This window comes from Lepus europaeus, chromosome X (genome assembly GCF_033115175.1).
Source record: "Lepus europaeus isolate LE1 chromosome X, mLepTim1.pri, whole genome shotgun sequence".
In the NCBI taxonomy this organism is placed as follows: Eukaryota; Metazoa; Chordata; class Mammalia; order Lagomorpha; family Leporidae; genus Lepus; species Lepus europaeus.
Genome location: NC_084850.1, coordinates 102365988 through 102616788, shown reverse-complemented (window position 1 = coordinate 102616788; position 250801 = coordinate 102365988). Strand labels below are relative to the sequence as shown.

Sequence of the window (250801 nt, the reverse complement as noted above, 5' to 3'; positions counted from 1 at the left end):
GGTCTCCCACGCGGGTGCAGGGCCCAAGGACTTGGGCCATCCTCCACTGCCTTCCTGGGCCATAGCAGAGAGCTGGCCTGGAAGAGGGGCAACCGGGATAGAATCCGGCGCCCCAACCGGGACTAGAACCCGGTGTGCCAGTGCCGCAAGGTGGAGGATTAGCCTGTTAAGCCACGGCGCCGGCCATGTGACAAGTATTAACTGATGTTGTAAAGTGCCTTGAAAATGAAAAGTACTTGATAAATGTTAAGTATCATTGTGCTGAGCAAAGTGAGAATGATGATCTTTAAAGTAGCTCAGCTGTGAAACCACACATCTGGTTACAAGTGGGCGACCGAATAGGAAAAAACAAGTATAACAGGCTGTTAAGACTTCAGTGCTGGAATTGGATGTTGTGGTGCAGTGGGTTAAGCTGCCACTTGGGATTGGGACTCCCGCATCCCATATCAGAGTGACTGGTTTGAGTCCCTGCCACTCCATGCTTCCCATCCAACTTCATGCTAATGTGCCTGGCAGCAGACAGTGGCCCAAGTACTTAGGTTCCTGCCACCCATGTGGGAGACTCAGATGGCATTCCAAGCTCCAGGCTTCAGCCTGGTCTAACCTGGATGTTGCAGGCATTTGGGAAGTGAACCAGTAGATGGAAGAGTCTCTCATTTCTCTCTCTCTCTCTCTCTCTCTCTCTCTTCCTCTGTCACTCATACCTTTAAATGAATCTTTTAAAAATGCTCTTTCCTTATTTATTGATGTACTTCCATTTGTTAAATGTAGGTCAGGCTGTTATGTTCATTAATAGAACATTTTAGTGGTCGTTGCTGCACTGTAGCAGGTGAAGCCACCACCTGCACTGCCCGCATCCCATATGGGCACCGATTCGAGTCCCAGCTGCTCCACTTCTGATCTAGCTCTCTGCTATGGCCTGGGGAAGCAGTAAGAAGATGGCCCAAGTCCTTGGGCCCCTCCACCCATGTGGGAGACCTGGAGGAAGCTCCTGGCTCCTGGCTTCGGATCATCCCAGCTCTGGCCATTGTGGCATTTGGAGAGTGAACCAGCAGTTGGAAGACTCTCTTTCTCTCTGCCTCTGCCTCTCTGTTAACTCTGCCTTTCAAATAAATAAATAAATCTTTTTAAAAAATAACATTTTATACTCTTTCACCCTGACTTTAAAAACAATACTTATTGGCCGGCGCCGTGGCTCAACAGGCTAATCCTCTGCCTAGCGGCACCGGCACACCAGGTTCTAGTCCCGGTCAGGGCGCCGGATTCTGTCCCGGTTGCCCCTCTTCCAGGCCAGCTCTCTGCTATGGCCCAGGAGTGCAGTGGAGGATGGCCCAAGTTCTTGGGCCCTGCACCTCATGGCAGACCAGGATAAGCACCTGGCTCCTGCCTTCGGATCAGCGTGGTGCACCAGCGGCAGTGCACCGGCCACGGCGGCCATTGGATTGTGAACCAACGGCAAAGGAAGACCTTTCTCTCTGTCTCTCTCTGTCACTGTCCACTCTGCCTGTCAAAAAAATTTTTTAAAAAATAATATCTTATGAAAAATAAAAGTCTTAAAAAATACTTTTGAAAGGCAAAAAGAGTTTCCACTGCTGATTTGCTCCCCAAATGGCCACAACAGCTGGGGCTGGGCAGGTCAAAGCCAGGAGCTAGAAACTCCATCTGGGTTTCCCATGAGGGCGGCAAGGACTCAAGTGCTTGAGCCATCATTTTTCTGCTTCCCAGGCACTTTAGGAGGGAGCTGGATTGGAAGCAGAGTTGTTGGGACTCAAACCAGGCACTCCAATATGGGATACAGGTGTCCCAGGTGGTGGCTTAACGTGCTGAGCCACAACACCTGTCCCAACCCAACATTTAAACCTTTTAAACACTTCATATTAAGGGATTTTGCAATTTATCACAGAGTCATCTGGTTTTATGGGTATCCCATACCCGCACTGCAGGTGGCAGCTTAACCTGCTACACCACAGTGCCAGCCCTGACAGAGCCTTTTCTAACACTCTCAAGTACAGAAAAGGCCCATTCCCTCCTCACTGCTTACACAGTACCATATGATTTCCACATACCTGTAACACTTTATTCCATTTGGTGATTAATGCCTGTCTTGCTATTCAAAGTGTAGTCTGTGGATACAGCATCAGTATCACCTATGAACTTGTTAAAATCTTGGGCCCCACTCCAGATCTGTGGTAAAAGCTAGTCACTCCATCCCTCTCGGACCTGTCGTCCTGCCTCTCTTATCTCTTGACATCTTCGTCCTTCTCCCAGTGTCCAGGGATGAGCTTGGGCATCATCGATAAAATGTGTGCAGAATGATCCAGGGAAGTGTTGAGTGTTGCTCCAACTTCTGGGTGGAAGATGACTTTGTTGTAAATTTAAGACTTGAAAGAAGAGCAAAAATCTTAAATTCACATTCTACCTTTATTTACTTTAAATGGTTCCCGGGGCCGGTGCTGTGGCGCAATGGGTTTAAGCCCTGGCCTGAAGCGCCGGCATCCCATGTGGGCGCCGATTTTAGTCCTGGCTGCTCCTTTTCCGATCCAGCTCTCTGCTGTGGCCTGGGAAAGCAGTAGAAGATGGCCCAAGTCCTTGGGCCCCTGCACCCACGTGGGAGACCCGGAGGAAGTTCCTGGCTCCTGGCTTTGGATCGGCACAGCTGCGGCCATTTGGGGAGTGAACCATCAGATGGAAGACCTCTCTCTCTGTCTATACCTCTCTCTGTAACTCTGTCTTTCAAATAAATAAAATAAATCTTTTTTAAAAAAATGGTTCCCCTGTTCCCTCAGTGTAAATATATTGATGTCTTCATATGAAACGTAATTTCTTATTTAGAAAGTGTTTTTTTTTTTTTTTGACAGGCAGAGTGGACAGTGAGAGAGAGAGACAGAGAGAAAGGTCTTCCTTTGCCATTGGTTCACCCTCCAGTGGCCGCTGCGGTTGGCGCGCTGCGGCCGGCGCACCATGCTGATCCAAAGCCAGGAGCCAGGTGCTTCTCCTGGTCTCCCATGGGGTGCAGGGCCCAAGGACTTGGGCCATCCTCCACTGCCTTCCCAGGCCACAGCAGAGAGCTGGACTGGAAGAGGAGCAACTGGGACAGAATCCGGTGCCCCAACCGGGACTAGAACCCGGGGTGCCGGCGCTGCAGGCGGAGGATTAGCCTACTGAGCTGCCGCAATGGCCAGAAAGTGTTTCTTTTGCATTTAGTCAGTGGTAGCAGTAGACCAGAATTCAGGTGGCACATGATCACCCTTTACCCATTACTGTTTTAAAGGCAAATAACGGGGCGGGCATCGCGGTGCAGCTGGTTAAGCCATCCACTTGGGTCACCTGCATCCCGTACCCCACTTCTGATCCAGCTCCTTGCTAATGCGCCTGTGAAAGCAGCAGAAGATGGCCCAAGTGCTTGGGCCCCTGCTCTCCCCCCTTTCAAATCAATCAGTCTTTTTTTTTAAAAGGTATCATTAACAGGAAAAAAGAATATGTGTAAATGTAGTGCTTAGATTTGAGGAGTCAGATGTTCCTGACTTGAACCAAGGCTCTGCTGCTGGAAATGAAAAAAAAAAAAAAAAAACACTGCTGACCTCCTTTACAAATTTTTCCTCAGGTATGTGGTATTACAAACCCTTGGTGGTATTTGGCCGGCGCCGCAGGCGGAGGATTAGCCTAGTGAGCCACAGCGCTGGCACACCGGGTTCTAGTCCCGGTCGGGCGCCAGATTCTGTCCCGGTTGCTCCTCTTCCAGGCCAGCTCTCTGCTGTGGCCCGGGAGTGCAGTGGAGGATGGCCCAAGTGCTTGGGCCCTGCACCCCATGGGAGACCAGGAAGCAGAAGTACCTGGCTCCTGCCATCGGATCAGCGTGGTGCACTGGCCACAGCGGCCATTGGAGGGTGAACCAACAGTAAAGGAAGACCTTTCTCTCGCTCTCTCTCACTGTCCACTCTGCCTGTCAAAAAAAAAAAAAAAAACCCACACACAACAAACCCTGGTGCTAACAAGTATTTGTAAGGCAAGTAAACATAAATGACCAATGGTTATACAGGGCCGCCTCTGCAGCCTCTCCAGTTATTGTTCATACTAACACTGACAGCACCACATACAGGTGCTATTACAGCTACTTTTCCACTTCCTGTAAGTATGAGGAAAAGTGGCAACCACAGGATAGTTGGTGCTCAGAATGTTACAGGTCCCTTCTTTTACCCTGAAGAAAATATATTTCTATGAGTTTATTTTTTTAGTTGTGGAAAAAACTCATCACAAGATATCTCAAATTTTTAAGTATGCAGTATTGTGAGTGCATTTTTATGGGCAAACATTGCATTTCACTCCCATCCTCCCTCCCCCTAAGTATTGTATCTAAAGAGGCAGAAATTGTTTAAGTGTAGTTGCATTTGGATTTTTTAAGGATTATTTATCTGAAAACGAGTGAGATAGGGAGAGACAAGTCCCAGCTGTTTGACTTCTGATCCAGTTCCCTGCTAACATGCCTGGGAAAGCAGCAGAAGATGGTCCAAGTCTTTGGGCCCCTGCCACCCATGTGAGACCCAGATGGAGTTCCAGGCTCCTGGCTTTGGCCTGAACCAGCCTGGGCCATTGCAGCTATTTAGAGAAATGAATGAGCGGATGGAAGATCTCTCTCTGTCACTTTGTCAAATAAAATAAATAAATAAAATCTGTATTTTTTAAAGTTCCAACTTCTGAAACTGGGGTTTGGCCTGGTGTCATGGAATCTTCCCAACCCAGATTAACACTTCTTTGGAAGAGCTCAGGATTCCTCCTGAGAAAAGAGAAGGGGGAGAGATGAGAAGTCCCAAAACCCTTTCACCTAAAAACCAGCATTATCAGAGCAAGCGTGTGGGCTGGAATCTAAACCAGTGACCATGCTCTTGGGCACTATTGCATAGGGAGGCGCTTATCAAGATCACTTTTCTAAGTACATATGACCCTCCAGGCAGTTAGAAAGCCAAAAAGTGGCGATTATGCAAAGGACTGAATGTGAAAGAAATGATCACACATGGGCATTCAAGTAAATAAGCATAAAATTAAATACAAAGCTTATCTCTGTGCTGATAAGGAGAAATCCTGGGTTACAAAATCAATATCTGGAACAGTGCTACTTTATGTGTATGAAAGGGGAAGGAAGTATGTGATTGAGTATACACATGGTCCCCAATTAACAATGATTGGAGTTGGGATTATTTAACTTTTGAGTGGTACGAGAGCAATACACATTCAGTATATACTGTACTTCAATTGTGAGTTTGGATCTTTCCCAGACTAGAGCTATGTGGCCAGATCCTGTGTGGCAATGCTGGGCAGGAGCACAGCTCCCAGGCAGCCCCACAGTCACAAAGGGAACATACCTTTGCTCTGCAGTGTGCTTTGCTGGTGAGCTGGAACATGCCCTGAGTTAAGGCATTCTCCACTTAATGAGAGTCTCAACTTACGATGAGGGGTGGGGTGCGCATAGCCCCATCCCAAGTCGAGGTGCATCTGTATATATACTTACTTCTGCAGAAAGAACCACCAAAAGGATAACTAGGAAAGTAACACAAGTTACCTATAGGAGACAAGGAGCATGGTACCAGAGTAGGAGTGGGACTTCTGGATGTATACCTTTTACAGTTTTGATTTTTGAGCTTTGTACATATATGTTCTGTGTTAGAAGTTGGTTAAAAAAAAACAGAAGATGGTGGAGATCAAAAGAGAAAAGAATAAGAACAAGTAGCAAAAAAAAAAATCATGGGAATATTTTTCCAAAGACTATTTGGGTGACTTTCTTTTTGAATAAAAACTTGGGATGGAATTCAGAAAAAGCAAAAAACAAAACAAATGAACAAAGAAACAAAACCAAGTATTGAAGAGAGTGCTAACAGGAGATAACCCTTTTGGCTTTATACCATAGATTGGATCTGGGTTGAGAGAGTAAGGTGTTTTCTTAGTGGCTCAGGGAGTTGATGAAGAACTCCACGTGGCTGAAGGGACAGGCACGGAGCAGCGATGCAGCCAGCTTGGCGTGACGTTTATTGCTGTTCGTGCATGACTTCTCTTCACCTCCTAAGAATGCTATCTCTGACAATCCATTTATACTTCCCAAGGGTGCTTTGAAATCACAGGTGGCTTCTTTCTTACTCTTACTATGTTCCCTGTAGCATTTTCCCCTGATGGTCATTCCTTTTTTTTTTCTTTAAAAATTTCTCCCACGAGGGCCAGTGTTGTGGCGAAGCAGGTTATGCTGCAGCTGGCATCCTATATTGAAGTGCTCATTCCATTCCCGGTTAACTCCACTTCCAATCCAGCGTCCTGCTAACGCACACTCTGGGAGGCAGCAAGTAATGCCTCAAGTACTTGGGTCCCTGCCACCCATGTGAAAGACCAGGATGGAGTTCCTGGCTCCTAGCTTCAGCCTGGTCCAGCCTTGGCTGTTGTGGCCATTTGGGGAATGAGCCAGTGGATAGAAGATTCATTCTCTCTCTCTCTCTCTCCCCCTCTCATTCCATCTGTCTCTTACTCTGTCTTTCCAATAAATAAATCTTTAAAACATTTTATTCTTGCCTTGGTTCCTGTGATATTGAAGGCAAAATAGTCCAGCATGCATTAATTCACTGAGCACTGCTTCTTGGGCCTGATACTGTCCTAGGCTGAGTTTTTCCTACTTCTTTGAGCACTAGTCTATGGCTCATTTCTTTTTTTCTCTAATCTTCCCTTATCCTCTGCTTCAGCTGCCATCATTGTATAGGATTTAGTCGAGTTCTCTGCTTTTATGCCTAAGTTTTTTTTCCTAGATTGTGATTTTGATAACTTTTTAGAAAAATTTATTTATTTGAAAGGCAGAGTGGTGGAGGCAGGGAGAGAGAGAGAGAGAGAGAGAGAGAGAGAGAGAGAGAGAGAGGTCAGTCTTCCATCTGTCGATTCACTCCCCAGCAACTGCAACAGCCAGAGCTGGGCCTATCTGAAGCCAGGAGCCAGGAGCTTCTTCTGGGTCTCCCATGTGGGTGCAGGGGCCCAAGCACTTGGGCCATCTTCTACTGCTTTCCTAGGCCATAGCAGAGAGCTGGATGGGAAGTGGAGCAGCCGGGTCTCGAACTGGCACCCATATGGGATGCCAGCGCTTCAGGCCAGGGCGTTAACCCACTGCGCCACAGTGCCGGCCACTGATCCACTTCTGATCCCACTCCCTGCTCATAGCCTGGGAAAAGCAGCAGAAGATGGCCCCCAGTGTTTGGGCCCCTGTACCCATGCAGCAGAGCTGGGTGGAGTTTCAGGCTCCTGACTTTAGCCTGGTCTAGCCCTGACCATCTGAGGAGTGAACCATCCAATGGAAGACTCTCTCTCTCTCTCTCTCTCTCTCTCTCTCTCTCTCTCTCTCTCCCCCTCCCTCCCTCCCTCCTTCTCTGTAACTCTGCCTTTCAAATAAATAATTCTTTCTAAAAAGAAAAAATTGATGTCTTAACCTACTGTGCCACAATTTTTCTTTTGACAGAAGACAGTAGAAACCCCAAAGAGCAAGGGAGAGACCAGCAATTAGGTCAGGTTTACTCACGTGGCACCATAATTCCAGTTTCAGGACCTCCCAAGCACATGGGAGGTCTGGATGTTGGACAGCCCAGAGAATTTCCTAACTTGTAGGCCCATTTTTGTCCTCAGGCAGTGTAGGTCTAGCACAGGAGAGAAGCAATGAGGCTGGAGATGAAATCAAAAGCTTTGGATCAGATGGCAAAGCAGGCCCTCAGGAGTGACAGTCACTGTAGCCAGAAGGCCATGCTACCATGTTTTCAAGAACTAGGAGATGTCTTCTAGGCATTTAAATCCCTTTACATTTCTCTAAGGGGTTTTTGTTGTTGTTGTTGTTGTCATTGTTATTTATTTGAAATTTGGAGTTATGGAGAGAGAGAGGGAGAGAGAGAGAGAGAGAGAGAGAGAGAGAGAGAGAGAGAGAGAGAGAGAATCTTCCATATGCTGGTTCACTCCTCAAATGACTGCAAATGCCAGAGCTGGGCCAGGCTGAAGCCAGGAGCCAGGAGCTTCTTCGGAGTCTCCCCCGTGGGTGCAGGGGTCCAAGGACTAGCACCATCCCCTGCTGCCTTCCCAGGCTATTAGCAGGGAGCTGAATGGGAACTGGAACAGCCAGGACTTGAACCAGCGCTCATATGGGATGCTGGGGTCACAGGCAGTGGTTTTACCCACTACACCACAACATCAGGCCTCTCCAGGGTTTTGAAGCCAGGTTTGCTAAGTCATAGTTATGAGCCAGATACACGTTGCTGAAGGTAAATCCAAACAGAAACTGGAGCATGATGTCCGCAGAGAGGGGAGGGTGGCCGCACCCCTAGGATCTTCCCCATGGGTACATGAACGCTTCTCACAGCCCCAACCATCCGTACTAAGCACAGCCATTCACCTGACTCACAGTCCACAATCTTCCAGTCTCCCAAATGTGCCCACTTGAATGACTCAGTGTCCTCCTGAACACGTCCTCTCTGAAATCACTGCATTGCTCCCTCCCAGACCCCTGTCCTGGCCCCTCCATTTCAACATGGTGACATGCAATTATCTCAGTTATGCCGCTGCCATCTGGGGGTCATCTTTGAATGTTCTTTCCTTCATCCTGCTAAGCAGCTGTGAACTTTGCCAGTGCTGAAATGATGCTCTTCTCCTTTCCATGCCCACCTTCATCAATGTAATGCGTGCCGCTGACCCCACAGTGGCTCCATCAGCCGCCTCCGCGGGACCTCTACTAGATGCCTTTCCTGCTTGCTTCTCCCATGCCTCCCACACACTGCAGGGTAAAGGACATAGTAATTAAGAGCATAGCCTTTGGGGTTGTTTTGTTATCACTAGTCCTACATCACCTTGTGACATTTTCTATTTTGAAACTCTTAAGTAATTTTAAATATCTCCCTTGCTAGATTGTCAGCTTTCTTGAGTAATCCAAATGACAAGCACTTTTGTTATGAGGAAAGAGAACACTTTTAAAAGGCAAAAGCAAGATGAGGGGCCGGCACTGTGGCGTAGTGGGTAAAAGCCACTGCCTGCCATGGTGGCATCCCATATGGGCACTGCTTTGAGACTCGGCTGCTCCACTTCTGATCCGGCTCCCTGCTGGTGCACCTGGGAAAGCAGTGGAAAATGGCCCAAGTGCTTGGGCCCCTGCACCCATGTAGGAGACCCAGAAGAAGCTCCTGGCTCCTGGCTTCAGCCTGGCCCAGCCCCAGCCATTGCAGCCATTTGGGGAGTGAACCAGCAGATGGAAGACCTCTCTGTTTCTTCCCCTCTCTCTCTCTCTCTCTCTCTCTCTCTCTCTCTTTCTCTCCACTTCAAATAAATAAAATTAAATTAAAAGACAACATGAAAAACTGAGCAGCAACTACATGCTAGGTGCTTTCACAAAATCAGTGTAGGAGGCCGGCACTGTAGTGTAGTGGGTAAAGCCACTGCCTGCAGTGCCAGCATCCCATATGGGCGCAAGTTCAAGTCCCAGCTGCTCCACTTCCAATCCAGCTCTCTGCTATGGCCTGGGAAAATGGCCCAAATCCTTGGGCCCCTGCACCCATGTGAGAGACCTGGAAGAAGCTCCTGGCTCCTGGCTTCGGATTGGCGCAGCTCTGGCCGTTGCAGCCATTTGGGGAGCAAGCCAGCAGATAGAAGACCTCTCTGTCTCTGCCTCTGCCTCTCTGTAATTCTGCTTTCCAAATAAATAAATCTTAAAATTAGATTTTTAAAAAAAATCAACGTTGGTATATCCCACAGTGACTACCACAGGACACTGAGAGAAAGCAACAGACATGAGGGGTCTTCAAAAAGTGCAAAGGAATACATATCACGAAAAAAAAAGAACTGTGCATGAATTTCAAAAGCTCTGTACAAAAATAAACTTATCTTTTAGTTCCATGTTTCGGCAAATTGTGTGAAGTCTCGTTGTACTTATTTGTTTAAAGAACTAAATCCTGTGCTCCAGCCATTTGATCAACTTTGCTTTTATGTTCCACTACCCCTTCTCCTGTCCCCCACCCCCCATCCTGAAGACTCAAATTCTGCCCATCCCTCAGAGCTGCCTCAAGTTCTGTGTCTTCCAGGAAACCACTGAGCCCTGATCACTTGGACCAGGCATGCCAGAGTTGCAAAGAACAAATGCGCATTTGAGAACCATCAGACCTGAGTCTGACATCCAGTCTGCTACCCAATCACCTGTGAAGATCTCCACCGGCTATGGAATGTCTTCAGTTTCCTCATCTGTAAAATGAGGCATGCCTGCTTTGAAGTGATTTTGAGTGTTTGATGAAAAACAAGTAAGCAAAGCTACTCGCCCCAGGGTCAGTTCTCCTTCCCTTTAATCATAGAAAGCTCGAAGGTATTACTTTTCTTGTGCCTGATTTTTCCAAAAGGACACAAAACTCTGGAAACAGATACTAAGACTTTTGTACCCACCCTTTTCTTGCCTCAGGAATGTGCTACCTGAGGAAAAAAAAAAACTGGTTGGATGAATGCATATTTTTAAAAAATCTTTTAAAGATTTATTTTATTTATTTGAAATACAGAATACGAGAGAGGGAGAGGGAGTGGGAGAGGGAAAAGGAGAGGGAGAGAGAGAGAGAAAGAGAGAAAGGGAGAAACGGGTTTTCCAACCACTGGTTCACTCCCTAAATGGCTGTAACACTCAGGGCTGGGCCAGGCCAGAGCCAGGAGCCTCCATGTGGGTGCAGGGGCCCAAGGACTTGGGCCATCCTCTGCTGCTTTCCCAGGTGCATTAGCAAGGATCAGAAGTGGAGCAGCCAGGTCTCCTACTGGCACCCATATGAGATGCCAGGCACTTCAGGCTATGGCTTTAACTGGCTGAGCCACAGTGTGGGCCCCAGGATGAATGCATATTTAAATGTGCTTGAGGGGGCTTTAGTCGCTAAATGCCACTAAAGCAGTAACCTTTACTAATACCCATTATGGGCTCAGCATTATAGGGTTCAGCTAGAAGGGTATAAAAAAAAAAAGAATAACATGCTAAATCTCATGTAACACAAAGCCTCAAGGTTGGCACAGCTGCTCCACAATGCTTGGGGTGGGTGTTTGATACCTGTATCCCACATTGGAGTGCCTGTGTTCAACACCCAGTTCCACTTCCGATTCCAGTTTCCTGCTGATGTGCACGCTAGGAGACAACGGGTGATGAATCAAGTACTCGAGTCCCTGCCATCCACATGGGAGACCCAGATTGAAGGCTGGTTCGGCCTGGCCCTGCCCCAGGTGTTGTGGCCATTTGGGGAGGGAATTAGGAAATGGAAGATATCCTTCTCTCTCTTTCTCTCTCTCTCCTTCCCTCCCTCCCTCTCTTTCTGCATTTAAAATTAGTAAATTGATTTTTTCAATTTGGGTTTTTTGTTTTTAGAAAAGTTTATTTATTCATTTGAAAGACAAGGAGAGAGAGAGAAAGAGAGAGAGAGAGAGAGAGAGAGAGAGAATATCTTCCATCCCCTGGTTCACCCCTGAAATGGCAGTAACACCTGGAGCTGGGCCAGGCAGGAGCTAGGAGCCAGGAACTCCATCTGGCTCTCCCACATGGATGCAGGGGCCCAAGCACTTGGGCCATCTTCCACTGCATTCCCAGGCACATTAGCATGGAGCTGGATTGGAAGTAGAGCAGTCATGACTTGAACCAGTTCCCACATGGGATACCAGCATCTCAGGCAGCAGCTTAACCTGTTGCGCCACAAAACTGCCCCAATTTCAAAAGAAAAAAGAAAAACGGAAAAAAAGATAGCTGTCCTATCTCTAGATACTGTGACTGCATTCCAGGCAGAAAGAATGAAGGCAAGAAAGCCAAATCTCCTTTGTTCACCAGGACAGCAATCTCTTTCCCAGGGCCTCGCTGAGTAGAACTCTAGTGACATCTCATTAACAGAGCAGATCATCCAGCCATCCTAGATTTGGGGGTGTTGGAGGGGGCGCGAGGCTGAAGAGGTGAGTGTTTTTACCAGGCACATTGTCTGCCAGAAAAACTGAGGTTCTGACAGCAAAGATGAAAAGACTGAATACTGAGTAAGTAACTATTAGCATTTTCCCATACAGCTGACAATCTGTTAGGTTTGGATTATAACACTGACAGGTGAGAAGGCCTCAAACTCCAATCCCCCCACCCTGCTGCAGAGTCCTCTCAGATCTGCCCACTGTAGTACTCTCCATATCCTATCCGAGCTTTGACGCCCACAGCAGGGCAACACTTCAGTAGGATTTTCTCTCAACACTGCTTGCCCTCTAACATACCACACCTGGATACCTCCACTGGCCAAAGGATGTTCTGGCTTTTTTTTTAAAGACTTATTTATTGATTTGAAAGGCAGAATTAGAGAGAGAGAGGAAGAGAGAGAGAGAGAGAGAGAGAGAGAGATCTTTCACATACTGGCTCACTCCCTAAAAGGCTGCTATGGCCTGGCTTAGGCCAGGCCGAACCCAGGAGTCAGGAACTCCATCGGTGTCTTCCATGTGGGTGGCAGGGGCCCAAGTCGTTGGACTATTTTCCACTGCTTTCCCAGATACATTAGCAGGGAGCTGGATCAGAAGTGGAGCAGCCGGGACTCTAAGGGACGCTCATATGGGATGCTGGTGTCACTGGAGGCAGCTTTACCCATTAGGTCACAGCCCCAGCCCCCAAAGTAGGTTCTTGAGTCAACCTTACAAATATGAAGATTTCATAATTTTTGTGCAGTTTCAGATAAAGTCTTTCCAAAATCAAGAAAGGGTAAAATATGTCAATGGCATAAGTTGCTACCATAAAATGTGCAATCAGAATCAGTTACTATCTGAAAATGTCGTTTTTTAAACCTCCCATGATTCTTGGAGTTAGAGGCATTGCTTGTCTACTGCTGAAAGAAAGCAACAGGATGGCAGTATTACAGCAAATCCCTGGGGGAATGCCTGTCTTCACAGCAACTTAAGCTGGAATTCTCTTAAATAGTTGGTTTGGTTTCATCTCACAGATCTTTTGAAGTATGTATTTTATCTTATTTTTTTTTCCTTTTGGAAGCTAGAGAACTTTTGAGTCATATAAATTTCAGTGATAACACAGTATTCGTTTTTAATCTTCTCTTATCCACTTCCTCTTTTCTTACTCTTTTTCTCTTCTTTCCCTTCTCTTTTTTTCCCCTACAAATGTTGGTTTACATGTTTGCGATGCATTTAATGTATCTTTGAAAGCCACATGAAATCATTTCCCAAAGATCTGTTCTAAGGAAACTGAGGGATTTTTAACAATAGTTTTGAAATTGGGAGTAAGAAGACAACATTTCTAAAAGTAACCCAAAAATTTCTTCAGGGGATAAAGAGTGGGATGAAATCATTTGGATAATGACTCCCAGAGAAATAAAAAAAAAATCCCAAGAAATTTCTGGATAACTTAAAGAACAAAATTATCGTTGTCATTCTTTAAAAAAAAAAAAACCAAAACTGGTTCTCTAGGAAGACGTTGTGGCACAGCACATTAAGCTGCCACTTGGGATGCCCACATCCCAAACTAGAACACTGGGGACCAAGTTCCACCTCCACTTCTTTTTTTTTTCCCCCCACTGCGGCCTGCGGCCGGCGCACCACACTAATCCAAAGCCAGGAGCCAGGTGCTTCCTCCTGATCTCCCACGCGGGTGCAGGGCCCAAGGACCTGGGCCATCCTCCACTGCCTTCCCGGGCGATAGCAGAGAGCTGGCCTGGAAGAGGAGCAACCGGGACAGAATCTGGCGCCCAGACCGGGACTAGAACCCGGTGTGCCGGTGCCGCAGGTGGAGGATTAGCCTAGTGAGCCGGGGCGCCGGCCCCACCTCCACTTCTTATCCAGCTTTCTGCTAATGCACACCGGGAGGCAACAGGTAATAGCTCAAGTATTTGGATCACTGCTACTCACATGGGAGACCCAGATGGAGTTCTGGGATCCTGGCTTCGACCTGGCCCAGGCCTGGCTGCTGTGGGCATTTGGGAAGTGAACTATCAGATGGAAGATTTCTCTCTCTTCCTGTCTTTCTCTCTGTCTCTCTGTCTCTCTGTGTGTGTGTGTGTGTTGCCTTGCATTTTAAGCAAACTTAAAAGCACTGGTTTTGTGTCACACTGGACATGTAAGATTTATGGACGGATTTGGATGTGGCATAAAAGGAAGCCTGGAAGAGTTTTCATGGGATTATGTTCCTTAAATCCCTGGTGCTTCTATCTTCAGAAAGCTGAATACAGAGACTTCTGAGAACTCACTCGGATGATGGTTCCCAAGAACAAGAATTTTCCCAAGTCATACAGAGTGAGATTTACTTCTAAGATGGAAAATGATAGCTAGCCTCTGAAGCGGACCGGCCATTTTCTGGAATAAGACACTTCCTTAATCCCTTTGAAAACTTCTGGTTTAGAAAAATCCAATATAAAGAGAAAATTAAAAGTTCACAAAAATTATTTTTTTCTAAAATGTATATAGAGTCTTGATTTACATATAAAAGTAAAGATGGTGATTGTATCAGTCGGGATTCTACCAGAGAAATGAGGGTACTTCTAAAAGTTCCTGAAGAGGTAGTAATGAAGACACCAGTTACAAGGCCTGCATCTCATATTAGAGTGTCTGGGTTCCATGCCTGGCTTCCATGCCCAGCTCTGGCTACTGACTCCAGCTTCCTGCTAATGCAGAACCTAGGGGGCAGCAGTGATGGCCCAAGTAATTGGGTTCCTGCCAACCATGTGGGAGAACCTGGACTGAGTTCCCTGGCTCTTAGTTTTGGCCTAACTCAGCTGCAGCCATGGTGGGCATTTGGGGAGTGGACCTGCAGATGGGAGTGCTCTCTCGCTCGCTCTCTCAAAACAAGTTAATGGAAAATGAACACCTAGATTAGTGTTTAATAGAATAACTGCGGACTACAGCCTAGTCATATTGACACATAAAATGAACCATTACAGTGATGTCTGGTGTTTGATTTTGTTTTTAACTTCCACTAAAGAACATCTGTTCTCTGTGAAAATAAATCACAAGCTCAGACAGGTTTCCAAGAAGAGACAGAGTCAATATTACCAATCTATGGCATCATCATTAACACATATTTGTTCTATGAAAGTTATTAACTATGTGCTAAAAGGAAGCCAGACTGATTATAACCCATTCATTTGGTGTAGGCGATGGCCTGATTCCACTAAACTGTTTTCAGTTAATTGGTAAGAAAATTGATTCTTCAATTCAATTGATGTTAACATTTAATAAGGAAGGATCTCAAGAATGGGTGTGTATGAAGGCACCTCAAAAGAACATGGAAATTGAATTAAAAAATAATTTTAGGGGTATGACATTGTGGTGAGTGAGTTAAACCACAGCTTAGGACATCTGTATCTAATACTAGAGTACCTAGTTTGAGTCCCCACTACTCCACATTTCCGATCCAGCTTCCTGATAATGCACCTAGGAGGCAGTGGATCATGGCCCAAGTACATGGGTCCCTACCATGCACATGGGAGACTCAGATAGGATGCCAGGTTTCAGGTTCTAGGCTCTTGGCCTGGCACTTAGAAAGTGAATCCAGATGGATGATATCTCTGCCTTTCAAATAAATATTTTAAAATGTTTATTAATTTTCATCTACTTAAAAGGCATATATATATATATACACACTTGTGTGTACTTGTGTGTATATGTATATATGTGGGTATATATATATATATATATATATAGAGAGAGAGAGAGAGAGAGAGAGAGAGAGACATCTTCCATCTACTGGTTCATTCTCCAAATGTCTGCAACAGCCTGTATTAGGCCAGGATGAAGCCAGGCCCCAAATCAACAAAAATTTTAGAAATTTTAAAAATTTAAAAAAGGGGGTATATGTTATGGCACAGTGGATTAAGCTGCCACTTGGGATGCCCATATCCCATGTCAGAGTGCTAGTTGGATTTCCAGCTGCTCCACTTCCAATCCTGCTTCCTGCTGGTATGCCTGGGAAGGCAGTAAATGATGGCCCAACTGCTTGCGCCCCTGCCACCCATGTGGGAGACCCAGATGGAGTTCTGGGCTCCTGGCTTCAACCTGGCCTAGCCCTAGTTGTTGTGGGCATTTGGAGAGTGATCCAGTAGCTGGAAGATCTCTCTTTGTCAGTTTGTCTTTCAGATAAATAAATTGTTAAAAAAACCTTTTTATATAAAATGGGCAATAAAAGTGATATCTTATTTCTAAAAAAGGAAACAGTAGGTATTTTGAAATATTCAAACCTATACAAGAGTAGAAACCATTTTCTTGTAGTGTGCCTATGAGAGTACTTCAAAAACTTTGTGGAAAATGGCATTAAAAGATCTGTTTATTTTAGTACAAAACAACTTGAAATCCATGTATACAGGGCTCTTTTAAAAGTGCATGGAAATGTGTATTATTAAAAAAAATTCTGCATGGATTTCAAATACTTTTTGCACCAAATAAACTTATCTTTTAATTCCATTTGCCCATGAACTTTTAGAAATACTCTCCTACTGTCCACTAATGACACTGGACAAGATAGTCTCTCTCTCTGAGCCTTACTTGCTCACCTATAAAGTTAAAATAATGATTACTATCTTGAGGGCTTGGGGAGAATTAAATAAAGAAATATAAGTAAAATACTTAGAACATAGCAGATGCTCCATAAATACTGATTTTTTTGCCTCCTTCCATGAACAGGTAAGCCTTTATAAGTTAAGTCTTGTGATTTAAAAGTTCTCTCTAATTTTTTGCAGATTGTTTTATAAGGTGGCAGTGTTTGGTTTCTTTGGTTGGTTTATAGCAACTTTATTCATAATTGTTGAAAGCTGGAAACCACCCAAATGTCCTTCAAACAATGAAACACTCACTATTCAGTCATAAAAAGCAATGGCATGGACGAGTGTCAAGGACATGATGCTGCGTGAAGGAAGGCCACCTCCAGCTTACATCCTGTGTGATTCTATGTGCACGACCTTCTAGAAAAGGCAAGTCTACAGAAGCAGAGAGCAGATGCCTGTTTGGCAGAGGCTCGGACCGGGTGAGGGTTTAACCACAAAGGGGAAGTAGGAGGGGATTTGGGGGGGTGATGTCCTGTGTCTGGATGGTGGTGGTAAATACATGAATCGGTACATGTCTCCAAATCACAGACCCATACATCTGAAAGAGTTAATTTGACACTTGTTAAATTAGAATTTGAAAACATTTTTAAAAACTTACATATCACCATTTTAAAAAAAATGCCTTAAAAGATAACTTATCCACCTGGGTTTCTGCCAGAAAAATTGCTTTGTGGGGGCTCTGCCCTAGTGTTCTATGTGCATGTTCTTCCCTCTGTAAAATGAGAGGCTCAGTCTAGAACAGGGATTTTCCTTCTTATTCAGATTCCCCTAAATTGCACCCATGGGCACTCCCTTTGTGAAAGTGGGGGTGTAGGTAGGTTTGGAGAAAAAAGGGCTTTGGTTTCCACTGGGCTTTGGAGCCACAGCTCTGTAGCAGGTGGAGCAATTGTGCCTTTGTTCGTCTGAAAGCCTCTGGATGAGAATTGCTGGTCTTGAGCTAGGGCCTCGGGCACAGAGGACTCCAGGGCCTTCTGGTGGAGCACAGCCCTTTGTCCCTTTGACACACGTCCCTGTGGAGCCCCACAGTCAGCCAGACACAGTTGCTGGATCTAGTGGTCAGTGATTCTAAACAAGGCCTTTTGGGAGAAGTGCCAGTGGTGCCCCCTCATTTCAGGACCCCTAGGTCACACCTAGATGAAACATGATGGGGACTCTGAAAAGGCTCCTAAGTCTAGGCTTCCTCTGTGGTAGGGTCCAAAAGGATGGTAACCAACTTTTTCCCATAGTGTAACTTTTGGAGGAGCACTATGTAAATAATAAAGGGCTTTGCACAGACAGGGGAATGCCGTTATGAGGACTATCCTGACCTGGGACCAGTGTGCCCCAAAAATGTATCATCTCAGATGACAGCTGTCATTTATACCAAGTAAGCACGCACCTTGTGCTAGGCACTGCGCCAAGGAATCATGGAATCTTCACAACTCTACGAGAAATAGGCTCATTGTTTGGACATATGAGGACACTGAGGCCCCCCAGATGCCCCAAGTCACATGAAGACAAGGTGACAGGGCTGAGTCCCACAGCTGACATCTTCCAAGCCAAGGCCTGATGGCAGGCCTGCTTTCCTCATGAGCCCTGGACCAATGCCACCTTTCATCAAAGTTTGGTAGAGAATTACCAAGGGCTCTTTGACACCTGGCCATGTACTAAAGCACTCAAAAGGATGTTTTCTTGGCTGAAATTTTGTTCAGTGGAATGCTTTCTTTGAAACCTATCTTGGGGCTGGCGTTGGCATACTAGGTTAAGCCTCTGCCTATAGAGCTGGCATCCCATAAAGGCACCAGTTCATGTCATGGCTGCTCCACTTCTAATCCAGCTCCCTGCTAATGGCCTGGGAAAGCAGTAGATTATAGCCCAAGTGTTTGGTCCCCTGCACCCACATGGGAGACCCAGAAGAAGCTCCTGGTTCCTGACTTCAGATCGGCCCAGCTCTGGCTGTTGCAGCCAATCGGGGAATGAACCAGTGGATGAAAGACCTCTCTCTGTAACTCTGCCTGCCTCTCAAATAAGTAAGTCTTAAAAAAAGAAAGAAAACTATCTCATGCATAAGTCTGATCTAGAAAACCAGTTAGGCTGCAATGGCAAAGATGAAAGTAGGGGGCCTGGGGCCCCCCAAGGCTCCTGAGCACAGCCTGAAGGTCACTTCTCCAGTAGCTTGGCAAGTGCAGGGCTGCCACAATGCTTACAGCCCTGGCTTTGGATTTGAAAGAACAAGGTGGGATTGTGGCAGACCCATTCCTAGGTATGTCACTCTTAGGGAGGGCTGTGGGACCCCAGGTCTGCCACATGCACTGGGCAACTGGTATCTTTGTCTTGGGTACCAGCTACCTCACCCCAACCTCAGGCCAACAGCCACAGCCTGCCACTCACAGATCAGAAATCTTATCTTCACCATTTTATAACAGTGAGTTTTATCTGCAAAGGCAGGGATTTCAAAGCTGAAGCCTATAGTAATCCTCTCTTTTTTTCTTGCTCTTAAAAAACCCATCATCTGGTTTTGTTATGCATCAGCAAAAGTGGAATGTTCAGGTTCAAAGCTTGGCATAGGATGAACACCACATCTGTATCTCTGACCCCACAGAGGGCCTAGTGGGATGGTACACAGTGGCATCATCAAATGCACTTCCTTCTCACAGATGTCAGGGGCCATTGCCATTGTGGAACTGACCACGTACACACTGTTCTTATCTGCTGATGCTGGCTGAGCTGCTCCTCAAAACCACTGTTGGGCTGGATGGCGGGCTGGCACGACTTCTCCACGTATGGGCATCCAGTAAGGATATGGCATGGTACTTTGCCAGTAAGCAAGGCACAGAGTGGTTCACAGCGGTGGCACAGGGCAGCAGCCCTGCTTCATCTTCACGTTGTGGATGTGGTCAGTGATAGAGTCAAAGAAATCATAGAGAAGTGAAGTGGGCACGTCGGCCAGCCACACATGTGTGTACTGTACACCATTATAAAAGGTGTTCATTCCCTCCACTGAGAGTTGATCACCGGGGTGATCTGGTTGCTGGAGAGCAGGCGCTCATTGCTGGCGGCTGCACCATTGCAGAAACACAGGCTGCTGGTGATCTGGGAGAGGCCGCTGATTGAGGGCTGCTGGAACTGGATGGGAAAGGCACACGAGGGTGCTGTCAGGGAGGCGGTGGGTCAGAAGTCGGTGAGGCGTGAGGTCAGCATCTTTCTGCGTGGAAAACTCTCCTGCAGGGGGAGGGCTGGCGGGTTTGTTTGGGAAGCAGCCACGCAGCAAAGCTCTGGGAGATCAAAGACCAGTTAGGATCCCTGGGCCACAATCCCAGCTGGCCCAGAGCTCTGGTTTCCATAGCAATGGTCTCTCGTCACAGAGAGAAATCAGCTGGGCTGGGTCTTTGGAGTAATCCTAGCCTCAGTTCTATGCCCTGGTGTAGCCTTGCCCTGGCTCACCAGGGGCCAGCAATCCTGATGCAGAAGCCGCATGGAATCAGCTCACCACAGCCTGCTCCATCCTCCCAGTCTCTGGTGGCATTCTTTTTTAAAAATATTTATTTATTTATTTGAAAGGCCACGTTATAGAGAGGTATAGTCAGAGAGAGAGACAGAGAGGTCTTCCATCCAGTGGTTCACTCCCCAGATGGCCCCGATGGCTGGAGCTGCGCTGATCCAAAGCCAGGAGCCAGGAGCCTCCTCCGGGTCTCCCATGTGGACGCAGGGACCCAAGGACTTGAGTCATCTTCCACTGCTTTCCCAGGCCATATATCAGAGAGATGGATTGGAAGTGGAGCAGCTGAGACTCCAACCAGCGCCATATGGGATGCCGACACTGCAGGCAGCGGCTTTACCCACAGTGCCGGCCCCATGTTGGCATTATTTTGGATATCAATATATAGCAAAGAATCAAGTGAGCTGTCCAGAGTTAATTTATCATTTTCACTATAAGACTCTCCCACTGTAGGTTCCTTTATAATTATGTGCATAGAAGATACTGTTTAGGGTATTTATGTTTATTTGAGAGGCAGAATGACACAGAGACGGAGAGACAGAGTGTTTTTTTTTTTTTTTTTTTAGAGAGAGACAGAGAGAAAGGTCTTCCTTTTCCTGTTGGTTCACCCTCCAATGGCCGCCGTGGCCGGCACACCGCGCTGATCCGAAGGCAGGAGCCAGGTGCTTCTCCTGGTCTCCCATGGGGTGCAGGGCCCAAGCACTTGGGCCATCCTCCACTGCACTCCTGGGCCACAGCAGAGAGCTGGCCTGGAAGAGGGGTAACCGGGACAGAATCTGGCGCCCTGACCGGGACTAGAACCCGGTGTGCCGGCGCCGCAAGGCGGAGGATTAGCCTGTTGAGCCATGGCGCTGGCCAAGAGACAGAGTTCTTCTGTCCACTGGTTCATTTGCCAAATGCTGATAACAGCTGAGGCTGGGCCATGCTGAAGCTAGAAGTCAGGAACTCCATCCCAGTCTCTCACCTGAGTGGTAGCAACCCAAGTACTTAGGCTATCTTCTGCTGCTTTCCCAGGTGCATTAACAAGTAGCTGGGTCAGAAAAGGAGTAGCTGGGACTCGAACCCAGCACTCTAATATAAGATACAGGTGTCCCACATGGCAGCTTAACCCACTGCACCACAATGGCTGCCCCGAAGATCATTTTCAGATGTTATCATTTCAACTATGAGTGCCCACAAAATGTCTGTGTTTTTATAATCATGTTTTTATTTGAAAAATCAGCGAGTTTTCCCAATTTTATCTTGAGAATACTTCTATGACTCATGCAGGGGAAGTCCTGAACAAGGATTAGGTGTCACCAGGCCTCACAAGTGTGAAATAATTTTTGAGGAAAAATGAAGCACATCTTAAATCCTTTTCAGTATCAGACTCATGTGGCTTGGCAGATTCATAGGTTATTTTTGTTTTATTATTAATTACTAATTATGCAAATAATATAGTTTTATCCTCTCTGAAAAAGGAGGCTGAAAATAAATCTAAAATCCTCGCTGATCCCCACTCCCCCTGGTAACTACTATTACCAGTTTGGTCTGTATCCTTCCAGACATTTTAATCTACATTTAATCTATGAATTTACATACATATGAAAGGACTTTTAAAATCCATGGAAAATGGAAGTAAAGGATAAGTTTATTGGAGGCCAGTGTTGTGGCACAGCAGGTGAAGCTGCTTGAAATACTAGCATTCCATATCAGAGCATAGGTTCAAGTCCTGGCTGCTCCACTTCCAATCCAGCTCTCTGCTATGGCCTGGGAAAGCAGTGGAAGATGGCCCAAGTTCTTGGGCCCCTGCACCCATGTGGGGGATCTGGGTGGAGTTTCTGAGCTCCTGGCTTCAGCTGGCCCAGCAGGAGCCATTGCAGCCCTTTGGGGACTGAACCAGTGAATGGAAGATCTCTCACCCTCTCTGTCATTGTGCCTTTCCCATAGATAAAATATTTTTAAAAAGAAGCCTATTTTTGTTTAAGAAAGTTTTTAAATCTATGCAGTTTTTCTTTCTTTTTTTTTTTTTAATTTCGAGTCCATCCTAGTGGCTGATAGACATCAGGCTTTTGTTTGTTTGTTTCAAAGATTTATTTATTTGAAAGTCAGAGTTACACAGAGAGAGAAGGAGAGGCAGAGAGAGAGAGAGAGTCTTCCACCTGCTGGTTCACTCCCCAAATGGCCACAATGGCCAGAGCTGAGCCAATCTGAAGGCAGGAGCCAGGAGCTTCCTCCAGGTCTCCCACAGGGGTGCAGGGGCCCAAGGATTTGGGCCATCTTCTACTGCTTTCCCAGGCCATAACAGAGAGCTGGATGGGAAGTGGAGCAGCCGGGACTCGAACCAGAGCCCATATGGGATGCTGGCACTGTAGGCGGCGGCTTTACCTGCTACGCCACAGCGCCAGCCCTGGTAGTTTTTTTCATTACACATTTTCAATAACTTTTTAAAAGATTTATTTTATTTATTTGGAAGGCAGAACTTACAGAGAAAGAGGAAAAGGGAAAGACAGGCAGAGAGAGAGAGGGAGAGAGAGGGAGAGAGAGAGAGAGAGAGGGAGATAGAGGGAGAGAGAGGGAGAGAGAGATCTTCCATTTGCTGGTTCACTCCCCCAAATGCCTGCAAAGGCCTGGGCTATACCAGGCAGAATCCAGGAGCTTGGAACTCCATCTGGGTCTCCCCCATGGGTTAGTACTTAAGCCCAAGTACTTGGCCCATCCTCTGCTGCTTTCCCAGGTGCATTAGCAGGGAGCTGGATCAGAAGTGGAGCAGCCGGGATTCAAACCAGTGCTCATATGGGATGTCAGTGTCGTAAGAGGTGGCTTAACCTGCCTCTCCACGATGCCGGCCCCTCTGAGAACTTTTTGAAGACCCCTTGCCTGGAAGGATTTAAAAATTTTTTTGCACCAAAGTAAACTTATCTTTATTCCGTTTCCATAAACTTTCTGAGGCACTCTTTATTATAGTGTAGCCAGACGAACACATGTCGAAAGTATGTGTTTCCCTTGTCAGAGGATTTGTACTGTGTGAAATTCAGTGTAATGTGCAAGAAAGAGATTGGAGAGAAAGGAGAAAAAAGAAAGGAGGTTCTGTCAAGAGTGATCATTTACTTCTTTGTCTTTGGCCTTTTCACTTCTGGTCCCCTGAGTGGATTTTTGGCAAGTTACAACACCATAGTTGTCTGCACAATAGCAGAAGCAATGTAAAGATCTTGCATCCAGTTTCATAAACCGGCCGCTCAACAACGGCAGATAAACAATGTGCTGGGCTTTCTGGAAGTATCTCTTCATCAGGTCCACACGCTATCAGTTCCATTTTATGAATGAAAATTAAGAGGAAGGAAAATAGTTTCAGTTTTATAGTGCAAACCAAAGTCACGACTCCTAATGTCAAATTATTTTTCCAAATGAAACCTGAAAAATATTTGTTACTCATTTAAGTACTTCAAAATACATTTATTTATTTATTTACTTATTTGAAAGGCAGAGTGAGAAATCTTCCATAGCCTGGTTTATTCTCCAAATGGCTGCAATAGCCAGGTCTGGGACAGGCTGAAGCCAGGAACTAGGAGTTTCTTCCAGGTCTCCCATATCGGTGCAGAGGCCCAAGCACTTGAGCCACCCTCTACTGCCTCCCAGGTCATTAGCAGGTTGCAAGCAGAGGCCTGGGCCACACCACCTACCGCTTAATTAGTTTAAAAAAATAAGGTGACTTCAAGTTTCAGACAAAGTGGTATAGCCTTATTTCTCCTTGCTCCTCCCTGATAAGTACAATAAAAATAATACAAAAGTCAACGGACTCTCGAAGGCGGAAGGAGGAAAACGGACTGGCTGGAGATCTCAGGACTTGAGGAATGACACCAGGGTGAGCTCCCCACTTTTCAGTTTATTTTCCATATGCAGCACACTGGGTGCGGGAGAAGCCTATGACCTAGAATCCCCAGAGAAGCCAGAAATACCGAAAAACAAAACCAAAAATCTCTTCTTGTGACCAAAGGACCGGGAGAGGAGGAGAAAACCCAGCTCAGCAAAAGAAAAACCTTTTTGACGACACTCGCCCTACCAGCAGGGACTGGAGACTTCCGTCCCTCATTCGGTAGCTACAGGCGGCCGCGGGAAACGCGTGCTCCTACACTCCAGGAGCAGCAGTTCCGACTAAGTGGGAGTCCCAGCGGCCCCAGGCAGCCTGGAGATGCACTTTCATCCCCGCGAGCGGGAGCCGCAATCTCATTTGGCAGCCACCGGCAGGCGTGCTCCTCCCAGCCGCATCGTGGGTACCGGGCGCCGAGCCCGGACTGCTGTCCTGCACCAGCAGCTGCAGGTAGCCATGTAGCCCCAGCAACAGCAGGTAGCCACGTAGCCTCCCGACTCCCCATTTGGTGGCACTAGACGGCCCAAGAGGGCCACTTTCCACACATAACCCCCTCCCCTCCCCGCCTCAGCTGGCACCTTCGGGGCGACCCAGTGGGGAGTCTGACCTGGCCACTTCCACGCAGCACCAGCCAGCCCAGGAGGCACTGCCCTCTCCCGCCAGTGGTGTCAGCAGAGAGCTCGTGCGGAGTTGGGACTTCGGCCGTTCCCCTCCCACCCGCATCAGCTGAGCAAGTAGACAGATGCTCCCGCTACCCGGGGAGACAGAGCCAGGAGGCTGGACTTTCACCCCAGCCTGCCAGTGGTTGCTGGTGCCCCTCACCCTCACATTTAGAGTGAGAACAGAATCCTGGAGAGGAAAGGCTTACGGAAAGAAGCTCTTTAAATCGGCATGGAAAGTCCTGGAAAGACACCTGACTGACCCAAACGCGACACTAGCCAAGCCAAGTCAGAACGCCTACAAGGTCTGACAATTGAAATACACTGGGGCTGTGCTCGCTTCGGCAGCACTTATACTAAAATTGAAATACACTGGGGCATATCACTTGGGTTTTCAAGGTGACTTCTGAGTAACGCACAAAATAGCCCGGAATAGCACCACGAGGGTCCTAAAACCTAAATTGTCATTGGAACCACGGCCCCTTAAAGTAGGCCAGGAAAACCCACAAATATCCACACCAAAAACACATCATAGCTAACTTCTGAAAACTGAAGATAAAGTCTTGAAAGCACCTAGAGAGAGAAACACACACTACCTATAGAGGAACACGGATTTAAATGATAGCAGATTTCTCATCTGAAACCATAAAGGCTGGAATGAAGTGGTACATTTTTCAAGTGATGAAAGAAAAAAACTGTCAACTCTGAATTCCACGTGCAGTGAAAATATCCTTCAGGAATAAAGGGGGGGAAATAGACATTCTCAGATGACAGAAAATTTATAAATTTTTCACTAGCGCACTTATCATTAGTGAATGCCTAAAGGAAGTTCTCCAAACAAAAAGGAAATGATAATTGAAGGCGACCTGGAACTTCAGGAAGGAAGAAAAACAATGAAATACGTAAAAATTGGGATAAATATAATAGACTTTCCTTTTCCTCACGAGTTTTTCAATCACTTTGGATTGTTGAAGCCAAAATTATGACAGTGGCTGACATCTAGCCTAGCAGTTAAGGCACCCACCTCCCATATCCTAGTGCCTGGGTTCGATTCCCAGCTCTGGCTCCCAATTCTGGCTTCCTGTCAATAGGAGGCAGCAGGTGATGTTTCAAGTGTTTGGGTCCCTGCCACCCATGTGAGAGACTCAGATTGCATTCCTGGCTCAGGTCTTCAGCCTATCCCAGTCCTGGCTGTTGCTGGCATTTGGAAGTAAACTAGCAGACAGGACAGTTCTCTCTTTCTCTCTGTCTCAGTCTTTCTCTCTGCTTCTTGGATAAATAAAAAAATAATAAATTGTGGGGCTAGTGCTTGTGGCACAGTAGGCTAAGCCTCTGCCTGTAGCACCAGCATCCCATATAGGTGCCGGTTCATGTCCCAGCTGCACCTCTTCTGATCCGATTCTCTGCTATGGCCTGGGAAAGCAGTAGAAGATGGTCCAAGTCCTTGGGCCTCTGCACCCATATGGGAAACTTGGAGGAAGCTCCAGGCTCCTGGCTTCAGATCTGCCCAACTCCAGTCATTGCAGCCATTTGGGAGTGGATGGAAGACCTTTCTGTCTCTCCTCTCTGCCTGTAACTCTACCTCTCAAATAAATAAAAAAAATCTTTAAAAATGCTATATCATCTGATATTGTGTTTAATATATGTATAGGTAATAGATTTAAAAATTATATATGAGGGGGCCAGCATTGTGCTGGCACTGTACTAAGCTGTCACCTGCAATGCTGGCATCCCATATCAGAGCACTGGTACAAGCCTTAGATGCTCCACTTCTGATCCAGCTCCCTGATAATGTGCCTGGAAAGGGAGCCCCTGCCACCCATTTGGGAGACCTGGATGGAGCTCTGGGCTCCTGGCTTCGTCCTGGACTAGCCTCAGCCTTTGGAGCCATTTGGGGAGTGAACCAGTAGATGGAAGATATGTTTGTCTGTGAGTCTCTCTCTCTCTCTCTCTCTATCACTCTGCCTTTAAAATAAATAAAATACATCTTTTAAAATAATAAATAAAAGAGAGACTGAGGGAGACAAAGAGATGGACAGGAAGTACCAATCTGCTGTTACCCTCCATAAATTTCTGAAATAGCTGGTGCTGGGCCAGGCTGAATCCAGGAGCCAGGAGTTTAATCTAGGTCTCCCATGTGGGTGGCAGGGACCCAAGTCCTTGAGTTACCACCTGCTGCCTCCCACAGTGTGTACTGGTAAGAACCTAGAATTGGAAACAGAGCCTTGACTCCAGCCCAGGCCCTCCAACGTGGGATGTAAGCATCCCTGGCAATATCTGGCCTGCTGCACCAATGTCCATCCCACAGCTTTATCTTCATAAAAAAAAGTTTTATTTATTTTAAAGTAGAGAGACATCTCCTAGTTTAGTCTCCAAATGCCCACTATATCCACTACTGTTTCCATCATGATAAAGCTTAAAACATATATTAAGTAAAATTAATTAACTTATTAAGTTAAAAGGCAGAGATGTGGCCAGCATGAGTTAAGCTGAAGCTTACAACTTCAGCATCCTATATCAGAGTGCTGGTTCAAGTCCAGCTGCTCTTCCAATCTAGCTCCCTGCTAATGTGCCTGCGAAAGCAGCAGAAGATGGCCCAAGTGCTTGGGCCCCTGGCACCCACTTAGGAGACCCACACGGAGTTTCAGGCTCCTTAATTCAGCCTGCATGAACCCTGAGCATTGTGGGCATTTGGGGAGTAAAATAGCAGCAGATGGAACATCTCTCTCTCTTTCTCTCTCTCTCACTGTGTCACTCTCCCTCTCTTCCTCTCTGTCACTCTGCCTTTCAAATAAATAAATAAATCTTAAAAATAAAAAATAACTAAAATTATGAGTGAGCATTGTGGTACAGTGGGTTACATGGGATGCCCATGTCCCAAATCAGATTGCGTGAGTTTGTGTCCTGTCTTCACTTCCAATACAACTCCCTGCTAATGTAGCTGGAAGGCAGTGAGTGATGGCCTAAGTGCTTGGGCCCCTGCCACCCACATGGGAGTCCCAGATGGAGTTCCTGCCTCCTGGCTTCTGTCTGTCCCAGCCCCCACTGTTTTGGGCATTTGGGGAGTGAACCAATGGATGGAAGATCTCTATCTCTCCCTCCTCTCTGTCACTCTGCCTTTCAAGTAAATAAATAAACTTTAAAAAATAAAATTATATTTCTAAAGTATAAGGGTAAAGGGACCAAAATGATAATAAGATTTCTACACTTTACTAGAAGTGGTAAAATGCTGGTGACAGGAGACTGTGATAAGTTATGCATGTATATTTTAACACCTAGAACAAACATTAAGAAAACTACACAAAGTGATATACTCAAAAACTATAAATAAGTCAAAATGGAATTCTAAAAAATATTCAAGTAAACCACAGTAAGACAAGAAAAAGAAAATAGGAATGAAAAATCAAGGGACTTAAGCCCTAATATATCAATAATTATGTTCAGGCTCCTGAAAGACAGAAATGACAAAATGGATTTTAAATAATTATTTTAAACATTTAATTTATTTATTTCAAAGGCAGAGTGATACAAAGAAAGGAAAAGAGGGAGGGAGGGAGGGAGGAAGACAGAGAGAGAGAGAGATCAATTTTCCATCTGTTGCCTCAGTCCCCAAATGGCTACAACAACCAGGGCTGGTCCATGTTGAAGCCAGGAGCCAGGAATTCCATCTGGGTCTCCTACATGGGTGGCCATATTCTGTTGCTTTACCGGATGTATTATCAGGGAACTGGATTGGAAGTGAAATAGCCAGGACTCAAACTTGCAAGCACTCTGTTATGGGATGCCGGCATTGTTAGCAGCAGTTTAACCTGCTGCACCATAACACAGGCCACAAAAAAAATGGATTTTTTTAAAAAATACTATATGGTTTCTACAAGAAACTCACTTCAACCACAACAATATAGGGAGTTAGAAAATAGAAACATAGGGGGCTGGTATTATGGCACAGCAGGTTAAGCCACTGCTTGCAATGCAGACATCCCATATCTGAGCACTGGTTCAAGTCTTCGTTGGTCTACTTTGGATCCAGCTCCCTGCTAACATGCCTGGAAAAGCAAAGGAAGATGGCTCAAGTGTGTGGGCCCCTGCCACCCATTGTGTGACACCAGGATGGAGTTCTTGGCTCCTAGCTTCAGCCTGTAGCAGCCCTGGCTATTGTAGCCATTTGGGGAGTGAACCAGCAGATGGAAGATAACTCTCTCCCTCTGCCTTTCTCCCTCTTCTTCTCTTTCTGTCACTCTGCCTTTCAAATAAATAAATATATATATATATAATATATATATATTTAAAAAAGAAAATATGTAAAAATATATACTATACAAACAACTTATAAAAGCAGGAGTGGCTATATATTAATACCAGGTAAAATAGACTGCAGAGCAAATAAAGTTACCAGGAACAAAGAAGGATACTTCATAAAGATAAATGGGTCAATCTACTGAGAAGACATAGAAATCCTAAATGTATATGCACCAATAAACAGCTTCTAAATACAATAAGTGAAATCTGGTAGATGTGAAAGAGAAGCAGACAAACCCACAATTACAGCTGGAAAACTTCAGCAATCGAACTAACAGACAGAACATCAGCAACATTATAGAACTCAACACCATGAAGCAATAGGCTCTGATTTATGCGACGCTCTACCCAGCAATAGCAAAATAACTTACTTTTTTTTTTCAAAGTCAACAGGAAAGTCTCCCAACACTTAGAAACTAGACAACATTCTTTTCATTATACACAGGTCAAAAGGGAAGCTGTAAGGGAATTTTAAAATAGACAAGATGTCCTTTTCTTTCCACCCACAGGTGTGGGATGGCACAGAAGTTGCTCACTCTGCAGACCTGAGCTGCCTCCAAAGGGAGCGGATTCCATGACATCTTCCTCAACTCAGTCTACTTTCAGATAAAAGAGAAATTTTTTAAAAATACAACAATCTATTGACAATGAATATAATATATCAAAATGTGTGGAATATAACTAAAGTAGAGCTGATAGGGTAATTTATAGAATTAAATGCTTACATTAGAAAAGGGAAGGGGCCGGTGCTATGGCACAGTGGGCTAAAGCTCTGGCCTGAAGTGACGGCATCCCATATGGGCACTGGTTCCAGCCCCTGCTGCTCCTCTTCCTATCCAGCTCTCTGCTGTGGCTTGGGAAAGCAGTAGAAGATGGCCCAAGTCCTTGAGCCCCTGCACCCACATGGGGGACCAGGAAAAAGGTCCTGGCTCCTGGCTTCGGATTGGCACAGCTCCGGCCGTTGTGGCCATCTGGGGAGTGAACCAGCAAATAGAAGACCTCTCTCTCTCTGTCTCTACCTCTCTCTGTAACTCTGTCTTTCAAATAAATAAAATAAATATTTAAAAAAAGAAAAGAAGGGAAAAATGAAAAGATAAAGGTCTCAAATCAATCAGGTAAGCTCTCAAGAGATTAGAAAAAGAAGAGAGGGAATATAGAAGAAAACCTCAAAGCAAGCAGAAGGAATGGAATAACACACATATGAACAGAAAACAATAAAATTGTTTTATTTATATGCATAGATAAAATCAATGAAGCAAAAAGCTTTCTCTGGAAAGATCAATACAATTGATAGATCTATAGCAAGACTGACTAAGAGAGAAGACAGAAATCACTAATACCATGAATGGGACAGTGAATCTCAGTATAGATCCTGTAGCCATTGAAGGGAAAATAAATGAATTATATGAAGAACCCTATGCACATAAATTCAATAATTTAGATAAAAGGGAACAACTGCTTGAAAACCACAAACTACCAAAACTCAACCAATATTAAATGTGTCATCTGGATAATCCAATAACTATGAAAGAAATTGGATTTGAAATTTGAAAAGCCTTGAAAAAAGTAAGGCCCCGGGGTTCACATGATTTCTACCAAACATTTAAAGAATTAGCAACAATTTTATACAATTTATCCTAGAAAATCAAAGAAGAAGGAATACTACTGTGCTAGAGGTCTCCAAAACCATTCCCAGGCTTGGTGATTCACTACAAGGAGTTGTGGAACACAGCATGTATTCCTATTCATGGCTATGATTTATGGCAGTGAGAAAGCACTGTAATCAGTGCTCTCAGAGAAAAATCAGCAAAGGGAAAAAGCACATGGTGTAAAGCCTAGAGGAAAACAGATACAAGCTTCCAGGAGCCCTCTCCCAAGAGTCACACAGGATGTACTAATTCCTCCAAAAATAAATATGACAACACGAATGAAATTTTGTCTATCAGGAAGCTCATTTGAAACTCAGTTCTGGGGCCAGTGTTGTGGTAGAGCAGGTTAAGATGCCATTTGAGTGGCCAGCATTCCATAACCAGAGTGCGGGTTGGAGTCCTGGCTACTCTGCTTCCAAACCAGCTCCCGGCTAATGTGCGTGGGAAGGCAGTGGAGGATGGCTCAAGTGCGTGGGCCGCTGCCCCCCCACATGGAAGACCCATATGGAATTCCAGGCTCCTGGCTTTGGCTTGGCCCAGCCCCAGCTATTGCAGCCATTTGTAGAGTGAACCAGCGGATGGAAAATCTCTCTTCTCTCCTCTCCCATCCTGTCACTCTGCCTTTCAAATAAATAAAATAAATCTTAAAAAAAACACCACTCAGTTCCCAGGGCATTTGTTGGGGTTTGGTCATGTAGGTCCCCTCTGCCTAGCACTTACCAGAAGTCCAGATTCCCTGAAGGAAAGCAGGTGTTCAGCATAAACGATACTGTTTGTACAAACACTTAAAGCACAGTGAGCAGTCTTATCAGTCCTGGGAATGGTCAGAATCCTCATCAAAGCCAAGTCCCAGCTGCCATCCAAGGCCCCACTGGCCTTGCAGGGAGGCCTTTCAAAGGATAGCAGTCCAGCCTGCTGTGTTAACCCTTTTCTGCAGAGCTTGCGAATTTGGAGACTTTAAGTTCTAGTCTCAGCATAAGTCACGTTTATACAAAAGTTTAGGCACAGCAAGCCACTCTTACCAGTGCTGGGACTGGTGAGAAATCCCCTTAAATCTAAGTCCCCAGATGCCCACCAAGACAGGCTATATTAACTCTTTTTTGCACAACCTTCGAGCTCCCCACCTACCCCCTGGAAAAAAAAAAACTACAAACTTTTATCTCTCAGGAACTTCAACACAAAATCTGCAACAAAAGTATTAGCAATATAGGTATGGTCATTTGGCCTAGTGGTTAAGATGCCTATATCCCATAACAGAATGCTTGAGTTGGATACCTGCCTCTGGCTCCCAACTCCAGGAGAACCCTGGAAAGCAGTGGTGATGGCTGAAGTAACTGGATTCCTGCCACCAATGTGGGAGATCTGGATTGAGTTCGGAGCTCAGGCTTCTGCTAGACCTGATCCCTACCACTGCAAACATTTGGGAATGAGCCAGTGAATGAGAGTGTGTTCTCATTTATGTCCTCTCTCTCTCCTTCTCTCCCTCCCTCTTTTCCTCTCTCCCTCCCCTCCCCCTCTCCCTCCCTCTCTCAATTTCTGCCTCTCAAATGAAGAATTTAAAATATAGGGCCAGCATTGTGGTGCAACAGGTTAAACAACCACTTGCAATGGCAGCAATATACACCAGAATGCTAGTTTAAGTTTGAGATATTTGAACCATCAGACAACCTTAAGTAAAAACATGAATCTTGATCTCAGGTTCACATCTTATACAAAAATTAATTCAACATAAATCATGGATGTAACTATAAAATACAAAACTATCACACTTTTCAAAGAAAACATAAGAGGACATCTTCAGAATCTGGGGTTAGGTGAAGATTTCTTTGAAATTACACCAAAATCATGATGCATCATTGCAAAAATTGACATACTACACATCATCAAAATTTTAAAATTGGACCTGCCAAATCTCCTGTTAAGAGGATAAAAAGACTAGCTACAGACCAGGAAAGATATTTGCAAATCACATATCTGACAAAGGAATTATATCAGGAATAAAGAAATAATTCTCAAAATTTTAACACTAAGGGGCCAGACATTTGGCCTGGAGGTTAAGATACTGGTTAAGGGGCCCCTGTTGCGGTGCAGCAGGTTAAGTTGTGCTAAGCAATGCTGGCATCCCATATGAGCACCAGTTCAAGGCCCAGCTTTTCTGCTTCTGATTTGGCTCTCTGTAAATGCTTGTGGAAAGGCCATAGAAGATTTCCCAAGTGCTTAGGCCCCTGCACCCATGTGGGAGACAGAGAAGAAGCTCCTAACTCCTGGCTTCTGCCTGGCCCAGCCCCAGTTGTTGTTGTAGAAATTAGGGTTGTGAACCAGTAGATGGAAGATATATTCTCTCTCTCTCTCTCTCTCTCTCTCTCTCTCTCTCTTCCTCTCTCTATCTCTGTAACCTTGCTTTTCAAAAGAATAAAACAAATCCCCACCACCACCAAAAAAACACACTACCAAATGCTTTTCCCTTGTGATCTGAATGTAGTTTCCCTGGCACTTCTACTTTCCTACCTGTACAGTGAGAACAAACTGAACAGATTCAGAAGTCAACAGTGTAGGCCGGGGTTGGGGGGAGGTGGGGGACATGGGCTCCTTTGCTGACTCGCCTCAAAAAGCCTGTGGCAGATGTTAAGTCAAATAAGCCAGACATGGAAAGACAAATACCAAATGCCACATGTTCTGTCTCATGTGTAAGCTAGGAAAAAAAAGCTGATCTGAACTTAGAATAGTGATTACTACATGCTGGGATTGGGGATGTAAGGGGAGGAGAGAGAAAGGTTGGAAACAGATACCAAATCATAGCCAGAAGTATAAGTTCTCTATTCCACAGCACAGTGGGGCGACTACCGTTCCCAATAGCATATTATACCCCATATAAGGAACTGGAAAAGAGGAGCCGATAGTCCCCAAACATAAAGAAAAGGAAATGGAAACTGGATGGCCTGATTTCATCAGTTTATGCTATATATGTGTGTTGAAATAACTCTGTACCCCATAAATACATACAAGTATTACACATTCATCACACATTTTTAAAAAATTAATTAAAAGTATATCTATCTATCTATATACATATTTCTGGCTAAAACAGCAAAAAAGAAAGTGTGTGACAAAGGTAGCACCAACGATTAGGCGAGGTAGAGCTTCTCATTTATCAACTGAGAACAATACCAGTTGATAAGTAAAATACGTGCTTAAAGACTTGTTTGTGTTGTTCTCTAATTTTATAGTGAATGACAGAATTGAAAATCCTCACTGAAATACCAGGCAATATCAAAAGTTCATGGAAAATGGAATTAAAAATAAGGTTCTTTGGTGCAAAAATTTTGAAATCCACGTAATTTTTTCATAATATGCATTTCCACAAAGTTTTTGAAGACCTCTTATATGTATAGATTTCAAAAAAAATTACACCGAAGGAAACTTATCTTTTAATTGCATATCCATGAACTTTTCAAGTGCCTGTGTTCTAGCTTGCAAAGCTGTCCTCTGAACTGTCCAGTAATGGAAGAATGTGCCCTTAACTGTCCCAGATGAAAGGGAAGATTCTCTTTTGATGGGTCACATTTTAAGAGGACAAAGTGGGAAGACTGAGGCAGTTCTTTTGGGCTTCATTCCTGAGCCTAAGGTTTTCCTGCCTGTCTGCTCACCTTGGACAAAGCCCTTATAGTTACAACCAGAATATACTGAATAAAAATCTTGAGATGTGGCCCAGCGATCTGAATGCGAAGCACACCAAGGTTTTAGTATAAATCAACGTGCATTTAGATTCCAGGAAGTGGTCAGGGATTCATAGGTCCCTGTGCATAGAGGTCTTAATGTTCAAAGAAACATGAAATTGTTCATTGTTTTTCTAGTGTGAAATATGGATTTTAGAGAGAATTGGAAATCCTGAAGGCCAGAAACTAGAATCTTATTTTCCAGGGTTGGTGTCTCTTACTATATATGCGTCCCTGGGTTCAAATTCTGACTATACTCCTAATTCCAGCTAATGTGGACCCTGAGAGGCAGCCGTGATGGCTAAAGTACTTGGGTTCCTGCCACTACATGGGAAACATGGCCCAGTCTGGGCCATTGCAGGCATTTGGGGAGTGAATCAGCAGATGGGAGCTCTCTCTGTCATTTTGACTATTTGTCACTCTGCATCTCAAAGAGGATCCTCACAGATGCAGGCTATGTAATAATTTACAACAACTTTTATGGTTCTTCCTGAAGCTTGAACATTTTTTTTACCCAAATAAGATTTGTAGTCCAGGGAAAAAAATTATTATACCATAGCCAAGTGTGGTTTGTTCTGGCTATGCAAAGTTGGTTCAAAACTCCATATTTGATCAATGTCATCTACCATCCTAAAGAAAAACTCATGTGATCATATCACTTGATGCAGAAAAAGCATTTGATAAAATTCAGCATACATTGCTGATAAAGAAAAACTCTCAGAAAATTAATAGAGAAGCGTTCTCAACTTGATAAAGAGCATTTACAAGAAACCTACAGCTAATATCATAAATTTTTAAAAAGATTTTTATTCATATATTTGGAAGGCAGAGTGACAGAGAGAAAAAGATAGATGTGGGGCAGGAGTGGGGAGGAAGTCCATCCTCTGGTTCATTCCCCAAATGCCCACAACAGTTAGAGATAGGCAGGTCAGAGCCAGGAGCCAGGAAATTCCACTGTGTCTCTCATATGGGTGGCAGGGACCCAAGTACTTGGGCTATCATCTGCTGCCTCCCCGGCGCATTAGCAGGGAGCTGGATCTGAAAGACAGAGTACCCGGGACTCAAACGAGCACCCTGATACGGGGTGTGGACATCCCAAGCGTTATTGAACCTACTGCAGCAAAATGCCTTCCTTAACATGATACTTCATAGTGAAATGTGCAGTATTTCCTCTAACATCAGGAACAAGGGAAGGATTCCACTCTTACTACTCTTATTTAACATAGTGCTGAATGCTATAGTCATCACAGTAAGGCAGGAAAAGAAAATAAAAGGCATACAGGTTGGAAAGGAAGAAATAAAACTGTCCTTATTCACAGACTACACAATTGTCTATAGTGACATTCACACAGAATCTACCAAAAACTCCTACCACTACCAAGTGAGTTCAGCAAAATCAGTGGATATAATAAGTTCAAGACAGAAAAATGAAGTGCACTTCTATATGTTAACAATGAACAATGAATGGGGAAGCTGAAATTAGAAAACATAACACCATTTAAAATCCTCCAAGAAAATTACTTAGGTATATAGTTAAAATTTAGACAGGATCTGTACACTGAACTGTCTAAAATGCTGTTTAAAGAAGTCAAAGATCTAAATGAATGCAGAGACAGACGTGCCGTGCTCATGAATTGTAAGACTCAATATAGTAAAGACTGTCAATTCTATCCAAATTGATCTATATAGCTTTATGTGATTCTTCTCAAAATGCCAACATGATTTTTGTAGATAGTGAATAAGTTTTTTCCAAAATTTATATAGAAAGGCAAATGACTTTTGAGTGGAAAAAACAATTTTGAAAAAAAAGGGGGGGATAAAAAAGGGAGCTGTCACTTTACCCAATGTTAAGGCTTATTATATAGCTATAGTAATCAAGGCTGGTAGTTACAGAGGGATAGACACTGATAAATTGAACAAACTAGAGAACCCAGGAATAACCCTCCCCCTCAAATAGCCCAACACAAATATGCCTAACTAATTTTTAACAAAGGTGCAAAAGCAAAACCATGTTATCTGAACCATCAGACAACCTCAGGCAAAAATATGAACCTTGAACTTATGTTTACATCTTTTTACAAAAATTAATTTAAAATAAATCATGGACTTTGAATGTAAAATACAAAACTTTTAGAAGGTACATAAGAAAAAATGTTCAGGACCTGGGGGTAGGGAACATTTCTTAGACACTGCACTCAAACCACATCACAGTACATAAAGGCAAAAATAGATATATTGAACATCATCAAAATTCCAATTTTTGGCCTGAAAAATCTCCTGTTAAGAGATGAAAAGACCAGTTTACAGACAGGAACAAATATTTGCAGATCAAATATCTGATAGAAGAATTTTATCTGGAATAAATAACAAATTCTCAAAATTTAACAGTAAAGGAACAGGCATTTGGACTAGAGGTTAGAACACTGCTAAAGATGCCTGCTTCCCATACTGTGTTTGGGTTTGAGTCCTGGCTCCGCTCCCAATCCTAGCTTCCCGATAATGCGGACTCTGGGAGGCAGCAGGGGATGGCTCAAGTGGTTAAGTTTACAGAGGCCTTAACTGAGTTCCAAGGGCCTGTCTTTAGCCTGGCTCTGCCCCGGGCCACTTTGGACATGTAGGGAGTGGATCAACAGATGGGAGCTCTCTGTGTCTGTGTGTCTCTCTCTACCTCTTAATAATAATAATAACAATAATAATAATAAAATTTTTAGCAGTTAATAATCTAATGAATTTCCAAAAGGCATGGACATTTCATCAAAGAGAGCATGAAGATGGTAAATAGGCACATAAAAAAAGCTCAACATCATTGGCTATTAAAGAAATTCAATGTAAAACAACCATAAGGGGCCAGCATTGTGGCGCAGTGTGTTAACGCCCTGGCCTGAAGCACTGGCATCCCATATGGGCCCTGGTTCTAGTCCTGGCTGCTCCTCTTCTGATCCAGCTCTCTGCAATGGCCTGGGAAAGCAGCAGAAGATAACCCAAGCCCTTGGACCCCTGCACCCTCGTGGGAGACCCTGGCTCCTGGCTCTTGACCGTGTGGCCAGTTGGGGAGTAAACCATCGGATGCAAGACCTCTCTCTCTCTCTCTGCTTCTCCTCTCTTTGTGTGTATTCTGACTTTCAAATAAATAAATCTTTTTTAAAAAAAGCGCAGTCATTATAATTTTAAAAATAAAAATAAAAATAAACATAAGATATCACCACCCATCTACTAGAATGGCTGAAAGGAAAAATACAGTGACAATATGAAATGGTGACGAAGATGTGAAGAAACTGAGTCTCTTATACATTGCTGGCAGGAATATAAAATGGTACAGCCCATCTGGAAAAATTTGGTACTTTCTTATAAATGAAACATATTTATCATCTAACCCAGCAATTGTACCTTTAGGCATTTGTCACAGAAATTAAAATTTTGGCTTACTCCAAAACCTCTACATGGATGTTCATAGTGGTTTTATTCTTTCAAACAAATTTATTTCTTTATTTACCTACTTACTTACTTACTCACTAAATTACATTTGAAAGGTAGAAAGACAGAGACAGCAAGATTTTCCATCTGCTGGTTCATTCCCCAAATGCCCACAACAGCCTGGGCTGGGCTAGGCAGAAGCCAGGAGTTAAGAACTCTATCCAGATTTCCCACTTGGGTGGCAGGGGCCCAGGTACTTGAGCCATCACCTACTGCCCCTCAGCATATGAACTAGCAGGAACTGGGAAGCAGAGCCAGTACTCGAATTCAGGCACTTCAGTATGGGATGCGAGCACACCCAGAAGCATTTTAACCTCTGTGCCAAACACCTACCCCAGCAGTTTTATTCTTGATAGGTGAAAGAAACAGTGCAAATGTTCTACAATAGGCGAATAAACAAATTGGCACATCCATACCACAGAATATTCCTAAGCAATAAGAATGAACTATTGATATATTTAACAACTTGGGGTACATCTCAAGAAAATTATGCTTGGTAAAGAAAAGGTGGCTTCAAACGATATGATTCCATTTATGTTACCTTCTTCAAATGACAATACTATATAGAGATGGAGAACATGGTAGCAATTGCAATAAATTAATGTGGGGGAAGGAGGTAATCATAAAGGGTAGCAGGAGGAATCTTTGTGGTAGAGAAATAGGTGGTGGCTACACAAACTTACACGTGTGATAAAATTGCATAGAAACATATACACATACTCTGAAATGAGTGAATGTAAAATTGGCGAAACGTTGAATAAGGACTTCACATTGTCTCAATGTCAATTGCATGGGGGTGCTCTGTAATAATTTTTACAACTTTCTATAAGCATAATTATTTCAAAATAAGTTAAATATAATCTAGTGAGGTGGGTCTGAAGGACTGAGTATTTTTTTCAAAACAGATTTATTTATTTTACTTGAAAGGCAGAGAGAGAAACATCGAAATTGATCTTCTGCGCGCTGATTCACTCCCCCAAGTGGCAGAAACGGCAGGAGACCGGGCCAAACGCTTGGGCCTTCCCAGGAGCATTAGCAGCTTAACCCACTGGGCCACAATGCTCCAGCCTGCCCCAAACCATGAACATATTGGAACATACACATACACATGTCACGAGATAGATCTATATCTTTAATACAGAAATAGGTAAAATACAAAACAGCCTACATGATGTTTACCCTAAAATGTAAAGGAAAACAACTATATGAATCTATCATGCCTGCACATGGTACATTTCTAAGCCTAGAGTGATAAATAAAAAAGATTTGCTTCTAGAGGCTGGCGTTGTAGTGCAGCGGATTAATCTACCACGCGTGCTCCGACATTCCTCATGAACACCCCACCATCCCTCATGAATACCCCCCTGCCAAAGTCCCCTGCACCACTTCCCATCCACCTCCCTGCTAATGCGCCTCTGAGAAAGAGATGCTTGGGTCCTTGCCATCCCTGGGAGACCAGAACAAAATTCCTGGCTCCTTGTGGCCATCTAGGGGAGTGAACCATCGGATGGAAGATCTGCTTCTCCCTATCTCTCTTGCTTTCAAATAAATAAATCTTTTTCAAACTTTGCTCGTAAACATGTGTACCAGTTCATATTCAATGAAAGGACCAGAACCAGTAGGAAATTATATATTCCTCATTCATTCGTGCATTCATTGGAAGCTATTATCACACAACTGCGGGGCTGGCTAAGCAAGTCCAGCATCTGTAAGGCAGGCAGGCAGGCAGGCAGGCAGGGAAGATAAAGAGGATGCTGGAATCAATGGATACGGGCCAAAACTGTCATCCAAAAGCAAACTTTCTTCTCTTTCTTACATTCTCAGATAACTCAGACCCGATTTAAAGGCTTTCCAACCGATTCCGACAGGCTCACCCAGATTATCCTGGATAATCTCCCTTACTTTTAGTCAACCGATTTAAAAGAACCTTTAATTACATCAGCAAAATACCTCCGCGGCAACACTTGATTAGTGTTTGAATAACTGGGGTCTGTAGCCTACCTAAGTTGACACCAAAAAAAAAAAAAAAAGCTACACATCATAAACTATTTGTGCTTACAGTTGAACAAATGATAGCCACCTTGGCTTTATTATTATAGGTGACGACGTACATCAATAGTGACTGCCGGGTTTATAGATGAGTTCCACTCGCAGAACTTTAAAGTTGGAAGGGGCCAAGAAAAGCTGAGTTTGTATTTCGACGCAGCCCGGACATCGCCACCGCGTCCTCTCCAGCGCTTGGGGGCGGGGGCGCCGGGCTCCTGGGCCGAGGGGAGGAGAACCCACCTGGAGCGCCGCGCGGCGCCTCGGGTGCGGGAGCTCTAAGTGGGCGGAGCCTCGAGGCCGGTAGCGTTGGCGACTGCTCCCAGCCCGCCAGAAGAGCGCGCCGCGGGCAGACGGCGGGGAGCCACTTGGGTAGGACGAGCGCAGTCGGCGTTGTGGGGGAGGAGTGGCGGGGAGGAGGAAGGAAAGGGAAGAGGCGGAGCGTGGGAGCGCACAGTGTCAGGAATACAATAGTGCTCCGCGCCGCCTCAGCCGCCTCAGTGGCCTCGGCAGCCTCAGCCGCTACGGCCGCCTCAGCCGCCGCGGCTGCCGCCGCCCAAACGCCTGCCCAGCGCGGAGGCCTGACGGGCCGGGCGGACTCGGGCCGAGGGCGGGAGCTCAGACGCGGGGGGCGGCCCCGGCGGATCAGGCGGCCGGGCGAGGAGGCGGGGGGTGAGGAGGAGATTAGGGGGCAGGTGCGAGGGAGGGAAGAGAAGAAAGCGAGCGGCGAGGGGGGCGGTAACCACCCCTAGCGGACTCGCCCGGCACATTGCCGGGCCCGGCGTGGAGCCAGGAAGGAGCAGCGACCCAGCTGCGCCAAGGTAGGCGCCACACAGGCCAGACGCGGCGCGAGCGAGGTAGGGGGCGTCGCGCCGGGTGAGCAGCCGGGGTGGCGGCCTCGGTGAGTAGAAGCGGCGTGGGGAGCAGTGTCCCGGCCTCGCCGCTCTCCCGGCCGCTCCGCTTCCCCAGCGCGCTCGCCTCCAGCGTGCCGGGCGCCTTCGGGTAAGAGCGTGTGTGGGCTGAGTTAAAGTGCCCGGTGGCCCCGGTGCTGGCCGGGGCAGTGCTGGGGAGCTCGGGCGGGGGCCAGGGGCGGCCGCGCGAGCTCGGCGGCGGCTCGAGGCTACACCGGGCAGGAATTGAGCGCCATAACTGTTGCGGCCGTTCCCTCCGGTGCCCCCTCTCGGCGCCCCCCTCCCCCGCCCGCACCACCCGTGCTCTGCCTGCTTTCGGGGCTCACGGGGCCAGACCCGTGGCGGGAGGACCTGCTCTGCCTGCCGCCTGGGGCCGGATGCTCTAGGGGGCGAGGGCGCGCCCGGGCTGATTCGATGTTGGGGGCGGGAAGAGGCGAGCGGCTAGAGAGGGGTGGTATGGGGAAAGCAGCGAAGTACCCCCGGCGGAGCCTGGTGCCCACCGAGCAGGAGCGCGGGCGCCCAGCAAACTTTCTCTTCTCCTCCGGTCATTGTTCGGACGCTGCGGGTCCGAGGCCGTGGAGGACCGAGCGGTCCTGGCGGGGCGGGACGTGGGGGGTGGTGGTGGGAAAATTGCGAGGGCTTCGCAAGTTACGGGGAAATTTTCCCACCATTGGGCACGGCAGAGTTGTTAACTTTTCTGTAGCCCTCGGGTTCGTTTTATCCCATCCGCGGTGAGGGCCAGGGATTTTAGTTATTTATTTATTTATTTTAAATAGCCTCCGATCCTTCCCGCTTTTCAGAGCAGAGCCACCGCTTCAGTAAAATCTAGGTTTAAAGTGCACGAGGGGCAACCTGCGTTTATTATTTGCGAGGAGGAGAGGGGGGCGGGATCGCGAGTGAGTGGCAGTGATGTTGGTATGTGAAGGCATGTTTAAAAGTTTATATCGTGTGCAGCCCTGGGACATGTGTAGTTCTTAGGGATTTGGCAAGAAACTTGTTTGGCTGCACCTCTGACTTTCCGAGTTGCAAGGAAATCCGTGGCCTCAGATGTGCGCGAGGTGCCCCCCCCCTTATTTTTCTCTCCCTGTGCCTTATCTGTGCATCTTAAGGATGAGCTCCCCACCCCTCCACCATCTGATTGTGTAAGAAATCGGAACGGTGCTGACGGTGATTCCAGTGGCCTGGAGGGAAAGGCGACCTCATTCCCTGTGTTCAGTAGATAAGGACAACTGCTGGCTGCTTTCTACACTGAGAAAGTAGTGAAAAATAATTTAGGCAAAAACTGGTTGCACGACATCCTTGCTTAGTTTCAGCAACCAGAATCCACTTTCCCAGATTAGTTCTCTTAAATACCTTCCCTGCAGCCACTTCTTGTCAGCCTGGGGCTGGGGATGAGAGAGGAATCTGGCCTTAACAAAGCATCGTGGTTTTATTTAGTTTAATATTTTCATAACATCTGTAGACAGTGGGACAGTGGATCTCCGTCTTTGTACCCTTTGAGTAGTGTAGTTCACATGCTCTTATAGCATCGTGTCATTACTTTCCGGATAAGTGAAAATAGATGTTTCTTCTCTCTCTCTCTCTCTCTCTTTTTTTTTTTTTTTAGCTAAGGCATATTCTACTTCCATAACATATCATTTTCTCATTCATTTAAAGTGAACCCTGAGCTTAAATACTTGAACTGTAGAAGGATAATACCCTCTCTTCAAGGATTACCTGAGATCTTTGGCAAGTGCTTCTCAGTGCCCAGCATATTTTAAGCTCTCAATTTGGGGCTGGCGTTGTGGCGTAGCTGGTTAAGACACAGCCTGGGACACTGGCATCCAAAATGGATGCAGGTTCCAGGCCTGGCTGCTTCAATTCTTATCTAGCTCCCTGATAATGCTCCTGGAAAAGCAGGAGCAGATGGCCCAAGTCCCTGGGCCCCCGTGCTCACATGGGAGACCCGAATGAAGCTCTTGGCTTTGGCCTGGCCCAGCCCCGGCCATTGCAGCCATTTGGGGAGTGACCAAGTGGATGGAAGAGCTCTCTCTGTGTATCTCTCCCTGTAACTCTACCTTTCAAATTAAATTTTAAAAATAAAAATTAAGCTCTCAATTTTAGCTACCATCATTGTCACCTTTTCTTCAGTTTTTCTCTTCTCTACACTCTGTTTGCTTAAGAAGAGCTCTTAATCTAGTAATGTTGCCTTGAAACAGTTCCTTGCGTTTGTTGGCCAATCTGACTCTGGCATATTCATGGCTGCAGTAGTCTTTTTTTTTTTTTTTGACAGGCAGAGTGGACAATGAGAGAGAGAAACAGAGAGAAAGGTCTTCCTTTGCCGTTGGTTCACCCTCCAATGGCCGCTGCAGCTGGTGCGCTGCGGCCGGCTCACTGCGCTGATCCAAAGCCAGGAGCCAGGTGCTTCTCCTGGTCTCCCATGGGGTGCAGGGCCCAAGCACTTGGGCCATCCTCCACTGCACTCCCGGACCACAGCAGAGAGCTGGCCTGGAAGAGGGGCAACCGGGACAGAATCCAGCGCCCCGACTGGGACTAGAACCTGGTGTGCCAGCGCCGCAGGCAGAGGATTAGCCTATTGAGCCACGGCGCCGGCCTGCAGTATTCTTGTTCTAGAATCTATACTTTGTCTCCCCCTCTTTAATGGGTCATATTGGTTAGTCTTGGCAGTGTGGTATGAGTCTTGGTCCCAGGTAAGGAAAGTGGAGAAGGGCCTCCTATTGATTAGCTGAAAGCCAGGAGTGACTTGGGAGCAGCCTTAGGAGCACCTGTGACCAAACCTGCATGGAAATTTCCATGAGCAGGACTGGTGGTGGGGTAGGGCTGTCATAGCTGAGAAGTATGGTTTGGTGAAATACAAAGAACAAAGGGGACTGGCCCTGTGGTACAGTGGGTTAATCTGTTGCTTGTAACCCTGGCATCGGGGCACCAGTTGGAGTCCAAGCTGATCCAGGGCTCTGTTAATGGGCCTGGAAAGGCAGCAGATCATGACCTACATAGGAGACCCAGATGGAGTTCCAGGCATCTGACATTAGCCAGGCCATTGTGGTCATTTGAGGAATGAACCAACAGATGGAAGATCTTTCTCAGTCACACTCTTTTTCTCTGTCTTCTCCTCTCTCTGTCACTCTTTCAAATAAATAAATCTTTAAAAAATATATTGACATCCTTTTTAAAAATAATGCTTTTTCCCCACTCTGTTGCATTCCACCAAACATAACAACCCGTTTCTGCTAAGCTACACAAAGCTATCTCTTTGCTGGGGGAAGTGTGGGGAGGCAGGAGGCATCAGATGTTCTTGAAGACAGCATTACAGAGGGCTCTTAGAAGCCTTGATCAGGGATATAGAGGGCTGGGCAAATTTTTGGAAATCCATGCATAGTTTTTTCATAATGCACATATTTCACATATGAAAAAAATTTGTACCAAGTAAATTCATACTTTAAAGTTTTAAATGCTTATTTATTTTTTCATCTACTTGATAGGCAGAGAAAGAGATCTTTCATCCACTGGTTCACTCTCCAGGGCTAGGCCAGGCCAAAGCCAAGAGCTTAGAACTCCACCCAGGTCTCCCACTTGGATGGCAGGGGCCTGAGACACCATCTGCTGGATTGGAAGTGGAGTAACTGGAACTCTATAAGGCACTCTAATATGGGATGCAGGAGTTGCAAGCCGTGGCTTAAACCACTGTGCCAAGATGCCTGCCTCAATAAATTTGTAACTTTAAATCCATTTTCCATAAATTTTTTGAAATATCTTCATAGGTAGGTGTTGGGTGACAACAGTTTAGCACTGTCCTGAAATGGAGACGGTTGAATAGCTCACAGTTTCTTTTGTTCCTGTTCCAGTGAGTGGGAAAGCTGAAGCATTCTGACGTAATAGGTGAGAAGGATCTAGGATGAATGGATGGAAGTGATGAATGAATAAAATGGTGCTAGCAAGTGGTCGTTACAAGCCAAGAAACTAGTGCTTTTAATCCTCATCCTCTGTTTTCTGGAATCTTTGTGACTCCCTTATAATTATTTTTGCCTCCTCCCTGTAGGTCTTTTCATGGACAAGGGCAGCAAGGCTCTTGCCATCAGAACTGCCTCTGTGCTTGTCTTGGCAGAGAGAAAGAAAGAAGGGTCCTGGGGAAAACTTACCTGGTCCTATAGCTAGGCTTGGGAAAAAGAAGGTAAGAACCCAAAAGGCAGCCAACTGAAGAAAGTAACGGGGCTGATGTGGAGAAATAGTACAAGGCTTGGCAAATAAGAGATCCTATGAGTTCATGAATATTCTTTAAGCAGCACATAATTCAGTCTCTGCCCCAACCCATAAACCATGACTGTGCCCTGCTACCCAAAGAGCTACTTTTCCTTTGATATTAGCTGATAGGCAAAGATACTTGAAGCCTGGAATGTATCTTTTGGAATAGATGACAAGAGAATGTTATCAGGATGACCAGTACACACTGGACTGTGTGTGTTAGAATTTCCTGGGAAACTTACTGTTTTGTAGATTTTTGGAAACTTACTTTGATATAATATTGTGATGACAAAAAAAGTTGCAAGAAGAATACAGAGAACTCACTCTTTTCATTTTATCCAAGGTCACCAGTTTTTAACAGTTTGCTCTCATTTGCTTTATCATGTACTTTTTTTCTTTCTTTTTCTAAACCATTTGAGAGTAACCATTGAGAAATTGGTACTTGTCAAGGACATCCTGTTGTGAACAATGGCTCAGATGCAGCTATTGGGTGTAACAAAAAATTGGTGATAAGCAAGGCCCCAGAGGTAGAGTGAAGTCTACCTATAATTGTGAAATCTGAGGGGCAAGATACAGAAATCATTGTTCATTGTGGTTCAGAGAATCCCCTTTTCTGACCATTCTTGTCAAGTTTGTTCCTAAGTATGTCACTTTAATACTGTTAGGAAAATTCACTTTCCAACATTATAGTCATGACATAATATTCATGATTTTCATTTCATTCAGCAGATAAGTAGTATCTTCCATTTGCTAGGAGTATAAGAGGTAAAAGATATTCATTCCTTTAAGAGCTCAACATCCAGTGGAAAGGAGGTTAGGAATCTTCTCACAGGCAGGGGAATAGTTCTTTGCTGAAGGGATTCACAGGGTGTCATAGGAACATCAGCCTGGTTAAGGTTTGTTTTTTTTTTTTTTAAGATTTATTTATTTATTTGAAAGGCAGGAGAGAGAGAGGTCTTCCATCCATTGGTTCACGCCCCAAATGGCTGCAATGACCAGAGCTGTGCCAATCTGAAGCCAGGAGCTTTTTCTGGGTCTCCCGTGTAGGGGCCCAAGGACTTGGGCCATCTTCCACTGCTTTCCAAGACCATTGCAGAGAGCGGGATTGGAAGTGAAGCAGCCAGGACTCAAACCGGCACCCTTATGAGATGCCAGCACTGTAGGCATCAGCTTTATCCACTACCCCACAGCAGGTTCTGAAGAATAGACACCTGGGAGTCATTTGGGGTGGATGTAAATGTGAAAATAAAGTTTTTTCCCCTGAAGCCTGCTGCTCTTAGATGACATGGTTCATGAGTTAGGGGAGACCTTGATTTCATATACCCAGCACAGGCTGTGGGGCCAGGCCAACTTGGATTCAAATCCTGGCATATCTTTGTGAATCCCTATAATAATTATTTTTGCCTCCTCCCTGTAGGTCTTTTCATGGACAAGGGCAGCAAGTCTGTTGCCATCAGAACTGCCTCCGTGCTTGTCTTGGCAGAGAGAAAGAAAGAAGGGTCCTGGGGAAAACTTACCTGGTCCTATAGCTAGGCTTGGGAAAAAGAAGGTAAGAACCCAAAAGGCAGCCAACTGAAGAAAGTAATGGAGCTGATGTGGAGAAATAGTACTAGGACTTGGTTAACTTCACTGTGCCCCAGTTTCTTCATATGCCAAGCCATATCCCTGAAGGAGGTAGTGAGAATTAATTGAGGTAATAGTTGATCTGTAAATATTCATTTCATCTTTCCTACAAAAATGCAGTATGTGGGAAAATAGCATGAAAAGTATTAGGTATTAATGTGGGATCCAAGGGGGTGTTGTCATGTTTTCAACAAATAGATATCTAATTGCTAGTTGTACTAAGGGCTGTAGTAGAGATTACCGTATGGGATAATAATGATATCAGCAGCAATGATTTGTTGACCATTTCCTGTGTGTGGAGCACTGTGCTAAGTGTTTTTTAAAAACATTTATGTATTTGTTTGAAAGTCAGAGTTACACAGAGAAGGAGAGGCAGAAAGAGAGAGGGGGGGGGGTCTTCAATTCATTGGTTCACTCCCCAATTGGCCACAACAGCTGGAGCTGAGCCGATCCGATGCCAGGAGCTTCCTCCAGGTCTCCCACGTGGGTGCAGGGGCCCGAGGACTTGGGCCATTTTGTACTGCTTTCCCAGGTGATAGCAGAGAGCTGGATTGGAAGTGGAGCAGCCAGGACTTGAACCAGTGCCCATATGGGATGCTGGCACTGCAAGTGGTGGCTTTACCCGCAACGCCACAGTGCCGGCCCCTGTGCTAAGTGTTTAACACGGGATATCTCTCTGAAATGTGTGATTCAGAAAAGTGAAGCACAAGTGACTTGCCCAAGGTTACACAGCAAGTAAGAGGTAAAATGCCTCTGTGAGGGAGACCTATCAAGGTGCCCTTGGAGCCTTAGGAATGAGTAGCAGTAAGCAAGGTAAAAGGGAACAGCAGGTGTTGTGAGGGCACTGAGGTGGGAGAGAGATATGGTAAGGAAAGGATCCACAGAGGTTTGGCTAGGTCCTGGGGAAAGAGAGATGATGTAGGCAGAAGATGGACAGGGTCTTGTGGGACTTCATTAAGGAGCTTGTATTTTATTCCAAGTATAATGGGAGGCTACTGGAAGGTGTTTTCCATCTTTTCTTGAATCGTGTGTGTGTGTGAGTGTGTGTGTGTGTTATGGGAAAGCATCTAGTGAGGCCTAAATAAGAATGGCTTCACAATGTCATTTCCCCTTCAGTATCCCACCTTGTGATCCAATACAGGCAATGTTTTGGCCCAAATATGTAAGTCTTAAACAGTTTTTACTGCCCACAATTATCATGGCTAAAAAGAACTGCTATGATGCTCGAAGAAGCTGGTCATTCAGAGTGCTTCTAGAAGCAGGTTTAATTAGGTTCGTATATCTAATGGCATGAAGGGAGTTTTTTTCAGTTGTTACTGAGCCCTGTCAAATAGGCAAAAAAAAAAGGATTGGTAGAAAAAGCAATTCCTAGAAACCTGAGTTGTTCAATGTTAGAAATGGAGCTGTTGATTGTATGACTTTGGTTTAAATATGTCATGATAAAAATACGTTAGTGACTAAATGGAAATTGTTTTGTATGTGTGTGTGTGTCATCTATGATGACAGACAGCACATTTGTGAGAATCTAGGAAGACACAACTATTTTTTCAGTGCTTACACATTTTTCTCATCTGGGTACCTGAGATTTTTCTGTTTGAAATCATTTCTTAAATATAGTGGAAACTTCACAGGAGGAAAACCAGTTCTCTTCCCCTTCCCATGTGTACTGGGCCACAAACATATTTAATTTTTTGTTTAAGATTTTTTAATTTATTTGAGAGAGTTACAAAGAGAGGTAGAAAGAGAGAGAGAGAGGTCTTCCATCCGCTAGTTCACTCCCCAAGATGGCTGCAATGGCTGGAGCTGAGCCAATCCAAAGTCAGGAGCCAGGAGCTTCTTCTGGGTCTCCCACGTGAGTGTAGGGGCCCAAGGACTTGGGCCATCCTCTACTGCTTTCCCAAGCCATAGCAGAGAGTTGGATTGGAAGAAGAGCAAATGGGACTAGACCTGGCACCCATATGGGATGCCAGCGCTTCAGACCAGGGCTTTAACCCACTGTGCAACAGCACCAGCTCCAAACATATTTACTTTTAAGTGGCCAGTGTCAGTTAGCTATTTTGGCAAGGAGAATTTTTAGCTGGTAGCTGGATGATATAGTTTGCCCTTGCTCATGCATCTGGTGATTGGCAGGCTGGTTGATGTAAGAGGCCTTAAGCTAAGATGGCTCATCTCTACTCTACATGATCTTCTCTAATCAGCTTCTGGTTCCTGGCTTTGGTCTGGCCCAGCTCTAGCCATCATGGCCATTTGGGGAGTGAACCAGTGGCTGGAAGATCTCTCTCTCTCTCTCTCTCTCTCTCTCTCTCTCTCTGGAGCTCTCTCTGTAACTCTGCCTTTCAAATGAATTTTTAAAAAGATGATTACTTGGGAATCTACCAACACCTAAGAGATGAGAAAAATATTTGCGGCCGGCACCGCGGCTCACTAGGCTAATCCTCTGCCTGCGGCGCCCGCACACCAGGTTCTAGTTCCGGTCGGGGCGCTGGATTCTGTCCCGGTTGCTCCTCTTCCAGGCCAGTTCTCTGCTGTGGTCCAGGAGTGCAGTGGAGGATGGCCCAAGTGCTTGGGCCCTGCACCCGCGTGGGAGACCAGGAGAAGCACCTGGCTCCTGGCTTTGGATCAGCGCAGTGCGCCAGCCGCAGCGCGCTGGCTGCAGCGGCCATTGGAGGGTGAACCAACGGCAAAAGGAAGACCTTTCTCTCTGTCTCTCTCTCTCACTGTCCACTCTGCCTGTCAAAAAAAAAAAAAAAAAAACACAAAGAAAAATATTTGCAACCTTTCTTTGAAATCTTTATGTAATTTATAATTTTTACCTAAGAGAAGGGATCCTTACTTTAGAATTGTAATAAAGACAAGACATTCTCCATTAATATGAGGGTACTTCAAAAAGTTCATGGAAATGGTATTAAAGGAAAACTTTAGGGGCTGGTGCTATGGCGTAGCCAGTAAAGCCCCTATCTGCAGTGATGGCATCCCATATGTGTGCCGGTTCAAGTCCCGGCTGCTCTACTTCTGATCCAGCTCTCTGCTATGGCCTGGGAAAGCAGTGGAAGATGGCCCAAGTCCTTGGGCTCCTGCATCCAGGTGAGAGACCCGGAAGAAGCTTCTGGCTCCTGGCTTCGGATCGGCTCAGCTCCAGCCATATCAGTGGATGGAAGACCTTTTCGTCTCTGTCTCTGTCTCTGTCTCTCTCTCTGCTTCTCCTTTCTCTGTGTGTAACTCTGACTTTCAAATAAATAAATAAATCTTTTTTTAAAAAAGCCTCATTTTGGTGCACAAATTTTGATTCTATGCATAATTTTTTCATAATACACATTTTCTATGAACTTTTAGAAGTACCCTCATGTTTTATTTGATAAAAATCTCTTGAGTGGGCTTTTGGCAGAGTTGTTAAGACACTGCTTGTTAAGCCTATGTCCCATGTTTGAATGCCTAGTTCAATTATTGGCTCTTCCAATTCCAATCCAGCTTCCTGCTAATGTACACTTTGGAAGGCAGCTCAAGAACTTGTGTCTGTGCTGCCCACATGGGATACCAGGATTGAATTCCAAGCTCCTGGCTTTTGGGGCACATTTGGGGAGTGAATCTGCAAATGGAAACTATCTCTGTGTCTCTGTCTCCCTGCTTTTCAAATAAAGTGAAAATAAATAATTTTTTAAAAAAGGGTTTAAAGATCTCCTTTTGGTTGCAGTGAAGAATTCAACATTGTACTGTGGAGTGTCCAGGAACCACCAATTTAAGGTATTAGTTCTTGACCTTTGCTGGTGAGGATCTCAGGAAACACTTTTCACATAATTTAAATAGGCTTTACAGCAGCTCGTGGTCTGAAACACATTACATAAAATTGCACACATGTTGGAAACTGAGTACAAGGTTCATTTTGTATATCTTAGAGTTGTGTATTCTTCCACAAAATTGCCTGGTGATAGAATCTTAGTTTCTCTTCTTTCCTTCAAGGATAAAAATTTAAAATCTCTGATATTTTAAAAGTCAGTGACTTGGAAAGAGCTATAAAAATTTATAAACACACATATCATTTGATTTAGCAAAGACTTCCAGGGATTTCTTCAACAAATATTTGCATATTAATTGGAGTGTTGCTTATAATAGCAAAAGATATCAGTATAAATCAAGGCTTGTTATACAGTGGAATATTACACTGATATTGCATGATCTCCAAGATGTACAAAGTGAAAAAAAGCAAGAAACAGCACTGTGTATTATATTCCACCTTTTATGTAAACTAGATAGTGAATGGAGGCAATAATATGTACATCTTTGCCTACATAGATGTAAAATTTTCTGGAAGGATATTCAAGGCACTGACAGTTTGGGGGTATGCATGGCTAAGGGTAGTGGGTGAGAGGGAGACTTTGACTGTATAGATTTTTGTATATACCTTTTGAATTTTAAGCTGTGTGAATATATTTCCCTATTTTAAAATTTAAATATATTTTAAAAGAGATGATGATGGTGATATGAACTGACATCTGGTTAGAGTTATCTCTATTTTAAAAAAAAGGTCCAAGTGTTTTCCTACTAGAAATGCCTCATGGTAGCATACCTCTGAATTTTTAACTTCAATCTTGCCTTTTCCGGAATGTCATATGAATGTTGTATAATATGTAGTTTCTTTTTGGTCTAGCCTCTTTTACTTGATTCATCCATATTATGTGAATTATTATTAGCCTGTTCTTTTTTATAGCTGAATAAGACTCCACTGTATGAATGTGCGACAATTTGTTTATTCACGTTGGTTTCATCCAGCTTTTGGACAATTATGAATAAGGCTGTGGTATAGATCTTTGTGTGGATATACATTTTCAGTTCATTTGTATAAATACCTGAAAGTGTGAGATTATTAGGTCTTTCTTTGATAGAAACTGCCAAACTGTCTTCAAAAGTGGTTCTTCCATTTTGCATTCCTACACATCATGAATGTGAAGTATATGTTTGTTTTCCTGCATGTGGATGCCCAGTTGTATCAGAACTATTTGTTGCAAAGACTGTTTTCTCAGTTGAACTGCCTTTGCACTTGTGTAAAAAATCAGTTAACTTTGCTTATATACACCTATTTCTGACTTTTGTTTGGCATATATGTCATTTTTCCATTAACGTACTGTCCTGATTACTATAGCTTTATAATATTAAGTCTTGAAGTAAGGTAATATAAGTACTCTAGCTTTTTTTCTTTTTCAGAGTTGGAGTACTGAGAGAGGACATCCTTAATTTATTCTAATATTGGAAAGCCTTTTGTCTTTTACCATTAAATATAATGTTAGCTGTAAAGTTGTGTTTTGTTTTCATTTTGTTTTTTTAAATTATTTAAAGATTTTTATTTATTTATTTGAAAGGCAGAGTTACAGAGAGGCAGAGGCAGAGAGAGACAGAGAGGTCTCCCATCCACTGATTCACTCCCCAGATGGCCGCAAAGGCTGGAGCTATGCCGATCCAAAGCCAGGAGCTTCCTCCGGGTCTCCCACATTGGTGCAGGGGCCCAAGCACTTGGGCCATCTTCTACTGCTTTCCCAGGCAATAGCAGAGAGCTGGATCAAAAGTGGAATACCTCAGGGCCATATGGGAGCCGGTTCTCGTCCTGGCTGCTCCTCTTTCAATCCAGCTCTCTCCTGTGGCCTGGGAAAGCAGTGGAGGATAGCCTAAGTCCTTGGGCCCCTGCAACCACATGGGTGACACGGAAGACGCTCCTAGCTTCAGATCGGCAAAGCTCTGGCCATTTTGGCCATTTGGGGAGTGAACCAACCTATGGGAGACCTTTCTCTCTATCTTTCCCTCTCACTGTCTGTAACTTTACCTCTCAAATAAATAAATAAAAATCCTTTTAAAAATAAATTAAAGATTGTATTCTATTTTTATTTTTTCCAATTTTATTTCTTTATGCTAACCCAAGTTTCCCTTTTTTAAAAAAATATTTTTTACTTGAGAGTCAAGAGTTACACATAGAGAGGAGAGGCAGAGAGAGAGAGAAATAGAGAGAGAGGTCTTCCATCTGATGGTTCACCCCCCAATTGGCTGCAACGGCCGGAACTGCACCGATCCGAAGCTAGGAGCCAGGAGCTTCTTCCAGGTCTCCCATGCAGGTGCAGGGGTCCAAGGACTTGGTCCATCTTCCACTGCTTTCCCAGGCCATAGCAGAGCTGTATTGGAAGAGGAGCAACCAGGACTAGAACTGGTGCCCACAGGGAATGCCAGCACTTCAGGCCACAGCGCCGGCCCCCAAGTTTCCCATTTTAATTATACTCTTTCTTCCTGAAGACTTTCTCTATTATTTCTTTTAGGGAAGGTCTGCTGGCAGTAAATTGCCTGTTTTTGTGTGAGAAGTTTTTCATTTTTCTTTCACTTTTGAAGGACATTTTCACGGGATATAGAATTCTGAGTTGACAATTTTTTTTCCCACTCAAAATGTTATTCCACCATTGCCTTGTCTGTGGTTTCTGATAAGAAGTATGCTGTAATTGTTATCCTCGTTCCTCTATGCTTAATGTCTTTTTTCTTCTGACTACCTTCAAGATTTACTTTTTGTCTTCAGTTTTCAGCAGTTTGAATGTGATTTTTCCAGGTGCAGCTTTAAATTATTTTTCATATCCTGCTCAGTGTTTTCTGAACTTCTTGTATCTATGGTTTGTTGTCTGTCACTAATTTGGGAAAGTTCTGTCACCATTTCTTCAAATAATTCTACCGCATTCTTTTTTTCTCTCCTAGAGTTCCAATTAGAAGTATGTTGTACTGTTTATCAGCCTATAGTTTTTAAAAATATTTATTTATTTATTTGAAAGTCAGAGTTACCGAAAGAAGGAGAGGCAGAGAGAGAGGTCTTCCACCCCCTGGTTCACTCCCCAATTGGCCGCAACAGCTGGAGCTGCGCCGATCTGAAGCCAGGAGCCAGTAGCATCTTCCAGGCCTCCCACGTGGGTGCAGGGGCTCAAGGGCTTGGTTCAACTTCCACTGCTTTCTCAGGCCATAGCAGAGAACTGGATCGGAAGAGGAGGAGCCAGGACTCAAACCGGCGCCCATATGGGATGCCGACAGTGCAGACAGCGGCTTTACCGGCTATGCCACAGCCCCGGCCCCTCACCCTACAGGTTTTGAATGCTGTTAAATTTTTTATCCTTTTGTCTGTTTTTGCTTTAGTTTTTATTGACCCAATGAATAAACTTGATTTTCAAGCTCACTGATTCTTTCCTTGCCTGTGTCAAGTCTACTGTTGAGCCTATTGTTTGTTTGTTTTTTTACTTTTTACTTTTTTTTTAAAGTTTTTAATGGTTTTATTTGATTCTTGTAGTTTCCATCCCTTTGCTGAAATTGTTGAGTCTTGCATAGTATTTGCCTTTTCTGTTAAGGATTTAACATATTAATCATAGTTCTTTTACATTCCATTTCAGTTAGTCCCAACATCTGTATCATGTTGAGTTTGGATCTGATGATTGCTTTGTCACCTGGAGTGTTTTCTTGCCTTTTGTCATTTCTCATAAACATGCTAAAAACTGAACATTGGCAGGAGATGCTGAGGTAAATAATTGGTGTGTTTGGAGAAGAACATTGTTTTTTTTTTTTTTTTTTGCTAGGCCTTTAGGGTGGGGATTTATATTAATTGAGTCAAGGAGTTGGCCTGTGTTCGATGTTTGCTTTTGCTGTAGGCAACAGAGATGTCTGGTTTTTCTAGTGTTTCCTTCGGTTTGACTGTTGCTTGGCTTTGAATTTTTTCTTTGTGCTGCTTCCTAAGAGCTGTGTTTTACAGCTCTCCCAGTTGTATTCCACTGTTACTAACCCTATACCTACCTGGTTGGCCAGGTGGTAGTTGGTAAAGGAGAAAGGAATTCTCTGATGATTTTTTTTAAAGATTTATTTTATTTGTTTGAAAGGTAGAGTTACAGAGAGAGGGCGAGACAGAGAGAGGTCTTCCATCTGCTGGTTCATTCCCCCAATGGCCACAGTGGTCAGTCTGAAACCAGGAGCCTAGAGCTTTATCTAGGTCTCCCATGGCAGTGGCAGGGGACCAAGCTCTTGTGCCATCATCTGCTGCTTCCCAGCATGCATTCTCAGGAAGCTGAATTGAAAGCAGAGTAAGTAGGCATTACAATATAGTATCCCAAGTGGAGGCTTCAGTGGCTGTGCCACAATGCCTGCCTCTGTTTTTTCCTTACTCCTTTGAATTTTATGATTTTATAGCTAGGAAGCCAAGAACAGTTGATTCTGATTTGGGTTCTACCTGTTTTAGGCTTTAAAAATCTCTACAAAACTGGAAGTATGTTAAGTGTTTGTCTTGCTCTCTTCCAGGATTCTGTGTATGCCTTGTAATTATTGAGCATATCATTAGAACTTGGTAATGATTTACCTTATTCAAAATTAGAGCATGATTTAATCCATCTAGATTACAGATTTTGTTAGTGATAAGTTTTGTTTTCCACATGGACAGGTACAATTCAGTTCAGCAAATATTGTTGAATACCCTCTGTGCTATGAATGAAGCACTAGGTGTTGAGAACATAAGCCTGACCTGGTAAGAAGAGTAGCTGAGTAATCCCCAAGAGCAGTGGAAGACTTATGGGAGGGTAGGGTGATGCAGCTTGTGACACAGCTTCATTTCAGTCTAGAATGATTTTTTAAAATTTTCTTTTAAGAATTTTATTTTTAGCTATACTTGTAAAAATAGAAAAAATGTAGAAAGCCCCATAGTTGTTTTTGACATCCTCATTCTATCATATTCTCATTTCCAGGGTTGATTTTGCTTACTTGTTTTAGTTTTATTGTGCAAATTACAAATGAAATATTGTACCATCTGATAATTTAGTGAAATACTTTTATTTTTAAGAGAACAAGCATCCAAATTTTTAAAAGACTTATTTGATGCCTTATTGTCCTCTAGATTCTTTTTTAAAACTATTTATTTATTTATTTGAAAGAGTTACACACACACATACAGAGGTCTTCCAGTGGTTCACTCCACAGTTGGTCGCAATGGCCGGAGCTGCACCAATCCAAAGTCAGGAGCCAGGAGCTTGTTCTGGGTCTCCCACTTGGGTGCAGAGGCCCAAGGACTTGGGCCATCTTCTGCTGCTTTCCCAGGCCATAGTAGAGAGCTGGATCGAAAGTGGAGTAACTGGGACTCCAACCAGTGCTCATATGGGATGCCAGCACTGCAGGCAGCAGCTTTACCTGCTACACCACAGCGCCGGCCCCTTAATTTTTTTAAGACTTATTTGAGTAGCTGGTGCTGTGGCATAATAGATTGTACCTCCATCCATAGTACAAGTATCCCATATGGATGCCGGTTTGTGTCCTAGCTGCTCCTCTTCCAATCCAGCTCTCTGCTTATGGCCTGAGAAAGCAGTGGAAGATAACCCAAGTGCTTGGGCCCCTGCACCTGCATGGGAGACCAGGAGGAAGCTTCTGGCTCCTGGCTTCGGATCAGCCCAGCTCTGGTCGTTGCAGCCATTTGGGGAGTGAACCAGTGGGTGGAAGACTTCTCTCTCTTTCCCCAGGTTCTAGTCCCGGTCGGGACGCTGCATTCTGTCCCTGTTGCTCCTCTTCCAGTCCAGCTCTCTGCTGTGGCCCGGGAAGGCAGTGGAGGATGGCCTGAGTGCTTGGGCCCTGCACCCGCATGGGAGACCAGGAGGAGGCACCTGGCTGCTGGCTTCGGATCTGTGCAACGCGCCGGCCGTAGCAGCCATTTGGGGAGTGAACCAACGGAAGGAAGACCTTTATCTCTCTCACTCACTGTCTAACTCTGCCTGTGTAAAAAAAAAAAAACTTATTTGAAAGACAGAGTGACTGAAAGAGAGAGATCTATCTGCTGGTAAATTCCCCAAATGCCCACAACAGCTGGGACTAGGCCAGACCAAAACTACTAGCCAGGAACTTCATCCAGGTCTCCCATGTGAGTGATAGGAACCCAAATACTTGGACCATCTTCTACTGCCTCCTAGCACTAGCAGGGAGCTGGATCAGAAAAGTAGAGTACAGAAAACTTGAACTAAGCATCTGATACGGGATGCAGGGGCTTAACTCACTGTGTCATAATGCCTGCCACACAGGCCAGTGTTGTGATGTAATGAGTAAAGCCACTGTCTGCGATGCTGTCATCCCATATGGGCATTGGTTCATGTCCTGGCTGTTCCACTTCTGTCCTGGTAGCTCCCTGCTAATGGCCGGGAAAAGCAGCTGAAGATGACCCAAGTGTTTGGGTTCCTGCCACCGTGTGGGAGACCTGGAATAAGCTCCTGGCTCCTGGCTTTGGTCTGGCCCTACCCTTGCCGTTGTAGCCATCTGGAGAGTGAACTAGTGGATGGAAGATCTCCCTCTCTCTGTCTCTCCTTAACTCTGACTTTGAAGTCAATAAATCTTTTTAAATAATGCCTGCCATAAATTCCTTTAAGTTTTAAAGAATGTTTGTTTAAGAGATGAATGTCATTTAATTTGTGCGGCATGAAAATGGTTCTTAGTTTCACATTATAGTATAACTTTTAATTTTTTAAATTCAATTGTTAGTGGTAGATGGAACTGGTACGGTAAATGGGAAGTACAAAAATTAGTACTGAACAAAAAGAAGATGAATCTAATTGCTTTTTAAAACTTTGTATAGTAGGCCAGCGCAGTGGCTCAATAGGCTAATCCTCCGCTTGCAGCGCCGGCACCCCGGGTTCTAGTCCCGGTCGGGGCACCGGATTCTGTCCCGGTTGCTCCTCTTCCAGTCCAGCTCTCTGCTGTGGTCCAGGAGTGCAGTGGAGGATGGCCCAAGTGCTTGGGCCCTGCACCCGCATGGGAGACCAGGAGAAGCACCTGGCTTCTGGCTTCGGATCAGCACGGTGCACTGGCCGCAGCGCGCTGGCTGCAGCAGCCATTGAGGGGTGAACCAACGGAAAAAGGAAGACCTTTCTCTCTCTCTCTCACTGTCCACTCTGCCTGTCAAAAAAAAATACTTTGTATAGTTAAATGGGCTTTTTTGGTTGTTTATGGTGCTGTGGATTTAAATACATTTATAGGCTGGCGCCACGGCTCAATAGGCTAATCCTCCGCCTAGCGGTGCGGGCACACCGGGTTCTAGTCCCGGTCGGGGCACCGGATTCTGTCCCGGTTGCTCCTCTTCCAGGCCAGCTCTCTGCTGTGGTCCGGGAGTGCAGTGGAGGATGGCCCAAGTGCTTGGGCCCTGCACCCATGGGAGACCAGGAGAAGCACCTGGCTCCTGCCTTCGCATCAGCGCGGTGAGCCAGCCGCAGCGCGCCAGCTGCAGCGGCCATTGGAGGGTGAACCAACGGCAAAGGAAGACCTTTCTCTCTGTCTCTCTCTCTCACTGTCCACTCTGCCTGTCAAAAAAAAATGAAAAAAAAAACATTTATAGATCAGTGTAACCACCACCATAATTAAAGTACACAATGGTTTCATTATCCTAAAAAACTGTTCCAGTTCTTCAGTCATGGTCTCTTCCCACTTCAACTCCTGAATGCCACTGATTTATGTTTCATCACTTTAGTTATTTTGAGAATGTCACATAAATTGAGTCAAACTAGGTAATCGTATTTATTTGAGAAGTAGGTAGGGAGAGTTCCCATCTACTGGTTCATGCCCCAGATTCCCACAGTTGTCCCACGCTTGCAGCCAGGGGCTCCATCCAGGTCTGCCACCTGGGTGACAAGGACTGAACCATTTGAGCTATCACTGCTGCCTCCCAGGGTCTGCATTAGCAGGAAATTAGAGTCAGGAGCTGAAGCCCAGGATCAAACCCAGACAGTGTGGGACATGGGCACCTTAACTGGTGTATTAACCACTAGGGTAAATGCCAGTCCTATTTGTAATGCTTTTGAGATTCTTCCAAGTTGTGTACATCAATAGTTTGTTCCCTTTTGTTGCTAAGTAGTATTCCGTTGTACAGATGGACCAGTTTATTTAATCATTCACCGCTGAAGGGCATTTGAATCCTTTCCAGTTTTTAGTGATTATAGCTGCTATAAAAATTTATGTGCTGATGTTTGTATGCACACATAAGTTTGTGTTTCTATAGGGTAAATTGAGGTTGCTAGAATTATACTACCATTCCTTGTTAGCTAGATTTTGAATGCCAGAATCAATAGAGACCCAAGTTTGAATCCTGCTTTTTCCTTTTTTTAGTTGTACACCCTTGAGTGAGGTTTTTTTTAGTAGCATTCTTTTTTTTTAAGATTTATTTATTTGAATGTCAGGGTTACAAGTAAGAGAGGGAGGGGGAGAGAGAGAAATCTTGTATCCACTGGTTCACTCCCCAAATGGCCACAATGAACAGGGCTGGGCCAGATCGAAGCTAGGAGCCAGGCACTTCATTCAGATCTCTAACGTAAGTGCAGAGACCCAGGCACTTGGACCATCTTCTTCTGCTTTCCCAGGCACATTAGTGGTGAGCTGGATCAGAAATAGAGCAACTGGGACTCGAACTGGTGCCCATATGGAATGCTAGTACTGCAGATGGTGGCTTAACCTACTGCGCCACAGTGCCGGTCCCAACACTTGAGTAAGTTTAACTTCTTTTGTCTCACTTTCCTCATTTGCAAAATGAAATTAATAATAACCACTAGGATTGTCTTGTAGAAAAAATGGCATCTTAAGGATAAAATGCTAAGCAGTGCTTGACATACTAAACATACCAAACCCCAGGTTAGACACTCTTCAACTAATACAAACCTGAATGCCTCATCACAAAATAACTCCTTTATATGATCATTAAACTTTATGTTTTTTGTTTTAAAAAATCTAACTGTTAAGAACACTGATGAGGACTGATTGCTAGGAGCTCCCATAATGTGAGCTCTCTGATTTACAAGTCCTACCTTATTTTTTTTAAAGATTTATTTATTTATTTTAAAGTCGGAGTTACACAGACAGAGAAGGAGAGGCAGAGAAAGAGAGAAGTCTTCCATCTATCTACTGGTTCACTCCCCAATTGGCCACAATCGCCAGAGCTGCACTGGTCTGAAGCCAGGAGCTTCTGGGTCTCCCACGCTGGTGCAGGAACCCAGAGACTTGGGTCATCTTCTGTTGCTTTCCCAGGCCATAGCAGAGAGCTGAATCAGAAGTGGAGCAGCTGAGTCTCGAACCGGTGCCTATATGGGATGCCGGCACTGCAGGCAGTGGCTTTATCCATTACGCCACAGCGCCGGCCCCACAAGTCTTACCTTAAAACACACCCTTTTTTACATGAATTTTCTCCTATTTTTAAAAAACATTTATTTGAAGTTCAGAGTTAGAGAGGGAGAGACAGAGAGAGAAACTGATCTTCCATCTGCTGGTGCACTGACCAAATACTTAAAACATTTAGCAAGGCCAGACCAGACTGAAACCAGGAGCCAGGAGCCCGGAACTCCATCTAGGTCTCCCATGTGGGTGCAGGGGCCCAAGTTCTTCCGCCATCTTCTGCTACTTTCACAGGCACATTAGCAGGGAGCTAGATGGGAAGTGGAGCAGCCAGGACTCAAAACCATTCTCTGAGATGAGATGCTGGTTTTGTGGGCTGACTTGCTGCGCCACAATGCCAGACCCCTCCATAATCTTCTACCATATTCTTCTGCATTTGTTTCATCCCATATATTCCTGGACCAATCAAAAAATCATTTTTTACTTAGTGGTTCTTCTCAGCTCTGAAGCCCCACAGAAGTAAAATGTGCTCAGCACTCATTTACCCAAATGGGACAGTCTAATAGAGTGCTTAATGACCACGGGGTGCTTTTATCTCTGAGCACATACCCATTAATAATGTAACTTTGCAACTCCTCTTACCAAGAAGTGGAATCTGTTTCTCTACTTGAATTTGGGCTCTTGTGACTTGCTTTGACCAATAGAATGCAGTGTAAGTAATTCCGAGTGACTCCTGAGTCTAGGTGTCACGAAGTCTTATAAGTTCCCTCATGCTCTCTGGGAATCCAGAGGCAACCATATGAAGAAGCCATGGCTTACCTGCTGGAGGAAGAGAGATGTGTGGGCAGAGAGGCCCAATCAGCATACATGACGGTTAAGTCCATCTTAGAACATTCATCCCTAGTCACATTGCTGGATGACCAACTGTATGAAGGACCATTGGGAAAAAACCAATAGAACAACCACCCAACTGATTATAGCCCAAATGGCTAATCTCAGAATTGTAAGCAAATAAAATGGTTGGATTTTATGCCACTAAATTCTGGGGTTAATTTATACACAATAATAAATAATAGAAAGGGTAGGTTTTGTACTTCTGTATCCCCAGCACCAGGGGGCATGCCCACTGCAGGTTTTCAATTAAAGATTGTGGATCACTCTCACCATGATGTCACTCATCTCTTTGCTTAATAACTTAAAAGTAACAAAGCTTCTCAATCCTCATGTCTCTACCTGGTAACAGTTCAAAACTTGGCTGTAACACGGTCTTCCAGAATATCACCTTGGAGTTCTTTGCTCCACTGAGTGAACATCCATCCATTTGTCCTTGTCCAAGCCCCATGGTATCTTATACCTCTCCCTCAGCTTCAAGTTACTTCTCTCCTACTTAACCTCATTCACCAACCCTGTAGAGTCAACTCATTGGCCACTCCAATGCCATAAAACTGTTCCCAACTTCCAAGTCCTCCATCATCATTCTGAACCCTCACTGCCTGAATCACATATAATTAGAAAGGACCTTAGTGATTTTCTGGGACAGCCCCTTGCAGTTATGAATAAGGAAAGGATGGCCCGGATAAGAAATGTTAATAATAAATAGCTTATTCAAGGTCACATAATGACAGAGTCAAGACTAGAACTCACATCTCAGAGAAATTATTATGTGGTGTGTCAGTAATTTTTTTCTTGCATCACCTGCTTGGTTTATATGTGTGAAATTGTGCTCAATGATTAAATTGGAAGGAAGTTCTTTGGAGACTGGCATAATACCTTTTACTTCTCCTGTATTTTCATACTCCCCTGCTTATCCCTACTCAAGGACTAACCAGTGACTATTAGACACATCAGTAATCAATAAATGTTGATCAGTTGGCATTTATCTTCTGTATCTTGTTTGTGTGGTGATTATAACGGTATGCATTTGTCAAAACTTTAGAACTATATATACATTAAAAAGGGTAAATTATACTATATAAATGTTTCAAGTATAATTCAAAGCAGTCATACTAAAGAAATCTTATTTGATAAATGTGGCTAAGTGTCTATGTAACTTGGCCCTGTAAAAATAAAATAAACTTGCACATTTTAGGCACTCAGTAATGTTTCCTTCTTCCTTGCACACAAATCCTTCATGATCACCTGTTAAGGCTGATAATGAAAACATTCTTATCTTAGAAGATAACTGGATCTCGGATGATTTCTCTGAGATCCTGTGATTGGTTAAAAAGTTAAACAAATGACTGTCTTGGGATGCTTCTGTAAAGTAAAAGTATATCACTACTACCATACTCTTCTAAAAGGTGGCCCCTAGGACCTTAATTTTACTTTCAAAGACTTAGACTCAGATACAGAATAAGTCCATAACCCCCTGTTAAGAGAAATAATTTCAAACTTAGAAGGATTACTGAATGTCCCTTCATTTTCTTACTAGAACATTGGCTGAGAGGCACATCCAACTGTTATTTAGTTTTCTAGGGGACTGCATCTTTTGGCTCATTGTTCACTAAAGATTGGGATCTAGACTTTTTCAAAGAACATGTTAACTCAGATTTTTGTCTAGTAGAGATGCAGAAATTTCTGTTTGGTAGAAATAATTCCAAAGACTATAGATTAATCTTTCTATAGTAAGCACTCTTCCAATTCAGCAGTCTTATTACAGTATGCTTACTTTCAGTGCCTGTATATACCAACTCTGAAATATTATTTGCATCACCTTTACATCCTTTTAGTTCTCTCACTAATGAGTTAAGTAAGTCTTTGACATATGTTTATTCAGTATTTATATGTGAGTCATGTTTTTAATTTTGAGGATTAGGTTTTGACACCCAAACATCCTACAACATTGCCTGTGGGTCATGTTCCAATCTGTAGAAAGTCCATGAAATCTACTCATTGCTGGTTTTGATGCTGTACTGGCACTTTGAAAATACTCCTCTGATCATGGTAGTAGCTGAAGAAGTCTTCACAGGAAAAAAAAAGACTGGATACCTCTGTAAGCAGTCAAGAACAGTGCCAAAAGACTTTCTGTAACTATTCTCACAAAATCAGAAACTGATATTCCTTCCTATCACGTTACTGGTCTATCCTAATAAGCTGAGAGTATGACATGAAAAACCCTTGTTTTAGGAGATTCAGAACAAACAGACTCGCGCAAGGGCTTTCTTTCTTGTCAAATACTATTCCTATAATCTACTTTTGCTTGTAATGGCCATAAGATAACTATATTGTGGCAATAAAAATTGATAAATTACCAGTTGCATAAAAAACCTGATAACTTTGGCAAAATATGCAACTCATGATACAGCTTCCTTCTCCCTAACAGGTGTTATTTTAACACTCCTTTTCACACTATTGAATGGCATAATCAAATCAACAAATTAGTAAATGCCCAATGGTTGGCTGCAAACACTATTTTCAGTCCTGTGCACCCCAGTTCCCATCCACTCAATGTCAATCACCGATTTTCAGTTATCTGATGAAAATGGAGACCATAGCTCAATTGGAGGCTTATAGTATGCCATGTCAGCACCCAAAGGACTCAAAATAGAGTCGAGCAAAAGAGTAGATCTTTCTCATTAAAAAAAAGCTTAGCTAATGGTCGTTTTTCCATTCAATTATTGTTTATAGTCATTGTCTATATTCCCACTAAACTAGGGTCTTTTTGCTTTTTACTTCTTAAACTTCTTACTTGGTGAAGTATTAAACCTTTTTGCAGTAATGTAAATTTGAAGTATGTAATCTCAAAAACAAAAGAAAGGGAGAAGAAAGGAGAGGGGGAGGAGGGCAGGGAATATCATTATGCTTTTAGAATTGTATCTGCAAACCCTATTGAATCTGTTAAAAACTAATTAAAAATTGAAAAAAAGAAAAGCTTAGTGATCTGCAAGACCACTAACTATTAAATATGAGGGTACTTCAAAAAATTCCTGGAAGATGCAACTGGAGGACATCATGTTGAGTGATATAAGCCAGACACAGAAAGCAAATACTGCATGTTCTTCCTTATATGGAAGCTAGAATTAAAAAAAAAAAGGGGGGGGGAATCAAACAAAATTTCCAAAAAATTAAAAGGTAAGTTTATTTTGGTGCAAAAAATGTTGAAATTCATGCATGCACATGGACTTCAAAAAGTTCATGGAAGATGTGTGTATGAAAACCTGTGTATTGGGCCGGCACTGTGGTGTAGCGGGTAAAGCTGCCGCCTGCAGTGCCAGCATCTCATGTGGGCACCGGTTCAAGTCCCGGCTGCTCCACTTGCGATCCAGCTCTCTGCTATAGCCTGGGAAAGCAGTAGAAGACAGCCCAATTCCTTGGGTCCCTGCACCCGCATGGGAGACCCGGAAGAAGCTCCTGTCTCCTGGCTTCGGATTGGCACAGTTCTGGCCATTGCAGCCATCTGGTGAGTGAACCAGCAGATAGAAGATATCTCTCTCTCTCTCTCTCTCTCTCTAACTCTTTCAAGTAAAATAAATAAATTTTTCAAAAAGAAAACCTATGCATAAATTTCAAAAAAAGTTTGCAGTGAAGTAAACTTGCCTTTTTTATTGCATTCTTATTTCTTTAACCATCTCTATACCTGTTATATAACATTTAAATTAGTTTCTGATAGGTATGTTTGCAATTTGCTCAATTAATATGGAGAGTCAGTCTCAGTCTTTCCCTCTGTTTCTTTCTCCACCCCTCACCCCACCACGGATGCACAATCATAAACTTATATTTTTTAAAAAAATTTGTTTATTTTTTTGAGACTCATAGAGACAGAGAAAAAGAGATCTCCCATCTGCTGATTTACCCCCAAAATGCCCACCACAGCTGGGGCTGGGTCAGACCAAAGCTGAGGGGCAGCAACTTATTCCAGGTCTCCCATGTGGGTGGCAGGGACCTAAGTACTTGATTCAGTCACCTGCTGTATCCCAAGGTGCAGCAGGAAGCTGGAATTCTGAGGCAAAGCAGGACGGAAACCCAGCTACCACACCCCAGGTGGTGTCTTAGCCCACCACAAACTTACCTTTGAATTCCATTTTCCATGAAATTTTTGAAGTACTCTCAAACATACAAATTTGAATTCTCCTGAGAAATGAGAAGGGCAGGTTAAAATATGGCCATTAACTTTGGTATTCATAAATATTCTGAGCTTGACAACTTTGTTGAAAGAAATATAAAACATCTTAAAATAAAAATTCAAACTCAGAAATACTTCATTTGTGGAGCCCATACATAAAAAAGACCAAAGTGACTACTTTCCTTGCATCATGGGAATCTTCTGCAGAGAAATTCTGAACCAGAGTTCTAAAACATCTGGAGGTAGGGCTTAGAGTAAGTTGAGGGTATGGAACAGGACTGAAAGAAAAAATTTCATCTCACTTTTTTCTTGGTGATTAGTTAAAAACAAAGCCAAACAGAAATAGCCTGTCACTGTTTCACAATAAGGTGTTAATTGAAAAAATAGGCCAGCCTTCACTCCAGAATGTAAAGAGCTGAAACTAACTTTGTGCCCATGATTATAAAACAGAATAAAGCGTGACTAATTTCAAATTCATGACTTTTATCAAACTCATCAAAGAAAAGTGTTTTTGCTGAAATATTTGCAGAGAGAAGTATTTGTTTAAGCATTTTGTTCATTTTTAAATTGTGTTTTCTCAGAATTAAGTTTTTTTTTTTATTTGAAAGAGTAAGAGAAAATCTTCCATGTGCTGGTTCATTCCCCAAATGTCTACAACAGCCAAGCCAAACCAGGGGTCAGGAATTCCATCCTAGTCTCCCACATGGGTGGCAGGGGCCCAAACACTTGGGCCATTATCCACTGCCTTCCCAGACTTACTAGCAGAAAGTTGGATGGAAAGTGGAGTAGCCAGGAGTATGAGATGCCAGTGATGCAGTCAGCTGAAGCTGCTGGACCACAATGGTGGCCCCACTATTGAGTTTTTAAGTGTTTTCTTTTCAGTATTCTAGATAAAAATCTATTGATTTACATAACCACTTGGTAAATATTTTCTCTTTGTAGCTTGAGTTTTCATAGTTTTAAATGCTGTCATTCACAAAGCAAGATTTTAATGAAGTCCAATTTATAATTTTTATTTATTTTAAAGGCAGAGAGACAGAAATGTTCTATCTGTTGGTTCACTCTCCGAATGCTTACAACAGCTGGGGCTGGGCCAAATTGAAGCCAGGAGCCAGGAACTGAATCTGGGTCTCCCATTTGGATAGCAGGAGACTCAAGTACTTACCATTAGCAGGGTACACTTTAGCTAGCAGAAAGCTGAAATTGGAAGCATAGACAGGACTTGAACCCATGCACTTTGAATATGGGATGTGGGCATCCCAAGCAGTATCTTAACTGCTGTGCCAAACTCCTGCCTCAATTTTCTTCTTTCTTTCCTCTCTCCTTCCTTCTCTCTCCTTCTTCCCTTCTTCTCTTACCCCCCTTCCCCCTCCCTCCCTCCTTCCTTTCCTTCCTTCTGTCCATCTGTCTGTCCGTCTGTCTGTATTTAGACACATCTAAGAACCCTTTGATTAACCTTAGGTCATGAAGATTTTCTCTTATGTTTTCTTTAAATGTTTCATAGTTTTACATTTACATTAAGGTCTATTTTGAATTAGTATTTATGGATGATGTGAAATTTAGGTAGAGGTTCAAGTGTTTATTTTATTTATTTGAAAGAGTTAAAGAGAGGGAAAGAGAGAGGGCTCTTCATTTGCTGGTTTACTTCCCATTTGACTGCAACAGCTGGGACTGACCCAGGGTGAAGACAGGAGCTTCATCTGGTTCTCCAACATGGATGACAGGGGCTCAAGCACTTGGGCCATCTTTACTGCTCTCCCTGGGCAATCAGCATGGGATTTGGATAGGAAATGGAGCAGTCAGGACTCGAACCAGCACCCATATGGGATGCTGGCATTGCAGAAGTCTGCTTTACCCACTATGCCACAACACTGGCCCCAGGTAGAGGTCCAATTCTGTGTATATGGATGTATTTAAATTGCTTTTGCATCTTTGTCAAAAATCATTACCTTTATTTATGTGGGTCAATATTTGGAATTTTTCTTTTGTTCCAATGGTCTTTAAATGTTGTCTTCCATCAAATAAATATGATATGTTTCACTTTATTTAGGTTTTCCTTGATTTCTTCCGTCGATGTTTTACTGTTTTCAGCATACAGGTCCTGTATATGTTTTGTTAGATTTATGCCTAAGTATTTCATTTCATAGGAGCTATTGTAAATGATTTTTAAAAATTCTGTTTTTGATTATTCATTGCTAGCGTATGGAGATAAGCTTGATTTTTTAAAAATATTTATTTATTTTACTTGAAAGTCAGAGTTACACAGAGAGAGAAAAAGAGGCAGAGAAAGAGAGAGGTCTTTGATCCACTGGTTCACTCCCCAGATGGCCGCAATGGCTGGAACTGTGCCAATCTGAAGCCAGGAGACAGGAGCTTCTTCTGGGTCTCCCACATGGATGCAGGGGCCTAAGGAGTTGGGCCATCTTCTACTGCTTTCCCAGGCCATAGCAGAGAGCTGGATCGGAAGTGGAGCAGCCGGGACTCGAATCAGCACCCATATAGGATGCCGACACTACAGGCAGTGGCTTTACCTGATGTGCCACAGTGCCGGCCCCATATATGATTGATTTTTTAAAGATTTATTTATTTATTATTTGAAAGTCAGAGTTACACAGAGAGAGAAGGAGAGGCAGAGAGAGAGGTTTTCTACCGCCTGGGTCACTCTGGCTGTAACTGCGCCAAACTGAAGCCAGGAGCTTCTTCCAGGTCTCCCACGCTGGTGCAGGGGTCCAAGGACTTGGACCATCTTCTACTGCTTTCCCAGGCCATAGCAGAGAGCAGTATTGGAAGTGGAGCAGCCAGGTCTCGAACTGGTGCCCACAAGATTGATTTTTTTTTTTTGTATTTTCCTTCTATCCTGCTACATTGCTTAAGCTATTGGTTGTAGGAGTTTTTTTTTTTTTAAATAATATAATACCTCTATTCAGAATCTTTTCTAATTATCTTCATAAGTTTCTCTTTGATTCATGGATTTTTAAGTTGTATTCTATATAATCTCCAAGTGTTTGGAGATTTTACTCTTCTCTATTGTTGGTTTCTATTTTAATTCCTTTGTGGTCAGGGAACATACTTTTTATGATTTCAGTTCTATGTTTGGGAAGTTCTACATTTGTTTTATGATCTAGGATATGGTATATCTTATTAAAAGAATATGTATTTTGGGGGCAGGCAATTGGCACAGTGATTAAGATGCTGCTTGGGATGCCTACAGCCCACATTGGAGTGCCTGATTGTCGGGGCTCCACTTCTAATCGAATTTTCTGCTAATGAGCACCCTGGGACAGCAGCAGATGATGGCGCAAGTGCTTGGTCCCTTGCCACCTACATGGGAGACCCAGATTGAGTTTGGGACTCCTGGCTGTTGTAGGCATTTGGAAAGTGAATCAATAGGTGGAAGATCTGTTTCTCTGCCTTTCAAATAAAATAAAGATAAATAAGTTTTTAAGAGTATGTATTCTGTTATTTTGGGATGGAGAGTTCTATACATGTCAGCAAATTCAGCTTGATTGATGATGGTGTTTAGGTTTTATATGTTCTTGCTGATTTTCTTCTAGTAGTTCTATGTTAATTAGATAAGAATCTTGAACTCCATGGCCGGCGCCGCGGCTCACTAGGCTAATCCTCCGCCTTGCGGCGCTGGCACACCGGGTTCTAGTCCCGGTCGGGGCACCGATCCTGTCCCGGTTGCCCCTCTTCCAGGCCAGCCCTCTGCTGTGGCCAGGGAGTGCAGTGGAGGATGGCCCAAGTCCTTGGGCCCTGCACCCCATGGGAGACCAGGATAAGCACCTGGCTCCTGCCATCGGATAAGTGCGGTGCGCTGGCCGTAGCGCGCCTACCACGGCGGTCATTGGAGGGTGAACCAACGGCAAAGGAAGACCTTTCTCTCTGTCTCTCTCTCACTGTCCACTCTGCCTGTCAAAAAATTAAAAAAAAAAAAAAAGAATCTTGAACTCCAGGGCTCCAAAACTCATTGAAAATACACATCATGAAAAAACTATACATGGATTTCAAATTTTTTCCACCAAAATAAACTTATTTTTTAATTCCATTTTTTTCTATGAACTTTTTGAAGTACCCTTCTACAATTGTATTTTGTTGTTTCTCATGTTTAGGTCTGACAGTTTTTGCTTCAAACGTTTTGAAGCACTGTTGTTAGGTGCTTCAAAACATTTAAGATTCTTTTTTTTTTTTTTGACAGGCAAGAGTGGACAGTGAGAGAGAGAGAGAGAGAGAGACAGAGAGAAAGGTCTTCCTTTTCCCGTTGGTTCACCTCCAATGGCCGCTGCGGCTGGTGCTCTGCGGCCGACGCATCGCGCTGATGCGAAGGCAGGAGCCAGGTGCTTCTCCTGGTCTCCCATGTGGGTGCAGGGCCCAAGCACTTGGACCATCCTCCACTGCACTCCCGGGCCACAGCAAAGGGCTGGCCTGGAAGAGGGGCAACCGCGACAGAATCCGGCGCTCCAACCGGGACTAGAACCCGGTGTGCCGGCACCGCAAGGCAGAGGATTAGCCTATTGAGCCGTGGTGCCAGCCCCATTTAAGATTCTTAAGAACACATTTAGGGTTTTTAAAGTCTTACTGTGTCATGTCCCCCTGTATCCGTCTTTATCTTTGTAATTTTCTTTGCTCTGAATTATTTTGATCAGTTTTTGTATCTAATATCCTTTTTCACTTTTTGCCTACTTATATTTGTCAAGTGATTTTTTTTATAGATAGCATGTAGTTGGGTCATGGTTTTAAAATCTCTTATAATTTTTGTGTTAATTGGTATGCTTAGAGCATTGCATTTCATGTAATTATTAATATCCTTGGTTTAGATTTACCATTTTGTTGTTTCTTTTTTGTGATACCCCTGTTTTTCTTTTTTATACTTTAATACACTCTTTTTAGGTTATTTAAACCTTTACACTGCTATATTTTAATGCATATACTGTGATTTTAAAATAAATTTTTAATTTGAAAGAGTGACAGACCTTCCATTTTCCAGTTCACTCCCCAAATACCTGCAACAGTGAGGGTAGAGCAAGCCCAAGGCAGGAGCCAGGAACTCTATCTAGGTCTTCTACAAGAGTGTCAGGAACCCATATACTTGGGCCATCATCTGCTGCCTTCCAGGTGCATTAGCAGGGAGCTTGATGGGAAGCATGGAGTAACCATGACTCAAACCAGTTTGAGATGCAGGCATCAGAAGAGGCTCCTGGCTTCTGGCTCCTGACTCCTGGCTCCGGATTGGCACAGCTCTGGCTGTTGCAGCCAACTGGGGAAGTGAACCAGTGGATAGAAGATTCTCTCTCTCTCTCTCTCTCTCTCTCTCTCTCTCTCTCTGCCTCTCTGCCTCTCTTCTCTCTCTCTGTAACTCTCAAATAAAAAAAAAAAAACATGCTGTGTCATTTCCTTCTGATTTCCATGGTTTCTGATGAAAAATCCACTGTCATTCAAATTGTACCCCCATAAGGTATGTTTTAGCTGCTGCTTTCAAGATTTCTGTGTGTTGTTTTTAGCTATGTTTAGATATGAATTTCTTTGGATTTTTTCCGGTTAGGCTTTTTCACTGCTCACGTTATTCAAAGTATAAGACTCTGTATTCCAGAAAAGACTGGAATAATAATAAAAGGCTTCTATTGAGAGTGGTTTTGCATCTTAGGGACCTCAGAACTATAAATATTTGCTACATATCCAAGACAGAATTTAATATTAGCTTGGCAAATTATTTTTGTAGCTCCAACTCCTTTCCAATGATACAGAAGATTGTTAGGAATGGAATAGAATGGAGAGAATTGAGCCCCACGGTAATGAGTTTTATATCTTTACACACCAAGTAAGTTGCAGGTGTTAGTTTTCAAGTGCTGTTTCCATTCTAGTGTATGGATATATACTTATATAATTTCCTTCCCCAACCTGAAACTTTAACCTAAATTTATGGTGAGATGCTGGTTTGAAATGTCTACTTGTTATCATAGAAAGTCTGAAATTTTAAATTCTTTCAGAAAGGCATCAACTGTTAGCATGAATTAGCACAGATGGCCTGCTAGCCAACTTTGGCCCACTCCGTGTTTTCATATGACACACAAATTAAGAATTTTGTTTTGCTTTGTTTTTGCTTTGAAATGATTTAAAGATATCAAAAGAGTAATATTTCATTACGTATAAAAGTTGCATTAAATTCAAATTTTAGTGTCCACAAGTGCAATTCTATTGGAACACAGCCACATCTATTTATCTGCATATTACCTGTGGTTTCGTAGGCTACAAGGGCAGAGTTAGATCGTTAGGAGAGTCTGAATGTTCTGCAAATCAAAAAATATTTACTGTTTAGCTCTTTATAGAAAGTTTGTGAATTCCTGGTGTAGAATAATGTCTAGTGAATTGAGTTAGAGTGTCAGTGATCTGAATTGTGCAAAATGGGTAGCTAAAATTCAAGCTTTGTTCTTTCAGTGACTATCCTAGGTGTAGGAAAAGTAGAATTAACTGATTACAGTCCTAGTCCATTAACATGAGTTAAACATATTCAGTCCTCCAGCAATTATCTCTTTAGATCAGCAGAAATTGATTAGAGGTAAAGCGAGAACTTTTTCTACCAACTTATTTGAAGAAGTTTGTTAGTTGAAGTCTAAGTGTAAGGGATTTAGGAAGGTTTCGTTGGCTAGAAGAGATAACGGCCTTTATTTAAATTTCTGTTTTTATTGTTATGAGTTGGATTTTGTACAGGTCTAATTACATAATTGCCTCTGGTAGGTTTCTTTTGTGAGAATGTTTTTCTGTGGATAGTGGGAAGAAATAGCTGGTTACTTTTAAGTGAAGAGTAAAGCCCATCTCTGACCAGGAGCCCAGTTTGCCGTTTCCCCTCATCCCATTAGCAGGCCTTTTCCTCTGGGCCTACTGACCTGCCTTGCCAGCTGGTGTCAGAATTCCCTTGAGATGTCTGTGGCCTGTTTCTTCCTGCTTCCCTTTTTCTTCTGCTCCATCTCAAGGACCAAATGAGCTACATTTGTACTATGCATGCATGTAACGATCTTTTGGAGGGCACCAATACCTATTGAAATTTAAGCTTCTTATGGGTTGTCTTAAGAAACAACCAATCTTAATTTGTACTATGCTTGTGTATGTATTTTCTGTATATATGTGTGTTTTATAACTATACGTTCATTCTTGGATATATTACTACCATGGAATACAGCTGTCCTAAATACCCTGGACCACACAGTCCTAGTGGTGAAACCAGTCTTTAGAGCAGTCACTCATAGACTTTAACTAGCTATGATAGTTCTGTAGCTTCCATTGCAGTCTTTAACTATACCCAGTTTACCCCAGAGATATCTACTGTGTTTTCCTGAACATGTACTCTAGAGTACCATATGTCATTCCCCTTCTCTCTTCTTTCCTCTTAGCACCTTTGGTGGTCTCTGAGGAAAGAGTCCTTGCTCGGCTACAATTCTTTTAACCCCTGGAGGCTGCTGTATTGTGTTTGCACAACCCCCAGTGCCACTGATACCATAGACAGATGCTGTCAGTTTGGGTGACCCACTCTTGCAGAACCTAGCTAAGGGTACTAGTGTCTCTTGTAAGGCTCTTGACTTCTCTCTTACTGCTGGAGCTGGAGCTGTGGGAGCTGCATGTCTGCTTGTTTAGGTTTCTGCAAAAAGCCTCTCTCTTACCAGGATTCCTTGCAGACTGGCTTGGGCTAAACGTTGAGTCTGAAAAATATGCCTCACATCATTTTCTGAATTACTCATCCCTCACACCTTGGAGTTTTGCCACTAGACCCAGTTGGTGCACTACCATCTTTTCTTAGGACTACTTTACCCAGAGATTTCTTGGTCCCTCAAGAATATAGATTCCTGGTAGGATAGGCTGCTTCTAGGCACATTCACCTTACAGGTTAGAATCCCATTGATTCAAGTGAGGTATGTATGTGGATTTATGTGTAGGTATTGATCATGCATGCCTTATGGTAGATGTATTCCTGTTCCTCCTTCTCATTGAGATTTTAAAACTTGTCAGTTGCTATGGGAAGCTCTGAACTTAATTTCTACATTTTCCTAAGCTAGACTGGTCCCTGTACTCATCTGAGATGTTGGCATAAATTTAGTCTTTCTCCTTGCCACAACATTCTGCCGTGGGCCACCTGTGCCCACTTCAGGTCTAAGGTTGACTAACTTATCCATTGTTGCTACTTTGTAGAAGTTGATTTTCTTTTTCTTTTCTTTTTTTTTAAGATTTGTTTATTTATTTGAGAGGTAGAGTTAGACAATGAGAGGGAGAGACAGAGAGAAAGGTCTTCCTTCCATTGGTTCATTCCCCAAATGGCTGCAATGGCTGGAGCTGCACCAACCCAAAGCCAGGAGCTAGGAATTTTTTCCTGGTCTCCCATGTGGGTGCAGGGGCCCAAGGACTTGGGCCATCTTCTACTGCTTTGGGCCATGGCAGAAAGCTGGATTGGAAGAGGAGCAGCCGGGATTAGAACCAGCACCCATAATGGGGTGCTGGCGCCACAGGCGGGGGATTAACCTACTGTGTCACGGCACCAGCCTCTCTTTTTCTTATTTATTTTATTTTTTTTTTTTTTGACAGGCAGAGTGGATAGTGAGAAAGAGACAGAGAGAAAAGTCTTCCTTTTGCCATTGGTTCACTCTCCAATGGCCGCTGCGGCTGGCGCATCTCGCTGATCCGAAGCCAGGAGCCAGGTGCTTCTCCTGGTCTCCCATGCGGGTGCAGGGCCCAAGGACTTGGGCCATCCTCCACTGCCTTCCCGGGCCATAGCAGAGAGCTGGCCTGGAAGAGGGGTAACCGGGACAGAATCCGGCACCCCAACCGGGACTAGAACCCGGTGTGCCGGCGCCACAAGGCGGAGGATTAGCCTGTTAAGCCACAGCGCTGGCCTCTTTTTCTTACTTTAAAAGATTTATTTATTTGCTTGAAAGAGTTACAGAGAGGCAGAGGGAGGGAGGGAGGGAAGGAATCTTGCTTTGCCCTCTACACCCTAGTGATTTTCTTTTTAATTGATATAAATATGTATACTCTTTCTTTTGAATAATATTTGTATCTTTTAAATTCTTTTTACTTTCCTTATTTTTGAAGTTTCCTATAAATAGCATTAAGATGGATCATGTTTTTTAAACCATTCTGCCAAACTGTCTTTTCATTGGTTTATTTAGACCATTTATGTTTGCTGGCTTTTCAGAGAGCAATAAAACATCTATCCCTAGAATATATTTTCTAGATTTATTTCTGGCATCTTCATGAGTGACTTCAAATGCATGATAGGATGGAAAACTTTCTAGATAAAGAGTTAAAAGTTCTGGACCCATGTCCTTCTTTTGCAGTACAGTAATTCTGTGACCTTGGACATATTATACCTCCCAGTTCCATTTTTTAAAAAAATGCTCATTGATGGGGTAGACATTTGATATAGTAGTTAAGATGACACATGGAATGCCTGCAGCTCTTATCAGAGTGCCTGCATTCAAGTCCGTGCTCTGCTTCTGATTCCAGTTTCCTGTTAATGTAGATTCTGGGAGGCAGCAGTGATATCTCAAATAGTTGGGTCTCTGCCACCCACATAGGAAACCCAGATTGAATTTCTAACTCCTAGTGCATTTGGAGTATAAACCCTTTCCCCTTCTTTTCTTCTCCTCCTTGCTCCTTTTCAAATAAATAATTTTTGTTAAAAAAAGAAAACAAATCCCAGCTATCCTCACCTTCCAAAGTATTATATAATCTAGATGTCTTCAGGTCTGGGGCCAGTGTTGTGGTATGTGGGTGAAGTTGTTGCCTCTACACCAGCATCCCATATGGGCACCAATTTGTGTACTGGCTGCTCCACTTCCAATCCAGCTCCCTGCTAATGGTCTGGGAAAGCAGTGGAAGATGGCCCAAGTGTTTGGACCTCTGCCACCCACATAGGAGACCCAGATGAAGCTCCTAGCTTCAGTCTGGCTCAGTGCTGGCCATTACAGCCATCTGGGGAATGAAGTAGTGGATGGGAGATCTCTCTCTTTGTGTGTATGTGTGTCTGTGTGTCTGTCTGTCTGTCTGTCTGTATAACTATGACTTTAAAATAAATCTTAAAAAAAGATGTCTATCAGGTTTTAGGATCCTCTGGATCTATTTATATCCAAGTTTCATAGTTCTTCATTCTACTGCCTCCTGCTGAACTTTTAGCCTCCAGCAAAGTTTTCATGGTTAGGTTTATTAGCCATCATGGATAATCTCACATGTCTTCATAAATCAGTATCAATTATAGTCACCTCTCTGCTCCTGTGCACATTTGTAAAATATATGCTTAAGGAAGGGATTAAAGATTATATCATAGACTTCAAAAGATTATGCTTTTTTGTCACATTTGTAAATCCCATACTCACCCAGATAGTGTCTTTTTGCATATTTGTAAGTTTTATAGTATTTACTTCTTTCTTCCTCAAAACATGTACTTACTAGTAAGAATTAAAAATTTTTAAAAGTTGGCCGGTGCCGTGGCTTAACAGGCTAATCCTCCACCTTGCGGCGCCGGCACACAGGGTTCTAGTCCCGGGTGGGGTGCCGGATTCTATCCCGGTTGCCCCTCTTCCAGGCCAGCTCTCTGCTATGGCCCGGGAAGGCAGTGGAGGATGGCCCAAGTCCTTGGGCCCTGCACCCGCATGGGAGACCAGGAGAAGCACCTGGCTCCTGGCTTCAGATCAGCGAGATGCGCCAGCCGCAGCGGCCATTGGAGGGTGAACCAACGGCAAAAAGGAAGACCTTTCTCTCTGTCTCTCTCTCTATCCACTCTGCCTGTCAAAAAAATAAATTAATTAATTCAAAAAAATTTTTTTAGTTCTTATTGTTTTTTTGAGAACTTTTTATTCATTGCCTGTCATTTTTCTATAATTGGATGAATGTGTGACAGGAGCTACTGGGTAACGTCTTCATGGTTTTCACCATGGAATGCTACTCTTTAGAAGAGTGTCCTGGGGAAACATGGAAAATGATAAAGAATTGGATATTGAGACTTCAGAGAGGCAGGAAAAGGATTATGATCATTGTCCTTGCAAAAGAGATTATTAAAAGGATGTCCCTTCAGTTCTAGGTATGTTTTAAACAAAAATTGGTAGTGGCCAGTTATAATTATGAGTACTGAAAATAATATAAAGAATTTATTGCTGTGATGGGTTTAGGAAAGGCAGGAATTCTTTTTTTTTTTTTTTTTGACAGGTAGAGTTATAGACAGTGAGAGAGAGGGAGACAGAGAGAAAGGTCTTCCTTCTGTTGGTTCACTCCCCAAATGGCTACCATGGCCGGCGCTATGCCGATCTGAAGCCAGGAGCCAGGTGCTTCTTCCTGGTCTCCCATGAAGGTGCAGGGGTCCAAGCACTTGGGCCATCCTCCACTTCCCTCCTGGGCCACAGCAGAGAGCTAGACTGGAAGAGGAGCAACCGGGACTAGAACCTGGCACTCACATGGGATGCCGGCGCCGCAGGCAGAGGATCAACCAAGTGAGCCACAGCGCCAGCCCAGGAATTCTTTTTGACAACTGTTGAAATGCTGCAATAGATCCCAAAGGGATATGATAGAATTTGCTAGCTAAGCCTGAGAAAAATTCAACATTTTTCCTTTTGGAGTTTAAGGTAGATGTAAAGCAATAAAAGGCAATGAGCAGGATGGGGTCAAGGATGGCATTTTTACAGCATCACCCAGCCCTCCTATGTAAGTAGCATGATATAATGGGGAGATAATGGCTTTGGGAATCAGTCCATGGGTTCAAACTGCAGCTGTCTGAGGCTCTTCTGTATAAATGGATAATATCCTGTGGAAGAAAACGATTAAATGAATTAAGAGTATGTCAGCATCTATCACAGAAAAAAGTGCCCACAAGTGTATCATCCCTCTAACTCCTCTTTACAGCCTGTCCTTGTTTGATGTGCTGAACTCATTCTTCACTTTGTCATATAGTCTATAATCATTCAGAATTATCAACAGTTTATTCAATTTTTTAAAGTATATTGTGCCTTTTTATGACATTGTGTGTATTACATCCTTTATCGTGGAACATTTACCTTGGTTCAGGGTTGGCTTTCCATTCCGTAGGCTCTGAGACCCAATCTTGTTCATATTGAGGACAGATCCTTACTTGAGAGTGGACTTGAGGTAACCTGACTCTTGAGATCTGATCTCTATAAGCCAAAATGGCAGTTTATTGTTGTATAGTAAGACTCCAACTGTGATTTTATTTTTGTGAGATGGAGCTACCTTGTAAGAGCCAGTTTACTTATGGCTTCCTGACTTCACAATGAGTGAAATCACCTTAGCAGTTTAAAGTTGACTGTGGTGGCAGTATCTATATCACAGAAACCAGTAACCCACAACTCATGGCCTTTTCTCCTCTCAGAGAGCCCTATGGTAAACATTTTTCAGCACTCCATGAATGCTCTCTGTCTCTTTTGAATTGTGTGGGAGGCAAGCCATCTTCACAAGATTATGTCACAAGTGTGGACTTGGAGCAGGGATTTTAGTGATGTGATTTTTATGTTCGATGTTATCATGAGAGCTCCTTCTGGTCCTTTTCTGAAACTACAGTGTTCATGTCCCTGAGCCCAAAGGGGTAGGTACTTGGACATGGCCTGTATCTCCTCTGTGTCATTTGTAAATAGGAACTTCATTTATTTATTTTAAAGGTCAGTTACACAGAGAGAAGGAAAGACAGATCTTCCAGCTGCTGGTTCACTCTCCAGATGGCCACAATGGCCAGCACTGAGCAAGGTTGGAGCCAGGAGCTTCATCCAGGTCTCCCATGTGGGTGGTAGAGTCCCAAACACTTGGCCATCTTCCACTGCTTTTGTCATTCCCAGATTAACTTTTTTAAAAAGATATTTTTATTTATTTGAAAGACAGAGTTATGGGCTCGTGCCGCGGCTCAATAGGCTAATCCTCTGCCTGTGGCGCCGGCACACTGGGTTCTAGTCCCAGTCGGGGCGCCGGATTCTGTCCCAGTTGCCCCTCTTCCAGGCCAGCTCTCTGCTATGGCCCGGGAGTGCAGTGGAGGATGGCCCAAGTGCTTGGGCCGTGCACCCGCATGGGAAACTAGGAGAAGCACCTGGCTTCTGGCTTCGGATTAGCGCTATGCGCCGGCCGCAGCGCGCAGGCCGTGGCGGCCATTGGGGGGTGAACCAACGGCAAAGGAAGACCTTTGTGTGTCTCTCTCTCTCTCTCTCTCTCTCTCTCTCTCTCACTGTCTACTCTGCCTGTCAAAAAGAAAAAAAAAAAGAGTTACAGAGAGGCAGTGGCAGAGAGAGGCCTTCCATCCTTTGGTTCACTCTCTAAATGGCTACAACAGTCAGGACTGGACCAGGCTGAAGCCAGGAGCCAAGAGCTTCATCCTGGTCTCCCACGTGGGTGCAGGAGCCCAAGCACTGGGACCATCTCCTGCTGCTTTCTCTGGCGCTTTATCAGAGAGCTGGTTTGGAAGTGGAGCAGCCAGGACTTGAACCAGTGCCCATATGGAATTCTGGCACTGCAGGCAGCAGTTTAACCCACTACACAATAGTGCCAGCCCCATTCTCAGATTAATTTGCTTGGAATTTAATGTGTTGATGAGCTTTTTGGTTCTCTGTGCAGTCAATGTCAGGTTTGTCCCTGTAGATTTCTGATTACATCTGAATGTGGATTTTAGTGGTCTGTTTCAGAGTAAACACCTGCATATTGCTTATCTCCAAGTTCTTGAGATGTATGTGATATTTGCTTTATATTCTGATAACACATCACTTCCAACATGGAGCCTTCGTGCCCTCTCTGGGCAGATTTCATCACTATCCTTCCATGTTCCCTGGAAATTTGGAACCTCCCTTTCTTCTTTTGTTATAAAACCTGTCACTCTGGGTTGTGGTATTTTCCCCGCTCTCCTTCATAGCCCTCCTCTACAGCTCTAAGCTCCTTGATATTATAGACCTTGCAATGATCTTTCCCTGTATTCGTAGTACCAAACATGGTGTCAGACCTCTAAATAAATTTAGAGAGTGAATAAATTAATAAAATTCTATGAAATTAAAGGGAAGGTGGTTTTTAAAAATTAAGATCATTGTCTAAATCCAGATGTTATAATGCCAGTTAAGAATCAATTCTGAGACAGTCTTTTTGCCCTCTTAATATTTCTCAGCACTAGTAATTGTTAAAGTATGTGAAAATGTGTTCGAAAGATTCTCTATACAGGAAGGAGCATGTAAAGAAAAATCACTCTTGGTTTACAGCTTTGTTATAGAATTACGTGGGTAAATGAACTAGTCCTTAAGGATAGTTTCTGCTCTATGGATAGATAGGGGCAAGCATCTTTGATACTGGCTCATGAAACTCTTTTGTGAGAGTTGCCTGTGTAAAGTATGCCTGTGTTCTTCCAGCAGTCATTTTGTGGGTTCATCTTACTTGCTGAAGTTTTGACTGTAAAGTGTGTCTAGTCACTGGCAAGGAAGATCTAAGGTAAGTGCCATAGATTATTGTTAGTTCAGCAGACGAAAATGCAGAGAAAAAGGGAAATAGTGGTGATAGCAAAGAAGGAAGGCCTTAAATATATGTGCATATAGCATAAGGGACAAGACTCTACAAAGTGAATATAAAATGTAATATGCTAAAGAGAAAGTGACCACATTTTAAGTGTGCAACTCTATTAATAATCTCAAAGTAAAGATACTCACTCAACAAATGCTCAGATCAAGAAAAAGACCCTCTTGCCTAGTTTTTCTTTGTATTCCAAAAGTTAGCAAGTTACCATTATCACTATCCTGAATTCTATCACTATAGATTAATCCTCTTTTCACACTTTGCATAGATGGAGAATACACACACACACACACACACATACTTTTTTTTTAAAAGTCAATTGAGGGACCTGGTGTTATGACTTAGTGGGTTAAGCTGCTACCTGCAGCGCCTGCATCTCATATGGGTGCTGGTTCAAGTCCTGGCTTCTCCACTTCTGATCCAACTTCCTGCTAATGTGCCTGGGAAAGCAAAAAAGGACAGACAGCCCAGTTTCTTTGACCCCTGCCACGCATGTGAGAGACCCAAAAGAAACTCCTAACATCTGGCTTTGTCTTGGCTCAGCCCTGGCCTTTGCAGCCATTTGGGGAGTGAACCAGTGGGTTCACCGACCTCTCCCTCTCCCTCTTTCCCCCGCTCCCTCTTTTCTCTCCCCTCTCCCCCTCCCTCCCTCTCTCTGTAACTTCTGCCTTTCAAATAAATATGTCTTTAAAAAATTTATTGAGGGGCCGATGCTGTGGCATAGTGGGTAAAGCCACCGCCTGCAGTGCCGGCATCCTATGTGGGCGCCGGTTCAAGTTTCGGCTGCTTCACTTCTGATCCAGCTCTCTGCGATGGCCTGGGAAAGCAGTAGAAGATGGCTGAAGTCCTTGGCCCCCTGTACCCACGTGGGAGATCGGGAAGAAGCTCCTGGCTCCTGGCTTCAAATTGGCCCAGCTCTGGCCATTGCGGCCATTTGGGGAATGAGCCAGTGGATGGAAGACCTCTTTCTCTCTCCCTCTCTCTCTCTCTGCCTCTGCCTCTCTGTAACTCTTTCAATTAAATAAATATATCTTTTTTTTTAAAATCTATTGAATATTTGGAGAGTGTTTCCCATTTGGAGTTTAAATGTATATGGCATATCTTAACATTCCTATACATGTCTTTTAGATAACACATATATTCATTTCTGTCAGATATATAACTAAGTGGAGTAGCTTAATCCTAGGGTATGCATATGTTAAGCTGTAGTAGATATTGTCAAACAGCTTTCCTAAGCCTTAGCAACAGCATACTGGAGATATCGTTTGTCCACATCTTGACAATACTTATTAGTGTTTTGAATCTCACCATTCTGATGAGTAGTAGTGTATTTCATTGTGACTTTTTTCTTTTTTAATGAGGTATAATTTATATAACACTAGAATACAAAGATTTTAGGAGTACAGTTTGAATTTTTAGCAACTACATATATCCATGTAATCTACACCACAATCAAAGTGTAGGGGATTTTTATCAACTCAGAAAGTACCATAATGTCTCGTCTCTTTCTTTTCTTTCTTTTTTTTTTTTTTGACAGAGTGGACAGTGAGAGAGAGAGACAGAGAGAAAGGTCTTCCTTTTCCCGTTGGTTCACCCCGCAATGGCCGCTGCAGCCGGCGCGCTATGGCCAGCGCACTGCGCTGATCCGAAGCCGGGAGCCAGGTGCTTCTCCTGGTCTCCCATGCGGGTGCACGGCCCAAGCACTTGGGCCATCCTCCACTGCACTCCCGGTCCACAGCAGAGAGCTGGCCTGGAAGAGGAGCAACCAGGACAGAATCCGGTGCTCCGACCGGGACTATAACCCGGTGTGTCGGCGCCACAGGCCCATAATGTCTCTTTTCAGTAGATCCTCTCCAACCAGAGGCAATCACTATTCTGTTGTCTGCCACCATTAGTTATAGTTTTGAATGTTATTAAACTTCAGGAATTAAAATCATATAATATATATTTTTATGTCTGGCTTGTTTTGGGCTTACTTTGCCGAATATACAATAGTCCTCCTGCCCTTATGTGTGGTTTTGCATTTTATGGTTTCAGTTACCCACAGTCAATAGCAATCCAAAAATATTAAATGAAAAATTCCAGAAATGAATAATTCATAAATTTTCAATTACACACTGTTCTGAGTAGTGTGACAGAATCTCATGCCATCCTATCCAGGACATGAATTATCCCTTTTTCAAGAGTATCCACGATGCATATGCTACCTACCTATTAGTAACTTAATAAACATCTTGGTTTTCACATCATCTAACTCACAATACTGCAGTGCTTATGTTCAAGTAATCCTGTTTTATATAATAATGACCCCAAAGCTGGAGAGTGGTACTACTGGCAATTCAGATATGCCAAAGAGAAGCCACAAGGTGCTCTATTTAATTGAAAAAGTGAATGTACTTGACTTAATATGGAAAGAAGAAAACTACATGCTGAGGTTGCTGAGATCTAAAGTACAATAAGGTATTTTGAGAGAGACCATGTAAGTTTTATTACAGTATGTTTTTTTAAAAAAAGGCTGTTTATTTGAAAGGCAGAGTTACAGAGAGGCAGAGAGAGAGAGTCTTTCCATCTGCTGATTCACTCCCCAGATAGCTGCGATAGCTGGAGCTGTGCCAAACCAAAGTCAGGAACCATGAGCCTCTTCCAGGTCTCCCACATGGGTGCAGGGGCCCAAGCACTTGGGCCAACTTCTGTGGCCTTCCCAGGCCATAGCAGAGAGCTGGATCTGAAGTGGAGCATCCTGGACTTGAACCGTCGCCCAGATGGGATGCCTGCACTGCAGGTGGTGACTTTACCCACTGTGTCACAGCACTAGCCCCTACAGTATGCTAATATTGTTCTATAAGTACTCTTATGCCAGATTTAGTAGTATCTGCAATTTCAAGCATCCACTGAGTATCTTGGAATGTGTCCTCCATAGATAAGGAGAACTACTGTAATATTTTTGAGATTCATCCATGTTTTGTATTTCAGTAGTCCATTCTATTTTTCTATATCTTATTATATCAGTGTTCCAAAATGTATTCTCTCGGTGAATGTTTTGGGTTTGTTTTTAAGTTTTATTGTGGTTTTAATTTGTAATTCCACTTATTTAGAAAGGTAAAAAGATGGAGGGACAGAGAGAAATCTCCCGTCTACTAGTTCAGTCTCTTAACTGCCTGCAACATCTGGGGCTGGTCCAGGCCAAAACCTGGAACCCAATCCAAGCCTCTCATGTGAATGGCAGGGACCAAAGTACTTGAGCCATTACCCACTGCCTCCAAGGATACACATTAACAGGAAGCAAGAAAGTAGAGTGGAGCTGGGGGTCAAACCCAGATACTCTGGTATGGGAGTGGTGGTTTAACCACTGCACCAGATGCCTAGCCTGTTAACATCTTTTTGTAAGTTTATTGCCATTTGAATATATTCTTGTAACAAGCCTGTTCAAGACTTTTCAGTTTTCCATTGGGTTGTCTGTCTTGTTAATTGTTAGAGTTCTTTATATAGCCTGGATCTGAGTCTATTCTACTCTGAGGCCTGACTTTTCACTATTGTGTGAATATCCTTTTTGGGGGCTGGCGCTGTGGCATAGTAGGCTAAGCCTCTGCCTGTGGTGCTGGTATCCCCATATAGGTGCCAGTTCATGTCCTGGCTGCTCTTCTTTCAATCTAGATTTCTGATAATAGCCTGGGAAAGCAGCAGAATGTGGCCTAAGTTCTTGGGCCCCTGCTCCCACATGGGAGACCTGAAAGAAGCTCCTGGCTCCTGGCTTCAGACTGGCCCAGCTCTAGCAGTCGTGGCCATGTGGGAAGTGAACCAGCGGGTGGAAGGCCTTTCTCTCTGTCTCTCCCTCTCTCTGTCACTCTCCTTCTCAAATAAATAAATAAAATTTTTTAAAAAAGAATATTTTTCACACAGAATAACTATGTAGGAATGTTCATAGCAGCTTTATTTGTAATGAGCAAAAATTGGAAACAGTCTAGATGTCCAGTAGATAAATGGTTACATCACCTGTAGTATATGCATGTAGTACAATAAAAGGAATTAACTGTTAATACATGCAATTTCTTAAATGGATCTCAAGAGCATTATGCTGAGTGAAAAAAAGCCATTCTCAAAAAATGTACATTTTGTATTATTTCATTTGGAAAAAAAATTTTTTTTAAGATTTATTTTATTTATTTGAAAGGCAGAGTTACAGGGTAGGGGGCGGGGAGACAGAAAACAAGGTCTTCCATCTGCTGGTTCACTCCCCAAATGGCTGCGACAGCCGGGTCTGGACCAGGCCGTAGCCAGGAGCTTCCTCTGGGTCTCTCACATGGGTGCAGGGGTCCAAGAACTTGGGCCATCTTACTTTGCTTTCCCAGGTGCATTAGCAGGGAGCTGGATTGTAAGTGGAGCAGGGTCTTGAACTAGCACCCATATGGGCAACCAACGTGCAAGCAGAGTCTTGACCCACTATAATGCAGCACCAGCCCTGGAAAAAAAGTCTTAAAATATATTTATTGAGGTATAATTTACATACCACAAAATTCACCTATTTACGTATATAATTCAGTGCTTTTAATAAACTTACCCAGTTATCCAGCTGTCTTCATAATCCAGTTTTAAAATATTTGCATCACTCTAATGAAATTCCTTGTGCCCATTTGCAATCACCTCATTCTCCTCCCCTCAGCTCTGTGCAACTACTGTTTTACTTTCTGAACTGCTGTTTTACTTTCTGGTCCTGTAGATTTGCCTTTTGTGGACCTTTCATACAAACAGAATCATACAATGAAGGTCTTTTATGTCTGACTTCTTTCCAGTAGTATGCTTTTGAGACTCACCAATGGTTATACCATGTATCAGTAATTTACTCCTTTTTATTAATGAGTAGTATTCCATCACATGGGTAAACCACATTTTGGCATACATATAGACCTAGAAATAAAATCATCAAGAATATATAAAATTTAAACAACACTACCAAAGACAAATGACCTAACTAGCATCTACAAAACACTCCTTTCGAAAGACAAGCAAAATACACATGCTTTTCTACTGCACAGGCTACATTCTCCAGGGATTCTTGCTGGAATAATAAAATAGTTCAGCCATTTTATTTATGTTATGAGACTCAATCTTGTTTCAATCCAGTGGAGAACATTGATATATTTGCTTTAGTGATAGTCGACCTGGTTCGGTTTAGACTTCAAATTACAACTTGCTTTCTGTGGGCTGTAGTTTCAATATCAGTTGTTCATTGACTTTGCACTGCTATTCAGAACTATATGCCACTCAATGGTCAGTTGAGGACCTGAGTGTTTGTTAACTCATTTCTCAGTCTTTGATGTGATAATTAAAATCAAATTCACACAGGAGCAGGTGGGGGTGATCCCAGGAATTCATAAGCAGCTTTTTGGGTTTGCTTTCCTGAGCCCTTCCCCCTTCATTATTTCCCTGGTATTTTTAAGTTTCTAGGGCTTTCCTTTTTGGTTATTTATTCAGAAAAACCCCACTTTCACAGTGTACTACCTCTGGAGCATAAGGGGCAGGTAGAGGGAGAAATTTTTAAAAATGGGATTTGACTTTGTGCTTTTGTAGCCATAGTTCCTCCAAATGAAATGGAAGATTCTTCTCCCTCAGAGTGTTAGCTCCTGGGTGTCACTTTCTTTGCTCTACTGCAGCCTCTACCATGGGATTTTCTAGATAGGAGAAAGGAGAGAAAAACCCAGGGGATTTCCCCCCAATTTAGTTCCCTTTTCCAAAAAAGCACCTTAAGCCAGAACATGTGCTCTAACCACAGAGTTTAACTTTCAGATTTCATTGTGTTGAGTTCATGGCAAAGAATAATGGAGGGAAAAGTGGTAAAGTCGCTGTCAGTTCAGTTGTATTTCACATTCTAGTTTTCTTTCCTGGTTGCCTGTGGTTACATACTTTTAAAAGTTCTCATTCTTAATAGCTGCCATGTATTCACAGATTTTATAGTTGCATTCGGTGTACAGAAAAGTGAGTGTGTGTTCATTCCATCTTACCTAGAACCAGAAGTCTTAACCAATATTTTATTAGATGTTTTGAGTTGATTTCTCCTCTTCATAGTATTTATATCTCTGAAATAATGATTTCAGAGATGCAGTGTTTGGTGTACTTAGGTGAATAAAAGTTGCTAAGGGTAAGCAGAAGAACTGCACTGTTGACTGAATACATAATAACCCTCTGAAAAACAGAGCCACTTTTTTGAAGGCATACGTGGTCATCTCATCCGTGGTCATCTCATCCGGAAGCTCAGTTCTTTGTCTTTGTGTAGCATATAATTGACCTCATTGTTTTTCTTGGCCCTGACTCTCTGTCACACTCTTTTGCTTCTATCCTATTTTCCTTTGCCCTCTTGGACTTCATTTATCACCTTTTTCCCCTGTTTGTCTCTGGTCTTCCCCACTTTCTTTCCTAACATTATCACCTTATAAATTTTTACTAAACTCTTAACTTTCAATGGTAAATGCAGTGTTTTGTGACATTTTAATGTTTACATACTTGGATTTGAGGCATGGAGAAACTAGGATGGTAGGATGGGGCAGGAGATGGGAAGAAGTTTTTGCTCATTGGATTAGGGTGAGACCTGTGTCTCTGCAAGGCTTGTGGGGTTCTAACCAGCTGCTTTTCCAGCCCATTTGGGCTTTTTCTTTTTGCTAGTAGGTAGTAGGGAATGAGCTTAAGTTACAGCCTACCCAGGAATGTGGGTCTAGAAAGAAGATAATATTCAAGCCACAATAACCTCATTAATTTGGGAATATGTAAGAGTCTTGTGTTTGGTTTGGTTTGGTTTGGTTTGGTTTTAGTCTTGAAATTTAATAGAAGAAACTTAAATACCAGTTATTTTATGCAAGTATTTTCTATTAATTATGTGATATAGAATTATTGCAGGAAAAAAAGTCCTAAATGGGCAAAAACACGTGAGCAAAAGCACATGTTTTCTGTTGTAGCATGCCTTCAATATTTTTATGGTGGAAACATACTTCTTTAAAAACCACAGTGGGCTTCCCAGATGTCTGTTCAGATCCATCAGGTTCCAGGCATGCAAAGACTGTTCAACTCATAATATTCTAGGCATGTATTAACCATGTACTGAAGGAAAACTGTTGGTACAAAAGATATGGTACCTTTTGAAAAGAAAATCTCCAGGTACTGCATGTTCTCTCATTTACTACTATTGAAATCCATTATCTTCTTGGCTGCGAGCAGGGCAGCAGCAGGGAGCTGCCTGAGTTCTGACCCCACTATCTTTATGCCGGGCTGCCTTCCTCCCAGAAGGACAGTTCAGTAATACTTGTTTTTCATTGCTAAGACTTTTATTTTTTCTTAGCAGTAGCCAAAGCAACTAGTTTTAAAAAATACAGTCATTATTTTTACTCTTCATTTTACAAAGGGAATGTTCATTTCAGTGGAATGTTTCTGTGGAAATCTCCTTAGCTGTGGAAGCAATTTGATTTTGGATATCAAATAATAAGTTACATAAACTGATTAAATAGGTGATAATTCTCCACATAATATTGATTTTTTTAAAAGATTTATTTATTTGAAAGGCAGAGTTACACAGAGGAGGAGAGGCAGAGAGAGAGAGAGAGAGAGAGAGAGAGTCTTCCATATACTGGTTCACTCCCCAAAAGGCCGCAATCGCCGGAGCTGTGCTGATCCAAAGCCAGGAACCAGGAGTTTCTTCTGGGTCTCCCATGTGGGTGCAGGGGCCGAAGGAATTGGGTTATCTTCTTCTGCTTTCCCAGGCCATAGCAGAGAGCTGGTTTGGAAGTGAAGCAGCTGGGACTCGAACCAGCACCCATATGAGATGCCGGCACTGCAGGCAATGGTTTTACCTGCTCTGCCACAGCTCCGGCCCCATAATATTGATATAATTATGTGCATAAGGTGAGCATAGCATGAGAATTAAAGCTAGCTTCATTCAAGGTCAGTATAATTCTTGTGACCCCTCTACTTATATAATTTTAGGCCCAATTAAGTGAATTATCTCTTATTGATTGTGAAATATTCCCAGGTAACACAGTTCAGTACTGCATTGAATTCAGATTGTTGCATTTTTTAAAAGTTTATCTTAGATAATTGTATTACATTTCCCAAAGCCCATGAGCTCTAAATTGAGAGGTTCTAGTCCAAGGTTTATGTCCCGAGAATGCTCAGGCATTGCCTCTCCGAAGCAGCAGTCCTCATTGTCCCTTTGTTTTTGCCACTGGGAGACTATAAATGTTCCTCCGTTCCTGTTCCATTAGTTCCCTGCTTGAGCACTGTTACAGTTTGTTTACCCCATCCAGACCTGATCGGGACATGTGAGTGCCCAGCCAGACTAATGATTGGTCTGTGTGCAAAAACAACATATTATCTTAAGTTGTTGTCATTACCTGCTATGCTATAGAATAATAAAACTAGTTCCTCCTATCTAACTGTATTTTAATGTCTGTTACCTATCCTCTCTTCATTCCTCATACCCTTACCCTTCCTGGTCTCTAGTGACCACTGTTCTACTCTGTTCTATGAGATCAACTTTCTCCATTACACATCAAAATGATAAATATTTGAGGAATTAGAAATGATAATTACCCTGACTTGATCATTACACATTTGTGTACATGTGTCAAGTTATGTACTTGTACTCCATAAATATACACAAGTATTATATAGTGATTAAAAAATTTTAAAGATCCTATTACAGACTTAAAAAATGTTATCATAACAGGCCTGACTTTGAAAGCCTGCTTACAAGGTTGAGCCTGGATCAGCATCTGGGATCTTGATTTTCAGGAGGGTTTCCACCATTCCCAGAACTGATAATGCAGGCTCATTGTACCTGAATTGTTTATACAGGCAATGTGGTTTATGCTGAATACCTGCTTGCTTTCTTGGAGGCTGGAATTTGGATTGTGCCAGTCATAAGATGCTTATGTGAGCAGCCTCCTGCTCCATAAAAACCTTGGACACTGAGTCTCTGATGAGCTTCCCTAGCAGACAACATTTCACAACTTGTTGCTAGGAGAATTAAGTATGTCCTGTGTATACACTAGGAGAGCACTCTTGGAGCTTGTGCCTGGTCTCCCCTACACTGCACCCCATGAGCTTTTTCCCTTTGCTGATTTTGCTTTGTATCATTGTAATAAATTGTAGACATTTATATGACTATATGCTGAATCCTGTGAGTCCTAGTGAATCACAGAACCTGGGTTGATATTGGGGAACCCTTATACAGCACCCTTGCAGAACCATTGTTAAATATTTGCTCGGTACTTGCTTATGGAGATAATGAGCCTGGTGAGAAACCAAGGCAGAGAGAGGCTCTCTGGTGGCAGCACTGACTTGCTGTGTTAAACTCAAATCTTGTAAACACTTAAAAGGACATCTGTGAGCATTGGGAAGCAATAAAAGGAGTTTACACAGACTATAATGATCAAATTTCATTTAGAAAAGAACAAAAAGATGCCCAAGAATCAGGAAAGTTTGTGAGAGTAGTTTGCTTCATCAGATTAAAATTTACTTACAAGGCCACTATAATAAAAATAGTATGATAATTGACAATAAATTTGATGTAACATCCAGGTTTCCCAAATTTAAGCTCAAGTTTCTTCATCAGATCTTTATTGATTCCTTCTGTGGGCCCTGTGAGAGTGAACATGTGAGAATCAGTTCCTCCTTGGTCTGTCTTCTGAGATAGGTCATACAAAAACAAGCATCATTTATGCTGTCTACAGTGGAACACTCTGAACTTGTTTTTGGTGACTATGATGCTGTCATCTGTTACAGTAGGAATGTGAGCTTTTGAATTTAAGAACATGGGAAAAACAGTAAGTGAACAAATAACTTTTTACCAGTCTCCTGTGAATTGCTGATATTTCAAATCAGTGCAAATTAATAGCTTAGGGGGTAGTTTGGCACTTTTAATTTTTATAGTTTTGCAGTTAGTAAAACTGAAATATTCCTCTTTCCACAATCTGCCACCATTATTTTGTCTTTCTTTGTGTGTCAGAGGTGGTGTTTCCTAAGGGAAAACTTAATTAGACTGTGTAATAATCTTCTTGGGAAAATAGAGAAAGGTGGGTATATAAAATATACTGAATGAAAGCTCTTATTAAAAATCCTTTGAAGGAGGAAAACATCCTGTACTGAGGGAACAGAGGTGGGATGATGGAGTTTTGCTGTCCCTGTTTTGCATTTCTAACAGTAAGCTTGAAAGCACAGGATCTTCTGACCATTGAAGCTGAAATTATGTATGCAGTGTTTTTCATGAAATAACATTTACCATAAAAAAGATTACATTTACACTTGTCTTGGGTGATTCTAAAAATTTCTATGCAGACAATTCTAAAAATATTAATGCAGAAAATTCACCAGCTTGAGGTCACATGAGCACACACAAGCATTACATTGATTACATGTCTGTGTACTAGCCAGTCTCTGAAATGGTGTCTCAGAGGATTAAAATTGAACCTGTGTTCTGACCATGTGGTGTCAGCTGTGGCCTGGGAGTGTGCCAGTTAGTCAAAGCACCTGTGCCTCCTCACAGGGTCTTGGTGGTTGGCTGCCCAGGAAGATGGAAGAGAACTGCCTCGCCAATCCAGTCACACATGCAAGGCTAGGAATCCTGCCTTATGAGACTTTTCCTGTTCTGACTGACAAGAGACTCAGAGATGATAGTCTAGCCATCTGTCTGTAGCTCTGAGGCAGGAGAAGCTGAAGAAATTAGAATAAAATCAAGCAACCTCCTCTTGCCACCCCCACTACCACCCCACCACTGAGCCCATCCAGATAGTAATGACCAGAACACCCTTTTCATCAGCAACTTCCTCTGGAATTAACACTGAAGAATTCTGGGTGTGATGGCCTATTTGCAGTACAAATGGAACATGGGAAAAGGGTGCTCAGATTTGACCTAGAAATTTGAGATGTAGGTAGAGACCTAATATCACACTAGGGACCCACAGGCCAATTACCTTGAACCTGTTAAGTGGAATACAACCCCTAAAGGAAACTGTTTTGAACTAAGGAATAAGATGTATTTACAAGAGAGGCTTCATGTCATTTCTTTCTTTGTTTATTGTAAGCCCTCAAAAGTTCATAGAAATTAAAGTTCTCTAGAGTATATGAGGGCATTGAGTACAAAGGGAGAGAAACAAAGGAAAAAAGACTTAATTTTATTTATTTTTGTGAGCAAATCCTGTAGTGTTAGATTAAGCCATATGAAACTGCAAATACTCAAATATTTTGATGTACAGTGGCAGTTTCTATGGTTCAACCTAATGTAAACTCATTTCACCACACAAATGCTTTGAAAATATTCTCTTTATAATAATTTGTGACATATCCATCTCTTATCAAAGTAGTACGTGTTTTTACTTTGAATAATCTTTTCTTAAAGATTTATTTATTTATTTATTTGAAAAGCAGAGTTATAGAGAGGCAGGGAGAGAGGTCTTCCATCCACTGGTTCACTCCCCAGTGGCCACAATGGCTGGAACTGCACTCAATCTGAAGCCAGGAGTCAGGAGCTTCTTCTGGGTCTCCCACGCGGGTGCAGGGGCCCAAACACTTGTGCCATGTTCCACTGCTTTCCCAGGCCATAGCAGAGAGTTGAATTGAAAGTGGAGCAGCCAGGACTCGAACAGGCACCCATATGGAATGCCGGCACTGCCGCCACCGGCTTATCTGCTTTGCCACAGCACTGGCCCCACTTTGGATATTCTTGATAGAGAATGTCAAAGAAATCCCAAACCCCAAGGCCTGTTGCCTACAGTAGAATGGTGTTGTGATCCGTGGTCTGGGTAGACTGTAGTGGCCTGGAGTTTTTAGTTCATTTCTGGCTTCATAGGCAGTTATTAGGCATGACTGCAAAGCAATTGCTTTTCCAACTCAGAACATCCTTAAAATGCAGTCGAAAGCCAGCTATTTATTTTCTCACTCAGAATGTTTTTGGAACTCTTCTTTTTGGCATTAGCTTCAAAGCCATTTTATAAGCCTCCTGAGGAATTAATCATTCACTTCATTCATTTAGTAAGTATTTGCTTGAGTCAGGTATAATGTTGAGCACTAGAACATAGAGATTGGTCCAGGTGAGGGGTGCACACAGATACATGCATTTTATAAAGCACCAGGACATGTAAGGGGCTCAGCCTCCCTGGAGAGGAGACCATTCAAGAAAAATAAGACTGGAAAGGTATCTGTGGCCACATTGTTTAGTGCCTTGGATGCTAGCTGTGTAAATTTGAAATTTGCCTTGTGAGCAATAGGGAGCTATTGAAGGTCTTGTGCATTTGGAGTTTCAACATGCCAGCTAATGATAGATAAATTAGAATTATAAATCAGGCCTGCAGTTTGGTTTCCCAGCTTGCTGACTAAAACTGGCTTCACACATCTCAATTGCATGTTCACTTGAGTAGACTTTGAATAATATTTGGTTGGTTCCAAAAATCAGATTCACTCTCAAAGGAAAAAAAATTGCCTCCTTTAACCTTATTCAGAGAAATATGATATGTCAAAGGAACAGAAGATTAATTAGCTCAAAAAGTCCTAAGTATTTTTGAGAAATATTACTGTTGGAATAAATATTTGCTGCCCTAGAAGTCTCTTGGAAGTTAGCCTATAATTGGATGTGTGAATGCTGATATGAGTATTTGTTTTTTAAAAATTGCTTCGTTACATGTATATAGTTAATCTTTTGGATTGATATTTACTGTACCTTCACTTCACTGGAATGCATGGAAAGGTGATGCTGGTATAAATAAAAAAAGATACAGATTATTCCTAAAAAAAAAAATAGGGATTCTAAAAGCAATGCTAAGTTCTCAATAAAGAGCTTAAAGCTCTTCAGGTTGGGTGTTAGGGGTGCTGTAATGTGTTACTCTGACATTCTAGTTATCTAGTTAACTGCTGGCTGTAGGTGGTACTTATCTCTGATGGGTAGAGGTACCTTGCATCACATAGGATGAGAGACATGCAGGTCGAATGAAACTTGCCATTTTTATGGCCGCCATTATAGGCTGCTTCTTTTTGGTCAGATGTTTGGCCCCTCTGTCATCTTGGCATTAACTGGAATGCCTTCCTTAAGGAATCACAACAGTAGTAGCTATTTGGAAAATTAACTGTTGTCTAAAGTGATTCAGCGTAATAGGATAGGTACATGATGAGATTTCCACTCTACAGTTCATCCTTAAAACTACCTTCCAAATTCTGTCAGTTAACTGTTGCTGTATAACTACAACTTCTAGTTCATTCTGTGGGTCCTCATTTGATCTAGGTTCAACTGATCAATTCTGCTGTTCTCAAATAGTCTCTCTTATGCTTATGGTCAACCACAGATCGAAAAGGAAGTTTCCTTTGGAAATTGACTGGCTGTGAACTGGAGCAATCCTACCGGGTAGGAGCACTGGAGCAACCTAGCCTAGATTTGTTCTCATGGTAGCTAGGAAGGTAGGTATCTAAGAATGAATAGATATATCAAAGGCCTCTACTGTATTCTGTTGCCCTAAGAAAGTTAGAGAGTCAATCCCAATTGAAGTAGGGGATGGATAAAGAAGAGTGGAGAATTGGGGTCATTTTAGCTATCACAGAAATACAGATCAATCTTCTTAAAGGCTTCTGTAACATTTGAAAACACATATATTCTATATGTTCAGAGATGGATCAGAAGCATTAAAGACAGATCAAAAAGAAATAGAAAGCATTAAAATTGTTCATGTGTCAGAACCCTGATGACAGTCCTTTTGTGAAACTCACTTTTTTGAAACTTGGATGTTCTAATACCTATATATGCCTCACATTTTAAGTCAGAGTTATTACTTCTGAGTCTTTGCTGCAAAATGATGTGATGCCCACAAATGGAGGTTTAAAACATGGCTGCAGGGGCAGATATTGTGGCAAAGCGCTTAAGGCACTGCTTAGGATACTCACATCCATATTGGAGTGCTTGAGTTTGAGTCCCTTGAGTCCCCACTCTGATTCTGATTCAGCTTCCTGCTAATGAGCACCCTGGGGAGGCAGCAGGGATAGCTCAAGTACATGGGTCCCTACCACCCATGTGGGGGACCTGAATGGAGTTCTGGCTTCCTGGCTTCCACCTGGCCCAGCCTTGGCTGTTGCCAGTGTTTGGAGAATGAACCAATGGATGAAGGGTCTCGGTGTTTATCTTTCCCTCCCCCCAATTCAAATGATTTTTTAAAAATAAATTTAAAATGTCTGCAAATTATTTGATCCTCCTCTCAGAAGGTGAGGCCTATGTCTCCTTCAACTTAAATCTGGGTGAACTTGTGACTGCTTCAGTACAATAGAGTATGTTCATTGGAATTCATGCTAGAACCTCTGAGCTGCCACATAAGAAGTCTGACTTTCCCTGAGGCCGCTTATGCTGGATAGGGCTCATGTAGGTGCCCTGGAGATAGTCTCTGCTAAGCCCAGCCATCACAGTCAAAGATGCCAGTGAAGGAAAAGCTTCCAGATGATTCCAGCTATTTGAGTCTTCCCACCTGAGATCTTATACATTGCGGAGTAGGCAAAAGCCATCCTCACTGTTCTTTGAATTCCTGACTCACAGAATTCGTAAGGTGATAAAGTGATTCTTGTTTTATGCCATTAAATTTGCACCAGTTTGTTACACAGTAGTCAGTTACTAGGACAGCATAGATGAATGTCCATGGCTGTGTTTCAATAAAATTTTATGGGCACTGAAATATGAAATCACATAATTTTATGTGTCACAAAGTATTCTGCTTTTTAATTTTTTCAACCATTTAAAATTATAGAAACCATTCCTAGCTCCCAGGCTATACCAGAAATGAACAATAGGCTAGATTTAGCCTATGTGCTCTATTTTGCTGACCCTGATTATATAGGCTTTGTAAAATTTAAACGTAAGGCCTTCTGGCCAAGATAGCTCTGATTTAATACTTTAAACTCATCTCTTTTCTAAACAAAGTGATAGATAGAACAAAAATTAGAAAGACATCTGTCATTAAGAAAATATAAACTTCTGAGCCCAAATAGATCAGATAGTAAGTGGGGATTGTTAGTCATGTATCTCTAGTTACTGACATGCAGGACTGTTAGGTCCAGAAGAAAGTAGAGATGACTGAGAATTGTATTTCAGTAGATAATGGAGATCAAAACATTCAGTGAATATAGGAAACAATCCCTGATTGTGTGATGTCAGGAATTGCTCATGGGCAGGGACAGGTAATATTCTGCTTAGAGCAGCAGGCAGGAGAGATACTCGGGCCTGGGAACAAATATATTATTGGCTTACTGTCTAAATCTGCCCTTTTCTCCCTATTGGCAGTATAGGACTGAGAATCCTAGAAAGCAGCCGTTCAACATACAGCATGAATCAGAGGGAGAAAAAATAAACTTTCTCCAAGCATGCAAACTGAAATTTCAAAGTAGTGAGGACAGTCATCCATAACAGCAACCAGGAAATCCATTTACTCCCAATGAGAATCATTTTAGAATGACTTTAAAGTTTAAGATTTTCAAGCCAAGCACAGAAAGACATGATCTCACTTGTATGTGGAGTCTAAAAAAATGGAGGGCAGATGGTGGGGAGGGGCAAGGGGACTAAGGGAGGGAATGTTGATTAGCAGACACTAAGTTATAGCTAGTTAGGAGTAGGAAGTTCTGATGTTCTGTTGCACGGGAGAGTGAGACAGATAATGTACTATATGTTTATTTAAAAAACAAGAAGATAGGATTCTGGATGTTTTCACCATAAAGAAATATTCATTGTTTGAGGAAATAGATATATCTCCCTTGATTGGACATTACACAGTGGATACAGTGTTGAAAGATCACATGGTATCCCATAAATATGTGCAGTTTTTATATGTTAAATTAAAAACAATAAAGGGAGAAGGCATTTGGCATAGCAGTTAAGACACCACTTCAGATGCTAGCATTCCATATTGAAATGCCTGGATTAGAGTCCCAACCTGTTCCTTTTTCTAGCTTCCTGCTAATGCAAACCCTGGGAGGCAGGTCCCTGCCTCCTTCATGGGAGAACTGGATTGAGTTCCAGGCTCCTGACTTCAGCCTGGCCTAGCCCCAGCTGCTGGGGACATTTGTGGAGTGAACCCATGGATGAAAGATCTCTGTCCATCTCTATTGTGTTCTCTCTCTGTCTGCCTTTCAAATAAATAGAAGATAAATAAATGGAAATTAATTTAAATTTTAAAGATTAAAGTTCACGATTTTCAAAAAGAGAATAACATTCATTACAAAATTTTTAAAAATCTGGTGCAATCCTGGTGGGAACTCAATTCTAGTTGGAGATTTTATAATACATACTTTTGTTTGTGGTTAAAAAATTTTTAAAATTTAGTGATAATCCAATACACAGGCCATTCTAAGAGCATATTGTTGTTATGGGAAATGGGATACACAGCAGACTCATAGAATGGCAGATGTCCTAAACAACACTCTGGCCTCAGAATCAGCCCTTAAGGCATTCGGATCTGGCTCAAGAGCCCATGAGAGTATTGTAGGCATGGAAAGCCAAGATACCATGGAAAAGAAAAAAAGAAGAAGACCTAAATGAAAGATCTCTGTGAGATCCCAGTGGAAAGAACGGGACCATCAAAGAAGGAGGTACCTTTCTCTGAAGGGAGGAGAGAACTTCCACTTTGACTGTGACCCTTATCGGAATAAGATCAAAGTCAGCGAACTCTAAAGGCTTCCATAGCCCTGGCAACTCATGACTAGAGCCTAGGGAGATTACTGACGCCATGAACAGGAGTGTCAAATTGTTAAGTCAGCAATAGGAGTCACTGTGTACTTACATCCCATGTGGGATCTGTCCTTAATGTGTTGTCTAATGTGCAGTGATGCTATAACTAATACTGAAACAGTATTTTTACACTTTGTGTTTCTGCGTGGGTACAAACTGATGAGATCTTTACTAATTATATACTGAATCGATCTTCTGTATATAAAGATAATTGGAAATGAAAAAAAAAAAAACAACCTGGTGTTAAATTGGAAATGGCATAGAAAATTAATTAATTTTTTAAAAAAATATTATGTAGGATCTCTGCCTTTAATGTGCTGTACACTCTTATTTAATGCTATAACTAGTACTCCAACAGTATTTTTTTTCACTTTGTGTTGCTATATGGGGGCAAACTGTTGAAATCGTTACCTAATTTATACTAAACTGATCTTTTGTATATAAAGAGAATTGAAAATGAATCATGATGTGATTGGAAGGGGAGAGGGAGCGGGAAAGGGGAGGGTTGTGGGTGGGAGGGAAGTTTTGGGAGGGGGAAGCCATTGTAACCCATGAGCTGTACTTTGGAAATTTATATTCATTAAATAAAAGTTTAATAATAAAAAAAAGAGCATATTGTTGTTGAGATTGTCAGGGTCTGGGTTAGTCAAACAAGGGAGGCTTCCTAGAGGAGGTGACATGTTTGCTGAGCATTAAAATGATGCATTTACATGTTTTAAAAGTGAAGAAGCAATAAGACCTTGCAAGCAGAAGGGATGATAGTACATGAAGCATGGGAGAGGGAACTACAGAGGTTCAGTGTTGTTTGGACATAAAATTGAGGCAGAGTGTGGTAGGTACAAATGCTGAATAAGGATATGCAGCTTAATTGTGGAAGGCCATGTTGACCTTCATGAGGATCTTGATAAACATTCTAGTAGCAAAAAGCAACCATTGAAGTCCCTCAGCAATGATGGGACATGGTCCAATTTGTGGTTTATATGCCTCTCTGGTCTCTGACAGTTGGGTGGAGAATGGATTTGAAGGAAACAATATCTGGAGTCCTAAGACCAGTAAGGAAAATTGTTGAATTCCAAGTTTGAGGAAATAGATCCTAAACTAAGAAAATGATAGCAGAGATGGGAAAGGAACATTGGTTTAGAAGACTATTTCAGAGGTTAATTCGTCAATATTTGATGCTTAATTGGATATTCCAGGGTGAGAAAAATAGATTTTTCTAGATTTTTTGACTGTATAGAGGAAGATGCCAACTGAGAGCACCAGAAGGGAAGAAGAACCAGTGGAGAGGAGATAGTTACCTTAATGCTAATCATCATCTAGATTGATGTTTCTGGTTGGCATTATGTTTTGTCCTTTTCTGTCCCTTCCATCCTTTCTCTTTTCTGTTTATTTCCCTCTCTTTCAAATCTCAAGCTCTAGATTTGGATGACCCTGTTCTGGGAGCTATAAGCATGTGCACCTCAGGGAACCACCATCACTTACAAGATGGTTAGAGGAAGAAAAGTATATTAGACAGTCCTTCAAAGAGCCAAGGGAGTTGTTTCAAAAGGAGCCAGAGGGGTGATCAGCATCTTAAATGCAGCACACTTGTACTTAAGAGATGAGAGTTGTGAAATACTCAGACTGCTGACCTTTTCAACAGCTCTGGTGTGTATAAGCCAATTGAGGACAGACAGAGAAAAAGTAAGGAGAAACAGACTGTAGACTAATTTTTGTGAAGTTTGCAAGAGAAGGGAAAGAAATTGGATATTAGCTAGAGAAAAATGAAGTAAGATTGAGTGTTTGTGCTTGAATCTCAGCTCCTAATTCTAGCTTCCTGCTAATACACACCCTGGGAGGCGGCAGCAATAGCTCAAGTTTAATTGGGTCCTTGCCACTCTTGTGAGAAATCCAGATTGAGTTCCTAGCTTCTGCCTGGCCCAGTCCCAGCTGTTGTGCAGGCATTTGGGAAGTGAACCAATGAATGGGAGATCTCTCTCTGCTTTAAAAATAAATAAAATTTTAAAAATCAAGAAAATTCAGGAGTTGAATGACAAGTTGTTTTTAATAGAAAATCATTTATTTAGAACTGTTTAGATATTGGAATGGATTGCCTTGTCAGTGAACTCCCTGTCACTGGAGCAGTTAAGCAGAGATTAAATGTTTTCTGGCCAATTGTATAGAAAGATAAATTGGTGAGTGCCATCAGGAGTTTCAGCCTATGTTCAATTCCTAACAGTTTTCCCAAAGTTGCTTTCAGCATTCTAAACTAATGAATTATTCTGTGGACCTGCCTTGCCTGGCAACTCTCCAGAGATTTGTTGAATCACTGGGCCAAGTTACTTTATTTGCCTTTGATCTTGAAGGATGAAATTAAACTACAGATTCTCTGATAAGAAAATATTGAGGCTTAGGATGCAGAAAAGTTTGATCGTGATGAACAATCAGCCATGCTGTGGGCTCATAGGTGTTTTTGATCAGGTAGTCACTTTCCATACACTCCCAGAAACAAAAATTTTGTTTCAAAATTTTGATTCTTATTTTTTAATCTGTCCATTTTTGTTAAATATTTCTATTCAGAATAATTAAAATGGCACTGAGATGACAGGAGAAATGGACAAATAAGAATAATCTGCTTCCTTTTCTGTGTTTTATTTTCTTCTCTGGATGTTTTGTATTTTAACATAGAATTTTGGTTTTCTGGGGCCAAGAGGAGGTAATTAGATTCCATCCACATTCTCTAGTACTCATCTTAAATCCTTAAGCATTCTCTTCAGTTAGCATTGGAAATGACAGAGAGGTAAACTTTGCTGTTTTCTCTCAAGTGACTCAGGTATTTATCTATAGCCAAATCTGTCTTTCTTGGGGTACTGGAGCATAAACAGCATAAATGACTAAACTAATTCTCAGAAAGCCATATTTTAGTCAGTACTTTCCAACTTTCTCAGTCATTTCTTTACAGAACTAAATGGTATAACTAATCAATTAGACCCTTATCCCTTCTCAAGTTATATGTGTAAAATTCTAATAACCTTTTGGAATGCTAATAAGGATTAGAAATGACTAAAACACAAGCAGGCAAACCAGAAAATGCAAGTACTGGAAAATTAGCTCCCCACTCTCAAAGTTAAACCAGGAACACTAAGTATAGTGAATAACTTTTGAGGAAAACTAGATATATCTTTGTTACCAACTAGCTTGGTGTATTCTGGGGCCACAGATCAGGAGTCAGCCTCCCAATTATCCCATGCCTACAGAGCTTTACCTGTTTCCTAGCCTGTGTGTTTCCTTGCTCTGGGAGAATACAGTAAGTGAAAATCTCGCAAGACCGTAGGATGATTTTCTTCCTTTTCTTGGATTAATGCTTTCCAACTATGTTGGGAACATGAATAAATTGCCCTTTTTATCATATGTTAGCTTTCTTAGCAATTACTTTTTATTTTGAGATAAGAGATTTTGAAATAATAAACTTAGGAGTTGCAGAAATAGTACAGAGAGCAGACTTGCTGTTCTAGAAAGGATGGAATGGGTATATTTCACTATATTCCAAGTAAATGTAATGATACAGGGAGTTTGAGGGTAAATGGATAGAAAAAGATACACTATGTAAATACCAATCAAAAGAAAATAAGATTGACTATAATAATACCAGATAAATTAGACATCACAGTAAAGAGAATTACCATAGGATCAATCCATCCAGAAAACAGCAATCTTAAAATACATATAAATAACATAGCTTCAAAGTACGTGAACAAAATCCAACAGAGCTGAATTGAGAAATAGACCAATATCACTAGCAATCAACCAGATCTAATTGACAATTATAGAATGCCCACTCAATAGCACAGTAAACTTACTTTTCCAAATGTGTATGAATTGCTCACCAAAATAGACTATATCCAAGATATATAAAAGAACCTTAAAAAATAGGAAAGAGCTGAAATCAGAGTATGTTCTGAAATACAGAGTATGTTCTCTGGCCATAATGGAATCAAGTTGAAATCAAAACCAGAAAAACTTCAGAAAAGTTTCCAAACACTTGAAAAATAAACAATATACTTCTCATTAAATCTCAAGGGAATTTTAAAAAAATTAAGTCTGACCTGACTGTAAATGAAAACACAGCATATGAAAGCTTGTGGATATAACTTAAATCCATTCTTAGAAATTTATAGCACTAAATGCTTATAGGAGGAAAATATGAAAGGTCTCAAATGAATACTCTAAGCCCCCATCTCAAGGAACTAGAAAAGGAAGAGCAAAAATAAACCCAGAGCAAGGAAATAATAAAGAAGAGATAGAAGTCAATGTGATTGAAAACAGAAAAATGATGAATCTAGAAACTGGTTCTTTTATAAAAGAGACTAAATTGGTAATGGGTATAATTTGAGAATCTGGAGTTTCAAGAATACCCCCAGATGATTCCCAGGTATAATGGGAGTTGAGAATTTCTGCTAGGGGAGGCTAGATACATTTTCTAGAGATTGAACATACCATTGTCATCTATATCCAAGACCCTTTCATTTCTCCTGAGGGAAATTTGTAGCCAACTCATTTTCCCTCTTTTTTTTCCCCCCTCAAATTCAGTACTGCCTTGTCTGTTAACTTCCATATCTTACTGCTCCTTCACCATGGGCATTGCTCTGACCGGAGATGAACATTTGAGCATTTAACAGAAGTCCTCCTTCACTTCACACCCACACCCCGCCTTGATTGATTTTGGTATTAACTGCAAAATCCCCCTCTGATTGGTTTGTCACACATCGTTGGTTACCAGTTTTTAGGCTGTGATCACCCAAGCCATACTGACAATGTGTCTGGTGCACCTGGTCCTATGACCCTGGCTCTGAGGGGGCTGAAAGACTTGGCTTCTCAGTTTTTTCCTTGTCCCTTTTTTGGTGGCCAGTGTGCAGTGCCTGCCCTCTGTTAGCATAATATTAACTGTTGGTGTGCGGTGGATTTGAACTTGCTCAGTAAGTCTGGGGTTTGTTTCTGTGTGTTTGACCTTATATGTGAGGCTTACCTGCCTGTTACTGTTACTAAAACCTGGGATAAAGGTTATTTTCCCTCGTTTAATCAGTTTGGTGATTAATTTAAGTCAACTAGTAATTGCGACTATATTAGGGGTACATGTGGATAAAAATTTCAATGTGGAAGCAACTCACAGAAGCATATAGAATGTAATGAAAAATCATTATTAAGAAAATTGAGTTTCTTTTTGGAGGAAGAATTATATATTTCACAGTAAAAGGAATTCTTGTTGATTTACTTTATTCTCAAGAGGTTTTATCTGCAAATAGTATTTTGTCTTAAAGAGATTTATTCTTTCAAAATATATATCTCTTGATTCTTAAAATACCAAGCCTACTTGTTTATCTCTTTAGCTGAAAATTTTTAATATTTGTACACAAATTAAAAATAAAATGTATTGCTAAATATTAAAAGTTATTAGAATAGGGGCTTATTTTCCTAAAAGGCATAAAGTGAATGTTGATTTAGAGAGGGCTAGGACCATTAAAATCTGTCAAGATAACATTACTGAACAGGCCATCCAGGATAAAACCTTACAATGAGATCTGTATCAGCCAAGTAGTGAGCTGAGAAATTTGGGAGTAAGAAGGGAGAAGGTTTAGGGAAACTAATAATTCAATGATATACTTCTAGTTTTCAATTTTCTTTCTTGTTTTTTTTTTTCATTAAAAGGAAAGATTTCTTTGTAGTTTAGACCAGAAGTTGACAAACTGGCCTGTGAGCCAAATCTAGTCACTTATTTTGATATGGCCTACAAGCCATTCAGAATGGTGTTTACGTTTCAGATGATTGAAAAAATAATCAAAGGAAGAATACTGTTTAATGACATATTAAGAGATACAAAATTTGGGGCCAGCACTGTGGCATAGTGGGTAAAGCTGCCGCCTGCAGTGCCAGCATCCCACATGGGTGCCGGTTCAAGTCCTGGCCACTCCACTTGTGATCCAGCTCTCTGCTATGGCCTGGGAAAGCAGTGGAAGTTGGCCTAGGTGCTTGGGCCCCTGCACCCACGTGGGAGACTGGGAAGAAGCTCCTGGCTCCTGGCTTCAGATTGGCTCTGTGCCAGCTGTTGCAGCCATTTGTGGAGTGAACCAGCAGGTGGAAGACCTCTCTCTCTCTCTCTCTCTGTAGCTCTGCCTTTCAAATAAATAAATAAATAAATCTTTTTAAAAAAGATACAGAATTCAAATACAGTGTAATAACATTTTGATGGAACAGAGCCATGCTCATTTGCCTATGTACTGTCTATGGCTGCCATCATGCTGCAGTGGCAGATTTGAGTAGTTGCAGCAGAGATCACATGACCCACGAAGCCAAAAATATTTCCTGTCTTGTCCTTTAGAGAAGATATTTACTGACCCCTGGTTTAGACTCACTTCCCAACCTGACATTCACATCAAGGTGATTTCTACTTAAACAGTGTGAAATCCCCAACTAATTTGTTAATGGATCTTTGTATTAAAATGGATAAGCTGCTTCCTGCTCACAGCCTGAATTGTAGGAGACATAGAAATACTTGTCTCTGTGGCAGGAACATACATACATAAATTTCCTTTTTCTTCTTTCCTTTTGTTTTTTATTTAATGATTTTTAAAAAGATTTCTTTATTTTATTTGAAAGAGTTACCCAGAGAGAGAAGGAGAGGCAGAGAGAGAGAGAGGTCTTCCATCTGCTGGTTCACTCCCCAGTTGGCCACAACTGCCGGAGCTGCACTGATCCGAAGCCAGGAGCCTCTTCCGCGTCTCCCACGCAGGTGCAGGGGCCCAAGGACCTGGGCCATCTTCTACTGCTTTCCCAGGCCATAACAGAGAGCTGGATCGGAAGTTAAGCAGCCAAGTCTTGAACCAGCACCCATATGGGATGCCAGCACTGCAGGTGGTGGCCTAACTTGCTATGCCACAGTACCGGCCCCTTCTTTAATGTTTTTTGAGAGCTTTGGAAAAGAGTTGACTTCCAGACTCCCCATCTGGTCACAGGGGACTGAAGAGTCATATGATTTGTCTAAATTTTTAAAAATAAAGCTTTAAAATGATGAGATGATGGTCTTCTTGTAGGAAGTACAGAAAAGTTCATCTACTCCAACTTTAAATATGTCTTTTTTATAAAGATAAAGATGTGTTGGTGAGGAGAACTGGTAGAATATGTAGAGATTGTTCTGATTTTCTTTCTGGTTACTTAATTTCTAGATAGATATTTATGACTTTAATCATTGAACTGCTGAGATGTGGTATAAATGAAAGATAAGCAAGATGAACAGACTTGAAGGGAAGAGTTTTGTTTCTATGACATTGAATCATAGACTGAATTGTTTTCTACAAAGGGGAGAATTCTGACTAAAAGCATTCAAACTCAATGAGTCTGTCGGTATTGTTTACCCCAATACAGAGATTATCAGCTCAAGAAACACATTTATAGCATTCATGACTTCTGTTTTAAGTAATCTTTGGGGAGATTCTTTGCCTTCAAGGGCAGGAATCCTCTCTTAAAGATATAAGAAATGTGCTGCTCTGGTCTGTTTCTGATAATGGCTCTAAAGTATACTTTCCTGAAAGTGTAAGGGACCTGGACTTTTAGATGTTTTTTTACTTAAGGACTATTTCTAAATACCATCATAGACTTATCCTCCCTGGTTTTATCAGTTCTTCTTGAACCTGTTTACATTTTCATTTTGTTCTACTTCTTGAGCTGATGAGTTCTCTAAGTTCCCCAAGCATTACAGACAGTCCTGTTATCCTTTTGATAAAATTGTCTTTGAGGAGTTTCAGGGAATGCCCCTTTGTTACTTAATTCTGTGATTGGGTGAATAAACTCAAGTCCATCTTTTCTACCTTCTTCTTGATCCTTATCCATTTCTGCATAATTCCTTTTGAGCAAGATTTCTCAACCTTGACAGTATAGACATTTTGGGCCAGATAAGACTGTGCATTATAAGAGGTCATCCCGTGCCTTGTAGGATGTTTAGCAGCATTCCTTCTGGCCTCTACCCCCTAGATGCCAGTCATACCAGTTATTGTGACAACCAATAAATGTCTCCAGATATTGCCAGATGTCCCCTGAGGTATAAATTTTCCTTCAGTTGAGAACTTTGATCTTTGGCTTTTCCAAACTGCAAAGTTTGCTTTTTTGTACTATCTTTATGATATGGAGACTTCTCTACCAATTGGTTATATTATGCATTTCTAGATTTTTTTTCCAGCTCTGGTTGATGTCCATCTTGAATGACAGTAACAGCTACTTTTGCAGTTTCAGTATTCCAGGTTAGCTACATCATTTGGGGGTAGCTAGGGGACAAATACTTTGAAATCTTAAATCATTTTTCTGATTGTAAATGTCTTATTTGTATATTATAAAAATGTGGAGAATGGAGAAGTATGGAAAGAATTTTTTTATTTTTTTGACAGGCAGAGTGGATAGTGAGAGAGAGACAGAGAGAAAGGTCTTCCTTTTTGCCGTTGGTTCACCCTCCAATGGCCGCTGCAGCCGGCGCATCGTGCTGATCCAAAGCCAGGAGCCAGGTGCTTCTCCTGGTCTCCCATGCGGGTGCATGGCCCAAGCACTTGGGCCATCCTCCACTGCCTTCCCGGGCCATAGCAGAGAGCTGGCCTGGAAGAGGGGCAACCGGGATAGAATCTGGTGCCCGAACCAGGACTAGAACCCGGTGTGCCGGCGCCACAGGTGGAGGATTAGCCTGATAAGCCACGGCACCGGCCAGAAAGAATGTTTTTATCACTCAGAAATTTATCACTTCAACTGATATTAGTAAACTGGTTTATGACCTTCATTCATTTTCTATGTATTTTATTTCTTAGATATACTTTCACTATAAAATCAAATTTTACAGTTTTATTCCACTTAACTTTTTAGCATAAATGTTTCCCTGTGTGCTATATTTAAATTACTGGATGAAATACCATAATATTAATGTACTTTAATTTTCCCTTTTTTTGTGATTGTTGTTTCACTTATTTTTATTATGAGACTTTAATGGACTTTTTGTTCATGAATCATTTTCTGTGTTTTAGATTATTTTTCAGAGATGAAAGTTGAAAGTAGAATCACAAGGCCATAGAATGTGAATATGTTTAAAATAGAGTCTTAGATGATTTTTTAAGCTCTTGTATAGTCTCACAGAGGACAATGAATAGAGGCTCGTTGCACTGACCATACATTTCAGAAATGTGTCTCATAGATGTATAGGAGAAAAAAGGACTGTTTAATTTCATCACTTTTCTTTTCCTCTGCCTGCGTACACTTCTGTGGGAATTTTTTTTTTTTTTGACAGGCTGAGTGGATAGTGAGGGAGGGAGAGAGAGAGAAAGGTCTTCCTTTTTGCCGTTGGTTCACCCTCCAATGGCTGCTGCAGCCGGCGCATCGTGCTGATCCGAAGCCAGGAGCCAGGTGCTTCTCCTGGTCTCCCATGCGGGTGCATGGCCCAAGCACTTGGGCCATCCTCCACTGCCTTCCCGGGCCATAGCAGAGAGCTGGCCTGGAAGAGGGGCAACTGGGATAGAATCCGGCGCCCCAACCGGGACTAGAACCCGGTGTGCCAGCGCCACAAGGCGGAGGATTAGCCTGTTAAGCCACGGCACCGGCCTCTGTGGGAATATTAAAGGGGAGTCAAGTAGTCACCAAACCACAAACTTAGGTTCCAGGCCCAAACTGTCCCAGTTGGGTTTACTTCCAGATAGTGCTCCTTTAAAAGGGTGTTTCACCCAGGCAAGACACTTACTGCAGACATTTGTACTTTGCCTGTCTCACAATCACTGTTAAAATTCATCAGTGTGGTTGAGATTTTGTAGGAATAAGATCTGAAAACTGTCATCAAATTACTATTTCCCAGGATGCAAAGTGAAGTCTGGTGAACATTTCATTTCTTCCAAAACAAAGGGATATATTGTGGGAAGTAAGAAAGAAAAGAATGCCTGTATAAATTCTGTACCCTAAATAGAAGATAAGAAAACAAACAGCTGAATCATATACCCACATGTTAGGCATTGAGGCATGTCACAAGGTTACTCCAAGATTGCACTATACTGTTTATGGATTTTGCTTAACAAAACATTGTATTCTAGGACAATTTTGTCACAGTACAGATAAAAACAATTTATCTGTCTTCTATCTTGTTTTATCCTTTTTTTCCCAAGGAGTTACTCTGATGAATATAGACCTTATCGGACTTCCTTCCCCTCTAATTCTTAAATGAGTATTTGTGCCAGGAATATCACAGAAAACAGTTGCTTACCTGTGGCACTGTATGCTTTATGAGTATTATCAAGCATCATGCTCGTCCCTGAGCTGCTGTGACTTTGAGGTCTACCTGGTAAGCTAGGGAGAACTAGTTCTTCTATGGGATGTTTCTTCTTTCTCTCTTTTTGACATACAAAAAGCTATAGTTAATGTATACTTTGGAGATGAGTATACAACTGTGAAATTATCGTCACAATTTATGCTATCAGCCTATTCATCACCTCCAAAATTATCTTCTCTCTTATTTATTATTTTCTGATAACAGTGCTTGACATTTTTAAGTGTATAATATAGTGTTAACTGTAGGCACTGTGCTGTACAGTAGATCTCTAGAACCTGCTCATCTCATAGGGTAACTTTTTAATGTACAATTTAATGAAGATTGACATGTTATCTGAAAAAGGGGTACCTAGAAGCAGAAACTGAAATATTCATATGTACATGATTTATTAAGGATGATCTCAGGAGAAACATGTAAGGCAGCAGAATAGGCAAGAGGAAGGAGCCAAGTAAGGATATGAATGACCCTAGGAAAATTTAACCTTTGCCATGTTGGGGTGGTGGTGAGCAGGAGGGGAGGAGGAGAGTAGAACAGTTATTGGGGGCTGACTGCTCCTGGCAGAGATACCAAGAAAGAGTAATCCCCAGATCTTGGGCAGAGGGGTTAACTGTGAACCATTAGCTGCGAGCTGGGTACACTAACTAGGTTAAGGATATCTGAGTGAGACACCACAGTGTCTATTACCTTTTTCATATGTTTACTTTGTGCAGTTCTGCTAAGAGATGGAGATAAGAGATGAATGTGGCACAGTCTGTGCTTTCAAGATGTTTGTGTTCTAGTGGCAGGGCTGACCATGTAAAGAATGTTCATGGTATTAGTGAGGTGCTTTTTGCAGACTTGTCTAGAAAGTAAAGGAGTAATTATTGGGAGGGGTATTGGGAGCTTCACTGGGGGGAATCCAACAAATGACAAGAAGGAAAATCGGCTCATCAGGGTAAACTGGGGAATTGTAGGCAGGAAGAAGAGCCTCATGCAAAGGCTGACAAGTATGAAACAAGATGTGGTCATGGACTCACATGGCATAGCATGTGCGGGATGATTGGGAGAGGCAAGGGAGGTAGCTGATGAGGCCTGATAGACTACGGCTGGAACACTGTGGACCTCACAGCTAGTACTGAGGAGGCTGGGCTTAAAAGAGGCTGCGTTCCTGTTGTCATCCCTTCCAGCCTGCCTCAGGCATAGAGGTCAGCTTGAAATGCTTACTGTCCCTGCACCTGCCAGCTGTGCCCTCTAGTGGCCATATGACTTCAAGATTGTTGCTTTAAGTTTCTGAACCCCAGTTACCTCATCTGTAAAATGGCTGCTGTTGATACATGTAAGACTGTTGTGATTAGAAATAATAAAGACATATTTAAAGAGTTACCATTATTGGTTTCATTCTGATATTTACTACTCTGTTATTTTCCTACAGTAATTAAAACAGCAGTGAACAGAGAAACATAAGTGGACAGAGACAGACCAGTGAACTTTTAACAGCCCAGACCAAGAAATTAGCTTGCTTAGTTTTAATATCTAAAAGCCATTGTCAGGACTGATGTTACTGGCATTAGATGATCAGTTCCCTAGGCTCTATTGATAATACAAAGTTTTTTGCTTCCATCTATAATTTTATTTTTTATTTTTAATTTTTTTGGCAGGCAGAGTGGATAGTGAGAGAGAGAGAGACAGAGAGAAAGGTCTTCCTTTGCCGTTGGTTCACCCTCCATTGGCCGCCACGGCCGGTGCACTGCGGCCGGCGCACCGCACTGATCCGAAGGCAGGAGCCAGGTGCTTCTCCTGGTCTCCCATGGGGTGCAGGGCCCAAGTACTTGGGCCATCCTCCACTGCACTCCCAGGCCACAGCAGAGAGCTGGCCTGGAAGAGGGGCAACCGGGACAGAATCCGGTGCCCCGACCAGGACTAGAACCCGGTGTGCCAGTGCCGCAAGGCGGAGGATTAGCCTATTGAGCCACGGCGCCGGCCCATCTATAATTTTTTTAAAATGTTGTTACTGTAATAGTTTAAAGAGCAACACATTTTACAGTCTCAAAAGTTTCCCTCTGAGCAGTTTGACAACTCTTTCACTTAAATAACAGAATGTTATAAAGTGGAGAAACTGTTTATCCAAAATCCATAAGCCCAGAACGTCATATGAGAGAAGAATATCCATCTCACAAGGGGCCTTGGGTCTCCAGAAATTCTTAGGGAGGTGAGAAGAGAGGGTCCATGCTCAGCTGACTTTCTTTACTGAGAGTTTCAGAGAATATATTCTTTATATGGCATTTGTGGCCATTGATCCATCGTGAGTCATCCATATGAAGGCTATGTTCAGTAGGAACAGAATTTTGTCTGTTTCTATTCTTTTCGACACTGTCTTAACAGTTTTTAGCTTTATTGAGGTTAATTTACATGCCATAAAATTCATCCATTTTAAGTATACAATTCTGTGAGTTTAGTATATTTACAGAGTCATGCAACCAACACCATTTTCCAATATTATATAGCATTTCCATCACTCCCGAAAGAAGACTTTTCCCTATGTGTAGCTAGTCCCCAGTCTCACCCCCAGTCCTAGACAATCACTGATATACTTCCTGGCTCTATAGATTTGCCAATTCTGGACATTTCATATCACTGGAATCATACTTATATATATGACTTCTTTCACTAATGTTTTTACAGTGTTTTAAAATTTGTTCTAAATTTATCTTACATGTTGTATCATCTATCAGTATTTTGTTCCTTTTATTGCTGAGTAGTATTCAGTAGTATGAATGTGCCACAAATTGTTTAACCATTCATTGGTTGGAAAACATCTCAATTATTTCTAGTTTGGGGCCAGTATCTATAAAGCTGCTATAAACATTTGTGTTTATAAGTTTTCATTTCTCTAGGATAAATGTTCAGGAGTGCATTTGCTGGGTTGTATGATACTTACATATTTAATTTAAGTCTGTGATCCATTTTGAGTTAAATTTTGTAGAAGGTTTGAGATCTAGTTTGAGGTTCATTTTGTCGACCTCTTATTCTAACATCATTTGCTGAAAAGGCTATCTTTCCTCCATTGAATTTCTTTTCTACTTTTGTCAGAAATATATTAGACATATTTATATGGGAGGATATTCACTTTTAATAAGTGAAAAATATTAGATTATGATAGGCAGAGTAATGAGTTCCCAAGAATATCCATGTCCTAATCCCTGTAACCTATGAATATATTACGTTACATGGCAAGGGGGAAGTAGGGGTCAGTAATCAGCTGCTTTAAAATGGGGACATTATCCTGAGTTATCTGGGTGGGCCTGTAATTACAAGTAGAAGTAGAAGAAGGATATAAAAAGAGAAAGGTCAAAGAGTGAATGTGATGACAAAAGCAAGATCAAAGAGATAGAGTATTGGTTGGCTTTGAAGATAGAGGAAGATGGCCAGCATCCAGGGAATGTGAGTGTCCTCTAGAAGCTAGAATAAGTGAGGAAATGAATTCTCCCTAGAGCTTTTAGGAGGAAACAAGCCCTGCTAACATCTAGATTTTAGCCCTGTGAGATCTGTAAGATAATAAAATTTGTTTCATTTATTACTTTTATTTCTGTTTAAATTTCTACATTCATTATGACTTTAAATTACACAGTACTTTTTTCAAAAAAAAAGACATTAATTTTTTATTTATTTGAAAGGCGGAGTTACAGAGACACAGAGTTAGAGAGAGACACAGATGTTTTCTCTCTGCTAGTTCACTCCCTAAATGGCCACAACAGCCGGAGCTATGCCAATCCGAAGCCAGGAGCCAGGAGCTTCCTCCGGGTCTCCCACATAGGTGCAGGGGCCCAAGGATTTGGGCCATCTTCTATTGCTTTCCCAGGCCATAGCAGAACTGGATCAGAAGAGGAGCAGCCAGGACTTGAACTGGCACCCATATGGGATGCTGGCACTGCAGGTGGCAGCTTTACCTGCTATGCCACAGTGCCAGTCCCCACATTACTTTTTGATGGGAAGTGTTTTGTTGATATTTTTGTTTGCATTTCAGAAGGATATTTGATTTGTTAAGAATCTATGGGGCCAGGGCTGTGGCGTAGTGGGTGAAACCACCGCCTGCAATGCCGGCACCCCATATGGGCACCAGTTCAAATCCCTGCTGCTTCTCTTCTGATCCAGCTCTCTACTATGGCCTGGGAAAGCAGTGAAAGATGGCTCAAGTCCTTGGGCCCCTGCACCCACATGGGAGACCTGAGGAGGCTCCTGGCTCCTGGCTTTGGATCAGCACAGCTCCGGCTGTTGTGGCCAGTTGGGGAATGGACCAGCAGATGGAAGACCGACTTTCTCTCTCTTTCTCTCCTTTGCTCCCCCTCTCTCCCCCTCCCTCCCTCCCTCCCTCTCCTTCTCTTTCTATGTAACCTGATTTTCAAATAAATAAATAAATCTTTTTTAAAAAGATTTATTAAGAATCTAAACATGGCCCCCAAAATTTCTGTGATGAGGAGCTACTATTCTGTTTTCTTTTTATAATGTTCAATTGACTAAACAGTAGGACGAGCATAATATTAATGATGCGAATGCTGTGGTAATCTTGTTAGTTTTTTTTAAATAATGTCTTTATTGAGTATACAATACAATTTGCCCCCTTAAAATGTATGGCAGTGTTTTTTAAATATATTCACAGAAACTTGCAACCATCACCACAGAGCACTTTGAATACGTTATACCACTGCCTTCTATTTTCCATTGTTTCTGATGAAAAATCAGATGTTAAACTTGTTGGGATACTCTTTTTTTTTCCTTATTTTTGGCTTTCAGCAGTTATACTGTGGTGTATTTATAGATCTTTGTGTTTGTCCTACTTAAAGTTTTTGAGTTTTCTAATTATGTTAAATATATTTTCAGTGAGTTTGTGGAGTTTTTCAGATTTTTTTTTTCCTGCATCTTTCTCTCCTGTCTTTGTGGTACTCCCATTTCATATATGTGGTTGTACTTAATGGTGTCCCATATTTTTCTGAGACACTGCTCATTCTTCTTCATCTTCTTTTCTGTTTCTTGATGTATCTATTTGAAGTTGACTGGTTGCTTCTTCTACAAGTTCAATTCTGCTGAGGACCTTTAGTGAATTTGCAATTGTTGTGGTTTTCAACTACAGAATTTCCATTTGGTTCTTCTTTATATTTTCTGTTTCTTTATTGATGTTCTCTATTTGACAAGAAATTGTTATCATACCTTCCTTTACTTCACTAATTGTGATTTTATTCAGTTCTTTGAATGCATTTATGTAATTAATTTGAAGTCTTTATATTTTAAATCTGATATCTGATTACTCTTGCAGGCTTTTTCTTTTTTTTACTAGTGTAAGGGTCATATTTTCCTGTTTCTTTTTTTTTAAAGATTTATTTATTTATTAGAAAGTCAGAGTTACATAGAGAGAGGAGAGGCAGAGAGAGAGAGGTCTTCCATCCACTGGTTCACTCCCCAATTGGCTGCAACACTGGAGCTGTGCCAATCCGAAACCAGGAGCCAGGAGCTTCTTCCAGGTCTCCCACGTGGGTGCCCAGGCCCAAGGACTTGGACCATCTTCTGCTGCTTTCCCAGGCCATAGCAGAGAGCTGGATCGGAAGTGGAGCAGCTGGGACAGGAACTGGTGCCCATATGGGATGCCGGCACTGAAGGCCAGGGCATTAACCTGCTGTGCCACAGCGTCGGCCCCTTCCTGTTTCTTCACATATCTTATCCTTTGTTGGAAACTGGACATTTTAGACAATATAGTGTATCAACTCTCAGTACTAATCCCCCTCCCCCAGGACTCTTTGCTTGTTTATTTCTTTAGTGATTGACTTGTTTTATTGAAGTCTATTTACTCAACCCCCCACACCCACTCTGCAGTGTGAAGCCACTGTTGTTGCTTTCAGGGCTGCAGCCTTACGTATGCATGCAGCCACCCTGGGGTGACTGGTTTTTGCAAAGCTCTCTTTGTCTCTTTCCCTGACCACAGCCAGATTTTAAGCTCCACTACTTGCTAACTTGTTTCTCTGTTATTATTAATAATGTCCTGTGGCACAAATTGCTAAACTGATCCAATCAAATTACAGTTTCTTTGAAGGCATAGTTCCCAAGATTAGCATTTGAAATTTCTTCTGACCCCAAGAAGTTCTGCTCTTTCCCTGATTCTCATTCTCTCTCTCTCTCTTTTTTTTTTTTTTTTTTTTTTTTTGACAGGCAGAGTGGATAGTGAGAGAGAGAGAGACAGAGAGAAAGGTCTTCCTTTTTGCCGTTGGTTCACCCCCCAATGGCCGCTGCGGCTGGCGCATCGTGCTGATCCAAAGCCAGGAGCCAGGTGCTTCTCCTGGTCTCCCATGCGGGTGCAGGGCCCAAGGACTTGGGCCATCCTCCACTGCCTTCCCGGGCCATAGCAGAGAGCTGGCCTGGAAGAGGGGCAATCGGGATAGAATCCGGCGCCCCAACCGGGACTAGAACCCAGTGTGCCAGCACCGCAAGGCAGAGGATTAGCCTGTTAAGCCACGGCGCCAGCCTCTTTCCCTGGTTCTCTTTGGTGTATAAACCATCCTAGGCTTGAACACTTCCACACTCATTTGCAAATGGTATCAGTTCCACTGTGGGTAGGATTGATGCCCTCTATTCTGTGTCCTGCCTCTCTTCTTGGGGAAAAATATCTGAGCCACAGCTCTGGTATAAGGAATGGCGGCAATGATGTGTTTCCCTTTGAGTGATAGCCTCAGATCTCCTAAGTTTGCCTCTTTCCTGGTACAGAAGCTCTACCCTACAACTTGAGGCCAGTTCAATCAAAGCATCAGTATTCCTGGTGGTACCATATCCAAGGCATGATCTCCATCCTGTGAATGGGGGGAGTGTGTAGAAGAACAGAGCCCCCAGTTCTCAAGCACACTTGCCTAGAACTTAGCCTCAGCAACAGGAATCTGGGGGCAGGATGAAAAATGTTGAAATTCTGCATTTCCCAGAAAAAAAAGCTTCCAAGTGGGAGCTGAGGGAAAAGGAGCCCTGTGTTCTTGACTGTACCAGTCTGGTGTGAGATCTTTGCTGGGAGCAAAAATAGAGGGAGTGAGTCTAGGTCCACATACCACAAACTCATTTTATGTACTGAGTTCTAATATAGGTTTTTTTGAATAAATGCTTATTTGTTTGCTGTATACCCTTCGGATCATTTCAGGAGACTTTAAGCAATTGGTTTTTTTAAAATTGAAGTAACTTTCAGTACTTTTACTGGGGAGTGAGCAAGTCCGTGGGCCTATCATGTCAAAAGTGGAACTCTATAAGCTTTTTTTTTTTTTTTGGCAGGCAGAGTGGACAGTGAGAGAGAGAGAGAGAGACAGAGAGAAAGGTCTTCCTTTGCCGTTAGCTCACCCCCCAAATTGCCACTATGGCCGGCGCACTGCACTGATCCGAAGCCAGGAACCAGGTGCTTCTCCTGGTCTCCCATGCGGGTGCAGGGCTCTAGCACTTGGGCCATCCTCCACTGCACTCCCGGGCCACAGCAGAGAGCTGGATTGCCGGGACAGAATCTGGCACCCCGACCGGGACTAGAACCCGGTGTGCCGGCGCCGCAAGGTGGAAGATTAGCCTATTGAGCCGTGGCGCCGGCCCTCTATAAGCTTTTTAACCTACAGTTTGCTGTTGTGTTTCATAATTTCTCATTAGTCATGTACTTGGATTTCTACCTACTCGGTAGATTTTAGGTGATTTGAAGACAGTATCCCTGACCTTTATTCCTTGTGGAGTGATTACAGTATCATTTTGTGTATTGTGGCACATAAAAGATTGTCATTCACTGACGGTTTCACTGTCTTTCCTAGTTTATATTTTTAGTACTTCCTTTGTAATTTAAGAACTTAATTGTGTCTTCCTTTTTCTTACACTCTAGTGCTGGTGTGTTCCCATAAGGATAATGCCTCTTTTTTACCTGTCATTGGCCACATTCTGAGAAGGACACTTGACATTAGAAATTTTAGTCCAAAGCATTACTCAGTCTTTACAATACAATATAGGAGCTTTCTATAACATTCCTTGTGATGTACATATAATCATAGTTAGATTAGGCTACTTGTTTGGGAGATGGGGACAGGGAGAGAGTAATAAGGAGGGAAAAAGAATAGGCCGAAAAACTATAGTCATGATCTTTTTAAAAAAACAAATATTTAGGGGCTGCCGCTGTGGTGTAGTAGGTTAAGCCTCTGCCTGCGGCTCCCATATGGGTGCCACTTAGTTTCCCAGCTGCTCCACCTCTGATCTAGCTCTCTGATTGTGGCCTGAGAAGATAGTGGAAGATGGTCCCCCTGTACCCACATGAGAGATTTGGAGAAAGCTCCTGTCTCCTGGCTTTGGATTGGCTCAGCTCCAGCCATTGTGGCCATTTGGGGAGTAAACCAGTGGATGGAAGATCTTTCTGTCTCTCTGTAACTCTGCCTCTCGAATAAATAAATAAAATCTTTTTAAAAATATTTGAGAAACAGTGTTCCTATCAGCTGGTTCATACCACAAATGCCCATGACGGCTGGCACTATGCCAAGGCCAAAGCCAGGAGCTGAAAACTCAATCCAGGTCTCCCACATGGGTGGTAGAATCTCAATTACTTGAGCCATTACCACTGCTTCCCAGGGTTTGCATTAGCAGGAAACCGGAGTCAGAATCTGGAGGCAGTATCAAACCCAGGCACTCTGATATGGGATATGAGTTTCTTGATTGCTAGGCCAAATGCCCACTTCATGTACTCTTTTTTTTTTTTTTTTTAGACAGGCAGAGTGGACAGTGAGAGAGAGAGACAGAGAGAAAGGTCTTCCTTTTTGCCGTTGGTTCACCCTCCAATGGCCGCTGCGGACGGCACACTGTGCTGATCCAAAGGCAGGAGCCAGGTGCTTCTCCTGGTCTCCCATGCGGGTGCAGGGCCCAAGCACTTGGGCCATCCTCCACTGCACTCCCTGGCCACAGCAGAGAGCTGGCCTGGAAGAGGGGCAACCGGGACAGAATCTGGTGCCCCGACCGGGACTAGAACCTGGTGTGCCGGCGCCGCAAGGTGGAGGATTAGCCTATTGAGCCATGGCACCAGCCTTCTTCATGTACTCTTAAAAGGTGGGAAGTACCTCACTTGTTCTTTTTTCAGCCCAAGTATGTCTGATGCCTTTCAGCTTTGGCTCTTGACAGCTTGGCCTTCAATAACTGCTTTATCCTTTCCTGGTTCTTCCTTACTGGCAATCCCTGGCTGGCAACATCCCTTTGGCTGCCCCCTTTGGTTTTTGTTTTTTGTTTTTGTTTGTTTGGTTTTTTTTTTAGACAGTGCACTTCTGATGTGGCTACTTCTGAGGTTCCAGTCAGTGCTGTACCATTCATACCCGGTGAATTGGGCTTCCTCCTAAGGCTAATATGTGGCTTTGCCCAATCATCAGCACACTTTGTGTTAGAGAATTTGGTAGTACTCTTTTTCCTATTACTCTAGGTCATTTGAGAATATTATTGACAGAAATATTCAAGTTGTGTGATATGGTTGCTGCTGCTTCTGGGATCTGTGAGACAGCATTGACTGCTTTCTGGGTTGGATATGTGTGGACTATTTCATTCAGTATTGTTCTCTTTCCCAGGATGCTTCAGGATGAAACGCCATAGGCCTTTCAGCAGCAGTGACAGTTCAGATGAGTGTGAGTAGAACTGGCTGGCAGCTGGTAACCCCTCTATCTATACCCCTTGAGGATTTCTTCTTTGACTTGATAATAAACCATTTCATGCTTCCAGTTAAAAAAAAATCCATGTTTCTGGGAAGGAAAGTTCAGGGCACCATTTTCTTATTCATTTAAATTTCATCACAGATATATAAATTCGGTAGAGTAATTGGTTTTGTGTGGCATATAACATTTTATTTTTTACTTTTCATATACTTAAGCAACAAAAGCCAAATCTAGTAATGCTTTAACAGAGTTCTCTAGAATGGAAGAAATGTATGAGGTTACATAAATTGTAGGTCTTGATTCTAATTGTAGCTAAGGCACTAAATATTTGACCATGGGTCAGTTATAATTTGTGAAATACAACAACTTTATTAACAATAGCCTTTAGGGAAGTTCTGAAGGATATACAGATTACTTGCTTCACAGTTTCAATTTCTCCATTTATATATATTTTTTCTAGGTGGGAAATGAATTTTGTTATTCCAAAATGTTGTAAGGTGTGGTTACATCCAGTTAAGTCTTCCCAGCCTTAGCTTTGTTGAAACTTTTGTACTCTGGGAAGGCACCTATAAATGAACTCCATTATGAGGTTCTCTTGGGTATATTTTAACTTCTTTAGTAGTATGAAATCTTTCTGGTTTTTTTTTTTTTGTGGCACTGAATGAAAAGAGAATATTTTACCTTTCATAGTCCCTTAAAAGATATTCTGTTATATTAGGGGGTAAGACATTTCAATATTTTTTCTAATTATTTTTTGCAGGTCCTTCTACTTCCTTTACTTCTGGCCCAATGTATAGGAGCAAGTTAAAAATCCCAAAGGAACACAAGAAGCCTGCTGAGGTGAGATCAGATATTCAGCTTTTAGAATTTAAAAAAAAAGTCCAACAGCCATCTCTTGTCCACATACTTGCAATACCCAGAATGTGAAGATGTGAAAAGTAAAGTTTGTGCTGATGGATAGGCTTCTGTTCTGATGAACTTTTTTTTTTTTTGTTTTTTGATAAAGATTCCATTTTCTTTCGCCTTTAGGAGAATAATAATCTTCACACTGTGATTTCATTTTTGTGATGACACTAAGTGCCTGGCTTTAGAATATCCCTTTCATTGCCAGGAAGTCAAAGGGAGCCAGACTGGGGGAATTGGGAAGGATCCAGAGATCTTCTGGACTTTGATTGGAAGGAGCTAAGCTGGCAGGTGGGAAATGGTATAGGGAGGGATAGGAAAGGAGATTGTGGAAGGACTAGCTTAGGATCTGGACTGTGAGTGATAATGATAGCATCTTATAACCTTGAGCCTGATAGCTGTTTGTGAGGCTAGTAATATTCTGCCAAAGGGCTGTGCATGCCATGGTTGGACTTGGATTTGATCGTGGTATAGTGGATCCTACAGACTTTCCTTTAAAAAAAAATTTATTTATTTACTTGAAAGTCAGAGTTACACAGAGAGAGGAGAGGCAGAGAGAGAGGTCTTCCATCTGCTGGTTCACTCCCCAGATGGCTGCATCAGCTGGAGCTGCGCCAATCCAAAGTCAGGAGCCAGGAGCTTCTTCTGGGTCTCCCATGAGGGTGCAGGAGCCCAAGGGCTTGGGCCATCTTCCACTGCTTTCCCAGGCCATAGCAGAGAGGTGGATCAGAAGTAGAGCAGCCAGGTTTCGAACTGGCGCCCATATGGGATGCTGGCACTGCAGACGGTGGCTTTACCTGCTACGCCACAGCGCCAGCCCCCAGACTTTTCCTTTGTAGTAATTAAACGACGAAAAACTGACCTTGTTTGTCTTCACTTGTACCATGAGTAGACTTTCCTGGCATTAAAGCAAAAGAGAATATGATAGCTATCTGTTGCTGCGTTACAAATTATCACAATTAGTGACTTAAGGCATCACACATTTATAATCTCAATTTCTGTAGGTCAAGAGTCTGGGCAGTGCATGACTAGGTTCTGTGTTCAGGGTCTTTAAAGGCTGCAGTCACTGCGTTAACCAGGATGTATTCTCATCTGGAGGCTTGAGTAGAGAAGAATTCACTTCTAAGGTCATTCAAGTTATTGGCATAACTCATCTTGAAACTGGAGGACCCTGTTTTGTGGTTCTTAGCAGAGAACTACTCCCAGTTCTGAAGGCCATTTACAGTTCCTTGCCACGTGACCGTCTCTGTAAGTCTTCTCATAACATAGCAGCTTATGTTTTCAGAGCCACTAAGGAGAGTGTTTCCCTTCAGTCTGCTAAGATGGAGTCTTATGTAGTGTAAGTATGGACATCCTATTATGTTTTCCATATTCTATTAGTTAGAAGTAAATCACTGTGGCGCAGCAGGTTAACGCCCTGGCCTGAAGTGCCGGCATCCCATATGGGCACCAGTTCTAGTCCCGGCTGCTCCTCTTCCAGTCCAGCTCTCTGCTATGGCCTGGGAAAGCAGTAGAAAATGGCCCAAGTCCTTGGGCCCCTGCACCCACGTGGGAGACCCGGAAGAAGCTCCTGGCTCCTGGTTTCAGATCGGTGCAGCTCTGGCCATTGCGTCCATCTGGGGAATGAACCAGCAGATGGAAGACCTCTCTCTCTGTCTCTACCTCTCTGTAACTCTCTAAAAGAATATTTATTTGAAAAGCAGAATTACAGAGAGAGAGAGAGAGAGAGAGAGAGAGAGAGAGAGAGAGGTCTTCCATCCACTGGCTCACTCCCCAAATGGCTACAGTGGCAGGGTCTGGGTCAGGCGAAAGCAAGGAGCCAGGAGCCTCCTCTAGGTCTCCCACGTGGATGCAGGGGCTCATGCACTTGGGCCATCCTCCACTGCCTTTCCAGGTGCATTAGCAGGGAGCTGGATAAGAAGTGGAATAGCCAAGATTCAAACCGGCACTTATATGGGATGCCGACATCCTAGGCAGCGGCTTTACCCACTAAGCCACAACACTGGCCCTTCAAATGTCACTTTTCATTCCCTCCTTTTGCCAGAGATTTTTCTGGGTACAACAGAATATCAGAGTATATTTATATGAGGGTACTTCAGGAAATTTGTGAAAAGTGGAATAAATTTATTTGAGTGCAAACAAAATTTGAATTCATGTATACAAGGAATCTTCAAAAAGTTGATGAAAAATGTATATTGTGGGGAGCCAGCATTGTAGCACAGTGAGTTAAGCCACCACTTAGAGTACCAACTTCTCATCAGAGTGCCAGTTCAAGTCCTGGTGATCCAGCTCCTGCTAATATGCCTGGGAAGGCAGCAAAGATGGTCTAAGTGTTTCCCCTGCTGCCCATGTGGGAAACCTGGATTGAGTTTCTGGTTCCTGGCTTCAGGCTGGCAGAGAGGCGTTTGGGGAATGAATCAGTAAATAGAAGATCTCTCTCTTTTTCTCTCTGTCTCTTCCTCTCTCTGCCTTTCAAATAAATAGATAAATAAATCTTTAACAGTGTTCATATAAAAATCTATGCGTGGATTTCAAACATTTTTGGCATCAAAATAAACTTATCTTTTAATTCCATTGTCAGTGAACTTTTTGAAGTATCCTTGTGTTTGTCAGTTGTACAGAAAAATTTAGGGAATATAATGCACATAAAGAAGAGTGGAACAAATTTTTTATCTATCCATAGGAGGTTTTTTTACATTTGAGAGGTAGAGTGACAGAGAGAAAGAGAAGGAGAGGTCTTCCATCCACTGGTTCACTCCCCAAATGGCCACAAATGCCGGAGCTGGGACAGTCCGAAGCCAGGTGCCGGGAGCTACTTCTGGGTCTATCATGCTAGAGCAGGGGCCCAAGTACTTGGGCCATCTTCTACTGCTTTCCCAGGGCATAGCAGAGAGCTGGACCGGAAGAGGAGCAGCCGGGATACAGACTGTTGCCCAAATGGGATGCCAGCACCACAGGCGGAGGCTTAGCCCACTGCTCCACACCACCGACCCCCATAGGAGGTTTTGACTGTGGAATAATTAGAAAGAAATCTTGCTACATTAGGAGGACAGCCGGTCCCAGGACATAAAGCAATTTTAAGGACTCTGAATCTTGATGTCTGCTGCCAGGTCAGTGGAAATGGCAGTCTTTGTTGCAAAAGATAAGGAACATGGGCTGCTAGAAGAAAATTTTCTCATTTATAGTTCACGTTCTGTTGTAAAAGAACCTGGTGATATTGTAAGACAAAACTAGCCTCACCCTTAATGAGCTTGATTCTGTTCTGCTTTGTTGGCTTGTTTCTCTCTGTGAAATCATTTGTTTTATCACCCTAAGATGAACATTATCATACTTACTTCTCATAGCTACCATTTATTGAAGGAGGTAGCTGTACTAAGAGCTTTCTTTATATTACATAATCTGATTGTTTCCCAAACTTAAACAATTGAGATTCTTCTTGGATGCTTGTTAAAGATACTGATTCCAGACACACCCAGCCTATGACCCTAATGAATTAGTGTTTTCAAGGAAGGTGCCTGTGATCTAGTTAGTGTTTAAAAAATGGCTCAGGTGATTTTTATGATCAGGCACATTGGGAAAATAATATACTCTTGTTTCATTCTCTCAATAGTACCGTAAAGTAGGTACTGTTCTTTCTGCAGATGATAAATCTGAGGCTTAGAGAAGTTACTGTCCCAGAGTCACACAAATAAGAACAGAGCTGAAAATCAAGTTCTGGTTCATCTGAATCCTGTCCTGTTAACCGTTATGCACTGGACACATTATGTAAAGTACAATAATTTTTAGTATTTTCTTTCTTTTTTAAAATTGTAATGTATATGAGTGAAATTGGCATCTTTTCTAAGATTTGTTTATTTATTTGAAAGTAGAGATACAGAGAGAGAAGTGTTCCATCCACTGGTTAACTCACCAAGTGGCCACAACCACCAGGGCAGGACCATGCCAAAGCTAGAAGGCAGGAGCTTCATCCAGGTCTCCCACATGGGTGCAGCGGCCCAGTCACTTTCGCCATCTTCCGCTGCCTTCTCAGGAGCATTAGCAGGGAGCTGGATCAGAAGTGGAGCAGCCAGAACTCAAACCAGTGCCCATTGGGATACCAGCGCTGCAGGCAGGGGCTTTACCCACTATGTCACAGTGCTGGCCCCTTATTAGACATTTTCTAAAACTTTAAGCAGTTAAGAAATAGTGGACTGGGGCAGGCACTATGGTATAGCGGGTAAAGCCTCCGCCTGTAGTGCCGGCATCCCATATGGGTGCTGGTTCAAGTCCCTGCTGCTCCTCTTCTGATCCAGCTCTCTGCTGTGGCCTGGAAAAGAAGTAGAAGATGGCTCAAGCCTTTGAGCCCCTGCACCCGCGTGGGAGTCTGTGAAGAAGCTCCTGGCCCCTAGCTTCAGATTGGTGCAGATCCAGCCGATGCAGCCAATTGGGGAGTGAACCAGCGGATACAAGACCTCTCTCTCTCTCTCTCTTTCTCTCTCTGCCTTATCTTTTCTCTCTGTGTAACTCTGACTTTCAAATAAATAAATACATCTTTAAAAAAAGAAATAGTGGACTCAGCAGATGTATAGCCTACTGGTTCAAATGTCTGCATCCCAAATCAGAGTGCCTGGATTGATTCTCAGCTTCAGTTCCCAAGTTCAGCATCCTGCCAGTACCAATTCTGGGAGACAGTGGTGGTGACTCAAGTAAATAGGTCCTGTCACCCACTGAGAGACCTGGATTGTGTTCTGAGCTCCTGGCTCCAACCTCACTCGTTATGGGCATTTAGGGAGTGAACCAGAAAATGTGAGCTCTCTCTCCATTCATCTGTGTGTGTGTGTCTGTCTGTCTGTCTGCCTCTGTCTTCTCTTTGTCTCTCTTTATCTTCCTCCATCCCTGCCTCTTAAATACAATTTTTAAAATAATATCTTTTAGGGGCTGGCACTGTGCAGTAGCAAGTAAAGTTGTCGCCTGCAGTGCCGGCATCCCATATGGGCACCAGTTCGAGTCCCGGTTGCTCCACTTCCAATCCAGCTCTCTGCTGTGGCCTGGGAAAGTAGTAGAAGACGTCCCAAGTCCTTGGGCCCCTGCACCCTCATGGGAGACCCGGAATAAGCTCCTGGCTCCTAGCTTCAGATTGGCTCAGCTCCAGCCATTGTGGCCAATTGGGGAGTGAACCAACGGATGGAAGACCTGTCTCTCTCCTTCTCTGCCCCTCCTTCTCTCTGTGTGTAACTCTTTCAAATAAATAAATCTTTAAAATATATATATCTTTGTAAAAAAGAAATATGAGATGGCACAATTTTCTCATGTAGTTAACGATCAAAATTTAAATTTCTGTGATAAAGGGAGAGCAAAGCTTGAGAATAAAGAAAAACAAATGTCTGGAATCGAATAGGGGCTGGGAAACTCAGACAGTGAGGAAAACATGGAAGGAACCTTTGGTAGAAGAGAAATAGAAGTAGGAATTGGTAGAGATGAGAAGCATTTACTGAGCCTAGCCTGTTAGTTAACCCATATGCGTCCTAATACAAGAAAACCTATTCCAGGTGTGCACATTTGGCCTACTGGTTAAGAAGGCTGTGAAACACCTGGGTTTGATACCTGCCGCTGGCTCCTGGCTCCAACTTCCTGATAATAAGGACCCTGGATGGCAGCCATGATGGCTCAAGTAATTGTGTTCCTGCCACCCATGTGGGAGACATAGATTGAGTTTCTTTTTTTGTTGTTGTTAAGATTTATTTATTTGAAAGACAAAGTTACAGAGAGAGGTAGAGCCAGAGAGAGAAAGAGGTCTTCCACCTGCTGGCTCACTTCCAAATGGCTGCAACGGCCGGAGCTGAGCTGAGCTGAGCTGAAGCCAGGAGCTTCTTCCGGGTCTCCCAAGCAGGTGCAGGGGCCCAAGGACTCAGGCCATCTCCTACTGCTTTCCCAGGCCATAGCAGAGAGCTGGGTCAGAAGAGGAGCAGCCGGGACTCAAACAGGCGCCTATATGGGATGCTGGCACTGAAGGCCAGGGCTTTAAACCTGCTGTGCCACAGCTCCAGCCCGGATTGAGTTTCTAATTCCTGGCTTTCACAGGCCCAGTCCCAGCCATTTGTGGGCATTTTGGAGTGTCAAACAGCAGATAAGAGCTCTCTCTATTTGTCTATCAAGTAAATAAATAAATAAATAAATTTTTTAAAAAGGGAAGTCATTTTTCATTTAAAAAGAGGAGTACATTTTTCTGGTATTTCTTATTGTTCATCTTTTATGTCCATTTCCGTTTGTTTTATATACTTAGGGAAATTGAGAACTCAGTATTTCTGAAAAACATTCTTTTGTCGTCCAAAACACTAGTTCATCCAGATTCAGCCTTATTTTTTTTTCTAATAAATTTTCTATTTGGGGGTAGTTTTAAATTTGCAAATTTACAAAGAATTGAGTATCCCATACTCAGTTTCATTTTCCCTGAATGTTAACATCTTACATTATTATGGTACATTTGTCAAAACTGAAAAACCAATATTTGTACATTACTGTTAACTCTAGACTTTATTGGGATTTCATCAATTTTTTTCCACTGATGTTCCCTGTCTGTTCCAGGATTCAGTCCATAGAACCACATCACATTTAGTTATCATGTCTCCTCCATCTCCTCTGGTCTGTGCCAGTTTCTCAGTTTGTCCTTGTTTTGTATTACTTTGACAGTCTTGAATACTATTGACTATCCCGTACAATTTTCCCCAGTCTGAGTTTGTCCATTATTTGTCTTCTGAGTAGAGTGTAATTATGGTTTTGGGAGGAAATATACTGAGATGATGTGCTCGTCTCATCACATTATATCAGGGGACTTATCTTTTTATTTTAATGAGGTTTCTCCATTGTAAGATTAATATTTTCCCCTTTCACTATTCTGTTCTTGAAAGCAAGTCATTAAATATGGCCTGTCATTAAGGCGACTAATGTTGGGCAGGGATTATTCTTTACCACCTAAAGGGAAGAGTTACGATCAAAGCTTCTATAATGAACAGAGAACAAGATGTGAGACTAAAGAGAACAAATGTCTGGAATTGAACAGAGACTGAGAACCTAGACACCAAGGCCAACATGGAAGGATCTAATCCCGTGGTAGAAGAAGAGTAGAAATAAAATGTTTTTCTCCTTTTTGATTTGGGTTTATTTTGCTCTTCCAGATTCTTAGACGTGTGCTTAGGTTATTGATTAATAATATATCTTACACATATCATTTGATGATATTTTTAGGAAAGATTTATCTCCATTAAAATTATTTAATAATTCATATCAATACAGAATCATATATATTTATTTTCTGCTTTGGGTTGTGATCTGTTGTGATTTGAACAAGATTTTACTCCCCAAAGTCATGCAGATGTTTAACCCCTAAGTCTAAGTTAACAGTTAATGGATTAATATTAAGGGTTAATAGATTAAGGGTGAAGACTTGATTCAACTATGGTATCTGAAAATGGGGCCTTTTAGAAGTGATTGGGTTTGATTAGATTGCTAGGGTGAAGCTCCATGATCAAATCATGATGGCTGGGTCCAGTGCTGTGGCGCAGGTTTAACGCCCTGGCCTGAGGCACCAGCATCCCATATGGGTGCTGGTTCTAGTTCTGGCTGCTCCACTTTCGTTCCAGCTCTCTGCCATGGCCTGGGAAAGCAGTAGAAGATGGCCCAAGTACTTGGGCCCCTGCATCCACGTGGGAGATGGGGGTGGGGTGGAGAGGAAGCTCCTGGCTCCTGGCTTCAGATTGGCACCAATTGAGGAGTGAACCATCGGATGGAAGAACTCTCTCTGCCTCTCCTCTCTCTGTGTAACTCTGACTTTCAAATAAATAAATCTTTAAAAAGAAACCATGATGGCTTTATGAAGAAAGACACACAGACATGGAAAAAACCTGTTCCCTCTCTCTGTTTCCTCTCATGTGATCATTCTTCTGCCATTCATGTGACCATTCTTCTGGCTTCACCAGATGCCTAAACTGATGGATTGTGAACTTACCTGATTTTGGATTATGATCCTCCCAAACTGTAAACTAAAATAAACTTTCTTCCTTCCTTCCTAAGTTGTTCCTCTCAGGTATTTTTTTAAAGATTTTTTTATTTATTTGAAAGGGTTACACAGAGAGAGGAGAGGCAGAAAGAGAGAAAGAGAGGTCTTCCGTCAACTGATTCACTCCCCAGTTGGCCGCAACGGCCGGAGCTGCACCAAGCCGAAGTCAGGAGCCTCCTCCGGGTCTCCCATGTGGGTGCAGGGGCTCAAGGACTTGGGCCATCCTCCACTGCTCTCCCAGGCCAGAGCAGAGAGCTGGATTAGAAGTGGACCAGCCGGGACATGAACTGGCACCCATATGGGATGCTGGCACTTCAGGCCAGGGTGTTAACCCACTGCGCCTTAGCACCGGCACCCCTAGCATGTATTTTAAATAAAAACTAATACATAATCCAGTACTACTACATAATTTAATGTGTTGTTCAAATTATTTAAGTCATTGAAATCATCTCTAATGTTGTCTTTTGAATTCCATTGACTTCTCCTAGTTTTATTATTTTCTTCCTTCTTGCTTTGGGTTTATTTTGCTCTTCTAGATTCTTGAGATGGGTGCATAGGTTATTAATTTTAGATTTTTCTTCTTTTCTTAATAATTTTAGTGCTATAAATTTTTAACTTTGTTTTAGCTGATCACATTGATTTAGATATGTTTATTTTTTTTCTTTCAATTTAGCATTTTTTAATTTCTGTGAGACTCCTTTCAACTGTGGACTTTTTAGGAATATGTTGTTTCATTCACAATTATTTGGAAGCTTTCCTGCTGTCCTTCTGGTACTTACTCTGGTTTGAGTCCGTTTTTGTCAGAGAACATAGTCTATATGTGTTTAACTCTTTTCTATTCATCAGAGTTTATTTTTTAGCCTGTAATATGGTTTATCTTGGTGAACATTCCATGGGCCCCTGAAAAGAATGTATATTCTGCTGTTGTTGGGTCCCTTTGGCTGATCATGTTCTTCTGTATCCTCAATGATTTTCTGCTTAGAAGTTTTAGCAGTTGTTCAGAGAGGCCTGTAAAAGTCTCCAATTGTAATTGTGGATTTACCTGTTTCTCCACTCAGTTCTGTCTCTTCTGCTGTATATATTTTGCAGCTCTGTTGTTAGGTGCATTCACATTTGAGATTACTATGTATACCTGGTAAATTGACCCTTTTGCATAATGCAATGTCCTTCTTTGTCTTTGGTAATTTCATTTGCTCTAAAGTCTACACTATTTTTATTGTAACAGCTGAAATGAACCCCTGGAACTTGCTCTATCTGTGACAAAGTACAAAGCAGATGAACACATGAGAAGGCAATTTTAGAAAATAAAAGTTTATCAGAAAGGAAAGATAAGAAACTCCTGTGAATATAGCCACGAAGGGAGAGTTCCACTGTTTTCTTGGCTAGGGGCTTATGAGTAAAACATCAAACATTTCTTACAGAACAAAGAAAAAACTCTATTTGGGGTCCTGTCTGGGAAGCTATTTCTCTTCACCATACTCCTGAGACTGGTCACAGGCAACTCCAGCCACCTGGCCTTGTACATGGCCTGAATCCAGAGCCTGCTTTTCTCCTGACTAATCAACGAAATTCTTTATGTCTCCTTCATTATCAAACTTGCTTCCTGGCTCAGACTGGTTTCCTAGCTAGGTTAAGAAAATTTTCCAAATTACTAAGGGGCCTTTTTTCCTCTACCTTCCTACGATTTTTGTTCTGACTCCTTTCAGTATTAATATAGTTTCTGGATTTTTTTAACATTTATTTAATGAATATAAATTTCCAATGTACAGCTTATGGATTACAATGGCTTCCCCCTCCCATAACTTCCCTCCCACGCGCAACCCTCCCTTCTCCCGCTCCCTCTCCCCTTCCATTCACATCAAGATTCATTTTCAATTCTCTTTATATACAGAAGATCAATTTAGTATATATTAAGTCAAGATTTCAACAGTTTGCACACACATAGAAACACAAAATGAAACATACTGTTTGAGTACTAGTTATAGCATTAAATCAATGTACAGCACATTAAGGACAGAGATCCCATATGAGGAGCAAGTGCACAGTGACTCCTGTTGTTGACCCAACAAATTGACACTCTAGTTTATGGCGCCAGTAACCACCCTAGGCTCTCATCATGAGTTGCCAAGGCTATGGAAGCCTTACAAGTTCGCTGACTCTGATCATATTTAGACAAGGTCATAAAAGACAGGGTGAGGATAGTAACCAATGATCCTAAGAGTGGCATTAGCCAGGTCTGAACAATTATACAGCATTAAGTGGGGAAAAGGACCATCAGTACACACAGGTTGGGAGTAGAGCCATTTGTGGTAGAGTAGAGGTTATGATTACAAAGGAATGAGGCCCAAGTGGACTAGACAGGGTCTAGAACAAAGGACAGAGTCATTATTAGAGGAGCTAAGAAAGGTGCTGTCTAAGCTACAATTAAGTTTTCTGATTGAGAGGCAAATAGAACCTGACGGAAGGAGCTTGATAATAATTTGTTGGGCTTTAGGCCTTGTAAGTTAAGAGGCCCAGACCTATCTATCTCTTCACATGAGGTACATCCTAAGGGAGGTATGAACCTCCTAGGGGAAGGCACTCTGTTGACTTTCATTACTTGGCTGGCCTGGGAGGAGAGCTGGCCAGGTAAAGGCAGGTGGCATTTCTAACAAGAAATTTACAGTTCTGCCTGCAATGTTGCTGACCCGACTTGGCCATACCCTCAGCTGCAGTGGTCACTTTGGAAGTTGGGCTGAGTGAAGGGCTTTTGAGCTTAGAGCCAATAAGATCTGTGGCTCTGACCTGGGCATCCTTCGACTCCAGGGCAGGTCCATTTACAGTGATCCAACTCTTGGCAGAGCTGCCAGGGCTCTTCACAAGCTGACTTCTGCTGAAGCCCAGGCTTACCACATTGAAAGCCACTGCAGTAGACTGTTGGGTCTCCTTGAGGGCAGATCACTGTACAGATCAGCCATTAATAGGCCTGCCACCCATTGCTTCTGATGCCGAGCTTTCTTTTCCTCCTGGTTTGTGTTAAAGCAGACCAGAGGATGCAAGTCAAGGGAGTACCCAAGTCCCATCTCTAATCTTCTGTGGCCTGAACTACAAGTCTATAGTCACAGGCATGTTCTGTAGTAGTTTTTCTAAGGTAGACAATGCCCATGAGGAAAATTATATTCTCACTTTAAAACTTTCTTCCCCTTTGGTCTAAAAGAGAGGTTTTTTCTACTTACTGTTTACTTCACTGATAGCGAAGTAAATCTAGCTATGAGATTATAATTTAAGCTCTTATTTTGGCTATGCTATTACAGAAAAATGTTAGCCATCTCTTTTATAAGGTCTAAAGATTAAATTGTGCGTCCTACAGATTCCTTCATAATAGAATTAGTTTCCTACCATGAAGAGAATAGAGAAATGAAAGAACAAGTTGGGCTTAGAATAGAGAGATGAGGGAGCAAGTCCTAGATCGCTTGCTGACACTAGCAATATTACATGAATACTTAGCAAACCGTTTCAACCATTAGAGAACAACTTAAGAAAACATTTACCAGAAGGTCCAATGCCTTCTATAAATTTTAAGAATCATGTATTTGAAAACACCTCTTAAATATCTAACATGGTGTAGTTTGTTTAACCAGTAAACTTAAGCACAACCATATAAAATGTTTTTAGTTTCTTTCTACCAACAAGTATAAAACATATGATACAGAGATTCAGGTCACACAAATTAAAACATATCTTTGATTAATTTTAGCAGCTTAAATTTATGGACAATCTTATCTATAAGCCAATTAAAAATAAAATTTCCCCATGTGGACATACAATATGTACACACATATAACATAACATAGTAGACCGATATAGCAATTTTAATAATAGCTTTTAAAATCTTTAACTCTTTTTGTAGATTGCCAATTGATTTGATTTGCTTTTTGTTTTTAGTAACCTCAGTTAACCATACTTTCTCTCAGTTGGTACTGTTAATACATTATTGGCTTCATCTGTTTACAGATCCATCCCAAGGTACTGAATACAATAGAAGTGGCTGGAAAAAGTCCATAGGAACCTATAGGAGGACAGCTAAACACAGAACCAACAACGCTTTAGTTTTATGAGCAGCTAATCATATATAACTGTGGATGACAAAAGACTTTAAGTTGCCATGTTTAAAATTATAAATTCATCAACCAACAAGAGGCACTTGCTTACTTCACAGTATTTTTGGAAAGCACCTGTAGGATTTTACAAGTATTTAACCCTTTAAGCCTCTGGGGCTTTCTCATTAAAATAACTATCATGACTAGTAACACAAGATCATTAGACTTTTTAATTCTCAAACATTTTTATTAATAGCATTTTCCATTAAAGAAACTTAAAATTTAGTACCATGTCACATCTTGACAGTCCTTCTAATATAATCCAAATAGCCTGATTAGTTGGTGTCTCTATAAGATGAGAGACATACTTCCTTCGATTTTTTCAGTTGGGCCCAAACTGGAAAAACCAAAGTCCAAGATTTACTGGAAATTTTAGAGTCCAGATTGTTTGAAACTTTGATTTTTTGAATGCCTGTCAAGAATGCCAAGAAGGCTCAAAATCCAAAATATCTGGTTGAAATAAGATTCCTTAAAATCATGACATAACATAGACCAAATTTGATCATTGTTACAAGGTGATTATTCAAATCTTTGAAAATAAGCACATATTTAAATAACCCATAGCTCTTAATTAAAAATTCAGCTGTTTTTGGACAATTAGAATTTAACAGACATCAAGAGAACATAATAGATTAATTTAACACATTGCTTTATCAGAGAATCAGATTTTAATTCTATGTCAAAGAGAAATTGAGCTTCCTGTGATCTTTTGCTGTGAGGTTTCCTTCCTTTACCTTCTTTCATATTGGTGACCATGTTTCTGTGTTTCTGTGTGTAACACATCTTTAAGCATCTTTTGCAGGGCAGGATGAGTGGCAACAAATTCTTTCAATTTCTGTTTGCTATGAAAAGTCTTTATTTCACCTTCATTCACAAATGAGAGCTTTGCAGGATATAATGTTCTTGGCTGGCAGTTTTTCTCACTCAGTACCTGGGCTATGTCTTGCCATTCCCTTCTAGCTTGTAGGGTTTCTGATGAGAAGTCTGCTGTGAGTCTAATTGGAGATCCTCTAAGAGTAATCTGACGTTTCTCTCTTGCATATTTTAGAATCTTTTCTTTATGTTTCACTGTGGTGAGTTTGATTACAACATGTCGTGGTGAGGATCTCTTTTGGTCATGTTGACTAGGGGTTCTATGAGTTTCCTGTACTAGGATGTCTCTGTCCTTCTCCAGACCCAGGAAGTTCTCTGCAAGTATTTCTCTAAAAAGGCCTTCTAATCCTCTCTCTCTCTCCATGCCTTCAAGAACTCCTAGAACCCGAATGTTGGGTTTTTTAATAGTGTCCTGTAGATTCCCAACAATATTTTTTAGATTTCTAATTTCCTCTTCTTTTCTTTGGTTTGATTGTATACTTTCCTGTGCTCTGTCTTCTAAGTCCGATATTCTCTCTTCTGCTGTTTTTAAGGCTCTCTAATGTGTTTGTCATTTGATCTATTGAATTCTTCATTTCATTATGATTTCTCGTCACTATCACAGTTTCTTGTTCTACTAGTTGTTTCATTTCATTTTGATTCCTCCTTAAGATTTAATTTTCGTGCGAGAGATTTTCTATTTTGTCCATTAAGGATTTCTGTAGTTCAAGAATTTGTTTTTGAGAACTTCTTAATGTTCTTATCAATTTTTTGAGATCCGCTTCTTGCATTTCTTCTATCTCATCATCTTCATAATCTTGAATTGGGGTGTCTTTTTCATTTGGGGGCGTCATAATGTCTTCCTTGTTCTTGTTACCTTGGTTTTTGCGTTTGTTGTTTGGCATGTTGGAGATATTTGGTTTCTTCACTGTGGTGTTTTTCTATGGTTCTAGATTAAGTGGACTGTCTGCTTTCAATGGAGCCTTAGAGGCTTGAGATGGGTGTGGCCTGAGAACTCTGTTTGGTTCCTCAGGGTTGAGGGTGTACCAAAGGTGACACTCCCAGGTTAGGCATGGTAAATCTCTCTCTCTTTCTTTTTTTTTCTTGATTCAAAAGGGACGTAATTCCACACAGCTGAACGGAATTGGAGGTAGTTAGCAGGGGAATGATATACCCACAGGAGCCAGAGATTGGAAGCTCTTTCCCAAGGACCACACAGGGAATCTGTGCTGCTCTCAGCATGGGCTCAAATTCTCCTGCAGTCTCCCACTGGGTTGCCAAGTTAGATCCTAATCTCCTGTTATTTCACCCCCCTAGAGTCAGGTTTTTCTGCTAGGCTCAGGGCCGGTGCAGACCTGAGGTCGCCCTGCTTATGACGTATGTCCAAAATGGCGCCTGCTCTTTGTCTTGCTCGCCTTTGAGAGGTGAGCAGAGAGAGAGAGAGAGAAAGAGACTCATGTCTGTATCGGTCACTTTTTTTTTTCTCTCTCTCTCTTCTAGTTAGCCAGGTGAAGTTTTCCCCACGGGGTTTCAAGCCTCGTTCCCTCTAGTCTCCTCTTTCCGCTTCCCTGCCAGTGTCTCGGGCTATTGAGGTTCGGCTCACCTCGCATTCCAGCGCTGGTGTGTTGATTCCGCTGCTGGTGTCCCGAACTGTGGGCTCCCACGCTCTCCATGCAGGTCCACTGTGAATCACTAGTTCCAGAAGAGTTTCCTCTGCTGTTTCTTCCCCTACTCTTCCTTGAACCTGCAGTATCTCCACTTTTATTAAACTGTCTCTTCCTGTACTATCAGTGTGCTCCCTTCCTATTCCGCCGTCTTGCCGCTCTCCTAGTTTCTGGATTTTTTTTTAAACATTTATTTAATGAACATACATTTCCAAAGTACAGCATATGGATTACAATGGCTCCCCCCCCATAACTTCCCTCCCACCGCAACCCTCCCATCTCCTGCTCCCTCCCCCTTTCTGGATTTCTTTTGATTCATGATTTCATGACATTTTTTCATCCATATACTTTCAATCTATATATATATTGAATTAAATTTCTCACAGATGATATAGAGTTGAGTCATTTTAAAAATGTACTCTGTCAAATGGTCTTCTGGTTAGTGTATTTAAACTAATACTGTTGGTGTAATTTGGCTTAAGTCTGCCATTTTACTGTTTATTTTTTATTCTTTGTTTTGTTGATGTTCGTTCTCATTCCTCTGTTTTATTTTTCGCCTCTCTGTGGATTACTCACAATTTTTGGCATTCCATGTTGATTTGTCTGTAGTAATTTTTGAGTGTACATCTTTGTGTAGTTATTTGCTTCCTGCTCTTGGTATATTCTCTTTTTTTAATTTTTTATTTATTTATTTTTATTTTTTGACAGGCAGAGTGGACAGTGAGTGAGAGAGACAGAGAGAAAGGTCTTCCTTTGCCATTGGTTCACCCTCCAATGGCCGCCGCAGCCAGCGTGCTGCGGCCGGTGCACCGCGCTGATCTGAAGCATATATAACTTATCATTCTCATGATCTCTCATTTTGCTACTTATAGTGACATGTAACTACTTTGCAACAATTTAATTTAGATCACCTCTATAATTGTCTTTTTTTAAAAGATTTAGTTATTTGAAAGGCAGAGTTGGGGGGGGGGACTTCTGTCTGCTGGTTCACTCTCCAAATGGCCAAAGGAGCTGGGATGATCCGAAGCCAGGAGTCAGAAGCTTCCTCTGGGTCTCCCACGTGGGTGCAGGGGTCCAAGGGCTTGGGCCATCTTCTGCTGCTTTCCCTGGCACATTAGCAGGGAGCTGGATGGGAAGTGGAGCAGCCAGGACTCAAACCAGAGCCCATATGGGATGCCAATGCTGCAGGAAGCAGCTTTACTTGCTACACCACAGCGCCAGCCCCTGTAATTGTCTTACATATTTTATCTACATTCATTGAGAACCACGTTAGATAATGTTATAATATTTGCTTCCAACCATCAAAGTTTTATCCAGCAAAGGATAGTTTATTTACCCACATTTGTCCTCTATTCTTGATGTTTCAGTTTTCCTTTATGTTTGAAGAAATTCCTTTATGCATTCTTGTATATTTTTTCCTTAAATTCGCTTTAAATTTTTTTCATTAATATTCAATACTTATACATTTTTATGAGGTACAGTGAAATATTTCAAAATATATACAAAGTGTAAACCAAACTAGGCCCTGGACTGGGGGGGGCTAAAGCCTGGAGCCAGAAACTCAATCCAGGTCTCCCATGTGAATAGTAGGAACCCAGTTACTTATGCCGTTATTGCTGCCTCTCAGGTTCCACATTAGCAGAAAGCTGGTATCAGGAGCAGAACCAAGTATCAAACCCAGGTATTCCAATATGGGATTCAGGTATCTCAACTAGTGTCTTAATCATTAGGTCAAACACCCATCCCCTAGGTATGGATTTCTTTAGGGTATGTTAAGCTTTCTAAATTTGCAGTTATGTATTCCTCCCAAGTTTGGGAGATTTTCAGCCATTATATCTTCAGATATTTTTTCAGCTCTACTTTATTTCTTTCCTCCTTTTGTCATTTAAATTACATAAATGTTAGATCTTTTGTTATTTTCCCGCAGATCCCTCAAGTACCCCCTCACATCAGTTGAGTAATATTTTTTCTTGTTTACTGGTTCTTTCTTCTGTTGATTCTATTCTTTAATTGAAACCAACCCAAAAGTTTATTTCCATTGTTGTTAATATCCCTTTCTAAAATTTCAATTTAGTTATTCTTTCTTTCCTCTGCGTCTTTGCTGAGACTTTCTGGGCTTCTTTGTTTGCTTGTTCTTTCAAAAGTGTTTGTGGGGGTACACAGCAGTTAAGATGCTGCTTATGGTACCCACAGCCCTTATCAGAGTACCTGCTTTAAGGGATGGCTGCTCTATTTCTGATCCAGCTTCCTGCTAATGCACACTCTGGAATGTAGCAGATGATAGCTTAAATACTTGGGTCACTGCCACCCGCATGGGAGACATGGATTGAATTCTGGGATGCTGGCTTTAGCCTGACCCAGTTTTTTTTTTTTTTTTTTTTTTTTTGGACAGGCAGCGTGGATAGTGAGAGAGAGAGAGAGACAGAGAGAAAGGTCTTCCTTTTTGCCGTTGGTTCGCTGCAGCCAGCACATCGTGCTGATCCGAAGCCAGGAGCCAGGTGCTTCCCCTGGTCTCCCATGCGGGTGCAGGGCCCAAGCACTTGGGCCATCCTCCACTGCCTTCCCGGGCCATAGCAGAGAGCTGGCCTGGAAGAGGGGCAACCGGGATAGAATCTGGCGCCCCAACCAGGACTAGAACCCGGTGTGCAGGCGCCGCAAGGTGGAGGATTAGCCTGTTAAGCCACGGCACCGGCCAGCCTGACCCAGTTCTAGCTGTTGCAGGCATTTGAGGAGTGAACAAGTAGATAGAAGGTCAGTTTCTCTCTCTCCCTCTCCCCCACCCCCTCTCCCTCCCCCTGTGTTTCATATAGAATGAAAATTAATTAATTTAATATTTTAAAGTGTTTATAATTTCTCATTGAAGCATTTTTATCATAGGTGCTGAAAAATTCTTGTTAGGTAATTCTGATATCTGTCATCTTGGTGTTAGTACCTATTGATTGTCTTTTCTCATTTCTAGATCTTAGTGTGGTGAAAGATTTTCTAGTGTATTCTGGACTTTTTGGGTATTATGTTATAAAACGCTGAGTCTTATTTAAATCTTCTCTTTTATCAGACTCATGCCTTAACTGGGCCAGTGGAGAAAGCAGATGTTGACTCATTACCACTAATTCCAGAATGCCTAGACTCCCCATCCTGATATCTCTCTGGAAAGTAGAGGAGTCTCATACTACTTAGTAGGGAAATCCTACTTTGTTTTTTTTACTGGGAAATCCTCACTTTGTTGGCCTCACTGATAGTGGGAGGTGTGGTAGTGGTAAGGGGTATACTACTGATGGGTACAGATGACAGCCCAGGCTTCCTCCCTGTACTCTATTAATGCTACATTGAGGAGGAAGGACTTTTTTTTGACAGGCAGAGTTAGACAGTGAGAGAGACAGAGAGAAAGGTCTTCCTTCAATTGGTTCACCCCCCAAATGGCCGCTACGGCCGGAACTACACTGATCCGAAGTCAGGAGCCAGGCACTTCCTCCTGGTCTCCCATGCGGGTGCAGGGACCAAGCACTTGGGCCATCCTCCACTGCCTTCCTGGGCCACAGCAGAGAGCTGGAATGGAAGAGGAGCAACTGGGACAGAATCTGGCTCCCCAACTGGGACTAGAACCCGGGGTGCCGGTGCTGCAGGCGGAGGATTAGCCAAGTGAGCTGCAGCACTGGCCCAAGGAAGGACCTTTAAGATGGTATCCATTGATACCATATTAACCCTGTAAAAACATTTTTTACATCTGAAATACAATTCTCATAGCATACAATTCACCCATTTAAATGTATAATTCAGTGAGTTTTAGTACATTCAGAGTTGTGTTATCATCATCAGTCTAAATTTAGAACCTTTTTAATCACTCCAAAAAGGAACCTTGTACCTATTATCAGTTACTCCCCAATCTCCTTAGCCCTAGTCCCTGACAACTACTAATCTTTGCATCACTATGAATCTACCTATTCTAGATATTTCATATAAATGAAATCATATAATATGTGGCCTTTTGTCGCTGGCTTCTTTCACTTTGCATAATGTTTTCTAGGTTCATCTCTGTCATAGCATGTACCAGTACCTCCTTTCTTTTTATGGCTGGATAGCATTACATTGTATAAATATACTACATTTTATTTATCCATTCATCAGTTAATGGACATATGGATTGTTTCCATTTTTTTAGATATTATTGGTAATTCTGCTATGAACATTCATGTATGAGTTTTTATGCGGACACATGTTTTCAGTTGTCTTGATCATAACACCTAAGAGTGGAATTGTTTAGTCATACAGTAATTCTGTTTAACCATTTGAGGAACTGCCAGGCTGTTTTCTGAAGCAGATTGATCATTTTTCAGTCCCATGAGCAATGCAGCAGGGCGTTTCAAATTTTGTTGCCATGGACACCAGAGACCATAATTTCTTCTAGTGACCTTGTTTTATTTCGCCTCTTGGCTTAGGATCTTTTTATGCTTGTCCTCAGAGATATTCTGTTTCTTGCAACAGTCCCAGCTATTAGCCAGTTATTACTGGAGACTTTAGCATGGCGATAGAGTATGAGGTAGGGGCAGCATTCTCTAATACTCTGATTAAAGTCTTCAGTCTAGGGCTTGGGATGGGGTAGATGGTCTTCAGGCTAGAGCTTTTATGCTCTTGCTCCCTGTTCCCCTGCCTGCCAGCAGCAGGTATCCTCTGGTATTCTCAATCTTTGTCCTTGAGGTTTCCACTTCTAATAGATTGACTCCCTTTCCCCTCACACCCCCACCCCACTGGTGCTAGATAACACAGGGAGGCTGAAACTGGCCCCAGCAGCAGTATTGCCCTTACTTGATAACCTTCCCCTGCAGATAAAGCTTTTCATGTTCAGGAAGGGCCTATGGCTGTAGGCACCAGGAACCCAGATAGCACCACTCAAGGAGCTTTCTCCAAGCATTCTCTGCCTCCCCCATTTCCCTGTGTGAGTCTAGTTAGGTTCCAGGAGAGAAAGTGTACAAGAGAATGGAAATCACCTATGACTACAGCCCTAGCTCAGCCTCTAATAATTTGGCAAATTTCTAGTTTAATGTCCCTACTGTGTCATTTGCCCCAGGTGAGCAAAGCTCTATCTCATCTTCCCCTGCAGACATCTATCTCTCTTTGAGTTGGCCACTTGTTCTGTGACTTATTTCTCTGATGGATTCACAAAACGTTATTAATTGGATGCCTGTCCTGCTTTTTTCTTTCTTTTAAGATGGGAATATCTTTTTTTCTGGTTCAATGGGTCTAAGGTAAAACTGGAAGTCTCAAACCTTATGTTTTTACTGGGAATTAGACATTGGTGTATGACATAAATAAACCTCTTTTCTGGGGCTTAATTTCTTAAATTGCTAGGTATGTATTTTCTTTGCTAGTGTATCAGTGTGATTTTTAAGCATGCCTCACTCTGATTTATCCTCTAGAGAAGAGTTTCCTACAGTGTGTGAATCCCAGGTATGAGTAAGGGACTTTCTGTACCTTGTGAAAATTGTATACAAATTTTTTTTACATCACACAAGTTTGTCTAGATACATCTTATTAAATGTAGACATGTCACTGTGAAAGGATTAGTACTGAATTTCAGTAAGTGAACAATGGCGGTCTTGAAAGGCTACCAGAATAAACTGAGTTGTACAAATCTCCATTCAAACTGAAATGCATTTGGTTTATGTACATATCTTCCTTATGTGACATTGAATTCATCCATTTCAGTATGACGCCTAATTTTTCTTTGAATCCTTAGCATCAGAACAATTGGTATTCAGGAAGTATTAATTTATTATAAGAACACAGTACTTAATAGTTTCTGTTCTTTTTTGTTGGCTTTCAGATGCTAGAACTATGACTTTGGGGATACAAGGGTACAAAATAACAAAAGGAATGGTCTTTTACTATAGAAACAAGTATTAAAGGTCACAAAATGACATAATTAGCATATTGTATAGGATTAGAGATGTTCCACTAATAAAAAGCTGGTTCTCACAAATAAAAAAAATTAACATTGACATAAAATTTTAAAGGAAGGTCCAGTTGTAGTTTCTCCATCTTAAGAAGACATAAAATAAAAAAGGGAAGGGTCATATATAACCTAAAGTAGAACAAAATAAGAAGTCATTGACCTCAACTCAGGATGCAGTAATTGTGTTCCTTTCACTACATCACATTACATCCTGAAGAGTAATGTTTGATTTCTTATTAAAAACTACTTTTACATTTATTTTTTAATTTTGGCTTAACATGTAATACTCACACATTTTTAAATGATACAGTACATACATGCATACTTACACATAGACTAAACCAACCATACCAGGCAAACAGCCTTTCCATTTCCTTATCTTTACTTTGTGTTCAGAACCTGCAGATTTTGAAACGTATATTCTTTTTTTAAGATGTTTTTATTTGAAAGGCAGAGTTACAGAGATATAAGGAAAAGGAGAGCTTCTAACTACTGGTTCACTCCCTAAATGGCTATAACATCCAGAGCAGGGCCAGGCCGAAGCGAGGAGCTTGGAACTCCATCATAGTGTCCCACATGAGTGACAGGGCCCAAGCACTTGTGCCATCTTCCTCTGCTTTCCCAGGCACATTAGCAGAGAGCAGCTGAGACTCAAACCCATGGCCATGTGGGGTGCCATCATTGCAAGTGGCAGCTTAACCCACTGTGCTACGACCCAGGCCCCTTGAAGGGTATATTCTTACATGAATTTTTTAAAAGATTGATTTGGAAGACAGAGTGACAGAGACAGGGAAAGAGAATCTTAGGTTTGCTGGTTCACTCTCCAAATTGCCTCAGCAGCTGTAACTGGGTCAGGCTGAAGCCAGGAGCCAGGAACTCCATCTATGTCTCCCACGTGGGTAGTAGGTATTCAGTACATGGGCCACCATCCACTGCCTTCCCAGGTTCATTAGCAGGGAGCTGGATTAGAAGCTGAGGAGCCAGAACTCCAACCAACACTGATACAGAATGCCAGCATTGCAAACTTTAGCTTAACCTGCTGGACCTTTATATGAATTTTTTTTTCTGGGCTAGTATCCTTCATCTGATTCTCAAAAGGACCGTACTCTTATTAAAATGTTTTTTTTTTAAGATTTATTTTTAAATTTATTTGAAAGAGTTACAGAGAGAGGTAGAGACAGAGAGAGAGAGAGGTCTTCCATCTGCTGGTTCACTCCCCAAATGGCTGCAACATCTGGCACTGAGCCAATCCAAAGCTAGGAGCCAGGAGCTTCTTTCATGTCTCCCATGTGGGTGCAGGGGCCCAAGGACTTGGGCCATCCCCCGCTGCTTTCCCAGGTGCATAAGCAGGGAGCTGGGTCAGAGGTGGAGCAGCTGGGACTTGAACTGGCACTCATATGGGATGCTGTTGATGCAGGCCAGGGCTTTAACCCTCTGTGCCACAGCACCAGCCCCCTAAAGATGTTTTTTAAAAACCAAATTTCCTAGAAAAAGCACATATTTAAAAAAATCTTCCATTCTCTCTCAAAAGCCAGGATATTTACCTAATATTAGTCCAGTCTATAAAATCTGTCAACCTGTCTTAAAGGGTTGACTGTATGTCATCTGTAGTCCTGGAGTCTTAATTGTTACTATCCAAGACTTCCATTACAACAGAGCAAGAACTCATATATTTTAATTCATGAGAGAATACTATATACCCTCAAGTATAGCCTGTTTTCATCATTTTCCCTATATTTCTAATAAGCTTGATTATTTGGTTTTCTGACCTACAGCAGGTAAAAAGCACTAAGTTGCAAGTGCACACTTATTGCACAGAAAGGAACATTGAGGGAAGGAAGAATAACTTGAAAGACAAACCTCAAATGTCATCTCTTGTGTGAGAACTGCTCAGATCTTCATATCAGATGGGATTGCTCTCTCTCCTTCATTACCAGGATGCAAACATCTCTTTGGTACAGGGTAAGGGGAATAATCCAACTTACCTAAGCAACCCAAAATACATTGCTATATTGTAATTGATGTTCCAGTTGGTGTCAGCCTCAAGCCATCAAAAATGTTATTTATGATTTCTAAGAAACGTAGAATTATTTTAAATTTCTAAATTTAGAAATTGAATACATTTTTCTTCATTGGAAAAAGCATTATGGAATATAATGTCTGTTTTAAGTGGTTGATTCTTTTAGATTACTTGAAAATCTTTTGTTGTTACCTTTGATTAAATATAGTTATCATGTTTGCAGCTGTTTTACAGTTTTTGGGTTAACACATCAGTTTGTAGTCAGTTACATATAGATTCAGACACAAGTGAATATGAGTCAAAATTGATCAGTCTCCCTGCTTCATTGATACTGATGACACTGTTTCCCTTTGTGTTGTATAGGAAATAAATGTTTTGACTTTTCCTCTGAGTAATGTACACAAATGTTCAGACTAGCTATACTTTCAGAAATTGCCCACTGAGAGATGTTAATAAGAGCAATAAAAACCAGAGTTGTTCGTGAAGAGCATTTTCATTTTGTGACTCTGGCAGGTTAAGCACTGATGGTCTCATTGAATTCATAGTGAGGCCTCCTTTGTTTTGCAAGCAACTGAGAGGCCAGATGCACACGCAGTGTTGGACTTGGCATGGCTTCTAGACTGTATGTTAGCCTGTGAATCCCCTCATTGACCACAAATGAGCAGTTATCTGATAAGTACAAAGCCTTTTTGTTTCAGGAGCTTTTGGGAAAACTATCAGTGCATATAAAATAGACACACAATTAAGAACTTGTAAAACTTCACAACTTCATTATCCATAAAGGTCAGTGTCAACATCCAGATCCCTCATTCACTATCTTTCATATAACAACAAATGGCCATGTTCTATTTTGTGAACTTTCTGCATTACCTTGTAGACTGTGGAATTTTGGTTAACTTTCTTGATGGAACCTTGTGTCTGAGAGCCAAGGCACACATGTTTTAGTTGAGCTGTAAACTCAGATCTCTCTTATCCCGTCAATAATTACTTTATGGACTAGATAAAAGACCTCAGCCACATACTTCTTTCTGCTTTTAGAACGAAAACAGACTAGGATGATAGTAATAAAATAACGACATCTAGCATTTATTTAGTAATTACTATGATCCCCAGACCACTCCCTTTAATCATTACCACCTATGAGGTGAGTGTTATTATTCTTACCATTTTACAGATGAGTAAACTGAGACACAGAATTTAGAAAGCTAGCCAAAAGCTGCTAAGTAGTGAAACCAGTAGAACAATCCAGGTAGTCTGTCCCAGAACTCATATTCCTTTCTCTAAAAATTTTTAACTATATGAAACATTTGTCTGATTGAAACACCAAAAACTATAAAACAAAATACATTCATAGAGATCCAGCTTTTGTCTTTCTCCCTTTTATGGTTTGACTGTGTCACCCAAAGTTCATATGTTGGAAACTCAATTCCCAAAGTGACATTGTTGGTGGTTAGGGGCCTAATAAGAGGTGACTAATATTGGAGGAGTGAAATAGTTATCATCAGAGTGGATTTGTTATAAAAGCGAATTTGGGCCGGTGCCGCGGCTCAATAGGCTAATCCTCCGCCTAGCGGCACTGGCACACCAGGTTCTAGTCCCAGTCGGGGCACCGGATTCTGTCCCAGTTGCCCCTCTTCCAGGCCAGCTCTCTGCTGTGGCCCAGGAGTGCAGTGGAGGATGGCCCAAGTGCTTGGGCCCTGCACCCGCATGGGAGACCAGGAGAAGCACCTGGCTCCTGGCTTCAGATCAGTGCGGTGCGCCGGCAGCAGCGCACCGGCCCCGGCGGCCATTGGAGGGTGAACCAACGGCAAAGGAAGACCTTTCTCTCTGTCTCTCTCACTGTCCACTCTGCCTGTAAAAAATAAAATAAAATAAAAAATAAAAACTGGCTTTTCCAGAAACTGAAGATTAACCTCAAAATAAAACTGGTGTTTAAAAAAAAGCGAATTTGGCCCTTTTTAAATAAGATTTATTTATTTATTTGAAAATCTGAGTTACACAGAGAGAGGAGAGGCAGAGAGAGAGAGAGAAAGGCAGAGTGAGAGGTCTTCCATCTGATGGTTCACTCCCCAATTGGCCGAGCAACAGCCGGAGCTGCGCTGATCCGAAGCTGGGAACCAGGAGCCTCCTCCAGGTCTCCCACACAGGTGCAGGGACCCAAGGACTTGGGCCATCCTCCACTGCCTTCCCAGGCCATCGCAGAGAGCCAGATCGGAAGTGGAGCATCCAGGTCCCGAACTGGCGGGCACCTCAGGCCAGGGCATTAACTTGCTGCGCCACAGCGCCGGCCCCATTGGCCCTTTTTTTTTAAGATTGATTTTTTGCTTATTTGAAAGGCAGAGTTACAGAGAGAGGAAGAGGAGAGAGAAAAAGAGAGAGAGAATGAGAGACCTCTCACCTGCTGTTCTTCTACTGAAAGGGCTGCAATGGCCAGAGCTGGTCTGGTCTAAAATCAGAAGCCAGGAGCTTCTTCCAGGTCTCCCACATGGGTACAGGGGCCCAAGCACTTGGGCCATCTGTCACTGCTTTCCCAGGCATATTAGCAGGGAACTGGATTGAAAGTGGAGCAGCAGGGTCTTGAACGAGCACCCATATGGGATGCCCGCATCACAGACTGCCTCACTACAATGCCAGCCCTGAGTTTGGCCCTTTCTTGCTCTAGTCTTCTCCTTTCCCTTCTACCATTGGAGGACTCTGCACAAATACCCTTGCCAGATGTTGGCACCATGCTCTTGGGCCTACCAGCTTCAAGAACCATAAATCAAATCTCTGTTCTTTATGAAGTACCTAGCCTCATGTATTCTGTTACAGCAGTAGAAAACAGACTAAGACTCTCTCCTCCCTGCTTTCTTCCCCCACTGCAGTTTTCTTTAAAAGTTTTGGTTTATCCTTTCATTATTTCATCAAAATATGTATAAATTTGTTTGCAGACTACTGTATGTGTATAAAACTCACATCATTGACAAAGATAAACTGTAGCTGCTTTGTTTGCATTCAGTTTAAAACCTTAATAGATGTTTTTTCTTATCAGAAGCAGGTTCATAAGACTAGTTAGTAAGTATATTTCATATCACATTGCAGATAGCTGCCTGAGTGCTGAACTTACATTCTGATCCCCTCTTCATTTTATATTCTGCCTCATGCTTGAGAGCGTTGACTTATACAAGAAGATAAGGCAAACCCTTGTTCTTTGCCATTAGTTAAAATGCTTCTCTAGAAAACTTGAATCTAATGCTATTTAATCTGACTAGCTTGTAAAATTGAAAATGGGTTTATCATATAAGTCTACTTTTTTCTCTAAAGAGAAAGGGAAAATTATAGTCATTGGATTTAGCTTTCATTTGCTTAAGAAAAACAAGTGTAAGTTGGATGGTGTTCTGCAGTCTTTGTCTAGAATCTTTAAGTCAATCTTCTGTTTGATAAATATGTATATTAGTTCCCTAAGGCTGACATAACAAATAACAAAAAACTAGGTGGTTTAAAACAGCTGAAATTTATTCTCTCACAGTTCTGTCTGAAGGCCAGAAATTCAAAATTGGCCACTCTGTGCCTCCTCCCTCGGCTTTATTTTTTTATTTATTTATTTATTTTATTTTTGACAGGCAGAGTGGACAGTGAGAGAGAGAGACAGAGAGAAAGGTCTTCCTTTTGCCGTTGGTTCACCCTCCAATGGCCGCCGCAGTAGGCGTGCTGCGGCCGGTGCACCGTGCTGATCCGATGGCAGGAGCCAGGTGCTTCTTCCTGGTCTCCCATGGGGTGCAGGGCCCAAGCACTTGGGCCATCCTCCACTGCACTCCCTGGCCACAACAGAGAGCTGGCCTGGAAGAGGGGCAACCGGGCAGGATCGGTGCCCCGACCGGGACTAGAACCTGGTGTGCCGGTGCCACAAGGCGAAGGATTAGCCTAGTGAGCCGCGGTGCCGGCCCCTCCCTCGACTTTAGAGGAGATTCTGTTCTTTGTAGTTGTCAGCATTCATTGATTTATTAATCAATCATTTGATCATTGCCTACTTGTCTTCTGTCTCAAATCTCCCTTAGCCCTCATCCTATAGAAACATTTATCATTGGATTTGGGGCCCACCTAAATATTCCAGAATGATCTCTTCATCTCAAAATCCTTAATTTAATTACATCTGCAAAGACCCTTTTTCCAAATAAGGTAACATCCACAGGCTCTGGGAATTAGGATGTAGACATCTTTTGGGAGGGGCTACCAACCTATTTGGCTATGTTTCCAGGCCACTTGAACAGATTTTAATAAGCAGATATATCAACTATAAAGACATGGTTTATGCTATGTGATTAGGTGGTACATTATTAAGATAAAACCATGATTTGGCACACAATTTATTTTGTAAAGAATATCACTTGGAAAATAATAAAATATTTTAAGATGTTGACAAATAATTGGCTCTAGTATTCTTTCCAGATCTAAAGTAGAATTTCCCACAGCACCATCTTTTCCCAAAGGCAGTGATTTAGCACTGTTATTGTCACCACTACTTAACCACTGGCCCATTAAAAGCACACTAGTAATTTATAAAAATGGTTTGGAGTGTTGAGCAAAATGGTGATTCAGTGTCTCCCACAAGTTACACAGAACATTCAGCTCTGTGCAAAACATGTTAAATGAATATGTGTGATCCCTTCTTACTTATACAAAGCATTGTGTAATAAACCACCAGTTTTTGTTTCCTGTAGACTTAGCTTTCTCCCTGTGTAGCATCCAATTAACTTTAATTGTCCAGGGTTCTTGGTAGGAAGGTCATTTTATTGCCACCTGGCCACCAGCATGTTTATGGTGGATTTCCTTCTCTACTTTGTTCTAGTCATATTATTCTAAATCTTCCCTAAGTGAATCCAGCAAGCATTTCCAGAGTTGTCCTGCAAAGTAGCAAATAGATTAAACCCTTATGCATTTAAATGGCACCATTTGATTTTAAGGTAGTTTAGTCCTTTTTGTTAGATTTTATTTATTTATTAGAGAGGCAGAGAGAGAGAGAGAGAGAAAGGTCTTGCATCCACTGGTTCACTCCCCAGATGGCCACAATAGCCAGAGCTGTGCTGATCAGGAGCAAGGAGCTTCTTCCGGGTCTCCCATGCGTGTGCAGGGGCCCAAGGACTTGGGCCATCTTCTACTGCTTTCCCAGGCCATAGCAGAGAGCTGGATGGGAAGTGGAACAGCTGGGACTCGAACTGCCCATATGGAAAACTAGCACTACAAGGCAGCAGCTTTACTCACTACACCACAGTGCCAGGCCCTGATAGTTGAGTCTTATACTCTGTGAAATATCATTTTAAGTAGAACTGCACTCATTGAGAATTGTTTTATTAGATCATGCTCCTTGCCTCTACTTTCATTTTACACAGAACTTGGACAGTATTACCCCTTAGAGGACCTTTATAAGCATTAAAGGCTAATGTGTTTGCTTGGTAGCATCTCTTCCATTGATTTTCTAGAAATGGGGACATATTTATCTTCAACTTGAAAGTAGTATGATTTTTTAATAGTAGAGATTAGTATGTGAGGCACAGACCAGTCTATGCATCCTTTTGTGTGAAAGTGTATTCCTTTATTGTTTTAATGTTAACTGGGTCTTCACCACTGAAGTCATTGTCAGTTTAGGTTAAGAACTCAAAATGTTGGGGCCGGTGCTATGGCTCACTTGGTTAATCGTCCGCCTGCGGCGCCGGCATCCCATATGGGCACCAGGTTCTAGTCCTGGTTGCTCCTCTTCCAGGCCAGCTCTCTGCTGTGGCCCGGAAAGGCAGTGGAGGATGGCCCAGGTGCTTGGGCCCCTGCACCCGCATGGGAGACCAGGAAGAAGCACCTGGCTCCTGGCTTCGGATCAGTGTAGTTCCGGCCGTAGCGGCCATTTGAGGGGTGAACCAGCGGAAGAAAGACCTTTCTCTTCTGTCTCTCTCTCTCTCACTGTCTAACTCTGTCAAAGAAAAAAAAAACTCAATGTACTTCTTTTATTGAAAAGACAGAATCATTAAGCTGAAACTGACACAGTTGTTATACAGTCACATATTCAGACTGGTGAGCATTATTTCTATGCCCCTTAATTACTCAAATGCCCATTAAACCAGAGGATAACACAAGTCTAAGGTGTAGCCATACCCATATCATTGTCCCCTACGCCTGACATTCAGATTTTCCACACTACTCAGGCTCACTTCCAAGGATAAGGTTTGGGCTCTCACTGAGAATCTCTTGGCTGCCACAGTGTACCTATCATTCCTATCCTCCTCACCCCTGAGGAGTTAAATAATAGTGATAAAAACTGATAAGCCAGATAGTAAAAGGTTAAAATGAAATTAAGGGAATTTTTTTAAAGCTCTGAGTATAAAAGGTAACAACTAGAATAAAACTACAAACCTTGCTCAATTAAAAAAAAATACAGAGGCAGGCAGTTGGTCTAGTGGTTGAGATGCCAGTTGGGATGTCTGTCCCATTGGAGTGCCTGGGTTTGATTTCCAGCTCTGGCTCCTAGTTTTAGCTTCCTGCTAATGTGGACTCTGAAAGGCAGCACTGATGGCTCAAATAATTGTGCTCCTTCCATACAAGTGAGAGACCTGGTTGTAATTCTCTGCCCCCGGGCTATATGTACGCAAGTGCATGCACATGCACGCCCTCACACACAGCCATTGCAGGCATTTGGGGGAGAGAATCAGCAGATGGGAGCACTTGGTCACTCTCGTGTGTCTACCTCTCAGATAAATAAATAAAAGTAAAGAACACACATCTGGTATAAAAATAAGTATAGCAGATATGATATACATAATTATAAAATATGAGAGACCAAACACAATCATACCAATAAAGTGAATGAGCCTAGCACCTCTTAAAAATATTTTCATTTTGATTCACAAGAGAAAATCCAACTATATGTTATATAATAGAAACACCTGTTTAGAAAGGATAAAAATAGACAAAGGTGTATCAGGAAAATGGAAGGAAAAATAGCAGGAATAGTGATCTTAATATCAATGAAAGATCAGTGAGAGTAGAACTGAAGCCCAAAAGACAAAGTAGGAGGAGCCAGTGTTATGGCGTAGTGGGTAAAGCCACCAGCTGCTACACTGTCATCCCATATCGGTGCCAATTCACGTACCAGCTGCTCTACTTCTGATCCAGCTCCCTGCTAATGCACCTGAGAAAGAACAGAGGATGGCCTAAGTCCTTGGGGCCTTGCAACCATATGGGAGACCCAGAAGCTCCTTGCTCTTGGCTTTGGTTTGGCCCAGCCCTGGCCATTGTGGCCATTTAAGGAGTGAACCAGCCAATAGAAGATTTCTCTGTTCGTAACTCTGCCTTTTAAGTAAATAAAATAAATCTTTAAAGAAGAAAAGTAGGAGACTTTTAATACTAAAGGCTATTCTCCATGAAGATATGATACTTTCCAGTATTTATGTAGTGAATAACATACTACCCATCTTTGTGAAGCAAAAGCTATAAGAGTGGAAAGACTCATAGAAACACACTAATCATAGCACCTCTTGCAGTATCAGACATATTAAATAAGCAAAATAAATAAGGAAATAAAAGATCTAAATAACAAAAACAGTAAGGTGATTCTGGTGAATATCTAGCAAATTATACACCTTGATTTTAAATACAATAGATGATGTACTTTGTCGAAAGCATATGGTGCATACACAAAATATGATCAAGTGTTAAATCCAAAAGAAAACGTCAGTAATTCTCATTAAGTAGACATAAACAGCACTTTTACTATAATACAGTAAAATCATAAATTAATAGCAAAAATAAGTCCTCCAACATGGAAATTTTAAAACCCATTATACCACTGTATGGTGAAAATGAGAAAACAGATTGAAATTATAATGTTTTTAAAAAGAATGACAATGAAAACATTACATCTTAGATTCTTGTTTCATATCATAATTTAACAGTGAGAAGAAGGCAAACATTGCTCATCCTACTCTTTATTTTATACCAAGAAGCTTAGTATTTATTTTATTTTTTAAAAAATTTTATTTATCTAAGAGGCAGAGTTACAGACAGAGAGGGAGAGACAAAAAGTTCTTTCATCTGCTGGTTCACCCCCCAAATGCCTGCAACAGCTGGAGCTGAGCCAATCTGCAGCCAGAAGCCAGGAACTTCTTACAGGTCTCCCACACTGTGCAGAGGCCCAAGTACTTGGGCCATCTTCCACTGCTTTCCCAGGCCATTAGCAGAAAGCTGGTTTGGAAGAGGGGCAGCTAGGACCTGAACTGGTGCCCATATGAGATGCTGGCACTGCGGGCAGGGGGAGCTTAGCCTACTGTGCCACAGCGGCAGCCTCATTGTTTTATTTTTTAAGTTTTATTTATTTTCTAGAAAGAGATGGAGATCTTCCATCTTCTGGTTCATTTCTAAAATGCCGCAAAAGCCAGGGCTGTGTCAGGCAGAAACCAGGAGCCAGGAACTACATCCAAGTCTCTCATATGGGTAGCAAGAACCCAAGTAAGTCATCTGCCTCCCAGATAGGTTGGCAGGAAGCTAGATAGGAAGTGCGGAGGAGCCAGGACTCAAACCAGCATTCCAATATTGGGCTGCTGGCATCCCAACTGGCAACTTAACCTGCTGAACCACAATGCCTGTCCCCACCTGTTCTTGATAAGTTTATCTGCAAAGAAAGAAAACTGTTTCATTCTCAGTGTTTCTAATGTAATTATAATATGTTAAATAATCTGTTTTTCCTTTCTCTATACATTTATAGCCAGCACTAAGAGTTTCTATCATTTTGAAAAAAAAATTAAAGATCACAAAACAGCCATAATTTTTTCCCATAAGATGGATTTTCATGGTTTCAACATGCATGATATTTATGATCCTACACTGCTGTTCAAAGTGGGACTGACTATACTTTGTATGTCTCTTTGCAAATAAATTTGAAAACCTAGATAAAATAGATAACCTCCTTTGGAAATAAAGATTACTGAAGTTGACCCATTAGAAGTAGAAAGCTTAAAGAGATCAATTTCCATAGAAGTAGAGAAAATGAGTGAGGAATTAGCCCACAGAAGAATTACCAAGTCCAGATAGTTTCACAGAGATCATATAGTCCCAATAATTCTCAGGTTATTCTAGAGCCTTAGTAAGGAAGGAAAATGTCATAATTCCTTTTATCAAACACATGTAACACTGAAGTATACTCTAACCTTATATAAATTACAAAAAAGAAAATTACAGATCAGTGTTACTCATGAATATGGCCCCAAAAATACTAAATAAAATATTTAAAAATGGAATGTAATAGCATACTAAGAAAATAATGCACCATGACCAAGTAGTGTTCATCCCAGAAATAGAAGTCTCATTCAATGTTAGGAAATCTAATAATACCATACACTATATTAATATATATAATATATATATGGAAAAATAAATTATTTCCATATATACTGAATAAGCCTTTAACAGATTTAATACCCAGTCGTTAAAAACATTAAGATAGCAATTGTAATATACTTTCTTTTTAATATTTACTTTATTTGAAAGCATAGTTAACAGACAGAGAGGGAGAGACAGAGAGAGAGGTCTTCAATCCACTGGTTCACTCCCCCAGATGGCTGCAATGGCCGGGGCTGGGCCAGGCTGAAGGTAGGAGCCAGGAGTTTCTTCCAGGTCTCCCACATGGGAGCAGGGGCCCAAGGGCTTGGGCCATCCTCTGCTGCTTTCCCAGGCACATAAGCAGAGAGCTGGATCAGAAGTAGAGCAGCAAGGACTCAAACCGGTGCCCATATGGGATGCTGGCACTGCAGGCGGAAGCTTAACCCACTACATCACAATGCTGGCCCCTAAGATGCTTTCTTAAGATTATAAAATACATATCCTATAGTTCTGAATCTAATTTTTAATGGGGAACCATCTTCCTCTTAAATTTACACTAGTTTCAGAAAACAGACGTGCCCACTATCTCTGTCACTAGTCAAAATGTTAGTAGAGGTAATAGCCGTGCAATTAAAAATAAAAGAAATCAGAAATACAAGACTAAATGAAGAGGATGCAAAATTCTATTTGTAGCCAGCACTGTGGTGCAGCAGGTTAACGCTCTGGCCTGAAGCGCTGTCATTTCCATATAGGCGTGAACAGCTGCCCCTCTTCCCATCCAGCTCTCTGCTGTGGCCTGGAATAGCAGTAGAAGATGGCCCAAGTACTTGGGCCCCTGCGTCCTTGTGGGAGACCTGGAGGAAGCTCCTGGCTCCTAGCTTCGGATCAGTGCAGCTCCAGCCGTTGTGGCCAATTGGAGAGTGAACCAATGGGGGGAAGACTCTGACTCTCTCTCTCTCTCTCTCTCTCTCTCTCTCTCTCTCTTTGCCTCTCCTCCCTCTGTGTAACTCTGACTTTAGAATAAATAAATAAATCTTTTAAAAAAATTCTGTTTGCAGGTCATACAGTAGTATATCTGGAAAACTGTAGAAAATCAATAGTAAAACTAATTGAAACAGTAAAATAATTCCATAAAATTGTGGAATATGAAGTCAGTACATAAAAGTAAATAACTTTTTTAAAAAGTATTTTATTTATTTATTTGAAAGGCAGAGTTACAGACAGTGAGAGAGAGAAAGGTCTTCCCTCCGCTGGTTCACTCCCCAAGTGGCCACAAAGGCCGGAGCTGTGCATATCCAAAGCCAGGAGCCAGGTGCTTCCTCCCAGTCTCCCATGCGGGTGCAAGCACCCGGACCATCCTCCACTGCTTTCCCAAGCCACAGCAGAGAGCTGGACTGGAAGAGGAGCAACAGGGACCAGAACTGGCGCCCGCATGGGATGCCGGCACCACAGGCAGAGGATTAACCTAGTGTGCCACAGTGCCCGCCCCGTAAATAACTTTTATAATCAGTTAAGAATATAACTCTGCCTAGGGCATGTTGTAGTATTAAAAATTAAGGAATTGGGGCTGGGGCTGTGGCACAATGAGTTGACGCCCTGGCCTGAAGCGCCAGCATCCCATATGGGCGCTGGTTCTAGTCCCGGCTGCTCTTCTTCCGATCCAGCTCTCTGCTATGACCTGAGATAGCAGTGGAGGATGGCCCAAGTCCTTGGACCCCTGCACACATGTGGGAGACCCGGAGGAGGCTCCTGGCTCCCGGCTTCAGATCGGTGCAGCTCCAGCCATTGCAGCCATCTGGGGAGTGAACCAGCGGGTGGAAGACGTCTCTCTCTGTCTCTACCTCTCTCTGCAACTCTGTCTTTCAAACAAATAAATTTTAAAAAAGAAGTTAAGGAATTGGGGCTGGCACTGTGGCGTAGCGGGTTAAAACCTCAGCCTGCAGCACCAGCATCCCATATGGGTGCTGGTTGGAATCCCAGCTGCTCCTCTTCCAATCCAGCTTTCTGCTATGGCCTGGGAGAGCAGAAGATGGCCCAAGTCCTTGGGCCCCTGCATCTGCAAGAAAGACCTGGAGGAAGCTCCTGGCTTTGGATCAGCCCAACTCTGGCTGTTGCAGTCATTTGGGGCGTGAACCAGCAGAATGGAAGACCTCTCTCTCCCTGGCTCTACCTCTTTCTGTAACTCTGTCTTTCATATAAATAAAATAAATCTTCAAAAAAAATTAAGGAATTGTTCAAAAAAGGATGGGACATGCCAAAAGAGAGAAGACACCAATCTGAAAGCAATCCCTGTGGCCAAAGATGGAATAATTTGAACAATAAAATAACAGTGATCCTGAATTAACTAGAAAATAAAATAGATATCCATGAGCCTGTAATGATAGAAATAAATAATTACATAAGTAAATTCGGGTTAAGGGATAGGTCTTTATTTATTTATTTATTTATTTTTGAGTATGACACAGTTTACATTTTAAAACTACAGGGGCCGAGACCCGTGCTGTTGCAAAGTAGGCTAAGCCTCCGCCTGTGGTTCCAATATCCTATATGAGCGTAGGTTTGTGTCCTGGATGCTGTTCTTCCAGTCCAGCTCTCTGGTTATGGCCTGGGAAAGCATTGGAAAATGGCCCAAGTGCTTGGACCCCCGCACACATGATTGAGAGATCCGAAAGAAGCTCCTGACTCTGGGCTTTGGCTGGCCCAGGCCTGGCCATTGTAGTCATTTGGGGAGTGAACCAGCAGATGGAAGATGTCTGTCTCTTTGTATCTTCTTCTCTCCGTGTAACTCTGACTTCTAATTAAGTAAATATTTTTTTAAACTACAAAATATATTTTAAAAATACATACACATTTGCTAAAAGTATAAAAACAGGCCGGCGCCACAGCTCACTAGGCTAATCCTCTGCCTTGCGGCACCGGCACACCGGGTTCTAGTCCCGGTCGGGGCACCGGTCCTGTCCCAGATGCCCCTCTTCCAGGCCAGCTCTCTGCTGTGGCCAGGGAGTGCAGTGGAGGATGGCCCAAGTGCTTGGGCCCTGCACCCCATGGGAGACCAGGAGAAGCACCTGGATCCTGGCTTCGGATCAGCGCGGTGCACCGGTCGCAGCGTGCCAACCGCGGCGGCCATTGGAGGGTGAACCAACGGCAAAGGAAGACCTTTCCCTCTGTCTCTCTCTCTCTCACTGTCCACTCTGCCTGTCAAAAAAAAGTATAAAAACAAAAATGGAATACCAAAGAATTAAGGGATAGATCTTTATTATAGAGAAGTTTCCATTAATAAACATGGAAGGAATGACGGACATATAAGGTCACCATTAGAACAGTAATAATGGGGCCAGCACATGGCATAGTGGATAAGGCCACCACCTACAGTGCCAGCAACACATATGTGTGCCGGTTCAAGTCCCAGCTGCTCCACTTCTGATCCAGCTCTCTGCTATGGCCTGGGAAAGCAATGGAAGATGGCTCAAGTGTTTGGGCCCTGCTCCCACATGGGAGGCTCAAATGAAGCTCCTGGCTCCTGGCTTTGACCATTGTGGCCAGTTGGAAGTGAGCCAGAAGATGGAAGACATGTCCTCTCTCTCTCTCTGCCTCTCTGTAACTCTGCCTTTCAAATAAATAAATCTTTTCTAAAAAAAACAACAGCAATAATTGTGCAAGCATATATCCACCAGTGGACACTAAAATTAGTCCATGGCAACTTGAGGAGAAATAGGATATTTTTGTAATCTCTCAAGACATTTAATTTTTTAAAATGGAAATACAGTAACCTAACAACATGAAACTACCTGAACCAAGTGATTGAGTTTAATATAACCAGCAATTGCCGTCAATATCATACATCTCTGATATAATGGAATGAGAAGGACACAGCTGCATTTCTGTTTTATTCTTGCCAAAAAATGAGTCATCCCAATCTTGTCATGAGAAAACATCAGACAAACCCAAACTGGAGGAATATACTACAAAATACATGACACATACTCTTCCAAAATGTCAAGATCATAAAAACAAAGACTGAGAATCGGTCATGCGTTAGTGGATACTAAGGAGACATGACAGTTAATTATGATGTGCGATTGTGAGGGTTCAGTTCTAGAACAAAGGACACTAGAGGGGAGAACTAGTAAAATTTCAATAAAGCCTGTATTTAGTTAATAGTATAGCAATGCTAATTTCCTGATTTAGGTAATGGTACTCTGTAAGATGTTAATATTAAAGAGGAGACTAAATGAAGTCTGTATGGGAACTGTGTGTTATTTTTGTAACTTCTCTATAGGTCTCTAAATCTAAGTACATATTTTTTTTAAGTTATAGCTAATAATTAGTAGATACTTGTTGCTTAATTTAGGAGAATTAAGAATTGTTCATTTTGGGGCTGGTGCCGTGGCACAGTAGGTTAATCCTCCACCTGTGGCATCAGCATCCCATATGGGCACTGGTTCTAGTCCTGGCTGCCCCTCTTCCAATCCAGCTCTCTGCTATGGCCTGGGAAAGCAGTAGAAGATGGCCCAAGTCCTTGGGCCCCTGCACCCGCATGGGAGACTGGGAAGAAGCACCTGGCTCCTAGCTTCGGATTGGTGCAGCTCCGGCCGTTACAACCATCTGGGGAGTGAACCAACGGAAGGAAGACCTTTCTCTCTGTCTCTCCCTCTCACTGTCTGTAACTCTACCTCTCAAATAAATAAAAATCTTTTTAAAAAATAATTGTTCATTTTATACAGACTGTTTTAGGATAACCTGAATTTATAATTTACATTTAAGTAGACCCCCAAAACTAAATCATGAAGGATTCCTTTACCCTTTATTAAATCTGAAATAAGTTCACTTCCCTGTCAATACTTCAAATCTTTTCAAATAGAAGTTAATCATCTATCCATTTTGGAACTTGCAAACATTTCTCTTCTTTGAAGCAGATAGTAGGTGGGGATGGTCTTTTTAAATTGAATAATCTTAGGAGCCAGATGTTTGACACCACAAGATTCTTTTTTTAAAAAAGATATATTCATTTATTTAAAAGGCAGAGTTACAGAGAGAGAGAGAGAGAGAGAGAGAGAGAGGTCTTTCATCCGCTAGTTCACTCCTCAGATGTCCATAAGGGCCGGAGCTGCACCAATCTGAAGCCAGGAGCCAGGATTCTACTGCTTTCCCAGGTCATAGCAGAGAGTTGGATCGAAGTGTAGCAGCCGGGACTTGAACCGGCGCCCATATAGGGTGCCAGCACTGCAGGCCGTGCCCTTACCTGCTACACCACAGCACTGGCCCCCACAGCAGGATTCTTGCATCCCCTATCAGGATTGCCTTTTTAAAACGAAAAAAAAAAAAAAGACTTATTTTATTTATTTGAAAGAGTTACAGAGGAGATAGGTAGAGACAGAGAGAGAGGTCATCCATCCGCTGGTTCACTCCCCAGATGGTCGCAATGGCTGGAGCTGCGCCGATCTGAAGCCAGGAGCCAGGAGCCTCCTCCAGGTCTCCCACGCGGGTGCAGGGGCCCAAGCACTTGGGCCATCTTCTACTGCTTTCCCAGGCCATAGCAGAGAGCTGGATCAGAAAAACAGCAGCCGGGACTAGAACTGGCGCCTATATGGGATGCCGGCGCTTCAGGCCAGGGCCTTAACCCACTACGCCACAGCGCCTGCCCCAGGAGTGCCTGGTTTCAAGTCCTGCCTCTGCTGTCCATTCCAGCTTCTTGATGATGCACACCCTGGAAGACAGCAGGTGATAGCTTCAGTAGTTGGGTCCCTGCTACACAGACGGGAGACTTGGATTAAGTTCCTGGCTGTTGGCTTCAGCCTGGCTGAGCACTAGCTGTTAGGAAACTTTGGGGAGTGAACCAGTGGATGGGAGATCTTCCTCTCTGTTTCATTTCCCTCTCTCTGTCTCTCTGCCTTTCAAATAAATAGTTTTTCTAAATGATATTACCCAATAGTAATGGTTTTCTCAAACTGTGTGCACTATCTTCCCAGGTATTCCGCAAGGACCTCATCAGTGCCATGAAAATTCCAGATTCTCACCACATTAATCCTGACAGCTATTACCTCTTTGCGGATACATGGAAGGAAGAATGGGAAAAAGGAGTCCAGGTACCAGCCAATCCAGACAATATTCCACAGCCTTCCCTCAGGTATTTGTATGCTTGCATTTTTGACTTAGGAAATGGATGCTTCAATGTTTATGTGTGTACTGCTTGGAGACTAATTACACATTTATAATACAAAGTTACATACGATGTTCACCAATTCACAGAGACCAATGGCAGATGATACCACACCATGACAGGTCAATAGTTAAAGTTTATTTATTCATTTATTTAGGAACATAATATGTGCCCATTTATAGGATGAAATTATTTGAAGTCCAGTCTGAAATTATGGTAAGGTTTTAGAGACTAAGATTTCCAAGTATAACTCAATTATCAATAGTGTTTATTAGTCTTCAAAGAGAAACAGAGCATTAATTAATTAACATGGTTGGGAAGTTGCTTCAGTATGTTAGGGGCTATATAGTGATAGTGTCTATAAATAATGAACTAAAACAGAACTTATAAAAATGTGTAAACCCAAATGAAAGGGGATTACTAGAATAATTGTATTGACTATAAGCACATAGCCTTCATTTGCAGACTTGAGAAGAAAGTTGAAATAAGAGAGAGGGCTTTGGTTTTGATAAAAGAAGAGGGAAGGACATTCTGCCGGAGTAAGTAGTTAAGTTCAGTCCTTCAAAAGTAGTGGCTTGGTTTTTTCGTACTGGTCTCTGTATACTCAGTGTTTTACCTAATGTATGGCATGAATAAAAAAATGTTCAGTGTAAGTTTGAATTAAGGAATGAATGAATAGAATATAGAATACTAGATAAAGGGACTGATGAGACCTGCTGGTTTCTATGAGAAATTGTGCATCTATTACTACTACATGTCAGTTTCTTAAAGGGTAGAGATAAACATCCTTGAATTTTCTGCTCCTGTCTCCAGGTACTTCGGACCTCCTCATGCTCCAGAAATTCTTGTGAAATCACTTCTAGAAACCCAGGTCCAAGCTATCCACCCACAGAGAGGCTGTTTATATATTGTGAAAGAAAGCTTCCACAGCCTCCCTTAACACATATTCTGAGTCTCACCAGTTCATCATAGGAACCATTTCCTGCCTCCTAAACTCAGAGTAGTATCATGAATGAACCCAAGAGTCAGGCATTTTCATTTCCTTGATCTTAATATGAGGGTACTTCTAGAAGTTTGTGGAAAATGGAGTTATGAGTTTGTGGAAGATATTGTGGCACAGCAGGTTAAGCTGCCTGCCCCTTGGGAACCCTGATTCAAGTTCCAGCTGCTCCACTTCCAATACACCTTCCTGCTAATATGTCTTAGAAGGCAGCAGATTATGGCTCAAATACTTGAGTCTCTGCCACCCACATGGCAGACCTGGATAGAGTTCCAGGCTCCTGATTTCGGCCTGGCCCAGTCCCAGCATTCTAGGCATTTCCAGAATGAACCAGCAGATGGAAGATACCTCTCTTACTCTCTGTCGCTCTGCATTTCAAATAGGTGAATTTTGTTAAGTGTGGGTTTATTTTGGTGAAAAAAAATTTTTTTTTGACAGGCAGAGTGGATAGTGAGAGAGAGAGACAGAGAGAAAGGTCTTCCTTTTTGCTGTTGGTTCACCCTCCAATGGCCACTGCGGCCGGCACATCGCGCTGATCCGAAGGCAGGAGCCAGGTGCTTCTCCTGGTCTCCCATGCGGGTGCAGGGCCCAGGCACTTGGGCCATCCTCCACTGCCTTCCCGGGCCATAGCAGAGAGCTGGCCTGGAAGAGGGGCAACTGGGATAGAATCCGGCGCCCCAACCGGGACTAGAACCCTGTGTGCCGGCGCCGAAAGGCGGAGGATTAGCCTGTTAAGCCACGGCGCCGGCCGGTGCAAAAAAAATTTGAAATCCATGAATAGTTTTTTCATTATACATAGTTTTCATGTATTATGAAGAAAACACTTGTTTCCACCAAAATAAACCCATACTTTAATTTCTCCATGAGCTTTTTGAAATGTTTTCAAGCGTTTATATACCTTGTAGTAGCCCTGGTTATTATTGAGAGTGGCTAACATTTTGACTGTGATCTTGTTGGTAAGTCAGTATCAATTATTTATTCATTGAAAATTATTTTAATTATTGAAGATAAATAGAGAATGTTCATTGTACTATTTTAAAATGGTGTCTGTCTGATAAGTGAACCATGAATAAGTCAGGTAACAAGAATGGAGCAACAGTTTAGGAACAATAAGTTTCGGACTAGAAGAGTCTTCTTGTTCTCAAAAATGGAGAAGCACGGTCTCTAATTCATATGAAGTCTTGGTATCCTAATATATGTTTTGAAGATTTAGAATATTTTTAAGTGTTTTGATTTTTTATTTTGCTAAGTCTCTTCTGTTTCCCATATTTCAACTTTTTTTTTTTTGACAGGCAGAGTGGATAGTGAGAGAGAGAGAGAGACAGAGAGAAAGGTCTTCCTTTTTGCCGTTGGTTCACCCTCCAATGGCCACTGCGGCTGGCGCATCGCGTTGATCTGAAGCCAGGAGCCAGGTACTTCTCCTGGTCTCCCATGCGGGTGCAGGGCCCAAGGACTTGGGCCATTCTCTACTGCCTTCCCGGGCCATAGCAGAGAACTGGCCTGGAAGAGGGGCAACCAGGATAGAATCCGGCGCCACAACTGGGACTAGAACCCGGTGTGCCGGCACCACAAGGCGGAGGATTAGCCTGTTGAGCCACGGCGCCGGCTCCATATTTCAACTTTTAATACTAAAATATTGGGGTCAGCGCCATGGCTCAGTTGGCTAATCCTCCGCCTGCGGCGCCGGCATCCCATATGGGCGCCAGGTTCTAGTCCCGATCACTCCTCTTCCAGTCCAGCTCTCTGCTGTGGCCCAATTGCTTGAGCCCCTGCACCCGCATGGGAAACCAGGAAGAAGCACCTGGATCCTGGCTTCGGATCGGTGTAGTTCTGGCTGTAGCAGCTATTTGGGGGATGAACCAACGGAAGGAAGACCTTTCTTTCTGACTCTATCACTGTCTAACTCTATCTGTCAAATAAAAAAAAATGCTAAAATACTACTAAGTTACTAATCATATTAATTTCTCAATGAAATCCTGAACTGATTGCTCTTGGTAAGTAGAATGTATTGGGGCCAGCGCCATGGCTTAATGGGTAAAGCAGCTGCCTGCAGTGCTGGCATCCCATATGGGCACCTGTTCAAGTCCCAGCTGTTCCACTTCCAATCCCACTCTCTGCTATGGCCTGGGAAAGCAGTAGAAGATGGCCCAAGTCCTTGGGCCCCTGCACCCACGTGGGAGACCTGGAAGAAGGTCCTGGCTCCTGGCTGTGGATCGGCGCAGCTTCGGCCTTTGCAGCCAATTAGAGAGTGAACCAGTGGGTGGAAGACATCTCTCTCTCTCTCTCTCTCTCTCTCCCTCTCTCTCTCCCTCTCCCTCTCTTCCTCCCTCCCTCCCTCCCTCCTCTCTCTGTGTAACTCTGACTTTCAAATAAATAAATAGTGTATAGTTTTCTATTTTTCCTTAATCTTTTGTTTAAAAGATTTTTCAACAGACATACAAAAAGTATACATGTTTATGAGGTACCAAGTGATGGTTTGATACATATGTGCATTACATAATGTCCAATCAGCCTAAATATATTTATCTCTTCAAACATTTAACATTTCTTTATGATGAATACATCCTAAATCCTATTTTCTAGTTTATTGGTGGTGGTTTTTTGTAGAGAGAAATATATAGTATATTAACATTGTGGTCACTGTTCTTTATAATTGAACCCCAGAACTTCTTATTCATATCTAGCTATAACCCAGTACCCATTTTTTAAATATTTATTTATTTATTTGAAAGAATTACACAGAGAGAGGAAGAAACTGAAGAGAAAGACAGACAGACAGGCAGATACAGATAGGTCTTCCAACTGGTAGTTCACTCCCCTGATTGCTGCAATAGCTGGGGATAGGCCAAGCCAAAGTTAAGAGTCAGAAACTTCTTCCAGATCTTTCACGTGGGTGCAGGGGCCCAAGCACTTGGGACATCTTGTGCTGCTTTCCCAAGCACATTACCAGGGAGCAGGATCAGAAGCTGAATTGGAAGTGGGGCTGCGAGACTTGAACCAGTACTTCAATATGTGATGCTGGCATCACAAGTAGTGGCTTAGCCTGCTATATCACAACACTGATATCATCTTCTTTTTTAAAAATTTTATTTATTTATTTATTTATTTATTTGAGAGGTTGAGTTACAGAGAGGCAGAGGCAGTGAGCGAGAGAGGTCTTCCATCTGCTGGTTTACTCCCCAGTTGGCCGCAATGGCCGGAGCTGCGCCGATCCGAAACCAGGAGCTTCTTCCCGGTCTCCCACATTGGTGCAGGGGCCCAAGCACTTGGGCCATCTTCTTCTTCTTCTTTTTTAAAGTTTTATTTATTTACTTGAAAGTCAGAGTTACTCAGAGAGAGAAAGAGAGGCAGAGAGAGAGAGAGGTCTTCCACCCACTGGTTCACTCCCTAGATGGCTACAATGGCTGGAGCTGCGTCAATCTGAAGCCAGGAGCCAGGAGCTTCTTCCAGGTCTCTTACATGGGTGGGCCATCTTCTACTGCTTTCCCAGGCCATAGCAGAGAGCTGGATTGGAACTAGAGCAGCCACAACTCAAACCGGTGCCCATGTGGGATGCTGGCACTGAAGGCGGCAGCTTTACCCGCTACGCCACAGAACCAACCCCATCAGGCCATCTTCTACTGCTTTCCCAGGCCATAGCAGAGAGCTGGATTGGGAGAGGAGCAGCCGGCACTCAGACCAGTGCCCATAGGTGATGCTGGTGCCGCAGGTGGAGGCTTATTAACCCACTACACCACAGTGCCAGCCCAGACCCCGTTATCTTTGATTTCTTTCATCAATATTATGTAGTTTTCAGCAAAGAAGTCCTGTACATATTTCACTAGATTTATACTTGTGTTAAATTATTTGAACAATTTTAATAGTACCATATTTCTAACTTGGCTTCCATGTATTTACTGCTGGTATGTATAAATATAGTCAGTTTTTGTATGTTTATCTTTTATCCCTGCAGACTTGCTGAATTGTGTAGTTCTGGCAATTTTTCAAAAAAATAGTCCTTGAGATTTTCTTTATGAACCATCATGTCACCAGAAAATAAGCATAGCTTTATTTCTTCCTTTCTAACCTGTTTGCCTTTTGTTTCTTGCCTTATTATAGTGACAAATACTTTCAATACTGTGTTGATAGCAGTGATGTGAGCAGACATCTTGCCTTATTCCCAATCTTAAGGGAAAAACATTCAGTTGTTTAATATTAAGTATCATGTGAATAGTAGGGTTTTTTTTAGATATTCTTTATCAAGTTGGGGAAGTTCACCTCTCTACTAGTTCATTGTACTTTTATCATGAATAGGTATTGAGTTTTTTTGGTTTTTTATTTATTTATTTATTTATTTTTTGACAGGCAGAGTGGACACTGAGAGAGAGAGACAGAGAGAAAGGTCTTCCTTTGCCGTTGGTTCACCCTCCAATGGCTGCCGCGGCCGGCACGCTGCGGCTGGCACACCGCACTGATCCGAAGGCAGGAACAAGGTGCTTCTCCTGGTCTCCCATGGGGTGCAGGGCCCAGGCACTTGGGCCATCCTCCACTGCACTCCCGGGCCATAGCAGAGAGCTGGCCTGGAAGAAGAGCAACCGGGACAGAATCTGGTGCCCCGACCAGGACTAGAACCCAGTGTGCTGGCGCCGCAAGGTGGAGGATTAGCCTCTTGAGCCGTGGCGCCGGCCAGTATTGAGTTTTATCAAATACTTTCTTTGTCAATGATCATGTGATTTTTTTCCCCTTTAGCCTATGATGTTACAGATGGCATTGTTTGAATTTTTATTATTGAACCAGCCTTGCATTGCTGGGCTAGACCTTCATGTATTAGGTTAGACTTTCATAACAAAATACCATAGGCTAGGTAGCTTAAACAACAGAAATTTCTCAAAATTCTAGAGACTGGAAGTTCCAGATCAAGTTCTGGCAGAGTTCAATTTTTCGAGAGCGCTCTCTCTCTTTTTTTTTTTTTTTATTTGACAGATAAGAGTTAGACAGTGAGAGAGAGAGACAGAGAGAAAGGTCTTCCTTTCATTGGTTCACCCCCCAAATGGCCGCTACGGCCGGAGCTATGCCGATCCGAAGCCAGGAGCCAGGTGCTTCCTCCTGGTTTCCCATGCAAGTGCAGGGGCCCAAGCACTTGGGCCATCCTCCACTGCCTTACCAGGCTACAGCAGAGAGCTGGACTGGAAGAGGAGCAACCGGGACTAGAACCCAGCACCCACCTGGGATGCCAGTGCCGCAGGCGGAGGATCAACCAAATGAGCCATGGTGCCGGCACCTATGAGGGTTCTCTTGATTACTGCCTTCTTACTGTGTGCTCCCATGGCCCTTCCTTGATATGGGTGAGGAAAGAAAGGGAGAGACAAAGAGCCTGAGGATTAGCATTGTTGCATAAGTCCTCACCCTTATGACCTTATTTAATCTTAATTACTCCATATAGGCCCTTTCTCCAAGTAGTCACAGTAGGGATTAGGGCTTCAACAAGATTTTAGAGGGACATATTGTGTCCATTGCTTCCAGTTGGTCAGGGCTTATCATTTTTCTTATATATACTGTTTGATTTGATTTGCTAATACCTTGTTGAGGATTTTTGTGTCTATGTTCCTGAGGAATATTGGCTTGTACTTTCCTTGCAATATTTTAATCTGGTGTTATATCAGGGTAATAATGGCCTTGTAAAATTAGTTGGAGAGAATTGTCCCCTCTTCATTTTTTGGAGGAGATTGTGCAGAATTAGTGATAATTCTTTTTTTAGCCTATTATTTTATCTTTTATTTTTTTAAATAAAAATTTAAAAACTTAATTTAAAACTTTAAAGAAAAATTTGCTGAGTGAAAATTCAAATGCAAAATAAAAAGTCCCATCCTTTAGAAACTTCACAAGAATTTGACAACCCGGATCCTTTCATCATTAGTAGGCTTGGAGGATGAGCAGAATCAAAAGAAAGCATTGCCTTTGCCTGCACTCCCCCACAAGGTGCTCCCATTTAGCAGTGCAACAACCTTCCTTCATCACTGTCCTGAGTGTTCTGAGCTTCTACAGCCTTCAGTTACCAGTCTCTGCATCTGCCTTTCTCCCATCCCTTTATTCTCACCTTCAGCAGCCTATCTGCCATGCCTACCCTAGCAATCCCCATAGTAGATTTCTACCTACTCCTAGGAATACCACAGGCTTCATCCAGGACAGAGCTCTGCACACTCCCTGGGCAGGGCAGGGGAAACCCTGCAACATCCTCCCTCCCCCGCTGCCACCTCCAGCGGGGGCTTTGTACGCCCCCCGCCATGCCACACACTCCCAGCTGTCCTTGCAAAGGATCATGTGGGCTGTGCAGCCCAGCTAAGGCGGGCCTGGGGCAGCTGACCTGGAGCCGGTAAGTTTGGCTGCGATCGGCCCTGGCCTGGCCAACGCCCTGGGGCCCGAGGAGGAGTGGAGGTGGGGAGGCCAACTCGGTGCCTGGACGGAGGCTCTGCGGGGTGGGTGCCACACTGAACCCATGCCTCATAGGTGTGTAGACCAAACAGGTTCACCAGTTTTTTCCAGAGTGAAAACTGAATTACAGGAAAATTAGGAAGGTCTTTTGAAGACACTCAAACCTGGTTGAATTTCGTCTGGGAGGCCAGTAGCCCTCAGTCCTGTCTCCATGCCCACTCCTCTCCCTCTATCCCAAAAATAGTTGGAGGAAGTCATTTTAGACTCTCCCTGGGAGGTGAGAACTCTCTACTCTGGCAAGCTGGTTCCCTGGCCTTGCAAAGTCAGTGATAAATCCCAGATGGCAGGGAAGGGGCACATGGGTAGATGTCACCCTTATCACACCCACAGAATACCTGCCAGTTCTCTTGTTGCCCACTCTCTTCCTCCCTCTCAAAAAAATACCTTAAAAGCACATCCACATGTCAAGAGATAAGATGGATGCTTTTCCAATACCTTCCTCCTGGCTGGGCTCTGATTACTGCCGAGAGTGAGCTGCATCCTGCCTACGGGGTAGCCAGGGTTCCTTGATAATTATTAAAATGGTTTGGCAAAGTTCTACAGTAAAACACTCTGGAATTGGAGACTTCTCTTTTGGGAGTTTCTTTAATAGGGTCAGCATTGTGGCATCGCCATTTGCAATGCTGGCGTACCTATCAGAGCGTGTTCAAGTCTTTGCTAGTCTGCTTCTGATCTAGTTCTCTGCTGATGCGCCGGAGAAAGCAGCAGCGGATGCCCCTTGTACTTGGATCCCTGCCACCCACCTGAGAGACTGGGACAAAGTTCCTGGATCCTAGCTAGAGCCTGGCCCAGTTCTAGCTGTTGTGGCCTTTTGGGGAATGAACCAGTAGATGAAATCCATCAATTGATATCTCTCTCTTCCTTCATCCCTCTCTATCACTCTTTTACATAAATGATTTTTTTAAGTTACAGGGCTTTACTCCCTACTGGTGACTTTTGGTCATTTGTATTTTAAAGGCTTGGTTTGTTTGTTCTGTCAAATGTATGTGTATATAATTATTCATAACATTCCTTCTGTTGCTTATTTTAAAATTTAATGGTCATTGCCAGAATTTCACTTCCAGAAAGGTAGAGTTAGAGGTACTTTTCCCTGTGCCTCCCACTAAGTACGACTAAAACTCCTGAGAATTTTATATTAAACTCACAGAAGACTTGAAAGCTCAAGGAGAAGGAAGAGCACTTACAGTCCTTGAGACCTGAGAAACAACACAGCTGTGTATTTCCTTGGTTTTCTTTTTGCTCACAGGCTTGATGCTGGAGACAGTGACAGCCCAGAAACAATAAGCAGTGAATACAAAAAAAAATCGCTAAGAAAAGCAATCTCGGGGAGGGGGGTGGCTCCGTGGCGCAGTAGGTTAATCCTCCGCCTGCGGCACCAGCATCCCATATAGGCGTCGGTTCTAGTCCCAGCTGCCCCTCTTCCAACCAAGCTCTCTGCTATGGCCTGGGAAAGCAGTAGAAGATGGCCAAGTCCTTGGGCCCCTGCACCCACGTAGGAGACTGGGAAGAAGCACCTGGCTCCAGGCTTCGGATCGGCACAGCTCTGGCAGTCACAGCCATCTGGGAGTGAAGCAACAGAAGGAAGACCTTTCTCTCTCTCCCTCTCACTGTCTATAACTCTACCTCTCAAGTAAATAAATAAAATCTTTAAAAGAAAAAAAAAGAAAAGCAATCTTGGGGAAATATCAGTGGAGTCCTAATGGGGAGCCAGAACTTTTGGGCCCACCCAGCAGTAAAGGGGGGTCCCTGCTCTCAGAGGTTGACACAGGCCAAATAGTTAACTTCTGTAACCACTTGGCTGTTAACAGGGAAATGTCTCCTACCTTTACCCTAATCTCCAGCCAGAATAGTGTCACAGGAAGCCAGCCAAAACTGAAGGCTTAAATAAGATCCAGAGTCTCATAATACTCAAAATGTCCAGGTTTCAATTTCAAAATTTTTCATCATACCAAGAATAACAAGAACTCAATCTGATCAAACAAGATACACTAAGATGACAGAGATGTTGGAATTATTTAACTAAGATAATAAAGCAGCCATAATAAAGATGCTTCATGGCCGGCACCGTGGCTTAACAGGCTAATCCTCCACCTTTCGGCGCCGGCACACCGGGTTCTAGTCCCGGTTCAGGCACCGGATTCTATCCCAGTTGCCCCTCTTCCAGGCCAGCTCTCTGCTATGGCCCGGGAAGGCAGTGGAGGATGGCCCAAGTGCTTGGGCCCTGCACCCGCATGGGAGACCAGAAAAAGCACCTGGCTCCTGCCTTCGGATCAGCGTGATGTGCCGGCCACAGCGGCCATTGGAGGGTGAACCAACGGCAAAAAGGAAGACCTTTCTCTGTCTCTCTCCCTCACCATCCACTCTGCCTGTCAAAAAAAAAAAAAAAAGATGCTTCAGTGAGCAATTACAAACACACCTGAAACAAGTAAAAAAAAATATCGCTCTCATTCCTGATGTTAGAAATTTTTATCTCCTTTTCTCTCTTGCTACAGGTTGATGAGTTATATTGATCATTTCACAGAGTCATTTTATTATTTTTTCTATTATTCTGGTTTTAATCTTACTGATTTTTGCTTTTATGTTTGTTATTCCCATTCGTCTGCTTACTTTTGAGTTTATTTTGCTGTTTTAGTTTCTTAAAACCTTAGCTTGTTATTTTGAAACTTTCCCTCTTTTCCAGTGTAAGCATTTAGTGCTATAAATTTCCTTCTCAGTATTGCTTTAGCTGTTTCACAAATTTTGATGCGTTCTCATGTTCTTATTTTCATTATCTTTAATCTATTTTTTTTAATTTTTATCTGTTTATCTATCTTTTGAGAGGTATGGTTACAGACAGAGAGTGGGAGAGACAGAGAGAAAGGTCTTCCATCCACTGGTTCAATCCCTAAATGGCTGCAGTGGCCAGAGCTGGGCTGTTCCAAAGCCAGGAGCCAGGAGCTTCTTCCAGGTCTCCCACACTGGTGCGTGGGCCCCATCTTCTACTGCTTTCCGAGGCCATAGAAGAGAGCTATATCAGGAGAGGAGCATCCACGGCTAGAACTGGTGCCCATATAGGATGCCGGCACTGTCCGTGGAGGCTTAGCTCACTATGCCACATTGCCAGCCCCCTTAATCTATTTTTTTACTTCAACTTGAGATTTCTTTTTCACCCACAGATTTTTCAAAAATGTTAGTTTCCAAGTGTTTAGAGATTTTCTTATCTTTCTGTTATTGATTACTAATTTTTATTCTATTGTAATCAGAGCACACACTATATGATTACAATTCATTTAAATTTGTTTAGGTTTATCTTATGGCCCAGGATATGCTCTATCACAACACATTTTCCATGGGTGCTTATAACTAGTGTGTATGCGGCTGCTGTTGGTGGGTCAATTCAGTCAGTCCTCTTAGTTGATGGGTTGTTGTGTCCTATATCTTTATTTTTCTTCAGTATACTGGATGATTTTCTGTCTGTTGGCTCTATGAATTACTGAAAGAGGTTAAAGTTCCCAACTATAATTGTGGATTTGTCCATTTCACCTTTTGAATTCAACAGGTTTGTCCTCACATATTTTGCAGTAATCTTGTTTGGTGCACATACATTTATGACTGTGACAACTTCTTGGTGCAGTGGTTCTTTTATGATTATATACTGTTTCTCTCCATCCCTGGTAACTTTTTTTACTATGACGTCTACTTTATTTGATGTTAATATAGTCACTCTTTTTTTTATTTTGAGTAATATTTGCATCATATATTTTCTTCATTTTACTTTATCCTACTTCATTTTACTTAAATCCTACTTATATTTTAAATGTGTTTCCTTTAAAACAGTATATATTTGGATTTTTAAAAATATTTACCTATTTCTTTCTTTATTTGGAAGGCAGAGTGACAGGGAGAAGTCTTCTATCTGCTGGTTCACTCCCCAAATACCCATAACAGCCAGGTCTGGGCCAGGCTGAAGCCAGAAGCCAGGAACTCCATTCAGGTCTCCCACATTGATTGCCGGGGCCCAAGTACTTGGTGCATTAGCAGGAAGCTGAATTGGAAGCAGAGGAGTCTAAACTCTAACCATCCTCCAATTAAGATGGTGACATTGCAAGTGGTGACATAACCTGCTGAGTCATGCAAGCCCCGAAATTAAAATTTTAATTTTAAACTCCCCCTAAAAATACTTCCAGTCCCATTTGATTTCACTGGAAAATTCTGCCAAACATTTAAAGAAGTGGAAAGTAATCGTGCTCAAAGAGACACTTGAATCAAATTTAAATGAAATGTAGAAGAAATGTAGAAGAAAAAGCTAACCATGAGAATATGGACATATTCTGCCACTTGAGGAACTCTAGATTTGCAGCCGTAAGAACTTAAAGAAGGTCACCTTGTTGACATAAAGTGATCATGATAAAAAGGATGAAAGGTGTCTCAGAGGATATGATACCAGTGTAAAATTGCACATTAAGCTCTTGTAAATATTATACAACATTTAAAGCACAAAGAACAAAATATTGGAAGCTGATCCAAACTTAGAAAGTAATATGACATTTTGCAAAGGGATAGAAAAGGTGCTTACTCTGTTTTATAAGTTATACAATGGAAAGGAGACAAGCATTGCGCCCTTAATAAATTTTTACAAAGAAGCAGAAGGGTTTTTTTTAAGATTTATTTTATTTATTTGAAAGACAGAGTTACAGAGAGAGGTAGAGACAGAGAGAAAGGTCTTTCATCCACCTGTTCACTCCCCAGATGGCCGCAATGGCTGGAGCTGCGCCGATCCGAAGCCAGGAGCCTCTTCTGGGTCTCCCACGCAGGTGCAGGGGCCCAAGGACTTGGGCCTTCTACTACTTTCCCAGGCCACAGCAGAGAGCTAGATCAGAAAAGGAGCAGCCCGAACTAGAACCAGCACCCATATGGGATGCCAGCACTTCAGGCCAGGACTTTAACCCACTGCGCCACAGCACTGACCCCAGCAGAAGGGTTTAATTCTCAAAGTTTTTAAGGCTTCAAATTAAAGTACCTATCTGTTTTGTACTTACAGCCTAATCCATAAGGTTGTCAAAAATGCTTTAGTATTTTTTTTCCTAGTGGATTTACTGAAGTAATTAATTTTGGATGTATATGAATTAATTGACCTGATGTTGGGTGTTAGAATTACTCTACTCATACTATAGTAATGAAAAGGGGGAAGATACAAGAGAGTATGGAGCAAATCCTTTAAAAATCCTTGTTCTGGCTTTCAGACTAGATTTTTCCCTTTGTTTCACTGGCCTTTGCAATTTCTCTTTTAGTGTAGTGGAATGTGGTGACTGAAGGGAGGAGTGCAAAGAATTACATAGCTAGCTTGCACTTAGGTAAGGCTGCTTAGTACCACAAGGAATTTTTTAAATGTTATTTCAACAAAGATGTTGTTTACCTCATTACATGTTTCTACGTAGACTATGGATGGTTTTGACATTAGTCAATAATAAACAGTGGTGGACAGTTTGGCAAAGCAGTTAGGATGTTGCTTGGGAGGCCTGCATCTTGTAGCAAAGAGCCTGGGTTCAAGTTCCTAGCCCCACTCCTAATTCCAACTTCTGCTGATGGCACACCCTGAGTACCAGCAAGCAATGGCTTGGTTACTTGGATCCCTGCCGCCCACGTGGAAGATTCAGATTGAGTTCAAGGCTCCTGGCTTTAGCCTAGCCAGGCCCTGGCTGTTGCAGGCATTTGAAGAGTGTACCAACGGATAGAAGGTATCTTTCTCTGTCTCTCTGCCTTTCACACAAGTAAAAATAAAATGTTAAAAAACTTCAGGGGGCTATTGGTGTAGTGTAACAGGTATCCCATATGGGTGCCAGTTCACATCCTGGCCACTCCACTTCCAATCCAGGTCCTTGCTAATGGCCTGGGAAAAGCAGTAGAAGATGACCCAAGTGTTTGGGCTCCTGCTACCCATGTGGGAGATATGAATGAAACTCCTGGCTTCAGCTTGGCCCAGCCCCAGCCATTCGGGCCATCTGGGGAGTAAACCAGCAGATGGAAGATCTTTCTCTCTCTAACTCTGACTTTAAAATAAATAAATAAATCTTTTTTTAAAACTCAGTTGTTTTTAAGATAATAGAAAGCAATAACTTTCAGATCTTTTTTTTGTTTTCATTTATGTATTTGCATTAGTTTATATTGCAGTAAGATTCCAATGGAATGAAAAGTTACATTTTTTCTTGAAAGCCGATATACATTATAAATTATACTCTGATTTACTGTATGTTTGCATGTTTTTTAGTATTTATTTATTTATATGAAAAGCAAAGAGATGGAGAAGGGAGGGAAGGTGACAGAGAAAAATCTTATGTCCATTGGCTCACTTCCCAAATGCCCGCAACAGCCAAGCTGAAGCCAGGAGCCTGGAATTCAGTCCAGGTTCCCCAGTGAGTAACAGGAACCAAGTACTTCAACAATCACCTGCTGCTTCCCAAGGGTGTATTAGTGGGAAGCTAGAATGGAGACTCAAAGCCAGGCATTCTGATATGGGACGTGAGTGTCCCAAGCACTGGCTTAACTGCTACACTAAACATCCACCTCAGTTGTGTATTTTAAAGTAGATGAATTATTGACTTATAAAAACAAAAACAGTACAGAACATTAACTGTGTAGTATGTATAAATGGGATCATTCTTTAACTTTTTTCACTTAGCAATATATCTTCATATATTTCTGTGTCATTGATGAAGCCGAAAGAGGAAATAATTGGACATCCTATATCCCCTTGAAATGTGAACTCAGAACTTATTGGGCTATGGAGAGCAGAACACTTGGGTTTCCAGTAGAACTCTCAGACTTTTTAAAATTGATTGATTGATTTGAGAAGCAGAGAGAGAATCTTCCACCTGCTGGTTCACTCCCCAAATGGCTGCATTGACTCAGGCCAGACCAGGCCAAAGCCAGGAGCCAGGAGCTTCTTCCAGGTCTCCCATGTGAGTGCAGGGGCCCAAGAACTTTGGCCATCTTCTGCTGCTTGCCCAGGCACATTAGCAGGGAGCTAGGTGGGAAGTGGAGCAGCCAGAACTTGAACCAGCATCCATATGGAGTACTGGCACTGCAGGCCATGGCTTTAACCTGCTAAGCCACATCACCAACCCCAGAAATCTCGGACTTTTTTAAAGATTTATTTATTATTTATTTGAAAGTCAGAATTAAACAGAGAGAGAAGGAGAGGCAGAGAGAGAGGAAGAGGTCTTCCATCTACTGGTTTATTCCCCAGTTGGCCACAATGGCCGGAGCTGCGCCAATCCAAAGCCCGGAGCCAGGAGCTTCTTCTGGGTCTCCCACATGGGTGCAGGGCTAAGGACTTGGCCCATCTTCTACTGCTTTCTCAGGCCATAGCAGAGAGCTGGATCGGAAAAGGAGCAGCTAGCACGCGAACCGGCACCCGTATGGGATGCCAGCACTTCAGGCCAGGGCGTCAACCCACTGCGCCACAGCGCCGGCCCCCAGCTCCTTTAGTTCTGATCCAGTTTCCTGTTAATGCACACCCTGGGAGATAGCAGATGATGACTCAAATACTTGGGTCCTTGCCACTCATGTAAGAGTCCCAGATTAAGTTCTGGGCTCCTGGCTTCAGCCTGGCCTAAGCCTGGATGATACAGGCATTTGTGGAGTGCACCAGTGGATGGAACATTTCATCACTCTACCCATAACATAAAATGAAAATAAATAAAATAAAAACTAGTTAGTTGCCCCTTATAGTAATATCTTCAGGTATAACCTTCTAAGATGGCCCTTTTTAATCTTGCCACCTTGCAATAACTATTTCTCTCCAAGCCTCCATGACTCAACTTATGAAACAAAGGACAATTACAAACTCTCTGACAGATGGTTTTCTTCCAAATTCCAATGTTCTTCTACACTGTTACTTTGCCTCTGTCTCATCAAGTGGTAAAGTCTATTTCTCCTCTTGAATAAGGGAGCGCTTGTGATAGACCAACAGAAGTGATGTTATGAGACCTGCAAGGCTGGATCATAAAATGGAAGTCAACTTACACTTGGTTTGCAGAAACATACACACTTAGAATCCTGTGCCTGAAGCCTGTAAAAAGTCTGGTCTGACTGTGCTGAGGTTGTCAGGCTTGTAAGAAAGCCAGACTACATGGACAGACCACATGCATCTTTGTGCCGTTCTGGCCTGGGCTGTCAGATCAGTAGTGAATAAGCCTTCAAACAGTTCCAGCTCCTAGCTGTTGAGTCATCCTCAAAGTAGTCTTCCTGGATGTGGTGGAACAGAGAAACTAACCCTACTGTGTCCTGTCTGAAAGTCTGATCCACAGAATCCCTGAGTATGATAACAAGTGCCCTAAAATGCTAAGTTTGGGAGGAATTTATTATCAGCAATAGTAACTTGAACAACTTACAAAGAATTACTTTAAACTTGAAATAAGATAAACATGTGTATGGAAAGTGCTCTGCATATTGTGCATCGTACTTAATTCTCATAATTGAAAACAAGAGTGGTAGAATGCTGCTACCTAAAATGGAACAGGAAGGGAGGTGTAGGAAGAGTGGAATAAGGAGAGCAGGGCGAGGTGGGAGAGGCCTAGCTGACCAAGTACAATACAGTGGAGTGGGAGACTGGCTTGTGCTCCCATTTATCAATCCTTTGACTTACTATATAAAACCTGGATATAATTTGAAAATACAGGTAAGATGATTTCTTGACATATTGAATATGGTATATAAGACAATTAAGAATCAAAGATGATGTTAAGGATTTTCACCTGAAAAACTGAAAAGAAAGTTACAGCTGCATGGGGCCAGCGCTGTGGCGTAGTGGGTAAAGCCACCATCTGTGGTGCCAGCATCCCATATGGGCACCGGTTCAAGTTCCAGCTGCTCTACTTCCAATCCAGCTCTCAGCTATGGCCTGAGAAAGCAGTGAAAGATGGCTCATTTCATCTGGGGAGTGAACCAGTGGATGGAAGACCTCTCTCTCTCTCTCTCTCTCTCTGCCTCTCCTTCTTTCTCTGTGTAAAAAACAAGTAATTCTAATCTACTTAGAAACTGTAGCATAGTCTGTACTTACCAAATGTTTAAATCAACTGAAGAGACACTGATAGATCATTGTGCCTAAGACACTGGAGAAGGCCATAGATCAAGTTAGAGTGGTGGAAGTTTCCTTTATTGCCACCTCAGTGACAGCAGTGTCCATATGAGCCAGAGGTAGTAGTATTCCAGCCACTCTGGCACACCAAGAAGAATGAATAGGCTTTCTCTCTGTAGAGCTAAGCAGTTGTGATTGTGGATCCTTTCACCAAAGACCATTCATCCATAAAGCTATTACTACAATCGGTTACTCTCAAAAATTCAAATTAAAAGTAATACTTATCCTGACAAAATTGCCCAGCTTATGAGCTTTTGTTGGTCAGTGATACTAATAATAATATAATGATAATCTATATCACATTATGTTATGTGACTATGCCACATTTTATTTGCCCATTCTGCCCTCCATAGATATTTGGGTTTTCAGCTTTTGGAAAAATACTGATATGAGCTTTTGTGTGTATGTTTTTTTTCATATGTGTATATTTTAAATAATATACCCAGAAGTAGATTTGCTAGGTCACCAGGTTTGCATGTGTTCAGCTGTAACATCTGCTGCCAAAGTGATTATGTCAGTTCATACTGCCCCACCAACAGCATGTATGAAAGGTGTCTCTGCTCTGCTTCTTCAGTAGCACTTGGCATTGTCAATTTGGGGTCAGTCTTTTTAAGTCTAGTCATGCTGGTAGATCATAGTGATTATGATTTCAATTTGCAGTTCTGTGACAACCAATAAAGTTGAGAACCTTTCAAAAATTTGTTTGCCACATGGATATCCTTAACTGTCTATTCAAGGTTTTTGTCTTGTTTTTAATTGAATTGTTTTTCTAATTGACTCATAACAGTTAAGTATATATAATATGCAGATATAAATCCTTTCTTTATATATGATTGCCAATTTCTTCTCTTCCATGGATTGCCTGTACTCAATTGTGTCTTTCGATTAAAAAAAAAGTTCTAACTGGGTTTTTCCACCTCTTCCTTTATAGTTCATAGCTTTTATGTATTATTTAAAATATCTCTGCCTCCAAGGTCATAAATATATTCTCCTTTGTTTTCTTTAAGAAGTTTAATAAACATACTTGTTTAATTTGAGAATATTTATAATGTAACTTCTTCCATGTAGAACTTGAGGCAATTGAGATGAATAATTAGCAATATAGTCTTCCTTTATATAAAGGTGAATCTTGAAAAATTATTGTGTAATTACTTTATAGAACATAGCATCAAAGAAAAACAGCATATTTAATCCTGTAGTCTCTGGAGAATTCATATGTATGTCTTGTCCTTTTTAGTTGGGTTTATGGGGGCTGGTGCTGTGGCGCAGCAGGTTAAAGCCCTGGCCTGAAGTGCCAGCATCCCATATGGGCGCCAGTTTGAGTCCAGCTGCTCCACTTCCGATCCAGCTCTCTGCTATGGCCTGGGAAAGCAGTGGAAGATGGCCCAAGTCCTTGGGCCTCTGCACCCACGTGGGAGACCCGGAAGAAGCTCCTAGCTCCTGGCTTCAGATCAGTGCAACTCCGACCATTGCAGCCATATGGAGAGTAAACCAGCGGATGGAAGACCTCTCTCTCTCTCTGAGTCTCCTTCTCTCTCTGTTTAGCTCTGACTTTCAAGTAAAATAAATAAAATCTTTTTTTAAAAAAACCTACATGTGATAGAAAAATTAAAATGTATAAATGTGTATAGTATTGACTTTAATAAAGTTACATGATTTAGAAATGGGCTTTTAGGGGGATGGCACCATGGCTCACTTGGTTGATCCTCCACCTGTGGCGCCTGCATCCTATATGGGCACTGGGTTCTAGTGTCAGTTGCTCCTCTTCCAGTCCAGCTCTCTGCTGTGGCCCGGGAGAGCAGTGGAGGATGGCCCAGGTGCTTGGGCCCCTGCGCCCGCATGGGGGGCCAGGAAGAGGCTCCTGGCTTCGGATCTGTGCAGCGCCAGCCGTAGTGGCCATTTGGGTAGTGAACCAATGAAGGGAAGACCTTTCTCTCTGTCTTTCTCTCTCACTGTTTATAACTCTACCTGTCAAAAATAAATTAAAAAAGAAGAATTGGGCTTTTGGGAGAATTTTTAGGAGGAAATATTCTCTATATTTATAGGATATATTATACCTATATATATATTTACTTGTATTCATAAAAATGCTTGTTTATGAATCCTTCTACATATATAACTCTAAAGACACTCCAGAATTTTCAGAGAAATTCTTTTCATTATTTTATGGTGATAATTATGTGTCTTTCATTTTTTTGATGGCCCATCATGTTCTTTAAAATTTTGGGAAATATAATAATCTAGATATCTTGTTGTTTATATCTTCTGATGTTTCATGCAATATTTAAACCATCAATTATAGGATAAGTTGTTGGCATGAAAAACTTGTTTGTTTCTTTTCTTGCTTGATTTTTCTATCTCTAACCTTTATGGTCAATAGCTTTTGTGTCTTACTTAAAATATCTTTGCCTACCCCAAGGTCATAAATGCATTGTCCTTTGTTTTCTTCTAGAGGTTTAATAAGCATACTAGTATAATTTGAGAATATTTATAGTAAATGTGTATAGTTGTCAGGAAGAGTGAAGGGAAATAGGGGTTTGCTGAGTTTTCCTGGAGAAGTTGACACAACAGTAGAAATCTTTTACCTCATTGTATTACCCTGGCTCAGACTGATGGTTGGCAACATTTATGACTGTGGAATGGCTGGGGTTTGTTTAACTTCATGGCTTCTTGTCTTTAACTCATCTATTTATTGAAAATAATAAGAATTATAGCAATGACATTGAACTTTTTTTTAGTGTACATTATGTTAAACATTTCATATAATCATCATACTAGGAGCAGGCATTGTGGCACAGTGGATTAAGCCTCCAAGTTGAGATGTCTGCATCCTATAGCAGAGTGCCTGGGATCAAGTTCTACCTCTGCTTCCAATCCAGCTTTCTGCTAATGTACCTAGTAGGCAGCAGATAATGGCCCAAGTGCTTGGATTCCTGCTACCCATGTAAGAGGCCTAGTTGTAGTTCCTAATTCCTGTCTTTAGCCTGGCCCAGACCCGGCTGTTGTGGACATTTGGAGAGTAAACCAACAGATAGAAGATCCCTGTCTCTGTCACTCAAATAAATAAATAAATAAATAAATAAAAGTAGCTATACCTACTTTTTAGCTAAGAAAACTGAACTTTATATAATTTTATTTTTATTTATTTTCATTTGTCTTGAGAGGCAGAGAGAGAGAGACAGAAACAGGCAGATAAGTCTTTCATCTGTTGGATCACTCCCCAGAAGCCAGCAACAGCCAGGATTGGACCCAACTGAAGCCAGGAGCCTAAAACTCAACCTGAGTCTCTGGGTAGCAGAGACCCAAATACATTAGCCATTGCCTGCTGCCTCCCAGGGTGTGCTTTAATAGGAAGCTGGAATCAGAAGCAAAGCTGGGACTTGAACCCAGGCAGTCTGACATTTAACTGCTTAACCAACTGCTGCTCCCTCTACCCCATATAAATTAACAGTTGCCCAAGATCACTGTGGGGATCAGTAACTGAAGAAAAACAAAAAGCCTGTGTGAGTTTTAAACCTATAATTTTTACCACCATCCAGTATTGTCTCCATTACATATAATCACGAATTTGACTGAAATATATCTTTGATATCTTTGGTATGCAATCTGACTATACCTTTACACAGATATCCTCTCTCCCAGGTTTCCTGTTATAAATTTGTGGTCATTGCACCAAGAGCACACAATAATGCCAACAACATTTTGTTAGAACAAATGGTAGTAGGGACCTAAGATCCAAGAGGATGAATGAAAGCGTGTTGTTAGAAAATGCTGAGTTCACAACAGTTGAAAAAAATAAATTTGTGGGACCATTTGCTCTCTAGAAAGGGATCTGCCATACCCCGTAGAGGGCAAAGCAGAACATTTACCAGTGGTAGGAAGGAGATCATCTAATTCTGCTATATAGCCTGAGAATTGTTGGGCCCATCCACTGTCTGGAATCTGTCATAATCTGTTATTTGTTGATTGTTGTCAATGTCTTTCTCTTGCTTTTCTAGGATTACAGCTGAGAAAGTGAAGGAAATTTTGTTTGTCCAGCCCCGGAAGTACATTCAGTGCTCCAGCCCTGAACCTGCAGAGCCTGGCTGCCTCAACATCCTGGAGCTGGCGTCATCTGTATGCCGCTATGACCTAGATGACATGGACATCTTCTGGCTTCAGGAACTCAATGAAGACCTTGCAGAAATGGGTAAGTTGTTTTTTCATAAATTGTGCCTTGACTCAACTCAGAATTTTTGTGTTAAGTTGTCTAGACCCTTTAACTTATTTTTATCTTGTTGCTTCCTTTATTTTCTGGCATTTTCATTTATTTTTCTCTCTGATCTTATCTTAATGAGTCATTTCTATAACTACATGAATATATTGAAAAAGAGCAATGACATTTAAATCTGACTTTTTCATTCATGGTAAGTAGCAGAGATCAGGGAAAGCATGTAGAGTTCATAAGGCTGATTCCCACTTCTGAGTGTGAACTGATTGAGAAGGATTCTCAGACCAGATCTTGGCTGAGCCTCAAAAAGCATTCTGAGCAGTGAGCAGTGCCAGGCATCTCTACCTCTACCAGGAGGCCAGAAAGAAACTCCATCTTTATCATTGGACAACACCTCAGCATCTGCCGGATTGCTGTGACAGTTCCCTTAATGTAGAACTTGTAATTTTCCTGCCTAGAAGAATGGCAGGCTAGGGAAAAGCATCCCCAGTGTAGTTCTTACCTACTCCTAGTGAGTTCTAGATTTGTCAAACGATTTCTCAGGAAGTAAAATGAAAACAAGCAAGCAGAAAACTTAGAAATAAACATAATAATAATATTAAGATAAATGTGTCTCATAGAGTACCATACTGGCAATGCTAGGAAATGGTACACTGAAAGGAAGCTCACTTTATACTTACACTCAGCTTATTTTCACCTGTTTTCAGTCTAGGCAATGTTTAGGTCCAAGTTTTTCTGTGGAACAGTGGGTGAATTTTAAGTTTCCATATGAGATACGGTGAAGGGTGCATTTTATTTCATTTTTGTTGGAATCACATGGTGTTTTTCCTTTTCTTTCCTCACTTTTTCTTCCTTTTGAGGCTGGTATCTGAATGTGCATGAATAAAAAATTAAAATTATATTAAATCCAGTTTGGCATGGCAGTGGTAGTTGTTCTGCCAAGAACCAATCCTTATTCTTTGTTTTTGAAAACTTGTGTTTTATGTCTTTCCCTGCTCTGCCCTCCAAGAAAAGAAGGGGTTAGTCAATTTAATGGGAACCACAGAAAAGAAGACAAAAGATTGATAGAAAAGGAAAATTAGAGTATGGGGGCATAATCAGGTGGATTGATGGCACACTATGTGACTGTGAAGTATATAGCATCCATAGACATTACACAGTTATTACAGTGCTACCTTTGGCGTGAAATCACTTTATAACTAGGTCCTTTGAATTTTGGAATAGTTTGGCTTATAAAAAAATGCACTTTTAGTACAGAGAGTTGCTCTTTACACCACACAGTTTCCGTTTCCCTAATGTTAACATCCTACTTTACGATGGTACATTTGTCAAAACCAAGAATCCAAGCACAGGTTCATTGTTATGAACTAAACTCCAGGCTTTTTTGGGATCCCATGGGCTTTTCTGCTAATGACCTTCTTCTATTTCAGCATCCTATCCAGGATTCAACATTTAGGTTTGAAGGGTTTTTAAAAGAGGATTGATTTATTTTAAGTTCCTCTTTAAAAAATTGAATGAGGCAGCTTTTACAAGCTTAAAATAAACTTTTAAAAATAATTAAGCAATTTTAAATTCAGATTAAAGGTTTTTTTAAGCAGTACTTACTATATTCTAAGCATACTAAGCAATGTAAGAACATTGCCTCATCTCAGCCTCACAATAAATCAATGAGTTTGGTGTTACTATCCTTTTTTATAGATAAGAACACTCAGCCCTAGAAGGATAAATAACTTGTCAGAGTTTACATAGCTAATATTAGGTGAAGGTGGAATTTGAACCTAAATTCTCTTAAAACCAGAAATTGTACTCCAATAAAAACATGTGTAATTTGTCTTGGCTGAAAAAATGAAATGTAAGGATTGGGTAGTTTACAGTTTCACAAGTAGCCACAATGTTTAAAAGGTAGTTTATGTGCAATTCCAAAGTTTCTCAGGACATCTTACATTACACATGAAGTGAAATACTTTGGTAAATTTGTTTTGGATCCTTTTGAGAATTATTCCTGAGTTTACAAGCTGTTAGAATAAATATATTTGGGCTCTCACAAAATCATTAGTCCTCCTAAGAAGAAAAATGTTTAGTTGTTACCAACATCCACTGAATAAATATTTTAATTGGGTTACTAAGTGTAGAAGGCTAAGAAAATAAAATATATAAAGAATCAAGCAAAAAAAGTAATTTCAGAGTTGTAGTTAGGCCTTTGTGAATGCTCAGAGGTTAATATCATACTATAGTTTGCCATTGAAAAATATTGTTGGCTTTTTTTTAAACTCAAGTTTGAAAAACAAAATATTTCATATGTATAATCATGTATGCTTTAATATCTAGAATTTTTATGGCATAATACATTTTCATAGGAAAATTTACTGGGATAACCATTAGATATGCTCATTGAAGCTAATTTGCTAAGAATGAATTACTATTTATTTATATCTAAATAGTTACATGGTTTAATTATTATACTACAAATTAAAGTGTTCAAAATTACAATGCTCAGTCAATATCTTTCCACAGTGGGAATAAGAAAACAGAGAGAGATTTAGTAGGAGACTGGCTAGGATTTAGACAGAAAATTGAAAGGGTCCATAATACATCTTTTAAGGAATATGGTGAAATGTATTTCTCCTTTCACGTGTCAAACACTAATTTATAATTATAGGTAAATGTTGGAGTAGCTCTAGTAAAAGATTCTTTGAAATCTGTTGCTGTAGAGCAGAGAAGAGATGGTTTTATCATTCAGAATTCTACTCATCCCTGCACTGGGCTTACAGTAGGTGATCTGGAAATGACAGCTGACTGACGGGTTGATTGATTGTTTGTATTTCTGTGCAGGTTGTGGGCCAGTTGATGAGAATCTTATGGAAAAGACAGTAGAAGTCCTGGAACGCCATTGCCATGAAAATATGAACCATGCTATTGAGACAGAGGAAGGGCTAGGCATAGAGTATGATGAAGATGTGATCTGTGATGTGTGCCGGTCTCCAGACAGTGAAGAAGGGAATGATATGGTGTTCTGTGATAAGTGTAACATCTGTGTGCATCAGGTTAGTGAGAGTGGAGACCGCCACCTCCCCACGGTCAGCCTTTCTGAAGCTCAGTAATGATCTCCAGCACCCATATCTGGGTAGCAGCTTGCATTTAAGGGTGAAAATAAAAATTTGTCCTGGAAGTTCTTCAGAATTTCCTGCATAATCAATAGTTCTTATGATCCCCTAGATGACTTACCTACAAACTTTACTCAAGGGGGCTAAATCCATATCTATATTATGTCACTTATTGCCTTGACCATTGGGATTGCCTTATTCAATTCTCCCCCCAGGGGGTGTCCTTGCTGCCTGCCTGGTTATCTTTCTTCTGCCTTCAAATCCCTGCAACATCATCAGGTTACACTTGCTACAGACCAAAGTCAGGACTCCTTATCTTCATACCCTAGGCCCTTTTCCATCCCCTAATGTGTCACTCCCAGGAAGCTAGGCCCACTCTACTTATTAAATTTTTTATCCATTTATTAGAGACAGATGAACAAACTGTGAGCTTTCATCTGGTTTATTCCCCAAATGACCACGATATCCAAAGCCAGGAGCCAGGAACTAAATCCAGGTCTCCCGTGTAGGTGACAGGAACCCAGTTACTTGAGCTCCACTTCTGCTTCCCAGAGTCTACATAATCAGGAGCTGGAGTATCAGGAATTGAACCTAGACACTCTGATGTGAGATATGAGTGTCTATTAATTGTCCCCTTAACTGCTAGGCTAAATGCTTGCCTTCCCCCACCCCACTTTTAAAGATTACAGAACTTTATGACTGTAAAGGACTAACTCCTCGGTTTGATATGCTCTACCAGGAGAGATGAAGTAACTTTACTAAGTTGTCATTCTTTCTACCACCATGTCTTTTAAATAAATAATGTTGATTGTATCAATACTCTTTCCTATTCTTCCTCTTTTCCCCCTACAAGTGAAATAAGATTATTCACGATGCAGTGATAAATATCCCTATACTGCCCTGTTTCTATATTTCCATGACACCCCTATTTAAAAAGATTTCTCCCATCTCCAGCTGTCAAAAATCTACATAACTTCTAGGATCTAGCTAAGTCCTTTCTTGAACTCCCCTACCCTTACCCTAAATGATTTTTCACTCTTCTGAACCTGCTGTATGTTTCATTCATGTCATTGATTTATCTAGCAAATAGGTACTCAGCACCATCCATGGGCCAAGGCTGTGCTGCATGCTGAGGAAACGGTCAGTGCTGAAGAGGCAGACATGGTCTCTGCCCCCAGGAAGATCTTAGTCTGCCGTAGGGACTACAAGGAAACTTCCAAGTTAGCATAGTATGCCAAGTGTTCTTATAGATTGAAGTCCATGCTGCTGTGGTAATGCTTGGGAGGGATAGGAATCAGGGATAACGTCCAGAAAATGGCATCCAATCTGAATCTTAATATCCAAAAGCATATGACAGGTAAACCACCAAAGTATGTTCAGAGACAAGAACATGTTGAGATGGGGTAGGAAGAGTAGGCAGAATGTATCAGAAGCAACTCTCTGAGTGCTTCAAAACTGTGGAGCACTGGAGTAGAGCAAAGGAAGGCACGGAGCATGGTAGTCTGGGAGGAAAAAAGGGGTACATGCGAAGGACCTTCTGACAAACTGAGGAACTTATATTTTGTCTTGTCAACCCTGAAGGGATATTATTTATATTTTAGAAAGATGATTCTGGATGAAATGATTAGGATAGATCACGTAAGATATAGAGAGGGCTTAAGACTTTAATTCCCTAACCCAACCCTCTGTATGTAAAAGGTCCTCAGAATTATTCTGTGATTAATTGGGCCTTTTTCTTACTTTACGATTATCCTTCAAAATAGTGAAATTTGAAAATTTATCTCCACTCTACCAATTATTGGCATTTATGTCACATTTTCAGTGAGATAAAAAAAACTTTACCATTTAAGTATAAACTTCAGTATCTGAAAAAATTGGCCCACAGTCCCTTCACAATTCAAAAATTATAAAGCTCTGAAAACTTCATAATTTGCTGAAGTTTTACACCACAACTGATTTTGGGACAATACTAAAACCCAATACAAAACTATTTATAGTCTTTATCTGTTTTGTGTAAATATTCATAAATATTCTGTTAGAGAACTATTAATTAGATTATATACAATCTAATTATATGATTAGATTATGTGATATTCCCACTGTGAAGTTAAGTAATATATCATGTATATACCATATCATTTTCCTAAAATTTCTCAACCTCAAGGTTTCAGATAAATTATTATGGCTCTGTAGTAGGCTTAAATGGTATAGTGCAAAGATCATCTACATAAATTTTCAATATTTTTCCTTCACAATTAGAACAAATATTATGGAATTATTTTCTGATTCTTCAACAAAATTAAATGTGGCATAGTAATTCTCCCCAAAGCAATTGTATTTTTTTTAAAACATAGCCAATAATGACTGTAAGTGATACTCCTCCCTCACTTAGAAAGACATGACAATAACAACAGATCATGCCTTCCAGAATGTAAACTGATATGTATTAAAGCTGAGATGTTGGTGCCGTATTAAGTTTCATGTAGGAGATTCTTCTAGAGTGTTTTTACTTAGATTCTGAAGAGATACTTAAGTTAGAGCTCCCTCTGTTGACTGAAAAATGACTTAAGATTATTTGGAAGGTGATGTTTACTCTTTAACAGAATGGGGACATGCTGACATCTGAATAATATTAAGTATGACTTACCTTCTTTACAACCACTAGGTTATATTCAGTTTTTGTTTTTCAGTGATGAAAATACAATATGCTCAGTACCTTAATAGAGAAGTGTACATGAATGGGCTTTAGGTTTTAATGATAAACTTAATGTCTTCTTTTTAAAAAATGTGAAAGTTGAGACTATTCCATTTTCTGCTTCTTAGCCCAAATGTTGAGCACTCAGATTAAGACCTGACTTAATTTGCTTGAAGGTACATGTTCTTATAGGGTGATTTTGTTTGTTTTTTATTGGTGTTTTTTCTTAGTTTTTAAATATGTTGTGTATATACATATATATTTACATATATTTAAAATACTTGATACTGAGTTTATTTGTCCCCTGAAATTATAAATATATATATATATATATATATATATGGTATGAATATGTCAGTGGATGTGCACAGTTTTCTCAAAAGATTCCACAGGCTCCATCATTTTATGGTCCAGAAAAAGTTGAGAGCCACTGCTATGAAATGTAAGTTTCTATCATCTTATGGCCATAAATATGTTTTTAAAAAGGCTTAATATATTATTTTCTGCCTGATAGAATAGTCAGGAGATAAAAGGTATTCCTAGAACTGGCCATTGTCCTCCCTTCTGCCAGTTTGAAAGAGGCTCTATTTTAGGGAGGAAGCTTGATTTCATTTCCTAGTAAACATTCTGGACCTCAGAGAAAGAAGAGTTTCAAAGATTAGGAACTTTATAAAATGATGCACCACTGTCATGAGAACAGTGTGCACTTGAGGGCTACTTTAATTTGTTCTATGAAACCACCCACTTGAGCTCAGCATAGGAGGCATTCCAGGTAAATAAATTCCAGGTAAATAAAAGCTCTAGCTTCAGTGACTTTAAAATTTCTCTGAAGAGATGAAGCCCAGCAGGAAAAGTAGAGAACAAGAATACATCATCATGCTGACTACATAGTTAGTGAAGGAAATTGCATGGAGTTGCAGACCAAAGTTGGGCCATGGGGTAGACACCGGGCTATTCTGACCTAAGCAGGATTCTTGGAAGAGGCCTGGAGTTTGAACCAGGTGTAAAAGGTTTGATTAAGCAAAAAAGGGAGTTGATTGTGGAAAAAAACAGGAGGCCTGCCTCTCCAAGTCAGGGGCTCTGTGTTTGGGTGTGATGGGGCATGAGAGCACAGTGAGGTGTGAGGAGCCACAAGCTTTAGATCAAGGGCCTGCAAATTTATTCTCTGAAGGACCAGATAGTAAATATTTCAGACTTTGCATGCCACATACAGTCTCTGTTACATATTCTTTTTACAGCCCTTAAAAATATGAAAACGTTGTTTTCTTGTTGGCCTTACAGACAGGCCTCAAGCAGTAGCCAACTTGTAGTTTAAATAGGGGGACAGATGAGAGCAAAAGGAATCCCTGAAAATTTTACCACTGTGCGACAGTATGAAAGCTTTGTTTTAGTGAGAATATGGAAGCCAAATAGAGGAAAAAGTAAAGGTGTGAAGAGAATCTAGAAATAATACAGGAATGAGATGATGAGAACTTGGATGGAGCAGTTGTGGTGGGTATTGAGAGGAAGGCAAGAGTCTTAGGACCACTCTATTGAGAAGAGTAGCAAGCCCAAGGGACAGTGGATGAAGAAAAACGGGTAATCCAGGAATTTAGATCTGGAGAAAAGGAAGCATGGTGGTGATACAGAAAGGAGATTAGAAAAGATACAAGTATTTCAGGGCCTATATGATAGCAGCTCTTATTACTTGAAGCTGAGCCAAGTGTGAATCTCTTAGGGCAGGTAGAGATTTTGAAACTGCCATATTGAATCAGTGATGAAGGGTGTGCCATGTCACATAGGGAAGCAGGTGTCCTCCAGGCTTAAATAGTGTGGAGCAGTAAAGAGGAAAGGATGGATGAAATTGGGGATACAGAAAAGGATGTCTAGAATGTTTCCTAGCTAATCTCCCACCTCTACCAGTAGTTCATTTATTAGCTCAACTTCATTCCATAAAGGATTTGAAGCAGTTTCTAGAATTCATTATGGATTATTGTGATTAGTGTAATATTGTATTCAAGATTCACTCATAAGTCCCATTTTCTTTAACCCAAGCAAATGATTGCTGTGATTTGCTGAGTGCTTTTCATGCACCAGGCTTTATTACATTCTTTATAAACATTAACCTATTTGTTCCTCATAACACTTTTTTTTCCTGTTCACAGCAGTGCCCAACATGTAGAAATTGTTTAGTAAGTTTGACTAATTATAATACATAATCATTAGAGAAACTTTAGAAACAGAGACAAAAAATAAATATATAGGTTTATAATCCCAACAGTCAGGTAACAGTTGGGCTAGCCTTTGGGTTTATCTCCTTCTAGTCTTGTTCTGTCGTCCTGAAAACCAGTTCTCATGGGCAGACATGCTGATCTTAGGACAGATGCTGGAAATTGCTTTTTTGTTGCAAAATAACTAAATCCTGGGTATACACTTCTTTGGCTTTATTTGCCTCTCTCAAAAGCAGAGGTTGTTCTGTGACTATCAGAACAGACATCAATCCTGGTGAGAAGATGCTGACCATTTTCCCTTCTCCTCCTCGTGCTTCCAGGCCTGTTATGGCATCCTCAAGGTCCCAGAAGGCAGCTGGCTGTGTCGCTCCTGTGTCCTGGGCATTCATCCGCAGTGTCTGTTATGTCCAAAGAAAGGGGGAGCCATGAAGTCCACCAGGACAGGGAGTAAATGGGCTCATGTCAGCTGTGCCCTGTGGATTCCAGAGGTAAGAATTCATCCAGGCCTATGAGGCTGTTTGCTCCAGGATGTCCCTGTTCCCTGTTCAGACTGACTTAGGGTTAGCATGGAGATGCTTCATGCCTGCCTGTTTGTTTTGAGGTAAATAATGCTTCCACTTGAGCTACCTCAGATCCTTCTGGAACAAGTGCCCATGGAAGTCCATGCTGATTAGTTTATATGTGGTACTTCCAGCAGTTGGAGAGGAGAGGCAAGAAAGACCAGGGTGTTAGTAGCAGATTGTTTTTTAAATAAAACAGTCCTTAACTTAGCAAATATTAATTGTAGAGCTTCATGGATTTTTACAGTGTATGTATCTGTAACTACAACTCAGATCAAAACATGGAATACCCCAGAAAGGTATCTCATACCCACTCTGCAGACCCTGTCCTCAAGAATAGCCATCATTTTGTTTCTGTCACTGTGGATTAGTTTTATATGTTTTTGAATTTAAATGAACTCATAAGGTATGTACTCTTTTCTATCTGGCTATCACTCCATGTTGTGGCATAAATCAATAGTTACCCCTTTTGATTGATGTGTAATATTCCATTATACGGATATACTATGATTTATTTATCCATTCTCCTTTGATTGTTATTTCTGATTTTGGGCTATTACATATAAAGTGAGCAATAGTTCTTTTACTGTTATAATGGTTGCGTGTTACCTTTTTTAAAAGATTTATTTTATTTGAAAAGCAGAGAGACAGATCTTCCATCTGTTGGTTCACTCCTCAAATGCCTGCAACATCCAGGACTAGGCCAGGCTGAATCCAGGAGCCTGGAACTCCATCTGGATCTTCCACATAGATGGCAGGAGTCCAAGTACTTGGGCCTTATCTACTGCCTCCTGGGGTGTATCAGCACAAAGAGTGATCAGAAGCATGGAGTACTGAAAGCCAGGCACTCTGAAGGGGATGCAGGTGTCCTTAAGCAGCAGCATAATTTGCTGCACCAAAACACCCACCCTTGTCCTTTACCTTTGAAGCTCTTTTCAGAGCTTAGACTCACCATTTGCCTAAGACCTTCTTTATTTAAAATGCTAGTCCTCATTATCTAACTTGGTCTCTCAGTAGATGCTATTTCCTGAAGGTCTACATGTGCACTAACTTTATTAAAACAAGACTTCCAGACATTTCTTCTTATTTCTTGTGGCTGTGACTCCCCCCTCCTTTTTTTTTTTAGCTATTTGGAGATTCCTTACACTCTCTCTCTCCCTAGCCCCTGTCCAAGCTAACAAATTTGTTAGGCAATTTAACTGCATAACATGAGAGAGTGTAGCATTCAGTTAATGGGAAGCTGGTAATACTGTGTTAGTAATTCATTCACCTTTTAAAATTTCTGTGGCTTTAATCTTGTTAATATTGGTTCTAGGGGAGTTTCTATCTAATAATTAAGTTCATAGAATTAAACTAAAGGCCCTACATACAAAGTGTTGTGTTCTTATGGCTTATAGACATCAGTATTTTTAAAAACTATTTGAGTAGTAGTTTATTTTTCTAGCTAAGAACATCCAACTTACAGACATTGTAAAATGAGCTCAGGTTTCTGCCCTGAGATTGACTGTTTTCTAGCAGCAAATTCCCCAACTAATAGAGCAGTCCTGTCAGCTCATAAAAGTGAAATATGACTCAGGAAGAGTTCTATAAAATAACGTAAGACTTCACAGCTGTTGACATTCTCTTATGATTTTTAGTTCTTGTTTTCTACTACCTTTTTGAACTCAGTTTCCTGATGTAGGCAGGATTTATACTACTTTGACCATCCTTACTTGGCAGGTATTCATGTTTTTAAATTGTATCTCTCTCTTAGAAACACATGTATATGTTTATTAAAAAAAAAAAACCCACACAACAATTACCCAAGGTTGTTTGACTTCTTATTTCCACATGGAAAAGAATTTTTCCATCTTTTGTTAAAGCATCCCTTTCCTTTCAGCAATTTTCCAAAGATTAATTTCACTTTGAGGCTACTTGGTTGAAGGAGTAGAGTAAGCTGATGATAAGTTTTAAAGACTTTGGTTTAGAAATGCTAACATCTTCATCCTTTTTACTCATATGCTGCAGTCTCTTCATAAATTTACCTCAACTTTCCAACAATATCATGTTGCTTTGTAAATCAAAGGGAAAAACTTGTCACTGCCTCTGATATTCATCCTTACTTAATTAAATGAAATAGCAAGTCATGTGGCACTATCTCTAGAATTTCTAAGTTTTTTTTTAAATTAAACTTTTATTTAATGAATATAAATTTCCAAAGTACAGCTTATGGGTTACAATGGCTTCCCCCCTCCCATAACTTCCCTCCCGCCCGCAACCCTCCCCTTTCCCGCTCCCTTTCCCCTTCCATTCATGTAAAGATTCATTTTCAATTCTCTTTGTATACAGAAGATCAGTTTAGTATATATTAGGTAAAAATTTCAACATTTTGCCCATATAGCAACATAAAGTGAAAAAACTACCATTGGATTACTAATTATAGCATTAAATAGCAATGTACAGCACATTAAAGACAGAGAACCTACATAATTTTTTTTCAAATTAATTAATTTTCTATGCCATTTCCATTTTAACACCAGGTTGTTTTTTTTTTTTCATTTCCAATTCTCTTTATATACAGAAGATCACTTCAGTATATAATTAGTAAAGACCTCATCAGTTTGTGCCCACACAGAAACGCAAAGTATAAAAATACTGTTTCAGTACTAGTTATAGCATCACTTCGCTTTAGACGACACATTAGGGACAACTCATGACTAGAGCCTAGGGAGATTACTGACGCCATGAACAGGAGTGTCAAATTGTTAAATCAGCAACAGGAGTCACTGTGTACTTACACCCCATGTGGGATCTGTCCCTAATGTGTCGTCTAGAATTTCTAAGTTTTAATTTCTTTCCTTAGTAGCTTTCTTTGGTTCCTATGTAAAATATTGGCAATCTCTGATTCATTGAGGTAACCATGCCTAGGCTACACTCCTGCCCTCTCATCCCTTATATGAATCATTTACATAACTGGAAATGAATGAAGAACCATGCGGTGGATAGACAAATTTTATTTAGTCTTGGTTCCATATTAACCTTAAGAGATGTGGCTTATTAAACTCCATTGTATTGGTGTTCTGGAGCTTCATGTAGCATCATTTATGGTTTGTGAATGGTGTTTCTGGGATGCCTTGGTGCTTCTGCCTTATGTGATGTTTTATCTATAGGTCAGCATTGCTTGTCCTGAGAGAATGGAACCAATCACAAAGATTTCTCACATCCCCCCAAGTCGGTGGGCCTTAGTCTGCAGTCTGTGCAAGTTGAAGACAGGGGCTTGTATTCAGGTAAGTCCCCATGAGAAGTGGTGGAGCAGGCTAACCCCAAATTGGCCAAGGGGCACTCAGGAGGCCACTCACTCATTCCTAGGGCTCTGCAATTGTACAGACCATTTCTGGAAATGACTATTCTATCTGTTGCCTCTGAACTGTCCTGCTTTTTCTTTTCAGTATTCATAGAGATAGTTAATTTCCATCCATTGCTGTCAGAGTTTATGCATTGCATTCTGAAGCTAATGATAGATACCATCCTAAGTGGAAATAAGCAATAACTCTAAAATAACCAGACCCATGTTCTTGTGTGGCCTACCCACTAACTGTAAATGGACTAGGGTTACAGGATGATTTGATAGGTGGTACTGATGTTAGCCATTTTGGTAGGGAAAGATGCATTGAGTGAGTTAATTCTTTTGGATAGTTTTGAATGTCATTCTCATAGGTACATTTGTTGTATATGATAGTGCAAGTAAACTTTTCTGAGATATCTGAAGCAAAGGAATTCAGCTGCTTGAAATACAAGTAGCAGCTGGCATGGAACACAATAATAGCAGCTGGTAAGATCGAGGACTTAGATAAGATTGGAAAAAGAAGTTGCCTCCAGTAAAGGGATAAAGGATAATTCTGCATAATCTTCCTTTCCATACTGTCATTTTATTTTCTATTCCAAACATAACAAGGTAGCTTTGCTGACAAGAAGGAAGGAAAGATTGACCACCTTCTACTCCTCAAACCTCCTGCAAATGAACTGCAGAACTAATTGGAGTTAGGTTTCACCTGCTGACCTTCACAGAGAAGGAGCGATACAGTGGTATAGCTTAGGCACAGTGGCTCTAGATGTTCCATGTTGTCTAGCATGAGAACATCATGTTCCAGGTTCATCTTGTATATTTCTTGCACCAGACCTGGAATTAGCTACTCTTCCAAGGGGCCCTGGTTCTTCTACTAGGAAATGATATTTAAAGAACACAGTCTAGACTCCCAAAGGCTTTTTTAATTTTTTAAATTAATTTTTATATCTAACAGAGTTGTATATTTTTCATTTTTTTGTTCTTTTTTTTTTCTTTTTTGCTAATTGTATTTAAACCACAGCTCTTTAGCAATTGCAAAAAAGAAAAATTTGAAAGGAAATCATCCAATGGGGTCTTTTACCCTAACATATTACCTGTTTATGTTTTAGTTCTCTTGGTCCATGTTCCCCATATATGAGCCCCTTAAGGGCCAAGATTGTCTACAATTCTTTTGTGAATTTCGCCTGATACTTGTAAAGTGCCTTTGCATTGTTAGTGTTCAGTTAGTATTTATTGAGAAAATATATTTATATTTTATTGTACCATAGATTAGTTTGTGATATGTATTTCTTCACTAAAAATGGAATATTTCCCATGTTTTTGTAATTAATCATTTTATAATATCCAGTAATTTATTTATTTTCCTTACTGTAGTTCTTGTATTTTCCCCCAACTTTTGCTGTCTTCAGGAATGTTTTTAATAACCTTTAGTTACTGGCAACATGACTGTGGTAAGAGAAAATATTAACCTTGACCTTAGCAGACCTAGATTTGCATTACAGCCCTGCATTATGCACTACCACATTCTTCCCTTTATTGTAGTTATTTATGAGTTTTTTCTTCCCTCTTAGACTGTAAGCTCAGACTGTTTCATCCTTAGATTCCCCCCAGGCCCTGACATCACATACAGACAATAAATATTAGATTGATGGATGAACAGATGGGTAGATGAAACATTCTGGAGGAGATTCCTCATTTTCATGGCAGTTTTCTCATTGTCATTACTTAGAGTTTAAATTCTTCGTTTTGGTCTTGCCAAATTGAAACCCATAAATTTTTCTTTTAAGAAATTACATTTATGCTACAAATATTTATGTCTAATTGTATGCCAGGCTTTGAGCCTATTGATGAACCAAAGGAGAATCTTGTACCATGGAGCTTACATTTTAGTTGGGAGAAATAAACAATAAACAGTAAATATTAACAGCATTGTTAGAGGATGCTAAGTGCTATAGAAAGGTAAAGATACAGAGTATGTTAAGGAAGGGAATGTGAGGCAGAAGCCCAAGTTAACGGTTTAAATAGAGTGGTCAGGGTAGGACTCACTGTGGAAGTAAAATTTCAGCAAAGACTTGAAGGCAAGAGAAGGTGAATGTAACAGGTTCTGGTGTTTTGCAGCATAGTGGAGTGACTATGGCTCATGCTGTTGTATTATATTCTATGTAAAGAACAGAAGAGAGGCCGGTGCCGTGGCTCACTTGGTTAATCCTCCACCTGCGGTTCCGGCATCCCATGTGGGTGCTGGGTACTAGTCCCGGTTGCTCCTCTTCCAGTCCAGCTCTCTGCTGTGGCCCCGGGAAGGCAGTGGAGAATGGCCTAAGTCCTTGGGCCCCTGCACCCACATGGGAAACCAGGAAGAAGCACCTGGCTTCTGGCTTCGAATCGGCGCAGCGCCAGCTGTAGCAGCCATTTTGGGGGTGAACCAACGGAAGGAGAACCTTTCTCTCTGTCTCTCTGTCTGTAACTCTACCTGTCAAAAAAAAAAAAAAAGAACAGAAGAGCTGGTAGGCTCTAAACACAAAGAAAAGATAAGGAAATTGGAAAGTTGATTACCTATTCTGGTCAGTTTAAGCTATGTATGTGTGTTAAAATATTGCATTATACCCTTTAAAAATGTGCAGTAACACATGTTAATCCAAAATTTAAAAATAAATTTAAGAAATAGAAAAGGGGCTATGCAAATTTTAGGATAGAAGGATAGAAGGATTCCAGGCAGAGGAACAGCCATTGTGAAGGTCCTAAGATAGAAATGTGTCTGGCCATTTTGAGAGACAGGAAAGAGACCAGTGAGGCTGGAATGGTGTGTGTGAAAAGAGAAGGTCAAAGAGATTATTTAGGGGCCTGATTGGTTAGAGCAGTGGTTGGCAAATTTTTTGATAAATGGCTGAATAGTAAATATTTTGGGGCTGAGGGGGCCATACTGTCTCTGTCATGACTACTCAACCCTTCTTTTGTAGTGTGAAGGCAGCCATAGACAATACTTAAACAAATGAACATCTGTGTGCCAATAAAACTATTTATAGACTCTAAAATTTAAATTTCATATAATTTTCATATCACAAAATATTCTTTTGGTTTTTTTTTCACCATTTAAAAATGTAAAACCATTCGTAGCTCATGGGACCACACATAAACAGGCTTCTCTGTAATCTTGGAACAGATCCTAAAGTCTGGGTTCAGATCAGGTATGCCAGGCAGCTCTGAACTTTGACTAGACCCTGGACACTCTCACTCTAACGGCCAGCCTTCCAGAATTCCCTTAGGATCCTTCTATATCTTCTATTCAAGCCCCATTTAACCTAAATCCAGATGCTTTAGGTCTTCTCTGAAGGGAAATAAAGAAGAGTAGTTAAGAATATGGCCTTTGGAGATAGACTCCTGGGATTCAAATCTTGGTTTCACCTTTCAGTACTTAGTGCAATCTTGGAGAAGGTATTTAACATCTCTGTGCCTCAGTTTCCCCATCTATAAATGGAGAAGATGACAGTATCTACTTAAAGTGTTAAAGAACTCAGCACAGTGCCTAACAGAAAGTTAATGTCAGTGGTCCTTTTAGTAGTACTTGTTATTGTTCACATTATTTCCTAGAGTCAATCTGACTTTGCTAATTAAAAGGCCTAGCATTCATCCAACCAAGCTGAATAGAATCGTCAGACAGTTGAGGCTCAGATACATTCCTCTTGACAGTAGAGAGACCTGTCTGAAGTCACTTATAAGTCTGTTGAAATCAAAATAAATTGGTAGGTCACTGTGAGTTTACTGTTAGGCTAAAAAGAGTTTGTGAAGGAAGTGAACTTTTTAAAAACGCAAAAATCTTCAGCTAATAGGGAAATGGTGAGCAAACAAGTACATCTACTTAATGACTATTAGAGGTAGTACTGGTGGAGGAAAAATAAAATGAAATGTTGAGATAAAAGGATACTCCCCTCCAAAAAGGAATGCCTTACTATTTTCCTCACATGCTTCAAATTTTGTCAGTAAAAATTATTCTAAGACCGTCTGCTCCTTGCCTTCAGAAGCCTGAAGTCTGTTAAAAGTTGAATAATACTGCAGTGACATCTCTCCTCAGACCTGTAGACCCTTAGGGTTAAGATATCAGATGGGCCAGTGGTCGATATTGGTGCTAGTGTTTCTAAGTACACAGTGGCTGAAGTAAGCTATTTTTTTGCTGGTTTGGATCATTTATGACATTGTTTCTGGGGACAAAATTTGATCAAAATGTTCTAACAGCATCCATTTGTCTGTTCATGAATTACTGGGGATTAAGGGCAACCAAATGGATACTGTCCTGTGACAGGACAAAAAACAGTGAGGACGTAGGCCCCAGGCCCTTGGTGCCCCAGGCAGGTTTGATCTGCTCTTAGGAGAGCATACTTTTCTGTTTTCAGGTAGCAAAATATTTCTGTTCAGAAGAAAGAAGTGCTTTAATTCCTAAATCAGTCTGTGATGTTCTTTTTCAAGTTTTTTATTCCAGCCACCCTATTCAGTCCAATGCTCATCACACAGAAACTGTCCTTACAAATGTGGATGTGTAAGTGTAGCATTTTCCCTCTACTGGAAAGTATTTCAAAAATTATTTTCTGCAGTTTCAACAGAATTATGTGGAAAAATTTCCCCCTTTAGAAGTAAGTGAACCACAATGAGATACTACTTCATATGCAGTAGGTTGGGAATAACAAGAAAGGCAAATAGTAAGCACTGTTGTCTAGAATGTGGAAAAACTGGAACCATTGTGCATAGCTGATGGAAATGGAAAATGATACAGGTATTGTGTAAAAGAGTTAGGCAGTTCTTCAGAACATTAAATGTAGATATACCATGTGAATTAGCAGTTTCACTCCTAAGTGTGTACCTGCAGTTCAAGAGGTCCCCAAGAACCACCCTCAGGTTCAATAATTCAGTAGAAGGACTCAGAACTCAGAAAAGCTGTTCTACTCACAGTCATGGTTTATTACAGTGAAAGAATACAGATTTAAAATCATCCAAGGAAATTAGCACATAGATAGAACTTGGTCCAGGAGAGACCAGGAAAGGAGTTTCCAGTTACCCCCTCCAACTTGAGTCATGCAACCATGCTTATTTCTCCCAGGCACAGTTATAATACACACAGAGTAGTGTCAACTAGGAAGGCTCACCAAGCCTTAGCCTTCAGAGATTTTATTGGGTGTCAGCTACCTAGACACAGCTGTCCATCTGCATGGCTGACCTTAGTCTCTGATCCCAAAGGTCAGACTGATACTGCAAGGCCCAAAGCATGCACCATAAGTCAGATTGTTAGCAGAGGCTATCTGACTTGGCTCAAGGCCTCTGGGAAACAGAAACACTCTTATCAGGCAGTATGTTCCAAGGGCTTAGAAGGTGACCTCTCAGGAGCTAGAGGCAAAGGGCTAAACCTCTCTTTGGACAAGATTAATCCTTTGATGCACAATACCCAAGAGAAATGAAAATATATATTCACATATAAACTTCTATGTGAATTCTCTTAGCAGCATTATTTTATAATAGCCAAAAAGTAAAAAAAAAAAAAAAAAAAAAAAAAAAAAAAAAAAAAAAAAAAAAAAAAAACCTCAAATATCAACTAGTAAGTGGATAGAGTATATCTACACAATGAATATTCGGGAGCTATAAAAAGGAATGAAGTTCTAATGCATGCTACAATATGTATAAACCTTAAAAAAATGCTGAGTGAAAAAAAGCCAGACACAAATGACCATGTGGTATATGATTCCAGTCATACGAAATGTTCAGAAGGAGAACATCTAGAGAGACAGAAAGTAGAATAGTGGTTGCTTGGGGCTAGGGTTGGGAACAGGGAATGACTAAAAATGGGTGTGATTTTTTTTCTTTTTCTTTTTTTTACAGATTTTATTTATTTATTTTAGAGGTAGAGTTATAGACAGAAAGATGGAGAGACAGAGAGAAAGGTCTTCCATCCGCTGGTTTACTCTCCAAATGGCCACAACGGCTAGAGCCTGAGCTGATCTGAAGTCAGGAGCCAGGAGTTTCTTCCGGGTCTCCCATGTGGGTACAGGGGCCCAAGGACTTGGGCCATCTTTCACTGCTTTCTCAGGCCATAGCAGAGAGCTGTATTGGAAGTGGATCAACCAGGACTTGAACCAGTGCCCATATGGGAAGCTGACAGCACAGGCAGGGACTTAGCCTACTGTGCCATAGTGCCAGTCCCTATATTTCTTTAGTGGAGGCAATGAAGATGTTCTGGAATTAGGTAATGGCAATGATTGCACAACTCTAAGTATGCTAAAAACCACTGCAATACACACTTAAAACTGGTGAGTTTTATATAAAGTGTATCTCATTCATGAGTGCTACTTGGCTTATCACAGCTTATCACAATGACAACATCGTTTTTACAGTTAATTTTTCAAAGAATTTTAAAAATAAAGCTGTTTTGTAAAAAAAAAAAAAAAAGGTCATAATACCTCCTCTGTCACATTGGTAGAAATAAATAAGATTTTATATTTTTTTATCTTTTTAAGTTTATTTTGGTACAAAAAATTTTTGAAATCCGTGTATAGTTTGTTTCATAATACACATTTTGAAGACCCCCTCATATGCATGGATTTCAAAATTTTTGCATCAAAATAAACTTATATTTTAATTCTATTTTCCATGAATTTTTCAGTGCCCTCATGTGTTTTAGAAAAAAAAGGAAATAGGTACTTGACTCCAGTATTCTATAAAATTAGACCCAAGAGAAGTGACTTTTAAAAAACATTCATTGATTTATTTGTAGATTCTGGTTATCAATCCTTTATCTGTAGTATAGTTTTTATTTGAGAGGCAGAAAGAGAGAGTCAGACGACAGAGCTCCCATTGGCTGGTTCACTCTCCATGCACCAGCAACAGCCAGGGCTAGGCCAGGCCAAAGAGGAGCCCAAAACTAAATCTGTGTCTCGCACGTGAGTGGTAGAGAACCAACTACTTGAGCTGTCTTCATGCCTCCCAGAGCTCATATTAGGAGCCATAAACTGAAACCTAAGCACTCCTAAGGACACTTGAGTTGTGTGCATCCCAGCTGACATCTTAGCTTCTAGATCAAACACCCATACCAGGTGATCTTAGCTTCCTTCCTTTTATGTCATGCATACATTCCCTTGGAAAATTCTTTTGCTTTTTCTTCCCTTATTTTTAGCTGTTATAAAACATTAAACCAGCACTATGCCCAACACTTTAAATCTTTTGCTAAATAATGCATTTGCTACTTTTTTTTGCTTTTTTAAAAGATTCATTTGCTTATTTATTTATTTGAAAAGCAAAGTGACTGAAAGATCTTCTGTCCACTAGTTCACTCCCCTCAAATCTCCACAACAGCCAGGGCTGACCCAGGCCAAATCCAGGAGTCCAGAACTCAGTCCATATCTCCCATGTGGGTGGGCCATCAAGTGCTACTTTCCAAGCACGTTAGCAGAAAGTTGGATCAGAAGCACAGAACAGTTGGGACTTGAACCAGGCACTCTGATAGGAGATACGGGCATCCCAAGCAGCAGCTTAACTTGCTGCACCACAATGCTTGCCCTGCTATTTATTTTTTAACTGTCTGACTAGTGTCTTAGCCAAGTGAAAACAAAAGCTACCTAAAAACAAAAGCTAAAAGTATGTCTTGAGTTTCCATCACCCTCATTTTCGTGAGGTTTGTCAAATACATGAAGTTTCAAGGATGTAGGTTTCAATGTCATGTAACAAACTTTTCCTGTAGAGTTTTCCAAAGTTAGAGTGGGCTATCTTAGGAGATTATGAGCTTCTTCTCAGTGAAGAATTCAATAAGTAGCTAGATCACCACTTAAAGGAAGGTGGAGGAAGGTAGGAGGGTCTGGAGGTAGAAAATCAGGTACTGTAGAGGAAATTCAAGCAAAAGTAAATGTGAGGCTGATCTGATGACCTTAGACTTAAATTCCATCCTTGGAAGATATTCCTTATCCTGTGAAATTAGCTTAAAGATCTATTTTATTTATTTGAAAGGCAGAGTTATGGGGTGGGGGTGGGGGGGGTCAAGAGATCTTCCATCTACTGGTTTACTTCCCAAATGGCCACAACAGCCAGAGCTGGGCCGGACCAGAACCAGGAGCTTCTTCCGCATCTCCCATGTGGGTGGCAGGGGCCCAAGTACTTCGGCCATCTTTCTCTTTTCCCAGGCACATTAGCAGGGCGCGGAATCAGAAGTGGAGTAGCTGGGACTTGAACCAGCACCCAGATGGCACCCGACCTGTTAACAGCACAATGCCACCCCCTGTGAAATTAGTTTAAGCAGAATTTGCCTCATTAAATCTTTGATAGTTGCCAGTATCCTCTTAGGTGTTGAATTTCTCAGTCTAAGGAGAATCTGTCCGGTTTTGCATTCTTTTTCTCCTTGGTTGTATCCAAGGTCATTCTGTGTGTTTAATTATCAAAAACCCAGCTTATTAGATACTTAATTAAGCAGTGTGCCCTTCACTTTTTTTTTTGGAAGTGTCGACTTCCTAAAGAGTCAGCTTCAACAATGAGATTTCACTATTTCTTTTTTTTAAGATTTATTTACTTATTTGAAAGTTACAGTTACACAGAGAGAGAAGGAGAGGCAGAAAGGGAGAGAGAGAAAGAGAGAGAGAGAGGTCTTCCCTCCACTGGTTTACTCCCCAGTTGGCTGTAAAGGCCAAAGCTGTGCTGATCCAAAGCCAGGAGCATCTTCCAGGTCTCCCACATGGGTACAGGAGCCCAAGGACTTGAGCCATCTTCTGCTGCTTTCCCAGGCCATAGCAGAGATTGGGATTGGAATTGGAGCAGTCGGGTCTCGAACTGGTGCCCTTATGGGATACAGGCCCTGCAAACAGCGGCTTTACCCGCTATGCCACAGCGCCAGCCCCTCTCACCATTTCTTAGAAACAAATTCTCTCTTGTTTTTGCCTCTTCCTCTACATAAACATGTGAGTATAAACGCACCCATGCGTTTTAAATCTTCGGAAGGCAAGCCATAACCCTGTAACCACTAATGGTAATTATGGCTTTAAGTCTATAAATGAATAGTGTAATGTTTAAAAATTATTTTCACAATGTCTATAACCATACTGATAGAACTTCCAACAAGATGGAAGTTTTTACATCTCTGGTAACCAGTATGGTTGAAATGTGGCTAATGTGACTGAGGAACTTAATTTTTCATTGCATATAATTTTAATTAGTTTAAACTTATGACTAGTTGGCTACCATGTTGGACAGCTCAGGTCTACAGAAACAATTTCAAGAAGTTAGGTTACTTAGATATTGGAATTCCTGTGACTATTTTAGAACGAATGGTTGCTCTGGTAGTAATATCGACTTTTCCTTTTATTTGTTCAGAAACATTTTCTGGGCAAGTTCTTGTTTAATAGTTGATAGCAATGCAACAGTGAGTGACACAGCCACTGTCCTTAAGATTTATAACCAGGGTTTTGACAGTTATGATACTTCAGGTACAGTGCTAAAAATACAACTATAGAAGCATATATAAGGTGATGCAGGGGACACAGAGAAAACACTACCTGATTGCTTATGAGAGTCAGGAAAAGCATCTCAGAAAAGCTTAAAGCTTGAGTTCTTTTTTTTTTTTTTTTTGACAAGCAGAGTTAATGAGAGAGAGAGACAGAGAGAAAGGTCTTCCTTCTGTTGGTTCACTCCCCAGATGGCTGCTAAGGCTGGCGCGCTGTGCCGATCTGAAGCCAGGAGCCAGGTGCTTCTCCTGGTCTCCCATGCGGGTGCATGGCCCAAGCACTTGGGCCATCCTCCACTGCACTCCCGGGCCACAGCAGAGAGCTGGACTGGAAGAGGAGCAACTGGGATAGAATCCGGCACCCCAACCGGGACTAGAACCCAGAGTGCTGGCGCCGCAGGCAGAGGATTAGCCTAGTGAGCCGCGGCACCGGCCCAAAGCTTGAATTCTTGAGCTGAAACTTTAAAAGGGGGAGTTTCACATGTTTAAGCTTCCGTTTTTGCTGTTTTCCATAAGAGCAGGCTTCCTGAGTTACTTGAAAAGCATCTATCATGGTCAGTTTAGGACCAATTTTCTCCTTGTCTTTCATTTGCTTCCTAAAAGCTGTTAATTTAGGCCCAGAGACATAGGGCTCTCCCTCTCGCCCCCAACCTTGACAGCTGTTTTCTTCTTGTAGTGTTCTGTGAAAAGCTGCATCACTGCCTTCCACGTCACCTGTGCCTTCGAGCACAGCCTTGAGATGAAGACCATCCTAGATGAGGGGGATGAAGTGAAGTTCAGGTCCTACTGCCTCAAGCATAGCCAAAACAGGCAGAAACTCAGGGAGGCCGAGTACCCCCACCACAGGGCTACAGAGCAGAGCCAGGCCAAAAGCGAGAAAATCAGCCTGCGGGCCCAGAAGCTTCGGGAGCTGGAGGAAGAGTTCTATTCCTTCGTCCGAATGGAAGATGTGGCTGCAGAGCTGGGGATGCCCACGCTGGCTGTGGATTATATCTATAACTACTGGAAACTGAAGCGCAAAAGTAACTTCAATAAGCCATTATTTCCTCCGAAGGAAGATGAAGAAAATGCCCTGATACAGCCAAAAGAGGAAAGCATTCACACTCGCATGAGAATGTTTATGCACCTTCGGCAGGACCTGGAAAGGGTAAGGTGACCACCTGTGACTGATGTGTTATGGTCTGCATAGAAATGGAGTACCCACTTCCACTTTAAAAATAGTTCATTATGGTGTGGGCTTCTGAGTCCTTGCTTATGTTATAATATCGTTGTGGCCCCAGACATTGGGCTCTGTTTAAATTTTTGGCAGGCACATTCAGGGGATTGGAGAGGCCTCATTTATATGCTCTGAACTTTTAATTTGAAATAAATTCTCATTTAGTTTACTTTTATTCACTTTTGAGCCTAAATTGACTCAACTGTATTTTACTGACACATTTTGATACTGCCACCTGAAGAAAGCTTTAGTGAATTTTATTCAAGAACGTGTTAAATCAGGGTTTCAAAAACTCAGCATTGTGGAGATTTGGGGCTGAATAGTTGTTTGTTGTAGGGGACTGTCCTTTGTTGTAGGAGACATTGTACGAAGAGCAGCATCCCTGTCCTCTACTCACTAGATACTTGTAGCACCTCCATGACTCCCAACATGACAGCCAAAAATGTCTTCAAATTACCGCATGTACCTGGGGGGTCAAAATCATCCCTGGTTGAGATCCACTTGACCAGACAATTCAGTATAACTCATATGTATCATATCTAGTAAATTAGGTACTGCAGGGGTTCAAAGCTAAGTTAGGTCCTATGTTTTTCCTAGAGAATTGCATAATTATAAAGTGACTTGAATTGTTTCTGTACCAAATTTGAAAGAGAATTGACATATCTGCCTCACTTTTAAAAATTTAATATGTACCTATATAATATCTACTATTTTGTTGTCAATAGTGTTTTCTGCATTTCATAAATGTTAACTCATTTAATCCTAGTATGCATCTGGAAAGATACTGTTATCATCCTGTTTACAGATGAATAAACTGGGACACAGTATAAGAAAGTGAGGACTTTACTCATGTGGTTGTGGAAACTTGTTGAGCTCAAAGTATGAGCCAAAAAACCACTTCCGCGTTCTCAGCATACCTTTATCCTGCTGGTCCAGCACTCCTTAGAAAATTGTACTGGATTCAGCATTGTCATCATTTGTACTCACATATCTGGAGGGAAAGCTGAATATTTTTTAAAGATTTATTTGAAAGGCAGAGTTACAGAGAGCCAGAGACACAGAGAGAGAGGTCTTCCTCTGCTGGTTCACTCCCCAGATGGCCACAATGGCTGGAGCTGTGCCTATCCAAAGCCAGGAGCCAGGAGCTTCTTCTGGATCTCCCACAGGGATGCAGGGGCCCAAGGACTTGGGCCATCTTCCACTGTTTTCCAAGGCCATAGCAGAAAGCTGGATTGGAAGTGGATCAACCAGAACTCGAACCAGTGCCCATATGGGATGCTGGCATTGCAGGTGGCAACTACCTGCTATGCCACAGCGCCAGCCCCAAAGGTGAATTGTTAAAACCATCAGTTGATGTTCCCAGCATGGCTGCTCAGATTAATATTGATTCCAGGATACTACAAATAGAGCAGATTTCAGAAGGCTGTTTTGGAGTATTTTGCTGTGCTATTGATTGATATGGGAACTATGATCCCATCATTGACCATCCTGTGTGCATTCCTGTGGAGTGACTATTCTAGGACCCTTGGGTTCTATCTTCTGTTTTCACCAACCCCCAGCCCCTCTTCTGACTTCAGTTGTCTTCAGTGAAGCTTAACAGCTTCAACTGTCAGATTGTTTAACGTGACAAACATCTCTGCTTGTTGGGGATTGGGCTTTCAGGTCCGAAACCTGTGCTACATGATAAGCAGACGTGAGAAGCTGAAACTGTCACAAAACAAACTACAGGAACAGATCTTCGGGTTGCAAGTCCAGCTTATTAACCAAGAAATTGCTGCAGGTAACCTGTGTGTTCAAGGTGTCCTAATGCATATGTAAACTCTTGTTTAACCTATTTTAGCAATTTAGATTGTATGTCAATTGTCCACTGAAAAATCCTTTTAAAATCTTGTCTAATATCTCATTTGCTTCCATCCGGCACTGATAAAACTTTGCAGTGTCAAATCATGAAGCAAAAAGTCCCAGAGTGAGGTTGTGGGTGTTTCAGGTCTAAGACAGATGATCTAGGTCCCAGAGAGATATTCACGGCCATTAGTTGGAGTCACAAAATTATTCTTTTACATTTAGAAATCAATGTGATAAGATCTAATCCAATTTTCCAGAAAACACTTAACCCCAGAGTTACTCAGCTTAATAAGAGTCTATTAAAACAAATCCTTAACTAGGAGTTACAGATCTGGGCTCTTTTTATTTACTAATATTTTTTGAGCACCTACTGTGGACTAAGAACTGAGTTAGAAGACAGATGGTTAGCAAGACTGAATTCTCAGCTGCGACATACACTGCCCACTTGATGAGAGAGGTATGTCAGCGTAATTACAGTGCCCTAAGCATGGGGAGCTTGGCTGGAATGACGACAGCCAATAGCTACAGGTATCAGCGATACCTATAGCTTCCCTGTGCCTCATTTAACACAGAGGTTGATGGCAGAGCCTGAGTAACTAGGGGTCACTAAGCAAGATGTGCAGAATCAGCTCCTGCCTTGGGCCAGCCATAGAGCAAAAGAAACACTCAGAAATGAAGTGTCAGGTAGGCAGCAGAGGCTCTGAGGCATTTGTGAGTGGCAAGAATCACAGAGTGGTGTAGAAGGGGCCAGCACGCCTTTGCAGCTGAAGAGTAACATGCCAGGTAAAACAAGGCAAACCAAAGGACAGCAGGGAGGAGCCCCCCATGCCACCACCACCCCCCACTGAGGAAATTGGCCCCTAGTCACATGGCTTCTGATTGGTAGGAATCAGCCTCATTACAGCTTGCAGCATCAGCAGGTGGCAACCCCAGGTAGAGGTGGGGGCTGTAGATATTCCATACAGACCCTTGAACAAATGCTGCCCATTGGGACAACTAAAAGCTGTCCTCTCAGTTTTTCATTTTTGTGAGTCTGCAGTAAGATGATAATGACAAAAGATTAAGTAATATGCAGAGAGGAATTATTTGATACTGTTTTTTTTTTAATTTCAGAGCACTCAGAATAATAGAGTTAGATCTATCCTGTGATTTTGAGCAACATCACCAGGTAGCTGATTGCCCACGCTCCCCAGGCCAGGCCCATAGCTGGCCACTGACAGAAATGTTGTAGTTCTTTTCTGCTGGCCTTACCACTGCAAAACCTCATCCACACCTCCAAAATTGTCATTTGTAGTCAGGGGATTATTCTAGGTTAAGATCATAAAATTCACAGGAACTTCTAATGCCAGGGTAGAGCACATACATACTCTGTACTACCACAACCTGTGCCACATTTCTGCAGGTTTGTATTTGGTTTGCTTTAGGAAGGCGAAGAGTTATTGGAGGAGGGGATCTGTAAAGTCTGTGTTTAAGGCACATCCCAAGTGCTAGACAGTACCCACACATGCACACACACAAACACACAGATGTACAATTGGAAGACCCTGTTCCACATTGCTCATGACACTGTTTTCAGAAATGGAAGGAGCAGAGTTGGAGATGCAGGAGACAGCAGACAACTCTTTGTGATCATTTGTGGACTAGGAGAACAGAGGTGAAGAGATAGAGGATTGCCATACAGCAAACAGTGTCATTGCTAAGCTTTTCGTCTGCAGCACACTTAGCTGCAGCTTCTGGTTTAGCTTACTCTGGCTGCTACCCCATAGTATACACGCCTGTTGAAGACAGGTGCTCGTCAGACATTTGGAAATGTGAAAGTAGGTATGTGCCCTAATTCTGCCATAAGCATGGACATTGTTATTTAAATCAGTGGCTAAAATGAGTATTTTCTTTTTGAACTCAGGACTTCCTTTGACAACTACACCAGAAAGCTCATTGTTCTACCCACCACCAAGAATTACCTTAAAGTTAAAAATGCCCAAGTCAGCTGCAGAAGACTGCAGAAATGGCTCCACAGAGACTGATCACCAGTCCTGCTCTCCTGACAGCGCCTCTTCTGGTCACGATATAAGGAGCCTGCAGGCACTTCAGGAGTCGCTAGAAATGAGTATGCAGTCGATACCAAGGCAGCCACTAGAGAGCAAGAATAACTGCTTGCCAGCCACTCTCAGCCATTCCAGAGGTGAAGCAAAGGATTCCAGTCCTGGTTGGAGAAGTCCATCTTTGGAGTACTATCATGGGCAGTCACAGGGAAAGCCTCTGGTCCTTCAGGCTGCCCTCCAGGGACAGTCTTCCATTGGGAATGGGAAAAATCAGCCTAGCTCCAAGTTTGCCGCACCTAATGGTCTGGAGGGCAACTGGTCTGGGAATGTCACCCAAAAAGACAGCTCACACGAGATGTTCTCTGACCAGGAGTCTGTGAGCAGCCCCCACTTGGCTAGTCAGTGCAGCTTTAGAAAATCCAGTATGGATCACTTCAGCAGGTCATTTAAAGAGACCACCAGTAGGTGGGTGAAGACCACTGAGGACCTCCAGTGCTATATGAAGCCAACTAAGAATGTGAATCCCAAGGAACAGTTCTGGGATAGGCAGCTTCTCAGGCTATCTGCAGGGCAAGCTCCATATAATGAAAACGATGGGTATTGCCCAGATGTGGAGCTGAGTGATTCAGAAACAGAAAGTGATGGGAATAGAGAAAAGGTTCGGGTAAAGAGAGAGAGCTCAGACAGGGAGAATCCTTCCCATGACTCTAGACGGGAGTGCCATGGCAAAAGCAAAGCACATCCCCTTTCCCACAGTTCAACGCAGAGGTGATGAGATACTCGCAAATATAACTCAGCCTTTGCCTTTGTCCCATTTATTGGGGAAAGCCTATAGACCAAAAGGATTCTAGCATATGTTAGGGGGAGTTATGGAGAAAAGAAAGAAAATTTTCCACAGTAAAATTTGCTTGCAGTTTTTGAAAAGGTTTCAAAGTCTCGTTTTCACAAGCACATTACAAGAATTGCAGATTGTCCAGAGGTTGGTTTGTTAGAGGCTGTTGGGAATAGCTGGACCCAGAGTATTTATTGAGTAAATACAGGGCAGCTTTCCAATTATATTAACACATTGATGAATACATTATTAAGTGTCCTTGCGTCACTAACAGATTTGCAAGAGACCATGGTTACCAGACACTAAAACTACTTAACTTTTGAAACTACAGCATGTGACTCTGAGAGCTCCTGTCTGTAGGACATTTCTAATTCCACTGGTATCTCTAAGCCAGGAGACCAACTCTCAGATACTGTCAAACTCACTACTCTCTTCCTTTGCTCTGCGCAGGGTTGAGTTCCTTTCACAGTATCTTGACGTACTGAATCAATACTGCTACTGCTTACAAGTGTCCAGTGCCTGTTCCTAGACTTGCTTGTTGGGGACGCACTCATAACTATTTCATGCAGCTAACAAGCATAAGAGGCTAACTTGTGGATAGTGTTTACAGAAGTACAAAAGTACTACTTCCAAGGAAAATGCTCTGATTCTCTGTTTGGTCATTTGTGAAGGATCCCAGAGCCTTTCCAAAAGTTGAGACCATTTCTGGGGTATTTGTACCAGGTCAGGGGTTTTGTGTTGTTGTTTTCAAATCAATTTGACTAAAATGAGTTTGGCTGACAGTTTTTGTATACCTGCTTTAATGTTTATAAAGTTTTTATTGAGGTATAATTAAATATAAAGTGCACAGAGGTTAAGTATTCTTACCTGCTTTAATTTTGAAACAGATTTTTATTGTCAAACAGAATTTGAAAGCATGTGTGTAACACATGGATATAATTTAGCTTTGTAGCAATTTTGAATCCAAGGCAAGTTCCCAAACAGTAAGGCTAGAGCCATTTTTTCAGAAGTTGCTTATACTCTGTTCCCAAACTATCAGCCCTGATGAATTTCTGGGAGAAAGAGAATAATTAAATTTTGAGGGGGGTGGATAAAAACATGTCTGCTTCCCATTTAAAGAAGGGGGAAATGTTACAGGTTTTAAAATGTGAAGCAGAATATAAGTCTCAGCTCTCTTTTCTTCTTAGCCTTAAATTAATGTTCTCTTTCTTCTAGTTTGGGAAAGTGTGGTCTTGAAATTTTCAGGCAAAAAAAAAGGTCATATCCAGTTGTCAAAGTTTCTAACTGGGGAAACAGCCTAGCTACAATAGGTGCCAGTCAGTCAAGGCAGGGGCCTTCTCTCCATCCATATGGAAAACAAGGTTTTCCTCCCTGCCGACCCCCACCTGGCTTTTGTTCTTGTAGCCTTGTTAAAGGGTTCCTTTGCTTTTTCCTCTCCTGTTCTGAAAACATCTGTATTTTGCTTCTCCTTTGACTACATCTTCAAAAAATTTCTTTTGTGCCTATGTACGTGTGTGAACATGCCATAGCATGTGTTGTAAGTGTCCTGTATTTTGTTTGAATGGAAAAAGCTATGAAAATTATCCAAACGGAGGAAGAGAATTTCCCCTGTTTGTGCACTAGATTTCTATGCTTTGTCTTTGCGTTCTCCTGGGGTAGCTGTTCATTTGACACCTTCATGGCAATGAGATTATAATGGAGCTGTGCTGTAAACTCCTTACATTAGAGGCCAGCACTGCTACTAGTAGCTGGTGTACTTTCATGCCTTTCAATTCCAAGTGGGAGGAAAAGCAAACATCAAAACAATGCTTCAGCCAAATTCCATATGTAACACCACTGGGAGAGTATTGACTTAATATCATTCCAGTCAGGGAAATAGAGTTGTAATATTTTTACAGGATTTTCCTAGGTAAATGAAGGAGCCTTCTGTTGCCCCAAAATGCATTTGCTACAATTTCTTGTTATTTGAAGTATTACCTCTTAATCTTCTGTATTAATTTGTTTTCATTTTGTCTTATATAGCCCAGTTTTCCAAGATAAATGCAGTCTTTTTTCAATTGTCTCCTTTTTACCAATACTTTTTCATTAAATTATGAAAACTGCTACTTGTTATCAGTGTGGTAATTTTATAGTTTGGCATACTGGTTTTTGAAAATCAAAAACATGTCCCTTTTATATTTAAAAAAGTATATTCAATAAAAACAAGAAGAGGAAGAAAGAGGCGAGGAAAAATGGAAGATTCAGATGCACAGATTCACGATTCATGTCAATACCAAGAGCCAAAGAGAACTCTGAATATGTGAACTCCATCCAGAACTCATGATTTCATCAGGCTATTAAGATTAAAAACCTTGCTGTCATAATTTTTAAATGACCATGGAAATGGATCCTATCTAAAGTGTCAGGATCCAGAGGGCTTAGGTCAGGCATTATTTACATATATACTCTTTAAAATATTCATTTGGAGTCATGTGGGTATATTAATGTCATGGGGACACTTTGAAGAAATCATCAACATTTTCATGATGTTTGAGAAATGTGCTTGCCAAAGGTCATTGGGTAAATCAGTACTGAAGTTAGATAAAAGGTGAAGTTGATTTCCCAATCTCTGCCTCCCTCCGTCTCCCTTACCTGTTAATGAATGATTGTTTTGTCCTGATAAATTGTTAGGGTAAAATGCTGGAGAACTGAAACTATAAATATACACTGTTATGGCCCCCAAAGAGCTATTGGGTTTAATTCTAGTAGTGTGTACATTTCCTACAGGGAAGGAACCTTTGTGTTGAAGAAACTTTGAAATTCAGATAATAAACCAGAAGATGCACATTCTTGGGGTTTTCTTCCCTCCAGAACTTTGCTCATGCTTAAGAATTTAGGTAAAAAGCCAGCATGGTAGGTTAAGCCTCCTGCGATGCTGGCATCCCATATGATTTGAGACCTGGCTGCTCCACTTCCAATCCAGCTCCCTGCTAATGCACCTGGGAAAGCAGCAGAAGATGGCCCAATTGCCTGGTTCCCTGTGCTCATGTGGGAGACCCAGAAAAAGCTCTGGGCTCCTGGCTTTGACCGGACCCAACCCCAGCCTTTGTGGCCAATTGGGGAGTGAACCAGCAGATGGAAGATCACTCACTCTATCTCTCCTCTCTGGCATCTTCCACTGCCTTCCCAGGCACATTTGCAGGAACTCAAATCAGTGCTCATATGGGATGCCATCGTTGCAGGTGGGAGCCACAACACAGACCCCCAACAACCCCAAGCTTTAAGTGCTCCTCCCCTCATTCCTTCTGTGCACCTTCTTAATTTCATTAATTACAACTGAGTAACAGTCTATCAACAAACTGGAAAAATGGAATTGCCTATTCAAGCCAAACTCATTACAGGAGTGATTTGAATTTGGAGAGCATTTGCAGAAGAAAGCCTTCCCATCAGGGCCAGCATCGTGGCCTGCATCCCTTATTGGAGCACTGGTTCCAGTCCTGCACGCTCCAAGTCCCATCCTGCTCTCTGCTAATGCACCTGGGAAAACAGCAGTGATGGCCCAAGTGCTTGGGTCCCTGAGACCCACATGGAAGACCCAGATGGAGTTCCAGGCTCGTGGCTTCAGCCTGGCTCAATCCTGGCCATTGCAGCCATTTGGGGAGTGAACCAGTGGATGAAAGATCTCTGTCTCTAACTCTGCCTTTCGAATAAATAAATATTAAAAAGTCTTGTCATGATGTAATGAAGCTGCTTTCAAAACTCATACATGGAAATGGGCCTCATTTTAGAGTCATTTCTCACATGATAAAAAACTTCATTCTTGTGGCCGGCGCTGTGGTGTAGTAGGCTAAGCAGCTATGCAGTGCCGGCATCCCTTATGAGCACTAGTTCATGTCCCAGCTGTTCCTCTTCTGATCCAGCTCTCTGCTAATGGCCTGGGAAAGCAGTAGAAGATGGCCTAAGTTCTTGGGCCCCTACACCCAACATGGGAGACCTGGAAGAAGTTCCTGGTTCCTGGCTTCAGATCGACCCAGCTCCAGCCATTGTGCCATCTGGAGAGTGAACCAGCACATGGAAGACTTTTCTCTGTCTGTCCTTAACTCTGCCTCTCAAATAAATAAAATCTTTAAAAAATAAAAATCAAAAAAAAAAAAAAACAAAAAACAAAAAAACCTGGGGCCAGCACCGTGGCTCACTTGGTTAATCCTCCACCTGCGGTGCCAGCATCCCATATGGGCGCCGGGTTCTGGTCCCAGTTGCTCCTCTTCCAGTCCAGCTCTCTGCTGTGGCCCAGGAAGACAAGTGGAGGATGGCTCAGATGCTTGGGCCCCTGCGCTCACATGGGAGACCTGGAGGAAGTACCTGGCTTCTGGCTTCTGGCTTCAAATCGGTGGAGCACACTGGCCTTAGCAGCCATTTGTGGGGTGAACCAACAGAAGGAAGACCTTTCTCTCTGTCTCTCTCTCACTGTCTAACTCTGTCAAATAAAAAAATAAAATAAAACCTTCATTTTAAAAATGGCTGTTTTGAAAAGTATAACCTCATTGAATTAATCACTTCAGCCTCAAAATAGAAAGATACTTTATATTGGACAGTTGCCATTTTTAGGTCTTTGAACTGCGTAGGATAAAAAAAAAATACTAAATACTTATTCCTGCTTCATATAAGCCTAGCCTGGCATACATTCTGGGTTTTGGTAACAGACTTTTCCTAACTTCCTCTTGAACTTTCCAAAATGGGATCTCTGGTTAATTCTTCATCTCCCCCTGGTTATGCAAACAGAAGGTAGCCACAGGGGTAAGACCAAGGATGGTATTTACAAGGCTGTGTTGGCTCTGCAATATTGTGGCCATTCAGTCTTTCCAGAGGGTAACCAGGAGTAAAATCTAAAGAGAGATGCCTGCATCTTTGGAGCAGAATTTGTGCCAGTGTCACCCTCCAGTCCTCAGTACTGGACTGAGAATCACGTAGGCAAAAACCAAGCTAAAGCTTAATTGCAAAACAGCTACTTAGGTCCCTATGGGAACTAACCAAGCTGAAAATCCTTGGTAGGACAAACCAGGAAACATTTGGGACCAATCAAACCTCCAGATAATAAAAGCAAAAATACTCATCAAGCCCTTATTCTGTGTCAGGCCTTTCGCTAAGCCTTTCACATGTACTACCTTATACTTAGCTCTCATGACAACCATTTGACACAGGTGAAAACTGACAAATGGTTAAGACAGTCGTTCAAAGTCCCCTAGATGTAGTACACACCTTTTCGTTACTTTGTTTGACTCCTGTGCCCAAAGTCACCTCTCGAGAAAGCAGGCTGAGTTGAGGTTTAGTCATAGTTTCTGCACCACTTGACCCCTGCCATCTTAGAGCTGATTGGATTAAAATTAGCCATGTAACCAAAAGGCAATTTGTAGGCTCACATCCAAAGAGCACAGTCATTCATACAAATATGGACAGGACAGCCTCACAGTAGATCTAGAACCTGACAGACTTGCCTTCTCCGTAGCTAGTCAAAGTTGTAACTGGTTATAGTAGGCGAAATAATGACTGCCCCAAAGGTCTCGACGTCCTGATCCCTGGAACCTATGAACATGTTACCTCTGCTCTAAAATTTCCCGTGGGCACCAGCCCGGCCTACATGATGACTTCATAGATTTCTTTTTTTTTTTTTTGGACAGGCAGAGTGGACAGTGAGAGAAAGAGACAGAGAGAAAGGTCTTCCTTTGCCGTTGGTTCACCCTCCAATGGCCGCCACGGCTGGCGTGCTGCGGCCAGCACACCATGCTGATCCGAAGCCAGGAGCCAGGTGCTTCTCCTGGTCTTCCATGGGATACAGGGCCCAAGCACTTGGGCCATCCTCCACTGCACTCCCAGGCCACAGCAAAGAGCTGGCCTGGAAGAGGGGCAACCGGGACAGAATCCGGCGCCCCAACCAGGACTAGAACCCGGTGTGCCAGTGCCGCAAGGCGGAAGATTAGCCTAGTGAGCCGCGGCGCCAGCCGACTTTATAGATTTCTGACCCCCAGAACTGTAAGAGAATAAGTTTGTGTTGGGTTTAGCTGCTAAATTTGTGGTAATTTCTTATAGCAGAAATAGAAACAAATTTGAAATGCGGAACATAACACTGCACATAGAGCAAATGCTCCTTGCTCTTTCAGGGGACTTTTTATTCTCTAGCAATTTTCTTTTTTTTTTCCTTCTTTAAAGATTTATTTTATTTACTTGAAAGACATAGTCACAGGGAAAGGTAGAGACAGAGAAAGAGGTCTTCCATCCACTGGTTCTCTCCCTAGATGGCCGCAACGGCTGGAGCTGAGCCGATCAGGAGCCAGGAGCTTCTTCCAGGTCTCCCATGCTGATACAGGGGCCCAAGGACTTGGGCCATATTATAAAGACACAAATGGGTCAATTTAAGAGGATGGAAAAAGTTATACCATGCTAACGCTAGCCAAAAAAAACCAGAGCTACTATACACATATATTTCTAATAAAAGGTAGGTACATTTATGATACTGCCAACACTTTAATTTGTATTTTTCTGAGAGAAATCTTCCATCTACCAGTTCACTCCCCGAATTCCCACAAGAGCTGGTACTGAGCTACACTGAAGCCAGGAGCCTGGAACTGAATCTGTAATTCCCACATCATCAGCAGAGACCCAAGAATGTGAGCCATCATTGGCTGCTTTCTAAGGTATACATCAGCAGAAAGCTGGCATTGGAAATAGAACGGAGGGGCCAGCACTGTGGCGCAGCGGGTTAAAGCCCTGGCCTGAAGCACCAGCATCCCATATGGGTGCCGGTTCTAGTCCCGGCTGCTCCTCTTCTGATCCTGCACCCACGTGGGAGACCTGGAAGAAGCTCCTGGCTCCTGGCTTCGGATAGGCGCAGCTCCGGCTGCTGTGGCCATCTGGGGGGGTGAACCTACAGATGGAAGACCTCTCTCTCTGTCTCTACCTCTCTCTGTAACTCTGTCTTTCAAATATATAAAATAAAATGAAAAAAGGAAGTAGAACTGGGACTGAAACCCAGGCACACTGATAGGATGCTGGCTTCCCAAGTGGCATCTTAACAGCTGCACCAAACACCCATCCTTAGAGAAGCTATATTAATATTATTCAAGGATAAATTCATCAAGAGGAGATAATCCTAAGTGTTAATGTACCTAATAGCTTCAAGATGCATTAAGCAGAAAGTGATAGAACTACAAGGAAAAGTGGAAAGTCCAGCAATTATAGTTTATTAACAGAACAAGTACACAGAATATCAGTAATATAGAAGATTTGAACATAACTATCAGCCACCTAGATTTAGCACTCATCCAAGCACCTGCAGAACACACATCCATTTCAAATGATGTTCTTGATAAGGAAACATCAAGACAGACCATATTCTGCACCATTAGACAAATCTTTGTTTTTAAGATTTATTTTATTTATTTGAAAGTGTTACAGGGAGATGGAAGAGACAGAGAGGTCTTCCATCAGCTGGTTCACTCCCCAGATGGCCGCAACAGCCGGAGCTGCACCGATCCGAAGCCAGGAGCCAGGAGCTACCTCCAGGTCTCCCACATGTGTGCAGGGGCCCAAGGACTTGGGCCATCTTCTACTGCTTTCCCAGGCCATAGCAGAGAGCCAGATCAGAAGAGGAACAGCCAAGACTAGAACTGGCACCCATATGGGATGCTGGTGCTTCAGGCCAGGGCGTTAACCCACTGCACCACAGCACTGGCCCTAAACAAATTAAAAAAAAGATTTATTTATTTGAAAGAGTTTACGGAGAGAGGAGGAGACAGAGAGAGAGAGAGCTTCCATCCACTGGTCCACTCCTCAAATGGCTGCATTGGCCAGAGCTGGTCTGGTCTGAAGCCAGGAGCCAGGAGCTTCATCTAGGTCTCCCACTTGGGTGCAGGGGCCCAAGCACTTGGGCCATCCTCTGCTGCTTTCCCAGGTACATTAGCAGGGAGCTGGATCAGAAGTAGAGCAGCCAGAATTTGAATTGGTGCCCATATGGGATGGTGGCATGGCAGACAGCAGCTTAAACCACTATACCACAGCTCTGGCCCTGATTGTTTTTGTATTTTTTAAGATTTATTTGTTGGGGCTAGCACTAAGGCCTAAAAGGTTGAGCCTTTGCCCAAAATGCCAGTATCCTATATGGGCACCAGTTCAAGTCCTGGATGATCCAGTTCTGATCCAGCTCCCTGCCAATGCACCTAGGAAAGCAGCGGAAGATGGCCCAAGTACTTGGGCCCCTGCACCCATGGGGGTGTACCCAGAAAAAGCTCCTGCCTCCTGGATTCAGCCTGGCCCAGCCCTGGCTGTTTCAGCCATTTGGGAAGTGAACCAGGAGATGGAATATCTCTCTTCTCTCAATTTCTTACCTTTCAAATAAATAAATAAATCTTTTTTAAAATTTTTTTATTTTATTTTATTTCATAAATGTGAATTTACAAAGTGCAACTTTTGTATTGTTGTGGCTTCCCCCCCAACCTCCCTCCCTCCCTCCCTCCCTCCCGTGGCCCTCCCCTCTCCCTCTCCCATCCTGCCCTTTATCGAGTTTCATTTTCAATTACCTTCATATACTGAAGATCAACTTAGTATATACTAAGCAAGGATTTCAACAGGCTGCATTCACACAACCGCACAAGGTATAGGGTATTGTTTGACTAGTAGTGCTTTAAGTTTCATAGTTAAAACACATTAAGGACAGAGATCCTACGTGGGGAGCATGTACCCAGTGACTCCCATTGTTGATTTAACAATTGGCACTCTTATTTATGACGTCAGCAATCACCCGAGACTCTTGCTATGAGCTGTCTAGGCTATGGAAGTCCCTTGAGTTCACCGACTCTGAACTTGTTTAGTCAAGGCCGTGTCACAGTGGAGGTTCCTTCCTCCCTTCAGAGAAAGGCGCCTCTCTCCTTGATGGCCTGTTCCTTCTGCTGGGGTCTTGTTCACCAGGGTCTTTCATTTAGATTGTTTTTTGCTACCGTGTCATGGCTTTCCATGCCTGTGAGACTCTCATGGACCTTTTAGCCAGATCCGAATGTCCCAAGGGTTGATTCTGAGGCCGGAGTGCTGTTTTGGGCGTTTGCCATTCTGAGTCTGCTGTGTGTCCTGCTTCCCCCGCAGGATCATTCTCTCCCTTTTAATTCTATCCTTCATTATTTGCTTACACTGGTCTTATTTGTGAAATCTCTTCGACACATACCCTATCTTTTTGATCGGTTGTGTATTTATACTTATCACTTTACCAAGTGCGCTGGCATTGGTACCTGCCTCCTTGGTAAGATTGATTTGAAATCCCCTGGCACATTTCTAGTTCCACCATTGGAGGTAAGTCCGAGTGAGCATGTGCCAACCTATATATCTCCTCCCTCTCTTATTCCCACTCCTATGTTTAACATAGATCACTTTTCTGTTAATTTTAAACGCCTAAGAATGATTGTGCATTGATTACAGAGTTCAACCAGTGGTCTTATGTAGAACAAACAGAGCAACAACAACAACAACCACAACAACAAAATACTAAAAGGAATAAAATAGTGAGTTGTTCCTAAACGGTCTAGACAAGGGCTGATCCTGTCATTGTCTCTCATAGTGTCCATTTCACTTAGCAACAACAACAGCAACAACAACAAAAATACTAAAAGGAATAAATCTTTTTTAAAAATATTTGTTTATTTGAAAGAGAAGGGGATAGACAGAGACCTTCCATCTGCTGGTTCACTCTCTAGGTGGCCACATGGCCAGAGCTGGGCCAAGCCAATGCCAGGAGCCCAGAACTCCATTGGGGTCTCCCATGTGGGTGCAGGGGCCCAAGCATGTGGGCCATCTTCTACTGCTTTCCCAGGCACATTAGCAGGGAGCTGGATTGGAAGCAGAGCAGCCAGGACTCGAACAGGTGCCCATATGGGTGCCTGTGCTGCAGACAGAGGCTCAACCTTCTATGCCACAATGCCAGCCCCAACAAATAAATCTTAATTTTAAAAGGATTCAAGTCAAAAGTATGTTCTTTGACTACTATAGGATGAAGTTATAAATCAGAATAACAGAAACAGTTCTGGAAAATCCAATTATTGGAAATAAAACAACACATCCCCAGATAACACAAATCAAAAAGGAACTGAAAAAGAAAAAAGTTAGTTTGAATGAACACAACACGTAATAGGTGGGTGGGCACGAACACAGTACATGGAGGGAATTTGATAGTGCAGCAAATGCCTATATTACAAAAGAAGGACTTCTTGGGGCCAGTGCCGTGGCGTACTGGGTGAAGCCGCCCCCTAAAGTGCCAGCATTCCATACGGGTTGGTTCAAGTCTGGCTGCTCCACTTCCAATCCAGCTCTTTGCTGTGGCCTGGGAAAGCAGTGGAGGATGGACCAAGCCCCTGGGCCCCTGCACCCACGTGGGAGACCCGGAAGAAGCTCCTGGCTCCTGGCTTCAGATTGGCACAGTTCCAACCATTGCGGCCAATTGGGGAGTGAGCAAGTAGATGGCAGATCTCTCTCTGCCTCTCCTTCTCTCTCTGTGTAACTCTGACTTTCAAATAAATATATAAATCTTAAAAAAAAAAAAGACCTCAGCTCAATGACCTCAGCTTCCACCTTAAATTCAAAGCAGCAAAGGAAATGGCATCCAAATTAAGTAGAAGAAAGGAAATAATGAAGGTCAGGACTGAAATAGAGTACAGAAAATCATGGAAACCCAAAGCTGCTGATTCTTTGACGAAATCAACTCAAGTGAATAAAGCCCTCCTAGTGAGATCGAGCAAGAAAAAAATAGAAAAGGCTGAGTGCTTACACGGAAAGAGCAAGATAATTCACACAAACATGGGCAGGAAGAGCTCATAGTAGGTCTAGACACTGATGGGCCTGCTTTCTCCACAGCTAGCCTAACTCATAACTGCATCTAGCAGATTCTATGTATACTAAAAAGATAGTAGGGAAATACTAGAAACAACTTTATGTCAGTAAATTCAGTAACAAAGACAAAATGGACAAATTAGTTCAAAGACACAAACTACCAAAGCAGAAATAGCTAATCTGAATAGCTCTTTAGTATTAAGAAAAAAGGAATTTTCTGTTAAAAATTGCACTCCAGGCCCAGTTGACTTCACTGGTAAATTTTAACAAACTCTTAAGGAACAAATAATACTAATTCTACAGAAACTCTTCACCCAAAAAATTAAACAGGAGAGAATAGTTTTCAGCTCATTTTTTTAAATCATTCATTTGAAATGCAGAGTGACAGACAGATCTTCCATCCACCGGTTCACTCCCTGAATGGCAGCCATGAACAGGTCTGGGCCAAGCCCAAGTCTGGGGCCTAGAACTCCATCCCTGTCTCCCATGTGCGTGGCAGGGGCTCAAGTACTTGGGCTGTCTTCCACTGCCTTCCCAGTTGAATTAGCAGGGACCTGTATGCAAAGTGGAGCAGCCAGGAAGCAAACCAGTGCTCTTGTCCAATATAGGATGCTGGCATCACAAACAATGGCTTAACCCACTAAGCCACAACCCTGGCCCCTCTCAGCTCATTCTTTGAAGCCAGCATTAACCCAGTACCAAAAACCAGGTAAACAGGAGCAGCCATTTAACCTAGTGGTTAAGATGCCCAGATCCCACACATGCTTGGGTTCAATCCCCACCTTTGGCTCTGGACTCCAGCTTCCCATCAATACAGACCCCAAGAAACGGAGGTAGTGATTCATCCATTGGGTTCCTGCCACCCTGTGGGAGACTTGTATTGAATTCCCACCTCCTGGCTTCAGCCCCAGCCCAGCCCCAGCCATTGAAGTCATTAGGGGAATAATCCAGCAGATGGGACAATCTCTCCCCCCCCTCCCCCTCCCCCTCCCCCCTCCCCCTCTCCCTCTCCCCTCTCCTTCTCTTCCACTCCCCCCCCTCCCCAAGTAGAATTTATCCTAGAAATGCAAGATGGTTTTAACATTTGAAAATCAGTCAGTGTAACATAGGAGATGCCCCATTGCTTCATTCCATATTTCAAGGATTCATGAATACTAGCTTTAAAATTCTTCAGAGAAAGTCGTCAAGGGCCCAAGTCATCATCTGAACCAGTTAGAATCTATCTCCCTCCCCACACGGTGTGCTTGTGAAAATAGGTCTTCTATATCTACATATTATTCTCTGTCCTTAAAGAATGAACATAATTAGCTTTTTAAAATTATCATCTCGTATTTGAAAACAGCTCCCTCTGAATTTTGTCTGCCTTTCCCTCTCTTTTACTCCCTGGGAAACCTTAAAAAATGAATGATAAAATAAAAACATTCAGTTCTTTTGTGTACACTCTCGGAATATCTTGTCCTGATAAATTCAAAAGTGTCTAAAGTAAAGAAAAATTATTAAAATGTGTTTCTTTTTGTGGAAACTTAAACACATGTTTATATAATAAATACCCTTTGTTATTATAGTTATGATCAAACAGAATGTAATTCCAAGACAAAGAAGACTTTTTAAAAAAATTTATTTATTTATTTATTTATTTATTTGAGAGAGAGAGAGAGAGGGATCTTCCATCCACCGGTTGACTCTCCAAATGGCCACAACAGCCAGGGCTGGGCCAGACTGGAGCCAGGAGCCAGGAGATTCCTCCAGATCTCCCACGTGCTGACAGGGGCCTAAAGACTTGGGCCAGCTTCTGCTGCTTTCCCAGGTGCATGAGCAGGGAGCTGGATCGGAAGTGGAGTAGCTAGGACTCGAACCAGCACCGGGATGTGGGATGCAGGTGTTGCAAGCAGTAGCTCAACCGTCTGTGCCACAACACTGGCCCCAATGAAAAAGACTTTTGGATGTGACTGAAATTAGTTAAAATTAGGGAGATTAGTTAAAATGAGATTAGTTAAAATTAAATGAGATTAGGTAAAATTAGTTTATCGTTTGGAAGTAATGTTAGCAGAATATTTTGGTTTATAACAGTGTTAAATTATTTAGATTTCCTAAATTTCCTACACAGCTTTTATGATTAAAGTGTTACCATTGTTACTGTAACTTCCTGTATATTTGAACTAAGTGGAATGATAATAAGAGATGTCTTTTCAAAGGCTTTAATTTTATGAAATTCTTAAAAATTGCTAAAATTGTTAATCATAAGGATTTAAATTAAGGTTTCCAGATCCTTTCAGACATCACATACAGGACTAAGTGAATTAAAAAATAATCTGGACAGATTAGAAACTGACAGTCTCTAAGTAGGAAACAGATAGGAAACACTGGTCAGACATCATTTTTGTTCTTATCTCCTAGAATGGAATTGTCTTTATCAAGCATAAATTCAAGAAAGGTATAGAGAATGAATGGAATTCTAAAACCACAATTATCAAAGCTTTCAGAAATCCCTTGAGGGGCCAGCGTTGTGGCCTAGCAGGATAAGCCTCAATCTGAGACACTGGCATCCCCTATGGGTGCCAGTTCAAGACCCGGCTGCTCCACTTTGATCCAGCTCTCTGCCGTGGCCTGGGAAAGCAGCTGAGGATGGCCCAAGGCCTTGGGCCCCTACACCCGCGTGGGGGACCCGGAAGAGGCTCCTGGCTTCAGCCAGGCGCAACCCTGGGTGTTGTGCCATTTGGGGAGTGAACCAAAGCATGGAAGATTCTCTCTCCCTCCCTCCCTCTCTCTTTTTCCCCTCCCTCCCTCCCTCCTTCCTTCCCTCCCTTCCTCCCTCCCTCCCTCTAATTCTGCCTTTCAAATAAATTTTTAAAAAAATCAATCTTAACAAACAAAAAGGAAATCCCTTGAAGATCCATGGGCTAGAATGTCGCCATGATTCTTGAGGACGATAAGATCTGTCCTCTCTAGGAGCCCTGAGCTATCTCCTTCAAGTTAATAACAGGGTTCCGCATGCATTTAGAAAATATTTCCCACCCTAGATTCTCCCTCTGACAAGCTGATGTGACGAATTCCTGTCGAGCACTCAAACAGTACCGCCAGTTTCATCACCGGCAGGTACAGGCTGCGTTTGCAGAACACCCACGTGAGCAGTCTCTGTGTGACCTCACACCGGAAGGGTTGGTTGATTGAAAAGACATCAGAGAAAAATTGCCTTGAGTTTCAGTGGGAAAGACAGGGTCGGCTCTTGTGAGCAAATGACACAGCCAAGATCTCCAAGGTACTGAGACTTAAGTTCGTGTTTCGAAAACTTCAAAGCTGTCCTGCCTATGGGGTGTCTGTTCCATGGGGGCACTTTCAACTGAGAGTTCTTAGGAACCTCCCAGAAACTGCTCACCTCCCAGAACCAGGGGACAACTTCAGGCCAAAGCTAATTTCTTGATCAGTCAGCAGCCTTGCCTTGCCTGATGTCACTTATCTGGCCGATTGTACCTGACAGGCTCCTGCAACCTACTGAAAGATTCTTCCATCTCTTCTCCTTTATCGTCATCCTATGACTTTTGACCCCTGATAATCTCCCACTTAAGAAACAGAAAGTACTCCCGATTGATTTTTCTTTGGCCATCGTCGCTGCTGTCCTGAACTTAACTCTGCTCACAAATATCTGATCATTCTCCCTTAAACATTTGAGAAGACACGTGTCCTTTATGGCTCCCTTAAGATTCTTCAGTTTTTCCTCACATCAATAATCTCAAACTTTGGGCTCATAAAAATTCTCCTTGGCCCTCAATTGTCCTTTGACCTCAAAACTGTTCCCTGCCTCTGCTGATATCACTACGATCCTGTTAGCAAAACCTTGCTCATCAAGAATGGGAACTAATCTTCGGGCAATGCCTGGCTTGCTCTGCCTGCTTTTCAGGAACTGTTGAATGCTTGAGGAAACTGCCCATGTCAAGGCAGAGAGCATTTGCTCGTGGCCAGTGAGACATAGACCCCCAGAAGAATCTGTGCGCCACCAGGGTGCCATGCCTTATGTGGCCATCAGACGTATGTCCACCTGCCACATCCTAGCTGATCTAGCATCCAAGGAGATTTCAGAAAACGTGTGGGGAAAATGAAATGAAAACAGAAGTTTGTTTTTGGTGCAAAATGATGAGAAAGCCATGTGTACAAGGGAGTCTTCAAAAAGCTCATGGTTGGGGCCAGTGCTGTGGCGTAGTGGATAACGCCACAGCCTGCAGTGCCGGCATCCTATATGGGTGCTGGCTATAGCCTGGGAAAGCAGTAGAAGATAGCCCAAGCCCTTGAGCCCTTGCACCCATGTGGGGGACCCGGAAGAAGCTCCTGGCTCCTGCCTTTGGATAGTCACAGCTCCAGCCATTGCAGCCAATTGGGGACTGAACCAGTGGATAGAAGACCTCTCTCTGCTTCTTCTTCTCTCTCTAACTCTGACTTTCAAATAAATAAATCTTAAGAAACAAAAAAGCTCATGGCACACACATACTATGAAAAAAATGATGCATGGGTTTCACATTGTTTTGCACCAAAAACCACATATCAGGATAGGCATTTGGCCTAGTGATAAAGATGCCCACATGGCGTATGGGAGTGCCTGGGCTCTATGCCTGGCTCCATCTCCTAACTCCCATGTCCTGCTATGCAATATCTGGGAAGCAGCAGTGATGACTCAAGTGATTGGGAGAATTGGATCGAGTTTCTGGTTTCCACATTTGGGCCCAGCCCAGTCCCAGGCATTGCAGGCATTTGGGGAATGAATCAGCAGACAGGATCTCTCTCTCTCTCTCTCTCTCTCTCTCTCTCTCTCTCTCTAATAAATAAATACATAAATGCTTGCAAAACAAATTTTCATTCCATTTCTCCATGGTCTTTTTGAAGTATCTTTATATTCGGAATAATTTCTTAGAGGCTTTCAGTTATTTAAAACTTCCACCCTGGGAGCCTGCGCTGTGGCGTAGCGGGTAGAGCCACTGCCTGCAGTGCCAGTTCGAGTCCCGACTGCTCCACTTCCAATCCAGCTCTCTGCTATGGCCTGGGAAAGCAGCAGAAGATGGCCCAAGTGCTTGGGCCCCTGCACCCGTGTGGGAGACCCGGAAGAAGCTCCTGGCTCCTGGCTTCGGATCAGCAGAGCTCCAGCCATTGTGACCATTTGTGGAGTGAATCACTAAATGGAATATATTTCTCTCTGTCTCTCCCTGTGTCTGTAACTCTGCCTCTCAAATGAATAAATAAATAATCTTTTAAAAAAAACCTGCTACTTCTTTTGTTAATCCTGTTTTCCTGAAGAGGCAAACATGCGTGGATGTTAACTAGAATAACTCCCAAGAAAGATAACTGAGTCTTCTTTTTTGTTTTTAAAGATCTATTTATGTATTTGAAAGTCAGAGTTAGACAGAGGGAAAGACAGATGTTGCATCCGCTGGTTCACTCCCCCAGATGGCCACAATCACCAGGGCTGGGCCAGGCTGGAGCCAGGAGCCAGGAGCTTCCTCTGGGTCTCCCACATGGGTGCAGGGGCCCAGGCACTTGGGCCATCTTCTGCTGCTTTCCCAGGCCATGGGCCAGCCCTGATCACTGACTCTTGGTGCGTGTTCTGTGAGCTGAAGTTCCCACACTGGGAGAAGGTGGCCCACAACTGGCCAATGCCGTAAAGACACAAGCTCTGCTTCAGAAGCCCCCTAAAAAAAAAACAGTTAAAATTCATTATTTGTCATTTGTCATCACATGGCCTTTTATTTCCTTGGGCTAGCCAAAAGGGGGTTATGCTTCCTGCTACACTTATCAGAGTACTTCAGAAAGTCCATGGAAAATGGAATACATCTGTGTTCCTGAAAAAAAAAAGAAAGAAAGAAATCCATGCATAGTTTTCTCAAAATACAAGATTTCCATAAACTTTTTAAAGACATCCTCCTTGTATGCATGGATTTCAAACATTTTTGCACCAAGATAAACTTACCTTTTAATTCCATGTTCCATGAGCCTTTGGAAGTTCCCCTGTGTGGAAATACAACATGTGAAATGCAATAGTCTGTAACGAGACTAAAAGAAAAAAGGCCGCTAGATTGCCACAGGTGACAAGGTGGCCTTTGGGACATATTCTCCTTGCCTAGCCATCTATTATGAGGACTAAGTGTTGCGGTTGATTTCTCAACAATGTTGCAGTGGGTTCGTTTCTGAGAGGAGGAGCGTGGTGGGGGCAAGAGGCGCGGAGTCACCACACAGACCCCAGGAGTTGGGTGAAAGCGGGCTTGAGGCAAGCAGCCTGCAAACTCGTTTATTTCAGTTGGTACAACATCTTATATACCCAAGACCAGCCAATCTGGTCAAGGGGCGGTCTATGCCCCAACCAATCACAGCCTGTTGCCAGGCAGTTTCCAAAGCCATCCAATCACAGCCTGTTGCTAGGCAGGCTCCGTTGCCAGGTGGGTTTCAGAGTAACTGATGTTCGCTTGCCAGCGGCCACCTTGGCATGGCCTTCTCATTCCACCACAACAAAGCACCGTCTTGTTTCTGATCGTTGCCCCTGTTACATTTGACCCATATGTGCTGGACAGTTTTCAATGCTACCTGCAGATGCATGGTCAGCATGCATATGGGATGCCAGTGCCGCAGGTGGAGGATAAACCCACTGCGCCATGGCGCCGGCCCCGAGAGATCTATCTTGCATCCTCTCATTCACTCCTCGAATGGCTGCAACAGCTGGGGCTGGGCCAGGCCAAAGCCAGAAGCTAGGAGCTCCATCCTGGTCTCCCACGTGGGTGGCAGGGACCATTAAGTCACTATCCACTGTCTTCCAAGTGGAGAATGGATTGGAAGTGGAGCAGCCAGGACTTGAAGAAGCACTGCAGTATGGGATGCTGGGTCACAAGCAACAGCTTAACCAGATGTGCCACAACACCGGTCTCACATTCTGCATTTTCAACTCCAAAAATGGTAATGGTGTAAAACATGGGGCTGGCACTGTGCTGTAGTGGGTAAAGCCTCTGTCTGTGGTGCCGGCATCCCATATGGGTGCTGGTTCGCGTCCCAGTTGCTCCACTTCCGATCCAGCTCTCTGCTATGGCCTGGGAAAGCAATGGAAGATGGCCCAAAGCCTTGAGCCCCTACACCTTCGTGGGAGACCCAGAAGCTCCTGCCTCCTGGCTTCGGATCAGCTCAGCTCCAGCCATTGCAGTCATTTGGGGAGTGAACCAGCGGATGGAGGATCTCTCTCTCTCTGTCTCTCTGTCTCTCTATCTCTCCCTCTCTCTGTCTGTAACTCTACTTCTCAAATAAATAAATCTTTTGAAAAAATGAAACAAAGAAAGGCTGAGGAGTTGTTCCAGATTAAAGGAGACTAAACATAGCTAAATGTCATGCTTTGTTCCTGGATTAGATTCAGGAATGAAATGCTTTTTTTTTTTTTACCCTTTTTGTTGTAAAGGACATTAGTGAGGCAATTGGGAAAATTGATAATACTGTATCTATGTTAATTGCCTGCTTTTGATCATTGTGCTGCAATTATATAAGAGAATGTCCAGATTTTCAGGAAATGCCCACCAAAGTACTCATATATTTAAAGGAGCACAATGTCTATAAACTAGCCTCAGACTGTATAGAATATATTCTTACAGGTGATTGGCAGACAGAAACTGGTGGGTGAAGGGTAATCATGAATTCTTTATATTTTCTAAGTACAGTTACCTTCCTACACACACACCCACACCCACACCCGCACACACCGCTGAATAACCTCTAGCTGGCAGTACTGTGGTGGGAGCCAGGGACTAAGCCAGGGACCGAGTCAGGGACTCAGATGCATGTCCAATCAGAGGCAGCAGATCCAGCGGGATGAGACCTGGCCCACAGGGAGATACCAGCGGTGTGGGCAGGAACTAGGGAAGCCCCAAATGAACGAAGGTGGTGCCAGCGCAGTCGGAGGGCGTTCAAGGGAGAAGTTTGTGATGCAGTGACCAACTGGACCAGACTTAGGGAACAAGAGAAGTCCAGGACGGTGTCTGAGCTTTTCGCATGATTGGTGCATTGGGTGCACCACGGTCCCAGTCACCAAGATGGAGTGTGCGTGAGGTTTATGAAGAACACAGTGATTGGTTTGGGGCAGCTTGGTGGGGCTTCTGAAGAGAGGGTTTGATCTACAGGCTTGTAGCGCAGAGCGATCTGGACCAAGACACCGGTTAGAGAGAAGCATCGGCACTAAGGAAGTAAGAGGAACCATGGTGGGGTGTTGGGGGGTGGGGGGAAGGGGCTGGTGCTGTGGTGCAGCAGATAAAGCCGCCACCTGCAGTGCCAGCATCCCCTATGGATGCTGGTTCAAGTCCTGGCTGCTCCACCTCCAATCCAGCTCTCTGCTGTGGCCTGGGAAAGCAGTAGAAGATGGTCCAAGTGCTTGGGCCCCTGCACCTGTGTGGGAGACCCAGAAGAAGCTCCTGGCTCCTGGCTTTGGATCGGCCCAGCTCTGGCCATTGTGGCCATCTGAGGAGTGAACCAGCCGATGGAAGACCTCTCTCTCTGCCTCTGCCTCTTTATAACTCTGCCTCTCAAATAAATAAATCCTTTTTTTTTTTAAGAAAAAAAGAGGAAGCCATGGAAGAGGAAGAAACTTCTTAGAGAGGACATAATGGTCATTTTGGCACAGTGGGCTAAGCTGCTGCTTGAGACGTTGGCATACCATTATCAGAGTGCTGGTTCCATCCTGGCTGCCCCACTTCCAATCCTGCTCCCTGCTAATGCTTGTGGGAAGGCAGCAGAGGGTGTCCCCAGTGCTTGGGTCCCTGCCACCCACCTGGGAGATCTGCGTGCAGTTCCTGGTTCCTGACTTCAGCCTGGCCCAGCCCTGGCTGTTGTACTGTTGTGGGCATTTGGGGAATGAACCAGCAGATAGAAAACTCTCTCTCTTCCTCCCTTTCAAATAAATAATAATAATAATAAAAGTTTAAACAAATTGAACGCCAGAGATCCCCAGCATCTGGGGGGGGGGTCACAAGTCCACCCGTTGCCCCACCAAGAAAGGGCCCCTCTAGTTAGTAAGTTTCAGCTGCTGGTTTAGGCTATTTGCCCAATTCGCGAGTCCTGGCCTGTGCAGCCTCGGACTTTACTGTCTGTAACTGGGGACATGGGAGAGCAGCTGTCTTAAGTACCTCCCAGGGAGAAAGGAAAACAATCAGAGCCCTAAGTGCTCATTACTCTAAGGCACAAACCTTAAATTTGGAGCTGACCTTGCTCTAACCCTATCTTGTTGGCGTTGACCTTTCTTGTGCCTTTGGATGTTGCCTTCTGACCTTCCTTAATGAGATAAAGGGTATTAGAATGCCAAAATGATTGTGATTTGAGTAAATAAGGGCTTTTAGGACAGTCCAGAGAGCAAGGAACGGGGTCGCTCAATTGAGAGATAACTAATGAGGTTAACAGACCTTGGAGTCCATGTGTGCCATACAAAGCACAAAACCTCCCGTGAGCCGCTGCGTGATTTCTGCTGGGACACAGACCTGGGCAGCTCCGCACTCCATCTGGAGACAGAACATTCCTCTTACGCCGCCCCTTCTGTGTCTCTCCCCCTCGCTCACGTTTTTTAAATGTTTTAAACTTGTGGGGCTTTTTATGGAAAGTACGGAGAGGCTGGTGGCAGAGCCTGGGATGTATTTAGGCTCCCAGTGGGGGATGTGAAGCTGCCTCGGATGGCTCATTCCTTACAATTTTGGTTGTTTTTTTTTTTTTAAAGTTTTTATTTTTTTATTTTTTTTGGCAGACTAGAGAGACAGAGTGAGAGAAGTCTTCCATCTGCTGGTTCACTCCCCAAATGACTGCAACTGCCATGCCGAGGCCAGGCTGAAGCCAGGAGCCTACAACTCCATCCGGGTCTCCCACAGGAGTGCAGGGGCCCCAGCGTTTGGGCCATCTTCCCCCTGCCTTCACAGGCACATGAGCTGGAGCCAAGTGGAGCAGCCAGGACTCAAACAGGCCCCCAGAAAGGATGCCACAACGCAACCCCTCCATATGAGTTTAAGCAGAAATCACAGAGTCTTTTCCTCTTCCCCCACCAAAAGTGGTTTGCAAAAGTTGGCCTCGGGCCATCAGAATCATCCCCACGAGGGGAGCAAGGATTTCGAAGGATTTGTTAACCGCTTTGTTCTTTTCCTGCTTAGGCTATTTGTGTTTAACCAGAACCCGTCTCAATCTCTCAGGCATTTTAACCAATGTGTTTGTTTAACTAAGAGATAAATTTTAGGTACCTGTCCAAACTCCAAGGCTTAATTAAGGTCAGCATTGGCTGAGAGGGGGCCAGAGCGCAAGCGCCACTGAGGTCGCTGGCGCCCACCTGTCCCCAGCCAGGCCTGCAGCCATTCATTTACCCAGCAACTGGTCCCAGGCGCGGGGCCCCTTTCCCGTGTTTGGCCGCCACGAAGACGAGCGCCCTGGGCGCGCAGCCTCCCCGCCCCCTCCCTGGCGAGGCAAAGCCCAAGTGACGGTGCCGGCGGAGCGAGACCTGCTCGACCGGGCCCCAGCAACCAGCGAGAGGCCCAGTGCGCAGGCAGGTTCCCGGGCTGCCTGGAGCTCGCGCACCGGGGACGAGGTGGGCTCAGCCTTCAGCTTCCCAGGGCCTCGCTGTCGCCGTCGCTGTCGCTGTCGCCGGAGGCCGCAGGGCGCTACCAGATTGTGCGAAGACTCTCCCCCCCCTGCTCCTGGTCACCCGGGGAAGGTACTTGACCCAGAAGTTGCGCTGGGGACCCTGACGCCCCCGCCCCGCCCCCTCCCTGCGTCCAGCCACCCCTAGTCCTGGGAGAATTGGGTCGTTTGGAGGCTCCCCGGGTCTTGCACGACACAGCGTGGGGGGTTAAAAGTCACTGTTGCAAAACTCCTTCTGATCTCGGGGCCTTATCTACGCCTGATAGCCAAAAGCCTTTGGAGTCAGAGCCAATGTTTAACAGGCCGCGAAGGTGAAAATGCTAGATTCTGGCAGTCAGCATTGGCCACCGGTTTGAGCAAAAAAAGCTTCTTTGGAGACCAAAGCTGCTTTTTCTGTGTGTCCCCTCTGTTCGTTTGCCCAGCCTCGAGTAGGAGCACTTAGTTCAAAGCACACAGGCACCGGGTGGGGGGGGGGGGGCAGGTGCAGGCAGTCTTTCTCATTGCTGAACCCCCCCCTCCCCGGGCAGAGTTGGGAAGTGGGGAAGCTCTGGGAAGTCGCCTGCCTTTCCTGTCCCACGCACGGGATTCTTATAGGATCAGGATTTTTCTTGTCTCATAATAGTTAACTTTTGCTCTCCCAGTTCGCTGGTCACAGCCCCTGTCCTGAAGTCCCGGCATAGAATGTTCCTCATCTGTGGCGTTTAAGACTGCCAGACTGGCTCCACGCCCTCCTAGGAAGCGGGAAGCAGCTGAGGGAGCTGTCAGTCTCTCCCACAGAGCTCTTTCCTGTACTCCTTCCATTGTCGGAAGTGGAAAATGGATGCTGGTTGTAGTTCAGTTGTATTATCGTGGGTGACCATATTTCTCAAAATGCAGAATCAAAAGGCTCTGACCTTTGAACCATCAGAGAAGGGGCTCAAGAGCATAGGTGGGGGGGGGAGGGGAACAGGAGAAGGTGACCTGCAGACACCCAGAGGGGCCACCAATGAGAGAGCTGCCCGCCCTCTGACCCACCTCGGAGGCTAGGGTGCTGGCATAAAGGACAAGCCTTGCAGCTAATCTGAACAGCGGGTGGCTAGCACCAAGGTGTGGATGCCCTGGTGTCACTTCTTTTCAAGATAGCTTGTAAACAAAAGTCACTGGTAAGTTGACAAAAGATATCTCCTGTTATCTCCTATCAGTTCTTCTTTTTCCTACCTGTCTTCTCCTGTTGCATTGGGTATCTTTTTTTAAAGATTTTTTTATTTATTTGAAAGGCAGAGTTACAGAAAGGGAGAGAGAGAGAGAGAGAGAGAGAGAGAGAGACCTTCCAACCACTTTGTTCTCTGCCCAAATGGCCTCAATGGCTAGAGCTGGCCCAATCTGAAGCCAGGAACCAGGAGCTTCTTCCAGGTCTCCCACACAGGTGCATGGGTCCAGGGATTTGGGCCATCTTCCACTGCTTTTCCAGGCCATAAGCAGAGAGTGGGATCAGAAGTGGAACAGCTAGGACTCGAACTGGCTCAGTGCCAGCCGCTGCATTGTGTATCTTGTCCGGACTTTGAGGACCTATGCCTTGCCTGTCTAGTTCTAATCCAAGACAGGGAAACCTCAAAGACCCCGTGGCTTCCAGTCCAGACCACTGCAAGAAAGCTAATATCACAGTGTAGTGAGTCAAACTACTTTTGTTTGATTTCTCAGTGCATATAAAAGTTATATTTGCAGTCTATTAAGTGTGCCTTTAAAAAAAATAAAACATACAAGGTCTGATACTGTGCCGTAGTGGGTAAAGCTGCCGCATGTGGTGCCGGCCTCCCATATACGTGCTGGTTCGAGTCCCGGCTGCTCCACTTCCAATCCAGCTCTGCTATGGCTTGGGAAAGCAATAGAAGCTGACCCAAGTCTTTGGGCCCTACACCTGCGTGGGAGACCTGGAAGAAGCTCCTGGCTCCTGGCTTCAGATCAGTGCAGCTCCAGCCGTTGCAGCCAGTTGGGGATGGAAGACCTCTCTCTCTCTCTCTCTCTCTCTCTCCCTCTCTCCCTCTCTCCCTCTCTCCCTCTCTCCCTCCATCTGTCTAACTCTACCTTTCAAACAAAATAAATAAATTTTAAAAAAGAAACTATACATGCCTTAATTTAAAATACTTTTTTTGCTAAAAAATGTAAAAGTTCATGTGCTGGAAAATGGCACCAGTAGACTTAACTCAGTGCGGGGTTGCACAAACCTTGAATTGGCCAGAAAAGAAAAAAAAAAACATGCAAAACCTGCAAAATGCAGTAAGGCAAAGCACAAAAAAATTGAGGTAGATGTGTAGTCTGTATCAGGATCTTACCAGGGTTGTAACTGGGCTGTTTTACTGAATTCGGACCTTGCGATTGCATTTGATTTTCTGTTTACCTCCAGGAGCTGTGCCCTCTGACAATGTCTTCCATTAAGATCGAGTGTGTTTTGCCCGAGAACTGCCGCTGTGGCGAGTCTCCAGTATGGGAGGAAGCATCCGGCTCTCTGCTCTTCGTAGATATCCCTGGAAAAAAGTTTTGCCGGTGGAATCCACTCACCAAGGCAGTGCAGCGAATGACCATGGGTAAGGAGGAAGGCTGGGCTCACATGTTCCGGGCCAGGCACTTTTTTCCCAAGGGAGGAGCTGTTACCCAGTGTTCACCCTTGTCCCAGGTCTTTCTTGTTAAAGCAACTGACTATGCATTAAAGCTTTGGAAGTTTTGGGGAATTGTCATGCTCTCTGGGTAACAATCCAAGTCCTCCCACTTTGACCCAGGAGTCAATTGGGGATGGTTAATACTGAGGCAGGGCAAATTGCCCCAGTCTTGTTTTGATGCTGTGGCACTGTGTTTCCTTAACACCATCCTATGCTAGCAGGGAACACTGAAGACTCAGTGAAGGGGCCCAGCCAAGGCCCGCTGCTGCCCTCTTTGAGTCGGGCTAAGAACTTCATTATCAAAACAAGCAAAGGAACAACAACAAAAAAACAAGTCTGTCCCAAGCCCTTTGAAGGTGAAAGGAAGAGCTTTGGGACTTAGCAAGCCCAGACCAGGCCTATCTCTAGAGTACATCAGGAATTTCATGTGCCTTTCAGCGTGATTCCCTTTAAGGCCCCAGTGTGTCCAGAGAAGGGGTTTATCTCTCCTCTGTGGCCCAGGGCAGGGGATGGAGGTGATTATCGATAAATTCCTTGCTTTTGTGTGTTCCTTGGGGAAATGCCAGGAATTCCTGTAGCCTGGGGAATTCCCAGCACCCCTTCCCATGAATCCAGTTGGGCCCCCCACCAAAGGCTGACTCTTTTTTTTTTTTTAAGATTTATTTATTTGAAAGGCAAAGTTATAGAGAGGCAGAGGCAGAGAGAGGTCTTCCATCCGCTGGTTCACTCCGCAAATGGCCACAATGGCCAGAGCTGTGCCTATCCAAAGCCAGGAGCCAAGAGCTTTTTCCAGGTCTCCCACACGGGTGTAGGGGCCCAAGGACTTGGGCCATCTTCCACTGCTTTCTCAGGCCACAGCAGAGAGCTGGATCGGAAGTGGAGCAGCCGGGACTGGAACCTGCACCCATATAAGGATGCAGGCAGTGGCTTTACCTGCTACGCCACAGTGCCAGCCCCTGTTTCTTTCTTTCTTTCTTTCTTTCTTTCTTTCTTTCTTTCTTTCTTTCTTTCTTTCTTTCTTTCTTTCTTTCTTCCTTCCTTTCTTCCTTCCTTCCTTCCTTCCTTCCTTCCTTCCTCCCTTCCTCCCTTCCTCCCTTCCTTCCTTTATTTTTTAAATGAGAGGGATCAGCTTTCAAATTCACCTGGGGGCAAGACCATGGCTAGCAAGCTGTGTGAGCTGTGAGGGCAGCCTAGGGTTAGGGACCCATTGGCTTCCCTGAACTCTCTCTCATAGCATGCCCTGGGGCCTCCCCCTACTCTGCAAAGCCCCCAACCATGAGAAGGGGTTGTGGTATCAGCACCAGTTTGAGGAAGTCTCAGGCCGCAGGTCAGGACCCCTGCTGAGATCACGTGTGACCCTCCTGCATGGTCCCTGGCTTCAAATCAGCATCCAAGTGGGACTTCTCAGAGCACCCATGGCCACCAAGAAGTGCTTGTGTAATGTTTTCAAAATAAATTCTGGTAAATGCATTTCCTCTCTCTGCTCGCCATGGCAATCAATCTCTCCACTTTAAAAATAACAGTGTTCTTATACATGAAAAAATATTAAACTCCAGAGAACCTGAAATTGCAAACTACAAAATATGGTGATATGTGAGGTCTTCAAAACATTCATGAAGAGTGAGTGTTATGGAAAAAACTATGCAGGACCTTCAACATTTTTGCACCAAAATAAGCTTATCTTTTAATTCCATTGCCTCAAACTCTTTGAAGTACTTGGTTTTTATGAAAACATGTGATTGTACCAATACTGCATCTACATTTCTACCTATTTACTATTTTTATTCATGCTTACTTCCAGACAATATTTGAGAAACAATTTCCAATTAAATACATAAAATAGGGCCCCTTTTTTAAAAAAAGTCCTGTATTGGAGGCAGAGAGAGATGTCACAAAACCTTACATTTGAGAGGCAGAAAAACAGAGCTTAGAAACAGACAGCCAGACAGCTGGAGCGATCTTCCATCTGTTCCTTCATTGCCCAAGTGCTTGCAATGGAAGGAGCTGGGCTGGGCCAAAGCCAGGAGCTCAGGACTCAATCTGGGTCTCCCGCGTGGGTGGCAGGGACCCAGGTACTTGAGCCATCACCTGCTGCTCCCCAGGGTGGGCTTTAGATGACAGCTGGAATCAGGAGCAGAGCTGGAACTGGAACCCAGGCACTCACAGCATCTTAACTGTTGTGCCAGATGCCCACGCCTCTCCCTTGAACTTGGCAGAGAGCAGCTCCATTGTCCAAGTTGCTGGATGCCTTCTCTAAGATATACAGGAGGCACGAGTCTCTGCTCCGCCACCAGACTGCTTGCCGCCTTTTAACTGCTGCTTTTGCCTCTCCAGATGCCCCAGTTACCTCGGTGGCCCTGCGCAAGTCAGGAGGCTACGTTGCCACCGTGGGAACAAAGTTCTGCGCTTTGAACTTGGAAGATCAATCAGTAGTTGCCCTGGCCACAGTGGATAAAGACAAGAAAAACAATCGATTCAATGATGGGAAGGTGGATCCCGCAGGAAGATACTTTGCTGGTAAGATTGCTTTCTAGAGCCTGCTTTCTGAGCTGTGGAGGCAGTTATGAGGGGACTTCAAAAACTTTGTGAAATCTTACATATCTTTTATTTTTTTAAAGATTTTTATTTATTTATTTATTTATTTATTTATTTGAGAGGTAAAGTTACAGACAGAAGGAGAGACAGAGAGAGAGATCTTCCATCCTCTGGTTCACTCCCCAAATGGCAGCAACAGCTGGAACTGCGCCGATCCAAAGCCAGGAGCCAGGAGCTTCCCCCAGGTCTCCCATGCGAGTACAAGGGCCCAAGGACTTGGGCCATCTTCTACTGCTTTCCCAGGCCATAGCAGAGAGCTGGATCGGAAGTGGAGCAGCCAGGACTCAAACCGGGTGCCCATATGGGATGCCAGCCCTGCAGGCGGCGGCTTTACCTGCTATGCCATAGCGCCGGCCCCAGTACTTATATACTATTTACCTGGATTCACCCTGTGTTAACATTTTGCTTCACTCACTCTAACATTTTGCTGTTTCTATATATCTAACTGTATTCATCCCTTGAATCATTTGATAATAGGTTGCATATACATCATGTGCCTTTACTCCTAAAATCCTTCAGCATGAATTTTCCAAGAAAAATGACATATTTATACATGACGGTAGATACCAACTTGAAGCAGTTTAACATTGATACAGCTGTTTTATTCGATGTGCTAGCTTCCCTCCAGTCTACTAATTGGCCACATAATGCCCTTTCTATCAGTTCTTCCCCTCTAGGACACAATCCAGTATACAGTCTTATGTTACTTCGACAGCTGTTTTTAACCTCTTAACCCGGGGCGTTTCCATAGCTCTTCTTTGTTTTCTATGACGTTGACATTTTCGATGAGTACTGTGCCATCCTATACCCCCTTTGTGAATAGCACGTTCTTTATTCCGTATCTCTGTGGTGTGGCCTTGTGACCAGGCTGATGTTCCACATTCTTGGCACGGATACCATGTAAGGGAGGTTCTGTCCCCGTCATGTCTGTCTGCAAGCACACGATGTCCCTCGGCCCCTCATTGGTGACAGTAATTTTGATGACCTGGCCTGTCAGATTACCGCACTGTAACTACTTTACAATTTCAATTGATAAGCAATGTGTGGGATTTGCTAATTATCGATTGTCATGTAGCACACTGCCCTGAAACTTGGTGACTTAAAATAACATATTAATCTTGGCCGGCGCCGCGGCTCAATAGGCTAATCCTCCGCCTTGCGGCGCTGGCACACCGGGTTCTAGTCCCGGTCGGGGCACCGATCCTGTCCCGGTTGCCCCTCTTCCAGGCCAGCTCTCTGCTGTGGCCAGGGAGTGCAGTGGAGGATGGCCCAAGTGCTTGGGCCCTGCACCCCACGGGAGACCAGGAGAAGCACCTGGCTCCTGCCATCAGATCAGCGTGGTGCACCGGCTGCGGCGGCCATTGGAGGGTGAACCAACGGCAAAGGAAGACCTTTCTCTCTGTCTCTCTCTCTCACTGTCCACTCTGCCTGTCAAAAAAAAAATAACATATTAATCTCGTGTAGTTTCTGAAGGTCAGACACCTGGGCGCAGCTCAGCTAGATGGTTCTAGAATGGGCTATCTCCTGGGGGTGTGTTCAAGCTGTCAGCCGAGGCTGGGATCTCTGACGGGCCCTGGAGCATCCACTTCTGAGTGCACTCACGCAGGGGTCGGCAGGAGGCTTTAGCTCCCTAGTAGGCCTCTCCATAGGGCTGCTTAGGCCATGGCTTCCCTAGAGCCAGTGGTGACAGCTAGCAAAAGAGCCCAAGCAGGACCACAGTCTTATTACCAACAATCTTCGATGTGACCCACCATCACTTCTGGCAGATGCTATTGGTCATCACATACACAGGGGTGGAGGAAGGTATGAACCCTGGGAGACTGGCAGACACCCTGGTCCTCATCAGAATCTCTCCCTTAGCTTTTACATCTGTTGATGATTCTTGCTGGAACCAATCAGGTCAGACCTTGGGTACCAATCTGTTACATACAGATTTAAAAGGATTTCGATCATAGTTTTAAATCCATCATGTATTTCACATTTCCCTCCCATCACAACAACCCCCTGAGTTGAGCAAAGAGGATTCACTACCCTTGCTGTTTCCTTGTCCCCACACTGGCCCCTCACATTGTTGGTTGTACTGGCTCCAGTGACTACCCACTTGGAGGCAGGAGAGATCTGAACAGCTGGCTGTAGATTGTTTCCCATCTTCCTGGAGTTTCCATAACCACCAATATCCTTCAGGACAGGTTGTAGGATTAAAGATGAGAATGCATTGGAGTTCCTTCTGCCAGCAATGTCTGCAGCATAAAAAAAAATCTGGATATTTTCCTCCTGATGTAATTAATTTTTTCTCTCTTGGTGGTTGGAAGTTTTATAATTCTGTGGCGCTTTGTGAGACAAATATAAAGATGTCATCTTGCAGTCTCTACACTGTCAGGAGACCCTTTAAAATTGCAGGTGTCATTGTGGGTGTACCTATTAGTTGTTGTCTATCCACCAGAAATGCCCAAGAACCTTCTTCTTCTTTTAAGATTTGTTTGTTTTGAAAGTGGCTGGGCCAGGCTGAAGCCAGGAACCAGGAGCTTCTTCTGGGTCTCCCATGTGGGTACAGGGGCCCAAGCACTTGAACCATCTTCCTGTTTTCCCAGATGCATTAGCAGGGAGCTGGATCGGATGTGGAGCAGCCAGGACTTGAACCAGTGCCCATATGGGATGCTGGCGCTGTAGACTGTGGCTTTACCTGCTATGCCACAGCAATGACCCAAGAACCTTCTTCTAAAGACAGATCATAGTTCCCTGCAGGGGCTCAGAAGTGTCTCAGGTCCAGAAAAGCATGAGGCCCCCTGGTGACCTAGAATGGAGTCTCAAAGTGATGGTACCCAAGGCCTGACCTGTTATGGTGCTACTAGCTCACTCAGAAAGAGCCCTTTCGTGAACCAATGGCAAAGGAAGACCTTTCTCTCTGTCTCTCTCTCTCACTATCCACTCTGCCTGTCAAAAAATAAATTAATTAATTAATTTAAAAAAAAGAAAAAAGAAAGAGCCCTTTCTTTTTTATTTTTTGACAGGCAGAGTGGACAGTGAGAGAGAGAGACAGAGAGAAAGGTCCTCCTTTTGCCGGTGGTTCACCCTCCAATGGCCGCCGCAGCCGGCGCACTGTGGCCAGCGCACCGTGCTGATCTGAAGGCAGGAGCCAGGTGCTTCTCCTGGTCTCCCATGCGGGTGCAGGGCCCAAGCACTTGGGCCATCCTCCACTGCACTCCCTGGCCACAGCAGAGAGCTGGCCCGGAAGAGGGGCAACCGGGACAGAGTCCAGCACCCCGACTGGGACTAGAACCCTGTGTGCCGGCGCCGCTAGGTGGAGGATTAGCCTAGTGAGCCGTGGCGCCAGCCAAAAGAGCCCTTTTTAAGCAGCAGGGGATTCACATTCACATTCAGAGCATCTGTCTCTGTGAGGCAGAGGGCGTGGAAGAATATCCATGAAACAAACCGAACTGCGCTACCGCAGGGCACTAGCAAGTGGACGTCCTTAGCGCCAAGGAGGGAGGAGTTACCATGTCTTTTTTTTTAAGATTATAATTACGTGATTTTATTTTATTTATTTATTTTTCTAAAGAATTTTTAAAAGATTTATTTATTTATTTGAAAGTCAGAGTTACACAGAGAGAGGAGAGGCAGAGAGAGAGAGAGAGAGAGAGAGATCTTCCATCTGACAATTCACTCCCCAATTGGCTGCAACAACTGGAGCTGTGCCGATCTGAAACCAGGAGCCAGAAGCTTCTTCCGGGTCTCCCATGTGGCTTCAGGGGCCCAAGGACTTGGGTCATCTTCCACTGCTTTCTTAGGCCATAGCAGAGAGCCAGGCCAGAAGAGGGGCAGCCGGGACTAGAACTGGCACCTATATAGGATGCTGGAGCTTCAGGCCAGGGGGTTAACCCGCTGTGCCACAGCGCTGGCCTCACATGATTTTATTTTACATCAGGTGGTGGTCCTTCACTCCAAATGTCTTTTTTAAAAAAAAAAAGTATTTATTTATTTATTTGAAATGCAGAGTTACAGAGAGAGAGAGAGAGAGAGAGGTCTTCCATCTGCTGGTTCACTCCTGAAATGGCTGCAACAGCTGGAGCTAGGCTTATCCGAAGCCAGGAGCCAGGAGCTTCTTCAGGTTCTCCCACGTGGCTGCAGGGGCCCAAGCACTTGGGCCATCCTTAGATACTTTCCCAGGTGCATTAGTAGGGACCTGGATGGAAAGTGGAGCAGCCGGGATTCAAAACAGCGCCCATGTGAATGCCAGCACTGCAGGTGGCAGCTTTACCCTCTAGGCCACAGTGCTGGGCCCCCAAAACATTTTTAATAATGCACATTTTAAAAGTATTCATGGGGCCAGCGCCATGGTGCAGTAGGTTAATCTTCCGCCTGTGGCACTGGCATCCCATATGGGTGCTGGTTCGAGTCCTGGCTGCTCCACTTCCAATCCAGCTCTCTGCTATGGCCTGGGAAAGCAGTAGAAGATGGCCTAAGTCCTTGGGCCCCTGCACCCTTGTGGGAGACCTGGAAGAAGCTCCTGGCTCCTAGCTTCGGATTGGCGCAGCTCCAGTCATTGCGGCCAATTGGGGAGTGACCAGCAGATGGAAGACCTCTCTCTCTCTCTCTCTCTCTCTCTCTCTCTCTCTCCTCTCTGCCTCTCCTTCTCTCTCTGTATAACTATTTCAAATAAATAAATAAATAAATCTTTAAAAAAAAGTACTCATGAGGACAGGTGTTTGGCATAGGGGTTAAGATAGCAGTTGGGGTCGTCACAACCCATGTCAGAGTACCTGGGTTTCCTAACAGGCTCTGGTTCCTGTCTCCAGCTTCCTGCTAATGCAGACCCTGGGAGGCAGCAGTGATGGCTCAGGTTTTGTCTCCTGGTTTCAGCGTGACCCAACCCCGCTTAGTGTGGGCATTTGGGGAGTGAACCAGTGGATGAGAGTTTGTGCTCACTGTCTCTCTTAAATAAATAAGTTTTTAAAAAGTATTCATTTTAGCCGGCGCCGTGGCTTAACAGGCTAATCCTCCACCTTGCGGCACTGGCACACCAGGTTCTAGTCCCGGTCGGGGCACCGATCCTGTCCTGGTTGCCCCTCTTCCAGGCCAGCTCTCTGCTGTGGCCAGGGAGTGCAGTGGAGGATGGCCCATGTCCTTGGGCCCTGCACCCCATGGGAGACCAGGATAAGCACCTGGCTCCTGCCATCGGAACAGCGCAGTGCGCCGGCCACAGCGCGCCTACCGCGGCGGCCATTGGAGGGTGAACCAACGGCAAAAAGGAAGACCTTTCTCTTTGTCTCCCTTTCTCACTGTCCACTCTGCCTGTCAAAAAAATAAAAATAAAATAAAATAAAAAGTATTCATCTTACAAATTATAATCCAAATATAAAATAGCTTGGAAAACAACATTTATAAAATAGAAAAATAAAAGTCAGTGTGATGAGACAAGTTAAAACAACTAGAACAGTACAGCCTTATATGGTTCCGATTTTAGAGTTTTCTTACTGCACCGTCAGTGTCAGGTATCTGTTGCTTCAGCTGGCTCCATTGTTCCAGATCAACAGAAGTGCCTTGGCTTCCTGTTTTTGTTTCATGTTATAAATCCATTCAATGTTCCCCAGTATCAGTTAGTACTGTCCCTTTAAAATCCTGGACACTGGCCTTCCTCGTTTTCCCAATCTGAAGCAAGTTATCCTGGCTGCTACTGCTTTGTTGGCAAGAGGACAGAGCTCTGCAAGCTTCCCCAGTCTTTTGCTTCTTCATGGGTTTCTCTGAAGCAACTTCTTTAACTTTTTGTCATCTTCACTGTCACGGTCACTGCCAGATGAGCTTGGATAAACTCCTGTGATTAGAGGCCGGCGCTGTGTCATAGTAGGTTAAGCTGGCCCTATAGTAGGTTAAGCCAGACCCATATGAATGCTGGTTCAAGGCCTGGCTGCTCCACCTCTGATCCAGCTCCCTGCTCTGGGCTGGGAAAGCAGGAGAAGATGGCCCACGTCCTTGGGCCCCTGTACCCACATAGGAGACCTGGAAGAGGCTCCTGGCTCCTGGCTTCGGATTGGTGTAGCTCCCGCCATTGCAGCCATCTGGGGAGTGAACCAGCGGATGGAAGACCTCTCTCTCACTGTGTCTCTGCCTCTCAAATAAATAAACAAATCTTTTAAAAAATTCCTTTGATTTAGGCATTACTCCACTCTTGTCTAGTAGCTTCCCCAGGATCCACCCTGTCTTTTCTTATTGAGGCTTTCCATTTTTAGTCCATTTTCCTCTTCTAACTCACTGCTCTTTCCAGTGGACTATGCTAAAGCAGATGAGCTTTCCAGTTTCTTCATTAGACTCAAATTCTGCTCTATCTCCTGAGATCACTCTCAAGTCTCCCTGAGTGAACGCTGAGTAATGATTTCAGTGACAAATACTCCACACGCACTTGAGAAAATGTGTATTCTGCTGTGGTTCTGTCTGTAAGTAGCAATTAGAGCCAGTTCAGTGCTGGTGCTCAGCTCTTTATCTGTGCTGATTTCCTATCCACTTGGATCTACTGAGATAGGGATGTTGATAGTATCTTCCTATACTTCTGTATTTGTCTATTTCTCCTTTCAGTTCGGACAATTTGTGCTTTGTATATCCTTCTTTCCTTGTATGTAATGTGTCATTTTTCTCCCGTGGCTTTCAAGGATTTTTTTTTTTTAAATTTAAAGATTTATTTATTTATTTGAAAGGCAGAGTTATACACACACACATATATATGTATATATATGTGTGTGTGTGTGTGTGTACATATATATATATATATAGAGAGAGAGAGATCGTCTAACTACTGGCCCACTCCCCAAATGGCCACAACAGCTGGAGCTGGGCCAATCTGAAGCCAGGAGCCAGGAGATTCCTCCAGGTCTCCCACGCGGGTGCAGGGGCCCAAGGCCTTGGGCCATCTTCTACTGCTTTCCCAGGCCATAGCAGAGAGCTGGATTGGAAGTAGAGCAGCTGGGATTCAAACCTGCAACCATATGGGATGCCAGAGCTGCAGATGGTGGCTCAACCCATTACGCCACAGCACCAGCCCCGGATTTTTATTTGATTTTAGTTTCCAGCAATTTGATTATCATGTGTCTGGATGGGGGATGCTTTGGCTCTATCCTGTTTTTTTTTAATTTTCTCATCTTCCTAAATGTATCATTTTATGCTTTTCACCAAATGTGGGGAGTTTTCAGTCATGAAACCTTCAAATATTTTGGGGGAGCCCTGCACTTGTTCTTCTTTGCTGGGAACCCTATAACACATTAGCCCTTTTTTGTCCCATGGATCCCTTGGGCTTTGTTCCTTTTTGTCCAGTTTTTCTCTGTTCTTCAGATTGCACATTTCTATGACTGTGTCACTGGGTACACTGACTCTTTTCCTCTGTCATCTCTACCAAGCCCTTCCAGTGAATTGTTTTCATTCAGTAATTTTAGTTTTCAGTTCCAAAATGCTCATTTGGTTATTCTTTGTATAATTCAGCTCTTTGCTGACACTTTCTGTTTGGAGTTTTGTTTCAAGATGGTTATAATTGCTTGTTTGAATTTTTTATAAGAGCTGTTTTAGTCTTTGTCAAATAATTCCAGTATCTATGGCATCTCATTTTGGCATTTGTTGATGATCTTTTCCTACGCAAGCTGAGATTTCCATGTTTCTTTGTGTTACTAAGTAATTTGGGGCTTTATCCTAGCCATTTTAACTGTCATGAGCCCTTGAGTCTTACTTAAACCCCTTGGTTGTCTTAGCAAGCAATGTACAGTCATGTAAAACTTAACAATGGGGATACATTCTAAGAAATGCTTTGTTAGCCGATTTTGTCATTGTGCAAATATTCTTTTTTCGCTACTTATTTATTTATATGAAAGTCAGAGAGAAAGTGAGCTCCCGTCTGCTGGTCCACTCTCCGAATGCCCACAACAGACATCACCAGGCTAAACTGGAGACACAATCTGGCACTGCATCCAGGTCTCTCAGATGCGTGGGCAGGAACCCAGTTACTCGAGCTATGACCACTGCCTGTCAGGGCCCGCACTGGCAAAAAGCTGGAGCCAGAGCTGGGTATCAAACCCAGGTTCTCTGATGTGAGATGTGGCCATCTTAACTGGCACCTCAACTGCTAGACTAACTACCTGCTCCATCACAGAGCAGTCCTACCCACGCTGAGATGGCAGGGGTGTCACCAGGTCATGTCATCTTCTGGGGCCACTGCCACTGACTGAAATGTCCTTATGCAGTCAAGGCTGCATGTGTTTAAGTCCAAGCCCCAAGTTCCAGTGTGTCTCCATTAGATTCTATTAAGATCTGTCCCTCATGTGTGCCCCACAGGGGTCAATCTGGGACCTGGAAGGAGGTCGATCCATTAGCGCCACTCTCAAAATCTTTGCTGTGCTCATTAGAACGCCCTCCATGCCTGTACAAGTTGAGGATGAGCCTCATTGATCCCAAACAGCTGTCTAAGGGCTTGTGTCCCTGAGCAGCTGTTTCTTTGCTGTCTCTCAATAGTTTCTCTTCCAGCTTCCTGGGACTCTCCTTTTTGTTCCTCCAGCCAGAAATCACCTATGTCTGTGATTGTGCTGCATTGCGGCCAGGCAGCAGGAGGATGGGAGGAAAGAGAATAGAAAAGCAATAGTGTTTGGCTCCGCCCTTTTGGAGTTGCAGTTTCCTGGAAGGGAGAGGAATGTCCCTGCCCTTGGAGTTTTCATTCATTGTAGTCTCCTGTTGCTGGCGCTCTCTCTGCCATGGCTCCCCCTGCTTCAGAACTATCTGGGGACTGGCACGGGAGAGAAGGAAGAAAAAGCAGCGGAAAATAACTCAGGGATTCCTTCCGTTCTCCGTGGGCGTCAGGAGTGTTCTTTCCTGCTCCTTGAGCCAGATCTATAGTTTCTCTTGGCTCTCTGGTTGTCTGTCTGCACTACAAGCACTCGCTTCCAGATGTCAGGCTGTATTGAGCTGGCCAGGGGATACTGCAGAAGAGAATAAAGAACTCACCGCCACTAGGTGGCGCTACAAATCCTGCTGTTCTTCCCTGAACTTCCTGCTGATAATTACTCTGCAGCATTCCCAAATAGCCCTGCCACACATTTGATCCAGGTTATAGAGTTGTGCTCCACAGGAGAAAATGATGTTGGTGCGTGTTTACTCCTTTTCTGGTAAAGAGCCTCTCCGCATAGTTGTAATTAAATATATATATATATATATATACATACGGGGGAGGGGCAGGTATTTGTCCTAGTAGTTAAGATGTCAGTTAAGACGCCCACATCTCATAGTGCCTGGGGTCAAGTCCTGGCTCCAGTTCCCGACTCCAGCTTCCTGCTAATATGTACCCTGAAGGGCAGCAGGTGATGGTTCAAGTACTTGAGTCCCTACCACCCACATGGGAGATTTGGATTGAGTTCCCAGCTTCGGGCCTGCCTGGTCCTGACCATTGCTGGCATTTGATAAATAAACAAGTAGATGAAACTTCTGTGTCTTCCTCCCCCTCCCTCCTCTGCCTCTCAAATAAATATTTTTTTAAAAAAACCATATAGTACCCAGATTAGGATTATGTAATAATTTCCTTGATTTAAACACCAGACGGGGGGGGGTCAGTGTTGTGGCACAAAGAGTTAAGCTGTACCTGTGACACTGGCATCTCATGTCAGAGCTATGGTTTGAGTCTCGACTGCTCCACTTCCAATCCAGCTCCTGGCTAATGCGCCTGGAAAAACAGCGGAAGGTGGTCCAAATACTTGGTCCTCTGCCACCCATTTGGGAGAGCCAGGCTCCTGACTTCAGCCTGGTCCCGCCCTGGCTGTTGTGGCCATTTGGGAAATGAACTAGCAGATGGAAGATTGCTCTCTGGGCCGGTGCTGTGGCTCAGTAGGCTAATCCTCCACCTGCGGTGCCGGCACACCGGGTTCGAGTCCCGGTCGGGGCACCGGATTCTGTCCCGGTTGCCCCTCTTCCAGGCCAGCTCTCTGCTGTGGCCTGGGACTGCAGTGCAGGATGGCCCAAGTTCTTGGGCCCTGCACCCACATGGGAGACCAGGAGAAGCACCTGGCTCCTGGCTTTGGATCAGCGCGGTGCGCCAGCCGCAGCAGCCATTGAGGGGGTGAGCCAATGGAAAAGGAAGACCTTTCTCTCTGTCTCTCTCCACTCTGCCTGTCAAAAAAAAAAAAAAAGATTGCTCTCTGTATCTCCCTCTCTGTGTGTCACTCTGCCCTTCAAATAAGTGAATCTTAAAAAAAAAAAAAAAACACTGGAAAGGTTCCCTGGTGAGAAAAGGTGGTACCGTGCATAAATGCCATGTGGCTGAGCTCTGAGCGGTTTGGTTTTTGCAGGCACCATGGCTGAGGAGACAGCCCCAGCAGTTCTTGAGCGGCACCAAGGGTCCCTATACGCCCTGTTCCCTGACCACCAGGTGAAAAAGTACTTTGATCAAGTAGACATCTCCAATGGTTTGGATTGGTCCCTGGACCACAAAATCTTCTACTACATTGACAGCCTGGCCTACTCTGTGGATGCCTTTGACTACGACCTGCAGACAGCACAGATCTGTACGTACTTTTTATTCTTTTTCTCAGTTACTACTGATACTGCTCTCGGGAAGGCACCTTTTCTTCAACTCAGATAAAGAGGCCCTTACTTGTCAAATAGAGAACTTGCCAGTGTTAGCATTTCAATACAGCAGTTATTATAGAGACTTCACAATGCCACCAGTGAAACCATGGCCCTCAACACAAGTATGACCATAGTTGGCATAATATGGCTAGGTCCTTCATCTCCTTTCTTGCCACCCATCGTCAGTGGGGGCCTCACTGGAAAATGGGTCCTGTTCTACCAGAAGGTACCAAAAGGCAAATAATGTACAACAGAATGGAATAAAAGAACAGAATAGTAGAGTTCGGGGTTGATATTTCTTTTCTGTTCTTTAACTAACCATAGGCAATTACTCAGAGGCAAATTGACAACTTTTCAAAGTGGGAAAGAAAAAAAAATAAAAAGCAGTTGCATGTTGTTCAGTTCTGTCAATGGGCTTTAAATGAGCCACAGTTGGAAACTGGTAGGAAAGGAATTGTAAAAAAGAATTCAGAACAGAGTCCTTGGAACCGATTCATGAAAGGTGCCAAACCAAAAGAGCAAAACCAATCATAAAAATGACCTGGAAAAAAATCATAAGAATCTCCATGCAGATTTAATCCGAGGCAAAATATTCCAATGGGGGATGTTTTGCTTTAAAATACGCAGTGCTCTTTTTTATGACTTTTTACCCATTTTCCATACACATGGCTTTACCATTTTTCCATTATACCTTGATGTGCTTATTGTAGTGATCTGGATTTTGTGATGTAAAGTTCTCCTGGACTTTGATGTTTGTTGTTGTAGGCTGGGATTTCCCCTTTTAAGGCCCATGGGGGGGGGTTCAGACTGTGCCTCCCTTTCAGAAACAAGCCCTTTTAATATCTAGTCTTGGTTTTTAGAGCATTCAGTCAGGCAGAAAAGAAAACTCATATATTTTACTAACTTGTGTGCATAAACCATACATGTGGCACCATTAAATTGCCTTATGGGTTTTGGAGTTAATCATGGTAGGCATCTTTGAAGCAAAACAGTTAAGGTCTAACCACAGACTAAAGAGTATCTGAGATGGATATGCAGAGCCTCAGCTCGGGTCAGGTCAGCCTCAAAGAGAACTATTGGTATTTTATTAAAAATTTTGCTTTCATTTTTCTCTCCTCCTCTGAAAGCTTAGATAGATAAGGCTGTACCCAAACAAAAGGGAACAAATCCATCCCAAATCATGTAGCAAAAGAAATCCTTTGTTCATATGCCAAACACTGGGTGAGCAGAAGTGATCTGCATTTACAAGGCTTCTAAACGTTCATGGAAAATGAAATTAAAAGAGAAATTCCTTTTGGTGTAAAAATTTTCTTGAAATCCCTGCATTTTTCTAGCAATACACATTTGTCACGAATTTCTGAGAGTTCATTATTTGATTCTCAGTGACTTGTTGCTTTGTTGTGTTTTCTTTTTGGATCTTATTTCTATTTTTGGTTTTTAACCATAGCCAACCGCCGAAGTATTTACAAGCTGGAGAAAGAAGAACAAATCCCAGATGGAATGTGTATCGATACTGAAGGGAAGCTTTGGGTGGCCTGTTACAATGGAGGAAGAGTGATTCGCTTAGATCCTGAAACAGGTAGGCCCGCAGCAAAATGAGAAATCCCTGTCAACTCTAGAAAACACCACACACTAGGGACTGGAGAAACATCATTACTAATAAAGTTGGAGATTTACTTAATGGTCCCAATTGAAATTAAAGCCAAAGATATAGACCACAATTTATAGCCAGAACATCTTTTCTTGTATTTTTGCTCAAAATAAATTAAATGCATGAATGAATGGTGACTGCTACAGTTTTCTAGAAACTTCCACATTCCTCCACAAAGGGCCCAGAAACATTGCACAGGTGGGAAATTGCTAGAGTTTAACACTGAATAAAATATCTGGCGATCTAGGGAAAAGACTCCAAACTGTGAAGCTGCCTGTTGACAAAACAACTTCGTGCTGCTTTGGAGGGAAAGACTACTCTGAAATGTACGTGACCTGTGCCCGGGATGGGCTAGACCCCGACAGTCTTTCAAGGCAACCTGAAGCTGGTGGAATTTTCAAGGTGATGAGCTTGTTTCTTTTATTTTGGAGAGGGGTGGTGGACCCTTGGTTAAATAATTGAACACTTGATGCTGTTGTATACTTCCCAAACACAACTCTGTTTAGCATGTTAAGCTCATCATGCTAGGCTTAAAAGCATTTTAGATTTTCTAAACTGCAAGTTATCTGAAATTGAAGATGATGTGTTAGCCTACTTTGTACAGTACTTACAAATGTTTTCTTTAGTAATATTTGTTGAAATTCTTCAAACTACTAGAATGAGCTTAGAAGACCAGTATTTGAAAATTTTACAAAAGAATTTATGTATTTGAAAGGCAGAGTTTCAGAAAGAGAGGGAAAGACACACACACACACATACACAGAGAGAGAGAGAGAGAGAGAATCTTTCATCTGCTGGTTCACTCCCCAAATGGCTGCAACGGCCAGGGCTGGGCCAAGCCAAAGGCAGGAACCAGGAACTCCATCGAGGTTTCCCACATGGGTGGCAGGGGCCCAAGTCTTGGGCCATCTCACACTGCTTTTTCCAGGTGCATTAGTGGGGAGCTGGATCAGAAGTGGAGCACCTGGGATTCCAACCAGTGCTCATATGGGATGCCATATGAGCTGCACCATGGCATGGCATCGACCCTGAAACTGTTTATAAGATCACTTGGTTATTTTGATATCATAAAAATATTTTCAAGTTTTTTTTGTTTTTTTTTTTTTTTGCAACACAACACATACATAAAGATCATAGACCTTTTTTTTTAGGGTTTCTTTTTTTTAATTTTATTTTTGACAGGCAGAGTGGACAGTGAGAGAGAGAGAGACAGAGAGAAAGGTCTTCCTTTGCCGTTGGTTCACCCTCCAATGGCCGCCGTGGCCGGCGCACTGCGATGATCCGAAGGCAGGAGCCAGGTGCTTCTCCTGGTCTCCCATGCGGGTGCAGGGCCCAAGCACCTGGGCCATCCTCCACTGCACTCCCTGGCACAGCAGAGAGCTGGCCTGGAAGAGGGGCAACCGGGACAGAATCCGGCGCCCCGACCGGGACTAGAACCTGGTGTGCCGGTGCCGCTAGGTGGAGGATTAGCCTGTTGAGCTGCGGCGCCGGCCCAGATCATAGACCTTTTGAGCTGAAAAGAAATGGAGAAACCCCTTTTGTAACAAGTGGAGAGATGATAAAAATAAAATTCAGTTTAAAATCCAAATTAGTTGTAAATGGATGCTAGTTGGATTATAATATATGTGAATAATTGGATTGCAGGTAAATTTCACATATATTCCTCTTTATGATAGGAACTAAAACAAGAATAATAAGTGGCTAAGCACATTATTATTATTAAACATAAAAATGCTTTTGAAGAACACCTGCGAATTACCTGTTGTCAGAGTTTCTCTGTTTTCTTTTTCAACAGATAACTGGCCTGGGGGTCAAAGGAATTCCTCCCTACGCCTATGCGGGCTGAATAATAGGTGTTCTTTCCTGCCAGAGAAAGCTTTGGAAACAACAAAGGAATTCTGGGGCCAAAATTTCAATCAGTCAGAAAAAGGAATCAATGATTTTGTTAACCAGGTTGCAGTTCCATTTAATTTTTAACAAAGAATGATAACATACCCCTTGATAATACACTGTAAGACCTTTTGTAAAATGTGCTATAGAACTGCAAGCCTCTTGATTCTCTGAAAATTGGTTGGGATCGAGAGGGAGTGAGGAATGGGATGATATCTGTTCTTTCTTCTGCAATCCATATTCAACATTCCTAAAGCTTCAAGAAAAAAAAAAACGAATAAATAGAAACCTGGTAACGGCGGTACAATTATGTTCCTTTTAATTTTCATTGTAATCTTATAAAATATACCACAATGCTAACCCATCTTGTTATTCCTCTTTCTGTGTGTGATTTCACAAACTAAAAGACTGCCGGAGGGGAAGACTGTTTCAAACACTCTGATCAAATCCATGGTTCCGACTGCCACCTACTGGATACCAAAGTAATGCATCACTTTGGAAAGCTTTTTTTTTTTTTTTTAAGTAGCTTTGTTGAGTTAGAATTAGCCAGTACATATTTAAAGTATACAATTTGACAAATGTATCACCTATAATATATATTTATATTCATGAAACCAAGACCACAAACAAAATAATGCATCTCTCCACTAGCCTAAAACTTTTTTGAGTCCTTCTGCATGCCTGCCCCTGTTCTCAGGTAACAACCATTGCATTTCTTTCTGTCACTAAAAATTATCCTTACAATTGGATAGTATGATTTCTCCCACCTTGTTCTTTTCCAAAATTGTTTCTGCCATTTTAGTTCCTTTGACCCTCATATACATTTTAGAATCAGCATGACTATATCTATAAAAAAAATTCTAGGACAATTTCAGTTGGAATTGCTTTAAAACTATAGAAAATTTGGATTGAATTGGCATATTTACTATTTTAAGTCTTCTAATCTATGAACACAGTATGTCTCTGCAATTTTTTATGGCTTTAATTTCTTTCATCAGCATTTTGAAGGTTTCAGCATATAGATCTTATACATGTTTTGCTAGATTTATATACAAGTGTTTCATCTTTAGAGCTGTTGTAAATATTTTTTATTTTCAATTGATCATTGCTTTTTTTATAGAAGTCTGAATGGTATTTATAGGTTGCCCTTGTACGTGATGCTTTTGCTAAACTCACTTATTAGCTCTAGTAATATGTCTCAGAGATCCTTTGGATCTACAAGTATAATCATGTCTTCTGTGAATAGAGACAGTTTTATTTCTTCCATTCCAATATGTATTTTTTTATTTCTTTTGCTTGCCTTATTGCACTAAGAATGCCAGTATTATGTTGAACAGGAATAGGAAGAGTGAATATCCATCTTGTTTCTAATCTTAATAGGAAAGCAGGCATCCTTTTATCATGAAATATGATATTAGCCGTATGTATTTTTGTGGATGCTGTCTCTCAGGTTAAGGAAGTTCCCTTATAGTCTGGCTTGCTGAGAGGATTGTTTGTTTTTTAAATCAAGAATGTATGTCATCACCTGCATTTATTAATGTCATCATGTGGTTTTCTTCTTTAGACTTTTAATATGATAGATTCTTGGGATGATCCCACTTTGGTCATGGTACGGTATTATTTTTATATGCTGTTAGGTTTGATAGTCTTGTTTTGTTAAGGATTTTGGTATCTATGTGCATGAGAGATATTGCTCTCTAGTTTTCTTGATTTCTCCTGTCTCTCTCTGGTGTCGATATCAGAGTAATACTGGCTTTATGAAATGAGTTGGGAAGTATTCCTTCCTATTCTCTAGAAAAGATAGCATATAGTTATTGTTATTTATTCTTTAAATATTTGGCAAAATTCACCAGTGAAATCATTTGGACCTGGAGATTTCTTTTCTAGAAAGTTCTTAACTTCTTTAATAATTATAGAGTCACTCCGGTTATTAATTTAATCTTGGAGAGGTGTGGTAGTTTGTGAAAAATTTATCCTGTACATCAAGTTGTCTAATTATTGTGCATGGTTTATTAAGTTTCCTTAATATCCTTTTAATAATGTTTGTGAGATTTGTAATGATATCCATCCTTTTCCCCCTGATATTGGTTATTTGTGCCTTTGCCTTTTTCTTTGTCAGTCTTGCTAGAAGTTTTTCAGTTGTATTGATCTTTCCAAAGAAACATCTTTTAATTTGATGGATTTTGCCCTTTTTGATTGCCAGTTTCACTGATTTATCCTATTGCCTGTTATTTCCTTTCTTCTGCTATGTTTGGATTAATTTTTGCTCTTTTTCTAGCTTCTTCAGTTGGAATCATAGATTGTGGACTTGAGAAATTTCTTTTTTTTCTAAAATTGCATTTAATGCTATAAATTTTCCTCTCAGCACTGCTTTTTCTGCAGCCCACAAAATTTGATATATTGTATTTTCATTTTTTGTTACGTTAAAAATATTTTTGAAGGCCGGCGCCGCGGCTCAGTGGGCTAATCCTCCGCCTTGCGGCGCCGGCACACCAGGTTCTAGTCCCGGTCGGGGCACCGATCCTGTCCCGGTTGCCCCTCTTCCAGGCCAGCTCTCTGCTGTGGCCAGGGAGTGCAGTGGAGGATGGCCCAAGTGCTTGGGCCCTGCACCCGCATGGGAGACCAGGAGAAGCACCTGGCTCCTGGCTTCGGAACAGCGCGGTGCGCCGGCTGCAGCGCGCCTACCGCGGCGGCCATTGGAGGGTGAACCAACGGCAAAAGGAAGACCTTTCTCTCTGTCTCCCTCTGCTGTCCACTCTGCCTGTCAAAAAAAATATATATTTTTGAATTTCTCTGGAGACTTTTCCTTTGACCCAGGGATTATTTAGAAATGTGTTGTCTATTTTCTGAATGATCAGAGACTTTTCTGTTACCTTTTTGGTTTTTATTTCAGGTTTAACTCCTTTATGGTCATAGAACATATTTTCTATGATTTTAATTCTTTGAATTTCATTAAGATTTTATTTAACACCCAGATTACAGTATATCTTGATAGTGTTCTATGGACATTTAAGAAAAATATCCATTGTGTGGTTGTGTAGAATGTTCTATAAATGTCAGTTAGATTCAGTTGGTTGATGGTATTGTTCAGTTCTATAGCCTTCCTAAGCTTCTGTCTACTAGTTGTATCCATTACTTAGTAAGGAGTAATTATTAATTTTTCTTTCAATATTGACAGCTTGGAGTTTGTATATCTTAAAATTCAGTAGGTGCATACCCTTCTAGAATTCTATGTCTTCTTGGTGAATTGACCCTTTTTTTTTCAATATTAATGTCTTTCTTCATCCCTGGTAATTTTCTTTTTTCTAAAGTGTAATTTTTCTGATTTTATTTTGGTTCATGTTTATATCTCTTAGGTGTATATTTTTCCACCCTCTTATTTTTTTACTTTTATTTATTTGAGAGAGAACTAGAGTGCTCACTCCTATCTGCTGGTTCACTCCCTCAAATGCTGTCAATGGCAAGGCTGGTCAGAGGGCTAAAGCCAGAAGCTGGGAACTCAATCCAGGTCCCAGGGACCCAGTAACTTGAGCCATCACCACTGCTTTGCAGGGTGTGCGTTAGCAGGAAGCTGGAATTGGGAACAGAGCCAGGACTTGAACTCAGGCACTCCAATATGGGATATAGGCATCTTTTGATTTTTTTTAACTATTTTTAAAATTTATCTGAAAGGCAGAGTTACAGAGAGAGGAAGAAATAGAGAAAGAGGTCTTCTATCTGCTGGTTCATTCCCCAAATGGCCACAACAGCCAGGGCTGGGCCAGGCTGAAGCCAGGAGCCTAGAGCTTCTTCTGGGTCTCCCACATGGGTGCAGGGGACCAGGCACTTGGGCCACCTTCCATTGCTTTCCCAGGAGCATTAGCAGGGAGCTGGGTGGGAAGTGGAGCAGCTGGGCCTTGAACCAACACCCATATGGAATGCCAGTGTCGCAGGCAAAGGCTTAACCTGCTGCGACACAGCGCCAGTTCCCCAGGGATGCAGGCATCCTTTTTTTTTTTTTTTGGACAGGCAGAGTGGACAGTGAGAAAGAGAGAGAGAGACAGAGAGAAAGGTCTTCCTTTGCCATTGGTTCACCCTCCAATGGCCGCCATGGCCGGCGTACCGCGCTGATCTGAAGGCAGGAGCCAGGTGCTTATCCTGGTCTCCCATGGGGTGCAGGGCCCAAGCACTTGGGCCATCCTCCACTGCCTTCCCGGGCCATAGCAGAGAGCTGGCCTGGAAGAGGGGCAACCAGGACAGAATCCAGCACCCCGACTGGGACTAGAACCCAGTGTGCTGGCGCCGCTAGGTGGAGGATTAGCCTGTTGAGCCACGGCGCCTGCAAAGCATCTTAATTAGCACCTTAACCACTAGGATAAATACTAGCCACCATCCTCTTACTTTTAAACTACCTGCATCATATTTGAAGTGAGTTTCTTGTAAATATCACATAATTGGGTCTTTTTAAATTGTTCTGATAATTGTTATATTCTGTCATTGTTTTTATTTATTTATTTGAGGTGCAGAGAAACAGATGGACAGAGAGCTCCTATATACTGGTTCATTCCCCAAATGCCTACACCAGCTGGGGCTGGGCCAGGCTGGAATCAGAAGCCTGGAACTCAATACAGGTGTCCCACATGGGTGGCAGGGGCCAAGCTATTTGAGGTATACCTGTTGCCTTCCAAGGTACTCATTAGCAGTAAACTGAAATCAGGAGTGGAACCAGGACTTGAACCCAGGCACCCTACTATGGGATGTGGGCACCCTAAGAGACGTCTTAACCACTAGGTCAAACACCCACCCCATAAGCCCTGTATTTTAATTGCTGAGTTTAGACTATTTATACTTGATAAAAATACCAATATGTTTGGACTTAGGTATGTCATTTTATTATTTGTTTTTCTTTTTTTTTTCCTGGGCATATTCTTGTATTTCCACTTTCTGGCCTTCTTTTTAATTGAGTTATTTTTTTGTATGACAGCACTTCAAAAATTTTATGGAAAATGGAATTAAAAGTTGATTTTGGGGGCCAGCATGTGGCATAGTGGGTTAAGCAGGCATCCCATATGGACACCAGTTCGAGTCCTGGCTGCTCCAGGTCCCATCCAGCTCCCTGCTAATGCACCTGTGGAAGCAGTGGAGGATGGCCCAAGTCCTTTGGCCTCTGTGCCCACCTGGGAGACTTGGATAGAGTTCCAGGCTCCTAGCTTCGGCCCAACCTGGCCCAGCCATTGCAGCCATCTGGGGAATGAACCATAGATGGAAGATCTCTTTCTCTCTCTCTGTCTCTGCATATATAACCCTGCCTTTCAAATAAAGAAAATAAATCTTTTTAAAAAGAGAAGTTTATTTTGGTCCAAAAAAGTTTTGAAATCATGCATAGTTTTTCATAAAATGCATTTACATTAAGTTTTTTAAAACTCCTCATGTGCATGGATTTCAAATGTCTTGACCCAAAACAAAGTTCTATATTTTTAAAAAATTGTATTGATTTTTTTTTAAATTTGAGAGATAGAGATCTTCCATCTACTGTTTTGCTCCCTTAAATGCCTGCAACAGCTGGGCCTGGGCCAGGCTAAAACCAAGAGCCGAATCTGGGTCTCCCATATAAGTGACAGGCACCCAAATACTCGAGCTGCCACCCAGAGTGAGCATTAGCAGGAATCTAGAATCAGAAGCAGAGCCAAGATTTTAACTCAGAGGCTGGCATCATGGCACAGCAAGTGGAGCTACCACCTGCGACACCAGCATGCCATGTGGGCGCTGGTTCAAGTCCTGACTGTTCCATCTCTGATCCAGCTCCCTGCTAATGTGCCTGGGAGGTAGAAGAGAATGCCCAAGCACTTGGGCCTGCCACTCATGTAGGAGACAGCACAGAGTTCTAGGCTCCTGGTTTTGGCCTCGCCCAGCCCTACCCGTTTTGGTCATTTGGGGAGTGAACCAGCAGATAGAAGATCTCTCTCTCTCTCTCTCTCTCTCTATCTGTATCTCTCTGTCTCTCTCTCTCTCCCCCTCTCTCTTCTCTCTCCTTCTCTTTCTGTAACCCCACTTTTCAAATAAATAAATCTATTTTAAGATTCATTTATTTATTTGAAAGTCAGAATTACACACAGAGGAGAGGCAGAGAGAGAGAGGTCTTCCATCCAATGGTTCACTCCCCAATTGGCCACAACGGCCGGAGCTGCACCGATCCGAAGCCAGGAGCCAGGAGCCAGGAGCTTCCTCCAGGTCTCCCATGTGGGTGCAAGGGCCCAAGGACCTGGGCCATCCTCTACTGCTTTCCCAGGCCATAGCAGATATGCTGGATCAGAAGAGGAGCAGCCGGGACTAGAACCAGCACCTATATGGGATGCTGGCGCTTCAGGGCAGGGCGTTAACCCGCTGCGCCACAGCGCCGGCCCCTAAATAAATCTTAAAAAAAAATGTTAACTCCAGGACTATGATAAGGGATACAGGTATTCCAAGCAGTGACTTAACCACTGCATCAAGAGCCCACCCCAAGCTTATAATTTAATTCCATTTTCCCACAAACTGTTCAAAGTTCCCTCATATATACAAGAAAAATAGAATTAAAAGATAAAAAAATTAAAATATAAACTTTATCTCTGAATATAAGCTCCATTAAGTTCAAGGCAGTTGTGTTGGCCGGCGCCGCAGCTCAATAGGCTAATCCTCTGCCTTGTGGCGCCGGCACACCGGGTTCTAGTCCCGGTTGGGGTGCCAGATTCTGTCCCGGTTGCCCCCCTTCCAGGCCAGCTCTCTGCTATGGCCCGGGAAGGCAGTGGAGGATGGCGCAAGTCCTTGGGCCCAGCACCCACGTGGGAGACCAGGAGAAGCACCTGGCTCCTGGCTTCGGATCAGCGAGATGTGCCTGCCGCAGCGGCCATTGGAGGGTGAACCAACGGCAAAAAGGAAGA

The 250801-nt window shown here is 42.7% G+C and overlaps 2 protein-coding genes and 2 pseudogenes across 7 annotated transcripts; 2 read left to right on the top strand and 2 right to left on the bottom strand.

Annotated features, from left to right (window-relative positions):
- Positions 1 to 19068: 19068 nt before the first annotated feature.
- Positions 19069 to 19718, bottom strand: LOC133752814 (dual specificity protein phosphatase 18-like; annotated as a pseudogene).
- Positions 19719 to 40075: 20357 nt separating this feature from the next.
- On the top strand, positions 40076 to 205183 carry JADE3 (jade family PHD finger 3). Of its 6 annotated transcripts, XM_062183733.1 has the most exons (13): positions 40455 to 40557; positions 44687 to 44818; positions 46307 to 46438; positions 115839 to 115895; positions 116683 to 116762; positions 154797 to 154954; positions 175575 to 175765; positions 178619 to 178830; positions 184116 to 184283; positions 187505 to 187621; positions 197820 to 198290; positions 200022 to 200139; positions 202108 to 205183. In XM_062183733.1, exons 4-13 carry the CDS (start codon positions 115850 to 115852, stop codon positions 203016 to 203018), a joined length of 2472 nt encoding a protein of 823 aa, XP_062039717.1. In that variant the 5' UTR covers positions 40455 to 40557; positions 44687 to 44818; positions 46307 to 46438; positions 115839 to 115849; the 3' UTR covers positions 203019 to 205183. The 6 variants fall into 6 exon arrangements, with proteins under 6 accessions (XP_062039720.1, XP_062039717.1, XP_062039718.1 ...); XM_062183734.1 differs by lacking the exon at positions 44687 to 44818; XM_062183736.1 differs by lacking the exons at positions 40455 to 40557; positions 44687 to 44818; positions 46307 to 46438 and adding an exon at positions 40076 to 40108.
- A 20394-nt stretch (positions 205184 to 225577) lies between these two features.
- RGN (regucalcin) lies at positions 225578 to 244266 on the top strand. Its single transcript, XM_062183339.1, has 7 exons — positions 225578 to 225685; positions 226927 to 227107; positions 229514 to 229696; positions 240082 to 240297; positions 241809 to 241940; positions 242260 to 242414; positions 243808 to 244266. Exons 2-7 carry the CDS (start codon positions 226945 to 226947, stop codon positions 243856 to 243858), a joined length of 900 nt encoding a protein of 299 aa, XP_062039323.1. The 5' UTR covers positions 225578 to 225685; positions 226927 to 226944; the 3' UTR covers positions 243859 to 244266.
- On the bottom strand, positions 235235 to 235930 carry LOC133753792 (activated RNA polymerase II transcriptional coactivator p15-like; annotated as a pseudogene).
- Positions 244267 to 250801: the final 6535 nt, after the last annotated feature.

What these genes read in the sequence shown, in the direction of transcription:
- JADE3 (XM_062183736.1), top strand. Translation starts at nt 115,850, where the DNA reads ATGAAACGCCATAGGCCTTTCAGCAGCAGTGACAGTTCAGATGAGT. An exon ending in ATTCCACAGCCTTCCCTCAG is followed by an intron (nt 154,955 to 175,574) that starts GTATTTGTATGC and finishes TTGCTTTTCTAG; the next exon opens with GATTACAGCTGAGAAAGTGA. An exon ending in GTAACATCTGTGTGCATCAG is followed by an intron (nt 178,831 to 184,115) that starts GTTAGTGAGAGT and finishes TCGTGCTTCCAG; the next exon opens with GCCTGTTATGGCATCCTCAA.
- RGN (XM_062183339.1), top strand. Translation starts at nt 226,945, where the DNA reads ATGTCTTCCATTAAGATCGAGTGTGTTTTGCCCGAGAACTGCCGCTGT. An exon ending in AGTGCAGCGAATGACCATGG is followed by an intron (nt 227,108 to 229,513) that starts GTAAGGAGGAAG and finishes TTGCCTCTCCAG; the next exon opens with ATGCCCCAGTTACCTCGGTG. An exon ending in CGCAGGAAGATACTTTGCTG is followed by an intron (nt 229,697 to 240,081) that starts GTAAGATTGCTT and finishes TGGTTTTTGCAG; the next exon opens with GCACCATGGCTGAGGAGACA.